Here is a 288,358-nt window from a genome sequence, read left to right as displayed (position 1 = left end):
TTGGCACCTACCCACACATGTCAAGTTAACAGGGGCTGTAGTAAGTCTTATTTATCAGCTTGTTCAGTTAACTTCTAAAAGCAAACTTTTAAAAAATACGTTGTTTACAGAAAATTTTTCCTTCTGCACCTCATAGATTCTCAGATCCTCACTTTTTATCTGAGACTGAAATATTCTATATTTTTTCAAAACGATGCCAAAATGAATAACTCATAATTTCAGAAAGAATAGTCCTAGAGAGACGATTACATCAACCCACCAGCTCTTTATGCTGAAGTCATTCTGGATTCACAGATACATTAGTCTGAATGACTTCTAGTAAAGTCAGCTGAGGAAGCTGCATTGTACAATGGATGCTCCAAACAAATAATTCTTTCAATAGACACAGCTGTCTGGGGCTGGAAAGCAAATTCTTGTTGTTTAGAATACATTCTCTTTTCTTGGGAGAGGGTTTGAGGCTGGCATACTGAAGTAATTATTTTTATTTATTCAGAAATTATATTTTTCTCATTGTTCTGGTTTAGACCCTTTCGTATTGGACAGGTTACATTTGACTCTCTCTGTCAAATGAGATTTGGTCAAAGTCTCCATCAGTTGGTGGGACCAGGATTCCTTTACCTTCCAACTCAAAATCAGTCAATTTGCGTCTCTTCTCATTGTACTGAAAAACAAACCAAGTGAAAGAATTTATGCCTATTGTGCTTAGAAGTGTCTACTGCAAATTTGTGAGCTGATCCCATTGCTTTAATGCAGATAGAAGCTATGCACTAAGGGAGAGAAAAGCATCTACATGTTTATGTTTGTTCCCTCTCATGTTAAGTTATGTCATTCAAAGAAGGGCAAGCATATGTGCGTTGGTGAACAAATAAGGTAAAAATATATCAAAAGATATGGAGTTGAATTCATTTATTTACCTACACTGTTTTTTATTTTAATCCTTAATAATTTCTGATAACTTTATGATTTGATCTAGTATTTTTTAGAGAGTGGTTTGTAATTGGATTGAAATCTTTTTACTAGAGCATTTTTTATTACTATTTTTTTTAAATTTTTAATTTTTATTTTTTTTTATCTTTGCTGAGAGGTGAGGTAGTATACTCTGTGTCTAAAACTGATCAAATGTCCATAATAACAATCTTAGTTATATAAGTGGATGTTAGGGAAATACACAATAGATAGTTTCACAAACAACATTATTTTTGCCTTAACGTGTCACACAACTGAAAATGACATTATTAATGTTATTGACTAACTGTAACTGTAAAACTGTAAAATGCTGATTGCTTATGCCCCTGAAATCTTTATAAGTTCTCTGCTTGCTCTGTTGGGATTCTTCCTGTGTCTCTTGTTCTTTTCTTCTCTCTGTCCTTTAGATACCCATTTTTGACTCCTTCAATATCCTTTTTTGCTGCATACGAACCTATGGTTTTCAAGTTTTTACTTTTGCACAAATGTATTTTCTTCAGGTCATTTTGTACCCTCTTATATAACCTTCCTTTAAGTGGAAAAATAATACAAGGATTGTCTTTTAAACTTGAATGAAGCAGTATCAGCCACTGTGATGTCTAACAGAGAGAAATGAATTGATTTGGAGAAATTAAATATTGATACTATGCTCTCAGGGCCATCACAAAACTAGGCAATTTCACAAATTTTGCATGGACCTCTGGGAGCTGGTGTGAAAAGATATTAAAGTATAGGAAGTAGGACAAGTAGCTAAAAGAGAGGAGCCTGTAGCTGTCATGCCAGAATTGTAAGTTTTCAGCTCCTGTGAGTGCTCTTGCACAGCTGCACAAAATGTAAAATGGTGAAGAGGAGAGGGTCTTTTGCACTGTCTGTTCCCAGGCAGGGACACAGACAATCTGATTCCTTTTGAGTGTGTTTGATTGTACCTGCATGAAGCAAGTGTGGAACTGCAGGGGAGTCTTTTTTGAATTTGGTCCCTAGCTTGAGACAAACCTAAGAACTTTCCTTCATAAGCTGCATAAATAGCTAATGGGTACAAAATTCTGGGTCAGTCATCAGTCTGAGAAAGTACTGCTGTGAACAGTTATGTTTTCTTTTACACTATCAGGCTGAATGTTAATTTTCATACTAGCAAGATTTCTCTACTTCGAGTTATGAAATAAAAAAAGCTAGAAAATGCAAAAGATTGTTTTAAAGATATTCTTAAATTTATCTAGCATAATTTAAATTAAGTACTGGCTTTTATCTCTAAAGATGAAGAGCCACCATTTTTACTTTAGTGGATTTAATTTTAGAAGAAAAAATTGTGGCCACATTCTCCGTTATAGATTTGAAGAATACTTAGGTCAGCTACATACATATCTCTAAATAACAGTAAAATTTCCTCCACAGTGTGTGTGTGTGTGTGTGTATGTGTGCACAGGAAAGGACAGGTCATCAAGCTCTTACAGTCTAGACACTCTTAGATGTATTAGGAAGGGACATGTTGAAAAGTAGGACATAAGCTGATCATCCAAGGTCATAGATTTGGAACAGCCTTGGCAGTGGTATGTGATGCTCAGCGAGACTGCTTTTTCTAGCCTTTATTTTATGTCAAATTCAGAAATGTGCTTCCTGCTCAAACTAGTGAAAATATCTTGTCCTTATTTCCAAAATGGGGCTGATGTATAAAACAGTGTAGAATTTGTCTACTAAAGAAAGGTTCCCTGGCTTTCTTAAAAAGAAGACAATGAACCCACTTAATCATCTCACTAATTCAGCATGAATCTACATTTAGCACAATCTGAGAACACAAAAGTTCTCCTCTATTCTTCTTCTGTATTCTTTCTTTCACTTCGCTGTGCAAGCAAAAGTCCTTTGTATACTGCTATGAGATAATGTTTTGCAACCATGGAAGAGAATATAAATTCATGTAACTGATTTTTTTTCTGTAATCTTAAAGAAACCCACTCTGAAGCAAAAGTATTACCTTTTATATGTTTTTGATTTTGAATAAATTATATTTTTGAGAAGCTTGATTTGATAAATTAAAAAATGCGCAAAATCATGATAAAAAATAAAAAAAAACAAAAAACAAAAAAGAAACAAAATCTCTTAAATGTCCCCATGCTCTTCCACCTAAATCTTTCATGAAATATCACACCTCTAAACTTTACTTAAACTTCATTGAATTTTTCTTTCTAATAGTAATATACTATAATTTAATATAATGTCATTTCTGTATTATCATTTTGTTATCTTTCTCTATTCCCTTTAACTGATCTCTAGCTTTCTATTACTGACTATAGTTATTCTTTCTAATACAACAATGACCAGCAAATACATCATTTTATGAAGCTGACTGTATTTATTTCTTCTACTTCATCAGCTGTTAGTCCTTAAGCCTTTTGTCATTTATTTTAAAACAGGCATTCTGATGACTTACGACCATGTATTGAAGCATTATCTGTAGTTCAAGTTGCAATACAGCTTTTTGTTTTTTGTACTTTATAGTTCTTAAATCTTTCTCCTTCCCAGACTCTCTATATTTTTTCATTTTTGAAAGCCTTCTGTTTATTGCTTCCACTAATCTTTAGATCTCTGCTTAACCTCCTTGCCCACTATTGCCCTTTTCTACATTTAGATTTAACCAACACGTCAATTACAGTCTCTCAGGAAAGTTTCTTATGCATTTTCTGTTTTTAATGAAAAAGAAATCCACTTTTTTTTTTTTTTTTTTTTTTTACAGTACAGATGTAATATCACAGATTTGTTCAAGTTCTGTGTCCTGAAAAATCTATATTCTTCCTGGTTCTATAAGGTCAGTGTAATTGGAGAAATGATGGGACGTAAGGACTTTTTTGCTTGTTTGTTTGTTTCTGAAAAAATGTCTCGCCCTTAAAAAAACTCCTGAAATTCTTTGAATGAACTTCCTATATCTCTATCACTTCTGATACAGTTTGGAGAGAGACAATTTGCAAATGACAAATGGTTCTAAGCCTCAAACACGGAGACTGAAGTGCCTGAAAGTAGTCTGAGAGAAGTCAATAACAGTGTGCAACAGGTGCATCTGAGAAGACAGAAGGTAATATAGATGAATCCTTAGGTTTTATAATAGGACTAATAATGCCCATCAGAAGAAGAGTGTCACTCATTGCTGGAGTTGCGCTTTTTTACAGTTCTAAAGTATCATACTCTAGGCAGTCTTCAATGTTTTCAGTAAATTCATTTTGTTTGCTTTTATTAACAATAAAAGGTACAGGTACATTACGTACATAGGTACACTTAGGTAGAGGTTTTCATTTTTAGCACTGACTAAAAGCAAGACAAATGCAGAAAGACATTTTTTCTTTTTAATTATTATTTTAAAACTGAGTACATGAATGTTGAAATCAGCATTCTAGAGTGTCTCTTTTTTGAATATTGCCCATACTAGCAGTAACTTTCTGTGGGACATTTTTCAGGTAGAACTAAATTTTTCTGAAATTTTCTTGACAATTTGCTAAGATATCACTGCTGTATAATCTAATGGTGACTCAGCCTTATCCACCTTCAATTCTACAAAAGTGAACTTCAAAGCCTGGAGCTGTAAAGTTTTACAGCATTAGCTCAATTATTTCTGTCACTTGGATCACAACATATAATCTCAAAATTTTGACTTCCTTTCTCTAGCCATCTTTACCTTGATAACAGATGTGACAAAGCTATATCCTTGATAAATCGTCAATAATTTACTCTCTTCAGTAGCAAAAAACGTTTTGTTTGGTAAGGGTAATTAATGTACTGATAGTGCTGGAAGAGGTGCTGGAATTTATTTTTCAATAGCACTGATTTTGTACGTAAGATATAACATGGCTCTGAACTCTTTGGCTGTGGAAACTTCTCAAACAGCCAAATCACTGTAGCTCAACTGAAAGGAGGAAGTAGAAATTTACATTTGGGACCAGTCCAGTTCACTAGGAGCCAGTTAGCCCTCTTACAAAATGCAGAAATAGTATTGTGAGCAGATGCTGCTATAGCTGCATGGGGGTAATAAAACATGGAGCTGCATTACCCACCTTTATTTTTATGCTTTAAACAACCATTTCCACTACCCTTGTGAATCATCTCACTTGGAAGTCCCTTGAGCCCCTGTATTTCATCAGTGGCTTTCTAGCCTGCTTCTCTCAGCCTGCCTCATTTTTTAATTTGCACAGTGCACTTACTTGAATTCTTTGGTTAGACAGTTAAAGAAAAAATCCTTGAGGGATTAGTAATAAGTCTTAAGGTTGTCTCAAGCAAGCTTATGGTAAAAGGATTTCTTAAACATACCATGCAGTAGTGAAAGTGATTGGCTAAAGAGGTGTGAACTTTCTACCTGTTGCCTGCTTCTCCACTTCCTGAAAGTCCCCAGACAGTGAGCAGTGTTATTTGTCTGGCATCTACAAAGTAGGCAGATGAGGTTTTCAGATGAACAAATTTTTAGTGATATGTTCTAACGCATTGCAAGGCACAAAAATTCTAGAAACAGGAGAAAGAATGCACCATTAAATCCTTCCCTGCTACAGTATATATTATTATGAATATTAGAGTTACAGCTGAGGAAGACAATAGCTGTTCTGGTATGCCAACTTTTGAGCAGGTTTAGCTCACAGAAATACCTTGATCCTGGAAGTGCTTTTGTGGCAGTCTGTTCATATTACCTGCACACCTGCTTGCTTCTAATCCGTGCTTATAAGGCTAAGGCACACTGAAGCTAAATTTATATGCGATGTTAATAATTGCATATTCATTTACAAATGCATCATAATTGCAACTCAGTTCCTTGATTTTTTACAACATTGAATAATTATGATAATCAGTTTTCAGTTAAACAGTAAACATCCAGAGACCCAAAATTAAGATTCAGTTTCTGACATGTAATGGGTCTCCCAGAACACAACTGCTCCGCTCTTTGGCTTGAGAGTATTCACATTCGTAGCAGGAAGCACATACTGTGATAAACAACATTGTATCCTTGGATAATTTCTACATATCAGCAAGCAGTTCTAGCCAGGATGCTCATATCAGATTTTTGAAAGGGAAGAATATGTGTTTACAACTGCCAGTCATTCTGACTGAAGGAAAGGACAGACTGAAAGCAGCAGGGTCATGACTTCTAGCAGCTTGAATAAGCAAACTGCTGTTTTTCTCTCTCCTTCTTTCTCTTTTTAGACTGCTAAGGAGAAGCCATGAACATTTTCCCTCTGTGCTATAGTGATAATTTGCTATTTTAAGACACAATGTCTGTTTTGCTTTCTTTATTCATCCAAGCTGACTCTATGAATGATGGGGACTTTGGAAGATTTAGACTACCTCGCCTACTAAGTCAGATACATACAAGCAATTAACAAATAAAAAATATATTTTATTTCTTATACTAGAAGTTTTATTGTGCTTTATTTAAACATCTGTAACTCAATTATCCAACAATCATTTTATCAACTACTCATTAGAAAGAAATTATACTTTTAAAATATTGCATAATAAATAATGTGGATGCACATCCTTAACACAGATATAGCGGCTGCTTCCCAGTGCTGCCATACATGATTTTCAGGAAAAAAAATGGACCCCAGCTCTGCTTATCCATGTGTAACCAAAATAAAAACCAACACTATCAACAACAAAAAAAACTTGAACTTAAACCCTTAAATCCTTTGAACTACTTAAATTAGAACCTCAAAGAAGAACCACAGCAATCAGAAAGAACTGTACGAAACTTGTAAGAAAAAAAGGTAATTTCTACACATGACTGAAAAATGATAAAGTTGTAAATAAAGCTGGTCACAAAGATGGGAAGAGAATGGAAAAAGAAGGAGACTGAAGTTTTGAAACAGAGAGAAAGATTCAGAGAGATTTTGAATCTCACTTAAGATGTAGAAGGCCCTGGTTCCAAATCTCCTCTCTGTGCTCTTGAAGACCTCTAAACAGGAAGCGACAGAGTCAACAAACCGAAGAACACCATCCAACCATGTTCTCTTTTGAATTAATAAGAGAAATTCTGAAGCGAGAGGAAGAAAGAGTGAAAGCTATAACCTCTTGGTTTGGGAATCTCTTGGTGATAAGGTGGATTTAGGACACTGCTTGAGCTATGAAATTGATCTAACATTGACTATTAAAGATGTGTCTTGTGTTTGGTCCTTCTGGATCTGAGAATGTCCAAGACTTGCAGTTTTCAATAATGTAACAATTATTTCCTATAAAACATTTTTTTGTCATACAATAAATGACCTGGTGTAGATATGAACCTAGATGAAGAGGGGATGGGTGTCTAGAAAAAAAGCAAGGGTCCTGAAAAGCACCTTTACTCAGTTCTGTAAGGGGACCACAACAGTCCATGTAGTATTATTTTTCCACTTGCTATAAGAATTTCTCTGAATGGCAGAAGGTGAACTTTAGCAAAAATTGCAGCAGAAACTTTAGCAGCTTCCTGTGGTTATTTGCAGGTCTTAATTGCATTGAACCAAAATTTTATTTCATTGCTCACGAAACATGTCTTGCTTTCAGAAAAGAAGAGGTTATGTTGCAGTGAGACAGAATTCTGAAAAAAAGATGCTTGATATTAGTTACATTCACTGTAACTAATCTGAGTAATTGATTTTGGTAGGGACTGACAACCCAGTCTAAGTCGCAAAGCAAATATGAATTTAGATCTAGATCCAGTTTAAAGCCACTAGGTCTAGTGAGAACTGCTGAAGAATAGGAGATACTGATTAAGGTAAGCATTTTTTCTCTATTGTTAGACTATAAGTAAAAATTTGAAAGTGGCCTTATGGCCAAATGATTTATTCATTGCTAATATATTATTTAGATCATTGTGAAATGTGTCACTTTAATTATTGAGAAATGAAAGGATTTTGTGAGGATAGTGAATGGGGAGCACTTTTAAAATGTCCTTAATGTACAGACTGTTGGGGTTTGCTTCCTGGGTAGAAACAATAGTGTTCGTTCACAAGAATAGATGCTGCCACTGCAGTATCTCAGGTGAAAATCTTTCTAGAATGCTTCAGTTCTGGTGAAAAGCCAGGAGTTTCTTGGGTTTTTGCTTTGATTGCAGAAATGCTTACACAATTCTGTTATCCTACAAGAGACTCCACTCAGACAAAATAATATAGAAAATGTTAACTGAGAAAACAGAACCAATAATCTGCCACATCTGTAGGGTGGGTTGTTTTTTTTTTTTGGTTGTTGTTTGTTTGTTTTTTAATGCATCAGCAGTGAACAACTTGATGCAATTCAGAAAGAATCAAAGGCTGCAGAAATATTTGTCTGCAACTAGTGTGAAATAACATCAAAAAATTTCATGTACACATTAGTCTTCTAAGAATATATTTCTTGTTGTTAACTTAATCACACTGAAAATCAGCCTGAACTCTTTTTATCAATATAAAAATAAATGATGGTTCTCCCTACACTACTTTATTTTTTTAACATTTATACACCTTACACATATGTACAGGTAATGGTTATTTCACAGTTTTGATATCTTCAGTCTGCTTCATAGGGTATTCCTAACTATGCAAAAGTTAGCTACATTACTCCTGTGATACAGAACAACCACATCTGCATTTAACCATTCATCTTATGTGCTATGAACCACACCACTTAACTTTTAGTCACTTTAAATAAGAACGCACGGCAAAAAGCAGATAGGAGGTACCTAAGAATCTATCCTTTTATATCTAATTGCATACTTATCTGACTATTTTTCTATGGTAATTTCTTGTAATCATGCTAATATGTTGAAGACTGTTTATTTTCACCTATATATTACTGATTTCTACTACAAAGTGAAATTTCCGTAATAAAATAATAGTGCTCACTCAGCACTATTTTTCTGAGCCTTATGAAAATAAGAGTGATGTTTTGAGAGAATTATATAGCTGAAAGCAGAAATGATCAGAAGTGTGGTGCTTTGTAAGTGATTTGATGGCAAACTGCACACAGGCTTGATTTGAGAACTGGCTTATTCTGAACAGTCCAAGAAATAATAAAGGTATTGTGAAAAGCTGGAGAAGGTAAAGCAAAGTGAAAAAAATCCACACATATGCTGTTTTACCCTCAACCCCATAACCCCATCATGCTGGGAGAAACAGGAACAAATACATCCATGCCAAATAAACAACCCCAGGTGTCAGCACTGATGACCTTCTTTAGTTACTTCAAGGCATCCCTGTTATTCATAGAACAGAGGCAATGGGAGAGGTCCAAAGGATCTCTGAGTACTGCCATGTCACAGCTCTCCTGAGAATTTCAATGCCCCCACTAAGGCAATCTCATTACCATGACCTGCTCACAAGATTGATTGAAATTTCTCTAACAATGTGCAGTTCTGCAGACAGGATCAGGTTATCCATTCCCACCTCAGCTTTTTCTAGGGCATTAGCTGACAAAGGTAGATTTGAAGGCAAACACAAGTCTAAGAGAACGCCTAAAGAAAATGAACACTTACTATGTATACATTAATTATTGTTATACAAACCGAGCTGTATGAGTTAACATAAAAAAGAACATTAGAGGTTGCTAAAGGTGCAACACTTCCCATTGTTCACTGCGTTCGTACCTAGGTGTCAGAACCAGCACTGCAGTTTGTATCTTGGGATTTCTTATGCAGATAGATAGCCTCTGGAACTATTATGAACCCATCTGTGCCTTTTCACTTATTATTAAAGGGCATGAATTCTTTCACAGGGCAAAGCTAGTGCATTTACTCAGACTCCTACGCAAATGGTCCCAGGATCCTAATTTGATGTACTCCAGTGGAAAGTGATTAGGGTCAGAGGACTTAAGCTGTATTCTAACACATATTAGATTTAAATAATCCTGTCTCATCTCTTCTGGCTCCTATCCAATTTATTTTAACTTGTTTTGCTGAGTGAGTTGGTTTGTAAGGTTTAACCAAGTTTTAACAACACCTAATGACATTTTACTAGCAATTAGACAAGCTGCAGCAATTCAGCTTTCAAAGTGTTCAATTTTTGAAGATTTCACAGTAGCCAGAGAGCTTTATTGTTCATATATACTAGAGAAGGGATAATATCCTCAGAGTTAATATATTTGAAAAGCATAGTGACCTTGAACCCTTTTTTCCATTGGATTTATTGGAAGAGGAAAATGATATTGCTGTGGAGTTAGTCCCAGAGTTTTGTAACTTCCAAGGCCACCTAATGATTTTTCTCAAGAAATTATAAAGCTATAAAGGCTTCTGCCTTGAAAATAATTGTGGAAGATATAACCCCCTGAGATTAGATTACACTTGAAAAAAATTAGCTATTGTTTTCATTAACCTTTTAAGATCTGTGGTGGTTTTATTCAGGTGGGCAGCTGAGCTCCACCACAATCATTCTCTCACTCCCCCTTCTCAAAGGGAAAGAGAGAAAATACAATGCAAAGGGCTCAAAGGTTGAGATAAGGACAGGAGATCGCTCAACAATCATCGTGATGAGCAAAACCGACTCAGAGCAGGGAGAATAGTAAAATTTTTGCCTATTACTACCAAGCTAGAGAAGTGAGAAACAAAGGAAAATAACCAAAAAACACTTTACCCCCATCCACCCTCTTCCACCTTCCCCCCTGGTGGCAGAGAGGAACAGGGAATGTGGGCTGCGGTCAGTCTATAGCACTTCGTCTCCGCCGCCCCTTCACGATCACTCCCTGCCCCTGCTCCCCGTGGGGTCCCTCCCACGGGATGCCGTCCTTCCCAAACTGATCCTGCGGGGGCTTCCCACAGGCAGCAGCTCTTCAACAACTGCTTCCACATGGCTCCGTACCACGGGGTCCATCCCCCAGGAGCAAACTGCTCCAGCATGGGTCCCCCACAGGCAGCAGCTCCCCCCGGATCCCCTGCTCCTGCGTGGGCTCCTCTCCATGGGCTACAGGTCTAGCCTGGGGCCTGCTCCCACGGGAATACTCCCACAGGCCTCAGCCTCCTTCACTGAAAGTCCACCTGCTCCACCGGGGGCTCCTCCACGGGCTGTAGCGTGGAGATCTGCTCCACCATGGGGGAACTGCTGCTCCGTGCCTGGAGCACCTCCTGCCCTCCTTCTGCAATGACCTTGGGGTCTGCAAGGCTGTTTCTCACTCCTGCTCTCACAGAGGCATGAACAACATCACTTATTGGCTCGGCTCTGGGCAGTGGAGGGTCCCTTTGGAGGCAGATGAAAATGGTCCTTATCTAACATGGGGCAGCTTCTGGACTCCTCTCACAGAGGCCACCCCTTCAGCCCCCTACTACCAAACCCTTGCCATGTAAACCCACTACAAGTTCCTATTTAACAGACCCTATTAAAGAATATCTAAGATGTCTGAAGATATATTCATGTTTTCTGAGTACCTTTCTCAGTCTTATTTTTAAGACCTAGATCATATATAAGGTACATATGTATTTTTAAAGACACTAGTCAGAATGGAGTGAATATTAATGCTGCTGTGTATTGTGCTGGTATGCCCAGGCTTAGAAGAGGCAAAGGTGTTGCATTCACCAGTGCAGAACTTGAAGATGATTCTCAGATCCTTAAATGCCTAAATTGGAAGATGTCTCAAGACTTCAAACTCTACATATGCCTGCGACATTACAGCTCCATGCACAAATTAGAAGTATATCTTGCATTTCCTGTGCACTAGATACCAAAGGCAGTTAGTGTAAAGTGAGAAACTTGCAGAAAGCTTATTAAAAAAGAAATTTGTTTACAGCAGTCAGTGTTTTGCTTTGACTTTTTAACACCAGCCTTCCAGGACTTTTCAGGGCTCCTTGTCTAGTCTGTGCAGCCTCCCCAGAAAATATGAGGGGATGGTTTCTCTCTTCTTTCTCTCCTTTCTCCTTTCTCTATTCATATGTTGTTCAGTTTGAAAACAGTGCATAAACATAATCTGAAGGAAATCTACACCCTTCCTAAACTTTTTTTTTTCTTTTTTTTTTTTTTGTCAGAAACATCTAACTACCATTGTTTTCACTACATAAACTCTGATCTTGACAGATCAGGTTAAGAAATGCAAGACTATTTACTAGTGATGTTAGCAAGGATATCTATGTATGGAAAAAAGGGAGATAAAATAAGAAGGTAAACAACTCACTACAGACATCTCAGGTCTTTTACATCTTTTACATCTTTTACACTGAGATATAATATCAAATTGCACTTGGGCAACAAGGAATTCACAAGTTTATGTTTCCTTGCATCCTTAAATAAATATATGTTTAAAAATATGCTTAATGTTTTTAAAATATGATTCAGCAAAGAAAAAGAGCAGCACAGTGAGATAAAAAGATGATTTATCCTGTGGCCAGTGTGCTTCAAATTGACCAGAGAAAGTAATCTAATCAGACTTTATTAAACTGATTTTGCAGTACATCCCCAATGCCTGGAAGCATTGTCTGAGCTGGTCTGCAGTCTAATCCTACTTTAGGAGTCTTGCCAACTATTTAGCCTTTTCTAAGTAGAAATACAGCCACATACAATTTAATTATTGCAAACTGTTTTAATTAGAAAAAACATGAACTTCTGTTGATGTGTGACATCTGAGAGAAGCTACACTTGTGACAACAGTATTTAAATAACCCTGATCAAGCACAACCTTTTTAGTTTAAGCAAGCTATGGCAAATATTGTAGGCTCACAAACCAGCCTAAAGAGCTGCTGCCAGGTTATATAATCTTTGAGCACTCATCTAAGGTAACTCTGAAGGCAAGCACAGAGGGGGAAATTGCTAAGGATTTGTGTTTGCTTCAACCATATCCCCCAGTGCATGACAACCACTGTTCCATAAGCTGGCAGTATTGATGGTGGCTGTTCCAGACCCCTCTGGACAAGGAAGCTCCATTTGTGCAAAAAAATATTTCCCACAGGTGACCAAAAAGCACACCCAGAAAATAAGGGCAGATTGTTTTCTGTCCTTGCTGGCATATGCAGATGTTTAAATTTGCTTTCCTAATCCTTTGTTTGCCGGGTTAAATCTCAGTAAGTTCCTGTGTATCTTGGTAAAAAGAATACACAGAAAAATTCCTCTTTGTCCGTGGAGCAGAGGCACTACAAAAAAATGAGTTCACCATGTTAAATGAAGGCATGAAGTCACTACCCTTCATGCACATCAGTCCATTAGAGGAGGCTCTTCATTCTCTCAGGAACGGTGTCTTTCTTTATTTCACTGAGGACAGTGCAACTGATCTTAAGGCTGTCTCCCCTCACACAAGAGTAACACAGCACATTTTCACTTAAAAAGCTCAGGAAATCCCAATCTGCTGATTGCACCCTTCAGGAAATTGCTCTCTCTTTTGTATTTTGCCTGCAGTACTGCATTGCACAATATTCCACTTAATTAGTCAGTTCTGTACTCTTTAATCTACCAACACACATTATTCCTTCTATTTTCTCCTCAGTTGGGTGTTCTCTTACTTTTCATGTTTCCAGCTTGGTGAATGTTTCTGTAGAAAGGTTTGGACTGAGCTATGTTTCCTCCTATCTCTCTTGGTCAAGTAATACCACCTGTGTAATTTCCCTGCTGTGTGTTAATGCCTTAATTTGCCGACTCTGTCTTCTTTTCTTCTGCATCCATCTTCCATTTGTTCATGAACTTCTGCCCTTCAAGACACAGGTTGGTCATTCTTGCAGAACTGCCAAAGTCTGCCAATACTGAAGTATTGAATTCTCATTGGCTTCCTTTTTCTGCCTCAGCTGGGGAGGCCTTGCTAGATATCTGTGTATGGAAACAGGCAAGTCTTAAGTTTTCAGGGTGCATGTGATTTAGATTTCTACAGAAGGAAGGAGAATAAATTTCCCATCAAATGCATAATACCTCACACAGGATACTACCATATTTCCATGAGGTTTCTGCACAGGGACAGCACATGAATGCAAACATTGAAAAGACTCAGTCTTACTGGAGGGGTTGAGATCAGCAGTGAAACATGTTAACTTTGTTTCCTGGTGCTAGAATGCAGTGTTGACTACCAGAAAGGTTCTACATGATGAAAGTTCTGCTGTTTCCTGAACAATACAGCACTACAGCTGTTCTCAGTCCTCTCACTCAGGCACGAGGAAGTTGGAAACTGCAGGCCCAGCAGCTGCAGTGCTCTAGAAGGAGAGTCATGGGTAGGAGCTATCAGAGGAGAGGAACATCAATGCACACTTACCAGTCAATTTATGCTTTATGAAATGCTGGTTTTGGCCTCCAAAATTTTCCTGGGATCTAATTCTGTCAAAAATCATCAGACCAATGCTAATGGGCTTCCCCCATGGTTACTGTTAGCAATTGTTTTACTCATATGTGTTTTGTTTCAGAGAATTTGTAGAACTATTTCACTCCACGTATCTGCAAAAAAATATGGATTAAAACAGACGGAACCTGAACAATGTGCCACCAAGGAAAAAAAAAAGCAGATCAAAGAATTTCAAGTTCTAAAAATTAAAGGTAATTATTGACTGTTTTATGTGCCTTTAAAAAGCAAACCATTAAAAGGCAGGTTTAGAACATTTTCAGTGATCACTGGAGATTAGTTGTCATGTTTTATCTGTTCTCTTACTTTTTAAACTGAAAACCATGCAAAACCCAAATTTCTAACCTGTTCCTTTAAAATGCCTAGGTTTTATATGTGCAGTGCTCATTCAATTATTTTATTTATTTATTTTGTTTGCATGATGGCCTTGCATTTGGAAGGCTGCCTGAGGAAAAATGCCTGAAGGAAAAGAGGGAATCCAGACAGCTATAAAAATATTTTACATACTTTTCACAACAAAAAATGTATGAACACAATGGCAACCCTCCCCCCTTTTAACACTGCAGTTGTATATAGCAGAGAAGACCGCATCACTATTGCCCTGGTGTGATCTTTTTGTAAGATGGAGCTAGTGCAACGCTGTGATATTTACAGCATTGTGCACTGCGTTTAGTGGCAGATCTGCTAACAACGGCAGATCTATTCCTGGCCATAGGGAGTGGAATTCTGCCTACTCACTCTTTCCTCTCTGCATTGGCTTCCTGTTGTCATGTACATTACATTTAGACCTTTGATGAGAGCTCAACTGAAACAGAACTTTGATCTGAGTGATTTCAGATTTCTGGGTATGGAGTAGATTTGAGTTCCCAAATTACAAGTAACCCCTCTGATGTTAGTATTGGGTTGTGTCCAGAACCATATGGGACCTAATTTCTAGCGTATTTCACATGCAGCCAAAAACTCACAGCTAGCCTGAACAAACCTCCAACAACCTGACAAAAAAAGTATTACAGGCAGAACAGCAATGAAAATTTTACACTAAAGAGGATAGAAACCTCACAAACTCTATCACTTCAATATTACAAGTTTTTTTTATAAGTTTACAGAAAAGATAAATTAGAAAATTCTAATTTGAAATTAAATTTCCCACTTGCTCTAAACATCAAGCTCTAGACATTTGACATTTAAAATTTCCTGTGAAGTATCTGATGTGATATATGCTTCATTTTGTTGTATAACCAAAGATGAAAAATGTTGCCTCAAAGTTATTCAGAGGTTACAATGACATTTATTATTTTCTTATTCTGTGGTACAAAGGTTTTGAATAATATTCCCATCACCTTTGTAAATATACTGAGTACATAAAGTGATTAAATCAAAGTCTATTTTTTTTCTGTAGTAACCAATTTTGTCTGCTAAAAATTAAGTGTACTTTCTAAAGTAGTTATTCATATTCCGTCTGATGAAGAGAAGCAGGAGAATAATTAATTTTATGTGTTAGACAACTACTTACTTAAAGTGGGATGAATGGTTCTCTGGAGGGTCCTTTCTCCATGAACTGCAGTGAGCCTAGATGACTGCTTTATCCCACACATATGATGTTTTTGTGTCTCAAAGCAGCTATGCCTTTACTGCACGTGTAACAATCACTGAAGGTGCATTTGGACCTCCAGGGTCATGAGGAAAGACTGATCCAACACAGCACTTCAGTGTGGGAGGTGAGTTGGGCAGCTTTTTTCCCGGTACCATCCCCAAAGCATCAGAATAATATCCCCATTAGGACCTCAGCACATCAGAAGAAACTGAAGTGCATGAACAGTAATTTGCTTGGCAGCCAACTTTTAGCTATTGCGAGCTTCAGTTACCACATTCCCCCCTTCCACAAGGCATGAGGATGCAACACATTTGTGACAGGGTAATATGAGCGCTCCCTCCCTACACATCACATGAATGGTTGAACCCATCACCACTCACAAAGGAGCATATGCAGCTGGGGAAAGCTGAGCCTAGGTATTTCAGTCCTCTTTGGCATCATGAAATGAGAAATTCTTAACGCGTGCAGTTCTTGTAGACTGTGAAACATTTTCACTCAGGACTATTAAAACCTAGGATGTGCAGTCTGTGAATTGTTATCAGGAGGTGTTCTGCTCAATGTTTTTGTCCACTTTCTGATGTAGAAATGAGAAAGCAAACACATTTATTTGTCAAAATCCTGACAACGTGTTCATGTAAAATTAATCATTTGTATAGGTGTTTATGCAGCTGTGCCAAGGATAAGATGCAGTTTGTCTTTGAGTATCTATTGAACGCATCAAAAAACAACAACAAATTCTCTGGAGTAACAAGAGAGTTTACAAGTTATTACTTCTTTCTCTGCCTCCACTGACCATAGACTGCACTTTAATTTTTTATAGTGTTCAGCTTTGTCCTTCAGTTTATAATGTCTTAATCTCTTTGCTGCACCACTATGCTATGTTGTCTAGCTACACCAAGGACAGTCTGCCTCACAACGTCAGTCTTTAGAGAGCTATTATCATTCATCTTAAAAAATGTCTCCCAAAAACTAGAGATTCCTCCTCCTTGACACACCTCTCTTTCATGATGATACAATTTGTGAACCATCTTGTCTCCAAAATGTTTGTACTGTGCATCTTTTTACAGCATCTCATCTCAAGGTTCAGCAGATTTGATATGCTACCCTTCTGGAAACTGCACAACAACAGAGCATTTCAAGAAACCCTTTGAACAACCTGCAAGTGATATTATCCAGGAGCTAACAACTACACCAACATGGAGTTATAATGTTTTTGAAGACTCTAGGTGCAGAAACCATTCAGTATGCTTTCACATGCCATACTAATGGCTAATTAGAGAACATCAACAAATTAGAGAAAGCACAGTGAAAACTGAGTATTATGTTTGAAGAGTTAGTCTGTCAGCTTTTCTGATTACTGGGGAGCATTTATCAGTCATGAACTGCAAGCATTTAAGAAGATCATGCTCTACACAGTCTGCTTACCACTTCATATTCAAGTTTCAAAACAGCTGAAATAGATTCCACCTAGACAGAACTTTTCTGCCTTGGAAATCTTGTATATTTGTGCATATTAGGTACCATCCTGTTTCCTGGTATCAGCAGTTGCTATCATAATTTTCTTATGGGCCATCAGAACAAATAATTTTTAAAAAGCTCTGATAAATTAAATATCAGTATTTGAAAGTATTAATTCTTCTTTTCTCATGCCTGCTACTTATTAAATTAACTTCTATTAAGTCATTTTAAAATTCTGTTAAAAATCACGCTGGGATAAATCTGGAAAGGTGAGAAGTGTATATGATGGGTGTATGTATGTATACAGTCTGGGTACAGATTTGTCAATCTTGTCAACATCATGATGTGCCAAGAGGCATTTATAATTCAAGTCACTAACATAACCTCTCCTCCAAATAATCATGTCACCTAAGGTTACACAACATTATGTACACAGCAATTTGGTGTACTGAGGGTCCTGTATCACTCTTTGGCAGCACTGTTTGGCAGTGCGGCTGGCTACTCCTGCAGCTGTAGTCCCCACTCTTCCAGGCTGTTGAAAACATTGGTTTTCACTGCAGCTCTTTCCTCACTGAACATTCAGATTTAATTTTAAAGGAAAAGAAGATGAGTGAGGGCATGGTGTGCATACAGGTACCATTCTGTTATAGTGTCGTTTATCATATAGCTGAGATGCAAGCAGTGATTTGGCTGCGAACATGCTGAAGAGGACAAATTATCTTAAGAGTGAACTCAGGTCAGATGTTTCTAAACACTCCTGAGCAAATATTAGGCATCTCAATAGTGTGTGATGGCCTTGTCTTCCTGCACTGACTTGACTGAGTAATGAATGATCCCTTAGATAACAAGAATTTACCTACAGGCTCTATAGGATTCCTATATTTAGCTATAAACAACGGCAGTAAAGGAACATACTGTATTTTCCTTCTGCTCCAGTTAGTGTTAAGTGTTACAAAAATTAACTGATACGGACTGTTATATTCCTTGCACCAAAATATTTGTGGACTGTGACATCGCCATGTGCCTTGTAACTAGTGAGACATTTTTTTCCCCTTGTACTTTGCTTCTAAATAAAGCAACAACTATTTGCCCTCCTGCCTTTTGTCTCTGGTTTCTGATGCTGTGATATTAATAAAGAGTGACATGTTTAAAGCCTTTATTTATACTGGTGGAGAATATTTTTACAGGATATATAGTGTAGTGCTCTGAGATGATGACATTATGTGGTGATGTTTGTAAAGCAATAAAACAGTAATAATAATAATAAAAAAAAAATTAGTCAAAACAGTAAATCACTATAGTAAATTAAGAGAGAAATTATTTTTGTGGTCATTTCAAGCAATTCAATATATACAACCACACTTTACAGAAAGTGTTATGATGAAATCTGCCTGATCTATGCAGTATTTACTTTGGCCGTAGGATTAGGTTCAGGCTTGAAGTGGTAATAAGAGGAACGGAAATGCTTTCAGTCTGATAGCAACAGATGTTATGGCATAATGAAGAGCTGCAATGCTGCTGACCCACCTTCTTCATCTTGCCCTTCCTCAGGATTCTCTTCAATCTGAAGGTCAGTAAATTCCTTAAGTATTCAGTGCAGATTTTCTGAAGCCTCCCACATACATTAAGAGCTGGTGCTCACTAGTGGGGATGACACAAGACTGTGATGATTTTTAGGCACTTCCTCCACAGTGCTGTGACAGGTCCCTCCCTTCTTTTTTTGGTGAGAAGAGGTTACTCTACCTCTAGTTTTGACACCAAGTGATTTCTAGCAGGAGCTTCCCAGTCTTGTCTCCAGTTTCATTAAGTGAGAAGATGCTCTACCAGTCTGGTGCAGGAAAAGCAACAGTCAAGTCAAGCTACTGGACAGAAAATCCATTAACTATTCACACAATTCACGAGTCTCTAGATTTTTGGGTCCTCTATGCTAGAAGAAACAGAATCAAAGTTTTGATATGAAAAGAGAGGAGTTAAATCTATATCCCATCCTAAAACCTGATTTAATCTGGTCCTAAGACTTGAGCTGTATACTTGGGAACAAAAAAGTGTTGCCCAAAAGAACGGTGAAAGTAAAACAGGCCTGATATCTGCTACTTTGCACCTCCCAGAAGTGTTCCTCAAGGACACAGTTGAACCCTCTGGAGCCACCTTCTTGATTTAAAAAAGAAGATGTAATAAAAGCTAATAATCTCCATTTCATTAGTAATCATATACTTTCAGATCATGTTGAGGAAAACATTAATGTTCATTCTCTTTTGCAGAAAGTAGACCAAAATTAAAAATGCTGACAGAAATGGCTCCGTTTCCATATTTAGATTTTTTTTTGTATTCTTTTAATCTTTCCAAAACTTGTAAAACTGAACTTGTGCTCATTTCTCCATATTAGCTGTTTAAGAAGGTATGTCACTAATGGCACAATAGCTTCATGCATTTACTTCTAGGATCTACGCATATCAATAATCAGAAAGTTCTTTACTAGCATTACTTTGGAAAATATGTCAATGTCCTAATATTTTGTCCTATGGATGTTTACATACTGAAAATATTAGACATATCTAAATATCACAAATTCTATTGGCCAGAAACAATTCTGAGTTGCTGACTTGTTATTCTGGATTATTATTTTTCCTTAAAAACAAACAAACAAACAAAAACCAATCCAAACCAAACCAAAAAAAAACACCAGGTTGTCAGTGATGTTTAAAAGCATGTAGTTACAAATAGCAATGAAGACTTTACTAATGAGTGCTGAACAACTAGGTGTGCAAAGTACCTCAGGTGCTATTCTTACACTCATCTGTGTGTTAGACATTTCATAGTGGAGCTCTCTAGGACATGGGGGAGTGTCATACTAAATAATCTCAGTCCCAAATCTGGAATTCAATTTTCTTCTGTCAATTGAAAGTGCAGCCTCTGTATGAAATAGTGTGTACCTTTCTATAATTATTATTTTTTTCCCTAGATAACATACTGAATTTGCTTAGAGAAGTTTGACATCAGAGCACATGCAACTATTGGGGTTTTTGTTATTACTGTTGATTTTCTCCAAAAGCACTTTCATTTTTCCTGCTTACATCTGGATTGCAATGTTTAGTATCTTTTTTTTTTTTTTTTTTTTGGATGTGTTCTCAGATTGGAAGAAATGAGTGACAAGTGATTCCTTGTTTGCTTCTGCTGAAGTTACTGCATTTTCCAAAATACTCTGTAAATATTCTACACTATGCATAGCACAGTACAACATTTTTATTGAAAAAAGCTGTTCAGATTTTCACAGAATCATATAATAGTAGCTGATTTTTTTTGTTATTATTATTTTTTTCTGCAGTGGAAATCAAACATACAGTTATGATTAAGCTGTCCCAAGCTGACTTTTTTATTTGTTTACTTCAGCTCTTCAGTATTTTCCTATACTATACTTTTAAATCTCTTCACTCAAAATAAGAGCACAAGCCTCTCCCACAGGTTGCTTTCCACAAGCTGAGTTCAAAAAACTTGCCGTATGGAGCTGTTCCAAGATATCAAATTGAATAGTTCAATTCATTTTGTGGCATGAGAAATAAATCTGATTGGGGAACTTGGCAAACATTCCTCAGAGGATACATTCTGTAGAGAAAAATCAATATAAACATTAAAATAAAAACCCTCACCTGCTTTATGACTCCCTGGCAACTCCTATTCCTAAGTGATAAGCTAAGACTTTTAAAAGATGCTTAGTATGCCACTTCAGACACATTTAGATATTGATTTTTAAGATATGTCTCTACCCACGGTTTGGTGCTCTGAAAGGTTTCATTTGGGCAACAGAACCATTAGTTACTTCTGAAAATCCTGGCTATGCCCACAGTTAAACAGCTGCACAACATGACTTGATATCATTTCCAGCAAAGCTTGTTGGCATCTTCTAACACTGCAGCAAGAAGATTTATCTGGGTTTTTAAAGCATCAAGAATGAATTCAGGTCTAGATTTACCATCAAGTAGGGTAAAACAAGAACAATGGGGAAGAAAATAAGTATAATTGTTTATTGTGTTTCCTGTTAAAAAAAATAGTTTTCTAAAACGAAAAAACAAACAAACAAAACAAAAACAAAAACAAAAAAACAGGAGTTGTAGGAGATATTTTTTCTATATTATTAAGAGCAAAGAAGCTTGGATATATTTTTTCCCTAAACTTTTTTTTTTTTTTTAATTAGGAATTTCAGAAATGTCTTTTACTTTCCTTTCTCATAGAGAGAGCTGAGTGTTATATCAGTGTGTACAGGCAAAACTCTGAACATGTGGCCAGTAACTGCAAGTTATTAACAAATATCTAACACGCATTTTAGAATAGTTGTTAGCAACAACAAAACCAAAAACAGAAGTAACCTGAATAAAAATCACTTTTCTCAGCCTTGTCTCTCATATTTTTTTGTTGTTGTTACTGTTACCCCCCTCGGTTACCTCTAAATCTGTGTGGTGCTTAGAGAATCTGAATCTAAAACATACATTTCCATAGCATCAAAAGCACACATTATTTTCAAATCTGAAAATACAAGACTGTAATGACAGCTTCCTATCCTGATAGTAATTAATAGTAAAAACCTTTGTTTAGGTCCATTATTCTATAAGAAAAGTTTTAGAGAATATTATTTCACTTATGCTAAAATATCTCAAAAGCCCTTACTGAAGCCATAAGTTAATAAAATTCAATATTCTGTAAGAAACAACAGGTTTAGGTAGTCTTCATCCATGCCCTGCAGAAAAAAAAAAAAAAAAAAAAAAAGAACATCCTGCAATATTTCTGGGAAAAGAATGACATAATCCTTTGGCCAAAATCAATGTAAATTTTAAATCTTCTCCTGAAGAAGTTAACCCCACAACTAACAAATTCCAGGAGAGAATATTTGATGCTTTTTACTGACTGAAAACCTACTTATTTTTTTTTTTTTCTGCAAGAAACTGGCACATTTAAAATATTGTGTACATTGAAGATTAATTTTATTTGAACTTATGCAGATTTATGTATGATGATCAGCTGTCTGAAAGCTGACAGAAGAATCTTCTAACAGAAGATTGAAACAAAATAATGAGTAGAGTGTGGTAAGGTAGAGGACAGAGGGTACTGTTGAGACTCTATCTTCATTCAAACCTCTTGGCCTTTCTACAGAGTGAGAGAACAGTCCAGCATACAGACATTGTATTTCAATTACTGGTGCTGTGTCAGGGCAGTAAAAGAATGCATTTATACTTGTTTGGGATTTAGATTAAAAACAAACAAATAAAACCACAAATCAATCCTTTATGCATTTCATAGCATTTCTATTTAATCAACTTCAGATTTTCCCACAAGTTACATATGAAAGAGTTTTTCTAGCTCAACGGGAAATTAAAAAAATATATATATATAAAAAGAAATGTTATGGAATCCAACAGCTGAAATATCTGAAACTATTTTTTTTTTTTACCAATAGCTCAAGATTTTCAAGATTTCAAGATTTTCAGTACTTCTATATGTGATTGTCTATGTGATTGTCTTTCTCATAAAGGAAAGACATCATTTGTCACATGAGATGTAAAAATTATTATAACTTTGGGTTTTGAAACCAGTGTCTGACTGATCTTCAAGGTAGCTTTGCCTAGGTAAATACTGAAAGAATAGAATGGTCAGAAATAGGATATCTCTCTCAGAGAGATATTTACTCTCTCAGAACAAATGCTCAAACTCCAAACCTGGTCAACCATTTAGCAGCCCAATTTGGTAAGTTCTGTCCTTGTTCACCCTATTTTCTATGTCTGCAGTACTTCCTTCAAAAATCTGCCCAAATCAAAAGACTTGCATATGATGGAGGCTGGGCCTGTAGCTGCCTAAATTGCTTTTTATTTGGCAGTATTTGTCAGTCACTCCCCTCATCTCCTCCCAACCCTTATATTTTATATTATTTTGTGGTAATATTCAGAATGTCAGAAGAGACACTGCTTTTTCAAGTTTCCACATCATACCTGGCCCTGTGGCTGGTATTTACTAATCTGCAAATGCTCTAGTTCCAAAACACATGCCAGATCATGGACTCTGGGCTACCGAAGCCTAAACCTGTCATGAACATGACGTACATAGCTACCAGAGGCAGCAGATTCTGAATATTCAGTAACGTTAGAGCAGTATGTTACAGTGGCTATATGCTGTGAACATTATTTATAGTTCACTTGCGAGTCAATTGTTTGCAGCATTTCCTGGAGGTAAGTAGGGTTTTCAACATTTACAGATAGATTTTAACAATAGGCATGAGTGTTCCCTTACATGTATATATATATGTGAGTGCCTACAGCAGAGCTACAGCTGGCCATCAGAACAGAAGCAAATAACTACATTGGCACAGTACAGATGAGATGATTATTAGTGTTATTAATGTAGGGTTACCGTAATGGAGTAGTTACACCAGTTCATCACACAACACTGAATGCAGACATAGCATAATACTGGGGACAGAATCATGATTACTTATCATTATGCATCACTCCAGCCATCCAGCCATGCACCAACAACAGCACTGGAGACGTGCTTAACACAGGGTGGAAGGGGAAAGGTCACTTTTGTCTGTCAAGAGTGGTCAAGAATTCATGATAGGTGGTGGAAGCCAGGAAATATTTTGCCTCCTTATTTCACCTGGGCATTAAGTACTCCTCTTCATTTATAAAGTAATAATTTCTGTAGGCCACGCTTTTTGTTATTATTTTTTTGCTGTAAAGATGAAGAATGCTACCTGACAATACACCTGACAATCATACCAAAGGTAATGGAAAGAAATAGAAAGCTGACAAAGTGACAGAGAAATGAATTCATAAAGAAAAATGCACATGTATATAAATTATATAATGTTCAGTTTGAAAACTGAATTGTTTTGACTACTGTATTAAACACATTCAAGTGAATTTCTTAAAATGTTTGTAAGCTGTGTAAAGTTATGTAACTTCAAGGCCTCAGAATAATTATCAGGATTTCATTTACAGTAAAGCCTGCCAATCCTGAAATGAGTGGGACACTTCACTGTTTTGTTCTTGTTTGTCAACTCTGGACAGGTAATGAACAACTTCTTTCACAGTTTGGTTTAACATAGGGTTAAAAACATATTTAATAACATTTTAATAATATAAATGATATTTTAGTAATTTATGACACATTATAAAACAGCTATCACAAAAGAAACCTAAGGAGTCCTAAATGATTCCTGAACTCTAGAAATATTTGTTAGCCACCTAACACATCCCAACATGCATATCTGTTTCTGTGGGACATTTCATGCAAGTAAGAAAATTTTAAGGCTTATTTCTATGTGAGAACACATTTTTGGATGAAGATAGAAATGCCTAAACTGGTCCTTTTTGTCACACTAAGTTATCATCACAAAAGCACTGTAGGGCAAATAGGTTCTAAATAACGCAATCTAGGTTTGGGCTAAAATCAGCAAGCTCCTAATCGAAATCTCTGGCTTGAGACTAATTAAAAATGAAAGGAATCATCCTTGATTTTTGCACAACCAAAATCTGACCCAGATTATGAAAGGGAAAAACAATAACAATTGTAGTTTTACCTAACTGGACATTAGATGGATTAAATGACTGAGCGTATACTTGGAAGAAGATTTCTGGGTGGGGATGGCTGTGGGTTTGGGAAGAATCTTAATTTTTGCCTTTTAGTTGTTGCAACAAAAACTGCAATGATTTGTTTCAGCAACCATTCCCTCCCCAAGTCCTCTTCAGGAGAATACTGGAATGCTGTAAGTGTCAGTATAGATAACACCTTCACATGTATGCTGCTCACTGACCTCAAACTACATGAATAAAAGGCCAAGAGAAACCCTGGTGAAATAAGATGCAGTGCTTTTGTAAGAAATGCATGTTTTATATTATTTGGCATTGTGCCACTCTGTTTAGAATTAAGGGATGGATTATCATGGATTTGTTTTCTTTCAGGAATTAGGGCTGGCCCTGGCTTAACTTCAGTACTGCAGAGGTATTAACTGCAATGCATTTCTGTCTTACAGCCTCATCCCATTTAGCCATTGTGACTTTGGAGTGACTTCCAAAGCAATCCAATCAGAATGAGTTGGCAGATTAATGTTAACTTTCATGTCAGGACTGAAGGCAATGCAAAATGAAAATGCTAAAAGAAGAGGCATTGCACCAGTCATACTGTAGCTAAAAATAAAACTGAACTGTCTCATGTGAGCTAATGAGCCTTTGTTTAATCTACAAATGGGTAAAGCATTAGTAAACTGCCTTTGTGTATATTAATCACTCTCAATGTTTAAATAAAATTGATGCTATAGCCTTTGGCAAATATAAGAGATCATATCCAAGGGCCACTTTTAATTCATCTAAAATTTTGGATTATCAGAAATATTTCCACCTTCTTTAGCCTTGGCAGTCACTGAGATTGTGATAAATTTTATATTGCAGTCCTTCAGGAACAGTACTGGCAAGATTAGAAAAAAATTCAATTTCACCTTTTGTATGGGCAAGGATTCCTCCTTGCAACTAATGCTTTCCTCCTTGCAACAAATCAGTATGGAGTAGATTGCTATGTTTAAGGGATCAGAGTCCAAGGGGGAAGTTTGGAACAGTATACATTAACCCCTTCCCTCCATAAAATTTGAATATTTATTCTAATTGAACTATCAAAGTTCAATGATCAGATGTGCATCTCTTTGGAAAGACTGTTTTACAAATAAGAAGAGTTTGTATTGTCATATGTGATTCAAACTTCTAGTCTAACATAACCCCCTCAATCTGATGACAACATTTCCACTACAGGGTAAAAATATTTGTTTCTTCTCTCCATAGTATTAGTTATGGAGAAAGATGTGGTTTGGTCTAACAATATATGAATGCTATATATGATTAAGCCTAATTTTGAATTTCCAGTTGAGGAATTTCTGTTCTCCAGGAATACAAATGATGCAAAAACACGTGTTAATCTTGGATTTCTGGTTGTACAGCTGCTGACTGTCATTTATCACTGTCTTAAATGATACACAGCAAACAGCAAACCTGAAATGTGTTTTTCAGCTTAAATCTGTGGTTTGGGAGAACCATTAAGAATCATAGAATGGTTTGGGTTGGAAGGGACCTTAAAGATTACCTAATTCCAACCCCTCTGCCATGGGCAGGGACACTTCCCACCGGGTCAGGTTGCCCAAAGCCCCATGCACACTGGCCTTGAACACTTCCAGGGATGGGTTCCACAGCTTCTCTGGGCAGCCTCTTCCAGTGTCTCACCACCCCCACAGTAAAGAGTTTCTTCCTAATATTTAATCTAAATCTACCCTCCTTTAGTTTGAAGTCGTTGTCCTATCATTACACTCCCCAACAAAGAGTTTCTCCCCAGCTTTCCTCTAGGTCCTTTTTAGGTACTGGAAGGCTGCTATAAAGTCTCCCCGGAGCCTTCTCTTCTCCAGGCTGAGCAACCCCAGCTCTCTCAGCCTGTCTTCATAGGTGAGGTGCTCCAGCCATTTGATCATACTTGTGGCCCTCCTCTGGACTTGTTCCAACAAGCCTATGTCCTTTTTATGTTGGGGACCCAGAGCTAAATGCAGTACTCCAGGTGAAGTCTCACAAGAGCAGAATAGAGAGGGAGAATCACCTCCCTTGACCTGATGGTCACACATTTTTTGCTGCAGCCCAGGATTTGGTTGGCTTTCTGGGCTGCAAGCGTACATTGCTGGCTCACGTTGAGCTTTTCATCAGCTGACACCCTCAGGTCCTTCTTCTTGAGGCATCTCTCAATCCATTCTCAGCCCAGCCTGTATTTGTGTTTGGGATTGCCCCAGCCCAGCTGCAGGACCTTGCACTTGGCCTTGTTGAACTTCATGAAGTTCTCACGGGCCCACCTCTCAAGCCTGTCCAGGTCTCTCTGCATGACATCCCTTCCCTCCAGTGTGTTGACTGCACCACACAGCTTGGTGTCATCAGCAAATTTGCTGAGGGTGCACGCGATCCCAATGTCCATGTTGCCAACAAAGACTTTAAACAGTGCTGGTCCCAATACTGGCCCCTGAAGAAACTGATCCTCAGGAAATTTACCTCGAGGAAATCTTTAGGTGAACAGCACTGGCTCCAATACTGACCCCATATCTTCAGTAGAACTTGTAAATCTTAGACAGAAACAAACAGCTGAATCACAGCAATATCTAACACTACAGTGCCTATCAGAACCATCCCAGTTCTGAGCTTCTCAGATCTGTAAGCAAAGTTAGTGGGTTCCTGGTCATAATAAAATGAAATTAAGCTTACTACTCTTCTTTCAACATTACAGACTTTATATTTTAACCAGGATACTTTTTTTCTGTTTTATTGTAGACCATTTTCCTATATGTTAGAACGCTATTCAAAAAATCAGTCTTCCTCTCTTTCTGTATACAGTATTAATAACCCGTTGCTTTAATATGTAAGTATACTTCTCTCAGTGCTGTATTTGTTCCAAGATTCAAATATCTTCTGTTATTCACAATAAAATGGAAGTCTTGATATATAATTTTGTATGCCCACTCAGTTTGCTTCTTATTTGTTGGGTAATGCATGACAGGATAAAAACTAACAAGAAAAACATTAACCATTTAACAGCAGCAAAATAACAACGAAAATAGCAGAGACTTTGGACAATTTATTGCTCTGATAATTTCTCACACCCACAGAAGATGACACAGATGTTTTCTTAAAAGTATACTGATACACTGAACAATAAATAAATTAACTTCTCTCTAGGACTGAGCATTTGTATTAAACATAGAACAACCCTATGTATACTAAGGAATAGAGAGATCTCCCTGTAGTTAACATATGCAATTATTTTAATGAGAACGTTCTAAACTATTAATACTGTAAACAAAATGTCATCTGCAAAGTTACTGACATTTTCTAGAAGGTCAAAACCTGAGAGAGAGATCCAAAAATTAAATATGAAAATGATGGAACTAGCTATATTTTAAGGAAGAAAGTCACTACATGTAATTCAGTAAATACAAACTACAACATGCATTTGCCCCACATTCAGTCTCAACTGCTTTGATAACTGCTTTGATCCTTTTATTTTTACTTATTTAATTATTTATTTATTTTTCAGATTAGACCTGTTTACTCTGTAGGTGGTTGCTGTGAGCTTGATTCACATAGGATGTCAAGGTGGTGGATATTTCCTCCTGCTGCATTTCAGCTGATGCCAGCAGAATCCAGACGGTCACAGTGGTGCAGTTCTTATATAACATCCCAGGGCTAAAACCTGGGTTACCTCCTATTTCCAGCAGCATGCAGCTTTTGTTTCTTGTTCTGCAGTGTCATAGACCACTAGAGATCAAAGTTGCCACCGCTGAAGAACTGAATGCTAGCCATTTGGAACTTTAGACCTAGTTAATCTTTAGGTAATGCAGACTGGGCAAAGCGATACCATCTTTGGGACATTTCCCTGGTATTTTTCGAATTGCTTTTTCTTTGTCTCTAAATTTCAGACACTATATACACTGGTGATATTTATAATGCAAAGCTATCTTCTTCAAAGGACATCCTACTCTATGAGCTACATAGTACATGTTCACAACTAAGATAAAATTATTTGTCAGCACATGTAACTGATGTTTTACTTGTTTAAGGGAAATTGCTTGTTGGAAGACTTTAGCTTCTCTCTCCTCAACATAAAATACAGAAAATGCATATAACATTCACCACAGCCTTAATATAATTTTGTAATGAAGAGTAGCAAATTTCCCACAGAAATCATTTGCTTGCCTTCAAGATTCTTAATATAGCATCACTGCTATATACTCTTTTCTTTCTTCTCTTTTTGAATTTAATAACATCTTATTAAACTGAACTAAAACAGCAATGAAGCCTGGATGAAATGATAAATATATTCATAAGTCAGGGTATATTATTTCTGTGAACATTGCATTTTGTCCAGACTAAATAAAATCACCTTCTGTTTAAAATGATCCTGTTGTTTCACAGGAGACTAGTAGCATTTCACATTGCTGAATTTATATAAGGAAAATAAAGAAAATAAAAGCATTGGTTTACCTCATAGCAGTATTTTATGTTACAAATTCATCCTATAGCTGTAATTTCTCAAGGAAAATTAAAGAGGTTCGCAAGATTAACTCCCATATGCTTGCAAAACCCATGGTGTTCTGACTAGGGCAAAATGGAGCAACATGGTTTCATCCTGAAGACCTCAGAGCTAGCACTAGGGTTGCTAATATGGTCTTTCAGCAGAGTGCACGGCCATAGCTAGTACCATATTGTTTAAAATCTAAAAAATATACGGCTGTGGTACTCCAGTGCTGCATTCACACTGAGTCAGACCTGTACACCAGCTTGATTAACTCAGTTACAGCATAGCAATAATGTCAGTTACATTACCTACTAATCTGGACTCAAGTTGCAAATCTCTCCCACAGCACAGTATAGAAATAAGTAAGTTATTTTTTTGTCATCTACAGGATGAAATTAACAAGAAAATGATCTGTCAAAACCCTAACTGAAAACAAAATTGTCAAATTCAGCAGCAAGAACATTTAAACATATCCCATAAGATCTTACTACTCATAATTTTATAATCTTTAAATGTTTTAACTATTACATCTCACTAGGAAATGCAAAACAATATGATAGCACTAGTTCAGTTTATGTATATGAAAAGGTTGATAGACCCACTTTATTTTTTCAAAACATCAAAAAAACAGTCTCTTTTTTGGTCTGAAACTTACCATGTAAATTATTATGTAAAATATTGTATTATATTATATTATATTATTATGTTATGTTGTTATGTTATGTTATATTAGAGCAATAAAAACATTGAAGTGTAGTGGAACAAATTTAGCTGCTCTCTTTATTATGAGGAAGTTTTAGAGTTTAAATAAAGGATTCTGGTGTGCTTTAAGTACTGTAAATTTCTAAACCCAGGTGTTATTCTAAAATAATGATTTCCTTGTTTGTTTTTTTGTTTGCTTTCCAAATATTTCTTCAACTAAATCTGCTTGTAATAATTACACTTGAAAACATATTCATCTTTTCTTTTTATAGAACCATGTTGTTCAAATTTGTCCTTCAGTTGTTCCACTTTATGTTCACCCACTTTAAGTGCACATCTTGAAAACCTACAGCAGTGGAGATTATTTTTCTTAACCGTAGGTTTGCCTTTGCAACTTTAGAAATAAATAAATATATATATATAAAATATATATTTTTCTCTGAAATTCATGTAGAAATAGAAAATCTGCTGATTCCAATATAACCTGTAAAGCTAATAAATAATTGTCTTAATTTATTTCTTTTCTGTTTTCAGGTATAAAATCCTCCTTTTTATATCACTAACAAGTTTAAATTTCAGATGAGACTAATCCTTGAATTGACGTTTTTACAGAGGCTATATAGTGGACTTCACTTAAACTGGTTGCCGATTGTCTAGACAATCCTGACAAAAGCTGATTTTCTAGGCTAAGTCCATTTTCCGTATGGCATATTAAGCCCAGTGGAATATTTTTTTAATTCATTTTTTTATGGTCACTCTTAACAAACTCCTTTTATCCTCTAATAGCTTTCTCCATCCTCTTATGATTATAATTTTTCAAGTACTGCAGGTGTGCATGGTATGCTAAAAGCAGATGACAGATACAGTACTGGCTCGCAGGAACTTAAAGCTGAGGCTACAGGCTTGTAAACAGTTGTGCACCTGCTTGCTCAGTTTCTCCTTGTGACAAGTCCCTAAAAACTGTGATACTTAGTCACATCTGATCACTTAAAGCAGCAAGAACTTGAAATAGACTTCAAATTGCAGAGGAACAAACCTTATATCTGTTGCAGGGTATGAGTTCATTGCAGTGATACTACAATATGAGACTGAGAGTAGGCACTACTGAGCTAGGAGTTCAGACGTGTGGGACTTGAGCCAGTAGAAGTTAAATTTCCAAGTAGGATTAACTTTAATAGAGCCGATTGGTTGGGACTTGACTAGTGAACTAGTCAGTCCAGAATTAGGAATTTTCTGCACATGAAAAGGTTTCAGGTCCTAAGAATAGGATCCATAGCACCCAGTAGGTGAGCAAAATCCACCCAAGCCAGCCTATAACAAAGACCAACCAAGAAAAATAAAAGGCTGCTGGGCATCAGTTTTGTTAAGGTAGTCAGAAGAAATGATCTTCCCTAGGATGGGGGAAAGGGGCTAACTGTGCATTGGATTCTTAATCCTAGCTGTTCACCTAGCTTCTACCTTCCTCTGGGGAAAAAAAAAAAAAGCAGCAGAAATGAATTGTTTCTCATTTATACCACATCCCAGTGAAAGGATTCAGGTTCTTATCTTCCTTGTGTCCCTCATTTGGAAGAGGAATTTGAAATCAGATCTTTCCCCTTCCTTCGATACATGAACTAGAATTAAATTATTTAGAGATAACCTAACATCTCTTCCTCTGGCAATAGGATGTCTGAAATCTGATTTGATTGTTGGCATATGAGGATGTCTATGAGATTAGTCCCAACAGACAAGCCAAGTCACAGAATGCCTAATTTGAGAATCTGCCATGTTTGCATTCACAGCTGCTTGGCATCTTCAGGATCTGCACAGGATATGGCTATTAAGCATCAGAAACTTGGGCACCTAGAAGAATTTACTGGGGGAGTGTTTTGGAGCTGAGCTAATTCCAGTTCCTCTCAGGTTAAGCAGCAGCTAAGTAGGGCTTTGTGAGGGTCTCACAGCTGGATTTAGAGAACTGAAGAAGAAGTCTAAATTTAGACATTTAAAGTGCTTTCTAAATTCCTTTGTGAAGCTATGTTGAAGGGGTAGACAGGTAGTCTTCTATTGGAGGAGGATAGCTACTTCATGTCATTACTAATTACGTGACAAATAATTTTTAAGAGCAGGATAACATATTTGCTCTAAATAGTAATTTAATAGTTTTCTCCTCCTTTTTTTTTTTTTGTGGGGTAGGGATGGGGGATGCTGTATCTCAGAGCATATATGTTATATTTTCTTGCACAAAAAAGTATAAAAATATCAGGAGCAGTGTTTCTCTCTTTCACTCATACTTGCAGTATCTAATGGTACTGTAGTAGCAATTTCCTCAATAGTGCTTCATTACCAGCAGTTAACAATCCCTTCTGGCAATTAACTAATTACCTTGCCTTTGACTCTGGTGAAAGGAAATGGCTATCAAGGGCATTGTTTGCTCAATTAACCAAAAGCAATAGACACATGCTTAGTTATAATTAGAGAAGGAAATCCCTCCAAAATTCAGCCATTTTACTGATTTTTTTTCATGGGAACTCTGCAGTCTGAAATGACAAATTAAAGAAATTAAATGAAAGAAGTTCAGAATAATTTTATTATTATTATTATTATTATTATTATTATTATTATTATTATTATTATTATTATTATTATTATTATTATAATTATACCTCCCAGCCCCCACCCCCTACCCCGGAGATATATCAGGACAAGAACATTCTTCTGTAAAATGCAAGCTCCTAGGCTCAGCCAAGGTTCATGGCATTCTCAGAGCTCAAACTGAAACACCCATGAGCAGCTCTGGCCAGAATGGTCTCTCTAGTATCCTGTGAGCTGAGATGGATGTGGCCCAAGGGATGATTCTGTTTGGCTAGCTGCCTTTTCCTCAGAAGAGCTGCCACAGCTTCCTCCACGTGGGCGGAGAGATGGATGGATGGTGATGTATGCCTCCTATGGAGGGCCCAGCATCATCTCCATATGGTCTATATAGACAAGACAATACAGAACAGGTATCTGTCCTCAGTAAAATGTTGGGCTGCATCTCTCAGTCACAATCCATTTAGACTTCAGCTACTCTAATCTAATTTGTAGCAACAAAAAGTGTCAACTCACCAATTTACAAACAGTGGCTGGCAAAAAGTTCTTCAGTGAAAGATGTCCTGGTATACTACAAAATATTTTTGTAGATAAAAAAGGTTATTTTTTTCAAAAAAAAATCTGACATCATTTATCTTTTTTTGTTTGTTTTGTTTTGTTTGTTTTCCTCAGAGGAAACCAAGTTGTATTTCTTATATCTCAAAATGCTAAATCTATTCCCTAATATGAACAATCAGTGATATAAAAGCAATGGCAGCCCTTACTTTTTTTCCCCATGTTCTAAATGCTTCTTAGTTCTTTCTGTCATATTACCAGGACCTGAGCTGACCACATTTTGACGTGTGACCAAATGACACTGCAAGGTGTTCTTCCCTCCCCCCACCCCCCATTTCATTTCCATATAGATGATAAAAATTGATTGATTTATAAATTACTTAATATTTTTGTCTATGTTGAATGATCCAATGTCATTTTGATTTAATAAAAAGCCTTAAATTAATTTTAATAAATGCTCAAGTCTTAAAAAGTTTCTAGAAAAAAAAACCTATATAAAATTACGTATTCTAATGTGTTTAAACTTGTAGCCAATGCTTAGCTTACACTGTTGAGCAACTCAAATTTTCTTGAATAAATTTAATGTATATTAATATTAAGCATGAGTAGCTAAATTTGTAAAAACATAGCATGTGAATCTGAATAAAATTTTTACCACATAAGTATAGGCAAATACCGCACACTACTAGGCTAACAATAAAGAGTGTTTAATATTTTCTCACTCATCCACTTTTTTTGAATATTCAGATTTAACATGAAACTATAGACAATACAGATAACGCAGTACCAGATTCATCAGAAACCATTTGTCTGCTAAGTGCAAAACTATAAACCTGTCCAATGTAATAATTAATTTTGTGTTGCTTCTAATATAAGAGAAAATTTAGCATTTTTTATAACTAATCTTCATGAATTTCTAACTTATCAAACAGGTTAATGTTGACTTGAAGAGCTATTATGAATAATGCAGTAAAGAGTGAACTGTTAGTGAAAATTAATCTGTACAAAATTTCAGAATGAACAAATCCCATGCCAGAAAGACCGCTCTTAGTCTTTAGTTTAACTCTAGATGATGGAAAGCAGATGGAAATGAATGCCAATATGTCTTAACATCCTGTGGGCTTAACATCCTCTGGATTTTTATTTATTTATTTATTTATTGCTTTATTCTTTGGCAATGTCTATCCCTTCTTGAAAGCAAGGTTTAAGTTACCAGAATGTATTTAGATTCCATGTTTTTCTCAGTCACAAAACATGACTAACGAATGACAATTTGGAAAATATATTCTTCTGTTCTATTGCTAGGACTTCTTTAGGCAAGATAAATTGTGAATGTACTATCCAAAGAAAGACATTTGCCCAAATAATTAACAATGACAATAATGAAAATCTGGTTTTAAGAATTAGATAACATTTGTTAATAAAATAGGAAATATTTGTTTGTAGTAAAATTTGCCATCTAGGTGCTGTTGCTCTGTCCTGTCTTAAAGCCCTTCTGAAAAATTCCTTTCAAATCAATAGATGATAAAATCACATTAAAATAAATAAGTCAAATATTTATCAACATTGCTGTTAAATGTTCTATGCAATAACTTGAATGAAGAGTTCATAGGGCAAATTCATCCATTCTCTTGCAAAACTCTCTGCATACACAGAAACTGCATACACAGTTACCAAAGAGAAAGTTCTACTGAAAAATTGCATACATGCAAAGATCAAAACAGTGGAATTACTTAGTTAAATGAATACAGTTATAGATTTAGCTGAAAGCAAAGATGTACAAAACTTGTATAAAATAAGCCCTACTCAGAGAATTCAAACAGCTGTTTATTGACTGAATTGAACTCTTGTATTCTGCAACAACAAAGAAGAAAATTCTCTATCTATAGCCTTCTCTGTAATGTTGTCTTATCAGAAAAGACATTTTATCTGAGCTCTCCATACTCTGAATGGAGGATCAAGTTCCAGCTTAGTGTAAAGATATGCAATAACACATCATGCCTAGAGTAATATGCCACTTACACACCAGATGGAGCCCAGTAACTCAGACCAGTTTGGGAAAATGACCACAAAAGAAGTGTTTTAGCATGAAAGAAGACAGCACAACAGCAGTCATTTTTATTCCTAGGATGACTCCCAGTCATTCCCAGACTCCCAGACTCTCAGCAACCTTACTCCTTACTGAAGAAAAAAAATCCATGCAATAATTGTTTCTCTCTGTCCTACTGCCATGGAGCAGACACAGGCCACTTAAAGATGTTCAGAAATACCACTGCAACAACCTTTAGAAAGGGTAATTAATGTTTTAGGAAATACTTTTTCTAGTCTAAGGCAAATAATTCATCTGCTCATTCACCTGTAGAGTGATGTTCTTTTTATCTTCCTTATGGGGTTCACTGAAACAGTGGATGGAGATTTTCAGAAGCATTTTATTGGTGACCTGCCTTCCTTTCTACTGCAGTCATGGGTAAAAGTCCCCTTGACTTTCAGTGGAAGCAACAACTTTAAGAAGTTCTACTTATAGTTTCTTTTAACCGTAGGTTTCCATCTTTCTGGCATCAATATATAATTTTTAGCATTTCTAAAAGAACCACCTTTCATACAGCAAATATTCAAACATAGTTTTTGTAAAAATTTGATTGCTGTTTTATTTTACAGAAGCTATAACCTCAAACATAAAAGAAAAAATTATTAATTTTAATTAATTTTAATTTATTTTTCATCAACATTAACTAGGATAACCCCCCCATACACACCCCCTTTTATTTTATTTTATTTTATTTTATTTTATTTTATTTTATTTTATTTTATTTTATTTTATTTTATTTTATTTTATTTTATTTTATTTTAATTTTTAAGTTTCAATTAAACTGAATTTGTAAGGCTAGGTTAGAATGAACAGAGAAAATATCTATGCCATTTTGTAGGACACTTAAGAATGGTGACACTCAGGCTGCACAGAAAATGGCTGATTTCCACTATAAACAAAAAAGACATTACCATTGCATAATAGCTCCAGGGCTGGTTTCAGCTGCATTATGTCACATAGGGATGAATGTGAGAACTGCAAGGTGATCTGGGGTGAAAAGCACAGTATGTTTCCTAAGCTAGAAACAGACAAAACCTATTAACGCATCCTGATAGCACTTTCCTTCAAAAGCATCAGAAAATCAACATATCTCCTTAAAAGCCTTTATAAATCTTTAACACCTTGGCACAAGATCGTTCCTGTCCTTCGTTTAAAAGATTTTGCCTGGATTACAAATTACAGTTCAAGATATAAATTTTTCAGTCTAAATCTGCAGTATTCCTGGTGCTAGCCTCTGTGTGCAGATGAAAGTCATCCTTTGACACTCCACGCTCACAGTGTTTGTCAGTTCCATGGCTCTGGCTTGAGGCTCTCAGATAGTCATGAGACAATCTGAGGGAGTAGCTGGAGGTTTTTGAAGTTAAGAAAAAGTGACTTAGTTTATATCTAGGACTATGTTAAATAAGGTTAGGTCAGCTGGTTTAAGTAAGCACTCTATTTATAGACTATGCTGTTTTTAAAGTGTTTTTCATAAAAAAAAAAAAAAAGCTATGTCAATGGTTTTTAGTGTCCCTTAACCTAAAGAGAACTCTTTGTGAGAGGTCATTCAAAGTTATCACTTGGTATAATTTCTTTACCTATTTATCCTGTCCTACAAGATCTATTGTGTAGATGGAGGAGGACTATGAATGTTTACACTGCCACGGGAAACTACAATGTCATTTAACCACTGAAAGGAAAAAATATAGAAAAACAAAAGTTTCTATATTTGGGAAATTATTTGAACAATTGCTTTTGAGAAACCATAGGCTCTGTATGGAGAATTCCAGAAAGAAGAGCTAAAATTAGTTCACCTATTTCTGTTTTTGAGAAAATCATGTTGGTGAGCATGACTGTGGAAAAGGCAGGGCCTTAACTGGTATTACTTTTAAGTAGCTTAGCATAGAGTTTGCAAGAAAATGTCTTCTTTTTTTGTCAAGCTACCAGCAAAGATCTGTGTTCTCTGAGGCAGATAATATCAACTCTGTGACAGACTGGGAGATTATCTCTGAAACAGTCCTTTGAATGACAGCTGCTCAATACTGAGTGGAAGGCTGGAAAAGAAAGAACAGGGGTATGTTTTTTCAAGACCAGAATAGCCAGGTTGCAGACACAAGCATAAAACTCCACTCCTATTCGGTGTGTTTTGTGCTTGTTTTTTCTTTTTCTTTTCCTTTTTTTTTTAAATATTTTTAAGAAATATGTAGAAATTGTATAGTGTGAATATTTTTGTATGCAGTATTGGAGTGTGAATATTTTCTACACAGTACTGCATACCATGCTTCTCTTCCATAATTATATCTGTAAGTGCACATCTCTGGAACAGATAATTCTGACAAGAACCACCAGTTCTTCATGCTTCTGCAACAAAGACTGTCAAAGACAGTCACAGAGAAAGGAGGGAACCTAAAGATTAGGAAAAAAAGTCTAACTCTGTCCATGTGTAGCTTAGGTGAAGTATTTAATGAGCACTACATATAAGATATAGATTTTTTAACTTGAAAAACCTGAATTTGCTGTTCATTTTCAGTAATACGTTGAAGGCCTTGTTATCTGCCTCACCTCCTGATGGGTCCACAAATTCATCAACATTTCTTGGGATAGTTGCATCTTATGGTGAAGATATTTTCTGAGAAGCACATTTGACTAAGTATATGCAACCCTCTCTAATTCTGCCAACACACTTGTGGCCAAAAGTGCATTTTTATATATTTTTCTGCTCATCACAAACATGACTGGCAAAACATGCTTGCTAAGCTGATTCAGTAACCAAATTTAACACATTCTATATTCAGGACCATACTCTTAAGATGTATACACATGGACAAGTTCTAGCATAAAATGAGAATAATATGAATGAGCATCCTAGCAGAAATCTTATATGCTTCTTCTGGGAAAAACAATAACAACAACAAACAAAACAAACAAACAAACAAAAATATGAAGAAGAACAACAAACCTGCAAAGGTCTTTGAGTAGATGTTACTTTATCTATTATTCTATCATTCTTCACCAATAAGTTGTCATTGATTGTCAAATTTGGTGACAAGTAAAGCAAGTAAGAAGGATGGGAAATGAGAAAAGATACAACATCTCTTTCATGAAGGAAAATCATCTACAAGGATTATTAACCTAGTAAAGAGACTAATCACTTGTTCATTGCTTTTGAAATGTTACCTGTTCTACACACATTGATTAAACAGTCTAAAGAACAACACCAAACAACAAAGTTCACAAACTCACTTTATATTGAAAGTAAACTATTTTATGGTAATTGATTTTCAATTAAATTATTCCATATTGAGCCTGTAAGAGTGGATTTGTAATGAAATTCTCATTTGTAATAAGAAATCAATATTTGATCAAGCATTTTTAAAAAATGTTACGTAAAATGTCACTATAAAGTTCATAGTACTGCAACTGGTCTGTGGAGCATGTTACAGGGAATCCAGTGCAATGATCAAACAGAACAGCAAATGAAACTGACAGAGATTGTCATAATGGGGAAAAAAAAAAAAAGACTTTTGACTAATTTCTTAATGAAACAGCTGCAGCAAAGCCAAGCCAACTCTAAAAATGGGTTTATGGTAGTATGAGCAGTTAGGCATCTAAGAATTTGTAGCTTTAGTAAAACATATGCTGTATCTAATCTCAGATAACCAGACAATTACCTAAGAGGAAGGAATTGATAAATACAAATGTCATATAGAACCACGAAATGGTGAAACATCATACACACTAATATCAGAAAACAAAACTAGAAGGAGTATTCTGCAGGAGAGCTGATACCCAGGTTAGACTGACAAGGTAAAAAAAGAGATGTATGCTTGGGAAAGACAGGGTAGAGATACTGAGCAGGCAGAAAAAAAAAGCAACAAAGATATTAAGCAGTAACTTTCTTTACTGTGAACTCATTTCTGCATCATCTCTGAAATTGTTACTAGATGTCCTGTGGAAATGTACAGATTGTCTTGGCCAAAGGATTATCATGCCTGCAAGGTTGTAAGGTAATTGGTCTTGCACCATTAAATATGGAATACATTACACTTAGATACAGCTTTCTGAAAGTAGTTAGTCTAAACTAAACACCTGGACACCAATTGTGTCATAGGTGTCTAAGGTAGGTAACAGTGGAGATCTTCCACTGACTATAAAGCAAGCATAGACAATAACCTACTGTATCCTGTTGAAGTTGGATGCCATTAATTTCTCCGCAGATATCTTATCCTCAGCACAGGAATGACAACATTTGTGAGAATCAGTCATGAAACTGGTTAAATATTTATCCATGTCCACCTCATGACTGATCTGTACATACCAGAGGACCAGAGACAGCAATACCCAATGGTAAATAGCTATTGGTAGGAGTTGCTCTTCAGATTGACAAAAAAATCCCAGAAGAGAAAGCAACACCAGCTGTGACTAAGTACAACAAATGAATACCTTCTTTGCATTTTTAGAGCTTTTCCAGCAAGGTTTTCAGTATAGGGAATCCTGCAAAAATGTATGCCATCTGGGGCATGGGCTGGGACAAAACAGTAAGCCAAGATTTGTTAAAAAAAATCAATAAATACAATCAATTTGCCAGTCTGAAGGTTATATTACTTTATATTACTCCTTTAATGAAATAATTGGAACATTTCCTTATTTTTATAATTGTTTTTATATGGTGGGAAGAGAATGCTTTGCTTTCTGGAATCATTACCTACTGATGCATGGCAAGTGGCCTAAAGATGGAGTTCTGCAAAGGATGGGTCTCACCTAGATCTGTCGGGTGCTCTCTGCAACTGAGGGGGATGCTTAGGGGATGACTAAGGGATGGATGTTGGAGAGGTGTTTTGAGCTAGCAATTTATCTGAACACAACAATGGAATCAAGCCACATTTCTTAATTTCAACAGAACTATCTATTAACATTTAATGGAAATATAGAAAAGAAGGGCTGGGAAGAATTCAGATCATCCAGGCTCTGACTCTAGCACAGACCAAGTTAGCCATGATTTATTTACTTTTCTGACTGCTGGACACTTTTAAAATGCAATCTTCTCAATATGCCAAGAAAAAAAGTTGTAAGTCTCCCAGGTCACCTGCAAATGCTAGTTTATATCTGCTGCAGTTGCCAGGCAACCATCACAATCTTCTAGTTACTAAAAATTATCTGACTGGAGTTGACCTTACTTTTATGCTATGGTTGCCCCTGCAGCTTTCCCCAAAATAACAAAATTCTGTCAATCTGCCAGAAAGAAAATTCTGTCATTACACTGAAATTTTGCAGCCCATTACTCCATAATATGAACTACTGCCTTTAGGTTTCCCAAAGGGATAAACTGCAAAAGAAAATGGTTTCTTTCAGTTAGAAGTAAGTTTTTTTTTGGTTTTGTTTTCCAGCACATGTGCACTTATTTCCTTCATTTTTTGAACGTATGAATATTTATAATGATTCTAAGCATTTAGACCTGGGGACCAATTCTGCACTGTGATCTTAACCAAAATCTCAATTAGACTGGATAAGAATACCGCCTGTTTTTAAGAGTGAATTATTGGCTTTAGTGGCCTCAGAGGAACAGAACGCATGTTGGTAATTACTGTATGTGAGTGTTAATACACAGATCATAGAACCATAGAACCATAGAATAATTCAGTTTGGAAAAGACCTCTAAGATCATCTAGTCCAGTCTTTAACCTAGCACTAAAGTCCACCACAAAAACATGCTTCTAAGTTCTACATCTACAGGTTTCCTGCAGACCTCCAGGGATGGTGACACAATCACTACCCTGGGCAGTCTGTTCCAATGATGCACAACTCTTTCAGTAAATATTTTTTTCCTAATATCCAACACAAACCTCCCCTGGCACAACTTGAGGCCATTTCCCCTTGTCTTATCACTTGGTGCTTGGGAGAAGAGCCCAATCCCCACCTCGCTACACCCTCCTTTTAAGGTAAAGTACAATAAGGCCTCCCCTGAGCCTTCTCTTCTCCAAACTAAACAACCCCAACTCCCTCAGCCACTGAACTGATCAATATCAGTTCAGAATTGAAAATCAAGAGATTCCACATCCATTAAATCACATTAGCTTTTCTTTTTTTAAGATTTTTTAAACATTTTAAATTTATTTAGCACACTTTTACTGCAAATGAGATATAAGGAAGAAACTGTTTTACAAAGTAGTCAGACAGCATTCCTACTTTGCAACTGGAAGAAATAAGAAATAGAGTTACAAAGACAGAAAAAGCATTGAGCTTAAATTTCACTGTTACATAATGCTCCTTATTCAGTAAAATCTAAAATTCTCAGAGGAACTGTCCAGAAAGAAAATGAAGTATTAATCAGGAAGCTACTAGGGTGATCTTTAGCTCACTTAAATTTACCCTGCCTAAAAAAAAATAAAAATGCCCAGCTTAAGCTAGATTCTCTCTATAGGCAATGGAGAGAGCTTCCAAGCTCTCTCCCATTTGAGTAGTTCATCCCATTTGAATAATATATTTATTTTTACAAGATTTAGATGTAATCCAGATGAGTAACTTAAAATAGATACCTAACTTTTAGACATCTGAGGTTCTATGAGATGAATTACTCAGTTACAGGTAATCAATGGAAAGTACTATGCAGATGGACTTTAAGGTCACATTGCAGTTATCTACAAAAGAGGTAGAACTACTCTAGTTTCAGATTATCTAGCTCTGTGATTTGTCCACTGGACACTACCCTTTGTGTAGATAGCTTTCCATGTGTTGGAGAGATTTTTTCCTAAGACTTCAAAAAAAGATATTTATTAGATTAAGTGACTCACTGTTTATTCCCGGCTGGATTTCATTTATATTCTGTAAACTCAGCATCTTAGCTTGGAAAACAATACACTTGTGTTATAACAATATGGCTCTTAGTCTATTTAAATTATTTTAAAAATGTGTAAGGGCTGCTAAATAAAAACATAATATAACTGTGCTAAGTATAATTTATGAAGACTTCCAATAAAGAAACACAGTGATTTGGCATTCCTCTTGACAAAATTCTGATATATTTTCTATCATTCAAAAGGCAACAAGTCTTAAAGGAGATATAAGCATAATTTACTTCTACTTTACAGCCTATCCAGGCTTTATCTGCATAATATTTGACACTGAATGTTATATAACTTTGCATTTCTTATACCAAGATGTTAATGTTCACACTACTGTCAGTTAAGTAGAAAATATAAATTAATTCAGTAGTGTATAATCTTAACATCATTTGTTCACATACTAATAAAAAAGTTTACATGAAATAGAATCCTGAAAGTGATTTATATGTACTTTGTGAAATTTCTGGTTGTTTATATCACTCTTTCTATGTCAAATGAAAGTACTTTGTCTTGAAGTTCTCAGGGAACCAAGATTATTGTAATAGCCTTACTGTCTGAACTTATAAAATGCTGATTGATGTGGTACCTTGATAAGAAGATATTTAACACTTTAGCTGTATTATTCCCAAACCTTAAGCTGAGGCCACACTGGGCAATGATGTCTAAGACAGTGCAAAACAAGGAGTTTCACAAGTGCCTTGAATTTGAGCAGTCAGCCCAAAGAGACAATGAATATTCTTCATACTTGTTCTCATCCCTCTGCTGTTCTCCTCATTCCAGAACAATTGTTTGTGAATGTAAGGAGCAACAACAGACCGCAATAACCATTCATTTATGTATTTCTTGTGCTGAATTAGTTTTAACCCAAGTCAGTCCCCCCATCCTAATTTTTGGATTTTAGTCTTATAAACATGGCATATGATGCAAGGGTGGGGAAGAGACATAGGATGGGATGGAGAGGCACAGAAACAGGAATAAACAGGTGGGACTACTACCCTGTTAGACTGTGCTGATTTACGCTGATTTAATGTTTGTGAAAAGATAGTCTCAGGCCCCTGAGCAGTGGAACTGTAGGATGGTTAATATGGGCATGTTTAGTGTGGTCCTGCTGGTTAATTTTCCTTCAAGCTAACTAATTTTAAAATAGTTTTACAATAATATGATGAAAGCAATATGAACATTCAGTGAGTAAACAATCATATTTTTAAGACTGGTATGGTTAAAACTGTCCTGCAGGATTTTAGAATATTAAAACACATAGATACTTTGTTTAAATGGCACCTGCTACTTTTAATATCTGAGTGCTTTCAATGAAGATAGCAGAGCAAACCATGCATCTAGTGAGTCTGTGCACTCAAAGATGAATGGTATCTGAAAGTAGAACAACAGCAGAATGTAAGCAGATATGCTAGAGGATATAATGTCAGTGGCTAGAAGCTATTTGGATAGCAAATGCTGCAAGTTTTATGAATGGCTGTCAGGAGCCAATCATATAAACTAAAACTTACATAAGCCAAATAGAAGCATGGGAATAGACTTGTAAAAATTTTTTTTACTCCTTTCTTTAGGATTAGAAAGAAGATCTAGGTCTAGATCTGAATCTGGATGGGACTGATCTTGGTAGAGAAGTACAGAACACCCTCTGAATTTATTTCTAACCTTAGAAGAGCAAATCTTTCAGAGATAAAAGTAGATACATTAATGAATAAGATGGAGAAGCCACTTTGACAAGTCATTCCTGTAGCCAGTTATTCACATTTCTAAAAATACAATCACATCTAGTGTGAAATAATCTATCATCTGCCTTTGTCTCTGTAGAAAGAAACGGGGCAAATTACTTGAATAGTTAAACTGTCCAGAGTTCAAATCTTTATCCATCCAAAAACATTATCTTAAAAACAAAGGAAATCAGGCTAATAGTAAAAATTTCAGTGACTATCAACCGATGCTGAAATATTTTCCTAAGAATATTTACACTAATAAAAGGCATTTTATCCAAGAACTATAAACCACTTCACTAGGAATCACACCCAATTTGCTACAGAAACTAAGTAGTCAGTTGCCTAAAGTCGAAGTACAATTCCGAAACAGATCTGGAAATAGAAACAAACCTTCTCTTTGAATGTTCATCAGAGAATGCATCAAGTGTGTTCTATAGTATCACATATCTATTTAAAGCACAAGTGAAGCTTTCAAAAGTTGTTCTGTAATTTAAATATTAAAATCATGATTTGTTATGAGTTCACACAGATGATGGGAACTAAAACCTAAGATGCACCAGAGAAAGATGCTCAAAGATTTAAAACATACTGTTTAAGCACAATTTAAATGACAGGGTTTGTTTTTTATTATTTTTTCCCTTTGCCATGTTCTTTTCAATAAGTTTGATAGATGCAAGAAATTTGAAATAATTAGTGATCTGAATCTTTTTTCTTTTAATTTTTATTTGTTTCTAAGGTCATTTAGTCCTGACTAAATATGATTCTAACACCAGGCCCTTAGAACAAAAAGCTCCAACACTGGTGAATGAATAACTGTATACTTGTGGACATATGCTGTCCTAATTTCATGTTGCTGAAATTGTGGATTTGCTCCGCAGCTGTGCATATGCACCATTAGTGCCCTCTGCAGTATTCTAATATAGTTGTGATACATAATATAACAATAAAACTACGGAAGAAAAGAGCTACAGAGTTTTGAACATTAAGAAGCTGAAGTGTGAGAAGCATATGAAATATAGTAATGCAGTAACCAGAAGTGTTTTTCTGATTTCCATCAGTTTAAAATAAGCAAGCAGTGCAATGTGATTGCAGTTTAATTTTGAATAAAGATCTTCACTGATGCAAGCTGCTTCCTGACATCAGCTATTAAAATAACTCTAAACTGAAAGCTTGATGCTGCATTATGACAGTTGTATGACATTGCTAGGGATGCATGCACATAACTGAAGCACTTCAGCACTCAGTAATGGTCTTCCAAGGCCCATCAAACTATCAATGTTCTTCACGCTGTGACAGTGCTACTCATACTCTGTTTTGTGCAGTCTGTCATCGTCTCAGCTATTGATTCAATATACTTCATTACTTTTATACTGCTTAAACAGGTTAATCCCAAACCTGTTTACTCCTACATATCCTTCTCCCATTCTTAATAAAGTTTTGTTGAATGCATGTTCTGAATATTTGTGCTGAATGTTTTTCCTCAATTCCTTTTGTGATAACGACTTACACTGATGCCCTCATAACCTTTGAATTGTGTGGCATTGCATCTGCTCCATAATATTAGTAAATATTAGTAAAGAAGGATCCAATGTAAGACCCCACACATCCTTATCCCTAAGATGTTGACAATAAGAGGCAGTGTGTCCGCTCTTGCGCCAATTCAACTGTTGCTCTTGCAACAATGCTCAGCTGTTGTGTAGATACTGCTGGCATCAGGTTTTGCTTCCTGAATCTTCCTAGGTCACCTCCTCTCAAGCAATTTGTCCCCGCCGAGGCTGGACATGGGAGAATGCATAGTGGTGATATCTGCCCCAAATAACTAGATTAGAGTTTGTAGGCTTTTATTTTATTTTATTTTATTTTATTTTATTTTATTTTATTTTATTTTATTTTATTTAAATTTTAAATATTTAAATTTTCTTTAACCACCTGTGGCAAATGCTTTGCATAAGCTTTTCATTGGTTATATATGAAGAGAAATCTCTGAGGCAGAACTGTTTTTTTACAAGAGAAATGAAATTTTCAGATTACAGAAGTCTGTGCTATATATAAGAGCTCATATATGAATAGTGTTGGAAAGAAATGGCTAGGAAGGTGCTCTGTATCGAGAAAGGTAAATAAAAGGAGTTCAAAATGAGGTAGCTTTCTCATTAAGATTGTTTTCATACTGTTACTCAATTAGTTTTGTTATGAGGCCTTGGACATTAAAAGTCTGTTTACTATTGCAGTTTTAGCTAAACTATAATATGAAAATCCAGAAATATTTTTTGCATCATTCCCTCTGTTAGTAATCTGGGAAGTACTAATTGTAGTGTTTTCAATTCTTGGGATCATTTAGAAATAGACAAACAGAGAAGATTTTTGGTCCAACTGATGGTGTGATAAGGAACAGGAATAAAATAAAACAGGCTGCTATATGACAGAATATCCAGAATAATGTAGGAGTTAAATAGCTTTACATGACATTGAAGAAAATGTATATTTTGTCAACTGGTGAAACAACAGGAAAGGAAAGGAAAGGAAAGGAAAGGAAAGGAAAGGAAAGGAAAGGAAAGGAAAGGAAAGGAAAGGAAAGGAAAGGAAAGGAAAGGAAAGGAAAGGAAAGGAAAGGAAAGGAAAGGAAAGGAAAGGAAAGGAAAGGAAAGGAAAGGAAAGGAAAGGAAAGGAAAGGAAAGGAAAGGAAAGGAAAGGAAAGGAAAGGAAAGGAAAGGAAAGGAAAGGAAAGGAAAGGAAAGGAAAGGAAAGGAAAGGAAAGGAAAGGAAAGGAAAGGAAAGGAAAGGAAAGGAAAGGAAAGGAAAGGAAAGGAAAGGAAAGGAAAGGAAAGGAAAGGAAAGGAAAGGAAAGGAAAGGAAAGGAAAGGAAAAAAGAAAAAAAGAAAAGAAAAGAAAAGAAAAGAAAAGAAAAGAAAAGAAAAGAAAAGAAAAGAAAAGAAAAGAAAAGAAAAGAAAAGAAAAGAAAAGAAAAGAAAAGAAAAGAAAAGAAAAGAAAAGAAAAGAAAAGAAAAGAAAAGAAAAGAAAAGAAAAGAAAAGAAAAGAAAAGAAAAGAAAAGAAAAGAAAAGAAAAAATAAGAACCTAAGACTGAATGTAGAATAGACAGCTCAGAGAGGAGAAGCTACTGTGAAGATGGCAGTCTGAGACATACTTCTTAAATTTTCTTATAAATTCAGTAATATGCCATAAAGCGAAGGCTTTGAAGGGGCAAAAGGCTGCTCGGGCATTTTTAACACTTGAAATAAGCAAGACTACACTGAGCCTCAGGAGAAAACAACATTTCTATAACGTTATCAGGGTAATCAAATAACATATTTGTCCTAAAAAAAGCTGACATATTATTGCCAGCGGGATGGAAATTCGTGAAACATGCTTGCATTCTCTTAAACAAACAAACAACAAAAACAAACAACGACAACAACTCAACAAAACAAACAAACAAACAAACAACAACAACAACAAAAAACAGATAAAAGAACTTGCAGATGATTTGCAGATAAACATGGGAGAGTGAGGTGGGTATTCTGTTTGGGCATAATGTTTTGTTTACACAGACCTTTTCAGCACATCATACATGGTTGAATCTTGATGGCCCTATCCAGGCTTAAAATGTTAACCCTCACCCATAGGTCACTTCCCACAGGACAGTCTCCAGCAGCAACCAACGGGTATGTAATGAGAACCGCTTATAGCAAGTCTAAGTATTTGGAACATTTCAGTAGCCTGGGAGATTAAAGTAGACCTTCACTTTCTAGATTCTTAGCTTGTGAAATTAATGGTTATTTTTATCATGGTTATGCTCTGTGGTCAGTTGAAAATCTATTTATCTAAATTTTTGTTTCTCTTTAGGGTTCGCTTTCTAAAAAGTCAGAGGTTTAAAAAACAAACAAACAAATAAATAAACACACCCCCAAAACAACACAAAACAACAACAATAACAATAAACACACACACAAAACCAAACCAATCCAAATCAAACAAGCCCAACTTGTGAGAGCACAAATAAAAGACCCTGAGGAACTTCACACTTTGTAGCCAAGAGAGCTGTTTCAAGCCTTGGCCATAAGATGCTCCTCTTGGATGTTGGTCTAACAATGAGATACTAATGTAGTTTTCCAGCTACAATATAGTCTAAGGCTAGTGAGAAAACCAGCTTTATGTCCCTACATGCAAATAAATCAAGAAATTTCCAGACAACTCTAAAATCACTTACAAAAAGTTTGTCTCCTAAAAATATTTTTGGTTTACCAAAATTAAAATATGCCTGCCCCAGGGGCTTTCCCTCACTCACCAGATTTTCACTAGTACCACACAGGCTGGCACACAGCTGCACCAAAAGCTGCAATGGGGAAAGGTCTGGCCATAATACGAGCATTTCCCTGGAAACTTTTGTGATTATATGAGGTTCTGCTTCTGATCTAACCAAGGGGATCTTGCGTGATCATTTTGCTATAACAATTGAATGAGAGTCAGTAGCGTGCTCTTGTGGTGATGGGGCTGACTGTGTGCCGGGCAGACAGCTGGACCACAGACAGCTGATCCAAGGAAGCGGTTGCTCCCTGCTACATGCTTGGTACTCAGGAGGCAACATCTGTTGTACAGAGTACAGGGTGAGACCCTCAGCACTAGCAGATTCTGGTAAACTGAAGAAAGACTGCTTCTTCTAACCAAAAACAAATCTGGTTTTTGGATTATTAGTAAGAGAACTAGTATCTTCTGTCTCTGTGTGTTTTTCTTTTCTCCAAGTTTTTCAAATACAAATACATTTTTTTATATATATATATTTATAATAGAAGATTGTCTCTTATGACATACTAGAAGTGTTACTAATGAATCAGCAGCAGTAAGGTAATAAAGGGTGCATACTGATGTGTTCATTTAGTGTAACATTCTTGATCAGATATAACATGGTGGGACAGATTGTTAAACAGAAAGGTTATTTTAGAAAGGAGAATTTTCAAAATCTTCAGAGAAATATATTTACATCAATAGTCACCTCAAGGTTTGAGGTGTCTAACTAAAGCCATGTACGAATTATACATAGCCACTGAAACTGGGGATTACTGAGATAATGGGAGGAAAGAGACCTGGCTTTATTTCTCAGTCTAAATAAACTAACCCAAAGCACTTATTGTAACATCATGTAAGCATATATTGGGATGGGAATAGAAATAACGGTACTAGGTAAATTACTACCTTCACCCCCTTCCTGTAGTTCAGAGAAGGTATTCCATTAAGTGTCAGTCTTGACAGAATCTAAAGGAGAGCAGTAAGTAAATAGCCTGATTTTATGAAGTCTTTGAGAACACAGTAAATTTATACTACTTTATTATTGTCTCTGCAATATTTGTTAAGAAGAAAAAAAATCAAGTTCCGGTTGATTTTTTGTCTCCAATAAAGTTTGATCCAAAATTGAGCTTTCAGGAATTGAATGAATCACAAGCTCTATGACTTATAGTGCTATACTTTGTTACTTTGGCCTTTTCAATATTCAGTAATTTACCTGACTGATCTTTTTAGCCTTCCTCTGTTTATATCTTCATTTACTTCTCTGGACATTATCCAAAATAAGCAAATAAATAATACAACCTAAATTGGAAAAATAAGCAATTTTTTCAAAATGGAAAGTAGTTCAGAATTGAAAGCATACAATTTACTATGAGGTAGTGTCAAGTCAATGCTGGATGTCAAGCGCCAAAAGATCTCACATGCACTAAAAATAAATAATGAAATGTCAACTTCAGAAATTAACTAAATGGCTAGAAATTTGGCTATTTTCATGGTAAAATTAACAAATTAACTCTCAATATACCTTGGGTCTTGCCACCATATAAAAAGCCCGTCTCCAGATGTGAAAAAATACGTAGAAACATCCTAGCGATGGTTTGTGAAGAAATATTACATATTGTAGGCTTTTTCTTTCCCAGATTTTTTTTTTTTTTTAAAGCATATACCAATACATCTGGCACCATCTAGTGGGCTCACAAAAATTTACTCACCATATTTTATGGTGTATAATGACAAATTATTTCCAGGGATGTCTAATGAGTTACTAAAGTATAGAATTCCAAACCAGTAAAGCTCTGATTTTTAGTCAAAACTGTCATGAAGCTGCCATCACTGGTAAAAAGTACAAACAATACATTAGAAGTTTCTGATTAAGACTATGATAGGAGAATCTGTCATTATTTTAAATTCTGATGCTCTGGTCTCAGATAGTTGAATAAAGGTGAATGTGACAAAAATGCAGCATTATTCTTTTCAGTGAAATCCCCAGTTCAAATAAATGGCATAGCCAAGAGTGTGTCTACTTGTCAGACTTTCGTCAGATGTTGAATTCTTTGATTTCTGCTGCCTTGTACAGTGTCTGAGTCTAAAAGGATGTATTGGAGATGATGTCTAATGTGCCATTGGTTTCTGTGCCATAGCTATTCCCTTACTTCCCTCCAGATCTCCCACCTGCTGGAAAAGAGATGAATGATTTAGGATGGGAAGAACTGAAAAACACTTTCTTGAAAAAAATGAAGCAGTCTTTTCAGATCTTCCCCAAATTGAACTAATTTGCAAATCTGTAGATCTGTCCTCAGTCACTGAGTCTTTTGAATGCTTTGCTCAATCATGCACTTACATTACCAAATTTCCTGTGCCAGCCCTTCCTGACTCATGCCTCTATTTTCATATAAGAAATACAGATCTATTTGATAATTATGAGTTTTACAATCTTTTCCTTATGTGTGTGCACTATGATTTCTAACGTTTCTTTCATGATAGATTATGTTAGATTACTATTTTTTCCAACAAAGTTCTGCTCTCCTTTAGTATTGATAGGATTGCTTTTCTGTATTATGCAGAATGAGACAAATAAAAGTGAAAATATATTTTTACAGTCAGTGAAGCTACAAGATAATTCTCAAGCTAGGCATTGAAAAATCTGCAATAGATCATTGTCACTGATAAATCCTCCTTTTTAATTGCATTGATGAAAGAAAATTGCTTTCCAGTGTAAATCACAAAGTCTGTGAGCCTTACTAGACTTTTTAGAAAGCAAACGTGTTATTCATATCTTATCACATTTCCTATTTTTTTCCTCAAGTTTTGTTACTTTCTAGTTACATATGTTTCCCTAAAAAGTCTACTAAATTTATAATTACTTTCAATATATGGGATTTAAGAAATGGTGCTTAAAATCATGAGTTTATCCTCAATCCTTAAAAATTAGCAAGTTCCCAAAAGCCTTCAAATCAATGAAAAGTCTGTAAGCAGAATTGGTTAAAAGATGTACAGTGATTATATAACTCCTAAAAACTGTATAAGAAAGGTTGCAAACAAGTAACCTATACAAAAGCAAGGATGCTTATAAATTCTTGTATTTGGAAAGGCAATTCATGTTGCTTGACACGGTGATAGACTAAGATTAAAATTCCCTTCAGTAACGAAAAGACAGATTACGTACACCTGTGGAGGAGTTAAGCAAGGGTACAATGTGTGTACGTAGACTTAAGCAGGCATTCCCAGCCTCACTCTGGCTATATTCAGGAGCAAGTTAGCTTCAGGTTGGAAACAATCTCTCAGAAAAGCCAAATGGCTCACATGACATACCACACATACCGTGTTGCCTGGAAGTTGCTAATTTGGAGATATATTTACTTTGTACCAGTTGCATGTGAATTATTAAAAACAGTTTCTGTCAGGCACTTAACCAAAAGGATTTATTAATCAATGATAAAGCAGAATTAATGATGACACAGAGATGACAGTCAAGCATGCTATTGTTGTTAACCAGTGGTCATACCCTCTATTATTACATGTCTAACAATTAAGCCAGCTAGATGTATACAAAATGTCGCTTAAGTATGGTATATATGAAAGTTGCATGCATATAAAAGTGTTCTGTACCTCTCTGTAAACATCAGATGCTGGATAAAGAATCTTTCAGCCTTGAGGAGTAAGCTTGAAAGACATCCTTGCTCAAAGGGAGATCACCGCTGTGAAACCTGCTTCCATACAGGAGAGCTCAATGGGCTCTAGTGGCTGAAATTATTTATAGTGCAAGTTGTTGACAGTTGTTTTAACAGTCATGCAAATATGATGTTTTTTTTTTCTCTTTCTTATTAGTAGTTTCTCAAAGACACCGTCTCTGCTTAGGATTTCATGTGCTTGGACAGTCAGTTTAGTTCCTGGTAAGGCATGACTCTGGATGGTTTTACAATGTTTGTGTCCAATTAGGTCTGCTTTTTAGCAATGCCTGAGCCAGGGTGCCACTGGCATGAAATAGAAGTGGGTGCAACCATCACCGTGCCATGCTGTAGAGCTGACACTTCCCTAATCTCGTAACTTGAGTGAAATACGATATGTGCGTTCAGTAATCACAGCTGAAACAGCAGGTTTAAATCATTTTTGTTTCTTTGACAAAATCCACTCTGCCCGCCAATACATATGTCAATAAATGAAATCCTTAGGGTTGCCCATCATAAAAACAGTGTATCTGGAATCTTGCCATGGACTCACATACTGTTTAGGCAGAGTCAACATGCTGTATTTCTCAGAAAGCACACTGACTAAGCTGCCAGGAAAAATAACATTATAGGTGTTTTCTTAATGTTTTTAGAAAAAAAATATAAAATATATATTTTGTTGGCAGTGATTGTCCATTAGTTACATGGTATGGCTGCAAACCTCACTATACAGAATTATTCAGTAGTTGCTTTGTTTTGTGTGTTGGGTTGAGCAGTCATATCTCATGATTTTTCTTCTGGGTGATAAAACTATAAAAATTCCTTGCAACTCTGAAGTCTAGATCTAAATTAAAAAATAAATAAATAAATACATGTCATCAGGAATGCTGGAGATCAGGACTAAAAATGATTTTTTCAGCAATAAATATAATTCACCCTATTCTTCTGAAAAAATCTCAGTCCAAGTCTTTATGGCCATAGAAATTCCTAGAGGAGATTCTCAACAGCTCCTGCTGTTTTTCCACAGACTTTATTTATTAAAGAATATTTCCCAATTTTCCTGATCTGTCAGCAGCTATTTTAATATTGTATTTTTTTTTGTTATTAGTATTCTATAAGTATTGCTTTGCATTTATCTAAATTGAATCTTTCATAGCTCATATATAGCCCAATTTCCTCGAACTCTATGCAGTAATTTCTGTCTTTTCTCAGGTTTACAATCTTTTCTAATTTACAACTCTCTCCAAAAGTAATTACTGTACAATTTTCCTTCTCTAGAATTCCCATTATGAAGTTATTATGAAACAGCATTTTGCCAGATAGATCCTTTCTTACAGCATTATAAAACTTTCTAAATTTTATCTCAAAAGGTAAAATGATGTCCTCATCACTACATAACTATACATTGTTCAACAGAAATAATAATTGACAAAAAGAAAAATAATTGTATGCAAAATATTTCTAAAACATCAATGATCTAGTAGTGAGCCAATCCCAGATGAACATATCAACCCTTTATTTAAAACGTCTTGAATCCAAGCTAGGTGCTGCTGGTTTTGCTGCTACATAAGATTCAAGTTAAGAAAGGTCAATGTTACGAGAGATGACAAATGGCAATTCTCTGATTCAGAAACATCTATAAATTCCCTGGATAGGAGAAGGTAAATTCCAGTGATCTGTGAACACTACAAAGTGCTATGTAGCTGGGCTGAAAACAGTGACTTGTTTTTTACCAGCAGCAAATAATCATGACTGTGTAAAATAGCCAATTGCAAAGAAGGTTGAGAGAAATTCAGAGGTGGCAAAGTGTATAAAGTACAGGACTCAGAGTCTTTATGAAAGCTTAATTTTAGAAAGATCTGAATAGATAATCTCTCAGTGTGAAACAGTAGAGATGAAAATCAGATCACAGAGTAATGATATCTATGTATTTGAACTTTCCAACTGAAATACTGGTAAACTTCTTGCACATATGTAGTCCTATTAAAATTCTTCTTATTCACCCCTGAAGCAAATTTCAAGGAATCCACTACCAAAAATGGTTTGCTAAGTTACTTCAGATGATGTTTTCAAATCCTGGTAAAAATTCATGGTGTTATCCAAAAACTTTGCTCAAACTTTGAGAAACCATCTGTGAAATGCTTGTGGCAAACTTGTTTTCAGTTAATTTACCATAACATCATTTCCTCATTTAGACTGCGAATCTAGGGGGCTGTAAGCACAAGGTTTATAGAAGTGTTGGAATGCTGACCACTGCAATGCTTGATTTCTTTTTGTCCATCCTGCTGCCATGTGCAATTCACAATTATCTTATAATGATTGAGGGAGAGGGAGAGGGAGGGAGAGAGAGAGACTACCAGAGACTAACCAGTGTGGAAGGCCAAAAAGAGAGAAATAGGCCATGCTCTTCAATGAAATAGTTCTCTCCCTAGTGAAATATTCATAGCTATAATCATCCATCTGTGGATGCCATTGCTGCAGCGCATTATCTATTCATCCTCACCAAAAAAGGAAGAGAAGGAAATAAAAGAATTAAGTAATTCCTTTGTCCTTTTATTTCCTGAACAGCCAGTAATTAAAATAGTTAGAATACATTAATTTTATTGGCATGAAAGTATCAGTTGGAACAGTCAATGTAATCCCAGCATTCAGACCACAAAACTATCAGCATCTCCTTTTGCCTGTTGATTATGCTGACACCAGAGGCAGGATGAGTAGTCATCTTTGACAGCAATTGAGTTAGTCCTTTGTGAATGCAAACTTCAATTTAACACTGGACTTTAACAACTAAGAGATATCCAATTGTTCATCACCACCACCTCTTAATGCTGTACATTAACAGCTTCTTCCACCAGGTGGAAACAGTGCAATTCACCACTGGGCTTCTTTCCTAGTCTTGCCTGCAGTGTCTGAGACGCCTCATATAACATGCCCTGATTGAATAGGCATTGCATTCTGAATTAGACTAAGCAACTAGCATATTTTTTTCTTTTCATACTTTACAATAAAAAATGCGGGATGACAATATACTTGCTCTTCTATTCTACACTGTTGTTTCTCCTGTTCTTGTGTCTTTAAAAGCAGACGAATACTCATAAGTCACAAAGTTAAGAATTTTTGAACTGCCATCTCATTTGTAATTTTAGGTACAGCATGTCATTTACTGTGTTTTATACTAGTTTTCATATTATGGGATATTCATTTTGAATTATTAACATAAAAATCTGTCAGAATCAAATTGCTTACTTTTCTCATGATTTTTATCACAGCTGGATCATAGAGATGCTTCAAAATAATATTGAAATCAGTGGAATTATTCTACTGACTCCAACATGAATTGGATTAAATCCAAGGAAAATAACTTTTTGAACAGGAGTTTCAGTAAGATTAGAAAAAATTACTTTGTCACCACAGCTGTCAGCTTCTTGTTACTTGCACTTACAAATAAAATATTCATTGAATTCTCTGTGATATCAAGACTTTACGTGACAGGTAAATTATTGCTTATCCTATCACTTTTCCTTTTACAAAGCAAAAGCATTTTAGATCATGTGATATAAGTACATTGTTACCAATAAAAAGATTTTCATTTATTCACTCACAAAAATATCACATTTTCCCATCTCCTGAAAACAGGAAATAGCTCTACTATTAACAGAAAAAAGAGCTGTCAACATTTTTAAAGTGATGATGAACTTTGCTACAGAACACAGCAGAAATGAATGTTCCTACTTTTTCTGCATTATTTTAAATGTGTCTGCATAATACCTCTTAGGGTAATAGTACTATTCCATCTTTGGACATTTAGCATGGTGGAAGCATGTATTACAGTCCTAGCTCATCTTCTGTTCATTCAGTTCCAACTTACAATCAGACGTCTTATAATCAGACCTCCCACTTTGCTAGACTTCACGTTACTTCTATATGCTCCTGGAGTCAAAAAAAAGCATTGTTACTCTACGTAAGTAGGAGCTTGGGCATCTGGAGGGCGACAACTTGTTACAGGAGACAGCGTATGGTTACCTGCCCTGTGCTTGAGCAGTATCAGCTTTGTGAACCATTAACATTAGTGAGATCTAGAACAGAGGAGCAGATAGAGGTCACAGGTTGAAGCTTACTTTCTACAAGAGAAACAAAACAGAGAAGTGCCGGCAGAGACAGGCACATCCCAGTTGAGACAGCTCTTTTATCTTTGTTCTGACGCATGTCAAGCAGATGCTTAAGCTGACCTGTTTGACTTTCAGAGGGGTGAGAACAGAGGAGCTTCATGCTTATGTAGTTAGCATTAGTCTCACTCAGGAAGCTGTAACTGTGTAATGGAAGACAGGGCTGTCTCCCAGCTGTAACCAGGATGCCTGTGTCCAGACCAGAAGCTTGCCAGGCCAGAATCCAAAAGAGAGACCCAGATCACATAGTGCAAGTGGTGTTAAAATAGATTGTAGTATTTTAGTGAAGAAGAAATAGAGGAAGAATGAGGCTGGTATTATGTTTTTAATGTATATACAAGAGAGCATTGAGAATGTTCCAGGGACATTAATTATTCAGAAGTAGTTCTAATACAGTTTTTTTTAAAAAAAAAAACAAACAAACAAAAACAAAAACAAAAAAAAAAAAACAAAAACAACAAAATGAAAATAAAAAAATCCGTATTTAACAATTATTTCCTGTTTTTCTCTGCAAGAGACAGTATTTATAATCAGAAACCATCTACTATTTAATGAATATTGAGAACTGTGATCAATCATTTTATTTTGTTCATGTGTAGGTTACATATCTAGTCAAATTATGCTCATAAAAGGTAACTTCCTGAAAATTTTAACATAAAGACTCAAAATTATTCACTAGAAAACTAAGTCTTTGAAAGACATACTTTCTTTCATCAAAAATATCCTTTATAGATGTTATTACTACAGTTACCTATAAGTACATCATAGAGTTTCTTTGGTGATATGATATACCAAATTCCTCATTAATTCAATGCTCACCAGAAATATTAGCATAGCAGGCTTAATGAACTAGTCCAGCTAGCATGAAGTATTTAAATATGATTGTCACAAAAAGAGTGGGAAACAAAAATTAGTTCTTACCTCACACAAAATGTTTTAATGTACAAATTGCAAAATACGAGTAAGCTAACTTATGCTTTGAGTTAAAGTTTCTGAGAAAAAGTAGTCTTGTAACACATTTTTCCTCTCATCTTCTCCAAATATACTTTCCCCACAAAAAATGAATTTTCATACATTTCAGCAGAAATCATAGAATCATCGAATCATCTAGGTTGAAAAAAACATCGAGATCATCATGTCCAACCAAAATGTAACACCCTTTCACTAACTAATAGGAAAAAAGCCATGCATTAACGTATATTCACCTATTCACATATTCACTTATCTGATAACTGGTCACTTAAATCATAAGAGCTGTGAAAGAAGCTAAGTTACAAATGACACTATGAAAGCTGTGAAAAAAAAAAAAAGAAAAAGCTGTTACAGTAAAACTGTGAAAGAAAATCTTTCTAATTGCACTAATGATGAGAAAGAAACAGTTTATCAAAACAAGGTTTTATTTCATTAGAATTTTTCTTGCTTAAGACAAATACAGAAGTCCTTACTTATATTTAAAGAAAAGTTGTTTTACATCTGCACAATCTCTCTGAGGCTGCCTTTCGTAGTTATGCTTATAGTGCTGGCTGAGTATATATTTGAGTATATATTTTTAAGTTTGCCCATTTGTTTATCTTGAAAATGAATTGAAAGTTGCCACCTATGTGACATTTCAGTCCTGTACAGGTCACTTCTGAGTTACCATAAGGTTAACCAGTTAATCTCTTAGAGTTCAGAGTACCTCTGATGTTTGACCTGATACTGAGACTGCATCACTGAAAAACTGAAATTAATTATTTCTCTCTTAGACTAAGCCATTTACTATATTCATTTTCTACCTGGAATTTATAATGTTTGGATTTTTTTTGCTTCATGCATTAATAGGCAGGAAAGGCCATTATGGCTGAGTTAGAGTTTCTGAGTGTGTATCAAGGAGTATCAAGGAGTGTGCAAAGCTGAACTTAAATAAACAGAACAACAGCAACAATAAAATCTTTGTTATAAAGTATTTGTTTTCAATTTTCTGATATTCATGTTCTTCACAGTAGAGTGGATAATTCATGTATTTTATGGGTGATGTTTTAGTATTAAATGATATTGATTCTATATGCCCTAGCACATATATGTCCTGTTTTCTTTTTAAGGAAAGAATTGATGTATTTTTCTTAGATATAATTTATAAGATTAAGTCGAGCTCACATTAGCCTCCTAGATGGATGATCCAAAACAAAGTCCAACTTGCACCTTGAGTGAAGGCTCCTCTCTGACAACAGTCTTACATATCACTCTAGGAATTAGATGCTTCCTTCAGAGCTATCACAAGAAATAGGCATAGCTGTCAGATGCTCTCAGTCCCCAAGAGGAGTACACAAGCTCTTTCTCCCTAAATCCAAAGAAAGAGATTAACTCCTTGCTTTCAGACCAGCTACCAGAGAATGTGGTAGCTGGACAGTATCAATTATGCAAGTTGTTTTACCTCTGAAATATTAACAATATATATTGTTATTAATCCTAGATAGAATAAGATTGTATATTTGTTTTCTGGAATGCTGAGCAGATATAGAAGCATATATGTATACTTCCAGGTATGGAAATAGAAGTGCAATATTTCCCATAGGTAATCAGATTAATAATTAAACCCAACATGTTGTGTGTTTCTATGGACATAACAAGAAATAATTTTTCACTTTCACTGAAACAAAATAGTTGATAATAAAGCAACCTCCACAGTTTCCACTCTGAAGTAGGCAGTTTAAGACAAATATCACTGTTGACTCAGATTTTTCATTTAAATATCTTCTTTACATTGCTGCTTGTTTAAACTCTTTCTTTTCTCCAGTCTTAGTAACTAGATTTTAAATTTCTCCAAAGAGACACAGATTTAATGTAGCTTTCAAAAAGCAGTTGGGTACTGTCCATCATCTTCTTCGTAATTGTAATGCATTAACCAATTTTGAATGAATTTGAGTCAGTTGGTGTCAGATGTCCTGGCTTCTTGTGCACCCCCAGTCTATTTGCTGGGGGCAGCATGAGGAGCAAGGAAGGCTTTGATACTGTGAAAGACCTGCTAGCCATGTCTAAAACATGGGTGTTATTGACATGGTTTTGGTCACACATCCAAAACACGGCATCATACCAGCTGTTCTAATGAAAATTTACTAACTCAGCTAAAAAGAGTTCAATGGTAGAGAAATCAATAAATTGATTTTGTCGTGGGCAGCCTCAAGGTTTCACAGCAGTGAAGCAAAATTAATGATGATAAAATAAATACCTGCTTGGACTTTCTGACTCAGTGTAGCATGGCTGCCTGAGGGAAGAGAGGTGAAGAGGAGAGAGGTCATTCTCCACCTCCACACTGGAATGTTCCTTTGCTGCCAGACCTCCTTTGTCTACCAGCAGGAGGATGAGAGAAAACCAAGGCCAGGAGGAGATGAGCAGGATACGTGTTCTCATTATTGAGGCAGAGAATAGAGTAAAATCTCTGCACAGCAGATGGTGCTTTGGGTAGCTGCTTTGTTGCCATTGTGATTTTGCTGCCTCTCTGCTGCTGCCTTAGGCAACTATTTGATCTGGACCTACAGCTGCCCCTGCCTTGGCACATATGCTCCTTACAGGTCTCATGCCAAGTTTAGAAATTGGGAGCTGTCTCATGTTCAAGTTATAAGATAAATTTGAAAAAAAAAAAATATATATATATATATATTAAATAATTATCAAACTCAAAAGGTTAGTTTTGTTTTTTTTTTTAGAATATAGAATATATCATTAATGCAATATTTTAATTCAACCGTCAGTGAAACAGTAATAAAAATATGATAAAATATAAATAAGGGCCTATTTTAGAAGGTTGCTTTTCTTCCTGACACTCATATTGAATTTAAAATGAGAAATTAGCTACTCTGAAGTTCTCTTTGTGAATGTTTAATCAAAAATTACTTAAAATCTATATTGAAAGGAATAAATGTAACAGCTATATCAAACAAAATTCTAATGGCTATATGCTAAGTGTCAAAATAAATGTTTCACAAGAAAACATTCTTGAACATTTCACTTACAAGAAAAAACATAACTGAGGACGTGCCAAATGTTTGCAAATATTGCAAAGGTTTTAGCAAAAGAGCTCCTTATGAGTGCATGAGTACACAGGTATGAGAAAGAAGAAAGAAATTAATATTTACTCATATACATTAAATGGAAGTATTGTTATGGAATGCTACTCTAAAAAGAAAAAAATAATATGCTGACTACCAGTGAAAGATGCACATTCCTGAAAATACTAACAGATTTTGAATCTATGTGCCAAGGAAAGTCATGGGACCAGTCGTGACTGATAATAATTTTGTCTTGATAATCAATTTCTAGATAGCCAAGAGCCCAGAAAAAAATCCTCAGGGCATATGAATTAGGACCAAAATAATTGACTCAGTCTTGCAGTAACAGAGGTTTCAGTCATAGGATATAATGTAGTTGGAGAAACTGCGAAAGTAGTATACCTCTGTTTCCACTTTCTCTTCTGATACTCAGTGAAATGAGTACTTGGCAAAGACCTTTTCCTTCCTTTAAATGGGAGCTTTTGCTTTAGATCTACAAATTTATTAGAGCTACATCATCTTTCCCTTCTTTGTGTCTCAGGCCCCTCAGATGTAGAAAAAATAGCAAAACCCAAACTACTTCTGGCATATTGTTCTGATGACCCAGAAACTTGACACAAGTAAACTGGAACTTCTAGGGAAGGAAATTATGGAAGAAGCAGACCTATCTGAGCAGTCTACAGCATATGCAATTCCATCATTCATGTTTACAATCAGTCAGTGCAAGAAAATGTACCTTTTGTCCACAGACCACATTCCCTCAAACCATTGCAGTTCTAAAACTATTTTGAGGGCAAGCAGGACAACATAAATACAAATTGATGGGTAGACAGGAAGCATACATGAATTAAGGGGCAGTGATGACAGTTAGGTCATAATTCAAGCTCATACCATTCATGCTAGGAAATTACAAGACCTTTGATCTAAGGCTCCCCACAGCAGATGATGAGGAATGTGAGGATCTAAACTAACTTACTAAGTCATCTTTGATTTAATATAACACTTCTTGTTCACATCCATTTTGGTTTAAAAAGGGACAATTTTCACTCTATTCTAAACAGTTTTGATCACATGTTCTCTATGGGATTTTTTTATAAGGTTGCAAATTTTGGTAAGTTTATTTGAAGGGAGAGATTGAGTGATAAAGTGAATCAAAACATATACACTATATATGTATATATGGCTACCAGACCACTGAAGAAAGACGACTGATACTAATGCTTGTGATGGAGAATCCAGAAATGGATAGGCAAACAATGATACTGGAAGAGACCAAAGGTTGGTTATACAAGGTACTGACCAGAATCAGAACTTAATTGCACTCTTGGCTTTGATGGCGTGATGACCAGAAAAGAGAGAATCTTTTTTTTTTTTATTTCCTTTTTTTCTTTTTGTTTTTATTATTATGAGAACTCCTGACTACTTACTTTGATGGTCCAAGAACAAATTCAGGATGTTCATAATTAACTTGTGAATGTGTTCCAGTGATAATATGCACATTATCCTTCCATCTAGCAGACAATACATTGAATCTAGAAAATGTGTTCACCTGAAACTATTCCACCATATAAAAGCAACTGGAAACTATAAGAAATTTAAAACAGAGGATTTAAACTGAATAAAGTCACTGAATAAATGGCTGTTCAGATGGCTTTGATGTCATAATTCTTATGACGTAATTCAAGCTTACTGTGTTAGTGCCTGACAAATACGGAGTAACTTTCTGTTTTGAGCTTCCCTGATGAGTCAGTGTGCCTTTTTTCTTTATTCTATATTACTGATGGATTTAATTTGATTGCAGTTGTAACTTTGATTTGATAAGGGCATTGTTCAATTTTGTTCAGCATAATTTAAGTAACAGAGGCTAAATTAAGATATTCATATGTTTAAAATCTAATTATTTATTAACTTGAAATCAAACTCATGGAAGCATACAGGTCTGTCTTTTCTATCAAAATTTCAGTAAGATTATCCAACCCTACAAGGTTAAAATGAGATCCTAGTTAATGAATCTGTGAGCTGATACTTAATTGCTTTCAAACTTTCATGTATCTCCTTCAATTAACTCATTATCTTCATCATTCTTTGTCATAAAAAGGTAAATGTTTTGCTTTCTTTGCATTTAAAAACCCACCAGGTGAGATTTAGAATTATTCGCACTGGCAGAATTCTCTCTTCTACAGATACCTTGTTCTCTCCCTTTATCTTACAAATAAAAAATGTTCTGTTTATTTGAACTGTTTTATATCATAGAACTACATCTGCACTATCTATATATCTATGCCTATATAGCACTATATCTGTTCATGCTGCAGGAAATGAAACACAAAGTTTTTCTCATGTTTCTTCATGTTTCATGGGATAAACTGAGAGTATTAATGGAGTATTATATATATACATAGGAACTTAGCATTGGTGAAATGTGCAATGGCCACAAGATTACTGATTAGATTATTCTAAGTAACTTAGAAAGTAGGCAGTAAATAACCTCTGCAACTGGAAATGTAATATTTGTTTGTTTGTTTGTTTGTTTGTTTTTTACCTGCAGAAACAAAATGTGATTTTAACATGGACTTCAGTCTTGTTGAAAAGACTTCACTCTACAGGCCAGATAATACTTTTTGCTGAACAAGTGCAGTAGTAGAGCTCAGTGACACTAGAGGATCCTGTCAAATTGTACGTAAGTTTCAGGATAGGGCCATATTCTTCTGTGTGCAATGGCTATGATTCTCAAGTATAGCCAACATGATTCAATGCATAAGCTTAAACACTGACACAGTCTTTTTCAGAGCTGGGCTCAATATGGTGCAGAAATTAAAGACAAATTATTATTTGCATAATAACATAATTTACTCAAAAATAGCTATAATAGCGTCAGCTTTGCTTTCACTATTTTATACAAGTAATACTGAACTGCCGTTTGACTCAAGAAAATATACAAGTATTGAGATGTGTTTTTCTTTGTTTGTTTTTGGTTTTAATAACAATACTAGAGCATCTTCTGTTATTTGGTTTTGAACAATATTTGATCCCCAGTGATTTCCAGCTCTTCTGGAGAAATACCCACTTACATGTCAGAATTTGACACCGACTTCAGAGATTTACTCCTGGGCTTACAATCTTTATTTTGTTGTGCATTGACTTTCCCCCAAGCACATCTCCAAATGGATTAAAATTGAATAGCATTATTTGTGACAAATCCCCTGCTAATGATGGAATAAATGCATTTGAGATGACTGAGTTTACTTTTAATAATAAAATAATCGTGGTTAAAGTGGCTTCTGAAAATAATATTCCCTGATTTAAAACTTTTGGACAGAATTATATCAATGCACTTACAACCAATCCCTCTTGATGATTGCTAATAATATTACAATGGAATAAGCTGGGGGAGGAGGGAAGGGGCTGCATCAACTTCCTGAAGTCATTTTGCTGACAGTGGTTGCGGGGATGAGGTGAAGTTCAAATTTACCTCATTATCTGTTGTCTCCAGGGTTCTTTTAAAGACAGTAAAAATAGCCATACTGCCGCTCTAAATCATCTTATATGGAGTCTGGACATGGTCTTGTCACACACGTCCACCAGGGATCTAGAAAACCCACCCGCTGCTTTCACACAATCTCCAGTTCCTGTTCAGGGTCTCACAATCACCCCAACTTACCAGCCTTCCACCATCTATTAGGCTTTTTTTTTTTTTTAATGACAGATTCACAAAATGGCTTTTGAGGCAAAAAAAAAAAAAAAGCTTCCTCCTGTGAGATTAGAGTGTGATAACATTGGCTAGCAAAGAATACCACTGTTTGGAAGACCACTGTTGTCAGTTGTTATCCCAAACCACCAAATTATGCACTATGCTTTCAACCTATAATATAATACACAGTATGCAATGTGTAGGAGAGTTTTCCTCTATATATTTTAAGCAGTTATTGTTTACATATAAGATCTTTTCTTTCCTCTCCAAATCACTGTTTTTTCTACTGGCAAGGAAGGTTTTCTTTAGAGTAGAATTGTTATCACATGAAAAATCTGTGCAGTCATATACCTCAAAGTTCCAATAAATTATGTAACACTTTCATACAGATGTGGTATATGACTGATTGTTGAATAGCTGGATTAGGATTTCTTACTTTCTCATAAAGGTAAAAGGGCCAAACTTTATGATAAATAAGGGAATTATGAATTATTTTTAAACTATCACATAGTTTTCTAATTTAAATTCAAAGATAGTGTAACATTTTTCAAAAGGATTAAAGCTCTCCAGTGTCCTTTTCAGAAGTTACCATTTCAGCTAGGGCTATATCAACAAAAAGCTGTAAGTATCTAATGTGGTTGCATGAACACTTACTGCCAAATTTGACGTATTAAATTGAGATGCATAAAATTTCATGCCCTCTCATTTCTGCCACAAGGCTTGCCTCAGTTAAAATAACTCTTGCCAAATGTAAATAACTGCAGCTATAACTCTCTTGCCAAACATAAATAACAGCAGCTATAACTTTCATCTAACCCATTATGACATTCATTGATAAGATGTATAGTTAATTTCATCTGTGGTACTGGAAGTAGCTGGCATTCATCTGTCTAATAAATGTGAATGAGAAGGAGATTGTGATGTCCTTTTACCCCAGAGCTTCATGGTTACCATATGTACTGAGGTGTGAAAATTCCAGCTCCGTATCTTTTTATTGTTGTTGCTTGGGTAAGCTTGATTCCACATTACCCTACAAGCAGAAAAGTTACTGTTTATAGGCAAAGAAACACAATCTCTCTTGGTGAAGACATTCCGTCTTGTACAAAACAAATATTACTGCAACAAGAACCGAAACCTAAGGATGAAATTACCACCGATCTGCTGGAACTCTAAGTTGTCAAGATCCTCCTTGTACTTTCTCCACAGACAGACAAATGGGGGGGTTAAATGCAAAATTTTCATGCCATTGTAGAATACAAATCATAGTTTTTAGCACTTTAAAGAGAAAAGATGCAGGATGACTAGACCAAACAGAAAAACAAGTCAAAAAAGATGCAGGCTTGACTGCAGACAACTCACAGGCAGCAAACACTGCAGTCCTTGCAGGTCCCCAGGGAGTTTCCATTCCCTCAGCTCTGTCCAGTCCACTCCCAGCTCCTCCCAGCAGCTCTAAGATCTCCTCTTGGCCTTCCCTTCTCCAGGCTGCACAAGCCCTTTTCCCGCCCCCTTTCTCATACATCATGTGCTCCAGAGCCCACCACCTTGGTTCTAGCTGCTGGACTTGCTTCAGCACATCAGTAAGTGCAGGTGTCCCGAGGGGCCCAGAACCAGACACAGAACTTCTGGTGCAGTCTCACAAGTGTCAAAACAAAACAGAAGGATCATTTCCCCAGACCTGTTTCCTATATTTCAGCAGGTTTTTATTATTATTATTATTATTTATTTTTTCCTACTTTAACATATTGCTGACTAGTGTTCAGCTCTTTATTCATCAAGACCTCTAGGTCCTCTTCTGCAGAGCTGTGTTCTAGCTGGTCACTCTTCAGACTGTACTGTTACATGGTCCTTCATGCTCTGGGGAATATTTGGCAAGTTGTTACATTCACAAGATTGATATCATGCCTGCATTTTGGGAAACTGTAAATGGTCTTCTAAGATTACCTCTATAACAAAGTTACTGATGCACAAGAGGGCAGTATGTCACAAGAAAATCTGGCATTGAATTTTTAAAGTACACTTTGCTGCTGCTTCTAGCATAGAAATGTTTTGGGGCTGATATATCAACTCAGTTATTTTAAAACCAGTCATTGAGCCAATTTAATGAGCCCAAGGATATGAACAAATTAAACATGTTTTCCTGCATTTTCCAGCCTTTACATCTTTATTGACTACACAGGCTTTGTATATATTACTTCATACTAACACATAAAGGGAATTCTGCTAACAGTGACAGTGCTATTACATTGCTGCAAGCTGCAGCCAGCACATGATAATGGCAACAATTGACTCAGCAGCATGGGCTATCTCTGATACTCCAAGGTCACCTTTAAACAGCAGCAAAACAAACTTCCAAAAACGTTTTCAGACACACTGAGGATTCTGGAACAGTTTCTCCTCATGTGGAATTTTAGGAGACATAAGAAAGATTTGTGAAGAATATTCAGTCAGAGTATGAGATTCATATAATTTCCAGTGAGTTGTTTTTTTTTTTTTTTTCACACACTTTTGCATTTATCATTAGAGAACTAAAACATCTCACATAGCGAACTTCTAAAGCATTTTCAAAACCAGTTTGAAACTATTAGTTTAATTTGGTAAATAATATTGGAAGACACATTTATTTAATATCAGGATTCATTTTTCATTGCAGGACTAAAATCTTCTGACATGAAATATTTCAGAAAGGCTGTCATAATCTGACTGCCCAGCTCCTAGGTCTCACTCATAGTCCTCCTTCTCAGAACAATCTGTATTGAGAGCCCAAGGCATCAGGCCAACAGCAAGCTCAAAATCTTGAAAAGTGTGGTGGCTGTAAGATCTACGAGGAGTCTCTGCATCCCAACAGTATACCTGTGAGAAGTTTCAGTCTGTGCCACATGAAGTCAGCATAGCTTTGTAGATAGGTTCTGCTTTGCCGGCCTTCCTGACAGTGTTGCACTGACACTTTTAGTTACTATTTGCTGCCTGTGCCTTTTGGATAAGTAAATAGTTTCTGAGCCAGTTACAGGTCAGATAGCACACTCATACCAATTGCACCAGGTTTTCTCCCTGAGTAGTCAGAGTAGCTCTCCAGTCTGGGATCTCTGACTTGAGAGTTTTAATTCTTCATTGCCTGACCTGGTTCTTGGAAGAAAGGTCTGAAATACCCAGCTTCGGCACGCAGGTGAGTTTGTCAGTCATGTCCCCGTGGCTGCTATGGACTGAGTTTTCTGAGTTTTGCCCTTTGGTTTTGTGTTGGACTCAGTCCAAAGATTTGAGAGACCGTCTTGTATGTCAATGCATATACATTGCATGGATTAGCATACAAAAATCCCGTTATTTTCTTTTCCAAAATCTCATCTTTTTACACATAACTTGATCTTTTCCTACTTAAGAGTATTATTTTGAGGCAATTTTCTTTATTTTATGACTCTACTCATTTTATCCAGTGTTCCAGACATCTTAGACTTAACCAATGTTTTATCTCCTGTTGTTAGTTTGGTTTTTGTTTTCTTTTATTTATTTATTTATTTTTTAAATTACTCTTGGATGTTACATTCGCTGTAAGAGGTTGAACAGGAAAACAAGAAAATCTGATGTAAAAACATTCCAAAGTTGTGTTTACAATGTTTTCAAAAGCAGAATGGCACAGGCTAATGTTTGTATGTCCAAAATCTGTATTTCAGTGCATCTGTTTGGATTGCCTTGTGCTGTGAATACCATAAAAACAACTTTTAAATAGATGCAACATATTCACGGTTATATTACTCAGGCTGGTTCCTGGTGAACTTACATGGCCACAGTTAGGGCTCAGACAGAACTAGTAGGAAAGTTCTGTGAAGTTCACTTATGTTCAGTCTTAGCCTATTTGCAAAGCAGTACAATGTTAATAGCTGTTTGCATTTATTATTGCTGGGCTCTGAGTTTCCAGATTTGAAAAAAAGAAAATGTTTCAATCACATGGCACAGGCAGTCCACTAACTGGCACTAACTGGAGTTAAACAAAAAACTTGCTTAGCCTGCCTGTCAAGCTCGACACAAGTTTCCTCAGGAAACCCACTCAGTGTGAATAGCAGATGGCATTTATCAGAAGAGATGCTCAGACAATGGAATAGGACTGAACAAAAAAAGGCACACCTTCATTCGTAATCATGAATCCATAATCAGGTAAAGTTCCTGTTTCTATTTTTTATAGCAAATTATCCTTCTCTGTGGTAAGTTCCAGTGACAAAGTTCTTGTCTGTGCTAATACATCAAAAAAAAAAAAATTAAAAAAAATCAGGTAAATAAAAGCTGAGGAATTGGATGGAAATTGCATATGCACCATGATTTCAGTTGAAAATGCATTGAATGAAGGAGGAATTGTGGATAAGGAGAAAGACCATAACTCATATATGCTTGTTTTACCTTGTATTTATATACATATTTTATTTCTATTGTTTGTTTTCCATTTAAAAAGGTTGTGGTAATGTGCTTTCAGAAGAAGAAAAAATGACAGTTAAATGATCTGAATATTCTATTGTAGAAAACAAAATGAAAAACTGGACAGAGAATGGCTCATGAATTTCAAAAAGAGCTCATGAATTTGCAGATGTGTCTGCTTAGTGCAGATAGTAGAAACACCTCCTCAGACATCATGCTCTATAATGTACTTTGACACGGTCACTTGAGAAGCAGTAAATGAACTGCAGTCCTTGTCCAGAATGCACGATCAAAAGGGAGCAGCCCCAGTTGTGCCAGGCTTAATTCACAAAAAAAAAAAAAAAAAGGAAACAAAACAAAACAAAACAAAAAAAGGCCTTAAGGAAACTAAGGCAAGCTTATCCTGTCTCTAAAAGGATTCCACGAACTGTTTGAGGACAGCAGCCTTTCCATAGCAAGTAATCCAGAGGCTGCAAACCAATTTCAGAGAACAGGAGACATCTATCGTTTGCACCATCTGGGCACAAGAAAATGTTCAGTCTGAACAGCTATTAGCAGGACGTCAAAGTAGATTTTGTTTCAGAATCTTCAGGCTTTAGGACTGTGTTTGATAATAAAAAGCACAGAAGTTGACTCTTTCTTTGCACAGAAAAATATTAATAGCCCTATTCAGCTTTCTTTTTGCTTTACTTGATGTATTTGGATTAAGTATTAAAATATAGAGCTACATCTCAAGAGTTTCTGAACTATAGCTCCAAAGCAGAACAGAAAAATCTCAGATGTCACTCCCACCAGCTTCAGTGAGAGGCAAACTCTTCCTTTCCTACTACAATGCCTGACTTTTAAGGTCATTACTTTTTCTCTTCTATTTCTGAGCTCTTAATTTCTTTATTAGTAATACTTTTCTTTTTAAAACACAGCTTCCAGACTGCAAAACAAAGAACTACAGGATTTCAGAATGTTGAGAATTACATGTAAAACAGTGACATTTAAATGTAAGTAAAGGAACATAAAGGTATGACTTGACTCTTCTGAATAATTCTTTTACCAGTGGAACTCCATATACTTCTGGGATTATTTATAACAACAAGATTAATACAATATATAAAATTTGTAATAAAATTTGTAATAGTATCACAGACCTATCTCGTTTTGTCTACTACTAACATGATAACTATATAGATGTTTAGATGTTACTCTGTGTACAAGAGCTTTTTTTTTTTTTTTTTTGGTCATGGAAGCTGATCTACATGGAAATCACTGGTGTTGCACATATACACCAAATGTTTTTCAGGATCCACCAGCTGTACTGTACAGGTCTGACAATAGCAATTTCCCTTACATTATACAAGTCTATTATTTTGGTGAAAAAAAAAAAAAAAAGAAAAAGTAGTGCCATTAATTCTTGTAACAAAACATTCAATACATCTTAAAAGTTATGGTTGCTGTAGACCTGTGATTATGAAATGATTTTTCATCTTTCCTTCTTAACACCAGTGTAACACACATGGCTGTGAAGAAAAGCTTGTATGTATGATCCGGTTTTATGCTGACAGCCCAAAACCAGTCTCAAAAAAATAACAACCATGTATCACTGTAACAAACATTTCCTTGCAGATCTTGCATACTCTGTACTTTTAAAAAATGCACATTTACTATTTGTCATTTAATTGCATACAAGACAGTATTTTACCTTTTTCTTAAATTATTACTATTTTTTGATGCAGAATCCAAAATCAGAATTGAAATAACATTTCCAAGCTGTGATGCCATCAATTAAGTTGAACAAGAGGAGAGCAGACGTAAATATCTCTTGAAATATAACGGCAGGGGATGAACATCCTACTGATAGTAAAGAAAGAACTCAGATATTATGTGAATTAATTTTTATTAACAATGGTGCACTTTCTTGTACATCACCACCATTTTACTGTATTTGGACACATTTGGATCCCATAGATCTGTTATTTCCATTGTACAGCAGTTGTAATAAAAGTTTCTGGAACTGATATATCTAGCAGGATTTTCTAAAGATTTTTAAACTCTACATTATTAATATTGTATTATGTAGAGGAAAAGCAGATAAAAGATATGTTTAATTACAGTTGATTCTTCACCTTTAAACAAACAGCTATCAAAGTAGCTAATGGCTACTCCAAACACAATACAGATAATAGCTTGCATAAAACCTGCTCATTCAGATTAAAAGGCAATAAAACAAATATTTAGAGATTAAATTCTTCTAGTTGAAGATCCATTCACTTCAACTTCAATGGCACTTCAATTAAGTCTGGACTCAAATTAAACTGAATATTTTTCAAGAAAATAACTTTTGTTTTTGAAAAGGAAAAGTTTCTTATTACACTATCAAGTTTACTGGTTTCATCTACGTTTATTATTTTCGGGTTCATGAGAGAGACTTTTCTGAAGATAGCTACTGATTCATCAGGGATACAGCACTTTTATTGCTGTCATTAATGTCTATATTCTTAGGTTTTGTGTGTTGGTGGGAATGACCGATGCAAAAGGAAATAAATCGAGTGAAAGATAGAAGGGGATAGTGTCTGATTTGCAAACGTCATTTCCTAGTATTGCTTAACCTCTGCCTTTGAAGAAATGAAGAACATAGGCAGTTAATTCCTTATATTTTCTTTCTTTCCTACCATTGCTCTTAGCTTTGAAGGAAATCACTAGGTGAAACAAGAAGAAATAAAAGTTTTATTTCTTGCATTCTTTCTTAAAATAAGTATTTTGTAGCTGAATCCACACAGCATGCACAGAGAAAATCAGGGGCAGTAAGCATAACTAATACACATCACAGACATATATTTAATGAATAAACTTTAATTTGACCATTTTAATGGCTGTTCTTTGATACAGTTGCAAACAATTTTTTTTTTTTAAATAGTCCTTTGTTTCAGAAAACAAACAATAAAGCAGCAATTCTGATTTTTTTCATCTCCGTGTTTATGGTGTCAGTCCATACCTTGTATGTGATCCATCATTAGAATACTATTCCGAACAGTGAGTGATGAGTTTTGCTACAAGTTCTCTGTGGAATTTATCCCTGTACAAAATCCAAGTCCTTCACAAAAAGTATTGATTTTCACGGTACTTACTATACCGTGAAACAGTATTTCCCACTTTGAAGATGATAGACAAAAAACATCATTAGCTTTAGGTTCATAAATTGGAACACTTATTGAAGTTGAATTTTTGTGCTGCCAAGCATTTTCTAATACCTACTCTTGCTGAAGTAGAGCTGTATCTGTATATAGTTGGGAAAGTGCAACTCAAGTTATTCTGGGTATCAGAAAGCAACACTGTAGGGACAGAATTGCACTATCCAGGGAAGCATTTACCTGAAACTGTTTACCTCATTTTCCAGACACTATGTTTGGAAAAGGCCAAAAAGATGAAGTTGCACAAGACTGCTACCTTTGCAATAATACTGTACCTGGAATTAAGCCAGGTTGCTACCTTTGCAATATTATCGTACCTGGAATTAAGCCAGAGATCTGTGGAGAAAAAACAAGTTGGTGACATGATTGCAAAATACTGAATCACAAGACTAAGAACATCAGTTTCAAAATGACAGTACATAAACACACTGTCCCTTCCCAACTTTTAAATTCTTGATCTTAGACATTTAGTGTGGACATGGATAGACATACACACACACGTACATATGCTCTACACATCATAGAATGGCTCGGGTTGGAAAGGACCTTAAAGATCATTTAAATCCACCCCCCCCACCATAGGCAGGGATATCACCTACTAGATCAGGTTGCCCAGGTCATCATCCATCCTGGTCGTGAACACCTCCAGGGATGGGGCATCCACATCTTCTCTTGGCAACCCATTCCAGTGCTTCACTACCCTTAGAGTGAAGAATTTCCTCCTAATGTCCGGTCTAAATCTATTCTCTTTTAGTTTAAGACCATTCCCCCTTTTCCTATCATTACCTACCCGAATAAAGAGTCCCTCTTGATCTCTTTTATAAGACCCCTTTAGGTATTGAAAGGCCACAATGAGGTCTCCAGAGCCTTCTCTTCTCCAGGCTGAACATTGCAAGCTCTCTCAGCCTTTCTTCATAGGAGAGGTGCTCCAGCCCTCCGATCATCCTTGTAGCTCTCCTCTGGACTCACTCTAACAGGTCCACATCTTTCCTGTGCTAGAGGCCCCAGACCTGGATGCAGTACTCTAGGGGGCACCTCACAAGGGCAGAGTAGGAGGGCACAATCCCTTTCCTTGATGTGCTGGCTACCCTGCTGCTGCTGCAGCCCACGACACAGTTGGCCTTCTGGGCTGCAAGCACACACTGCTGGCTCATGTTGAGCCTTTCGTCTACCAGAACCCTCAAGTCCTTCTCTGCAGGGCTGTTCTCAATGAATTCTTCTCCCAGCTCTCCCACTTCTTCTCCATATTCTTCTGTACTCCTGTCTGGGATTGCCCCGACCCAAGTGCAGCATCTTGCACTTGGACTGGTTGAACCTCATGTGGTTCACATGGGCCCACTTCCTCAGCCTGTCAAGGTCCCTTTGAATAGCATTTCTTCCTCATGATATATCTATCTATCTATATTATATCTACATTTCTCTATATATAGATATGATATACATATATATATATATCATATTTTTTATATATATATATATATGCATATGCATCAAAGCATCTCAAGCCTAAAAGTGTAGACCCAAACATTTTGACATAATTACTATTAGTTTACTGGTATATGTGTTTTTTATTTAGTTTAAGATAGGAGATGAATAATATCACATACAATTAAGATTGCAAAGATAATTTGATCAGAGAGACTTTGATTGTGGATTAAGATAAAGACTACTGAAGATGACAGTTTTGCTTTTGCAGACTGCACACTGGGAACTGTAATGAACAAAAGTGGTCAGACTCCATCTTGAATCTCCTGTCTAAATACTACATTTCTCACCATTAATATGTATGTAATAACTACAGTGAAGTTATTCAAGTAATTGAATGGAAAAACCTTAAAGGAAACAGCAAGACAAATTGTCATACTTCTTATGCTCAACATTTGATCTACATTTTAAGGTGATGTATTCTTTTGCTTCAGTCAGAATTTGTTTCATGGTTTATAATATGAAATCAAAATTGTATATAAGATACAAATGTAGAGTTTTCTTTTGCTTCTGCACAAACAGCCGACTAAGAGGATGAAGTTCTGTTAATCAAGATATCTTAAACTAAATTTTCCTCTCACATACATAAATGCAGTTACTGCATCACTGAAGATGATATGGAAGTGGTTTTAATGATGAACGCAGATGGTTATAGAGTGTGAGCTTAGAAATACTGAGGTTATTTGTCTTCAGGATTAAATTAATTCCTTGTCCTAAAAAGCAGGATCTGCTTTCTGAAAACAGTGGGTTACCGCTGGAGTGTAAAAACACAGGATCCTGGAACTCAGTATTATTTGACCAAAATCACCCTCCCTTAGATAAAGAGTTGTATCAGGCACAAATGTAGCTCCTTAAGCATACTTCCAAAAATATCTTTAAAGTGTTATCCTTTTAAATTTGAACTCCATTGGTAGAAAGGACACTTTTTTTTTTTTTAATCCCGTTTCTCTTTGATACATTCTGAGAGGAAGAAGAAAAATAGATTTCAGCAAATGAACCCACTGTTCCAATCACTTGCAAAACAGTAGGAGTTATTTTAATGGACATGATTTAAACTAGACCTTTACCAAGCATGACCTTCTATTTAAACCTGCAAAGTATAATGTAAAAATTCTTATGCTAAAGTATAGCTAAGAAGAATGAAAAAAAAAAGGTGAAGAAAAAAGTAAAACTAATTAAGTGCAAGCATAATTTCTTAATATAATATTTTATGTAATTAATGTAATTAATCATGTTTCAAAAAAAAGTGAAAAAATATCATGATTAGTAATTCATTTCTGAACACTCTTGTTTTTTAAAAGACAAAACTAGCAATTGGATAAATGATTTCAGTTTTATCTTTTGATATGCAGTAACAACAACACTTACTTCCTTTCACTGGACTTAAGAAATGGCCTATTTGATCACTGATTAGAATCACAGGTTTCCTTGCAGGGTTAATCTTATTTAAAAAGAAATGCAACTTAAGGTATATATGTGAGCATCAACATTCAGGAAATAAATGTACAAGATATAGACCAAAGTCTGTAGGACTGAATTAAAATAATCAACAAATATTTACTCAAAAATTTTGCACGTGTTTTAAGAGGCCTGAGAATTGGGTAAGATGTAACCATAATTAATAAAAAAGAAAAAATCCTAATATTGAGTAGAATGTATTCAAGTAGATTTATGTGACTATTTCATAAACTTTGCAGAAACTGTGGTATAAAACCTTCAAATGCCTGGAAAGTTTGCAATCTATTTTTCATATTTACTTTAAAAATGACTAGTATAGATCATATGGTATCAGACGTGAATTTCTTCAGATGGAAGTTCATTTATTTGACCAAATAACAGATAGATGATGAGCAATTGTAGTGGACGATCTTCCAATTTCAGGTACCTTGATTCCTGAAGGCCTGTTATGTTGTTATCTCTTCACCTTACCTCTGTTAGTTGAGGTAATGTGATCTCCAACTACAGGATCAAATGGCTTTCAGAGGCTGCTGGGACTGGGACAACCTCTAGTTCAAACGAGGAGATATTCCTTACCATCACTGGCTCCTGCAAAACTGGCATCAGAAGAACTCCTGGACTAAAATGGCTGGCTCTTTACTTTCATCCCAGCAGGCAACATCAGATACTGATTTGCACAAGTTCTTTGTGAGTCCTAGAGCCATTTATTGCAATGGACACAGCTAAAGGTATTTAATATTGATATATAAGCTTCAATCTTGCCTCTGTCTTTTGCTCTTGATGTTTTGAAATATAACACAAAAGAGTAATTTTTCAAAATCTTCTGTAGGTAGCATAGAATATGTGTATGTGCAGTTTAATAATCACTTTCTGAGATTCTTTGTATTTATATATTTTTTTCATTCATACTTAATAATAAATATGAATAAAATAAGAAAAGAAACCATTGTGAAATAACACACTAATTCTGCTGGGTACAAAGTTAGATCTGTGGTATTTTTGGTTTCTGTGTAGCTATGCAATGTTGCTTGATTTTATTTTATTTTTCACTTTTTCAGCATAACTGTTCAGTTACACTCACCAAGATCTTAACATGTCGGCCTTGATGAAAGGCAACTGAGAACTTCAGGCCCTGCTTGCTACATTCTGTGACACAGTCCAAGACCATTCAAAAGTGTGATAAGGCAGTCAATTTTACTTTTTTTCCTCTTCCTTGATCTTTATATTTTTCATTCCTCCTAATTTTCAAGGTTCCTCAGAATTTCTCTGCATAGAGAGTGAAGTATTTCAGAGTAACCTGAACAGATTTTTCTACTGTGCCTTGTACTGAACTGACACTTTAAAGCAGTCCTCAAGGAAAGGTCACTTACAATCTAATTTAAATCAGAATGTAATGAGTACATTTAAGGAACCAGTACAAGGATAATGATTACATGAAATACAGTTTGATTGAGTCTATTTAAGTGAACAGCTAAAAGAAAAGAGATCAGAATTCACAGAACCATTAATGCTATGGATAAAAAGGATATTGAGGTTACCTGCCCCAAGAGAAGATAAATATATCTCTAGCATTTCTGGTTTCAGAATTCACACCATTTATTTTGTAGTCTTCAACTCTGACAGCAACAATAATTAGCACTGATGTGAAAACAAAGGCATCTAATTATTGGCACTTAAGTGGACTGAAGTGAGCATGCTTAAGTTTATATCTAATAAGAAGAGCCAGGATAACCTCAGGACACAGCAAACCAGTATCTTGCTTTGAAATAAATTACACTCAGAATAGTGTTTTTGTTTTTTGTTTTTTGTTTTTTTTTTAACAATTGTCATTTACTCACAACTAGATCTCAGCAATCACAGAACCACAGCTTAACTCCACCACCAAACCCCAAGCAAACACTGTTTGCTATGCTAGTACTTGCTGGAAGTTAAAAACTATTTCTAGGCTTTTCTGTTCATCTGAATGATAAAAAATCTTTGGACCTCAGAGTATTAGAAATGGAATATAGGAATAGATGTAAGAAAACTTCCATTGTCAAAATAGAAATTCTGAACACATCAGACCTAACATTTTGAAATCCTTAGAGTTCTGAGATACAGGCACATCATATTGTAAGCAGGAAAATAGAGCACTTAATGACTACTGGTTAAATTCTTTTCTTTGTCTCTCTCTGTGGATCTTGAATTATTTCGGTAATAGCAAGTCTATTAACATAGTTGTAATAAAATATACAATAAATTAACAGAAATGCTACTAAATTTGTCTTGGTTTAGTTTTGACCAGGGCGAGGCTTTGTTGTTGTTTTTGTTGGCTTCTTTTCTCATATCTCCACACTTGGTGGAGTGTTATCTGTTAATTCCTAAATTACACACCCAGACGAGAACACACCGCTGTATCATAGAGAGAGTACTGCTCTTTTTTCCATACAGGAACCTCTGGTGTCCAACTGTCATCTACCTCTGCTGTCTTACAAGGCATATAAACATGATATTGATATTATGATGCTTTTTAAAGAACAGTACAGACTCTCCTCTTCAATTTTTTTTCTTCCTCAGATTGACATACCGTTCGAAGACACTTCTGAGATACTTCCAGGACACAGGTAACCAAACTACTTCCAGTCATTTCTTATTCCTCTTTCTCGATGTCCACATTTTCATGGTGTGTAAGGTTGGCTGACAAGTTCAATATCCCTTTGTATATTCTCATTTTTTTTAGTGACATATTCAGATATCATTGAGCTCAATAAATACTGCAGTGGCCTTGAGTGTTCTTACTGTTACATTATTCATCTTCTGCCCTTTATTTATATTACTTGGAATGTGCCATTAATATCTTTTGTTGTTGGGATTTTTTAGCCTGTTCCACTCCCAAATACAAACTTAGTATCTATGCTTTTGAAACAAAAAGCATTTTGAGACTTACCATTTTCATAGCTCTTTTTCCCAAGAGACAATACTCCTTTACTATTTTTTCTGTCAGGTGCCTTGTCTGCTAGATATGCAATACTGTCAATATAAGTTTGTTATAACTATGTCCTTTGCATTGTATTCCTATATTACTTCTAGCAACTTTATTTAACCTATTTTTCAAAATAAGTTCAAATTCAATATTTCAAAATTGTCTTTCTTTTTTTTTTAATGGCAGGAATGATTAACTCTTCTTTGTGTAACTTTGCTTGCTGTATATCTACAGCAACTTACATAAATGTCACATATATCTCTGAAATCAGAGAAAATATAAATGTCATTGTTTGGGTAATTAGAGAATACGCTTCACACAGAAACTTGGTTTGGCTTCTCAATTGAAGGTCAGAGCTATTATCTCCTTAAACTGCATCCTGCACATCCCAATCAATCTGTCAGAATTCTTATATCTGCCCTTTTCTGCTGCATAGAAGTAGAATTTAACAGAAAACAGCTAATCAATAGTAGTTATGTACTGTAGCAAGGTGAGGAGCCACATTACTTGTGAAGAATGTTTAAGGAAAAATAGTTAAATAACTCCTCTACCTGACTAGCAACCTCAGTTTTGAAGGACAATTAATACATTATAATTCAGAGATACTGCTGAAAGAACAGATTAAATTCTGATGAAGAAACCCCTCTATTTTTTCTACATTAAAAAAGTAAATAATGCATTAACTTAATTCTATTTTTTTGCATATTGCATTTAAAGAGCAAGAAATATATACATATTCAAAAGAATTTAGGGATTTTAGGACTTCGTTTAACTTAAAATTTATATCCCAATAGTAAGCAAACAAATTATGTAATAGATAAGTATGTTGATAGCATAGCCCATGATTTGTCAGTTACTATTAATTAGCAAGAACAATCCCAGATTCCTCATGTTTCTTGAAAAACATGTTTCTTAAAAAAAAAGAAAAAAAGAAAAAAAAAAAACGTTTCTTAAAAAAATAAAAAGACTGAAATGCTTATCTTGATTACATTTGTGGTACTAATGTCTAGAAGGAATACACAGAACTTGGCAAATCTGTTATCTGCACAGAAAAGCCGTATGAGGGTGGAAATTCAAAAAAAAAAAAAAGGAAAAGAATGATAACAAACTACTCTAATTGTAATAACTAAATTGGCGTGCATTTAGTTACAGCTATATGACTTCTGCCATACTGACTCCAACAACTTTTAATCAAGGAATAAAAACTGGCCACATAGAAAGTCTCAGAAAATCTATTTGTGAAATAAAATATGCTTGCTTAAAACACAGAAAAAGCTAGATACTCACATGAGCAGTTTAAGCACGTCTGTTTTATTAGTGAAGCCTAAACCCAGTTAGTTGTCAGAATGTAACTAGGGAGCTCATTAAACCATGGTATCAATTGCTTCTGGTGTACCTATAACACCTTCCTAGGGATCAGCCACAGCTGATAGGGTGAAAGGTATATGATTTGCATCTTCTTACTGAAAAATATTCTTGTATTTGATTTGAACATATGATTATTTTTATAATGAGTAGTTAATCCACAGGTATGTCTGGCAAATAGGTATTTTCATATAATAATACGGTTTTGCTAACTTGATCCATTAAAATGAATTTTTAACACTCATCTCTACATGTAGTCTAGTCTTCAGTAAAAGACACATTAAAAGTGTATCTGCATATTTTCTTTATTTTTAGAAGCATAATATGAAATCTTTGAAGGTTTACCTGGACGGCATGTTGGTTTCTACAAATCCTATTCAGAGACTCAGAAATTTCAGGACAATGTACTGTACTGAAACTCACAGAAATCTCAGAGCTGAAGCTGTGGATTCTGCTCCCAAACCAAGGCACCTAATTCCATGGTCTATCCACCAGTCTCCCTGGATTGTCCCTGGATTGAACAGGATTTAAGGAGAGATTAAGTTTCTCTTGACCTTTGTCTTGTTTGTGTAGTTGAATGTGTATGTTCAAGGCAACTGCAGTGCAAATAGCAGTGGAAGATTATCAGTATCCTGCCTGAGGTTCAATTTTTCTATGAGTCTAAGGATAAAGAAAATGAAACAGTAGAGGCATTGCTTTTAAGTTGTACATGTGGCAGGAATCTGTAACTTTATATAGCATTTTTTGATGAAGCACAAAAATTGTCTAGGGAGTCTATGATTTTTACAAACAAGCCTACATCCAATTGTTCATACAAAATAACCCTTACCTATTATTCACTGCTTAGAATGCTTCTGCTCAGTGCTCTCTTGGGATTCCGACCAGTCATTCTCTTTATTCCTTTCAATTTTAAAAAATAAAATACCTTATTACTACCATTCCCAAAGCCTTTCCATCATTGTTTTACATTGACTTTCTTAGTAAGTAAAATCCTGAAGGTATTTTACTTGGAGAGATTTCTAGTATCCCCTGATGCAAGCAGTTGCACTTGCAATCTGACTTGTGGAATTACTGCCTATCTGGCATAATGCCAGTCTGCTGCTTTACAGTCCTTGGAATGGTGAAAGAAAGCCAGTTTAAAACACAATTTTTAGCAAAACAAAAATTAATATTTATTTATCATTATAAAGAATTTGATTGGAACTTGGCAATACTACACTGGTTTGATAAATCATTGGAGAAATACACTTGTAGCATGAGCTAACAGCCACTAAACCCACCACACACTCATTGTAAATTAACAAAAAAGAAGTAAGAGCTTTGTGTCGTTCAAGAAGTAATATTTTTGCAAATCTCAGAACCAAAGAACTCTGAAGACAGGAGATACTGAAAGTTTTCACGTAACCTCACTACAGTACAAGGAAACAGCAGAGCTGGTGAAATACTAAACTATCAACACTGCAAAGATATTTTTGTATGGAAGGGATAGTATTTTTGACCAGTTAGAATGAAAATTAAGACATTTAACCCAAACAAAAGGTAAATGTTATGTTAGCATTTGATTAGGAATGGAAAACTTACCAACAGTTTACTGCATGTAAATTGAAAATGGTCCAGTTAATGTTGTTATGAGTATAACTTAAAATGAAGCCCTGCCCTGTTCATTAGAGACAGCTAAACTATTATGAAAGACAAGCATTGACCACTTTTCTCTTTGTAAATATTTCTGCATGATCTTAGGAAATTTAACGGTACACGATTGCTTTATTTCTTTCTTGACAACCATGAATCACATCCTGTTCACAGACTGTCACTTCTTCCCTCAAATATAGAGTTCTGCAGCCCTTTGAGGGCCAGGTGTTACAGTCTATCCTCATTTATTTTCCATAACTTTTTGCTGTGTCTATGCCTCCCATGTTCACTGCATGTCTGCCCTATTGGGCATCATCCACACACAGGCAGTTGTTAAGTCTTGTTTCTAAAACTACTTCTCATCCTATTCTATGTTGTGCTTTCGTAGCACAGTCTCTTTCACTTCAACTCTCAATCCCAATACCTGATTTCTAAATTCCAGAAGCAGGGACGGGAAAGAATTTGAACAGCTTTTTAAATTTATTCATCTGAGTTAAGAAAACAACTTAAGTTTGTCTTCCTGAAATACTGTTTGCAATATGAATTGCTATGGCACATACCACTACAGTATTGCAGAATATGAATATTTTAAATATTTATTACGATTTGGCTTCTTTTCCTTGAATTATATCTTCCATACATTTAGGAAGAAGGGTTCATGTGTTTCAAAAGGGCAATATTTAATGCAAGTTGATACTGACAATGCAGTCTGTGTGGCTCTGACACAGACGCTTTTGTCCCTTACACTAAACCAGCAACTGTCAGAGAACTGCTTGACCACAAGACAACAGTCATTTTTTTCCTCACAGCGGCCCACAAACACAGCATTCCCCCAAGTACTTTAAACTGGGTTCTTTCATTGCAATGATGCTTTTAGCTTGAGAGCTGAGAGCTTCTTGTGGTGCTTGTAAAATCCAAGTAGAGAAGTGATGCAGTTTTACTGCCTTCTTTGCTCAGCCTTCCCTAGTGTTGCGACCCCTGGGTCTCTCTTTCTCCGGAAAGATTTTGCAACAACTGACCAGGCTTCACAGGCTTTGCAGAGTACATACCACAAAAGATATGTTGCTGGACCAGGAAGAAAAAAAAGTCTGCCAGAAGCCTGCTGTTGTTTCTGATGCTTTTAACAAAAAGATAAATATAAAATTTATCAATTATAGTTGTGATATTTTGCACTAGGAACAAGAGAATCTGGGTTTTATATTCTCAGGTCCCTATTTTATTCCTGACCATTATTTTATTCTAAATTACTTCCTTGCAAACCTTAGTTTATAATAATAAAAATATAAAAATATATTTCTCTTTGAATTGTTACAGAAGGGTGACAAATGCTACATTGAAGATAAATATGTTGTATTATTACAGCCTCTGCCCAGACTTTGGAAAAAACCTTTAGTAAGATTAAGGAAGAGCACGGCTAGCCTAGCACTATGTATATCTGACATTTAACAAATCTTGTCCTCCTAAATCTTTCACTACAACTTTGCCCTTGTAGAATGTTCTCTTTTTATGTGCAATACACGTCTCCGTCTTCATCTACAAACAGTAACAAACTGCAGTCAATAAATAACACAAGAGCTGTTAAACACCAAAGGGCAAGCAAGGTCTAAAGATCTTACTTCATAATGGTCTTAAAAAATGAAAGGCAAGCTGTGGAGCCATCTCTTAGGATGAGGGAGTTGCAAGTGAGCCAGTAAGAGAGAAGCCAGTAAGAGGAAAGACTGTTCAAAGACTGTTTCCATGTTTGTCTCAGGTAAAGACAGAGGAGTGCATTCTGTGAAGCATTACCAGTCAGTCAATGAACATGAAAACATACCCTTCCTCATCCCACCTCCTTTTCCTCTTTCAGTGCTGTTGCAGAGATTGAATAGAGACTTCAGAAGAAAGGATTTTAATCTAACACTAAGATGAGGTAATTGGCAACATCTATCTGTTAATGATGCTTCCCTCATGAATGGATGCTAAGGGTTATGAAACCTTGCCTGGCAGATAAATGGTACCTTTCTCAGCCATTTGTCTTACAAATGATCCTGTATGTACAGCTATTATTTCAGTCAGACACTGGCAGCTCTACAATTGTTCATGTTCTCCGTGAAGAATAGTACCTGTCATCCTGTTTGAGCGCTCCGACTTAACAGACCTGTTTTCAGCTTGTCGGAAATGCTGAAGGACTGCACTTGGAAAAGCAACAGAAACGAACAGATAAGGTAAAAACTCATGGCACTCATTTCTCAATGCATAGGTGTAAAGACTACTTGGGAACATCCTGAAAGAATTTTGCTAGAACTGGCTGCTAAAAGCACAGATGGTTCTCTACCGACTTGTGAGAAAACACTAATGACAAGCTCTCCGCCACTGCTGTTCTCTTTCCTTGGAGCTGCTTGGCTCACTTGAACTCACAGAGCTCACTTGGCAGTTACTTTATCAGCTCTTCTGACTTGCTCAAGTGGAGACTCTGAGGTCTCCTCATCTTGTCCACTCTCACCTCAGAATTTAGCTGCTCTTGATTTGCAGTATGAATAGTACTCATACTTTATCCCTAAAAAGCAATATCGGAATGCTTATACTGAGCAAAACTCTCTTACAAGCCTCAAACAACTGAATGTAGCAATTTATTATTAAAGCTAAATGCTTTTTATCAGAGTGCCAACCATAGCTACATAAAGAATCTCACAGCTGGTGTAAATGTTAATAGATGCCATGTTTAATAAAACTGGTAAACGTTTTGGAAAGAAAGATTCTCATTAAAATCTTAATACTTCCCACAAATACATTTTTTGTAGAAACCCTTTTCTGATCATGCTAGAAATTTATTATGCAAAGAAAGCTTTACTGTATCTTTCTGAAATGTGATGGGGGTGGGGAGAGACAAAAAAACCCTGACTCATTGATTTGACTGGAAACCAGCTTGTTGATTAATTTTAGTTCCATATAAAGATTTTCATTTTGATATATTATGAAACATTGCCCAAATCTGATTTTTTTTCCCAGATTTCCTTTCTGTTCTATTCAGACTTATGACCAAAGAAAACTTTGTCCTCACATCTTTAGCAGCAACAAAATTCCAACATAATACAGACTAGAACTTCAGTTCCCCTGCAAAAGCAACTATCATTTTAGCTACCATCAGAGAGCTGTGGAAAGACTTAAAACATCATTTGGAATTTTGTTAGATGCCTATTTTCTATGTTTCTAAAGCCATACAATTTCCCTAGCTAACAAGCTTACTTTTATACCCAGAATACTTAGGCTTAACACTGATGATGAATCAAGATACATGAAACAGTACCCTTATGCTCAGTCTGGAGTTAACCAGTCATTGTGACAATGCAGATTTTATAACAGCAAATAAAAAGAAACACTCAAAAAAAAAAAACAAAAACAAAGAGTTGAAACATATAACATCATACAGTGCTTCATATGATGCACAAAACAAGCTGAGCTTATGTGCTATGAACTGGTTGCTCAGTTTTAGAATCACTGGAAAAAACAGTTTTTAGGTAAATCCATGTCCTTAGCCCACTGGTAGCTGACCACTTTCATGTGATTAGTTTTGAAAAAAAATTAAAGTAATTTCTTAACCTGAGACATCTTTGGTGAATATTGGTTAGGTCTTACTGATCTGCTCACTACTGTATAGAAAAGAACTTCATTACATTGGCCAAATTATGATTTGTTAATTTGTTACATATAAATTATAATACAATGCTCTTCTGATCAATTTCTGTTCTGATCCACCAGAGATCTATTGTTTTTTAGTAAAAGTTTCAAGCAGTTTAGGCACTGAGCACATACTGCGTTCAACATCAGACTTTTGACAAGTGTTCTAGCAAATTTTTCCTAGTAGCTGAAATAGTACAGACCTTTTTAAAGCCTGGAAAAAAACCAGATGGCATCAGAATCAGTTCATACTTAATGTAAATCTACAAGCAGCCCTCATTTTAATATATGGATTGCTTCTCTGTGTTTATAGAAGTTTAAGAACACAACCTTTATAGCTTTGTTCCCACAGGACAATTAGAATTGCTTTTATTTTGATAAAAAATTATCAGTAAAAGTAGATGAGCAAAAGAAAACAATTTATCAATAAGCATTTTAGAGCAAATTGAAATAAAATTTAACACAATTCTTTTTAATCTGCTTTTAGGTCAGATGCTTACTTGCGTTAAGTATGGTCTGGAATCTCCTTGGACATGAAATCGTTCTATCTAGTTCCCAGTACTTCCCCCCCCCTTCCCACCCCCCTCCCCCCCACAGAAACCCTTCATCCTTCTAGTGGAAACTAATTTTTTGTTCAGTTCTGCTAGAGCGAAATATAATTCTCCTAGAGTGAAACAGAAAAATGTCATTTAGAAATCATTTGTATTTTGAATGAACAAATTCAAATAGACATACAGAAAAAATCCAAGGACAGCTTTCTTTTGATCACAGTTTAAGTATTTAATGACGAAATCAGGGTTTCCAGTAATTACCCTATAGAGCAGGTCCCACTGTTATTTACTTTTTTTTTTTTTTTTTTTTTTTTTTACCCAGAATGGCACATAATTTCTACATCTCTGAGAACTTTTTGAGGAATTGGTTACAATAGATACCAGCAAGTATTACAGTTCTGGCATATCACAGCAAAACCTATCTACCTTTAAGATCACTTTTTAGAGAGCACATTTTTGTTAATATTTCACATAATGCACAACTTTTGCTAGACACAAAAGTAGCCTTTTAAGACAGAGTTTGCAGTACAGTAATTTCAAGTCTAACAATGCATTATTTTTATTCTTTGCAGAACTTTAAAAAGATAAAGAAACTATTGATGTTGTTACAATTTACAAATACATTCTTTCATATGAAACATTAACCTGAATCATAGTGTATGTTATGTACATGACTAATACTATATTGTATACACTACAAACTAAGTTCCAGAAGGAAATTGCAATGCTATAAGATTTACCTTTGGATAGACATTTATACACCTCTAATCTTTTTCTTCTAAAAACTACCAAATATAGTAGTTTAATGAATAGCAAGAACAAAGTGAACACACAAATAACCCCCTTTTCCTTCATTCAGTAACACTAAGTTACTCAGAATTCCCATAGTAAATGGCTTTTGATGGTGAGATAAAAGTCCTGAGTTATGATACATAACACAACACATTTAACTGGAGGATATAAAAAAAATCCTGAAAAACTGTCATTAGGATTAAAGCAATGCCTTAGAACAATTCAGCTCACAAATGACCTAGAACTTAGCAGTGCAGCTGTGACCTTGACCTGTTCAGCTGATACTCATGTAAACACCTGAAAACCTATGCCTTTTTATCTCAGTTTAGACAAGTAATTCTTTTCAGGTTTATCTGATCTGGGGTTTCAACATTTCTTCTGAATTATTGACAAGCTCAGAAGGCCAGCTAGATGGCAGCAGTTCAAAATCTATTCCTTCCTTCTCTCAGGAGATGGACTTGGAAGTTAGCAGCAGGATAAAGTTAAAAAAAAAAAAGAGTGGAAAAGATGATGACACAACCTATGTGGTCAAATATGCACTCCCAGACTGAATTCTAATGCAGCTATTTTTAAAAATTATTCTAACATTTTGTCTTTAGTAGAAATTTTCCTGATTAATTTGCAGAAATATCCATAATCATTACAATGGCCCTCAGAAAGCTACTGACGTTTCCAGGGCAAGCATTAATTGTAAGTAGCTTGACTGAGTGTGCAGAGCTCATGTTGTTAATGAGCCTGTTCTGACTTGTAACACAGAGCTGGCCAAACTCCTTTTCAATTGACAGTGCACAATGTGGTAACTGTTACAGCTGATGCTAAATCTGTCTAAATGATCGTATGGTACTACACAGATGACAAATTTACGCCTTCTGTCAATTCCCACTGTGATGTTAATATAAAGCAGTTTAAAATATATGAAAAAATAAATGTAAAGTTTGAATGCAATCAGTTTTAACAACGTGATGTCTCTAAGTTCATATAAGAATGTTTCCCTAAAGCCAAACATCTTTTAACGATGGGTATTTCCAAGACAGAATTTAAGTTGCTTCAGCTTACAGTAACCAAAATATTCTCAATTACTACAGCAGCTTTTATCTTTCTTTCAAGCACTGCTCTGAAGACTTTAGACTGTTTGAAGTGTCATTAATAATGCAAATTTCTAATTCTACATTGAAAATGAAAACTACAGTACATTCATTTAATGACAGCTTTCTGGATCTCTGGTAAGATGAGGACAGAAGATTCTGAAGTGCATTGCTTTTAAAGAGCATGCATCTCTGGAAGATGAGAAGGCTGAAACTTCTGCTAGGCTATTTCTTACTTAATGGTGTAAAACAAACAAACAAAAAAAGCAGCTTTTTTTTTTTTAAATATTAAAGCATATTAGAATGTTTTAAAAATATTAAGAAACCATCTGTGAAGTAAAAAAAAAAAAGAGTAACCTGCTTATCTTTGTAAAAGAATACAGTGCATATAGTATGAAGTATGGAGTCACTCTTCCAGTGATAATGTAAATGTTGAAAAATGAGAGACAAACTAGAAGGTATGATTCTAATGTACCGGGACATGCTTTTTCAAAGCCTCCATCTTAAAAATCAGATGATTAACTAAAGACAAAACTCATTCTAATCAAATTTCTGAAGAGTGTTCCCAAAAATTCTTACTGTAAGATTATAAAAACTATGATGTGGAAAATGGTGAATTCTCAATTATGTATGCCTTTAGGCCAGAGAATCATAGGTAAAAAGAAAATGAAATGTTATTTTACAGCAGATTGCTAAATACTAGACTGTGTTTGAGGCACAGCTATGTGTGTTTAGACGCATAATTTACTTCCTTTCTCAATGTTGAAACTTCAAGCATACATTCTGTATGTTTCATTCTACTGCTCACATAATCCATCTGGAAGGTAAAATAGAAATATTCAAAATGCAGCACTGGTGACAGATTCCCCTATGAAATTCAAATATGCATTTCTGAATGCTGGTGATGGCACATGCAAAACTTCCTACACTGGGTAGGATAAGAGTTTGTTTCCCAGGACAAAGCAGTAATCTCCACCATAATTACAACCTCAGGTGATCAACTCCAACATTCAAATTCTGCTGATGCTACATAAAATGAAGGAAAGCGTATCCCTTCTTTGGATTTTATTTCCACACAAACGTCAACACCCAGTTAAGAACTTTGCTATACAATATCAGGAAAGAGTATCGGTACAGTATCACGAAAGAGTATTGGGGAAGAATATTACTATTTTAATCCTGATGAGCTGGTCATTTGGTCCAGTTCCCGTTTGCTTTAGCTCCTGTAACAACAGAAATACAGGTACAAAGTACTGCAGGACTGTGTAGCAGTATTACAAAAAAGAAACAAAATATAAGTCAAAAAGGTAGAAATGCAACATCTTTTCCTGCACAGAAACTGAAAGAATGCATTTCCACTGAACTGGAAGGAAAAAAGCATACAAGTCTTGATCTCCTGTAAAAACTGCTGAATCTATAGACTTTTCAGTTTCTCTCAGGAAGATTTCAGCGTTGGGCAGTATCTCAGCATTTGTGCTTCATTGCAAGCTGGAAAAAAAAAAAAAAGGAAAATAGAATTAAAGAGGCACCATTTGTACCAATGGCTATATCAAGCTAACATGGCTAGTTTGGATCAGAAGAGTTTGTAAATTGAATTCTCCAAAAGATGCCAGAAATTGTGAACTTCTTTGTACAGGGATAGGCAAACAAATTGCCTCTGTGATACATATCTAAAGTTTCCCTTTGCTATGGTGAGGAGGCAGAATTTATCTGTTTTCAGAGCCTTGCTGCCCAATGTTCCATTATTTTGCTATGTGTGATGAGAACTGTGTGTGTAAGCAAGAGCCTAGAAACAGAGACATGCATGTAAGAAAGGTCATTGAGACCTAATGATTTGGATTGTTACAATCAGAAATTCTAGACATTGTTTAAAACACCTATTCAGCAGCTCTGCTTTTACATGATGATGAAAAAGTAAGGATTGTCTTTCTACCTCTGCAATTACTGAATAGTTCAATTTCAAATAATTAAAAAATGGACTGAAAACTAGGAATAAGACAGAAGAAAGAGCTAAAGTGAGATAAATCCCATATAAAAACTGCAGACAAACTGACTTTGCCAAATCAACTAGAGAAGTTAGTTTTAGACTCTGTATAACATAAAAATGATATAAGTAGATAATAGCATGCTATACCAAGCTGAGATGAGTTATCTAGGAACCTGAATTGGTAGGTGCAGCTAACATTTCATTTGCTAACAGTGAAATGAGGACCAACAGATGACTCAAATTTAATTGACACAAACCTTTCATACTCAAGGGCCTAATCATAAAAAGACTAGGGGAATAGACTAGGGAAATAGTGGGCCCTCTCCATAAGGAAATGGGAGACTTGGTTACTTGGGACATGGAAAAGGCTGAGGTACTCAATGACTCTTTTGCCTCAGTCTTCACGGGCAAGAGCTCCAGCCACATAGCCTGGGCTCCAGAAGGCAAAGGCAGGGACTGGGAGAAAGATGAACCACTCACTGTAGGAGATGATCAGGTTTGAAATCAGCTAAGGAACCCGAAAGCGCACAAGTCCACAGGACCTGACGAGATAAATCCATGGGTCCTGAGGGTTGGCTTGTATAGAACTGCAAGGTATCAATCCAGGACTTCTAGTCCTAATGCAATAAAGCAGCACTGTTTGGAATAAGCATGAGAAAGCCTAAAGCATGTGCTAGGCAGCGCAAATATCAAATTTGCCAACTAAAATGGTTGCTTGTGTTCAGAAAGTGTTTAGCTTTTTATTTATTTATTTATTTATTTATTGAAAAGCATTCTGCCTGCTGTGGATGTATTATAAAGTTGCCAAATTAAGTACTCTAGATGCCCACAACTTCAGTCACAGAGATGGATGGAAGTTGAACACCATTATGCACATGCAGAAGCAACAGGCACAGTATGATCAATATCTTCCACAAAAATAGGCAATATCCATATATTCCTGAGATGGAACTGTTACTCAAAATCCTCATAACATTTCCAGGTATAAAAAGATACCTCTTCAGAAACAGTCACAAGCCTATGACTTCTAATCAAAGGTGGATTAACAATAATTTCACTGTATTGCTGCACACAGTGTGTTTTTGCAGTCTGTACAGAGCACGATAGTTTCGCAACAGGAGTTCACTGATACACAGTTGAATTTTAAAGCCTTCTCAGCACTAGCATTATCTCATTCCATGTGCACTAGTTGTTTTAAAAAAGCAACAACAAAACGAATTAAAAAAACACATAAAAACTCCCCCTAAAACACCAAAGATATGCCAAAAATTATTCCGAAGTATATATTTGAATTATTGATAATAATTACTAGAAAAGTACTGATTCCTTTTTCCTCTGATTGTCCTCATCCTCATTTTTTTTCCTATTGGTTTTGCCATGGCCTTTTAACAGACGACTTTTTAATCACTGTAATGTTAAATTTACACTTAAGGATATTCTGAGCAACCTAAGATATTCTTATATCCTTGCATAAAAGGGTGTAATAGTTTTGTTGTCATTTATCAATATAGCACTTAATCAGTTTGAGTCATACTGAAAAGAAATATCCTCAAAACTTGGTATATAAATGAAATACAGTAAAGCAAAATAAAACAAAAATAAGACTGCCAAGAAGCAGATTGACTGGAATTTTTACTACTAGTAAAACCAAGATATTTTAATAAAATATACATAAAAAAAGGGGTGGGTATTCACATCAATGTAAAACACAATAGGTATGTCTAGCTGCTCTTCAGATTTGCTCTTCCATATTACTCTTTTTTCCCCTACTTCCTCCACTGTGACATCAAGCAGACATTCAACATATGACTAAAGAATGTCTGAAGCCTTATGAAATGCTCCTTGACCACCAGTTCATTAATATTTTTGTCACACTAATGTAGCAATGAACTGCTTGTCTATCTAAAGCTAAAAAAAATAAAATAAAATTGCCAGATTAGAGACTGGAATCAGAAACTAATAGATTAAAGAATCTATGCTCTGAAGAAGTTAGTTCCTATTTTGTATGAGCGGCATTATCAGCATTTCTGATTGTAAAGCAATCATTCTTGCAGGAATGAGTAGCTGTTTCCTTAAATCAGAAGGAAGATCTATCTTATCCCATCTCAGTGTTAGAAGGAAGCATGAAGAAATTCATACTTAATAACAGAATTCTGGAAGAGCATCCAGAATGCTCTTTGACAGTATTTGTTACTCCCTGCTCTCCACTTAATCACAGAACAGACAGTAGAATTGCAAAATTGGATCCTAATATTGAGTATTTTTCATAGCAAAAAAACCCCACACCAAACTAAAACATCCTGAAGGTATCAATTGTTCCTATTTACAGCCTCTTATAAAAGGAGTGGGAAGATGGATTTGAAATATGCTTCAGAAAGGTTAGGACAGGTAGTTTCATTTCAATCCAAGTAGAAATGCAGTAAACCTCAGATCCATTCACAGAACTTATAAACCAGAAATCAGCCAAATGACGAACAATTACAAGGAAAAGTGTATGCTGTTTGTAAACAGTGACTGACTGCATTTCTTTCTAGAGCTTCCTCATGAGAAAGGAATGTGTGACTCGGACCTACTGAGAGCCCTGCCCCGAAGTCTTACCTTGTGTGCAGTTTCTGCAAACTGCTGAGCACTGTTTTTCAGCTCCTCTGTCTTTTCTTCTGCTCGACCTAGCCTTTCACCGCGCTCATTCAAAGCTTGACTTGCCTTCTGCACTGCACTTGTCACGCTGTCTGCTGCTGAATGGAGTATGCTGTTTCCTGCAATATCAAAATAAACTGTTAGAATACACAAATGCAAACATACTTTATATTACACACAAAGTATAAATATAAATAACATATGTTCATTTATAATGTTCTAGAGTTAACGTGTTATCTGCCAATTTGTGATCTAGTTGCATTATCGACAGGGGGGTAAGTTATTGTTTTTGAAATGTATTGTAATGAAACTGTGTCATAAAAAAGACAGTATTGCAACATAGTACTTGGGAAATATAGGAAACAGTGGACTTAGCTTTTTTTTTTTTTTTGTAAGTGTTATGCTCTTATACCATTTCAAGAACTTACTCTATTAAATCCATGACACAGATTACAAGTGCACAGCTTCTTCCAAACACTCTTATCTTTATACAGAGTAACTTTCTTTGAAACAATCACACTGTCCCTGTAGAATAAATGAAAAACTGCAGGACAATTCTGTAGGAATGCACCATTTTCTTCTATACTATAATCATAATAATCATCTTTCATTTACAAGTCCACCCAAACACTATTGCTACAGTCAGTTTATGCTGCTCTGATCTATCTACATCCCTTCTCCATGTGAAGCAGTGGTTATGCTCCATGTCACAGCATACTGAATTAAATTGAAACCTTTATATTCAAAGCCCAAGTAAGACTCAGTATCACCTAAACCCTTAGCCTTATCATCCAGATCTGCTTAATAATTTATCTGATTCTTCTCTGGCATACAGTGTAGGAGCCCCAAGAAAGGGCTTATCCTCTTTCTTGAAGGAACTGACAACGAATATGTACAAAACATACAACCGTACAAACTGAAAACTCCTCACATAAAGTTGCACATCATCAGCATGAACTGGTATATGTATTAGAACCCATGCATGACAAAAAATTATGTCCTATCCTTTTTTCTTTTCAGCAAAAGGACTAGTAAAAATTAAACTTTCCACAATATGGTGGTATGATAGTTCCTTGGTAGCTTCCATTAGAACTCCAAAAGCTTTAAAACAATCTATGTTACAGGGAATTAATTATCTAGACATATACAAAGGCACTGTGAGAGTCAGAAAGCCAATACACAGAGTATTAACCAGTAGGCACACTGTCACTGCTAATTTTCTGAACTACAACCCTGAATGTTACATTCACCCAGACCCTTTTTTCACAAATTAAAAACAAATATGTAACAGTTAAATGCATTAATGCTGGTGAAGCTATAAAACTAGTTCAATACACAAATCTTATATGAACACCACAGCAAATCTGTGTTACAACATTCTGTTATTCTTACAGACATACAAAGATAATTGAAAATAAACACCTACCTACTAATTTTATCATTAATCTGAAAAGTGTTTCTACTGAAAAATATTCTCAGGTTAGTAAATAAAACCCAAAAATTATTTTGAATTGTTATTTTGCTACTAATTTTCATGAGGAAAGCCAAGAACAAAAGATCCATTGAGACTAACATTACAGATAATACTTCTTTCCTTAGAAACCGCAAACAAACAATGAAGAGTGAAACCAGAATTTGCTCCAAGTAGCCTATGATACAACAGTGCAAGCTACACGCACTAACTCTTGAGAAAAAACAGTATCTTCCAGTTTTATTGGACTAAATGAAAGCTAGTACTGAATTATGGGGGGGGAGGAGAGGGACCCAAGAACCTACACACATTGAATCATGGATGATGAATCAACATAAGAAATATCAAGCCAACACTTGATATGCATGTCATGCAATATCATGCCTGCCAATATTGTTACACTATTCACATTAGTAATTAAAAATACAAAATTTATAGGATGTGGAACATCTACAGATTTATTTATTTATTTACTTCTGTAAGGAAAAAACGAGCTGCAGTTAGAAAACTGGCATTAATACTGAAGAGATGAATATTTAAGAATATTGTGAGCTAGAATTTGTCGAGATGGAAGTGAAACTTGATCTTTTCAAGTGGTTTCTCTTCAGCTCCCTGAGGAGTCTGACAAAATCAGTGAAACCATTTTAAATATCATGCACTTTCTTACTTCAACAGTTCTTCAGTCAGTCGTTACTTTGTTCATAATTTGCTTGTTTAAAGCTGGATCCACTGATTTTTCTAAGAAGCTTATTTTGGCTTTTGTTCAGGTCACTTTTCCTGTAAACACATGTACTGGGCAATAATGCATTGGAAACCGTTTCCTTTTTTTATGGCTTGATCTAAGACTTTAACCTCTTGTACAAATCAGTGTTATTTTCAAGGAAAATATTTTTAAAAGCTCCCAAACACTGGATTAACTCTGCTGATGCTTGACACAACCAGAAAGCTTCCACTGAATTCAAGTGAAGCAAAGTGTGCAGAGAGCTTTATGAAACTCATCACCATCTTAAGACATCGTCTTAAAATTTGTTGGTGAATATTAGTTAACCCAGATTGCTGACCTGAAACATCAGCAAACCAAAAAAAATAAAATCCACTCTAATCTACGAGGAACACAGAAACCCATATCTCAGTAGCCTACTGAATTTCATCAGTGTATTTCTAGAGCATATATAGATGGTTTCTGGTATGATCGACTATGTCTTACATTAGTATCCCCGAATAGCAAAATTTGTACTGGATGTATTGGAGAATCATTCCTATGAACTAATCACATAGCGTTCTTCTTATAACTTGTAAAAATTCCAAGCTTTTCTTCAGGAGGTAACTATCATGATACAAAATTTCTGGAGAAGTTAGTTCTCCGACTGAATACCAAAACTGCCTGAGCTGTACCCACTTAGACATAAACTTCTCGCCATTGACTGACAATCACTTAAAAATAAATAGATAAATAGAGACAGTCAATATCTCTTTCCTAGAGTCTGGTAAAACTGTCTTTCATCCTTGCTTAGTTTCTACTGATGTGAAAACTGCTATTAACCTTTAAAAAATTTTTTTTTCTGTCTCTATGAAGGTTTCAGGTCTCATCTATTAAGTCAGATACACAGTCCCCTCAATGACAGACCTGAAACACCTTTTCACGTAACATCTTTCCAGGAAAGAGATTTTGTAACACTTGCAAGTTGAGATAAATACCACCAAAATATGTGTATGGATCAGCTGATGTTCTGAGTTGCTTTTAGTAGTAGGCCACTTGCATTATTCCCAGGATGTTCAACTACAAGGTTCTGTGTTTGCAGATTTTGCATGCCTACAGTCTTCATTGTATGTAGAGTCACATACTTCTGGTGCTTTTTTTTTTTTTTTTTTTTACCCTATGGTATACAGAAATCTTCCAGTTTCTGAAGCATATGCATCTTTCTTTAGCTGTGTAGAACAGATCCCAGCAGCTAAGACTACAGACTTTTCTCTTTCAAATAAACAAGAACAGAAAATAGAGAAGTTTAGATATTTCATCATTTTATGAAACAGCTCTTTTCAAGTCACTATTAAGGGCAAGCACACAGCCTTTATATTTAATCCAGCAGTATTTGCTGACTCACTCACTAGGTGGAGCACATAAATACTGCCAGATGACACAGGGAAAATACGCATTTATATTGAGTTTAATCTAAAGTATTAAGTTAATGTTAATTTATAATATCAGCAAAATGTGTATGTTTGGGTCAATTTCAGTCTGAAACTAAAATCAAGAAGGATGTTGGATTTCATTCAATGTTTTTCAACAGTATGTTTGCTATATATAAAAAAGCACAGAAGCATACTACTTATTTATTTTTAGTTACTCAAATAAGTGGCTTAATAGGGTGGCTTTCAATACAGCTTGTTTTTTTTTCCTATGATATTTTGTCTTTTTATCTGAAATTGTCTTATTATCTGACATTCAGATTTCCAAACTGATTAATAGCTACACAGCTTGGTAATCCAGTTTGTTTAGCAGGTCAGACATTTTGTTTTGAATTTCTTGTAGCAGAATATCAACTGCTGGAATTAAATTCTCCTTTCTCCTTCGAAAATTCTGTTAGTGACCTGTACAATTATACATAACATATTGGGCCCAAAGATGCAGAAACAGTGGAGAGGCAGAGTGGCCTTTGGGAAAGTGCTTTAGACCACTAATTCTGGAAGCATTACTTGCTGATGGACAGAAAAACTGAAGAAACGAGACTTTGCAGGAAGCACCACACAGCTCCTGTCAGCCTCATTTATTTATTTATTTTTCTTATGATCACAAGCTGCATCAGAGCATGCACAAAGAAAAGAACATTCTTAACCTGTCATACACAGCACCTGAAAGATACACAGACACTATCAGCAATCAGTGTGGGAATTAGTCTATTTAATGATGAAACTAATTGGTCTCCTGAGATATCATTATTGTAGTTTGCATGACCTGTTTTAACACACATTCATAAAAGGCTCATCACATTCTCTATTAGCCGTATAAAAAGTATTTCACTTTAATCCAGAGCTTTATCTGTACATCAGTGATAAGACTTTACAGTGACTGATTTGTAAACAAAAGCATTTAATTTTTAATTGTGCATGCATTAACACAGCATTTAGCAATTACCTTCTGTTTCCAGAAGGAAATAACCATGATTTGCTATGGTAATTAAGAAGTTCTGTTCATCACACCAAAACTATTTATTTAAGAAAATGAGCTATATATTGTTCCCATTGAACGGCATAAAACTGGAGCTGCATCAATTAATAAAGTACAGTTAAAAGTATAACAGCAATCAGTTCAAATTTATTAACAAGACCACCTGTATGACAACGTATTATTTACACTAGGATATACTGTTGTCACTACAATTTCAACAGAAGTTTGGAAACAGACTGAAGAATGGCTTTCCTTTATTTTTACTGTTTTGTGTTTTGTTGACTGCCTGTGCACTCATCACCTAAGAGCCAAAGGCATTGTGCAGTTATAGTATCAATACAAAACTAAAGGTCTTGGGAGAGAAGAGAAAGATACTGAACAATTTGCAGATAAAAAAAGAAATGTTTTTTGTAAGCGGTAAAATAGTCTGAAAAAGGGAAGAAGATACAAAGTATAGTGCTATTTAGTGCTATTTTCCTTTAGAAAGCACTTAGGAAACATCTTCACCACCACATTCTCACCCTCCCAACATTACCTCCCCAGCTAGTCCCTAGATAATTTCAATATTTAAATTATCAGCCAGAAAGGATGACCAAGTGTTCTGAAATACAGAACACTCACTAAAAGTAGTAACTTTATTAAACTTATTAATTTAATTACAACTTTAAAATACTTGAATCTGCAGACTGAAATCAGAATAGTATTTTCTCAATTTATCTTTGAAGAATAATGTCCTTCCCAAATTAATTTCGAGACTTAAAATTTAGAAGTCTCCTAGCTCAGCCTGAAGAGAAGGATTTCTACAGACATCCACCTTTTCTAAAAGTAAACAAAACACTTCTGTAGGTCTTTGCACCTGAATTTGGAAAGTTTATGACTGTCAAAAGAAGCATTAGCTACCACAGTGTGGTAACCATTGTGATAAAAGTCGTATACAGGTTTGTCCCTCCACACTGTCCTCCCTGCTTCCCAGAAAATACTCTTCCTAGAAAAATACAAGGAAGAAAGTAACATGGGCAAAGAGAAATCGAGGAGAGAGAAGAGGCAGACAAATTAAAAGCGTAATAGGGTTTCACAGCTAGTTTAAGCCAATGTGAACCTCTACAACTGCCAGCCTTGCCCCTCTGCAGGTGCCCCATACCACCTGCACATTTCTATTGTCTTCCTTGTATCTGCACTTGTAACTTCACAGCCAGATGGATGAGCAGATTGAGAAACTGACCTAGCTGAAAATCCACGCCAAACAAAAGGCCAGAGCCTGAAGAGAAGAGAACAATTTTCAGGCAGATCAGTTTCTAACTGAACGTCCTGTGTTCAGTTAGAGGTGCAGTGCTAGCACAAAGGTGGCAGACTGCACTTTGTTAGTTTATACTGATCAGAGAACATCACAAGTCATTGTACTCTCAAGTCACAGATCAATGTTCCAGCTTTGTATAAGTCTGATTCTACATGGGAGAGTAGCATAGGTATCAGAATAAGAAGTCACCTAAAATTAAGAGTGATTACACTAGTTTCCACTTTTTTTGATTAGGCAAAAAAAGGCTAGGCAATTTCTCCTCACACAAATGAATCTTTTAACATTCATTAATGCCAACAGTGGACAAGAACAGTTCTGAATAAAAAAATGCAGGCAAATATTGCAAATTATTTTGAAGTAGAGAGATTTTAAGATACATTGAATTAAATCTAATACATCTAAAAATACATCTAATTTGGTATTTTGCCTAAAAAAGCATATAAAAGAAAGAAGAAAAAATAAAGTGAGTTGAAAGTTCACTGTGAACTAAGAGGAGTCTGCTACGGTTCCTGGAAGAGTCTAAGGTAAGTCTGAAAGATATTACTGAACATTTATTCAGTAGGAGTAGAAGGATATACTATTAAATAATCTGTTCAGGTCAGAATAGCAATGACTTTCCTAACTGCAAGCTTAAGAAGACACTTGAGAGAACTCTGCTTTCCATACTTTCCTGTCCAAATCCCAAACTTGCTTTAAAGCATCATTTCAGCATTAGTCCTCTAGAGGGAGGGAAGGAGAGGAGAAGGAGAAGAAAAAATATTGGTTATATAGATATATACATACATGTAAACCAAGGTTATATACTGGTAGGCCTTCCCAAAGAGGCAAAGAAGTCATTTGATGTTTATCTTGTCAGAGGTCTGGCAGTGCAGATGGAATAGAAAATACTAACGTAAATTCATCAGCTATGTATCTTTTCAGTGAAGAAACATTTCTAATGGAACGTAGAGATGAGACAATTACTACAGAATTTGTTCATAGTTTGATAGCAGCACAGGATCTATCAAGATTAGCAGATGAAACTGGTCTTCCAGTAGTTTGGACCAGCTTCTAATTTATACCTTCAACAATGGGAGAGTTAGGTGTTTTTAGCGATTGTTATTTCGGACTTGATCAGACTCTGCCCCTGGAAATCAATACAGCGATGCCAGTATCATGCCTCTTATCCCCACAAGATATTCTACAGCTGCAGAGTTGCAATACAATGCGTTAGGTCTATATTGAGTGAAGGTGATGCAAATCTGATCTGTTTTGAAGTTTATGAGCGAGTTTAAATACTGTGAAGACAAAGACAGAAAACCAGTAAATTATACCCTTAGAAAATTACTGTCATGCTACAACGGGCATTCTGAAATGGCTATCAAACTAACTTTTGTTCAGCAATTTTCTTTAGAGATGTATGGCAAATCTCAGCTCCCCAGAGGGAGTACTTCAAAGATGTTGCACAGTTCTCATCAATGACATCATTAGTTTGAGTGTGGGCAGTTGTATTTCATCTCAAATACAGTAACTTTCATTACAGCTGGAGGATGTGATCTCTTGTGTTCACTGAACTGCAACAGTGGAACCACACAAGCTTATTGTTGTCATAGATGGAGCTGTGACACTACTTTGTCCTGGAATCAGATTCCTAGCATGACTGACATTCAGAGACAATTTGATTTTACAGACTGTTCACTTTCTTTCATATAAGCATTTTTTCAAGCAGAACTCATAAAAAAAAAAAAAAACCACAACATCCAAACCAACAGTACAGTAACTGTCAAGCCATGATAAACAACACATCCAGTTTAAATGCAATTTCCTAGGAAAAAAAAAAACAGAGGCACAGACACACAACGAAACAAAATACAAACAAGCTTATGGCTCAAAGGTGCTGGAATGCATTGCAGATATAATATAGCAGTTCAGTAGCACTGCATTATAAATCAATTGTATTTGATTTATAAGGGAGGGAAAAATGGCAAATAAGTAAATACAACTGTCAAAGTGGATCAGACTTGTGGTCTGTCTACTCCTGTATCTACCAGTATGCATTACCACCTTCTCAAAGATATGTAGTAATGCAGTAGGAGAACTGTAATAACTGCACACAATGAAGGCTTTAATGTGACGCCCATCTATAAGAAGGGCCGGAGGGCAGACCCGGGGAACTATAGGCCTGTCAGTTTGACCTCAGTGCCGGGGAAGCTCAAACCAGTGTGCTCAGGTGGCCAAGAAGGCCAACGGCATCCTGGCCTGTATAAGAAGCAGTGTGGCCAGCAGGTCGAGGGAAGTGATTGTGCCCCTGTACTCGGCTCTGGTGAGGCCGCACCTCGAGTACTGTGTTCAGTTTTGGGCCCCTCGCTACAGGAAGGACATGGACGTGCTCGAGCGAGTCCAGAGAAGGGCGACCAAGCTGGTGAGGGGTCTGGAGAACAAGTCTTACGAGGAGCGGCTGAGGGAGCTGGGCTTGTTCAGCCTGGAGAAGAGGAGGCTCAGGGGAGACCTCATCGCTCTCTACAGTTACCTTAAAGGAGGCTGTAGAGAGGTGGGGGTTGGTCTGTTCTCCTACGTGCCTAGTGACAGGACGAGGGGGAATGGGCTAAAGTTGCGACAGGGGAGTTTTAGGTTGGATGTTAGGAAGTACTTCTTTACCGAAAGGGTTATTAAGCATTGGAACAGGCTGCCCAGGGAGGTGGTGGAGTCACCATCCCTGGAGGTCTTTAAAAGACGTTTGGATGTAGAGCTTAGGGATATGGTTTAGTGGAGTACTTAGTGTTAGGTCGGAGGTTGGACTCGATGATCTTGAGGTCTCTTCCAACCTAGAGAAATCTGTGAATCTGTGAATCTGTGAAGGCTCAATAATTACTAAGGCTCAATAATTACTACTTTTTTTGATGATCAGAAGAACAAGAGCATAATAGATTACTTCCAAAGGTTGCATATTAATAAAATTATTATATTCATATTCATGCAGATAGCTAAACTTTTAGATGTTTTTATATAAGCAGCTAATTTTATAAGCTAAGTGATTTTTTTCTTTCTTTGATCTTTTTGTCTTAATCTCATTTACATTTACTAAATGTTCCATTAAAAAAAAGTATGAGATATTACTTATATTTTTCAGGCTAATTACATTTACAGACTTGCTTTCTTCTAGGGTTCAACATGATCACATAGTTCTGATGTCCTGTCCCTCCCCCTGAGGAGTACTTCAAGTACTCCCCCTGAGTACTTGAGTTTGAAGTTTAGCCAGAGCTACAGAAATCAGAAATTAATGATTAAAATCTGGCAAATATATAACACACGTATTAAAAGTCAAATTGACAAATCATAGAAGGTAAGCTTTTCTAAAAGACATCTATGTGTCAAGTGTATACTTCTTTTACCCTCTTCCAAACTGAGAAATTTATTTAAACTCAAACACTTTAAACTCAAATTTAATATGTTTATATAAATCAGAACAGATCTAAGTTAGTATTTTCAATACTAAACTAATACTTACAATAATAAAAGTCTACCAACCAGAAACTTTAAAAATCCTTAATTAGTGCAAAACCACAGAACTCCACTCTGGCTCTGTAAACACCCAAATCAAGTATTTTGATCTAAAACTTCTGTCATTTCCGTGACAAACAGGAATTGTTTTGCACTGTGAAGATAACATCCCACTTATTGCATTCTGAAGAATGAAGGTCTAAAATATATTGCTCACTGATTTGTATATTATCTTGTCTGAAAGTTGTATAGATCAAAAAGGAACCAAACAATAAATGTAACGATAAATGTCCCTTCTGATTTTACATAAGCCTCCAGTTTTTAAAAGAATGTAATGTGCTTTTTTTTTTCAGGAAGATTATTGTTTTTCAAAGTTAATTTGGAGGCCCGGTTATATGCAATATTTCTACAGGACAAGCATTCAACTATTCTTCACTCAGAGGGTTGAGAAGCTGTGGATGCCCCATCCCTGGAGGTGTTCAAGGCCAGGTTGGACAAGGCAGGGGGGTTAGAACTAGATGATCTTTAAGGTCCTTTCCAACCTGAGCTGTTCTATGATTCTAATTCATTCAGATCTCAACAAATAGCTTTTATGCTTATGATAAATAAAATATATACAGCTAAATAAAAACAAATGGTAAAGCAGAATTAATTTTAACATGAATATGCAGAGGATGAAAGCAAGCACCTGAAATGGTCTCTGACAGTAAAAAGAAAATAGTTTCTAATATTTCAGTCTCTAGACTGACATTGACCTTTATTTTCTTGGCAAAAAATATCTTAATGCAATGCAAAGAATTTTGTAGTTCCCATAAAGAAACATTGCTAAGATTCACCTGGTCAGTAATTTGAAAATAGTAAAATGTCACCAAAATGAAGTGATAGATTTTTTTTAAAAATTTAGATTAATTTTGTCAAAGTCATTTGCATCAGAATTAATTTACAATTGGAAGTCAGTAAGGGTAATATGCTCAAGCACACAGTTCTTCAAACACTATATCAGGTAAGAGGTGAAAACAAGAATCAGACACGTGAAAGGAATGAGGCCAGTGGGAGCAATAGGCTTTCTTCCCATCCTAATTCCTAATTCCATTTGTCTCATTTAGTCATTCATTAAACTTACATAGTATGGAAAAAGCTACTATATGTTTACCAGGTCCACCACATATAACTCATGAACATCTCTTTCAACATACAAAAGGTTTTCATACAACATGACCAAAAATATTTTGCTTTAAAGTTTACAGTTACTAGCAAACTTCAAAACCTCCGTGAAATCTGCTTTCCAAAACACAGCCTTGCAATAATTGTTTGTCCTTGTTTTTACTTGGAAATAAGACACAGTGGCCGACTTTCTAAAATACTATAGATCTGCATTGTAAAACTGAATGCAAACTGGTTTTTCATGTAGAAATTTCATCTTCAAATAAATCCAAAGAATTAATGAAAACATCATAAAGTCCTATTCCTAGATCGTTGAAGCTAAGATGAGTCAATAGCTTACGAAAAAAGTAACTCATTACCATTCTCACACTGGCAATATATTCTTGGAGAAGAATAAAAAATGATTCATTAATAACTCTTGCCAGCTGTCCTAGAGGAAAGGTTACAGAGGCAAAGATATCATTACTTTGAACTTCTAAGAATATTTTAATTAATTTGACAGGATGACCAAAGCTTATAGGACAAAGCTTAAAACAAAAACACTGCAGGATCATCATCTTCCTTCAACCTGTCTTTCCAAGGATTCTGCACTTCTAATGTGTGTCTAAAGGTGGCAGCAACTGCTAATTGTTACAGGCACTGAATCTGAGGTTTCAAACACTGTATCTACAGGGTTCTACCCAGAAATATAAAGACCAAATGCATTCTTGGTATCAGCCTAATATTAGGCCAACAATTAAGTTGTTATAATGATCATAATCTGTGGATAAAAATATTCAACTCACTGCTCACCTCCAACTTTTTTTTTAAAACACATTACTGATGTAAAAAAAAAAAAAAAAACCAACCTGATTAGCTTGGTTACTTAATTACCATAACACAACAATGCCTCAAATTAGACATATGCCAGTATTGAAGCCAATACATCAGAAAGATATGGAAGGAGAAAGTATTTCCTATTTTAATAAAAAATCTCTTTCCAAATGCCTGCCTTCCCCTTCCCAAAGCAACTTCTAGAAACCACATGTAAGCAATACAGAGGCCCTTCCAAACAAAAGATAAACTATTTCATACAAGATAATACAGGGAAGAATCTCATTACAGTCTTTGCAAATTTGAATTAGTTCTTTGTTCTGAGAATTAGCACCCATTCCTTTCATCAGTTCTCATTATCACTATAATTAATGTCAATAAGCAAGTTACAGAAAACAACGTAGACTATTTAACTCCACAGACTACATCCTTACACCATATTCAACACAAAAAATAGTTCTGGAGAAGAAGAATCAGGCCAGTAGGAGGAAGTGTGTGTGTGTTTGTGTGTGTGTGGAGTAAATTCAGGAAGTCAATGAAGAGGGTCTCCAGTTCCACAGGATGAAACCTATTTACTTAAGGATAAGCTCTTAAGCACTTTCTGCAGAAACAGCATGAATTTCACTTTCTTCACTCACATCCTTTAGGAAGGACTAAGGCTCAATTAGTAAGCTTGTAAATAAACCCTTCAAGTTCTTTCATCTTCAGTTCCAGTTGGGAAGAAGTTTGGTCTTTTTTTTTTTTTTTTTTTAAAGAAAATATGTATAGTTACAATATACACGTTACATCTTTGATGTGCATATCTATAACATTACGTAAGCATATATTGTAATAATGTATTAAAAACATACGTGTTTGGTATTAGAAGTTAAACCATCCAAGAGAAATTACTGTACATATCCCCCAGAAAGGTCAAAAAAATATCAGTTAAAACAAAGGGTACTTTAAAACATAAAGGGCATGAAGTGACAAGCTTCCTCCATAATCTGACAGTGCTAAGGTTTCTGAATGATTTGAATCTATTGCTTTGGTTAATTACCGGGGAAAGTGGAGGGGAAGAGTTGCAAATTCGAAACCAATTGTAATGTAATTCAAGATATATCCTCAAGTATAAATTGTTTGGCTTGCTTGGCTATACTGATGCTCCGTTTTCTACGGTAAGGATGAATTCAAAATCTGTTACATACTTCCCTGTATTTTTTATGTAGATCTCTGATACTGCAGGTTTCAGACAATGGGTTTTGATGTGTAGTTGGCCCATCTCTGGGCTTACTGGGAGAACTAGCAGAACTGCTGATGCTGAGCGTCTGAACCAGTGAACTACTAACTAACAGAACAGCTTCTAAAGTCAATGAATGGTGTTATTTCTGGTCACTGAATTTCTCTGTTTGCCTCAAAGTAATTGACCAACTAACATAACCTAGTAAACTGAACTAACTTCATGGCGCTATGTATCATGGAGGGCTGCCTTTAACTGGAGATATTTCAAAGTTGCAATGACAGTTATTTGTTTATTTTTACTCAGTGCAGGAAGCATGCCTCTGTAAGATAAATACATTTTGAGGTTTGAAATATAATGTAATCCAAAAGCTTTTGAAGATGATGGAAAGAAGATTAATGGAACAGGGAGGAAAAAAAAAGGATGTTTAGAAGAAAATGTTATGCCTTTTATCTTGGTTTTAGAAGACACTAAAAGCAAAGTATGATTGACAGAACAGCTCTGACTGCAAAGTTGGTGGTAACCTCAGTGTCACTACCTAAAACTTAAGCGCCAAACTGAAGATGATTCCCCCTTCCCCAAGTTTACCTTTGGTGTTTTAGAAGAAAGGGATGGAAGACAAAGTTACAGCCAGAAACAAGAGCATATGAAGGTGGGTGCACAAAATGTACTTCTGACAGCGTATCGGAACAGATACTAGTTTTATAAGATAGAACTACCACAAAGAGTTGAGTAAGGCTGGCTGTATTTGTATTTGATGTCTTGGGGGAAAACAAACAAACCAAACCCCAAGCCAGCCTGTGCATCTCTGACAGTTTAGAGACATCAAATGTTACAAGACTCACTGAAAAAGCAAAAATAACTTTTTATTCCAGCTGACTGGAACAGAGAAGGCATAAAAGGTTTTAGAAGTGTTCTGGTTTAGAGCAGATAAAAAGGTGACTATTTTCAGAAATAAGGTAACAACTAAAACCTACCTTCCTAAAGGTTTCTTTTCCCAAAGAATATTTTGTGAAATAAGTGAAAAATCCTCCCCCAAAAGTAGTGTTTGTTGTTCATGAAGCAGATGGTAAACAACAATTCTATATATTGACCAGATGGTGTCCCCCCGTGTCTCCTCTCTCCCTTTATTTTTCTTTTTAAACCTGATGTCTAATCCTGGATAGACATCAGATAGATACCTTAGGATAAACAAATTATGAAAATAAAACTTAACTGATTTCTGTGAAGATCAAAGTAAATTTCAAAAAACCTACAGGAATTTGGTAATAAACACTTCTGGTAACACTTGTTAGGAAATGGCCCTATAGAACAGACTTCGGGTGGGAAATATTCCAGGCAGCCCAGAAATATTTTTGGAAACAAATTGAAAACAATGCTGCTAAGGGTAGGAGAAGAATGACTTCTCACAAGGTGGGTAGTGGATATTACCTCTAGAAATAAACATAAGAAAAAATATTGTAAGAATTTGAAGTGGTGCTTGATGGAGAAATTGTGAAGCCTGTATTTCACCACTGTGAAATCAGCATATTCAGACCTATGATTTCAAGATGTAGATAGGTAGCAAACTCATTTGAACAGAAACTAACTCAGGTGCAAATCATTTCATGTCCAACTGCACAAAGTACTCCAGCTTCAATTGACTTACCTCCCATAATTTTAGATTGGCAGTTGATAAATTCTGGTTTCTTGTCTGTAAGGTATCGCTGACAAGTGTGATGAAGAACCTGAAAGAATGTGCATTTTTCTGAAGCTGTGCTTGCTACCCACTGGTCAAAAGCATTTTCAAAGAGTAAATCAAATTCTGGGGAATCCTAGAAGAAAAAAAAAAATACTATTACTTTGGTTTTATTAATGATTTGGAAAAAAATGTAGAACTGTCATTGTTTAAAAAGCAGTTATGTAGGAAAAAAAGAAAAAGATCATGCAACTAAAGACCATCCTGGCATTATTTTTCTTTTGCACATTTTTGGATGAAAACACAGGCTGGATATTTTTTCTCACAAATATTTTTTTCTTTTAGTGAGGAATATTCAGCTATGAAAAAAATACCTGAAAATAATGGTTTTTAGACCAAAGAATTAGAAGTTGGAATCTCATAAGAAATCCTCTTTAGCTACAGATATATAGTTACTATGTTTCTTCTGTATTAACACAGACATTTTTATTTTAACGTATTCAGCCTCTCAGTCTCAAAATTGCTCTCGCTATGTATTATAGAAGATGTGGTTCTGCTCTCTATATTCACTCAAAGAAGGAAAATAAATAGCACATTGCAGTTATTGTATTTAACTTATCATAAACAGTTGTATAGATCTCAGGATAACAAGAACAAAAGAGCACTGCCAGAATAAAATAACCCCCCACCTCCATACCATGCATCAGCTACCGAAGTAAATGGATTCTGTAAGAGTACTGCTGCTATACATTTAGTGATATTTGCTAGAATTCATTTTGTAAACTAATACATTAAACTCTATTTTGAGTCAATGGCACTAAGAGTCACAGGAAAACAAGTCCTAAAGGAATGTTTCTAAGTTGAAGAATTTGATAGGACTTTCAATGTGAAAGTATCTCAAGCTGCTATTTAGAGAGCTGCTTAACAGTTGATGGGAAAGGGCCTAAAACTCATATCCCATATTTGTGTATCATTGCTCTCATTTTCAATGCCCCTTTACTCAAAGAAAATTCCACATAACTCCAAAGGCTTCATTTTTGTGAACAAGACTGTACTGTAACAGCACAGTCTGCACCATTAAGCCACTAAAATTTAGGCAGCTGATCAGAGTACAGCCCTGATCAAACCAATGGAGTTATCTACAAACATTCTGCTGTACAACGCACATAGTTAAGTTGCTTTGTGATCATTTTCTGATTTGTATTCGTAAGCTTATTACATGTTTGTGTGACTTTGTCAAGACAGCTCAAGGCAGTCTGTATATTCCACATTAAAAAAACATGTTTGAGGTAAAAATTCTGGAAGGAGTTCCAAAACATTTTGTGAGGTTTTGTTTGCTTTAATTTTTGTTTTAAATCAAGAAGCAAAAATTGCTTTAAATTTAAACTAGCAAATAAACCACGTCACAGCCCTTTGTACAGAAAGATAAGAAATGCAGAAGGATCTGAGGAGAGGACTGTCCTAGAAAAAAAGCAAGATTCAAAATATTTCCACGCACTTGAACCTCAGTAACCTCTCCTGTCTTTGCTTCTGCTTACTACTCTTACAACAGAGCTGCATGCCAAAATGGAACCCAAGAGGCTTACAGCCGAAGACAAGACAAACACGGCTCTTATTTTTCTTTACAAAGAAGAGAGTGAGCAGGAGGAAGAGTTGGGAAAGACAGGAAAGAAAGAAGAAAATAGCTGATTATGAGCTTTGGCCTCCTCCCATCTTTCCCATTAAAATCTATTTCACGTACCACACTAAGTTATTTCTTTTTTGAGAATTTGCATTTAATCCTGTATCTCATCTTTCCATCTGCCTTTTGAATAATGAAAGATATAACTGATTTGTGAATCAGGTATTAAAAGCTCAGTTTTCATTTTCCATAACTGTTCAAACTCACCCGGTTAGGATCTATACCATTGACCTGGCGTAGCTGCTCGAGCATCCACTGCGTTCTCCTGACAAAAGATGTAGAGCCTTCAAATTGCTTGACCTTCGTAATAGAAGCTTGAGCCGGTTTCTTGTTTGTCACTAAACATATAAAAGAAAAAGCATACAACTGAAATGGGCTTAATTCAGAAACGTGTTGTTTAGTTCACCGTATCAGTAGCAATTTTGATGGTGTATTTTCTATATGTGATGGTACAATTTCACACAAGCATTATACAACTCAAAATTAGATACACTTCAGCCATTATCAGCTTTAGTTCCCAACAGTTCGTAAAAAACATAACTAAAGCTGAGCTCTTCCCATCTGCATTTTTACTGTCACCTTAGTATTTTCATTTCACCATGCTAATTAGCTGTGGGTTCTCAAATACAGTCTCTTATTCATTTATTTCTCTCCCTTTTTTTTTTTTTTTTTAAGATAAGAGAACAAACATGACAACTCCATGCAAGTATATGCCCATATACGCATGAATGTATTTAACTGTTACTGTGGACTGACTTCAATGTCGGTGAAGGACTGAAAAAGCTACAGGTTTCTCCAGTCTTTTCATAAGATGCTACATGTAGCTCTCATTCATCTAACATCTATGACATTCAGTTCCCAGGTTACAGTCAACAGACTTAAGTATACACACTTACTGCACTAAGAAACTCCCCCCCAAACCACAAACAGACTGTGGAAATCATTCCATCCTGTTCCTCCAAATAGTAGGTACCATAAACAAAGCCCATAAAAAAGAACAGTCTTGCATGTTACAAACAAAGTATGTTAAAAATTACAAACAATGGGAATAAGTCATACATGACAGTTCTGCTTTTGGGAAAAAAAGTCAATATAAAATACTCAAAATAGCGCATCTTTAACTCAGCATCAGGTATTCAAAGCGTACTTAAACATTAAAGCTAACTTTTCAACAGCAGGAAAAATGGCTTCCTGTACTATACTTTCTCTCTAAACAAATGCATTTTCTTTTCATTAGTATAACTACACATACTTTCAACCACCACAAAATTGTTTAAAACAATTTTAGGTGTTTTATATAATCATCCTCACTATTACATTCATGTTATTTTTCTGTTGATGTATGTTAAGTCAACTTCAAAACATTTTCACTCTCAGTGAAAAAAATTTTTGAATGATTGTACCATACAATCTACTAAGGCTGGTGTGTTATTTGTTTTCCATGCTAAAATCTATTTCCTAAAATCCTTTTAATCCATATGACCCTCCAAAAAGAGTAGTATTGGAAATGGTTACTTTCCTCTTTGGTTTTAGATGCTGGCAGTTAAAGAAGGCTTCTTAAATAATCAAGACTTATGTAGTAAGGATTGCTTCTTTTTGTGCACTCACTTTACCCAAATTACCAGGAAAACTAACAAGCTAACAGGCTTCTAAATCTGAAGACATATACTGCATATGCTTCTGCACTCAGGGGCACAGGTGTACAGTAACTAAGATGTAATGCCTCATCATTCCACATGGTGAAAAGAGCTAACATTGCTTTTTAGTATGAAAATTTACTACTGCAGAGGTCAGTGGCTTGATGCTAAACGTACTTTAGAATGGAAATTCTGATTAATACGAAAAGTTCTTTTTCAATATCTCAGATTTACACGTTTTCAATGTATGTCTATGGTAAAAGCTTAAGCAGCTTTATGGGAACTTAATGTGTTATTAACAGAAAATTCATTTCCATGGAAAATTTAGTAGGTTAAAAAAAACATATTAATGTTCTACATGGTAGATAATTGTTTCTGAGAAATTACCTCAGACTAGAAAGCACAGCTGGACTCAATATATTGACCAGATTATTGATGACAATATAATGAACAGATTGCCAGAAGTCTCTTAATCAGCAGCTGAAAATTGGCATAGTATGTGATTCAGAATCACAGGTCAAATGTTACAGAACAAAGGAAATCAACACAGTATCAGAAAGGTAGCAGCAAACTTAGATCAGAATAACTATTGAAATGCAAAGACTATTGCAACTATGCAAAGAATAACTATTGAAATGCAAAGTGAGTGAGATGAGTATTAAAGATTCAGTGATTGCTCGACGGTCTCCATGCTTGGACCACTCTGAAATATGAAACTTCAGTTCCATATATTTTCTCATATATTGGACTCAGTTCCATATATTTTCTATGTAATACTAATAGTAGAAGGCTATCTAAGAGTGGCTCAAATTTTAGGATCTCTGGTTCATTCCACTTCTGTGAAAATTTACACAATAATATATGGCTGAATTAGACGTGTTAAAAGTAAAAATGTGCACACTATATGTAAGCCACGTATAGAATCAACACCAGCAGTATTGCAAAACAAAGCATTTAAAAATAGGAAGTACGAAACAAAACAATCGTATGATCAAATGCTATTTTTTCCTCAGAATCTTTTGGGTAACAGATTATGAGATGTACAGCCCTAAACTTGATTTCAACAAACTTCTCACTGCTCTGAAGGCTCGTACATGACATAGATTCTGGTGCTCTTGAAAACAGAGGTAATTTATTATTTCAAGGTGAAAAACATCAGATTTTACAGATTTGATGGTGAAACAGTGTCAAAAATTCCATGTATTGTTTGGCTAATTTTACGTTTTCCTATTTGAATAATCTAGTTATTTAAATTTCTCTGTATAACACTTTTAACAATCAATGGACAGCAGCTTTCTCTTCAGCTGGAGCTGTTAGTACTCAGCACTTCAGCAAAAAGAAGACCACTTTGAGTGTCTAAGCTTCAGCAACTTTTGAAAATTCCTATTAGTGATAAAGCATAAAAACATCTTGAATGGAAGACTGGTCCTATATCATCCACAACACACTAAAGCTTGGAAAGGCTGAGTCCTACAAAAGAAGTTATAAGGCTCTTGAACATCTCAGTCATTGTTCTAGATAGAAATTCGGTCTAAAGTTAGCTGGCGTGACCCTCCTGGAATACTGGCAGTTTGCCTTAGGTCTCTCACTTGTAATTATTGTCTGCAGCAAAATAGACTTAGTTTCATTTCACCTTTTGTGTCTCAGTATTAAAGGAAAAAGCTAGAGTTTCCAGAACATTCTAAGCACAACCACCCACAAACCCACCAAGCACGCTTTAAAACCTTCGTGTAGTCCATGACAGCTTGACAGTAGTATGGAAGTCATTAAAACTGCACAGACTCCCTTGAAGCTGGAAAAGCCACCCTCACCAGCTGCTCATTACATTGCTTTGCAAACTAGAGCACTTCCACACAAGCCACTAAGTGGGTGTTAAATTGCAAACATGTAAGGAGTCTTTTCATAGATCTGAAAAAAAACTGAAAAAAATTGGAAGCAATTACATGCTCCTAGCTACACTTTCTGACAAGTCACACAGATGTGTTTGCTAAACTCTTTATTTACCTTAATAAAAGACAATGTTAAAATTATGCTTCAGTTTTAGTGTGTGTGTGTTACTGTTTGCTTTTGTTTGCTTTGGTAGAAGAACATTAGACCTTGAAAATATGAAGTTGCAACAGTGTGGACAAAACGCATTTGCTTGGAAGCCATCAATAGATAGGTCCACACAGTATTTATGTGCATCTGATGATGACACAGGCAAAACAGATTTATTTATCTGATTGCAAGGAATATACACTTACTGGTAAGTTAAGAAAGAATGTGTGAAAAGTCAACTACAGCAATTTACAATTGAAGACACTGAGGACCTTTCCTTAAAAGAAAATAAGAAAAAAAAAAAAAGGAAAAAAACACCACAACAGTACATTAACAGATAACCAAAAAGCACTGAGCCAGAAACAGCATTACTTCTGGGATTTAAGACATTACTAACTCTTTTGCATCATAAATAAAAATAAGTCACAGCATTAAGTTTCAAAGAGGTTGTTAAAGTTTGAGAGACATGTATTTAAGTAAAAACACTGTTTCAAAAGCAGATCAAAAATAAGAGGCAGAAATAATTAACTTTAGATCATGTTGTGACAAAGTCAAGAAAGTCACTGCTCTCATAATTTAGAGCGCACTGAAATGAATGTATTTGAACTCCAGACCTAAGCTAGAATCCAGTGCCGCATGTCACTGGAATCTTAAGCAGTGAATCAATACAGCTCTTCACACAGAAAGCTAAGGCAGACAAAAGTCAGTCAAAATTCATTGCATCTGCAACCCAGAATATTTTTTTTTTTTTGTCAGTCTTCTGAAGTATCTTTACATGTCCATCATGTACAGAAAAGACAAAACGATGAGGAGTGATAACTCCTTAAATACCTGCCCTGAAATACCTGTCCCTGAGTTATAGGGTGGAGGTTCTAAACCACCCCATTATGAAATTTAATGTATCATATTTGAAATGCATATATAAAAAACATCTGTGCTTGAAGTCTTGATTCTATATATCTGTGTTTAGCTTTGGATGTTCTTTAAATTTGGATATGTTTATTAAATAACTTTTAAACTCTTTAGGTAATTAGGAATCTTATGAAAAATGGTTTGATTGCCTCACAGAATTTCTAGTCATATCTCAGTGTATTTCTAAAGTGCTGAGTGATTGAAATATCTACTGAAGGGAGAAATTAAGTACAAAGTCTTGAAGCAGTTAGTGATTGCTGCATCTGTTCACATTATAACAAGATTTTTTTAATTTTTATTTTTTAAATAACTGGACACTACACAAGTACTCCATAGCTCTTACAGATTAATAAATTAAGTAGCTCAAGCTTTTATTGCTATTTTGTCATTAGTTCTTCAGAAAATGTAATAGTGCAAATGAAGTAGGAGAAAAAATTAAAAAATTACTAAAAAAATTACTTTCAGTTGTAAGACTGACAGACTGAAGTTTGCTTTAGAGTGAAGAATTCTACTGAATATATTTGGCTGTATCTGTAGTTCAATACAAAACTACCCATCAATTTAATGTTAGGTCAGCATAAGCTAGCTGTACATCACACCCTGTAGAGCTGCAGTGGATATTCATACCTCAGCTCACAAATAACCAATGATGAAAAGTAGCTGTTAATAATTAATGATGGGAAAAAAAATCTTTAAAACGCAAGAGAGCCTAAACACTTCTTTAAAATAAATCTTTGGTGAGGAAAATGTTAAACTGGATACCATGGTAGTGTGATGCAAGTTCATAGTGACTGCATCTAGAATTTAATAATTCCTACCTTGTTGTAGAAATGTTGCCCTAAAGCAAAAACTTCTCAGAGTGAAACGAAGTCGAAAAACAGCCAAGAGTTTTCTAAACTTGTGAGTCAATCACAATAAAAAGAGTAAATTTAAAAGAAGCAGCACATTTTTATTAACATACTGTTTAATATCTGATACAGATTTTATACAGATTTTTTAATAAATAAAAATGACTTGGCACTTGTGGTAGAAATGCTTTCGTTTTAAACCCCACTCCTAAAGAAAAAGAAAAGTAGGTTATGAGCGGACCGTGAAAGAGATAATTACTCCTCCATACTTTTCAGTTCTCCAGGGTTACATATTGAAAAGCTGCCTTTTCCCTCCAGAGTTCTGTTTGTGCAATTAAATCTAATTCTAATTCATCAAGTCCCTTCAGTCCCAGCCTCCAAGGGAACAACCGTTTCATACGCTTGCAAAAGCTCACTGACTAAAATTCTGACAGTCTTGTGCAGAATTCTAGCAAGCTATGGCTACTAGTTAGTCCAGTGATCTGTAGTTTCTGACCTTCAGAAGAACAGTGACCTTTCTGTTCCTCTGTTCAATTGCTTCTCCATTCCACAAGTCTGAGGTTTTTTATTCAGAAAACAAGGCAGGAGTAAGTGGTGGAAATGTCTCAAATATTTAAAGAAATCCATTACAGTTTTCATTTTTGTAAATGTACAAAGACTCAAAGAAAAGACTTCCTAAATTTCCCCAGACAGCTTTTCAACAGTCAGACAAATAAAGCTGATTAATTAAATAAAAGTATGCTAGAATGCACAACTAGGTACTAAAGAATAAGGACCAGATGCATGAAATTGTCTTAGTATACCATGTGGATTTCAGGAAAACTATTTCTAGGCAGCTTCACATGATAGTTATGAGCTTTGCTATGAACTCCAGTTTTCAGTTTGAATACCAAAATGTATGGTATCTTTTCACACAGCATTTTCAACTAAATACTGATTTAACAGAGGGACTAAATTAATTCTTGTAAAACTTTGAGCCTTATCAATGTGGTTGTCCAACTTCCTGCAACCTTGAGACCTGCCACGGTTCTTAGACCTCAGCTACTAATACAAAGAGATGCTCTGAGATGACAGTGCTACTAAGTAGACAGGTCACCTCCAGAATTAATTTTAGGCACAGAAAAAAAAAAGAAAACATGATCGCAACTGAAAATAGCTAGTCCCACTAAGAGCTCTATGCAGATACAGTTCTTAGGAACTGCATATAGTTATCTGCATACAGTTCTTCGGACAAGCTGTTCTGCTGCGAGCACTGTCTGTGGTTTTGCAGCTCATTTCTGCGTCTTGTTTCTTAAAAAAGGAGTTTTTTTCTGGGGAACACGTTTCGTTTAAAAAGAATGTGGGACAGAAGAGATCCCAGGTTAGATACCTGAACAATATAGGATATTAACAGAATGAGAAGAGAACATATGCAGGATCTTCTGTACTTTTTCAGAAACGTATAGACTTTACCTCTCCATCACTTCCCCCAAAGTCGCAAAATACCTGCTAAACTTCCACCTCAGTATTATTCTCATCCTTGTTTTGCAATGGTAGTCATCTCTCTCACAAGCACTGCACAAAGTAAAACTTGTGTTCTTGGTCTTGCACTCCCACAAGTCCTGCCTTTTTGCATCTTGCACTTCCTGTTTACTCTTCTATTCAACAGTGTGAGCTGAGAAAGACTTTAATCCTTACCGAAAATAAGCAAAAGGAGCTAAAATGAAGCTAGGGGTAGGAGGCTTGTTTAAATGCCTGCTTGCTCCTCAAGGGTTGCCAGGTGTCAAAATGGCTGATAAGTCACTTCATTTCTCAGAACTGCATTTCCTACTTTTGCCCATCTTTCCTCTTTCCTTTCGTTGGTAATTCTGCTTTTTGTCACCATCAGAAATGTAAAGAGCTAAAAGCACAGAACAGCTGCATAGCTCCCATCTTCTCCACTTACTAAATAGGTCAAGTGGATGTCAATGACCCTAAATACACAGCAGTTTAGTCAAAGACGAATTCCTTCAATTTCTTCAGGCATGACAGAATGTTTTGACACCGATTTGAAAAACACAAGGAAAAGTTTTCAAATACAACAAACTAATCCTAAATCTAAACACATACTTTTTCCCGGAGTCCTTCCCAGAAGGTCAAACAAAAAACAGTTTGCGTTACCCACCTGCTTAAACAAACACCTTCTGCATCACTGTCTAGAATAAGATGCCAGCCTCACTGCTTTCCAGATAAAAGATATGACAAGGGAAGAAATATGTATCTCTAAGTAAGATTTAATCATACATTGTTCAAAATACAATTTAAGGAATATTTTTGTTGTATCTTTAAAGGAAAAAAATACTTTGGGTTACAATACCTACATGAAAACAGTTTATGTTGCATAAGACAACATGAAGTGTTGTTATGTGTTGTTATGTGTGTGTATGCTTTCCAAATATACCACAAAGAGCATTAACAACAAACTCTTTCCCATTAGTGCCACTCCCTTCAGTTTTGCACCTGGTTTTCCATTTTTTTCTTTTCACAGAACAACGTAAATACATGCCCTTATAAATGTTTTTTATGCCTATTTTATCACTTTAAGCCCCCCCCATTACATCATATAAAATCCAGCCACTGCAGTTTGACAGCCTCATTTTTTATTCCTACCAAAATTTTAAAGCTAGAGAAGTAGAAACATTACAGTTATAAATTAATGGATTTTTTAAATTATTCTTTATATAGTTTAATGTATTGATACCAAAGCAACTGCTTTCCATTTTGGCACAGTTGTATAAACAGATGTAGTTAAGAGTGGAAAGAATGGCAGACTTTGTTTTATAGCCAGAGAAAACGCTTCTGCTTAACTGCAAATATTTGGAAAGGAATCTTATTAAACACATATTCACTTCCAGAATGATGACTGAACTTCCAGGTTTTGTTGGAATTGCCTTTTACTATTCCACATTGCAGAGCAGCCAACTTTCAAACTCTTCCCACCTCCTTTTTCCTGCATACAGATAGTCAACTGCATCTCGAGTTATTTCTACTCAAATATAACAAAATTTGAGTTCTGTAGATGTTTTTTAATTAAAATCTAGCTGAGAGGAACAAGATAGTGCTCAGACAGTTCTACCAAGGCATTGCTGCTGCACAAAAAGGTATTAGGTATGTCAGCCAGGTCCCAGGGAAGAAAGATAACTTCCTTACAACCCAGGGACCAAAGTCATCATCAGAGACCTCTCGAGCAGCCTAGAACTACTGTTGATCCTGGCTAAAAGCATTCTGCGTTAGCATTTTACCTCATTCTAGCATGGTAGAGCCTCACCTCAAAACTAGAAGTTATTTGGTGACTGAGAATTGCAGCCCATTGTAGCATGTGCCCTTCTGTATTAGCCTGGATCACCTACAGTTTCAATATTATTCACTCTCTTTGTTAAAATGAAGACGGCAACCTACACAAACATTGCTGAGGATACTTTAAGTAGCCTTGCAAACACTCATGCACACTTCAGAAAATCTCATTTCAATCTAGTTTAGAAATCAAGTCTGAAAATATTGACCACAGTGAATATCCATGAAGGTGTCTTGAGATATTCTTTTTACTACGTTCTAGTCATTTCAGCACCAGAAACTATGGAGAACTGGTTAAAGATAATACTACATAAGTACTTCTCTTAAAAAGTGGAATTTGGCAAAATTCCCATACGATTTAACAGATGTGCATCCGCATGCAGGGAGTACACTAGGAATTACCTCATCAGCCTGAAAACAATGTTTGAACCTCACAGCAAGTGTCCTGAGGGGCAGGAAAAGGCTCTGGAAAACTAAAGTTCCAATTCGTTCTCAGTATCTCACCAAAAGTACTGTATTAGGGAATAGTTTTCAAGTTGTAAGTTTGCTTAGATAACTGGACAGTCTTCAGGTGCTGGAAATAAATTGCTCAATGACTTAAGATCCTACAGTGTAAAAGGAACTGTTGCAACAGAATAGATGTTTGCAGGAGGTTTTTAAAAAATGATTTACAAAACTGTGCTTTTTCCTTGATTTTGAACTGAATCAATTACTTGAAAGAGAGTAAAAGAAACTACCTGTAAATACTTTCTTTGCATACAGCAGATGCACCTAGAGATTCTACTGCAACCGTTCAGTACAAAATCCTTATCTTCTACTACATAGGGGCTTAAGACAGAACCTTGGTAGAAAATTTCTTGCATATTCATTACTAAATTTCTGATGGACACAATTCTACAAAAAAATTCACATTCACATATGGCATGATAGCATCCAGTTCTCAGTATAAGCAATTATAAAAGTGCATTTAAACCATTTCAGATTATGAAGAAGTTAAATCAAACAAACAGAAAACAAATCAAAGCAAAAATTCACAAACACATCTGTGAAGGAATACAGAGTGTGACTGAAGGAAAAGACCAAGTAGGAAGAAAAACGAGTGGTCCAACAACTGCAATACCAAGTTATCATCATACAATTTTAACTGAAGCCAGTTATTTAAATCTTATCCATTCAGTAACAAAAAACCATATCTCAACCTACAAAGTACTCTACCAGAGTACGTATAACCCACAATGTGTTTACACAATAGAAACCTAATATCCATTCTTTCTTGCATTTTATGCCTAGAAGTGCAATAACTGCAATGAAGGGACATTTTCACATGCTGACTTTTATTTTGTAGTTGTCTGAATTGTTTTCTGCATACAAGAAAAAAAGAATACAGCACACAACACCCACATTTCAGGTAGCGCATTGCCTGAGATGTAAAAGTAGGAAAATCTCTGTAGTGAGTATTGTTATGAATATTCTGAACTTGAATTAAGTTCATAAAAATACAACTATCACCACTTCTTACCACCAGCACTGCTACTATTAGATTTAGGAGAATGTTCATCTGTTATATGTGTCTTCAAAATACCCAAATAATATTTTACGTATCAGTAGGTCCCATTTTGATCTCCTATCTATCCAACAGTATTCCACAGAATAGTGTGTGTATGCGCACTTTTGAAATGCAATCATACCCCGCAATTTTTAACAGCTTTAAGAAGTTTGAAAGCAACAAATCAACATTAGCCACCAGTCCTTGCAAATTTACTTATTAAACATTATTGAGATGGTTAAGAGGTAAGACCAAAAACCTCCACAGTACAGAATACTGTGCAGTGTTTTACAGACAGTTCAGCAGACAGCATCCTTGTCACACTTCCAATGCCTATAGTGCTGCTCTTCTCCACCCATCTGCAAATAAGGCTCTTCAATCTTTGCTCTTGCAAACACTGAGTTCAATGGAGAAGTCCTCAATTTTTCAGTGGGTATCAACCAACACATATTCTTGACATGAACCTCTAAATCAAGACTTCCTAAAACCTTCACAAACATTCCCTACAGTTTCAGTTATCCAAATAGGCATAGTATGGTTCCTTGCCAAGATATTCAGGCACTATTTCCATGTGCCGTTCAACACCATTTCAGGGTCAGAAGTCATTTCCACCTATTTTTATGCCAATTTAGTCTGCAAAGCACTTTGAGACCACGGGATGGAAGGAATATTTAAAATTTTAAAGTCTTAAAGAATATGAATAGTGATTTGAAAACCAAGTGGAACTGAGAGCTAGCTTCAAAAATGCTGAAAATATATTTTCCAGCAAAAAGTGTCTCACTGAACTGGGGCCCAACGTTTTGGTTGTGTATTTACCCTCCATCCCTTTCCACTGTGCTTTATTCTCATGCTCCATTTAAAATTTGTAGCATTTTTAAAGTTTTTTTTTTCTTTCAATTGATTTATCGTAGCTACCCACTGAGATTGTTTCATCTTGCAAACACAAGAGAGATAATTAAAGTGCCTAGAAACTAAAGCACACCCGTACTTTGGTACTTGTGCTATACCAACCATCACTTACAGACTGAGCTAGAAGCCTGTAATGCACTGCACTGTAAACAGCCAAGCAGCTGCAGACAACTCCAGTAGAACGAGTGATAAATACTGACTGCACGTTCCAAAATAATCAACGTGCCCAAGAAGCAGCTTCTGAGTTCCTGATCTCATTAATTTGAAGTGCATCTAAGCGACATTTTTGTGGGAAAGAAATAATTAGACAGCCAATAAGACTTCAGGTCAGTGGATCAGGTGATACATATCTTCCATTTTCATACTAAAAGGTTGTAAAGAGAGAGTATAGTTAAAAGCATTGCTAGTATATGAACTAAGGAAAAGTATTCTACCACTAGTTTGGATACAAACAAAAAAAAACTCCCTCAGAAAACTCTGCAGAATTCTTAGTTGAAAAAGAACAATGTTTTGAAGAGTGTCCTACTTCAAAAGCAAGTTAACATCTAATTTCCTACTACGCAGATAATTTATACTACACATATATTAAAGACTACTTTGAAATAGTAACTTCATAGCATTTGCTGAAATTGACAGCAAAACATGTTATGAGAAATAATTTTTAGAAGTCTGGATTACAGCACATCAGGTCTTATACATTATAAACAGCCACTCATTTTTCTTAATACTTGGATCCTAGGTATGTTTAAAGATCAAACGCTCAGAAGGAATAGATCCCTCATGAGACTCTCTAGAAACGTGTTTGAACTGCAAGAAAAATTTTCACTATATACTCTACATTACAAATTTCACAGCTGTGGTAGAGTAGATTTTATGTGAAGGTGCTATGAGCAGATAGCACTGAGCTACTGCATGTAGTATTTTAAATACTTGGGGTATGAAATATTGCATATGGTTACTTTTATTAACATACAGAATTTCTTTGTAAGGGACTAGAACATCAACTAAAATATTTAGCATCTGAATAGTTATTGTAGTTCTTATTCTACTGTCTCAAAGTCCTCTGCAAAGCACTGAATCTCAGAGCACCCCCATAAAATCAGTAGCATTACCATTTTATACATGATACTCAGTGAATTTCCTCAAAGTCACACAACATAGTTGGAATGATTCTCACATCTCAAATTCCTGTAAGACACAGGAGTGAAAACTGGGAAAAGCTCTACCAAAAATCCTCTTATAGGGATCCTGAAAATAGTAAAGAACTGCATGTTGCTGATTCAACACAAGCAATTCACTTCATACACAAAATCCATACTCTGAACTTTCACCTACCTCAAGGAAAGACAAAGACTGTTATTGAAAAACGGTCCAATCCTAACTGAAAATGTATTTCTTTGATTGTAACTTAAAGTATTATTTATATATAGATTTAGCATCCAATAGTTTGAAACATTCAGAGATTTATACGTTAAGCTGTTATAATTTTTTCTTCCTTTGCTCAGGTACCAGTGCTTATTACATTTTTGCTGGAGGCACTTCGCATTACAATGGAAAACAGCAAAAATTTGATGATGTAAAAGGTTTTCCTGAATCAATACAAAGCTTTTTCCAATGCGCCACCACTTCCTGGCAACAACAGGTGACAAAGCATACCAGTAGCATGAAAAAACAAAATCCACAGGAAAGCAGTTCAGAAATCAGTGTTAAAAAGAGGATGAAGCTAGACTTTTACAAGTTAGCCAAATGGCTCACTTAAGGTAGATGAAGAACGCTCAAGATGCACACACACAAAGAAAGCTGGGAGAAAGAGCATTCACTTCATCAGTGGATACTAAACTTACGGATTTCTAAACTAGTTGTATGGAATATGTCCTTCTTATTCTATTGCATTCTTTGCATTTTTGGAAAAAAAAGATGAAAGAACTGCTGGAAGAAACACTGAAGAGACTAAACCGAACTGTACTACTCTGATGACACTGTTGAAACAGGGGTTTGTCCCTTTCATAGCTTTTTCTTGTACCCACAACTGTGGTGAGTTGATCCCAGCCAGCAGTCAAGCACCCAACCAGCCGCTCACTCCCCCACCATTTCTCTCTCCTGTTCTGCTAGGAAGAGCAAAACCAAGAAAACTCTTGGGTTCAGATAAAGACAGTTCAATAACTGAAGAAAATAACAACAACAAAAAGTGGCACAAAGGCCCCCCTCTCACAAGCGGATCAGCGCCCAGCCAAGCCACAACCACCTTGGAAGACAGCCCCCTGCCTTTCTCTCTCTACCCCCTGCTTTATGGCTGAGCATGATATTATATGGCACGACATATATATATTTGGCCAATTTGGATCAGCTCTCTCAGCTGTGTCCCCTCCCAACCTCTTGCTTACCCCCAGCTCACTTGCTTGGGGTGAGGTAGAGGAGCGGAGCGGGGAAAATGTGAAGGCCTTGATGCTGTGTAAGAACTGTCCACAACAGCCAAAATGCAGGTGTTACCATTTCATCCACAAATCCAATACACAGCACCATACAGGCTGCTCTGAAGAAAATTAATTCTATTGCAGCTAGATTCAGTAAATAGATCTAATCCTTATAAATAAAGATGCTTTTACTTGGAAAAGACTCAAAACAGAAAACTTTCAGTTAACTATTGAGAGATGAACTGTAAGTGCACATCACAGATTCCCACTGGCAGTAGTAGGAGCTCCTTTGAAAACAATTTCACTTTTATTTATATTGACTAAATATAACTGGCTCATATGTTTCCATTTTTCATGACAGTGAATTACTGCAAAGGGGTTTTAGAATCAATTTGTTCTGTAAATAGGCGCTTCCTTCTGTACATACATCGGGGGAGGATCCTAAGAAAAAGTATTTTGTGATGCTTCCAGTTGAAGACATTTCAGTTTAAAGAACACCATCAAACGTGCATCAACTGCCTCTCAAGTCAAATAGTTTTATTTCAACAAAACTATTCTCATATGCCATTGCACAATTTTGCAATGGCAGGACTGAAAATTTGACTTAAGTGACAGCTGCAATCAGCACTGTCACTTTCTCATCTGTACTGTTCACCAGGAAAACTTTCACAGAAAGTTTCAAAAAGCATCAGTTGCCTCTCTTTTCCAAGGATAATTATAACGTTTCCTAACAGAGTGCCTTCCTAGCCTTTAAAGAAAAACAAACCCCAGAATCTGGTGAAAATTTGTTGTAGAAAGTAAGACATAGATAAAGGCCATCAGAGGGGATTTTGTGGTGGGACAGAGATATGCGCACATAGGTCTCATTTTGATATGCAGTTAGAGGACAGCTGAAGGACTTTCCTAACAACTTCCATATCCCAGAATACTGACTAGCACAAGTTTAAGGTGAAGACCACTGTCACAGATTGGAAGATTACCTGAGACATGTCTTCAAAACTTCACATAAAAGGCTAACTTCCTAAAGTCACATAGAGGAGTGATTGGTGACTATGTATTTAAACAACCAACTATTTTGAAAACTTCTTTTGAAAAGGTACATTCTCGGACTGCTCAAATAAAAAAAAAAACGCTATATTTTACTATACAACATTTATGTACATCCAGCTAACTACCTTCCTCACTATGTTTGCATATGGGCATACATGCAAAGGCAAGACTAAACAACTCAAGTGCATACCACCAGCTCTTTTTTCTTTTTATTTTTCTTTTCCTTTTTTTTTTTTTTTTAAGTTTGCTTTTCTTTTCCATTTAAGGACTATTAATTTATGTATTTTAAGATGTCTAGCTCCTTACATTACAGGATTATATACTGCTGTTTCATAGGCATAGTCCTTACAGGAGTATATGCCATAGAGTCCTTACTGGCCCCTAATCTTCTTGCCATTAATATGGAAGACTATTGTCTTCTGTTTATTTATGAGTCTATCAATTAAATGAATTTTGGCTTCAGATTTAATCTCTTTACTGCAAAGATACGAAGACCTAACCTGAACTTTGTCCTGACCATAATATAGCACATGACATTTTAAACCAAAGAAAAAATCTAAAACAGGTTTAGGATACAACTGACTCATGATTAATGAGAAAAATGTTGATAGATTGCAGACACAGAAATGTCTCAAAGGCCCACAGCAGAATGCAGAAATAACTCTAACATTTTAAACAGAAAAGAATATCTTAAAAACCTTAATAATTTATTATGGTAATATAGCATTAATTTTTCATTTGCAGTAATGTATTTTACTGTTTATAGTAGTTCTGGAAGCTTTTCCTCTAAAAACTGCTCCGAAAAATAAACAACCTATACTGTCAGTGCTACAAAAGAAGTTTTCTTCATGAATTTATTTTAGAGCATAAAAATGAGCAGCTTAACCTTACTTCTTTGCACATTATAGATCTTAATAGCAGCTGACACGCTGTTCATCAACCTTTTTTTTTTTTTCTATTGTACTGTACTTACTGTACTGGACTATTATGGGGGAAAACATTCTTTAATTACATTTCAGAAAATCAAACAAAAATGATTCTTAACATTCCACACCAAACCCCCCAAAAGGAACACAAACTTATTACCACCCTAGAGACACATTGGTCATAATTGAAAAGACCTGTTTGCAAGTAATTGCAATGATCACTAGCAATGTCTTTAAGATCGTAACTTCCTGTATCTTTTTGGATCATAACGTCCTTTATATTATTATCAAACAGGTTTGTTAAAATCCATATAATGTGAATCTATTTCACAATAAGATTTGTGCGTTCTACATCAGACAGGATTCATTGTTTGCTCTTCAGTGGATTAATAGTTTGCTGCTACTTTAGTTGGGTTGCATCTATGCCTGCCTGTGACAACAACTGTTTTTTCAAAGAAAAACTGAAAACAGTAAATATCTCACTAGCAAAAGTACTGGAACCACCTAAACAGATTATATAGTTTCTTGTACTTTTATTTTACAAATTACTGTCACCATGTTGCTATTCCTTGTACTTCATTAAAATAAATAAATAAAGAAAACCAACAAAACCCATGTACTTCTTTCTACCACCAAAGACAATTTAAAGACTGTCAAGCAGACTTTACTGATATATCATTTTTTCTGAAATATCAAAAATAAAGCCACTCTCCCTTCGCCAATAAGATATAACTAAAAAACTCCTCCTTCTTCACAGGACAATTTGCCGTTATTTTCAACATCTCTCTTGCATAGATACTAGTACTCTGCTTTTAGAGGCTGAATGATGGAATCAGAACATAGGTTAGTGAAGGATACCTCAAAAGCTGAAAAAGAAGACATCAATGTCCACGTTTTATGAACAACTGGGGTGGCCTTCGGAAGGGCTATTAATCATCTTGACACAGGGCCAACTGAGCTGAAGGTTCTGGTCCTCTAGGTCAAGGTATATGGACAGGGAAGGAATACTAATACCTGGTTTGACACATAGCAGCACATTAGTGTTTGAATACAATCTCACTTTAGATTGGTCTGCTGTGGCAAACATTAAGAGAAAAAAGTCTTCCTCAGAAAAATATAAAACACATCAAAACTCTAAAGCTCAATTTACTCATAAAATTTTAGCCCATGCATCTGCTTCTCAAAAAACCCCACGCAAACAAAAAAAGCATCATCAAAAATGACCCCACCCCCAAAACTGAAATCAAACCTTGACTGTTAAAAGTGCTAGTGTGTTTTGTTGTTGTTTTTTTTAAATTCTTCAGACTGTTTTTGTCCACACAGATCACAGATAACTGTGAATTATTTGCGGAAGGTGTGTGTTTCGCATGACTGATTAGATCAATTTCCTACCGGAAAACAGCCAGTGAAAGTGTAAGTGAGTGGACAGTACACAAGAGACAAGATAAAGGAAATACATGCACAGGATTTTTATTTTTTTTTAAAGAGCTATCCATAGTGTTTCCAGACACAGGACTCTAATATCAGTCCTTGAGATGGAAAAACTATATATTTTCTTTTACAATCTGTGTGCATGAGTAATGCATTTATATTTACAGCCAAATTAAAACCAGGAGAAAGGGAAAAAATTTCCTCAGATCCTGATTTCATTAACCTTCAAAGGTTAAAACTAAAGATATTTTGAAACAGATAAATAAAGGCAACAGTTGAAAGACTTTGAAAGTGAAAATGAATAGAAAGGGCAGGTCTGAAAAATGAAGGTATAGATCAAAGAAATCAAGAATATTGAATATTCAAAATTCAAAAACAGTTTCACTACGTTCCCCCCTATCAAGCAGCAACTATACAACTAGGACACAAACTTTGGGCAGCAGGTATGCCTTCGTAACTTAGAACCATGCTGTGATTGTTGGTATGATAGCTAGAGAGGTGCAGAGCTACTGTCCTGATGTTTTGTTTGTTTGCTTTTAATAACAGAGGAAACTAGTACTACTGCAATTAAATTAAAAATGATTTATCCCCACAAACAGGCACCTTATCAGGAGAAGAAAACCACAGTGCTCTAATACTGAAAAAAAGGTCCTAGCATGTGGAAGACAAACACCTCCCCAACCCAGGGAGAAATAGAGTAGGATCACTTTAAACAACAAAAAAGTTGAGAAGAATCTGGGTATGCAGAAATGCTGCCAAAAATAAGCAAACAAACAAGCAGTGTTTCATGAAATGTCTCATCACGTGAAACCGAAGTCTGAACATAAAGAGAACAAGCTACAAGCAACACTGTAACACCTTGCAGATTTGTTCCTACTGTTGTCACTATATAATCATTGCACATTGCAATTAGTGCGATTTATTCTAAAATGGATGAACTGCTCATTATGCTTCCCCGTACTTAATTCCTCTGGCCAAATTATAGCTTCTCTGTGGTAAGAAACGAGGTGCAGACCAGCATAAACTCAGGCAAATCTGGTAACTGGCACTGTCAAGATGCGAAAAAATGCAACAAATTCCAGAGGGTTTTCTAAACACACGTTTGAAATTACAAACTATAATTACAACCACCCCTAAAGAGATGCACAACTTTCAAAGTGAAATCTGACAGTGCAGCTTTCTTGCCTCATGACATTTTCTTGTCTCATGACCAACTTCTTTTTCAGTCCATCCTACTGCATTTGAGGTAACAGCACAAATAACCTATAGCACTCCACATATCTCACAATAAACCCTCTCGAAGCGTGCATTTGGTTTCTTCCAACCTGGAACTAGAAGAATCAAACTAGGTCAGGTCAAAATAATTATTCAGACTTCTTTGAAAGAGGAGTCCTGAAATGAGACTACTTATATTTTGTGTCCACAGCAATATAGTCTCAGCACACTTGCTGCAGACATCACATGGAAAAAATAGATGATTTGTGTTCAGCTTCATAGGCCTGTTGCAACAACACTTAACCTAAAGCACACAACCTTAGGTCCACCCATTCTATGCTAAGGTACATAAACACAATAAATAAAACCATGTCTAACCAATAGCTTCTCAATGAATACAGGAAAGCTATAATTGTAAGCTTCAATTATCAACTTTAACAAATAAAAAATCACTGTGGAATTTCCTTAAAGGGAGACTAATTGATTTGGGAAGGTTAAATTCAAGTGCCATTTCTCTCACAGCGTGATATTCTTACAATCTTGCAACACTTCACTGCTAAATTTTGAATAAGATAATAAACAAGCTTATGACCCAGCAGCAATACTTTGGACAATAGTTCTCAGGAGCAAGGATAAAATCACTTTAGTTTTGTCTTGATAGAAGCTTCCCTCTCTCTAAGTGCTCTGCATTTACCGGCATCCTAGTTGCTTTGTAATGCACCTGTCATTAAAAGCAGAGTTGATTCAGGACTTGGAGAAATCTCCAAACCCAATCTTGAGGAAAAGATGTCCAGTGGTATCAGTGACAGCCTTAGGCACTTTGCGTTTGCCTTTGCTGAATGTCACAAAGTGCCTGTCGTCCCATTCCTCCAACTAGAGGCAGCCTGTTAACAGTCCCATCCCCTCCCCATCTATTGACTGCTGCCCTCCAGTCTGGTATCATCTGCAAACCTGAGGGAAACACAGCACATCCTGTGGTCCCAGTTATAGACAAGTGCACGAACTAGGATTGGCCTCTGCATAATATCATTCACTGCTGGACGGAGGGGCTCCGAGACACTGAGAAGACAGAATCACACCCTGCTCTTCCCCTCACCTTGCAGTCCTGCTGTTCAACCCAAAGCACCTATTTGCTTGCAACGATGGAAAGGCAGAGAATTGAAACCTTTGCTATTCTTCTATGTGACTGCATTCCCATAATGTCACTATTAGATTTACATCAAGATTTATAAACTCCACTCAAATCAATACATAGATTTACTTTTGTAATGTGAAGCAGTGAGCTAGTAATCTTTTGCTTTTGGTATGAGTTCTACATAATACGTAATTCTTACCCTAACCAATAGCCTCTTTCAATGTTACTTACTTACAGAAGGCTACAGGCCTAACACTTAAGATCAGACCAGTTATTTAACACCATACATTGCGTCTAAGAGCCTTGCAGTAAGCAGAGAATTTACACATTTCAACTTAAGTAATGGTTACATGTGCCTACAGTGAAAGCTCGAATGGACTCTAAACGTACACATAATTTACATACCTACTAGTCAGAAATAATGCTGTTATTCAACTGCCATCTTAGCGTCAGCATTTACTTCTGTTCAAATACATTCTGTATTCTTAACGTTTATGTCACAACTATTTTTAGCGTGCTGACTACTCTAAAAACTGCAGTCACTTTAAAGTGAAAGAATTAAGTAAAAGAAAAACAAAACCCCACAACATTTCTACCAAATTACTCGTTCCCCCACTTCTCCCCATTCACACTCAAATTCACATCACAAAACTTAAAAATTTCCAAACACCAGGCCCAACTGGAATGTCAGCATTTAGCAAACCAACCTCTATTTTACTGGTATGAAATTTATTACCATGTTAACTACATGCATTTTTGTGTCTATATTTGCCTTTTAAAACATTATCACTTGGTTATGACCCTTTAAGGGTTTCTTTTTTGTTCCCTGCTTTCATACCCCCCTAAATCAGACTCCATCCTGAAAGGAAAGAGCCTAACTAAACTGATACCACACGTATAGGAGAGCATTTTCTTGATCTTCCTATTCCCTAATACAATGTATTAATATATTCTGTTATTCTAAACGTCATTGTTCATAAATTTGCTCCTACCTAATGCAAAATTTACAGGTAAAAAATCAACAGGAATGGTGGCTTGTCTGCTGTCTACTCTATGAAGGCTTTTTTGTAATCACCCTGTTAGCCCCATGCCTCATGGCTCATGGATAAAACCAGTAAAATGGTGCAGCAAAAAACCAAAATGTATCTGCTGTCCTTACTGTAAATTGCTTGGTTTATATGTATCAGAGCATTTCTCAATGGCTTAAAACTACATCAAAATTTATTATTTAAGATGTGAACGCAACTAAATGGTCTTGAGCTTGAACTATAGTGCTGGCAGTAATAACTCCATAGCTTTTTCAGTTTCTTTAAACTATTATGCTATCTGAAATAAAACTCTTTCACAGCTTGCTGAAAATCGTAGACATATCAAATCCTTATAGTAGTAGCTAGAAAACCCAGTAATTAGCCATGTTCTCCTCAAACACATAAGTTTGCCCTTCTAAAATAAAAATCCTGGTATAAAAAGTATTGCAAGTATACAATAAAGTTATTAAATACTATAAAAAGGCAGTTGCATCTGTTAATTTATTAATACCTGTAGAAAAGCCTCAAAAGTGGGACCGTGTCCTGAGTGATGTGTTCATGAAGCATATCCATATTACTGAACAGATGCACTTGTATTCAGCTGTAGCAATTCAGAAAAAATCTGAATATTGATCAAAATTAACAAGACATCTAAGAGGTGAGATGAAATATTGATATATTTTCTTATGCTACATAAATTGAAAATACATTTTAGAAGAGACTTAACAGATTTTACTACAGTTTATTCTTTTTCATTGTGTATCTTTATATTAGAGACACATGCAAATGCGCAAATGTATAAAATTAACTATTCTCACAGTTTTTTGGACTCTTTGAAGAGTCTAAAAATGTCTTTTCCAGCAGACAGTATCAGAAAGTAAATAGACTCTACTTCCTTCACCTGCTATTAGTAAAAATACATACTTTCATTGGAGTTTAGGAAAGATTTACTGGCAAATCAATTAATGATACCGATATTAAGTTTATATAAGAAAAAAGAAAGCTATTGGACAACATCCTCTGAAGATACATTTGCTACGTGGTATCAAGACAAACCAAGCATTTACAGAGTGAAGGCAGTGGAGAAGTTTAATTCCTAACTTTAAGAATGGCAAGAAGATGAAGAACAGGGAAGAACTACTCCCTTTTCTCAAAAATTCTCAAAGTAACTATAAGGCATCAAATTAATTTAATCAAAAAAAACCACTGTATTTATGCACACAGTTCATAATTAAACTGCCCTTTTCTTATATTTGCTTTCCAAGTATTCATTATTAGCCAGTATCAAGGAAAGTAGGGCTAGATGGCTGTTTCTCAGCATTGCTATGCTGCGTACACTAACCATAGACAAACTACCTCTTTCTTACAGAGGAGTATCGACTAAGCTATTCAGACAAACCCCACTATACTACATAATGTAAACCTGTTTATTGTTTGTTTCCTTGAAAGATACTAAATGCTTTGTTGACTCAGAGAAAAAGAAAAACCAAACCAAAACAAATAATACTGAGAAGTATTTCTTAGCTGCCTTCTCTGAAGCCCTTCCAGAACTCTAGAAGGCTAAAGCAAGATGTTGAGCTGAAAAGAGTATTACAGAAGTCTTGGGTATACTGGTACAAGCAAGGGAAAAGTATCTTTCGTTTAGAAACAAAGGTTATTTATTTTACTGAGCTCAGCTGTATGCCGTTCCCGGAAGTTGAGCTGGGAAATTCACTGTTAGTACCCAATATATCACTGTTTCTTAATGCTTAACTGAACTGCACATTTTTATTATATGCCAGTACTGTCTGCAGAGTTCAGACTTGTAACACTTCCTTTTCCTATCTGAGCCCTGCAACAACATCATGACAACCTTCTTTAGTCAAGATAAAAGGAAAACAAGACAGGAAGTTTTGGCACAATCTGTTTTTCCTCAACGGTTCCTCTTCTGCACCATTTCACAGCCAGCCATCACCAGCCAACATCTCTGGCTGATATTTCAGGAGGAAAACAGTTCCAAGCCACTGTTCTATACAATTGGCCTAAGGCTAATTTTTTGTTTAAACTGAGAAAGATTTCAACCATGCAGTGTCAAACCATGTCCTGCTTCAGTAATAAATAACTGCTTTGATTTGCTCAGCCTGGAAGAACTTGCTGCACTGTATCAAGTCCTGCTTTATTACCATGGTTTACAATTTATGATTGGCTGTAGGAATCAATTTTGGTACAAAAAGTTCTCGCCTAATGAATCACTTAAGTACTTCGTTTCCTGCAGATAAGCACACATTTTCAGTAGACAGAGGTAATTCAAAGCAGGTCAAACATGGTACATCTATAGCTGGCTTTTACCTCCGCTCTTCTCAACCCATTAAGGAGGTACAGTGTGCTTCCATACTTTCCTTCTACGAAAGTCTGATGTAGTACTTATTAAATTTATCTGAAAAGAAAAAAGCAGGACAGAAACACTGCAACAGAACTTCCATTAAAGAGAAAAAAAATATTCCACAAAAGCAGTAAAACAAAATATTAATTTTCACAGATCGATCCCCGCAAACACACACCTTATTCAATGAACCTTTACTTTCCATAATAGATTTTTTCCCTTTCATCTTTGTTGAGTATACAAATTCCAATTCCAGAACAGTGTTATGAACCAGAAACAGAACTGAAAGGTAAAAAATATTATAAATGAAAATGCAAAACCCTGGCAACTTAAAAGTTCTCTAGGTATTTAGTTCAGTTTTTAGTTTCACATAGTAGAGCCAAAGGGTTTGCTCCACACCATAAAGATTCATGTTCGCATCTTTGTGAGTTTATAGTAGCAGCGAATTTGCAAGAGCTACCATAGCTCCTGCAGGTCAGAACCCTGCCTCCCATGGAAACTAAGCTGGAAAATCAGTGGGAGGTTTGAGTCCCAAGCCTAAGTAAAAAATAAAAATAAAAAAGAGAAAATGAGCAACAAAGCCATTCTAATTTTTAAACTGCTTCAGACTAAGATTTAAGAGAGAACAACACCACAGAAGTCTCCTTGAAATAAAAGTTTTAAAAATTTACCAGCATTCAGTAAAGTACTTAAGTATGCATTAATAGCAGGAATAAGACATGGCATCTTAAAAGAAAAAAGACCAAAACCAACCTACCCTTGAGACTAATTCCCTTAATAAGAAAACTTTCATCGTTTCACAGATTTCTACTTCTTCCATCCAGTAATTATTCATAGCTTATAACCTGCTGAAAATACTGAAGTTTCAGTACAGAAACTCAGAAGAGCATCCTGCTGCTGGGTAAGATGCTTTAATAAAACCAATGTTACTTTGCTTCCCTTTGAAACAATCAAATAAAAGCTGAAGAAATAGGACCCCTCACTTTAAAGGACTTAATCCCCCCTCTCAACCTCTTTATATGAAGATTTCAGAAATCAAAGAGTAAACAATAAAAATTATGAATAAAAACTAACAAATAAACATCGGTGAAGCATTATTCTTAGAATATTCTTCCTTCCCTGGCACCTTTTCTGTCATTACATTTTCAAGAATCAACAAGTTTTGCTTCAGAATTCAAACTGTTCAAAAAATTATAAATCAGACATCAGGATATCTGTGAAACACTGTGATAAAGTAATTAGTACGCATAACCTGACTTGTCTAACTACTACACAGCTGTTTATGATATTTGCTGACAAAAGCCTCCCATCACCCTGGTGAGGGACAATCACTGAACCTCGCTGTTCTCTTCCCAGGTCTGAGAATACTGAAATGGTTTACTCTTATATGAACTAGAATCTTAAATCCACGGTTACCTATGAACCTAAATACATTTTGCCAGCTAGAAAGAGTACGAGCAGTATGTTGCTTTATCAATTGGTCTAATTCTTCTTATGCAGCCACATCTGCATCCCAGTTCCAGGGGTTATACAGACCCACTTCTACCATGACTGTAAAGAATACGCTATTTGAAACAAAGAGAAATAAGCATTAAGCCAGAAAATTTATACTGCATAAGGACAGGTATTCAAACACTTAATTCTTTGGCACTGCTATAAGTGCAGGAATATGTCCCTATTAGCATGTCAGGACAAAAACTAATGGTAATGAGGCCTTCAAAAGGCTCTTCAGAAGTCAATTTAGCCTTGTCAGAGATTTACTGAATGCAGTATAATTGCAAAGACTGCCAACACAAGAAATTTAATGTGATCCAGAGTAAGCTGAATAGCTACAGAAACTACAAGTAACATCAGGGAAAAAGGGAGAAGGCATTTGGATTGAAAGGATGGAAGGACTAAAATTACAGGGGAAGGGCGCTGAACAGCCCCATCCATTTTGAAAGGGTTTTATCTCAATCTCTCAGTCTCCATTGTCAAACTCAACAGTGTGAAGCATAACAGCAGCTATGGTATGGATGAACAGAGTGCTTTAAAAAGCGTCCCAATAGATCACAAATGCTCAAAGATTACTGGACAATAATACAGGAATAATAAGGCTTCTTGTTTTTAATTATAGCTTAAAGGGATGTCTCATATTGCTGTATTTTGTGTTGAATTAGGATGGACCTTTCCCAGAATAATAGGTATTGTAAGTGGCCAGAAGAAAATAACTGGGATCAAATTACTTCAAAGCAAATAATTGAACCACATCAATTTCTTTTAAGCAAAGGTGAAATGCATCATCAGCCAAGTGATGATTCACAGCTACATCACCCACACACATTGAACATTAAAGAAGTGATCTCAAAAAATGGGCAGAAACTTTTCCACCCTTCTGTGTTTGTCAATTGTCCACAAATAAAAGTTATTGATTTCATTTTAAATAACCTGCTGCTTTGCAGGAAGGTCTTCTGTGCAGTAATAAAGTCCTTCAAGCTATATAGCTTTCTTTTATACCCATGGAACACAATAGCATCATGCTCACATATAAATGCAGGACAAGGGATGTAATCTGAAGCAATACTTTTGCTTAAGAAGGAAACAGTTCTGTACTTGTATTCTACCATGAGATATTCAAAAGGATTAGAATGTGACAGCAAAAGTAATAATGCCAGATGTTCTCCCCTAACTAGCCCAATACTGCCAATCAAAACATTTATCCTGAGAAAGATGAGGATGGAGGATAATTATACAGTAACTTTTCCAATAAATACAAAATTAAGATATTCCAATAAATTATAAACATGAAGATTTGAGACCACCTACAAAAAATGTCGATACATACTAAATCTTAAATCAGTGGCAAATAAAAAACAATAGTCTACATTTCACATAAATCTGGTAAGGTTAAATGCCTATATGACAGGCATCATCTTCACAATGGGACACATGCAACAATCGCTGAGATGCTTTGATAGGCTTGAGCGACCAGCTTGGAGTACTTATTTGGGTTATGAGCAACCCTTCTGTGGCTGAGAATGCTGAGCAGCTTGCTCCCATCATCTTTATTTAATGGGTAGCTGTGTCCCTTAGCTCCTTTGGAATACATATAGTAGTATATATGACAAATTCCTTAGAGGCACTCTCTGCAAACTACCATTCTAGTCTTTGAAAAAAGCACATCTGAAGTAAATAATGATATAATGGTTATAGCTACTGCTTAAGAAATGTCTTTGCCTAATACCTCCGCCACGTGAATTTCACTTAGTTCTTGTTACAATTTACACACAATATATATATATTTTTAATTTCACTTTTACACGTCTTGTTTATCAAGGACCTCACTTGATCTTACTAATCTCATATACAGCTCTGGACAAATGGCTGGAATCAGTTCGTGCAGGATTTGTAGCAGCACCAAGAACTGCAGAGCAGAGACAGCACAGACAGTGGTTAGAAGCTCAGTGATTCTATGGCTTAAGTCAGGTGCCGCTGTCAGCTGTCTCCTCCCATTGTCTCAGAATTTACTGTGTCCCATACTGCGGGTTTCACAGTCACAAAAGTAATCAGAAGTGAGCAAGCTAAAAAAAAAATGCATGAAAAGAAATTAGTTTGCAGTTGAGTTAGTTCCTGATGTAGGTCAGTGTGCAACTGCACAAACTGCAGTACCATCAGAGAGGGAGAAAACTGCAACCCCTGGAGCTACCATCAAAACATTAAGAGCGAAGACTCATGCTTGAAGGACTTGCTCTGCAGACTCCTTTCAGACCTGTGTTTTTGGCATTGAGATGCATCCCACAATACACTATTGAACTAATCCCTTGCTTTCCATGACCAGGACTGTCAGTCGGTACCCCCTGGATAACAGATAACTAAATGTCAATTTAACATCAGGTTACTGGGCAGTATTCTGCGACCTATGCTACAGGAGAGGACTAGATAGATTAAAAATTGTTCTTCTTGTGAAGCTGCTTCTGAAATTATGACAGCTTAATATATGAGATTTTAAAAGGGGACTATTTATTCCAGAAAATAGTCATGTTTTGGAGCTATTGTCAAGTACAGTTTTTGTTCAGGAGGAATATCTAATTTACCTTTTACTACCGGATTACCCAGAAGCTACTCTTTTTAGCAAAAACATTGACTATAAAGTGTGAGAGTACCCCTTCCCACACCAGAACTGGCAGTAAGGACTTGGACATAACTGCCATAAATGCCAAAATGTAATATGCAATTAAAGCCTTATAACCTTGAAAACAATAAGCATCACTGAATATATTACAAAACTCACCCAAATCATTACAGTTAACAAGAGCATAAATACGTCAGTATGTACCTATATCAATGCTGTGGCAAGTTCTCTGGGTCATTGCTAGGGATATTCTTGTTCAGATAGGAATGCAAAAACACAGCCTTATAAAGTTGCTTAAGATACTGTGTTTTACGTGTGCAGAAAGAGGATCCACTAGATGCATTTGATTACAAAATGGGGGAGATAAAGATAAAGAGTTCTAATTCGGAAAATAAAATTAAAACATAATAATCCAGCCCTATTTGTGCTTGGTGCCCAAATTCTGCATTATATATGAGTACAATAAGCTTTTAAAAATTTGTACACAAATACCTGGCTTTGATTGCAGGTCAATTATTAAAAAAAATATTAAGGAAGGCTATCATTTCAACATTCTGTTATAAAGACAGCCTTCAGAAAACTGAAAATACAACAGACCTAATAAACAGACCTGCCCGTTCAGATTTCCTCAGATACATTCTCCTCTTTCCACCTGGAAGCTTTCCCTGAACATATGCCAAATACTTTATAATCACTTCCATTAGGTTTCCCACACATTTGTTGCTTGGGTGAGATGATGAGATTGAACAATATCCCGAGATCCCAAGAACACCTGCACAGTATGTGCATTGATTGCGTGCACAAAGGTCATAAAATGCACTGCAGGACTTGCAATACATGTGCTTTTATACGTGCTGGTCTGGAAATCCTTAGAAAAATAGGAATTCTGCTTCAGGTTGCCTGGATTCCTCCTCACTAGCACAAAATCTCATCTGAGTACTCCTTTACTGAGAAAGATAGAGTTATGAGAGCTGCATATACTTCCCTCAATAGAGCAAATAAACATGGATTCAAAAGCCCACAGGATTTTGAATGACGCATACCAGATAGTTCAAGTACTCAAAGTAGAAACAAACTGATACTTGACTGATAATTATTTACATTTTTTTCCTATTTGTACCTGTTAGAGAAAAGTCAACCATCTCAATAACTACTTAAAGTTCCTGGAATTTCTTAGTCTTCTACACATGCAGTGCAGACCAGTTTTTGTGCTGAACAATTCTCAGATAGGGTTGTTTCTCTAGAGATTAGAAAATACATGGTATTATAGGTAGGGTTTTGCAGGGGGGTGGCTGTCTTGTTCAGGAGACTTTCTGTGAACAAGTAATAAATTCTAACACCCAGTGCTAAAGATATGTTGATTTATCACCGGTTTATTTTTAAACCACGATCTCATACTGTAACTACCACCATTGTCCTCAGATTAATATTACCCTGAGGGCTTCCCTTTGCCAATATAGTATAATAGTTAACTTTAATAAGAATCCCAGCCTTTTTACTAATTCATTGTACCATCCTATGAAGCTCAGCTTTAAGTTTAATTTTAGAAGTTATACAGCACATTCATAGTGGATTCTTGGTATATTAATAATGCTGAAATTTAAAATTGGACATAGCATACTGCACAGTACTACACAAATTGCAGTTGTTTAGTCCCAGACTTCACTCTTGCCATTGTTGCTTAACCTATTCAAAGGAATACATAATGAAAAGGATTTAACAACATAAGAAGCAGCTACATCTTGAAAGCTTACACAAATGTCACCAGCAGAGATCTTGTGGAATACACAATACAGATGAGATAGAGCCAAGAATAATTATCATGTGGATGACCCTGTAGAGTTAAAAAATACGACAACGTGTGAGCAGGAAATTATTAAATTTTATTACTAAATTATGATAAACAATACTTATCTTATGCAATCTGTAACCTCAGTCTAAAGAGATCTTGCTGATGAATAATTTACCATTACAAGAACACAGTGTATTGTTATCACAGATGGAGGTTCCAGATAACAGGATTTAGGGCTCGGGGCTCTTTTTTCTTAACGTTTATATACAACATACAACTGGAAGTAAACGTTTCTTGTTCCTATGTGAAATAGGAATTAGAATGGCGGGACCTTACAGCATACTTATCAAAAACATTTCAGTCTTCAAAGGAAGATGTTCCATACAGTATGTCAGAGTACACTAAATATCCCATTAGTTAGGTGAAGTAGCGGCTCAGGACTCCTGAGACTAGGAATTTCTGCTGGGAAAATAATCACTTCTGTTCTCCTGCACCATAGCAAAACATTTATATGAACAAGAGGTCACGGTTTGCTAGCAAAATAAATACAAATGCTTTATCTTAAAACAAAGCAAGACAGCAACAACAACAACAAAAAAAACATCTCAAATAGTGTGCTATTATCCCTGCTAGGGCTTCTGTGGAACAGCAATAACCAAGTTTGAACGCAATCAAACAGAAGGTTGGACACAGACACCTAAACAGCTGTGTAATAACTTCAATGACACTGAACAAACGCAGCAAAATAAAACAAGACGTGGTGGAACTGGATATGGTAGCATTCATCTGATTTTATAGCTTGGCTGTACTGTCAGCAGGATACAGTTGCTGCAGATATGAACTATAGCTCTCTTCTCTTTCTCCACTCCCCTTTGTCTGGATTATGCTCCCTGACACCTCACCAGCTTCCTTTGACAGTGCACCTCAAACAACTGTTGCACTGAAGCTGGAAGAAAACCATATGAAATTCTTTAGAAGTCATTAATACTGTTATCAGCTGTATGTCACGCACTACTAGTACAAGACAAAAGTCATTTCAGGAGAAAATGACAAAACCATTTTAGCATATTTCCCGTGTTTCAGAGCAATGAAACAACTCTAAACATGTCCAGGTGGAAAGGGACAATATACATTACATCACTTAGCGTTTGCTTTCCAAGTACACACTATTTCTTAGAGATATGTATAACAATTACCTTTTGCTCCTCTAATATTATGGCCCTGTCCTGATCCTAGCTAGGATCCTACCAGCACAGGTTTTGTATGTTTTGATATTCATCAGTTTAGTAAATCAGTCTCCTTTTGCCTGCCTCAGTCTGCTTGTAGCAATGTAACTACTGAAACATTAAGAATGCTTTCCTATATCAGAGCACAAGCCAACCTCTTTGGGTAATATTGAAGCAGCATTCCCTGTGGAAGGTGGCCCTGCAATGGGCCATGTTATGATCCCGGGGTTCTTCTAACATATCTCATGGTACTTACGGTCCAGTAAGATAAAACTGATTTCCATCACAGTTGTATCTACATCAGAGTCAAATGAGAATTTGAGAAGTCAGACAAATATTCTTAGCTTTATACTAGAACCATTAAAAGTGGGCTGTCTACTTCTTGTCCTTACAGTACTACTTACCCCTTATGCAAGTTTACAGTCACTTAGCAACTTGGTGGTAACTGTCTTCGTTTCAGGAATATTGATAACTAGGCTATGAAACTACTGGCTCAGTAAAAATAACATCTTAAATAAAGGGCATGTCAGTCAAGTTATTCCTATTCTAGGAAATTCTGTGTGTACTCTGAGTCAGATTGCTTTGACAGATAAAGCATATAGTCAAGACATAGCCTGAAAAAGTTACATGTGCATTATTAAATAACCAGAATTTATTGAATATCAAATCCATCCAGTTCTTGAGGTATTTGTATAATGCTAAAAATGAAAGAAAACATGTATCCTTTCAGAATAATTTACATACTTAGGTAAAATAGTTTTATTTAATTTTAAATCAGCCTTCAAAATGATGCATTCTTGTTATGGTGTAAGAGAAATTATCTGCTTTGGCATCACTTTAAGGCCCAAATAATTTGCATTTCTTTTATTCTGTTTTCTATATACACACAGATGTTTGACAAACTATGTTATTAACTTGTCACACGATCAGAGAAAGCATTTTATGGAAAAAATTAAGTCACCATATTACTCAAATTTTATCTGCAGTCTTTTGCAAGTAATGCTGTGAGACAGTTTATAACAAACAGAGGAACTATGGCTGAAGTTAGTTTTAAAATATATGAGGATGGATGTGTCAAGAGATCAATTTGTATCCCTTTACTGTGTTGTTCACTGTAGCCTCAACACATGGATGATATAACATACCTTTTTTAAAAAACAGTGTATACATTTATTTGTGCAGACCACTGTGTAAAAAGAGGGGAAGAAGCTGTGAATTCTCTTTCTCTTGAGATTAATATGCAAAAAAGAAGGAAAGCGTGAACAACTGTAGAGCCAACAAAAGCTCTCTTTACACTGGTGGAGGATGGAGTAATATGTTTTAACAAGTGAAAAGGAAGAAAAATCAGAACTAGCTATGTTAGAAACTTACAGGAGAATCAAAAAAATTAAGTGAATGTAGCAGTTGTTTCCAATGACCCATCCACACAAACATGTCCTAATGACCCACTCATTCAGAGTCGAAAATATAGATCAGCAAGATTCTTAATTTCTTAATTCTTAATTTCCTATATTTTTAAACCAGTCTCTGTGGTCAAAAACAAATGTGTTTCAGGAACAATCTCTCTGCCCTTCTGCTATATAACCCCCCTGTACAGAGCTCATGAGAAAGTGTATTAATTGAGTATTACACAAGTCAACTGAATGATACCTTTTGACCTCAAATTAGAGGCACACAATAAGAGCATGGAGTTCACAAAACCCAACAGAAAACAGCAAACATCCAAAAGCACTGAAGGCAATGAGTGCAGGGAGAAGAAGAAACAGGAGTTCTAAACTCCGAATGATTCCTCCTGAGCAGGGAATGATGCCAAGTGATAGGATATCAAATTTTCACAGAACTGCTGTAACGGAAGCCTGGGTTTGCAGCTGTAGCAGGATTCTAGAAACAAAGGGAATGAGAAAAACAAAGCAAAGCAAAACAAAAATATGGTCCAACAGAGCAGATGAGGTATTGAGAATTAAAGAGTACGGCTGTAAGACAGAAGAGTCAGAGGAATGGACTGCTTTAAAAGAGCAAATAAGGTAAAAGGAGATGGAATAATCACATGAGGTTAAAAGACAATCATCAATATTATTAGTCGGGGCTAGGAATGAGAGAGGTTGACATAAGCAATGGTTGACAAAGAAAGAACAGTGTTATATCTGTTTAAAAAAAACTTAGATTCTTGTGTAAAGTTCAACATCTGGAAGTTAAGTTAAGCAGAAATAGAGGCAAGTTGACAATGGCTTGTTACTAGTGAATAGTCACATTCAGGAAGGAAGTGCGCAAAATTAAAATGAGAATTAACTTGAAGTGAGGAACTATGTTTAGTGACAGAAATTTCTCCAAGGTGTTGCAGTCTAACACAATCACAAAGACAATCAGCTGTCAGAAAATAGTTAGAAAGAGGCTACATATATACATATCTATATATATATGTATATATAGATGGTAACAGAAATAATCAATTAATTAGCCATGAAGAAAAAGAAAATTTAGAAGTAGAAATAATAATAAGGAAAAACCTTGCTAGAGTTATTCATGAATAAGAAGACTAAAAGAAGCTGTCCACAACAGTTTTTTATAGGAACTACTCACATAAAAAGGGTATTTCACACATTTTCCAGCCTTTGAATGCATTTTAGAAATGCAAAATGGGAAGGACAGCATGAAATCAAATTATTTCTCCTGAATCAGCAATCGAGGCTTCTGAAGCCACATAGATTTAAAAAAAAGGTAATTAGAAAGCATAAAATGTTTGAATACATACACAGGAAGCAAAGAAGTGAGAACAGCCTGTATGAAATTTATTAAGAAAGTGACCAAGACTGAGCTGAAACAGTCTGAAACCATAGGTTACAGAAAAAATACTTATAATAGGAAAAGCAGAGACAGACAGAACTCTTTTTTTCTTTTTTTTTTTTGAGTACATTAGACAATTCAGCATCACATCACACTTCATCTCTTCCTAAAGAGATTTAAATTTTACATGTGTCATTTAGATGAAAACACTTACACTGATCATATTTTTTTTTTGCCTGCTAAATTAGTGGGCCTTCCATTAACATTTCTAATAAATGGACTTGATAAGAAAGTGAACATCTATTTTTATTCTGAAAAATGTCAGTGAAACTTTGACTTATCTTCAAAGGGTTTCTGAAAACAATTGTATCTTCTGATACTTTTCCCCTCAAGAGTAGTATAATGCAGTTAAGCACATCCGTGGAGAGAGATGTTATGATACATTCCAAACTAATGGAACAAAATTAAAAATAACAGGACATACTTGAAAGAAGGGTGGTATTTTTGTCTTTACCTGGCATAATCTTGCCCTACTCATTTTCTTTCAGAAAACAATAGCTGTGCATAATTGCTAGATATTAGAGAAAAGAAATAGGGTTTTCTTTTCAAAAAGATACTTTTAAAATTTGCCAAAATATTTGATACATACTATGACTTTCATAGTTCAGAGAGAATTTAAAAAGAAAGCTTTTCTTTTTTAATACAGGCAACTTAACGATAGTGATTGCCTCACAAAACAAAAACTAACTCAGTTTACTCAAGGTCTACCACGCTGAAAATTTAAAGTCTGACATGGAGTGTACCTTTAACAATTTTAAGTGACAGAGGCACACAGGGTACAGCTGAAGTCTACCTAGTAAGCATGAAAATTTCAAACCAAGTTTAGAAACTCAACTTTCTGGAAAACAGAGTGGCTTCCTCTTTTTCTAGAAGAGGCGTTAAGTTCATTTCCTCACTGTTATTCAATTTTACTTGCAGCTAGTGCCAGAAAAAAATACCACTAAATAACAACAACAAAAATCACTCCACTGAAACGTGCTGATATAATCATATTGCAGAAGTAGTCATTCTCCCTCCTCTCCAGCAACCTGCCTCTTCTGTAGTCATTAAATCTTTCTGTAAAGTCATTGTACACTTGTCTAAAGAATTGCTGAAGAATTCAGTTAGAGATTCTATGGGGTGCAACTTAAGCTCACAGAAATATTCCCTAGACTGATCCTTCCTTTTAAATATTCAGAGATCCTTATTATGGGCTCAGGAAAGTTTTTTGGACAGAAAGAAAAATGACAGCAATGATTGTCTGACTTCCATCAACATATATCCTCGTATTTCCTATACATTTCAAGATTTATAAAACTACATTTTTCCTGCTTTTCAAGACAACTTACTTCCTAAGATTTATAGTGCATACTGGTGCTGTCTACCCAGCAAAGCTGAATGATGTTAACAAAAGAAAGATACCCATGTCTCACATCTGCTCAGTGATTGCAAGAAAGATGAGACTGGAAAAAGGAAAACAAACCAATAGAAAGAACACAAGAAGAAAGCCTGAAAAGTCTGGCTACTTTGCAATCTTTCCCCCTTTCCTTCCCGCTTTAAAAAGGGAAGGTATGTATATTTACATACCTTTTGTGTCCTTTGACAGAATATTGATGCAAAAGTTTATCAGAAACATGCTAATTACTGAGGCAGCCTCTAGTCTCCCAACTTCTTCCTGCCACTAATGGTTTTAGCTTAAACTAATGGTTTTAGTTTAAAATCATTCCCCCTTGTCCTGTCATTATTTAAATGAGCAAAGAGTCACTCTATCTTTTTTTTTTAAGTCCCCTTTAAGTGTTGAAAGGCTGCAATAATGAGGTCTCCCCGGAGCCTTCTCTTCTCCAGGCTGAGCATTGCAAGCTCTCTCAGCCTTTCTTCATAGGAGAGGTGCTCCAGCCCTCTGATCATCCTTGTAGCACTCCCCTGGACTCACTCTAACAGGTCCACATCCTTCCTGTGCTAGAGGCCCCAGACCTGGATGCAGTACTCTAGGGGGTGCCTCACAAGGGCAGAGTAGGAAGGCACAATCCCTTTCCTTGATGTGCTGGCTACCCTGCTGCTGATGCAGCCCACGACACAGTTGGCCTTCTGGGCTGCAAGCGTGCACTGCTGGCTCATGCTGAGCCTTTCATCCACCAGAACCCCCAAGTCCTTCTCTGCAGGGCTGTTCTCAATGAGTTCTTCTCCCAGTTTGTAATTCTATCTGGGATTGCCCCAGCCCCTCTGCAGCAACCGTGCATTTAGACTTGTTGAACCTCATTAGGTTCACATGGGCCCAATTCTCAAGCTTGTCCAGGTCCCTTTAGATGGCATTCCTTCCTTCTGGTGTATCAACTGCACTACTCAGCTTGGTGTCATCTGCAAATTTGCTGAGGGTGCATTCAATCCCACTATGTCATTGATGAAGATACTAAACTGGTCCAAGGACAGACCCCTGAGATACACCACTTGTCAGTAGCCTCCACCTGGACATAGATCCATTGATCACCACTCTCTGGGTGCAACCTTCAAGCCAATTCCTTATCCACTGAATGGTCCACCCATCAAATCCATATCTCTCCAATTTGGAGACCAGGATGTCATGTGGGACTGTTGTCAAATTTCTTGAAGAAGTCCAGGTAGATGATATCAATCGGTCTTTCTTTGTCAATTGATGTAGTCACTCCAACACAGAAGGCAAATCATTCCTGACCAGTCTGGTGGCCCTTGGTGAAGCCATGCTGGCTGTCTTGGATCACCTCCTTGTCTTGCATGTGCCTTGACATTACTTCCAGTAGGATCTTTTCCATAATCTTGCCAGGATTGTTCAGTGGCAGAGACTTTTTCCACAGCTCTCATGCAATTTGTGTAAAAATTTCTAATTATGAAATTTTCTCCATTCAACCTTGAGTCCAAAGTGGTACAAAGCAATAACACAACCCTGATTTCTCAAGTCCTGAAGACATGTTCCTGCTATCTATCTAAATGAAGAACTAATATAATTCTTGACAATAATTCTACTGCTTACACTGCTGTTCTAAGCAGACTACTGGAATGACAATTGTCTTACTACACACTAATTTTTTGATGCACTATTTAATTAGTGTAACAAAAGTACTGAAATAGCACTAAACAAAAAAAGTAGCTTTTGTTACGTTTAAAAGGCAGTTATAGCCTTCAATGAAATGTATGTTTCCCACATGAACTTGATCACAAAAGAAAAAACAACAACAACAACAAACAACAACCAAACCCACTACCGGTGGAGGTTAACAATTAAGTGCTTTATTTCTCAGAGGATTTCAGAATGGATTGAATGACCTGTCTTTCAAAATTCATCATCACAAATATACATATACATATATGTATATATACATATACAAAAATGTATACATCATTAGGGTCAAGAGAAGTCCTTAGTTCCACTAATTTGTGGTTACACAGTAACTCTTTCTCTTCTGCTCTTCCCCTCCTAAACCTTCCTTCCAAGAAAAGCAGCTATTTATTAGGCTACATCAGTTTCCAGCTAAAAAAAAAACAAAAACAAAAAACAAAAAACTTTTCAACAGTTTTACCAATCTGATATGAAACATAGATCAATATGTATTTGAAGAAGCTGACTCAAAGGCAAGCTTTTATTTTTTTTTACACCTTTTCTTTTTAATTTGGCAAGAAAACATTTTATTTTAAAACCATGGTGTACTGTAAATTTACAAACAAATTAGAATGGTGTTTGAGAGTCTAAATTAATAGAAAATCAATACTTCATGACTTTATAGTTCATGAAATACAGGTCTATCAGTTTAGAACCTTTCAAATGCCATGGCAGAAGACATCCCTTTTTTCAATTCCTGACAAAATTTCATAGCACCCCTTCAAAACTTTTCCAATTTTATGTTGTCCATAGTTGAGGCTTATTTTTGCCCTTTTGCTTCTCAACTTGTTTCAATTACACAATGATCACTGGGTAAACAACCAGCACTTCACCACGCAGATGGTACAGTTGATGGATAGTTTGTGTGTATTTGTATGCTACGTTTATGGGGGCTAAAATATAAGAAACATATTCTTAAAAGAAACCATGACATCTGAATACAAAAATTAAAGAGAAAATTATTCCAGAACTTTTTCAAAGGTTCTCTGCATCAGCTCTTGTTGTTTCCAAGTAGATCTAACAAATTTTAGCTATCAAAAATCCTATTAGGAAAAAAATAAGTGCTTGAGTCATCAATAATTCTTTAAGAATCTGCCATTGTTGCAGATGAATATTATGATTGGAGGTTGAAAGCTTTTGTTTATTTAAGCTTTCATTTTTCCACCTCACTTAGGGAAAGCATACTTTGTGTAAATTATGCAAGAAAATATTCTTTTAAATCAAGAGTTCCATTCTTTTCTGGACATTGATCCAGCCACAGAAAACAGCTCTTACCATTACTACTGTTTTCCAAAGAGTGACAAGAGGCAGAGTTTTAAGATAACTAACTCTGCAGGGGCTGATATCATATTATCGCTGAAAAGCATTTAGTAGTTATTTCATCCAGCAAGAAGTTTATGTTGCAGCTTCTCTTCCAGCTGAGCCTGTCCTCTGAACATCTGAGGAGACAATACAGATGGACAACTAGACTCTTCAAGCAATTTTTTAATATCCACCTAGTTTTAGGCAGATAAAATTGAACTTCACCATGTGATGCATATGTTCCACAATATTATAACGATACCTCAGACCAACCCCCCTAAAAAAGGGATTTACTTTTAATCTTATTAAGGTCCTTCATTAGCCTAAAATACCTCAACAGAAAAGAGAAAACCTTGTGTCAAGCAACCTTTGAGGAGGCCAAATAATCAAGATTTAGGCCCCTATTGAAAATAGCTCAATTTGCATTTGTCTCAAGACAAGGCTCTGACACAGTAAATGAGATGTCTGTAAAGCAATGAAAAAATGTAATGCAGGTTTTCTTACATTCACAGATATTGTAGTTTCACAGTACTTATCTGCTTAGGGAGAAGTGATCTGCGTTTCAGAAGAACCATTCAAAGATGAAGGTAGCTGTTTAAACTACTATAATGGAAAATGAGGCCAAAAGGCTATGAGGAAAATTTCACCTAAATGAGGCATTCTTCCAAACACTAGTGTTAGAAAATCTGAGCTGCAGTACAGCTGTAACTCGATCATTCCCTGCGGCTACAGAAGGTTATTATGTACTGTTGAGCTCTAATAAACACAGCAAAAGCACCACTGAAAGGGTGGGGCAGACTTTCTCTATGAAGCAGTTCCAGCTAAACAGCTACTAGAGATTGTTTTAACTTGGACAAATGGGTAGATCCTCCTTGATACAGGGCCAACAAAACTTTACATAGTTTATATTCTCTCAGCCTCCCCACCCTTCATATGTTGTTTTTTCCTTCTTGTTAGGATATGCATAATCAGATTACAAAATCCAAGTTATGTAAAAATCTTAATCTAAGCAGGCTGGAGGGAAAAAGTTGGCTGCTGTAAACACAGAACAATTATTTCAGATAGCACATATGCATACATACATGTATTGTTACAGTTGGAAATGTTTGGATATTACACCACTGAGGGAGAAATGGACAGAATTAGCTCAAACCTCCTTCCTTACAGTGTTCCCTAAATGGCCTGTTACTTGATCAGTATTGAAGGTCCTGTGGCAACAGTTTGGATGAACTGGGGATACAGGCAAATCACAGCAGCAGACCAGGTTATTGGTCCTGACCTGTTCTTTTTCTATTTAACTCACTTCTATTATCATGTACAGATAAAATTCACAAACAAAATATTTAGAGATCAGGACTGTATTACTCATCTCTGGCAAAGCAACAGTAAAAGCAAAAGTAAAGAGCTAGATGCAATATTCTAATTGGCTTAGTAATTTCTTTTTTAAGTACTTCTTATGGGCTGCTCTTCACTGAAAGTTATTTGATTGTACAGACTTCAAAGAGCAGAATGATGATGACTACATACTGGATTTGATTCCTACAGCTTGGAGTACTATAAAAGGATAAGATTTTAATCTGATGTTTATCTACTCAAAGTCTGTGACACAGCAATCAACGGTCAGGGAGAAAGAACTTATAGCCTTCTTTAGAAGCTACAAAAAGCAAAACTACACAGTAGTTGGCAGAAATGCTTTCTGAAGTGCAACTGCAAGGAAACAATTGAGATGCTTTCTACCCCATATGATTTAAGTTCAACAACTCACATCACAATGAGTCGGAGTATTGTAAAGGCCACTCTCCAGTACCATGAAAACTAAGAAAACCTAAGAAAACTGTTCAAACTGAATCCTACCTCAAAGCAAAACACGCGAATTTTAATTGTCATGGTAAATAACAACCGTTTCCTCTAAAGCTAGCAATTAGTAAACACACACAGGTCTTATGCTCATGGTTCCGTACTTCAACTTGAAGGAACAGTTACCACAAAATACTGTTCAGTACATCCTTAATTCTAGCTCTGCATTTTTATCACATATAAGATAGCACTAACCCCTGCCAAAAACTCACTTGGACAACGAATGAACGAACCACCTCCAAAAGACAGCATGACATTCAAACATTTTAACCTGGCAGTAAACTTGATGCAAGCATCTGCCGTGTTCTGGGCAAAACACTGCAGTGAAACATGTTGCATGCGCTGAAGGAAGCTACTTCCAACTCTTTAGGAATGCTAACCCGCCCAGCACAAATAATTCCAATGAATGGGTAAAGGAATACAGTTGCCCACCTCCTCTGAACATGGAGGGATGGGAAAGGAATGCTGCAACTCAACTACTTTCTGTAAAGCTTCCTAGTAATTCTGGGGTGCGTCCACGGAAGGGCTACAAAGTCCAGCCAAGAATAACCTCATTAAGCTTCAGTTGTGATGAACAGGACAACATACAGCTTTCAGTGTAAGACTTCCAACATACAGCTTTGTAAACAACTTGTTTTATGCATAATAATTTACTGCATCAATACATGCTTCGTATTTATGAATATTAAACCAAAAGGGATAGCCTTTTGATTATTACAAAAGTTATGTCTGACTAAAGAAACAGATTTGATTCTTTACTTTTCCCACCAAGTTTTCTGGTTTTCTATGGTTTTGTTTTGCTTGGTGATTTTTTATTTTTATTTATTTTGTGTGATTTTTCCTTTCTATTTTTCTTCCTTCCAAAATCATCTGATTTGGTATTTTGGGAGTTGTTCCAAGGAACACGCGTGAATGAGGTGGAAGGAAAAGCAACTCCAAAAGTTCAATTTTGAATAAAGCTGAAGATAGTATTAGTGATACAAGTTCTCTGGATCAACGTATTTTATAAAACTGAAAGTGATGCACGATAAGTAACAGTCAAGCTTCAGTCTGCTACAGTTCTATTCTGAAAAAAAAAAATCTAAGTGCAAAACCACTGGCAATTCTATGAAACAGCAAACATCAGTCAGACACAGAACTGCACACCTTCAGCTTGCAATTTAGGAAGTATTTCCTGCACGTAAATTAGATCAAGTACTGTACTGGGGGGATGGATGTATGGAAGCATACATACATTCTCTCTCTTCTTTCAGAAGAAGGGGAAAAAAATCTGACCAGATGCTTTTAAACAGACAATTCTGTAGCTTTTCTATAACAAGATCCCTTCTTAAAGCAAAATTCTGATGGAAAAAGAATTGGTTACCTGAAATTGAACAACAGGACACAGTCAGAAAGGATCAGAGCATCAATGTATACTACAATATTACTCTGAATATGATCAATAAATTAGACTACCTGCCAAAGAAATACATTAATCTTCCTTCCTCTATTTTAAATAAATACAAAAAAAGATCAATAATGAAGAACAGAAAGTTAATCCAACTCCCACACAACAGCCACCAGTTTTCTACCTATGTAATTTGAGCATGGGTAAAGATTATCGAAGACCCTTACATGACTTAATTTTTGAAATTCCTTTTATTTAATGGAAGTTGGCATTTATTAGCATTAAGAGAAAGTGGTTTTTAGACTTCTAAAAATCCTTTTGAGTACCATGATGTTAAAATATAAAAAATGCCTAACAAAACCAAAACAAATTCTGATAAAGGAGGGGCTTGGCTAAGAACTCTATTCAGTATCACCATCTATCACAGTCACTATTAGAAGTAGATGAAGGTAATTAATTATATTTTGACATTTTCATATGAGCTGTGCACCTACAATGTCAACATCTTGGCAAAATCATGAGGCTGTGATGCAACAGGGAAGCTGGTTTTGAGAGGAACATTACCCTTGTCAGTGCTGTCAGTTTTCTGAGCCACCATACAGGCTATGTTTGATCACTACCAGTTACTATCACCCAGCATTACTGCAAACAACTGCTGCTATATTTTCAACAAGCCCTGAGGCTAGTAGCTAAGCACAGATGAAAACCTCATATATATGTATGTATTCAGTGTATATTTATACAGATTTACACACATATGTACACTGCCTGAATCCAACCATGTTAAGCAACAATTCAAAAATATCCGTTCTCTCCTTTACCCAACCTAACAGCCAATACAGAACAACGAATATAGGTCACTGAGCACAACATCGAAGACACACATTTGCCCTACAGGTATCTAGAAGATTAAACCTTTGTCTTAAAGAAGACATTCCCAAGATGGGATGGTGATGTTCAGGAACGTTGTCCTTTGAAGAACTTGGAGGAAAAGAATCTTATTTGTTTTTTTGCTTGCCTTTTTTTTATTATTATTATTTTCTGTTCTAGGTTATGGAAAAAAAGGGATTTACATTTGCACCACTAAGCACAGTTCAAAACTAATGTTGATATTGTTATTTAAAGCAAAACAAACAAAAAAAACAGCTTACACCTTAACACGTATATTGTTAAAGGCTCATGTTAGAGAAGACAAGGTCTGAGACATCCCTTGTAATTTAGTTCATTTGAACAAAAATATCATCAAGGCTGTAATGGTCCCTAGTTTACTCCATAAAAAAGCTAATGATAACATTATGCCTCTGCATAATCACTTCTATTTAATTTTTTAAATACTTCAGAATTAACAAAATTTAAATATTTTTAAGAGTTTTAACTCAAAAGCTGTTGATGATTTTTTAGGTAGCTATTATAAAAGGTGTAGTAAAGGCAGAGTAAATGTCAGAATTCATCCAAATTCCTAAAGTGGTTAATCAACGTTAAAAGAAACCCTAGCAAAGACAAGGTGGGGGTACTGAAAAGGCCCATTTGCTTCAATTCTACAGCATTTAAAAGGGATTCTAATTCCATTCAGACTGACTTATGAAGAAACGTTAATAAGGGGAAAATAGATCCATGAAAGCCCATAATCACTCTTGCATATTTGATGGTATAAGCATGTTTTCTAACTACAAATTTGTTATATAGAAATTGCCTTCGTATCAATCCTACAGGTGTCAGTAAGCCTGTTTCTTTTTTTTCTTTTCATAATAGTATGAAATCAAAAAATTTCAGTAAATATCAATAGAAATAACTTGGCTAAGCAAAAAATATGAGCTCCAGCCTAAAACACACTAAGTGGTAAAGAAAATAGAGTAATCTCTCATGTACACAATCACAAGAAGGCATTATCTCCTCACTCAAAAGTAGAACAGAAAGCACTGGAATCAAACAAGAATTGGATCAAAAAAGATGCCTCAAAATTAATGGAGCAAAGCAAAGAAGAAAGTGTAATGAGCCTATTCCACCATGCAGACACTCAAAGTTTTGAAGCAAAAAACATACATACTGAAAAGAACATAGTTCTCGGCATTTTTCAACGTTTGCCATAACCTCCTAACTTCAAGGAATTCTCACAAATGCCCTTAAATTTTAAGGAGTAGCTTACATATTTCAACTTGCTTCCTAGAAAACTTCTTCAGTAAATGAAGCATTTCCACAGGAAAGCTGTTTTTTCAAGACTGATCCATGGCTAGAAGGACTAAAAATAAATACACAAACTTGCCGTCTATAAGCTTCAATTTTCAACTAAGTATTATATAGTGTGCTGTATGCACCCAGAAAATTCTTTTCCAGATTTCCAAATTTGAAAGTATCGAAAATGGAAATATGGAAACAAGATATATACGAAATGGCATATAAAAGTATTGACTTTTTTCCTCTGCCTTGAAGCTACTCTGAAAAATTTCCTCTATGCAATCATGCGGTCATCAAAAAAAAAAAGCGTCTAGAAGTAAACCCAAGTGATCTCTCAAAGCATCTTTTTCTATCTTGAAGGCAAAATCTGTCACCTTTCATGCAACTCCTGGCACAATTCTACAGCTTCTTCCCGAAGGTCTTCAATGACAGATTATATATTTTTTCCAAAGCTGTCTACACAAATTATTTGCTATTCTTACTGTTAAAAAAGTTTTCCTTGTAGCATCTTCACAACAATGCAAGTCACCTGAAGTTCATGTTTCTCATGGCCAGAGAGCCTTGCTTATGCACTTGCACCAGCTCAGCTGCACAACTAATGACAAAAAGTTTCAGTAAGCTGATAGTCAACTCACTATGTAGATACATGAACATCAGTGTAGGCACCAGGAAGGCAGTGAGAGGCATCAGCCCACAGAATTCCAGAATAAACACAAAGCAGTTGCCATTGAATTGCACATGCTGGAAATCACAGAATGCTGTATCAGTAACTCCACTCACGCTAGCAAATTATCATTGACTGGTCAACATGAATGCAGAAGTTGCACAAAATCTGTATAGGTTACACCACAGTCTAATTGGAAGCAGAAGCAGCTACTGACTACACAAGGAGGGTTTAGAGGGATCAGTAGCCAACAGGAGAAAGTCTCCAATGAGTCTGTGCTTTGACATAGAAAGCTGCCAATACAGAAGGAACACTATGTTCATTTTCTGCACAGCAACGTCCTGTCCATTGAATTCTGCACTAGTTTCTCCGTAGGCCATCAGAAAGTTATCAGGTATCATATAAAATGAAAAAATGTAAGGTTGAGAACTGGAACCACGCTTTTCTGTAGTGATTGTTAGTATCCAATGAACTCATCCAAGATAGAGGAATACTTAATATTCCTCTTCGCTGACTGTGGTGGCTTCATCCTGACGGCTAGCTAAACTCCACCACAACTGCTCTCTCACACCCCTTCCTCAAAGGAAGAGGGCAAGAAAATACAACAAAAAAGGGCTCAAGGGTCTGGACGAGGACAGGAAGATCACTCCCCAGTTACTGTCACGGGCAAAACAGATTCAATGAAGAGAGATTAATGTAATTTGTTGTCTATCAGTAACAAGCTAGAGCACTGAGGAACTAAAAGCAAGCTAAAAACACCTTCCCCCCATTCAGCCTCTTCCACCTCCTCCTCCTGAGTGGTGCAGAGGAACAGGGAATGGGGGCTGCGGTCAGTCTATAGCACTTTGTCGCTCCTTCACGGTTGCTCTCTGCCTCTGCGCCACGTGGGGTCCCTCCCACAGGATGCCATCCTTCCCAAACTGAGCCTGCTGGGGCTGCCCACAGGCAGCAGCTTTTCAAAAACTGCTCCAATATGGGTCCATACCATGGGGTCCATCCATCAGGAGCAAACTGCTCCAACCTGGGCCCCCCATGTGCAGCACCCCCGACAGATAATCTGCTTACTCCTGCACGGGCTTCTCTCCACAGGCTATAGCTCTGGCTTGGAACCTGCTCCTGTGAGGGCTCTCCACGGGGGGCAGGCTTCATGTGGCCACATCCACCTGCTCTATCTGCTCCTCCTCCACGGGCTGTAGCGTGGAGATCTGCTCCGCTGTAGGACCCATGGGCTGCAGAGGGACAGCCTGCTCCACCAGGGGCTTCTCCACAGGCTGCAGGGGATCTTTGGCTGTGTGCCTGGAGCACCTTCTGCCCTCCTTCTGCAATGACCTTGTGTGCAGTGTTGTTTCTTTCTACATTTTCCACTCCTCTCCCCTAGCTGCTCTTGCCCAGCAGGTTGTTTTTTTTTTTAAATTTATTTATTTTTTGCCTTTCCTAAATCTAATCTCCCAGAGGCACAACCAGCTTCCCTCACCGGCTCGGCTTTGGCCAGCAGCGGGTCCCTTTTGGAGCCAGCTCTTGTCTGACACGGGGCAGCTGCTTGGCTATGTTCACAGATAACACCCCTGAAGCCCCCGCTACCAAAGCCTTGCCACATAAACCCAGTAAACTGGGACACAAAATATGAATTTTTACCTTAAAGCCACCATTTGTAACTGGCAGCCCTTGTGCTGAGTACAGCTACCAGACATATCTTACCTGATCAAACATACATACCAATGCATGCCCAGATGTTCCACCTGTTGTGCCAACCTGGAGGTCCGTGGGGTTAGGGAAACCACCACAACTGGCCTGCAGTTGTCTTCAAACAGCTGTCCAAGTCACACAAAACTTGCAGAAGACCAAACCGCAATTTACACAATCACAAAATTGCCTAGGTTGGAAGAGACCTCCAAGATCACCTAGTCCAACCTCTGACCTAACACTAACAAGTCCTCCACTAAACCAATTTAGTATTCATGTTCTTCTGAGCTGGCTGAATCTCTCATGTAGATGATGTTCCACTTTGCTTAAGTAATTAAACATTCAGTAGAGGGCCTGACATCCATGTAGGCCAGATCCACCTCCAAAGTGAATGCACTATGTCTGACCATTAATACTGAAGTATCATTCTCACTCCCCAGTACAACATTTAAACAGAGGAAACTGTCCCAGCAAATTACTCAGTAATACCTCATTACACCCTATGATGAGGTGACTACAGCATTCTCCTTGAAAGCAAATAGAAAAAGGAAATTCACTTTTGTTTCTCACAACCCGAGAAAGAAACGTGAGAATCCTGTGCACTACAAACTCCTGAAAAAGGAATGTTTTCTTCAACATGAAAAAAATAAATTGGGAGATGGTCACTTCAGTACAGGACCAAAACTGACAAGAAAAAATGAGAAGACATAGGAGAAAAGATGAATTATTTTCATCTGAAACTCCTTCCCACTACTTTCTGCATGGTAGCTGAACTGAAAATTGGACAGGTCAATTACGTATAATCAGCACTGGAACTCCCCATGAAATTATGGGGAATTTCTGACTGCCATGTCAAGTTACCTTCAAAGGAAGAAGAGATATAGGCCATTCCTAGGTAATATTCTATTCTGTGAGCCATCTGTTTAGGAGGAATAACAAGTTTATATTTGGAAAAACAACTTTATGGCACCATTGGCTCTAGAGACAAAAATAGAATACGATGCTTATGTTGGAAGCATAACCAAGCAGTGTGGTTAGATATTTGCTGAAGTAAATGTGCTGTAAGAGCACAAACCGAGGGTATTCACAAAACTATTTACGCTAATAAGGTAGACCTCTGTCTCTCTGTATACTTAGAAACAGGAAAAAAAACAAAACCTCCACATACTGTGGTAACTGCAAATACCTTTTTAAGCTATTTACTGCCTGTTGTTTGAAAAAACTGTGACATGGTCAATGAGGTTAAATTTTAATGAAGAAAGAAAAAAAATGAATATATATATGTTATATCTGTATGTTGTTTATGTTGTTTCTTATGATTTCTGTGCATTTTTGGGGCTTTTTTTTTTTTTAATCACTCTCAATAGACTGTACTTTCACATAAAAGCCATCCGATGTTAACAATATGTTAATTTCATTTGGAGACAGCAAAGAAAAAAAGGATTCCACTCCCAGTTTTAAACAGTATTAGCTTTTAAAACTTACACTCAAATTCCAGGCTTTTAACTAGAAGGACTAGAAAGAGTGGCACAGCTAAGTGTTATCACACACAGGAATTCAGGTTCAAAAGGAACAATCTGGTTCATTCAGTTTATTGCAACTGCAATAGAGTTTTAGTCCTGAAAAGGTCAACGCCACATCCATATGTATAAACTGGAACACTTCCAATGCACTATACGAAATTAAAAACCTTTTTAATATTAAAAGTTGCTTAGAAGCCATAATGATATCATGTCAAAGGAAATAACACACAGTACTGCGCACAAGCAGCTAGGAGAGATGGCCGGCGTCCTGTATCTCTGAAGTGACCTTTTAAGTATTTCATATTTAATTCAGCATTCTAAATAAGGCTAAAAACTATTTTAAACATTTATGTTTCAATTATATAAGACAATGGTGACAAATTTAAAACTTAGATCTGATCCAATAACTGTCACTAGGTCTGCTAGTGTGGAGGAGGTGATAAATATCCACTTTCAGCTCTGAATTTCTTGCCTTTTCGCTGTGTCAAATCCTTTCCTACATAAAAAAAAAATCCCAGTTTTCATCTTCTCTGTTCTGCCTACAGCCTCTGTGTTTCCCATCTGTCTACTCCTTGCTTGCTGTTCTTCAACTAAATATCTCTGAGAAGATCTCTCTTGGCTATGTTTCCCAGTCTTTGTCAGCCCTGCCACTACAGTGGGCTCCAGGTTGCAGGTCTCCACAATTGCAGTAAACAGTCTTGCTACAGCATCCTTACGTTAATCTGCCTTCAGCTGCAGCTGACAGGCATTATGTACACATTTTTGGAGCATCAATAGGTATTTCCTTCTAACCAATTCAGTATTTAGTATTGTCAAATATGAAGCCCAGTACATCAAATAAAAATTTGAAGTAACAATCATTCTTACTCTCCAATCTCAATGTTTTCACTATTTGATTCTTCTAATGCTTTACTATCCCAGCTCTTTGAGTCCTATAGGTGGCAGTGATACAGTCCCCCTGCTCAGGATCTCTATCCTCATTTACAAAAATGCAGATAGACAACAATTATGATATAATGTATTTTAAATTCAAAAGAGAAAGGAAAACAGAACTGTTAACAGTGTAATTTTTTCAGCTATGAACACAGTAGAACGTTGAAATAGCTCTTACAGTGGCTAACGTCTAGATTTCTGTGCCCTATCTTGAATGAAACTATAGGTAGGCAGAACGTTTTATATCCCCAAACATTTATAATCCTCGTAACAAGTTGGTTTCTAAGGGGACTCTTTCAACTGACATACAAAGCTCTAGCCTATAAATTATCAAATTCCTTCTAGTAAAGGCCACACAAATCATTCTAAGAAAACTAAGAACGTATATATTCTACTCACTACATTTACCTAATATATCGCAAAACCTGGGGAAAAAATGGGACAAGAGTACAGGGCTTATAAAGTTGTTTCTAAGACAGGTGTTGCAACACTCAGCATTAAAGCATACGTCATTTGAAGTGGAAACTAATATCTAGAGCTGGCCATCAATGCTTCTTATACTTTGCACTGAATCACAGAAAAAATGGAAAGTCACCAAGTACGTTCTGTAACTCCCATATATAGTTCATCTTAGGCCATCTGGGGACACAGCACAACTGCTATTCCCATATATCCTTACTAATTTTTTTTTTTTATTTTTACTTATTTTTTTAAATATAACAGAACTACTTGTTGCAGCTAAAAGCATTATTACTTCATAGCCATTGGGAAGAGCAAAACAGTTTATCCTTGTCACAATTTCCTTTAACCTCAGTGGCAGAAGCATTTGTTCCTTACCCTTTTTGTGCTATTGATTGTTCTTGACTAAATAACTAATTGCACTTGGCCCTATTGCATTACATCAACTTTTTGATCACTCTGGAATTCTGAATCTGTCCTCAAACATGAACATACCAGGCAGTCCCTCTTCAGTCAACTGAAATTACTGATCATACATTGTGTTTGATAGCAATAGGCTATTAAATATTTAATATTTAAGGCTATTAAAATATTTAATAATAATAATAAAGTCTCATTCCCCTGCAGAACCTCACTAACAGCAAGCCACACACAACACTCCTAATCCAATTATGGAGCTTTTCAGTGACCACCATGCAGTAGTTTTATTTAGACCCTGAATGCTTCTCTTTGTCATCAAAGAGAAACTGCTGAAATCAGGACATCTGCTGTTTCTTCTTATGCGTTATCCTGCTGCAGAATGGCATTAGATGCATCTAAGATCATGTAACATCTTCAAGTCCATTCTGGCTGCTACACATGAACATAGAAGTGCAGGAGGTGAATGGAAGCTATGTTCCCCAAAATGGTAATGCAAAAAAAAAAAAAAAAAAATCCACCTTCTGAACAGAATTAGCCTATAGAAAACTGAATGCACAGACCACTCCTCCTTTACTCATGAACACGGGTATCTGAAACATGGTGGGATACCTGTGATACTCTGAAACTGACTGTGTGGTCCTAGAATAGGATTCCTCTTTAGAGTACGAAGACTCGGAAAAAAAAAAAAAAGACTCTTAAAAACTGACTGTCAAACAAGTAAGAGTTGAGCCTTTGCTTCAAAAACAAGTTAGTGATCTGAACATCTATTTCAAAGATGGAAGACCTAGATTCAGCTTCCTTCACAACCTGAGGGAATTGAGGCCTGCAATCTTTACATTTTAAAAGGGTATCCAAACCACAACTTTAGGGAAAAGGCCAGGTGAATCAAACTCTTCCTTGAAACTACTGTACATGGGAAGAATGGCAAGTGGAATACTCAGCAAGAAGTGTTGAATCTGTTTTGTCTTATTGTCCTCAGTGTGTGTGTACAGATACTCTGCAGCTTATATTTAACATAGATACTTGTACATACATACACAAATGTTATTTGGCAACATATTTAATAAATCTACATTGTGTGTGCATGTGTGTGATGTCTTATAACAGTTGTAGAGTCGCTGGGTTTCACACCTTACATTTTGAAAGGTTTAATATAATTTTCGGTGGAAAGAAATTTGACAAAGTACATGAAACATAATCTTCCATTTACTTCAGAAACAATATCAGTCTTCTGAACTTCACAGAGCACTTCTTCCTGTGACCACTAGTTTTACTTGCAGTGAGAAACACACTCTCTAAGGAGGCAAGCAATACTCAAAAATATAAGTGACTAAAGCACCTTAGGATATCAAAGATAATCACACACACTCACTTGGCAGGCACAGAAACTACAAGGGGATTTCTGCTTTCCTAAGAGAGAGAGGTACCAGGAAGAAGGGCTGTGTATCTCTAGAAATCTAGAACTGCACTGAATGCCTAACAGGCAACTGAATTCCATGCTAAGTTTGAAAACAGGTATAATCTATAGGCAAACAAGTGTCACAAACTGCTTCAAGACATAATCCTGGTGAAAATTACCTTAATTTCAATTATAATGACCAGGAAGTATTCAAAGAATAAGCCATATTACATTCTTAAAAGAAAAAATATAGCCAAAAATCTGTGATACCATAGTTAACCACAGGTTACTCAATCAATGAGTTTCATTTATACACACTAAAATAAATAAATGGACATTTGCCTTTATTAGAAAGGGTAAAAATATACCTAGCACAATATGCGAAACAGACAACTACTACTACATAGTCCGTTCCACAAAACTCAGACTCTCATTAGTACTGGTTTGACTTTGGAGAAACTCAAATGAATTTCACCTGAACACATTAGCAGCAATAGATCATTTCTCCCTGTTCCCTGTGAGACCTCAAAACTGATCATTATACATCATATTCTCCTTCAAACCAACTATTTCCTTCTTCACCCCTTTTAAAGTCAGGAGATCAAACACAACAGTGGTGCTGCGTGTCACTGAACTGAAAATATTTTAACTGAAAGTTGCATATTTAAGGACCCAAAAAGTTTGTAACACAGGTGGAAATATGAAAAGAAGATATTTGCTTCAAAACAGAAATTTCAGGGCATAAAAAGCAGAAACAATACGAAGTTCAACCCTCCAAGAAAGATCTTAACATTGATAAGCAAGGACTGTTTCCAATTACTCTATTTGTTCATTTTCTGCAGCTATGCTGTGAGAACACTTCATTTTTTAAACAATGAAACCACCTGTTCAATTTATTATATGGTATAAATATTAATAGCCTGTATTTCAAGTGCTATTATTCTCTGCTTCCATTATTAAGATTCAAGTCACCCAGCACCTTGCAGCTACGGGATAACATCTAATCAGTTAATCAAAAATACCAAAACAGACAAATGGATGTCCGAATCTTTAATCTTACCTGACAGGCAGATATATGTTAAATATTCACCCTGACCCCCAGTAGCTAGGAAAGGAATCTTTTTTTTCGTTCTTCTTTTTACTTGGACAGCTCCCAGCATCCTTTCATCATGTGGGGCAAATATTTCTTTGTTGATTGCAGATTTGGCATTCATTGTAGATTAGATATAGCAGACTGACACTCTAAAAATAAAATCATAAATAAAAGTATTAGGAACTACTTCAAAGCTACGTGGAAGTCCAGCTGACTTACATTAGCATCTCTGACCTTCAAATAAAGTCTTTAATGAGTCAAAGAATTTACAAGAGAATTTCATGCACTTTGGGGCAGAATTTTCAAAGTAGTCATCCATGAAGTTATTTGTTGTTATCTACACAACCTCTCAAACAAGCTTAGCCTATTTTGGTCATGAGCAGTCCATACTAGCACTTCAGTGTGATCCAAATTCTTCACTGAGAAGATTTTGTAACTAAATTCATTCTGCATAAAAGCTTCATTAATTCTTCCTCTGGTAACCGGTGGAAAACTCATCTGTCCCATGTACACAGAGAAAGCACTGAATGGGCAACTGAACTGAGCCTGTGGTCAAATTCATCAGCCTCCACTCTGAGCTAGGTCATACTGGCAGACAAGTAGCAGCATTCACAGAAAATATATGAAGCCTAAATCTCTGTAAGACTATTCTTTCAGGATCATTGCTTTCAGTGACAGGGCTTCCTTAAGCAGCTCCTGCAATTCTTGCAGCTTTAATACCTTATCCCCTCAACTCCTCTGTAATTACCAATTGGGCAACTGCACAGGAAGACAGCATCAGAAAAATCAGCTTAGACAAAACCACACCTCTTCATTTTTGCCAAGTAATTTTAACCCAGGTCAGTTCCTCAATTTGTTTCATCACGTAATAGCACAATCAATTTAGGAGAGACATTTGGAGAGGAAAAAAAACATAAGAGAACAGGGAAGGAGCAGGAGGGAAGCTGCTTATTCAGGCGTGTCCAGCAAAAGAAATATGCATCTGAGCACAACTTACAGAGGAGCCTAACAAAAGAACAGAGAACTCAGTCACAGAGCTGATATAACTCTGATTTTATGAAGACAGAGTTATAACTCAAAATAATTCTACAGTGAAATCTGTTAATAAGTATGTAGGTCCCACTAACAGACTGCTAAATCTAAAGAAACTTCATAGGCAGAAACAATCCTCTTTTTTGATCCTCATATACTTTTTAAATCACTTGCCCTATAATTTTTTATTCAGGGAAGTTTAAAATGAACAAGGTTTGTTTTGACTTCTCAAGCCTAACTTATTTTCCACTCTGACCGTTTTCTATTTGCTCAATGCCTGGTCCTAACAAGAGCATTCCTTATCTCCAAGAATCACCAGTCCCATGCTGCCACCACTACCTTCAGCTTTCTCCTTACTTGATCTTTTGTTTCCGTCTCTAAGTTCATTTATATAAATAGAACACAAAATGTCTCCAGTATATCTTTTCTGGACGCTATGTAAAACACATTACAGAATTTAAAATAAAAAAATAATAAAAATCTCACAGAACCTCTAAATCTGTGTCAGAAATTAATGAGAGGTCTCCTGATACATTTTCATTTTTTATTACATAAGCAGCACATGCATGCTTTTCAAACTTTCTAGAGGAAAGTCAAAAGATGAGTCTCTCATTTCCCTTAAATGATCACATTCAGGTCTCAACTAATGAAGCCATGAATTCTACCTGTGGGATGATACTGGCAGATGGTATTTGCCACAATTTAATCACAAGAGAAACACAAATTCTGGTCAGATTAGATAATAAATCCAAGAGAGTCATGGAACCATCATATTAGTGTACATAGAATCAGCAAAGGAATTGTCTTAGCATTTTCAGTTTCAACATTTTGTTGGTACCTATTTATGATACTGTTATGGTTTTGTTTTCAAAACCTGTGTTCATGGAGATGTGAGAGAGCACAATTTAGTCCAAATCAAGTTAACAAGCTATTTATTTTGGGATGCAAATAGAATCCTTTGCCAACACAAAAACAACAAAAAACAAACCAACCACAATAGCACACTCCAGTTTCAAAACAGTTAACCAACATTAGAGCTGTGCAAATTCTGACAAGTTGTAGCATGGAGTTATTTTACATACATTCCTACCAAAAAAAAGAAAATCAATTTCACTTAAAAGTGGCCCCTGTAAAAGATAAATCTAGACCAATTTCAGAAAAATAAGTTTTTGAAACAAAGAATGCTCAGCTCCCCAAAAAGATGTGATTTTCTAACTCCTACCATGAAAGTTACCTATCCTTTAACAACAAATATCAACATGGAAAAAGAATCAAAAGAATAAATCTACCTGCTAGTTACTTAGAAAAGGCTGTTTTCACATTTGTCGTCATTGTACCAGAATTTTCTCCTGTTCTGTATCATGGAAATAATTGCAGCATATACCAGCATGTGAGCTGTTGACACATTAGGACTACTTTATTTATTTATTTAAAATTCAAGGTCGCTGTTAGTAACTACAGTTTTAATCACACAGAGCTTCTTCTGGCTGAGATAAAGACTGATAATCTTTACCAAAATAACTTCAATGTCAGATCTTCACATGCTTAAAGAAATTCTAATACATGGTTCTATGGGAAAACCAACACATTCTCTCAGGTAAAAATAAACTTGTGTTACAGAAGAAGGTTCTCTAGCTAGCCACGATCTGAGCCTGTTAATTCTGCAACAGGACTGTTGGACCACTGCTTTTCTCAGACATTTTCTATGATTTATACACTGCAAAATAAGCATGATTTCAGAAACAGTCTGTGATGTAAAGGTCTCTTTGATTAAAAGAGGATATATTTATAAAGAAAAGAGTGATTGCACTAAATCCAGTGCCCCCTATTTTCAGTTTTCCTTACCTAAAATTAGTTATACCAGTAAATATTTGTTTATAGCTTCAAAGCTTTCATATAATACTTCAAGATTTAGTTTAAGGATCATTCTCAATGTATATAGCTGTAATCAGTAGGATCTTGCTGAACAGGAGGCAGGCCAAACAAACAAGAGACACTATCCAAATCCTGTTTCATAAATTTCCCAAATCACTTTGATTTGTATGCACACCGCAACTTACAGCATGAAACTAGAGTAACTGCCATGTACACAGTAATCAAAATTAAATACTAACCCTAGCAGAATGAATGTATCTCCATGTATATACATAACCTTATCTATCAATGGAAGTGCTTTTATGCACAAAACCATACAAATCCAACTTCTAAATACTGCCTAGCTAAACAATACCACAATACAAATTCTCCTGTTTCAGTAGAGGCACAGAAGAAATGACATGGAAGAATCAAATAGAGCAGTTTATTGCTGCATGCTGTTATTTGCTTTGTGATTATGCTCTTTCTTTTTTTTTATACATTGACCATAAATTGTAGACAAACATCATCAGTAGACACCCAACGTTGCCCCTGACTAAAGTACGCACTCACTGACCAGGTTTTGATCCTTCCTTCCTGAATACATGGTTTACAACAGTCTCAAATGCCAGAATAATGAGATTAATCTAATACAGTGTACTTGACATGATTTCTGAATCTAATATGGAAACCGACATTAGCACAAACAAAACAAACAACAACAAAAACCACCAACCCAACAGTTACATCCCTATGTGTAAACAGACTTCTGAGATTCAGCTGTCAGTAAGTATAGTTTTTATTGAATTGTTTCTCGTAGTTCAAAAAGCAGCAGCTAGGTATAAATAAGGAACCTTCTCCATATTTACTGGTGGATCTATGTAAAAGACTTTAATATAACCTTTGGTTAAATATGTAAAACATTCCAGCACTCCTCTTTTTCAAAAGCACTTTTAATACAGTATTTTTGTTTGTTTTACTAAAAAAATAAGGAAGACTTGCTCAATTAATATGAGTAACTCAATTTTTTCCGTCCTCCAACAAAAACCTCTTTTCATCTAAAAAAAAAGATGCTGGCTGTACATGCAAGACTTCATGTAGTACATGCAAATTTATTTATATAGTAATGTTTTTGGCATTAGCTCCACGAAGAATTCAAATCATTACCAGTTTTCCACTAGCGTGCAGATTTCCACTACGTGTGGATTCACATACTTTGGAACATGAGTATTTCTCCCCCCACTTTAACTTATGCTATTTTAATGAAGGCTATTTTGGCCATCAGAAGTCTACTGAACTTTGAAGAGAAGCAATCTAATTACAACTGAGGAAAAAAAAAATCTCCTTTCTCACAAAGCATAGGAAATTATTAAGAATGCCAGGAAAGCAATTCATCCCCAGACTCTTGGTGTTCGACTTAGTATCAAAGCTCTGCTGAAGACTGAATAGGGAAAATTCAGCTTCTGGGAGAAAAAAAAAATAAAATAAAAATTCACTCAGTCTCCTGCAGCGGCTTTTTTCTTGCCTTCATTTTAATTACCTGTCCAGGTCATCATAATTTTTATATATGTGTGTATGTATGCGTATATATATATACACACACACACACACACGTAGATGTAGAAATAGTTGAATTACTGCATATTGACTCTTTATTACAATTATCTTTGTCAGAGAGATGGAAAAAGGAAGGTACGCAATATTGCCTGGATTAAAATCAGTAGGATTGTTATCATTATTAATATGTACTGTATTATTAGTAACACATGACTGTATTATTAAGCATGTATTACTAACACTACTAGGATTTCATACCCTGAGCTTACTTGAGAGAAAGGCCTATGCAAGTCCTGGGGCAGGGAGTTTCAATAGATTAAAAAAAGTAAAAGGCAAAATTAAAAATATATGGATAACCTAAAAAAATTAAGCCATGATGTGATTTTTTTTTTCGTATCAGTTCTGGACTGTTCTTATTTTACCGTTTAACAATATTTATTGTCCTTTTTGTTTGATGCATAGAGAGAGATTCAGAATGCAGTTTGGAGGATGGAAGCCATCACTATCAATACCAGATGTCAGCTCCCTGTGAATGTAGAGACAGATTCAAACATCCAAAATATGAAATCTCTTCTCTTTTTGGATCCTCTTTTGGATAGATTTGGAGTGGTGGTTCCCTTTGGATTTATTTCTATATATGACTCAGGATCCACCTCTCTGCAATCTGTCCAAGAGGATCCAACTCATAAATACACATCTGTGAAATTTTAGGCAATTTATTCAGGGCTGTGAAGTGCTCCTTTTTAATCATGGAGTCTTCTCTGAATTTAATCGCATAGGTCTTACCCAACAGTTGGCGGAATCAGAATAACCCTGAGGGACTGAAGCGCTGACCTCTATAAACCGTTCCTTAACCACCCGACTTGTGGTTATAACGGGACAACAACCCGATCTTTCCCAGTGAATGGTTCCGTTTTGTACATGACAGTTCTCATCTCAGCTGCTTGGTGCCTCAGCAAAAAAACTTGCTGGTCTCAGTATGTACTTATCTAAGGCATCCTGGATAAATTCACATTTCCTTCAGAAGTATCCATTTCAATATCTAGGCCAAAAAAGTAATTCTGGAAACATGCTCAAATATAAAATGCCTTAAAGTAGAAAATGTTATTGCAGGCTCTCTGGGCAGTGGGAAGGCAGAGAAGTTTCTGCTCACAACATTCCTGACAGGGGCAGGGCAGGCCCTAAGGCCCTACCCCTCTGAGGCAAGGGGGATTTAAACATTTCAGTAAATGCAGAAGTCTTAGTAAAGAGCCCACACTAACCTGCCTCACACACTTCCTTTGTTCTACATACTTGATTCTGCTCAAATTATTCTAATGATGCTCTTGGCTGAACAAAGAAAATTCCATTTTCCTCCTGCGGGTGTTCACTCCAGCCATTGCAGTCCTATGGAGCAGGATGTCTGGATGCTCACCGCACCCGCAGCACTACTCAAATGCCAGAGAATAGAGGCTTCCGTGAAGATTTGATCTAGTGCCTGATGCACGCTGCATCACCTGAAACCCTTCTCTGCTACAATGCTTTCCCAGGGCATTTGTATCAGTAAAACCTCCTCCTAAGAACAAGCTGACCCGTCCACAGTATATGGAACAGAGGAGGAAGTAGGAATTAAAGGTAATTCCTAAAAATATATTAAATAAAACTAAGAAGATACCCAAAGAGATCCCACACGTTCAGAAACAATGAGTTGAAATAGTTTGCTGGTCAGCCAAAAACTCGGACTGCTTTCCAGCAGCCTGCCAACGCACACCTGACTTATCTTTACACCCAGATGTTTTCTAGGGCCATGCAAACAAGTGCAAAGAAAGGGAGTTGCAATATCCATGCTGAGGTAATGGTACACAGACACACTGGGGAAACTAATCCTCGCCATGCAGAATTTTAACAGTTGTAAGTCAGCAAGAAGGAATGAAAGTAAGAAACCAGAGAATGAATGTTCAAAAAAAATGTTCAGTATGTTAAGTCATTGCATGCAAAGATACTGTTTAATCACAAGCAGGGATGGGCTCACAGGACAGGGTAACTACTGCAATACTGCTTACAGAGTGAAATCCTGAGCAACCAACTACTGCTGGGCTGCACTGATAGCTTTAACAAACACTCAAATTTACTTTTAGCCATCCTGACAGAAGACCTCAACTTTAGACATCATTGTAAGACACCATTATTAAAGGCCCAGCTTCTTCTTAATTATCTGGTATTTACTCGCTAGAAATGTTGAGACTATGTATTTGATCATTTCCATTCATCAAAAGTTTTGTATTTCTTGTTGTCTCAAACAACTAGCTATTACATCTTTGGAGAAGCATAGCATCGTAGCACAAAGACAAATAACATGTAAGCCCTCCAAAACCAAATGTTAGAACATACAGTTTCTAGAGCTGGTCTGCAGTAGATGGTTTTAAGTTAACATTAACCTAGAAGCATAACACCAAGTTTAGTTAGCTCTGCAAACAAGGATTAAACCAGTAGACCAACTTTGCTTTAAAAAGTTGAGGTAAAAATCTTTAAAAGGCTTGAAATTACAGATCATAGTATCTTCTGTGATCCCTCTATTAGTGAAAACTGAGTTTCTCTGAGAAATTTTTAATTAGCGGCAACCATTGTACAGGCCAGAAAAAAAATCTATTACACCCTAATAACAAGAGTTCAAGGCTTCTCCAAGTATTTACTGGGCAGGGGGGAACACTCTCCAGAGCTTTTGTTTGCAGTCACATTTCCAATTTACTTTTTCAAATAAGCTCTCAGTGATGAGTGGTTCATTTGAATAAAATATTAATTCTAAAATATGAAAATTATGGAATTGTAAATATATTTGTGCAGCCAGCCACTTAAGTGGCAATTCAGTCACACAAAACGTGTTTTTACTTAGCAATATAATTACTAAACAATCTGCCTGCCCAATCAAGCTGAATTGGACATGAGCAGACTTCAGAGAGCAACGGCTCCTAAATCTAAAACAACAAATAAACAAGATACATCTAAAACAAAAGATAAACAACAAAGAAGCACCTTAAGTGGATCCCACAGAGGCCAGTCAAACACATGATCCAATGTCTGGTAGCCATCCTGTAGGTTAGAATTACAACCCTTTACTGTTTTTAACCAAGCTATGGATTGGTTACAGATGTACAACAGCATCCCAGCATTGGGTTTTCTTTTTTTTTTGACCCCTTAAAGCAGCCTGGTTTGAATGATCTATGACTCTCAAAGGGCTTCTAGAATAAGTTGAATGGAATGGGAAAGGACATGCTGGGTACCATACTTCATGGCTTGAGAACATGTGATGCTTTTAATGAAAAAAAACACACAGGAGTGGCAAAGTACATGGTTGTAATGTTTTAATGTCTAATAGAAGCAATAAGCAACTAAAATATCAATGTTTGACATGGTTCTTCACCCTAGACAGGGTGAACCTTTCATCCCAAAGGAGTATGATTTAAGTTCTGTGCAACCTGCAAGGACCTATAGGTCTAAAAAGACCTAAAACATCAAGAGTTCTGAATGGTATTTATAAAGAAATGGGGATGCAAACCAGAAAGGTACTTTTTAGTCTACATCATCAAGTGCCTCAATCTGGCAGACCATAACATAACCTTTTTCAAAAAGTTCACCTAGAGAAGTTTTGTTTACCTCCCTCCATCACACAAACACACACAGACAAAAGCTCCAAGCACGTACTTACAATGAGAGATTACCATGGATATCACTGGAATTCTGCAAGTGGTTAACTAGGACCATGTCCACTTTTGTGCACAAGACAGAGCAGTTGTTTTCATTCCTGAGCTCTGCCCCAGTAGAGGTCTATTAAAACTGAGAGAGCAAGAGGGATCACACAGCATCAATTACCCTTACTTCCTCAAGACAGATGTTAGCAAAAGCAGAAGATGCAGGATAACTGGGCTCTTTCTGAGACTGTGTCCTGAACTCTGCCCAGAAGGTATACAAAATTATATAGGCGTTGGTACAAGAAGGCACATGGGTGGATGGGTTACTATATTTTCATATTAGAAGAGTCCCAGAACTGAAAGTCACAATTGTTTGAGGAGGCATGAGTTTGAAAATAAGGAGAGAGAATACCACATTAAGCAACGCTATTCAAAGCATGAACTGTTTTATTAAAGGGCAACCAAGAACTGCTTTGGAACACTGCCCTTGGAATCATCTCTTTGCAACTGGAATGTTTTTAACCTCACAAACAGATTCACAGAGAAACCCAGGAACTGCCAGATGTTATAACAAAGCCCCAGAGATACCACACTTGCATTTGTGGGAAGTTATATTTATTATTTCAGGACATCAGGACATTCATAGCAGCAAGAGCTACTACTTCCACATAGCAACACTGAAAATCATAGTCTTAAGATGTCAGCTTAATTCTTACGACCTTTTAGACATTTTTAGCTGTTAAGACCAGTTATTAAATCTGCCTTCAGACTTTGCAGGCTGAGTTATCACAGTTCCTTATGTCATTCCTCACAGATTTAGGCTTCCAGACGCCTGACCTCTCTAGACTCCCTCCCATGAGCTTACATCTTTTTTGGACGACAGTCCTCAAGTCTGGACTCACAGCTTCTTTTAAGGCAAAGTCAACTGGAGGTGCTACTTCATAGATCTTTCAGTTAACATTCCTATTTATAATGAGACTACCATGTGCAGATCTTTTCCAAAAGGTCAGCAAAAGACATAGATGAGAGCAAAAGCCCTCGTCTACTACATTCTTCAGATCTTCTTCTGAAGAATTACTACGACACAACCGACACAACTTGTTTCTCATTTGACATCTAAGTAACTCATTACTCCCACTTAACAAGAGATTTTTGTATTTACTACTTTCAGGCTATTTCTTCAATACTGTAAGATGATTTTGAATTCCAAGCCTGCCTTTCCACATTTGCAGATCTCTCTGGATTGACACCCACTGAAAGTTAGTATGCACATTCTGTGTTCCATCGTTTTAGTCATTAACAGTTTGGGAGCTAACACAGCCTCCCTTCACTCCTCCAGTTAGAACAAGAAAGATACCAACTCCTCCGAAAACAGTTCTACAATCATTCTTCTGTTCCTACATCTTATGCTATTTCCATATAAACTGCATTTCCCTAGTTCACTCATGACTCATATCACATGAGACCATATCTAAGGCATCCTTAAAGTTGCAATCTATCTGCCTGTTCTAACTTACTCACATGGTCTAATACCTTATCATAGAAACAAATCAATTGAGTTCTCTCTAGTCACCTTCTAATTTCTTAAAAAATAGGTTTTATTCCATTGTTCATCAAATATGTCTGGAAAGAAAAACTATTAAAAAAATGAAATTAAAGAATTGTGGAGAGATAGAGCAGCCCCCATTCCCTAATGAAAGAAAAACTAGTTTGAAGGACTGCCATTTGTAGTGTTCAGAGCTTCTTTCAGAGGTTTCTGTTGTTTCACAATTAATTTATGCCCACCTACTGCATCTGTGCCGTCAGAAGTGATCAATTTCCCTGTGCCCTTTTCTTCCTTATGACAGAAAAAGTGCTTATGTGGTAGTGCAGTGAACTAGACAAGAGAATTAATCCAGGTTTAACCCAGTTTAAAAGAAGAAAAATAGTAATTAGGTTTGGTTTTACTCAGATCAGCTCCCTGACTCAATTCACTACACAGCTGATTGTGACAGCACATGGGAAGGAAAAGCAGGGATAACACTGGGACTGCCTTAGGCACCAGCAGTGTTAGCTTGTACTGATCATGAAGCAATGATTAAAAGACAGATTCTGAAATGTCAGGAACTTCTACCAAACTGATGGAAATTTGAAATTGGCTGACTGAAGACAACCTAAACATTTTTTTTTTTCAAAACCAAAACTTGCAAAAAGGAATCCACAGAAATTGAACCGAATAAAGAATGGTGAAACACAGGAGTTCATAGTAGGTTTCTTCTTGATAAGAAAGAAGATGTCTCAAGATAGGAACAAATTTCTTGATGTACTGATTCCACTATTTGTTGGGCAAAACAGAGGCATGGCAAAAGGACAAGCTAGAAATTAGGCTCTGTTAGCATACACTCTGATTTCTGCACTAAAATCCATCAGAACCTGTTGCAAGTGAGAATATCCAAAAATGCTATGCAGTGCTATTACTGCAGTATGTCCCATGCAACTAGAGCACATTAAGTCTGGGGAGCCACTCTGAAAAAGATGTCTCAGAGGAACACAATTTTCCTTTATTAGCATGAACAATCACAGCTGCTCAACAAGGACAAACTCTGCAAGTACTGTTTAGCTAATTACTGAATAACCAGGTGTTAAATGGACTCATAATTTAGCATACAGGTTGCTAAAGAGATAGGAAATTACTGCAGTGTTAGCTGAAGGTGTTTTGAAGAAAAAACCTGCTTCAGCTATCTTATAGTGCTCTTGCCAATGGCTTACTCCAACCAGTGCACTTCCATACACTCTCACATAATCATGTTTCTAAAACCTTCAGTTTTATTTCTACTCACACTGATGTAACTAGTATTGGTATAAACTGTAATTTTTTTCACATTACTATCATCTATTAAATCAAATATCTCAAAGAGAAGCAGGAAATGAACTTGGGTCTCTCAGGCTCAAGATTTTCAATTTTCTGATCTGCAACCTGCAACACCCACATCTGAGGAAAAGGGAAGTAATCTCAGTAAACTCAAGGGATGTTCCTTTTATATTACTTTTAATACCAGGGAAGAGTACAAAAGCAGAGCAATACAAGGGGATGAAACCTAACTCCAAGTAATGGAAGTGTTCTACTTCACCCACACAAGGTGAATCAGCTTTTTCAGGTAAATAAAAACATTTTTTCTATCACTCCAAATACATGAGCAAAAAATCACTTACTGACAAAATATATAATTCTTTTGAATTTTGAAGACTGAAATATATCAGTACCTACTGGCTATTGTCAGAAGACTTCTTCAACCACCCAGTTCTGAGATAACAAAATCTTTGTATGGGCAGAGAGACCTCTTTAAAGCATTACACCAACATTTTACTTGAGGGAAAACAAAAACCATGCAAAAGTAGTAAACCATCTGTTAGTAGTGTCCTGATATATTCTAGCAGTTAACTATGATTTTCTGGCAAATAACACGCATTGAAGACATTTCTGACATATTGCATACTACTTCCCACGAATCCTCCAAGAGTAAGTATCACACATTTCAAAATGGATGAGCCCAATTAAGCTTGCAAAACTCCCCGAAGTCTTACAAATTGAAGAAAACTACAAAAATAAATAAATAAATAAAATGGCTTTGTGAAGTGTTTTGTTCAAGGGATGTTATCTCAGAAATTATTAAAAACACTATCCATCTCCCTGTCCCCCCTCCAACTATGTCTGATTGTTTGACTCTGCACTCCTGACAAAATTAATGGAAAAACTACTGCAAACAGACCTTATACACTTAAAGATTTCTTTTTTTAAATGAATGTCTTGTTGTTTAGTCTTACAGAAATCTGAGAAAGCTAGAAAGGAAACTGTTGGCTTTTTCCTCTCCCTTGATGCTTTCATAGTTCTACCACTGATCACTGATTGCAAATTAGCATTCTATTTTAACAGATAGAAAATTTCCATTGAACATGTAGGTGGTAGAGAGAAATCATCTTGTCAGGTGATGATAACCCTTTGGAAACCAGATTAAAAAATATATATGTATATAAACACACCACAAGATATCACAAGTGATTTCCTGAGGACATGAAAGTTTTCATCGGGTTTATGAATCCACATAAAGCAATAACTTTTAGATAAAACAACTCCTAAAGATCAGTGCTGTACTAATCAATATATGGATATCTGTACAACACACTGTAACATTTTCTAGTTCTACACTGAAATCTGAGATAAGTATTACAGTACAGAGATGCACAAGAGACGGGAACCTAAACAGCCAAAACCCAACACAGTAAGTTCTTTCTATCATGTTTTCACATTTTCCCAAAAGAGAGATGGTAGCATACTTTCCCTCAATGCTTTCATTTTCAAGAATTATGTTTTACATGTCTGAACTACAATACAGTATGGCATGAGAAGGTAGACTGAAAAAATGACACCTAAGCTTGTGTAAGAAACATTGGGGGGAAGGGGGGTTATTATATGAGAGGTCACACAACACAGAAACCCTGCAACATTCATTTCAGAAGTTTAGGAATGACTCTCTGCTTCTTTCTTATAGAACTTACGTTTATAACTCTTAGGCATCTAACCATTTAATGTGTCAGTGCAGGAGGGATGCTTTAAAACAAACCAACTGCATCTTTCAAACTGATTCCGGCCCAATCAATGTATCAGATATCCTCCCACTCACAACTTACCTATCAATAATTTACATTCTCTCTAAATGGTGGGCACAGTTATAGACCCTAAAACAACAACATCTCTCAAAACATCTTCATAGGTTTATACAAAGATAACCATAGCTCCAGAAGTACATTGAGTTTAGAAATATACATTTTCATCTGGATAAAGAATTTCTCCATATCAAATTCAGAAGTATAAAAATTAACTACCTCCACAGCAACAGACCCTCTGTAATGGTTCTGTGCCAAAGTCAACTTAATACATCCCATATCTAGAGCTGAGCTGTAAACATTGATACTACAAAGAAAACGACATCTCCAGACTTTTTACTGCCAGAAACCATCTAACAAAAACAACACAAAAAGGCACACTCCTTAGCAATACCCTTAGATAAAACTGCATCCAATTGAAAGAACAAGCACACAACCCACACAGTCTTATGATTTTTATCCAACAGATACTTTCTGCCAGAGCAACATGAAGAAATAGATTACATCTTTAACAAAGGCACTTGAATACAATGCAAGAGAAAACAACTGTAAGCCATGCATCCTCTACCATGGTGTTCGGACTAGAAAAGGAATCCAAGTAAATACATACATGCTTATCTTAAACGTAATATTCTTCTTTCAGCACAAACAGCTTTATGAAAAAAATCCTCCATGTGTGCAAAATCAAGACACCACTACTAAAGTGTATCAATACATAGAATAGCTCAAAGTTAGACATATCCGATTAAGGTAGGAAAACTATTTCACAAAGAAATCAATTTAATCCTGTCCTCAGCCAAAAGCTGCTTTTCAGCACCAGCTTATGCCAGTTTAACTGTGGGATGCTGCCAAATGAAGTGGTCAGCCTCCTTCATCTCTCAGCTTTTCGCTGATTCATCAGAACGCTAATCCTCTACTAAAATTTGCAGCTGCACATCATTAGTATCAACACTGGAATTTGTGAGAACATGTACTACTTTGGGCAATAATCTACAGCTCACTGTGTTAACTCAGTCTTGAAACTACACTCTCAGCTCTGCAGATGCCTTTAGAAACAAGCCTGAGAACTACACTCTTGAAATTGATTGCTCTTGAATCCTACACATCATCGTTTCTGAGGCATCACTTAAAATGGCCTGTTGCAATGAGCCTATAGACTCCTTTCCACAGCTTTGATTCTTCTCTTTCAATACTCCACAGGACACGTCAGCTCTACTCACACCAAGCTCTACCCACTACTACTAGACTTTGATATCTTATATTACACAAAGTAATCTCACTTTGCTATAGACTTTTCCTTTCATATATTCTGGGACAGAGAAGCTCAAGACAAAGAAAAACAAACAAAGGTATCAGTAGCATTATCTCTTGATACGTAACTCCTTAAAACCACCCACCTACAAAATCAGCTACATTAAAAGAAAAAAAAAAAAGTTAATATAATAATGAATAATCCAAGTCAAACTTAAATTTACCTTTTATTTTACTTTTTTCTCCACATGGTCAGTATTTAAATAAACATGGTTCCAGAATACATGGAAGAATCCAGTGAAAACTTGTCCACTCATTAGACTGAAGCCCTATGACTATTTATTTCAAACAAGTTCACTTCATTCTGGCTACCAAGATTTAGCAAAGAAATTGAAAAACAAATTCCAAAAGTTCCAAGACTGACTTCCAAGACCAAGGCTCATTTCAGTGCCTGGTTCATCCACGTTACAAAGAGTATTTTCACAACATTAAGTCCAAAATAAAGAAAGAGCCCACTACAGCCACCTTAACAGGTTTGCAATCTAGATATTAACTAGGCATGGTTACAGGGAAGGAAAGGTGCAGATAAAACAACTATATGTTTGTCAAAATGGTGTAGGTAAAGTCAAGAAACTTACAGAAGAGGTCAATCCCAGCTTGCAATGAAGAAAGAAAAAAGAGACACTGAGAACATCCACTGAAATATCAATAAAAAAACAGAGTATAATCCAAAATGCAAGAAGTGCTAGATTAGGAAGCTCTTGGTAGGTAGTACAGTCGTTAAATATTTTGCCACAAGAGATTTAAAAACAATCTTTACATTCATGATGAAAAGGTGAAAGTTTTTTTTTCTTTTTTTCTCCCTCACACATCACCATCTCCTAGAAAGAATGAGAGCAGGGAAAGAGAGAACCCACACTCTGCCAGTGACAAAACAAAATGAACGGGAGCTATGGAAAAAGGGAGACAAAGCCCCACTTTTCAAAGTGCTATAAGATCAGAACAGGAATAAATAAATCGCACTAGGTATACATATATCCTCATTTTGTCCATTCTGCACAGCTCTCCTCTCAAGTACTGAGGAAATTCTTTCATCACAGAAGGTAATCAGGTTGGTCAAGCGTAATTTACCACAGCGGCTCTTCCTACTCACCTTCTTGTCCTTCATGTGCTTGGAAATAGCTTCTACTGGCAAAACACAAGGGCCTGCTAAGAATTCTTACAATTAAAAAATAATTTTAATTCTAAGTTAAATTTACAGTTTACAAGGTGGGGGGAGGGGGGAAAGGAGGGATATGGGGTAGGTATTCTTTCATGTTGCTTATTATGTCCCCTTCACTATTTCTTAACTGTGATCCTCTGCATGCCATACCATGGTGAACTCTAGGTTGTTTAGATGCTAACGTTTACCTGTTTTACCAAGAACGTGTCAATGGCAGAAAGGCTTGGTCCCAACAATGAAAAAAGGATGGTACAAATACCATATAAGAAGGCTGGATCTTTAAAACATACCCCACAGAGTTGAGGAACATTACATTTGCTTGCTGCATTCTTCCAGATTATGGTCAGGGATATGCATGGGGTAAGCATAATATGATTTGGCTTATGCTTCTCACTTGCGTTTTAAGAGGAGCATATTTTTTGTAAAACATCCAGGGAATTCTACTTCTGTCAGACACATGCACAGTATGTTGCAATTCCTGGAACCAGTACTCAACCACAGAGAGTGTATTCTGCGAGCAAGAGACGAAACAGCTAATGCTGGTGACAGTTCAGAGAATAAGTCTGTATACAGTTACTGACATCATTTTGTTTCATAAGCAGTAATTTGCTACATGCAGGCCACAATGGCTGCAAAGCAGAGAACTGGGGGTTATCCTCACTGAATGACTTCTCAGTGAAGTTTATTTAAAGGTTTATTTGAAGGTTTATTTAAACCCATTGCTTCAAGACTGTTCACTTGAAATATTTCTTTTGGACAGGGAGAAGAAGAAATGTCCCTTGTTCCCTGCCTCCCACGCAAGCCCAAGAATTTGAGAGTCATTTTCTTCTTCCACCTGACCACTGGTCTGAGACAATCCGACGACATCTAATTCTCTAATCCGAGTGCAGTCATACCTGCTCGGAGCTAGGAAAAGATGTCTCTGACCTTAGGCACTACAGCACAAAATCCAGAGAATACAGGGATACAGAATCCTCACTAGCCAGTATTTCAAAACCTAATGGATAAAAAGAAGGTTTTACTGACTTCACAATATGTTTCTTGGTCTTGGAAAGCACAGTGAAAACCCTTAAGTCTTCTGGTGATCTCACCGCACAGAGACCAGCACAGTTCCCAAACCCATGACTCATTCTTATCCCCAGCATTTTTTTTTCTATTTTTTTCTTCTTCTGGGAGACAGCTGTTTTGTTTATGATGAATTAATTACTTTAGTATGTCTTGCTCATAAAATATCAGGCTTCACTTTGTATGCAGGAAGTAAAGCATGTCAGAAACCTCAGTCATGCTCCTGCCTTACCCTTTTTAACACTATTGTCTCAAAACTGAAATGGCAGTGTATGCTGAAAATGTTTGAAAAATTTATTTAAGAAAAATAAAACATTCTGTTGCCAATAAAGAATTACTTCCCCAATTATGAGATGCAAAACTGTGCAACTTCTAAATATTCAGGTTTTGAACTTTAAAGTTTATTTCCATAGGTCTTACACATCAAAAACTAAACGTTAAAATAATATTTTATTTTAATGTCACAAGAAACAAATAAGACCCAAGTACAGTTTCTCAAATAATTGATAACTTTCAGCATTGTTTAGTTTGATATCAGAACTCCAAACAGTAGAGTGTTTTCATTTAGAAAAACTTGTTAATTTTTTAACACGGTGTTTTTCATTACACACTGGCATAATATTAGTGGAGTTGCACAAACTTAAGTTAGTAACCACTACATGGTGTTTGCCTCCTCCCTCTGTAAACATTTGTTTTTGTCTAACCCTAAAATGCACAGAATCCCACCATTAACCAGTTCAACAGAGATATATTTACCTGTGTATACTTACTTATCTCCTCCCCCACCCTGTCATCACTGTATCCTCCTTTGCACATGGCTCATTGTTTTCTAACATAATACTTCCTCCTTTTTATCCGGTTTCTTTCACAACACTACTCTAAGGTGCATCTAATTTGCATTTCAGTGAAGAAAACCTGGCAGGTCAAAACATTAACAGAGGCTAAGCACTCATATCTCAGTGAAATCCAGCTCCAAACACCTTCAGAAACTTCTAACTCCAAAATATCCTATTTACACTCAATATATTACTTTCCACTAGCATTTAAGAGGATCTCTGCTCTTTATTCATTGCCTTAGATAAGGTTCAATCCTGCAAAAGAAAGATCTTTCCCACAGCTTTTCATACCAAATGCAAGAGGAGACATGCATCCAAACAGTTGAAATGCTAAAGAAACCCTTTAGCAATTAAAGAAGTGCATACTTTTAACGTGAGATATAGAAGTAGCCCAAACTAAGACTAATAATTCTGATCAAACAGATGGAATGTGAGTTAGAGATTTAAGAATTTAGTACCCCTGTATGACGCACCCAGCAATTCCTTAGTAAAATGCATATTTTGATATGACCAATACAAAAACAACACTGCAATCACCACTTCCCTACCAGCCTTTATTTTCTCTTTTTGCAGCAAAGCAACCAACATGCGACAGTGACATTCAGGTCTGGTAACTGCAGTGCCAGCTATCTGACAAAGATGCAAAAGGCACAGAACGTAACAGCTACAACACAACTGTATTGTGCAGAGTTCAGGACACCAGCATTTCCATCAGCAGATCACTTGGTGATAGCCAGAGAAGTACTGGCTTTACAGATGTAATTTTGTAACATGTTCCCATTTTATTCTCCCCAATAAAAAAATCAAAATGAATCTAGTTTCAGAGCTTTGAAAGGCAATATTGAAATTATGCCACTCTTTGTCTACCCTCTACCTTAAATCAGAAAAGATTTCTTCCAAATGGAGTAGGTTGTTCTGATACATCAGATAAAATACTTTCACCAAACTGTTTTCTTTACACAGTGTCCATAACAAGATAAATATATAGCACTACTAACTTCATCTACTTAGATACTGCTATCAGCAGAAAAACAAGTCTTGTTATACAAAAGAAATTTAGGATACTCATGTCAAAAGAAATGGCTAGTAAAATATTTTAAAGAACTATGGTTTACGTTGTCAAAAAGGATTACCAATTTGTTCACAATCTTTGTGTGTTAAAAAAAACAACACACAATACCATCAATCCAGCCTCCTGCACAGCCAACAGCCACTGGTGTTTCTGCAATCCTTTACTTTTTCAATATAAAGCAAACAAACAAAAAAACCTTCATATTTAAATAGGCATTTTGAATAGTCTTAGTAGTTATAGGACCATAGGGTGCCTAGGCAGTTCAATCAGCATGGGAAACAGAAGAGTGGCTCAAAAGTAACTATTTGCACAAGGACAATGTACATCAGCAACAGCTTGAGCAAATTTACTAACAAGCAAGCAGGATCCAGAGCCTATACTGGATCCTTTTGTTATCACGCAGCTATTTCAAGTCTCATTGTGACAGAGAATGGGAAAAAGAAAAGAAGAAATCAAGCAAACAGCATTGATTTTTCACTTGGTTTCAGAAGGTTTTAAATAACAGACTGCAAATCACCTGAGAGTGGAAGCTACCAGGACATGACAGCAAACCAGGGACAGAAGAGAAGCATGATAGAGGAAGCTTATCCCACACACACCTCAGTGCTAGCTTGCAGAGTAATATCTCCTATTCAGCAGCATTAGCCAGACTGAGGTGTTTTTCATTTTCAAAGAAAAAAGCAATTAAGTAACGGACCACCTAGCACAGCAGCTGAGCAGAGGGAAGGCTGCTAGCACGCATCACAAAGCTACATCAGTGAACTGAAAACTTTGTGCTTCTTTGTTTAGCAAGGGCAATAAGGACCTCCGACCTGCAGATAGAGATCTTCAGAGAGAAGGCTGCTAGACTTCTGCAGAAGGGCAGAGGCAGCATGATTTGGCTTTGACTGAGAAAGGCCACACTGTCTCTCAGCCAGGATGCTTCCTGTAGGAAAGTCAGAAAGCACAGAACAAAACTTAAGGATGATAATCCTCACAAGACTCTTCAGCACCATAAGAATGTTCTTAGTCTGACCAAGTCTGTGCTGAGATTCAGTGGGAAAGAAAAATGACACAAGCAACTCTAGCCTAATAAGAGCATGTTAAAAAAATAATGATAAAAAAAAAAAAGAGAGACAAAGGGCCTGCCAAGCCTTGCAGCTCTTCCACGTGAAATCAAGATCATGAGATGGATATCCCCTCTAACAACAGTATGGTAATTACTGAGCCTGACACATCATACCAGTGTCAATAAACATTCCTTCTTATTCAAACACAGGAACAGTTCAAGCATAATAGAAGTAACTGCTCAGACTGCAACAACCCTTATCAATATTTATCAACATCTTCAGGGCATAACTCCATCCTAGGAGAAGATAAACTGAGCAGGCCTGAAAGGAGAATTATGCAAGAAATTGTCTTCCTTCAGTATGGTTCTATTTCAGTATAGGTCAGTAACTGGCAATCTTCTGAATGCCAAGGAGACTCTAGCCTGTAAACTTAAACAAATTACAAATAAATAAATCAATAAATAAATCCTTGCAACTATAACCATATCTGAACAGAGAAAAGGAGTCCAAATAGCTAGCATAGCTATTTGACACGTGAAACAGTGAAATTAACATTTTAGTATTGTTTTTTTTCCTGAGAAATTTATGCAGTTGTTTAGAGTTAAAAAACATTACTTAGATCACTAGTAAGTAACTACCCATAAGACAATGGTTACAAATGTTAACAGTTTAATTAGCCTCTCAAAATGCTGGCTATACATAAGAGCATTTCAATGAAAACATGAGACTGTAACTTCCCCATGAACAATCATATGAAATTTTGACATGGAATTTCATAATTCCACGGTGAATTCCTTGGTGAATTTCAAGGATTTCATTATTTCACACAGGGTTTCTCTGCTTTTGGTGTGTTTGTATGAAATGGAAAGCATAACTGCCCATTGTAACCAAGCATTGTTATATCTACTTGTTGATAAAACAAACCCATTCTGCTTAGCCATCTCTGTTGCATAGAGAAGCAACACTGAGATTGCTCTATTGCTGTTTTCTCTTTCTAAATGAACTAGCACCCATGCCAGGTAAACTACCCATGAAGAATTACTGATGGTAGAAAACCACAGGAAACAACTAACCAACTTCTATTTCTGGGGGGTAGGACTAGAAGACAGTGAAAGTTTTTGTTCCGGAAAGCAGCTGAACTCATGGAAATTCAGAAAAACAGGTCTGGAAAGCATTTCAAAAGATCCAGTCCCTCCTAGGGACAACTCCAGCACACATTTACAACTGGTATTTGCCCAAAATATTTTTAATGCCACCCCAAGGTAACCTCCTTACAGAGGTATTTTTTCCTCCAGGACATAAAACCAGGAAGTGTCATTCCTAAATCTCTCTAGCGCAAAGGAAATCCCTCACTTCATGTATATTAAACGAGAGAGAGAGAGAGAGAGAACAAGCTTTCCCTTGGGTGTTTTAATATCCTTTTACCCCACTTACCTACTAATGTCATTTGTACTGCTTGAGCCGCCATTGCTATGCAGTAGTTCAAACTCACAACCACCACCAAGCTGCATGCCTATGTGACACACACAGGTATCTTAAAAAGTAGTAGTAGGATTAATAAATTGGCATTTAAAAATAAGAAAGTATTGTCCTTGTGCTGATCTTAAACTAGTTTGATCAGAATTTGAAAAAAAAATAGATCTCAATCTTCCAAAACAAACGACCTTTCTATTTAGTACTTGATAATCATGATTTGACCGATCAAAACAATAGACATCAGTCCAGAAGACAACCATCGGTACTAGTTGCAGAATATACAGTTCATGTCTGAAAGATGCACGTGTCCTATTTGCACCACACTTAATTACACCGCTCCACCAGGCATTCCTCTCTTACATACGCGTCCTGTGTTACGCACTGGGTTAGCGCCCGTGCCTCTGACACATAAGCATGAGGTAACTGCAGTGCTTATGCGTAGGGTAGAGGTGTCCAACAGACTCACAGGTCACATGCGCCTAAGCTAGAATAGCTCAGCACTTTCACAGCAAGAAGTAGATGGCTTGCTGTACGGACTATAAATGGCGATGTTGACAAGTGTTATAAAAGACAGACTCTTTTCCAGCTGCTACAAGACTCTACGAACCCATTAGAGCAGTGTGAGAGCATTAAAGCAATCTACAAGAATCTGAACAAAAATCTTCAGCGTCTATTTGAAAGTGGATTCAAAAACTGCCATTTATACTAAAGTTGTCATTTTCATGTAATTAAAAATCCACAATGAGAGTCATCAAATATCCAAATGGAGAAAGAGACCAGAGACATGGTTAGAGCATATTTATAAAGAAAGGTTAAATGAAGCATTAAATTACAGTCCCTCTTCAATAACAGCTGAAATCAAACTAAAAACATAAGATTCCAACACATTAAAGTTTTCCTTTTAGATATTAATTTCTTCAAACACAAACCACGTATTCCTTCAGTTACAAAGTTTTTCCCTTGTAGCACAAGTCCAGACAGAGACAACACATCAGTTTTTCTTTTTTTCCAAAATTAGGCTTAGACTGAATAGAATTACTGAGATCATGAAACATGCTTACTAAGCATTGCCAAAAGAGAAACAGCCATGTGATACTGCACACAACCTCCATTCAGTTTCTTGTGATATGTGAATTAATTCCCTTAAAGAACAGCAAAGGAAATTCATTAAAAAGCATCCTTAAATTTTACGGAAAAGCAAGGTGCCAGTTATCACCTTCTGGCACCATCACACAAAACAAATAGGTCACCTATGAGCAGACAGCATATCTTTTCCTTTTTTCCTTCCTTTTTAAAAGGAGCAAAACCACAATGAACTTAACTGATAAACCTCAATGCTTTAGCCTAACAGCTGGCTTACTAATAGAAACAAAATGTTCCAAAAACACCCCATAAAGCCATGAAAACGGAAAGGTCAATCTTAATTAGTTATAATTCTGTTCTGAGTGAACACAGACACACCGAAAATATACTGAAATAAAACATTAGATGTGGAAGTTCATCTTCTTTAGCATCTTTCTGCTGACCGGCATCAGCACCCCTTCTCCCCTCCTGAGACAGTATTTCGACATACGAGGACAGAGTGGTTGCATGGTTTCTACACAGTACAGCTATGTTATTAAACCAAGAGAGAAAGAAAAAAAAATGGTATGCAAAGGCTAGATTTCCAAGCTGCTCTCACTTGAGCACAGGGATGGTATCAAAGGGGAAGGCTACTGTTCTCCTCCTGCTCTATTTCAAAATGACCTCTCTTTGATTATTTTAACGCCCCCCCCCCCCCTTTTTTTTTTTTTGCCAAATTGGAAATATCCAGAAATATTACCATGGCTACTCGTAGAAAACAGTAGCCAAACAGGCCTCCCTCATTTACTCTGAAACAAGGATATCACAGAATGGTTAACGTTGGAAGGGACCTCTGGAGGTCCCCTGACACAACACCCTGCTCAGGCAGGGCAACCTGCAGTCCACTGGCCAGAAACCACGTGGAAAAACAATTCAGAAGAATGGGGTTCTAAGATTGTGTGAAATATCTGCACTATTAATGAAGTCTAGAATTTAGAAATAAATTTATGGAAATAAATTCCATTAAACAACCACCACTGGCATTACACAAGCTTCAATATGAAACCAATGCTTCTATTAAAATTCAAACAATCACGAACTTGAATCACTGAACAGGATTGATGTCTACTGACTTGTAGATCAAAAGACTAAAAAAAAATGGTTGCAATGAAGCATTCACTTTCCTTAAGAGACTGAATTTTTAGAGAACCATATCCTGGAAGTCTCATTGTTGTTCACATTAACAGAAAATTTCAGAGATCTTCCTTTATGAGGCACCACAACCTCCACCTCAGAAAGGAAAAAAATAAATAAATAAATAAATAAATTCCTGCAACTAACTTTTTTAATATAATTCCTTCTAGCGTATGCCAGGAACTGTTTGTTTCCTCAATGTTACTGCAACATTGCTTCTTATTATATAGTTTTAGAATAAAGTTAGCCTCTATGCTAAATGAGCACCAACATTCTGTATCTTTTGCCATTATTATAATCCAGACACAAAGGCAATACAATTTTTCACCACGAGTAGTACATTCTGCTCAATATCTCTACTCCAAATCAGTTGACCTGTAACTCCTGACCTGTGCTTACTATTTAGATACACTTTTGAGGAATGCCCTAAGCAATCCATATCCTTTAACAAGCCTCAGCAGATCAGTTTCCTACCTGTTGGCTGACAATTTTTTCAGCAGACCCTTTCCATAAAGTACTACCTGTACATTGTATTTCAATACAATTCAACCCCTCAAATTTCATTCTATGATCTCAACATACAGATAGCAACTTCAGTTGATATAGGTGAATAAATCATTTATCTAAAAGCCCAATTTATGTATGTAAATGTTTTTTTAATGCATGTAACTTTTTTTTTTTCAGCACTTTGCAGGTGGTATAGAAGAAAAGGAATCAGGAGCAAAGCATTTGATCTGAATGCCATAACTGTGGAACATTACTTGCTCAGACCCACACTAGTCTGAGTTTATTGACTTTTTGGGTGTGCTCCCTGAATGAGGTGCAGGAACAGAGAAGTGGCCCAACTGCCATTTCTTACATAACTTTAATTCCAGGAAAAATACTTAACTAACCAGACTTTTGAGCCTATTTCTTCCAATTCAAATACATTAGTAGACTACATTTTTGAATACTTCATAAAATGAGAACTAAAGATCTATTTCCTTTGAAGAAGAGTGTTTTGATGAGAGACCAATCTAGAACAGTTTTAAGTCTTAATAAAATGGCCTTGTTGCTATTATTTGACAACATACTTTCAATGAGCAAAGTAATTACCTTACTTTCCTGAGCTTTATTTAAGCAGGGAGGAGAGGTGAAGCCTACACGTGTGCAACCACTTATGAATGAAGCTCACAGTACAATCCTGGTATAACTTCAAAATATGAATGGAGAGGGAGTAGACAAGAGAAAGGGAGAAAAGGCCCCATGTGAAGCAGATACCCACAACCTCTTCAAGCTACCTGTGTTTCATAAACAAGATTAGAAATCCCAAAAGACCTAGAATCACATAAAATTACACTACCTGTTTACTTGAAATCAACAAGCAGTTCTGGTTACTACTGCTGTCCTCAATGACAACGAAGTCGGATGAATTGTATTTTCCATTTGAGCCCATGTAATTTGTTTTACATTCTCATAAGTTGAGAAGACCCCAAGCTAAAGTGTAGCTCTGTTCCCTGGATTTACCACTACTCTGTCATCAGATTACAGAATTTTTTCATACAAGACTCTCAAACCTACTCATTGTGGACTCCGCAGCTCTCACAAAGATGTTGTCCAATTCTCTCTTCTCCTTCCTTGAACTGCAGAGATGCTAGTTACATTTCACAGACAGACAGGAAAAACTAGGTCCTTCTAACGCAACTAGGTTTTCTCTGCCTTCTAGAAGGACAACTTGTCCTCCTCAGAATCTTATTTCTCAAGAAGCCAGGAGAACTGTGCCTACCCCAGTTCTTTCAGTAGTTCAAACTGGATTTCCCTGTTTTGCAGAGAAAAAGTTGTCAGTAACAGGGGTACTCCTTCACCATGCATACCTACAGAACTTCCTATCATTTTGACATTGCCTACAACCCAACTCAGAAGGATTGTTTTGCAGTGACCCTATGCAGCAGTGTAGGTAAAATACATATGTTATTTTATAGTTTAGCTTCCTTCCTTTCATGGAAGGATAATATTCAGATGCTTTTGTACAGCTGTGTTCCTGTTGAGGTTACTAATGCTTTTAGTATATCAGCACATTTGGAGCCTTATAAGTTTATTCTGACACTTGTGAGCTTGTCTAAAGTAAAGGACAAATGTTTGCTAAGCATTCAAGATGTATGTGGTATTCCTTCTGCCTTTTGTAAATACATTAACTGCTGCAAGATATTTGACAACCAGCAAGTCCAAGGTTTAAAAAAAAAAAAAAAGAGGAAGGTATACATGGAAACTCAAATTGCTACTTACCGTAGAATTGCCCCAAGTTCCCCACTATTCCACTCCAAAAGCATGAAGCCTTGTTAAATAAACAACACACATCAGATTCTAGAGAAAACCCAAATGTTTACTGTCCTTTAGCTGTCTTTGCTGTCGTACAATAGAATTTACTGCTTTGGTGCCTTCTCACAACTGCAGTAAGAACAATTCAGATCTAGTATTTCCATGTACGCAGTACTAGAGCTGTGTTCATACAAAACAATTGTCTTCTCTGTTCTTTTCTGAAAGGGAAGAAAAATGGCTCAACTCAGGGATTTTTGAGCACTATCAGGGTACAGCGAGAAGGGCAAACAGCTGTAAGAATGTAAGCTGAAGTCAAAACAAAAGCATTTTCAACTAAGTTTTCATAAGCTAGAAACTTCTAGAATTGTTAAAATCCTATTGCAATTACTGTTGTTAATATTCTTTTGCGATCAATATTCTTCACCTTAACATGCATGATACTCTATACCATCTTAAACATCATTCTGTACATTTGTGCTGATAGCTCAACACTCTTTTTTCTTTTAATTTAAAGTCTTCTTTTTAGTAATAAAATTTCAGAATAATCATGCTGTAATCTGAGTAGCATCCTGCTGCAACTACAGTCTTCTTAACCATCCTTTCTAAAGTGAAATTTGGCGAAGGGAGGGAAAAGTAGATAAAAGTAACTCAGTTGCATGACCAGGATAAGGAGAAGGAAATTCGAATAGGAAGAAAGAAAAGAAGAGAACTCCTATATTTTCACAGGAAGACAAGCCTGCAATGGGGACAGGACAGACTTTTAAGAACAGAGAAATATCTTTCTTTGAGAGGAAGAGAACCCTGAACTATCATGCATTCATCAGAGAGCCAGGATCCTGTTCTATATGAAGAAGTCTTGTTAAGGTTGTCATGTTTTTGGCTAAAATAGAACTAGTTTTCTTTGCAGAGGCTGGTATGATGTTGTGTTTTGAATTCCGAATGAAAATAGTCGTGATAGCACAGCAATGCTCTAGTTGCTGCAGAGCAGTGCTCACACAGAGCCAAGGACATTTCAGATTCTTGTGCTGCCTTGCCAGTAGGAAGGCTGGGGGTGCACCAGGAGCTGGAGGGGACACAGCCAGGACAGCTGACAGACTGGCCGCAGGGATGTCTCACGCCACACGGTGACATGCTCAGCAATAACAGCTGGGGGAAAGAAAAGGAGACGGAAATGTCTGGAGGGATGGAGCTTGCCTTTCCAAGGAACCATTATGTGAGATGAGGCCTGCTTTCCTGGGAGTGGCTGAACCCCTGCCTGCCGATGGGAAGTAGAAAATGAATTCCTGAGCTTGCTTTGCTGGTGTGTGCAGCTTTTGCTTTACCTAGTAAACTGTCTTCGTCTCAGCCCATGAGTTCTTGCACTTTACCTTTCTGATTCTCTCTCCAACCCCACTGTGGGGAAGTGAGTAAGAGGCTGTGTGGTAATTAGCTGCCTGCTGGGCTAAAAGCATGACAAAGGTTAATGATGTTCTGTGCCCACTATGTGCATCAACCGGAAAAATTCCTCAGAGATCTTTGGACAGATATTTAAAGCATTAAAGACAAGTGTTTACATTTAACATCTCTTCCTAGTATCTTTCCCAATGCAAGGAAGATTCAACCATATTTCTTATCACAGATATAATATGTATTTACACATTACCTTAATGATTATATTACACATTACCTTAATGATTATATTAATATCACAGTTGTAATTTTCTAAGATTTGATTATGACAAATTTTAAGAACAGAATGTAACTCTTCAAGTCTACGAAACTAGCCAGCTTTCTGAATTCTTCCATCATCATCAATCAGAACAGAGCAAGACCTACACTCCTCACAGCAGTCTCATGAGCCACAGTGCAAAAAACAAAACAAAACAGGAACTCAGAGGTCAAAATTGAAGTCTTGAAACATACGAGAAAGATTAAATGATTTTTAAATAAAGTATTTATGTGCGGAGTAGATGAAGAGTACATATCTGAAGAGTAATGCTGAACTAAAATATAACAGACTACATCCAGCAGAACAACTACAGCGAGGCCACAGATGAATCACCACACATACAGACAGCCAAAAACTTTCAAAAAGAAAACCACTAAACATCACCCTTAAAGGTCTGATACATGCACTTATTTATGTATGCTTTATTTTTTCCATTCTCCACTATTATAGCTGAACCGAATTTTCCAGAAGTTGATTTTTTCATCAAGGTTCCAACACCACAGAACTGGGATACTACCAGTGTTACAGTACTTCAATATAGCTATTATTCCTGCTTATGTGTTAGAAAGGTTTCAAAGGAGTCAAATGAATTTTCAAAGTTAACTTCCCAAAATGCTCTGTAAAAAAAAAGAAAAAGAAAAAAAACCAAGCTTAGATTTTTTTATCCTCAAAAAACCCACCAGCAACAGCAAAAGAACAAAAAAAAACCACCACCCATTACTACATTTGCCTCAACAAAGGTACAAGTCTCATATGCAAAGTACACATGCCTTAAGAGCTAAAGAACCTTCCATTTGAGAATCTTCTATCTCTCCAAGAAAATTTCATACACAAAGTGTTAAAAAAAAGACAAGCAACTCTGGGAAAATTGGCATCTATAATGCAAGGTACACATGAGTGCAGGCAGACAGCATAATACAGACATTGCTCTTGCAACTTCTTAAAAGGATTTCATTTAATTTTTACAACGATATCACTTTGTCAAAAGATACATCTGTATGAGAGCTGGTTCTTAATCCACATGACAGAGAGATTTTGAGATTGAGAAGGACAGAGTTAAGTGCATTTTGTGCTTTTAGCTACTATGCCTAGTGACGTTTCATTCTCTCTTGAAAGAGCAATCTTTTGTATGGCCATCTGCACAGTAAGTGAAGAGACAGAGATTTTTTCAAATAAGGATGATATCAGAAAAGTGTGGGTATGGCCCTAATAGCCAGATGCATACTTTGAATTCTTTGCAACTCAATTAAGTTGCTCGCTCAGCTTGACAATTCTAGCATCATTTATATACTTGAGACTAGAGACTATTTGCTTGCTGTAGAAAGAACAATTTCATAGAAATCCCAAAGAGAACTGAAAAAGTCCATCTGGAATCAAGTAAGGATACAGAGTTAATAAAACTTCAGAAAAAAATCTTCCAAAATAAATCTTCCAAGAAATACTTATTGTCTCAGCTTTCTGTTCAGTCCAAAGACAAAAAATGTGTCTTTACTCAATCAACCCAATCAATAAATCATTTACCAGGACTCACATTATCAATCCAGAACTTATCAGTTCTCAGGTTACTTCTGTTCTAAGCTCTTTTGTGTACTATTAATAAAGTGAAGCTCTGCAAATTGACCATTGGTTTTATTCAGCTTCATAATCTATATAAGAGAAGATTTTTACAGATACCTAAGTTTAGAAAATTCATATTTAATATAAGGACTATCTTTCAAACTAAAATGAAACATCAAACACCAAAAAGAAGTACAGTATAGACAGGAAAAGATATTAGTTTCTCTCTAAAAAAGCAGAAGTCTAAGAAATGGATAATGTCTAATTAATTTACATATGTATGGTAAAATAAATTGTTAAGGGTAACAAATAGGAATTTTCTTAATAAAAATCTGTAAGTATGATGAATATATCAACAGTGTTTAAAGTGCTCAGACTTCCTGGAACAAGAGAAAAAGCTAACCAGAGCAGGAGGCAGCTATTCAGCATCCTGTACCTTGTGATACAGATAATCTTACAATGAAATCAATTGCTCCTTTCAATGAAAGATTAAAACATAACTAATGGATCTATTTCTCTTGCCTTTAAATCTGCATTAATCCAATTTTAGGCTTTATAGATAGAGAATACTCTGCATGATATTAAAGTACATACTATCTTAGACTTGTAAACACTCCACTTGGAGGCAAAAAAAACACTCACCATCCCAAATTTGTCTTTTCCTTTAACAAACATTTATTTATATCTTCATCTTTCCACACTAGCACTGCATTGACTTCCTTTGCTCCAATATAGCAGAAGGAACAACCATTAGTTACCTATCTAACGTATCTCCAGGGCCCTCTGTCCATTCTGCATTCTCAAATTCAACCCCTTACTCTATACATACTTCTCCCAGCTTTTTGTTTAAGGATTTTCTAGAAAAAGCTACCCAGACCTGGATAAAGGTGTTTATTTTTAACAGCTACTATTTACTCAATGAGTGTAAAATATTTCACATCCTCCTGCCACAGTGTAGCATATCTGGAAAGAAACAGAATGTACCACAGTGGTATTTACAGAACACTTGCCTTCCATCCCTTATCACCAACAACTTTGTTTCATTTAAAGTATGCAACGCACACAAGAAAGAAAAAAGAAATTTTGTGAAGGGGAAGAGAAGTGAAAACTACAGAGAAACGAAGAGCTAGAGAAGAAGTCACATTCTCCCCTTCCCAAAAGACAGCATTCAAGATAAGCTGAAGAAGTATGGTGATTTAGATAAGGAAAAGAAAAAAGGAGGAGAGGAGAGAACTAACTTGTCAATGGAAGAATCAATCTCTAGTCAAAATCTTCTCTCCACAGATGCAGAATTTTATGCTCAAGGTGAAACATAACAGGGAAATACACACATACAAAGTCCTTTAAGAAGGCACAGGGGACCACTAAATAAGGTCTGAAAGAGAGCAGGCTGATGATTCACATACAAAAGACTAAAAGATGAGAACAAAACGGAATGATGAGAAATATTGAAAGAGTAGCAAAAATTATAAGGGCTGAAGACGTTAAGAGCGAGATTAGGCAGGGTAACACGCAGGCCTAGGTCATGGGAATAATCCTTGCTGAGGAGGACAGCTGAACCAGTGCCACTGGTTCATTAGTCAGATACACAGCCCTACCAGCTTCCACACCTCAGTGTGAAAAAGGCTTATCATGCACTTGTCTTGTGTTCCTGAGGTACTGAATTCTCACCTCCTTCCATCTCAGTTGTGTTTTCAGTGGGACTGCTGTATTTTCTCAAAGTCCTGTAGTATCTCTGCCATTTTCAGAACCATTTATTCAGATGAGCTTATTACAAGACATTGCATCACCATTCAGGCCAAACTTTTTTGATCCCCAGTACTCTCAGGTTAGCACACATAATGAAATAAGAAGGATATTTCTCTCTCGCTACCAGCAAAAATACATTTTTCACCCTTTCAGGAAAGCAGGATTCCTTTTCAATATTGGAAGGAGAGAAACTGTCACATCTTTCTCATGCCACCTTTTGGAAGGGATGGGTTTGAAACAAACCAAAAATGAATATGAGCTCTCATATCAAAGCATGAGACTAACTTCAAAACATGTCTTGAAGTTCAGGGAAACCTATGTCACAAGAACATGACTTACATCTGCGTAATGGAGGGAACATACGGAAAGCTAACTCTGGATTTACTGCTGTGTCAACAGCAGGAAGTAAACAAATGCACTCCTTTAACTCCGGCTACCAAATCAGGAACAAATCACTAAGAAATACCCACACCTAAGTGTTCACATGGGTGGCTTTTATTGCTGCACCTGTGAAATTCATTTCTTCTTGTGCAGGGTACCTACACAAAGTATGTCAGACTACAGAGCAAAATACAGCAGATACATGCAAAGAGAGGCCGGAAATGTAGTAGTCCATATACACCATTGCCTATTTTAGTCTAGAAACATAAATAACTGTTTTGTTATAAAATGGAAAAGGGAAGAAGTTTGTATCATCAACTGGGCAAGGTTCTACATGGCGTAAGTCCACGGCTTCAAATACCAAGGGACTTCAAAAGTCTTTTACTGAATTGCTTAAAAAGATAAAAATGAAGTCTGATACACTGGCAATCTTTAAAAATGGAAAAAGAATGATGGATTATGATCGCAGTTTTACCACTGAAGTGGCATGACCTTAAACAACTCACGTAAGGTCATGCACTTCAGCAGTAAACTGGGGCTAACCACACCTAGCTCCCAGATGTATTGAAAAACTTGGCATTTGGGAAGCACTTGTGCAACCCCAGGTGACAGCCACTGCTGAACACCCAGACTACGTGTTGCACAGCCGCATTCCTCAGCCCCATTACTTCTCCTCCGGAGGAGGGCTGTAGGGAAGCCCCACTTAGCATTCAAAGTGCTACCTGGACTGCTGGCAAAGACAACCCCCTCCTTCACTTTTCCCAGTAAATCAATACAAAACAAAGAACAAATCCCAAACTGTACATAGCTAGCTTTTGAATGAATAACAATATTATTTCTGCACACACAAAAAAGCGGTATTTAAAGTCTCTCCAAGGTTTCAGGTAGATAATTTGAAGATTGCATATCATTCACTTCAGCTATTACTATTCAAAACAAACATCTAATCGCACAATAACTCAGCATCTTGACAGTACACTGCTTCACAAGCTTCCATAGGGGACAAACATCAAATAAATGAGCGTCCAATATCACTGGAGAATTCCCGGTTTCATTTACCCAAACATCCACAAAGCAGTCAGCTCCCTAATTAGTTAGTGGAGAGGGAGGGGAAGCAGAGTTGCAAACATTCTTGTCACCCACCTAATAACCACGGGAGAGCATTGTAATTACACTCCAGAATCAAGCTTTACCTAAGCCCAGACCTCTGCACACTATCATGCATAAGTAGTCACTTCTGTAAGAAGAAGAGTTAGTAGATTAATACACAAGTAACTAGGAGTAGGATTGGACCCACAGAACCACAGCAAAGGAGTTCACAAGACCCATCATAAGCACTTACTCTTCCATTCAAAACTATCAATGGCTCTTTCACAATGACAGCACTGAAAAAAAAAGCAGTTTTATTTTACCTGTGACTAAGACTAATGTGTGTGTGTACACATATCATGTGTACACATTTTTTTTTCTTTTATGGAAAATAAGATGATAGTATCAAGATATTTACCAGCTCTCATCTGGTATCTTTAAAGTTCTCTTTTTAGAAGGCTAAGGCTCATGATTTGTAAAGAAAAAAAAAAAGCTACCAGTGTTTAAAATTTTAACCACATGCTGTTTGCCCCCCAAATTGAAACACTGCCTAGCAACTGAACAGAACCTGAAACTATCTGTCTTTTACTTGATTCTTCTGATGATCTAAGGGTGCCCTATACAAAGCTCACATTTACTGAATTCCTTAATCAAAGTATAAGCTTTTAGTTTCTCACTCCTATAAGAGCTGGTATATTAATGTTCTGTCAGATCAGTGCTTATAGTGAAAATACTACAAGACATAATGGTTTTACTTTTATTTTAAAATATTAAACATAATATCTGAGATCCCATCAACGCATTAAATATAAATTACTGGTCCTAGTATCATCCAAAGAAGTTTCACAGATCAATGAATTCTCTTACCTTCATAAGGCTTTCCCAGCTCAAACAGAGATGTTGCCCAGCAGTTGATCCACAGGGCTGGGAGCAAGAACCACTCACAATTCAGTATCAACTTGGGGCTTACACGGAGAGTGGTGGGCTAAGATGTGTAAACAGGACAGAACCCAGTCTTTTCCAACCTTAACGATTCTGTGATTATTCCCAACTCACATAAAAGCTATTTCTGCCCATGCTTTCTCACACTTCTTACTGAAGTAACGCCATTACTATTTTGTGAAACACTACAAAGCTCCAATTCATGCCCTTAAGGCTTCCAACTACTTCCACTGACTAGACAGGAAACACAGACACCATAGACCAGGGGATAATTAGGTGCCACAGTGTAAACTCATAACACGCAGTGCAAGGCAAGGCCTGACATAAAAGACTCAAGTTTTAAGCACAGACTGAACCACAAACGCACTTTGTTTCTATTACAGGGTAATGAAGACCTTCGTATGATACAAGTCATCATTGTGAGAACAATCCTTAATCTTATATTTGGGTATTTCAAAAACAGATTATATAACTACCATCTTAGCATTTGAAAAATGTGTATCACTTAGTCCCATATTTACATACTAAAGTACTGCCTGCAACCTACCTAAAACCATAGGAGCTAGAAAAGTGAAGCAACTCCACAGGATGAAACGCCCAGGTGCTATGTTCAGTTCCCAGTCAACTACAGCCTCTTCTTTAATTTCCATAAGAGTTAAGTCAGAATTGTCCACAACCAATTATGAATGTATACTTCAGGCCCTGGTAAACTGAAAGTGACCTAAATATCTTACCTTAAAGCAACCTCCGTCTGCTAACATAATGTACTCAAATTAGTTTGTCGTACAGAAAAAAATATTAAAAACACATACATATTCACTTTGGGTTGCATTTTTCAAATACAAACCTTGCTACGTTACCAATGATGCAGGAAGTATCCAGCACCTGATAAAGCACTGAACCATTCTTTGCTGCTCTGACACTCACTTCTCAACAGCTGCAAGTATATATAGGCTATGGTGAAACTGATGTTCTTAAAATTTAAGTGAACAACTGACACACGTTTTCATTCTTTGTTAGGTTGGATTAAAATCAGTCAAAAATAATCCTTCCCCAAAAGGCACACTGAAAGTGTGTTGATATTGTAATTGAACATCTGCATTGAATGAGATAAAAATAAATAATTTGTTTATTTCACAGCTTCAGAAGTTTCAGGTCTATTAACTAAGAACTTCATTAATTCTGCCTAGAAATGGAATCACTCTTCCGCCACTTTTAATATAACGTGGATTGTTAATGCAACCTCCTAACATTAGAGCAACACATTAAGGTCAGAAGCCACAGGGAGGCAGGAGGGAAATAACATTACTGTTTCTGAAAGGCACCTGTGGTATAAGGAAAGTTCCCAGTTTAAGATGGCTCAGAAAAAAAATGGTAACTTCAGAAATTTTCAGATCTAGTAAATTAAAACTCCACGCTGTTTGTGAATGCCTCCCTGACCTCAGTTGGCAGTCTGTATACAAAGCAATGGGAAAAGAACAAAACAAAACCTTTTAGGTTTGTTATTCCATCTTAACCAGTCAACATCGAAATTTACAAATACCAATTTCCTTTCAACATCCTACAAAACAAACAAAAGCTAATCTTAGCACAGCTTTTCTTCTAAAGAGAAAGGTATGATAAGAAAATTCCAATCATCTCAGAAACTAGAACCAATCAGGGGGGCTGGACAAGATGACCTCCAAAGGTCTCTTCCAGCTTCAACCAGTCTGTGATTCTGAGATCTTCCTTTCTATGTTTTTAAGTCAGATTGCTTTCTTCAGGCAATCACTTTTGTGTAGATATATATTTTAAAATAACAAAACTAAGGTGCGAATTCTGAGTTTTGATATCTACCTCTAAACCTGACTTTCAAAGACAAAAGACAGCTGAAGACATGTTCTTTTATTGGTCATTCCCAGTGGAAAGACGCATACTGACACCAGACAATTTTTTGTCTCTCTGCATCACCTAACTTGCATTCAGGGAAGAAAGAACTGGTAACAACAAAAGGTACAGAAGCTGTATATCAGCAAGGATCTGAGGGCCACCAGGAAGCCAGTAAGAAGTCCTTTGCATTGCTCGGAGTAAGTGGAGCACACCTCCTTTGACAATCCGTCTGTTCTCCAATGCACCATGCCTGAAAGACTCAGGCCCCAACAGTGCGTCCCACAGAGTAACCAAGTGTATAATGTTAGAGTACAGAACTGTTTGTTAACCCACGGTGAATGAATTCCCATACAAAACTAATTGAAGTGTTTTATACAGAAATCACACAGTTGCTAACAGACTAGTCACTAACCTCTGGGCATATCAGAATATTTGGATGCTCTTTATTGCAGCATTAGGAACCTGCCATACAAGTTCAAGAAACTAAATGAACTCACAGAAATCCACCATCTGAAATCTGCCAGTAATTGATTATATCTTTTCTTTCTCTATACTACTACTAATGATGACCTAAGCATCTTTAAATCAAGAGGGCAAGTCGATGTCCTTGCATAATGGCCCACAAAGCAAATGATTCAAGAGACAGCTTGTTAACATCCTTGAACTTCTAACTGCCAAGAGGGAGTTTCCAAGTGTGTATTACACATGGCCAAATGTTTGCTCTTCCCTTCCTCAAAATTACACCAGCAAGGTTAAGTGGAACTGAAACACTTTCCAATTTTGTACTTTAACAATCCTGAAAAAAAAAAAAGTAAGCAAAATTAGGGAATTACTGTTTTCATTCTGTAATCAACTAATTGCAAGATATAAAAAATGCTTTCTGACAGCCTGCATGTATAGCAAAGAATCATCTGTGAAAAGGAGACCCACAACTAAAATCCATAAATAACAAGCTTGTTGGCCAGCAGAGCTACCAAGAAGAAAGGAAAAGCACTTACAGGACTTTTTTCACAGATTAACTACAGGCAAACACCAAATTTTATAAAAATTGTATTTCTGGCTTTATAGCAATGCTTCAAGCAAAATGAACTGTTTCCAGCACAACTTTATACATCACTTAACCAGGTTAGTTTTGATTCAGTTTAACTGGAGTGGGAGTTGGTTAACTCCTCTCCATGCACATTTACTATTTATTACTGAGGCAGGTTTAGCCGAACTGGTTTATGTGGAAACGAGACAAACTGAACCTACCTTGAAAACTGTTTTGCAAAGTCTCTCCATCTGAAGTGTTTCATACAGACATATATAATTTGTTTTTTCCCCCCTGTTATTAACAGATCTGGCTGTAATTACATCACTTGAGTTTTATGCTACTTGGAAACTTCACAGATGTAAAATCACATGCGATCTCTAGGAAAAGATAATGACAGGAAAGTGTCTAAAGTTTACCATGCCAGCTATTCTGTCAAGGCACAGGGGAAAAAAAAAAAAAAAAAAAGAACAGAAAAGAAGAAAACTCCTGGAGCTAGCACTGTTCTCATGCTCACAGCAAGAAAAGAACCAAGTTTAAAGGGCAAGAAAGAAACGCCTTTAAGTGCTGGACTTTGATCTATATCAGCTCATGACACTAAAACCTTTAATAACTCATGTTCATAACCACTGGTATGAATTTTGCTCTGCTGAGCAATCCTGAGCTCTCATAATCCTTATTTTATTACGGAAATCAAAATGTTACAGATCAGAAATGTCTAGATTTTTTCCCTTGGGCTACTGTAGCTGTATTATCACTAACTGAAATCTGCATATAAAATTCAGAAGTTAAATATGTTTGCTTTAACATTGTCAAAGGTAGATCTTCCAAGCATAAAAAAATCCAACGTCTATGAAATCTTCCAAAGACTACAACCCACCCTTCCAGGAGCACTGCAGTCCAAACTGCTCCCATACTTGCAGCACTCAAGGATGGCCAAGACGCCTTTCCCAATACTATTTGCCTAAGAAAAAATATGGAAGGGAAAGGAGGAAAAGAAAACACTCTTGAGCTAATCTACGGTCATGCAATCCTAATTGGCAAGGAATTAGGATCTCTCATACTTGTGACAAAGAAGCCCCACAGCATCATTCTGTGTTTCAAAGTCAAAGAACTCAGGTGCAGGGGATGTCTGCCTAAGATTGGGATGGAAAAGCATGCCTGAGCTTTACCTTAATGCTCAGCTACGTAGTCTGGGCTGTCACAACAAACAGTGTATGACAAAACTCAACTGGGTATTCAAGAAATGTATACGGGAGAAAGAAAACAGATTTCCAGAAGACGACCTCTGGGGATGGAGGGAGGTATCAGGAGTCTGAAAGAGTTTGAATGCACTGATTTTGAAAAATTGTCTAGTGTCTGTTCTTCCCTCTATTACCCAGTGAATACATTTCACAAGTTTATTTCTGCTATATATAGCCTTAAAAATACATTTGCTTCCTGAGAAACCATCATTCATTTCTGAGGTAGCACTTTAGTCAGAGGAGTGGAAAAAAAAAAAAAAAAGGGAAAAAGGCAGGAATAGGAGGCATTGCCCTTTCCTTGTCCCCTTAAACCAGAGTTTCCCCACTTAAATGAGAGTTCAAATGCTCTATGACATTTATTGCCTTTGCCGTCTCTTGTTAACATATTGTTTGTAATTGATGTTATTATTTAAGAAATTTATCTCAGATACCAGCATACTTCTTCAAAAATAAAAAAAAAGGTTTACTTATTCTCAATTAAAGACTTGTAGAACCAAGTTATAGAACCCATGTTATACTACAAACTACCAAAAACAATCAGGTAATATTCATTAGCACTGGTAAGATCCTAGTTTAGATTAGCCCCAGTCTGTGTATCCTGACTCCAAACTACAAGAAATAAACCAAACACATAAATTTAGACACACTTATATAGAGTTAACACAGTACTGCATGCTGCAGTCATATCCAAAAGTGTATTAATGAATTTACTGGCATATCTGGCTATGATAAAAATTAATGCCACAGCTTTTTAGTTCATCCATTTTTCAAATCCCCAACGTCACTACAGACTGCCAATCAAGGGCTATGAAAATTAAGTGTTCTCTTGAAGGACTTGATTTGTCTCTGTATACACATTAGCTAGAGCATTCCTGTTTGGTTAAAAACAGGAGAAATTAATTTGTCATCTATCATCATGTTATCCAAACACTGGCTTCCAAAACTGTGGTTAAAACACTTTTGTACAACCTTGGCAAGGCTAACTTACCAGCTGTACACTGAAAAGGAACATTAAGTTACAGAGGATGAAAAGAGAAAGAAAGAACAAATGCACTATTATTCAGACAGCTTACCTCCTTCAAAAAACGGACCTACGGCTACTGCCCTATAGAATCTGTTTTTACAGGATTTTATTCATAATACAACATAGATCTTCTATGCCCCATATTTTTTAAAAACTGCACATTTTTGATAAAAGGTACTTTTAAGTTCTCTAAAATTTACACTCTAATCCACTAACAACAGTACAAAGTATCTACTGAGGAGTTCTTATTTAAGAGTGAGCTTCTAGTATGAGTAGCCTACGTAATAAACAAATACACAATTGGGAGGGGACAAAAACCCCTTCATACTAAGGATTTTACAGTTAGCTTATTTTCAATACATCCTTACTTCCTAAAAAAATCACACATGCACAAAAAAAAGGTGAGATGATCTGAATCCACACCTAGAAAAAAAGCCCTAAGCAGTTACCACCCCTGGGCCTTCCATGGCACACTTCACTGCATTCTCATCATGCCTCCCTAACTCAAGGTGTTCAGATCCAGACTGCGCATGGAGGGGACACTCAGGAATGCGAAGATAAAGCAAATGGAGATGTGAAATCAATGTATGTGACTTAAAGCAGTCTCAGTGCCCACAGCAAACACTCCTACGCAGTGGTAAAAGAACACCTACTTTCCATAGCACAGTTCCTCAAGATTTTTTCCACCTGGCAATTCCTTCACCTGAGAAAGCTATCACAAAATGGTGCTTGGGCTAACTCCCAAAGGAGTGCTTTCACCCTGCCCTGAAAACATCACAGTACTTCTTTTTTCCTTTATTTAATTTAGTGCATCTTTAAAGGTAGCATCCGACTTTTAAGGCATATTCTTAATGTAAATCAAGAATGTGCACAAGGGAAATTAGGGTGGCACAACTACGCCGTAACTGCATCCCCCCAGGTAGAAAGACCCTTAAACATTTTACTGAAAGAGACCTTTTCTCCAGTAATGTATCAAGCAGATTACCATCTTCCCTAAGGAGGATCATTCTTCCTAGAGGCAAGAAGCTATAAAACTGTATTTCATTGGGGGGTGGAAGAAAACAACTCATCATCGTGATTATTCATTCAAGCTATCCCAAACATGTCTTTTGTGTTCGTTACTTCAGAGCCCACCACATTCGTGGTTTTCAAGGACTCTTTAAAGCAGACAACTACACTCACTGAACAATTCAAGAGCCAAGGGGTGCTTGGAAATGAGATATAAGGAAAAGCGACCTATGGCTTGCTAAAAAAAAAAAAAAAGAGTACATCACCACCAAGGTGCAATTTCAGTGCTGTCTGTTTACCCCTCTCTTTTGAGAGGGATGGCAGGGCACCGAGATCTCCTCCGTAGCTAGATGCTGCAGCCTGGAGATGTTGCAATCCAAAGAGAACCGAGACACTACACTGACATCCTCCAGCCTTGCACGACGAGAAAGGATTGCTCCCGTCCTCAGTAATGCCAAACACAAAGAGATGCCAGATTATTCCCACCACGTGAGCAGGAACTCTTAAAACTCTTAGAAGGAATGCCACGGGGCTGTGGATCCCGTTCAAGCAATGAAAAGCTGTAACACTATTTCTGACTCATAAAGGGAAAACAGCCAAGCTGGAGATATCCCGAAAGCTCGCTTACATTTATGGAAAGACGCAGGGCTTCTGAAAGGGATGCAACTCGCAAAACGCAAACTCCTCTGCCTGACAGAGGGCAAGACGAGGTGAAAACAGACCGGCACGTTTCTGTAAATAGAGGTCAATATTTCCTCGAACTTCGGACTTCAGCAGCGCCCGTGGCACAGCGATGCCGATAAAAGCAGCCAGGCGCTCCAAGTTTTACTTTCCCATTAACAGAGCCGCCTAGAACAGAAAGCAGGGAGGGCAGCGGCGGCGGCTCCCCCGGGCTGTGAAGGTTACCCCTAAACACCAGCTGGAAGCAGCCCAGCAGACCCCTCTGAACGCTCCCGGCCGGCTGTACGCCGCCCTCCACCCCTCGGAGCAGCTCACCGGGGGGAACCCGGGGAGCCCCGCCGCCGGCGCTGCGCAGGTTTTGGGGTGTGCTCCGAGAGCCCAGCCTGCCGGGCTCCCCCCGGGGATCCCCCAGCGCGCCGCGGCCGCCCCCCGCTCACCTTCGTGCCGGCTGGGCTGGGCTCGGCTCGGCTCGGCTGGGGCCCGCCGCCCTCCTCCCCGCGGCCGGGTGCCGCGCCGCCCCGCACGGATCTCCCGCGGCGGCAGCCGCCGCGCTGCCAGCGCCGAGGCGTGAGGGCGGCCCCACGTGCGCCGGCTGCGCCAATCCGCGCCGCCCGCCGACCGACGGACCCCCGCCGACCGACAGACGGAACCCCGCCGGCCGGCAGGCACCCGCCCTCGGCCCCGGCCCCGGTCCCGGCCCCGGCCCGGGCCGGCCTCGAACCGGCGGCGCGGCGGGCGCTGCGCGGTGGAGGTGGCGGCCGCGGGGACAGGAAGCGGCTCCGGGCCACGGGAGGAAACCAACGCGCCGGGACCAGAGTTTGGGACCTGCCGGCGGGGAGGGGACAAAGGAGCCCCGCTGGGCAACCTCAGGGCCGAGCCCCGGCTGCTGGAGTTCGGGCGGACAAAGCTGCGGAGCGGAGTTACTCGCTAAAGCAGCCTTCTTTACCGAAAAACTCGGTAAAGCAGCCTTTTAGCGCTCTCGTGAGTTTCGCAGGAAAACTGGAGCGCGCTCGCTCGCTGTCACAGAGTACCGGCAGTGTGGGGCGGGCTCTGCCTGCCCAAACGGCCCCCAGGTGGAACAACAGCACGGAAAGAAACACCGGCGGGGAACCTTCCGTCGGGAAAGTATGGGAGCGACTACTCAGGCTCACACTGGGACCCCGAAGGCAGCGCCATCACGTTCTGCTGGAGCATCAGACCCCGGCCCACAGCCAGAGATCGAGGCTGGAAGCAAAGTTTGTCGCCACACGCTCCGCTCCTGGTGCTATGAGGTGCCCGGCCCCATGCCACGGAGCTGGGACTGCTGCCACTCTTCACGGTGGCAGCACTGAGAACCTAGTGTTTAAAGACAATGCTGTGCCCAGTATGAAAATAAACACTCTCACGATGTATCAAAATATTTTGGTGCTGCATTTTGCAATGTTTATAACACTGCATTTTTGTGTGATTGGCAACGTGAACTGTAGTTAGTACAGTTTCCGCTTGTTACAGAAAATGTAATATTATTGGTTGCTCCCTGTGTGTGTGTTTCGTCCCCGTCATTTAATCTGATGGTTACCGATGCTGTGCAGTGGCAGTTGTTCACAATGGCCTCAGCCTCTCAGACCATTACAGTCTGCCGTACTGCTGCTCCTCCAGGCCTCCCTTAAAAGTGCTCTGAAATGCAGTGAATGACTCACGTTATTGGTTAATTTTAATAGCTTTTGCACGGGTGTCGTGGAAACAGGCCGATCAACTTTTGTTGTAGGCAACAGCCACCCACAACTGCCTTACTTCCTCCACATCTTAAATATAAAGATGTTCAGCCCCCAGTGCCCTTCAATTTTTAAGAATAAACTTCCAAAAGATAGATCTCTGTTTTGTGTGAGTGAGCTCGGTTGCTGTTACAGCTAAATGTCTCCGGCATCCCTGGTGCTGTGGCCGCATGCACAGCCCTGAGAAGGATGAGGGAACACAGGCCACAGCTCTAAGAGGCAAAGCCGCAAACAAGGTTACTCCTTCATGTAGCAGTAGGAGCAATCAGAACTGTTGACATGCTGAGTCCTTTCAAGAGTTCATGACTAACTTTTTCAGAAAGATGAACTTGGGAACGTCCAGATGTGATCTATTTTTATATAGTGCATAAATACATAGTCTTTTAAACTTTGCTAATGTCTCCACAACCACACAGACCAGTAACACAAGCTGAGAAGGTCATTTCATTGCCTAATGCCAGAAACCAAGATGAAAAAAAAGCTGAATATGCTTTTGGGAACAATCAAAACGACACCTGTCAGCCCTTCCATGTTTTATTCCTTTATTCTTATTCTAGTGTTTTCTGGTGGTTATTTTTTTTTCCCCTGTAGATTCTCTGCAGGTGATATATTTCAAATTAGAGCAGAACTTGAAGTCCAGCTTTTAATTTTCAGCTACTCTCAGGCCTTTCAGATGTGTCTCAGTTTTGCTCCCATCATCATTTGATCTGATGGTATTTACTTTTGGTAAGTTAACTGTTGCTACTAGAATGCTGAATTATGTTGATGGACTTCAGTTTATGTTTAAACATTTACAGTGACTTGTACTGTTCCTGTAAAAATGCCTTCTTCAACATCCTTGGGCCTTGTCAGGCCAAGTGGCACGCGTGTGCTCAGCCATTGCTCCCATCCTACAACTGGATACATTTATTACTTAGATTAACACACCAAAACTGTCCAACAGACTCCAGCCTTCATGCCTGGACCTCTCTGGCAAGTAAGTGCATTTACACATAACTCATACAGAGATCTGTCAATCAACTATGTAAAATTTTTTGAGTGCCGAAGGGTTCTGACAAGTGATGTCTGGTAGAATGAAATGAATAAATTTGAGAACCTAGTGCCCACAGCAGTATGCCAGACTCTTTCACAGAGCTTACTGTCTTCACGGTAGAACAGGTCATGCATTTGTGTCTCTCCTACCCAAATCCATATTCTGCTACCTCGGTGTTAACTAACCTCACTTTTGACCTAAACATCCCTTACAGCAATCTCTGGCTAGGAGACAGAGCTTAAACCCAGCAAGCGATACTGTCTTAAACCGCTTTCAATAATTCTGCCAAAGCACATCTCTTCAGAGCCACGAGAGTTTGCAGGGCTGAGTTCTCAGAAAAAAAGACGCTGAGCTTCTTCTGCATACATTCTGTGGTCCTGTGGAATCAGAAGGGAGGACCAGATTCTGAAATTCCACTGAAACAGAGCTACTGAGATCTTCCTGATGGCTATCCAAGCCTAAGACTCATCCAAGCATCCAAAAGCAAAACTTAGCCTTTGCTCCAGGAGCAGTTGAGATTGTGGAAGTGGCTTGAACATGAAATAAACAAGATTCTTAAAATTAAATTTCGGACAATAAACTGCTTCCCAGAAATATTGCCTCCAAGTGTAGGCTTAATGAAATGTCATGCAGGCCTGGAAAGCAGGAAATCTATTACAGCTGTGCAGCTGTACCACTGGAGTGCCTAGGACTGTCACTGATAACCAGCCTGATAAAAGAGTAATGAGCAGGATGTCTGTAGTCCATCACAGGACTAACAACAGACCATGCAGACACCTGAATACTATATGGGAAGTTGAGTTGGAAACGATCAAACATAACATTTAAAGATAGGTAGCATAAACTGAATGAATGAGGCTGCTAACAACAAGTGCTGCTGTTCATGTGCATAGCTAAAGTCATTAGCCAATTTAAATGCTTGACAGGTGCAAGATAGTGATAACAACTCATAAGAAAGTGCATGGTACAATGAACTATGTGGAGGGGGGAGCTGTGCCTCAGACTTATGGATTTCTCAGGCTGCAGCACAGTTAAAGCCAGAACTGTGTTCTGCTGTCATTTGCATGCAGTGCTATTCTTGCTAATTGCCAGAGCCCTCAGATCAGAAAACCCCACATGGCAAATCCAAGCCTGTGCTTACAAGTAATGAAGTGAGTCAGGGGACATGGTAGGTGGCAGGGTCAGGCTCTAGAGCCAGTGGTGTTGCTGTCACCTCGTGCGCAAGCAGCCAGCCAGAAGAGTCACAGGTGGGGGCTATGGAGGGCTGGCAGCAGGAGGGGTAGACCTTGTGCAGAGTAGATAAAGGCAGGAACTAGTCATCTGCGATGAGCAGTGTGTATCCTACAAAACTATGGCGTATCCCCAGCGTGTTCTTTGAAGGACTGTAACTCTGCTTTTCTTTTTGCTTCAGAATGAAATGAACAGTATTGCTTTTTCTGATGATGAAAGAATGCATGCATAAGTAAGAATATAAATCGGCAGGATTCCACCTGTATTTCTCAAAATGTACAAATACGTTTTTAACATAAAAGTATAGTTTCTGTCATCCGTGCTGAATGATATTTTCATCTGGAAGTGCTCAGTATTAATAAATATTGATTAACAAAAAGAAATTGTATACAACCTGATACACAGAATTAATAGGAATTATTAGTGTTTGCAGAAAAAGGAGTTTTTTCACTGGTATCTTCTGATGCTTATTAATTTCCTATTTAGATTAAAAGTAATATCCCTAGCTGCAAACCCAGGTCTCCCCTAAGTCTTATCTCCAACTGAAAATTACAGTGTTTAATTAAGAATAAACACAGTCCAAAAGAAATAGCCCTTAATTCAAATCTAATTAAGATAACATCAAGGTATATATATAGGTGTGTGTGTATGTGTAAAATCAGAATCTCAAAATACTAGGATACATTAGAACTGTCCAGCTTCCTCAAATAAGGGCACGAGAGCTTATTGTCACAGGATGTGCAGGGACCAGTTTAAAGATAGCTATCTAAAAATGAGACAAAGAAGAATTGTCTTTCAATACCAGTGATATTTCAGAAAGCTTTGGAACACGCAGCAAGGCAGCGAGAAGCACAAGTGAACCTCAGAGGTCTTGGAAGAGTTTGTGACATTGTCCTAAAGTTCCCAAGATTTCCTTTTCGAAAGACATACTGTGGGTTAGGCACCAGTAGGAGGTTTAAAAGGTTTTGCTTAGTACTTGCTTATGGGACTGGGAAGACTGTAGCATTTTATTAAACCTGATTGGCTTAGACACTAATTGCAGGTTTGTCTTGAGCAGCAGATAAGATCTATGCGTAATGCTTATCATTACTAGGGGAGTGCACAGCATATGGCTGTGATGTCACCTGCTGCCTGGCCTGACGATGGATATGACTTGACCACAGAAATTCTAGCGTGATTTGTAATACTGTATGGGGAATGCAACAGCAAATTATCTATCATTTGTGTGGCATGCCTTTCTGTTTATCATCAGTAAGTGCTTAGTAACATAGCCATGTGGAGACTAGTGCTAAAGGTCGTTGGGCTGAGTATGAAATGTAAGGACTTTAGAACTGTTAGAAACGTGTTTTCATAACAGTTAATTTTAAAACAATTACAGCTGTGGATTTTATTTTATTTTATTTTATTTTTTGCTTTGGAGTCGAGAGTACCTAGCAATCAATCTGTACCTATAAATTATTTGAAAAACGCACTTTATGGTAAAGTGGAGAAAAAGCAGACAGAACTAGATAATTTACTGTGATACCTCTACAAAGCACTTGGAGAATATTTTATTGGCTCTGTAGTACTCCTTCCTAAATCATTTCCCAGATTACCTTCTTGTTCAATTCAATTTGAAACTGTGAATGGAAAAAAATCCAACTGAATTTGAAAATTTTTATTCTTCCAGAAAATCTTTTTTTTTTTTATCATGGCAATGATCATAAACCTTTTTTTTTTTTTTTTGAGCATAAATCAATATGTGGTTTCATATTTAAAATATAAAACATACAAGAAATGCATTTTCCTCAAGTTAAAGATCATATTTGAAACAGCTTGATAATAATGAGGAGGAGAAGGTTTAAAGATTGTATAGACAGATAATTGAAGATATACTACATGCTGGAGGATGCATTGAAAATAGATTTTTGAAAACAGTCATGTTTTTTATCAGTATTATGATGTTGGCTTCACAATTGTTTATGAAGATCCAAACTTTTCAAAAAGCTCCTCAATCTGATTTCTATCTTTTCCTATGCAAATGACAAAATTAAACGATCAAACTATCTTGCCTTTCAGCTGACTGTGCAGGACAGATGAATGCTGTTGCTTGTGTGTGCAAGTGCCTGGGCCCATAACTGAGTACAGGTGCGCACATACAAATACATGCACATGCCCTGAGTTCCTGCCTTTTTTTTCCCCTTTCTTTTTCCACCATTCACCATCTGTCTGCTTTTTCTGAGAACACATCAAATTAAAAATAATTTCAACGTTCTCTGTATGATAAACTTAATATGTGAAATTGTGTTAAATTCAGGACTAGATTTAAATCTGCTTCTAGTAAAATCAGCTATAGGCTCTGCTAACTAGTTACCACTGAAAGAGGTCCACTGATGACCAGTGCTGGAGGTTGCATGGAAATTATATTAGTCACAATTTCTGTGAACAGGTTCCTTGGACAGATGAACAGACAGGAAAGTATGTGTGAGGGGAGAATGTGCTGTTTTAGCATAATAAGTATTATTGGACAGAATCCAAATTACAACCTGAAAGCTGTAAGATACATTGCCCATATCAATGACAATATGGTAAATCTTGTCTTCAGAGGCGGAAAGAATCCAATCAGTTGTCTTAAGAATGAAATTCATAGACTATTTAATGAACATATATGTTTTCTTTATGTATATATCTGTATCTGTATCCTCCATACATATATATTTATGTGTGCATTTCTGGGGAGATAATTGAAGTTATCAGCTTCCTGAGATAATCACAGTCCTCAAAGGCTCAGTACAAGTGCCTGGGGATTTCTGAGCTAGAGGTGGAACAACCTTGTGCGGTGAGGCCCGAGCAATGTGAAGCTGTATACTTACCCTCCATTACCCACCTGGACTGTTAGGAGAAGAGCCTTACTTCAGAGAGAAGAGCCTTGGAGTTCGGTCAGTTCAAGCACTGTAAATATCTCAAACTTTTAAAGATATCTGACTGCATACAGTAAAAAACAGTAGCAAGCTTAACAAATTTTAAAGTATACCTAATAACTTTTGAATTTTATCTTATATTTAAGAAAATCAAATTTCAAACCATACACAGCGTAGTACCCATCCCCTCCAAGCATTTGAAAAAAAGTCAGGTGAAATGGGCTTGTGTATTCTGACAATGAATAATATGCTCAGTAGATAATTTTGTACTCCTTGTTAGCTGGTTAATGACACCATTCCCTGAGGGAGCTAGTCAGACAACGTATGTCCAAACCAGCATACATATATATGCATACATATATATGCACAGAAAAATAAAATAGATATCCAGTGTATTTCTTTCAAAGGTGAAGTCTAATTCATCCCATGATTTTACTTACACCTGAAATCACTTACCAAATAACACAATTGACAGCACCATCAGGTTTCTTTAAATACTAATAATGCTGTATGTAGCCAATATACACAGACATAATAAATTTAGGGGGAAAAATAAAAAGGTGAATGCAGTATTTTTAAGGATTTTAGCATGTGTAATGGAAAGGTGCTTTAGAAATGATTGGGCTTTAGGCTTTCAAAAAGAATAAATGACTTTTCCTTCATATAAGAAAATGGATTTTACTACGCACCTATATAACGTCCAGTGATGTTAACTTCCTGAGAATGCTTATAAACTTCCCAGGTACTTGAAGTTTGCTCTGAATACTCAGAGATTAATTTTAAAGTGCAATTCATCTGAGAAGTTTTCATTCTCAGAATAATAGTAACAATAATCAAACTAACTTCCTTTCATATCACTATTAATGTTAATTATAAACATTTGTTAGGATAAGTTAGACAGACCCTCTTTGCAACCTAAGCTTTGTCTTCATTAAGCTTTATTGTTAACACTTCTGAAATAAATAAATAAAGGATTCCAGATTGGTTGCTCTTAGCTACATTTTACTCCCTGCAAGTAAGGGAAGCAAAAACATAGTAAAACATTCTCAGTCCATGAAAGAGAAGAGATAATTAAATAATAAATCAATAAATAAACTAAACACAACCAATGTCTTGAGTAAGTTGTTTTCAAAATACTTTCAGTACCTGTAATTAATGATACATAAAATGTCGGAGTAGCCTTTTATTATAAATCTAATGAAGAAAGAGAATTAATGTTGAATACATGTAATGAATATAATCCAGAATTTGTTTCAACAATGCGATCGCTCCCAACCCCAGATCTATGGTAGCATATCTCCAAAGTGAAGTAACTCTGCATTCTGTTAACTATTCCACTTTCAAGACTAATGTTATTTTACAGGATAACCGAGGAAAGAGAATTTGTGTAGAAAATGAGAGCATGTGAGAAGTCATTGTACATGCAATTCATTTCTGTTCCATTTCTAGGCTATTTAATTGTCATCTGGCACATTGTCATAGTATGCTTTGTTTCACTATGGTGCTATTTATAACCTGCATAGCTCTGGCAAGCAAAAAAAGGTAAAATCTCTCTTTTATAAGCAATTTAGTGTCTAGATAAGCAGTGCTAAAATCAGCATTAACTAACACCATCTTGTTTAAGTGAAAAAAACTTTTGGATATTTGCTGTATTTACTAGCTTTTGTGTCTAAAGGCAATTTTTTTTTTTCTCTCTCCCCCTCCTCCCAGGTTTTGTCACATAATGCTTGGTTCTCACTATGGGGGAATAGAAGAAAGCGGTCAGGCAAAAAAAATCCCCAAATTAAAAGGACAATTGAGGAAGAGAAAAACATGAAATAATATGCTCTTGCTTATATCCAAATGCTAATTTTAAAAGTTAGTGTTCTGAGAATAACAATATCACTGCAGCTAACTTACCTTTTTCCATTTCATCATCAATGCTGATGACAACTGTTCTACAGGGTGAGCTGGCCCAGCTCTGAAATGTGCGCTTTGACTTCATTAGGTTCTTGTAGCTAGCCAATTTCAATGAGGTTGCTTATCTTTTCATCTAGCAACCTTCCCCAAATTTTCTATTCATTTTCCTTTAATAAAGTAAATGTTTTCCTTGTATACCAGTGAAAATATTTCTAAGATTGGAAATACATGTATATATTTTTGTTCAGCTTTTCATACAGATGTAAGATTTCAAAGTCCCTCCCCTACTGCTTACAGCCTGTAGGCCAAAAGACATTTTTTCTTTTCTACTGGCATCTTTTATCTGGATGTCTTTAATATTCTGGTGTGCAACAGTGCAGATGCAAGTGTTTGTGATAGTAAAGCCTTCTCCCCAAGATAATAAAGAATACACTGCAATAGTGCATAACATTATATACAGATAACTTCACTGTGTCCTTTAAGAAGTTAAGACCATTCAAAATAAGTAAACTGAAAACTTCATGAAATTCTGTATTTTTTTTCAGAACATATTTTATTTTGAAATACTCAGTGAACTGTGATTTTGTTCTCAGATGATAAAAATGAGAAGAATGGCTAGAATTATAATTTAACATAACAGAAACAGAAAGCTAAACTAAACTAGAGAAAAGGTTTTAGGAAAGAAAGGGTTCTCTTTGCATCTAAGGCCACACATCCATTTTCATTTATAGGGGATCCCTATACCCCCAGATCATTAAGTAGTACAGATTCATATAGGATCAGGTATGAATAAAGAGAGCACATAATATGGCATATACATCTGCATGCTGTGTGAGCATGTGGCCTGCTTTTCCAGATTGCCTGATGTTTTTCCTCTGCTTATCTGCATGGCACATTGAGGAGAGCTTTTGGCAGCTGGTTCACAGGCTTTCCCATTTCTGAGCTCAGCCCTGCAGCAAATTCCCAAACAAAGAGCCACATTGCTACCAGGACACTGTTACCTTTTAGCCCAGTCATTTACACAGTGCTTTTTGGAAGCCTTTCCAGTCTGAAACCTGACAGCAGACCTACAAGTGGTTATGGAGTTGTGCAGTGAAGTGAATCCGACTGCCAGCTTTCTGTCTCATATACATGGAGAGGTACAGACATCTGCTGCAGATAGTCAGGATCGTGAAAAAGATACAGACTGAGGGCTGTAGAGTAACCATCAGTGACGGGAGAGCTTCCGGATGAAAGAGCTGATGCCCATGTAAGTCTGTGCTGAGTTCACCCTTAGCTGCTGAAGTAAACAACTGACCTCCAAGGACAGATATTTTCTGGAAGCCAGCAAGCTCGCTGTTGACTATCATCTGGCTAAATAACTGAGGAGGTGGCATTCACCACTTGGAAATCTCTTGCCCATCATCTCTGTGAGAAGTGGATACAAAAGAGACCATCCCTTGGATTTTCTGCCCCCAGTATACATGAAATCCCTTTTCAAAAGTTAAAAATGTGATTTAGTCAATGTGCATATAAGAATACTGATATCTGAGTTTTGTATTGCTTCAGAAAAGTAGAAACCTGCAAATAAGATAAAATTGCTTTAAAAACACACTGTTTACCACAGTGAACATATACTTTCATGAGTGAAAGAAGGATGGGGCAGGAGCTCAGACTCTTGATTTTCAGTGGCAGACAAGTCTAACAATATTATATTTTACTTGATTTTTAAATCACGGAACAAAAAGCTAAAATTCCATTCTCAGATAAATGAGGAAAATTTTAAACCTGAACTTTTTTTTTTTTTAATGTCTTTGTAGGCCATTGTGTCTGACATAAAAGTAATTTCAATATGCTGTCATACTTTGAAAACATTTCTTGCATTGCCTTAGATGATGTTGACTGTGGAAGTCTATTTTAATTTCCAGCAAGAAAGCCTAAGTGGCCCTTATGTAGCTGAACTCCACATCCCAGATCCTGGTTTCTGAAAGAGACTCAAGGCTATCATAGCAATTCTGATAGAGAAGGAAAGGCTAAGAAGTGTAAGCAAGTGGGAAGAGGAAAGGAAAGTTCTGCTTTTTCTTTTCTTGGTCTGGGACACTCTACTAACCTCTGTTGTGTCTGTTCTGATGAGAGGCAATGGTGAATTCATCACAAGCTCCTTGCTGATTCTCTTGCCATGTTGGAAACTAGAGTGAACATCTGAACTCTGGCTGTATGGTTGGCTTGCCTGCAACAGATGTGCTTTGTGTGCTTCTTTTCCTTAGCTGGAGGCGTCACATGTATGACTTGCTACTTCAGAATTTTTCCATTGTTACATGTTTTTCCAGACTTCCATGCTATCCAGCATTCCTTCTGCATGTTAAATACCTTCATCTTGCAGGAGTTCCACTATTGGCCAAAAAATTGGAGAAGCCATGAGGGAGATTACTGAAGCAAAGCAGCCTGTCCCTGGCACATTGTACAACTTCTGGGGAAAAATATAGGTGAATTTCTCCAAGCTGCCAAATCTGGAGATGTCTTGGCCATTCTAGAAGTGGGAAAGAGAGAAGAGAGATTTGGAGAAAAATATGAAATTGCATATTTCATCTGGGATTTACAAGGGGACAGAGGAACAAAACCAAATTCTTCATATCATGTTCTGACACCAACATATACGTCTTTGCCAAACATCAGAGTGCTTGGATTGCATGTTGCACCTGCTATCTCTGTATAGAGCAGCTTGCTGCTATGTACAGTTCAGTTTTTGGTGGAAGCTGAAGAGTAAGTATGGTGGTGATCAAGGCATCTGTGGGGACCACCTAAGAATTTTTTTTTTATGCCAAATATTCCCATACCAGTGTATAATGCAGGCATTCATAGACTGAGTAAAAAAGGCCTGTGCATGTCAAGCGGTTCCTGGTTACCTGAAATGTGGGGTTAGCCTCAGAAAGGAGAGGGTTGTTTTTTAGCCTCCTCCTGTGAGGCTTTTTTAGCGCATGCTAAAGCTACCTCAGATGGAAGTGGAAGAAGAGTGAGAGTCCTGAGGCTTAGGGGATACTTCTGCAGAAAGCAGATACTGTTGTCAGATGGACACCAAGCTCCCCCTGTTAGGGTTCAAACATTACATGATACTGATGCCAGCACGTGAGCTAACCAGGAAGCGCTGGTGAAACAGGCTGATATGCACATTTGGGCCTCTGATGGTGTGGTGGTGTAAGACACAGCTACTGAAGAAGACAGCAAAATTACCAGTGATGTGATACAAAAAAAAATTCCTCTCAATTCTCCAGATTAGTATAGAGTTCCTATCAAAATGATTAAAACAAGAAAATTGAGGCTTAAGGAGAGTGAAATAGACTGGTTTAAGATACCAAATACGTTAAAAAGGCTTATACCTAATACGTCATGTGAAGAAATCTGAAGTGATTTTCTCACTGTTCGGCAACTAAAGTGGAGCCTCCCAAGACACCTAACAAGCCTAGTCATATTCTTTGTAGACACTTTTTGTTAAGAAATAAGCTACACAATATCTTCAGCATGCTTCCAAACAGCATGTTTAGAATTGCAAAGGTGGAGAGCCGTCCTGGAGCCATTGTCTCTGCTTCAGCAAAGAGAACCACCACAGCTCCCCACATCCAGCATGTTAAGGTACTATAATTATCCCACAGTACTTGATGACTAATTTGAAGCTGAGCACTTTCAGAGGCTGCCCAAGTAATACTTTAAGCATATTTTTAGAATACCTGTTTTTTGGTTGTAAACAAAATTAGTGAAACTTGGATAGCTCTTACTACATACCTCTAATACATGCTCTGGAAACAAATACAGTGGCTTCTGGTTCCAGTATAAGTTTATGAAAGATATTTTACCTTGGCTATATAGGCTGCAATTTCTATAGTCAGTAAGGACATTTAGCATTTCAATGGTATTTTAATCTGAAAAATTCAGAAGCATGCTTTTAATAAATCTCCATCTAGGGCCTCTGTGAGAATAAATAGTATGGCTGTTTCCTAAAGAGATTAGATTAATCCATAAAGATGCAAAATCAGTATAGAAATCAGAATTCTTTGAGTCAACCTGTGAACACTCCTTTTCCTTCTGCACACTTTGAAGACAACAAGGTGTGGCATACTACTTTAAAAGGTATTTTGCTTTCTCAATCCAACTACAGTAAATATAACAAATTGTAACAAAAAAATCTGAGGAATTTCTGGTGTACAACATAGTATAGCAAGTCCCAAATATTTTTCCACAGTTTATAAAGGCATTAGTGTAATGCTTTCTGGTTGCAGAGGCAGGACACATATTTTCACAGCATATGCATTTTTTCCACAGAGGATATCTAGGAGTTTAATATTTCTCTGTAATTATGAAGGAGTCAGAGTTCTTCCTGAATGTGGGCTGCAGGCATTTTGCCCTTAGAAGTTCGCATTGCACCAAGAGCAAAATCGTGAGTCTTGTATTCCTCGAAAGCACTTGCTCTTCTGTGACCCAGAAGCAGGCCTTTTGTGGTCAGAAGGAATTTATATCTGGATTTTGAAGTTCTGCCAAGAGCCCATTTTGGTCTGTAGAAACAGCTTTTTACCTACCAGTTTTTCTGGGTGTTTTGACTGCATTTGACACATTCACAGCTTCAGGGGCAATTCTTTTAGGGAAATGCACAGTCATCTTGATATGGACTCTAATACAAAGGCTTAAGGGTAAAACACTCCAAGGAAAAAATAAACACAAACCTTTTAATGTTTTAAAAGAAGTAGGAGAAGATAATTTTGGAAGATAATTGCACTGATATATTAGGCACAAAATTCTGCTTTTAAACCTCCAGCTTTACTGATCTACCAAAATCAAGGAGGGGAAGGAACATATAAATGCCCTGGCTCTTGTACTTTTTCCGTATGCATTTGTTTCCAGCCATTGCTGGGATTAGATAGACCTTTGCCCTGACTCCATGTAACATTCCTTACATTTCGGTTTTCTCCTGCAGTGTTTGTATCCTAAACTCAGCAGTGTTTGGCTCCCTCTTGAAACCTCAAGTGAAACGCGCAATATGAAAACCCATAATAAGAAAATGTAACACTCAGTAATTATTCTAAGAGCAATGGTATACAAAACAGAAAAATGGTGAAAATTTTCAGAGGGAACTTAGATTTTTTTTTTTTTTAAATTCCAATTTAGTAATGTAATACAAAAGTGACAAGCTAACAGAAAGCAAGTTTTCTGTCTTAATATCTTGAAATACAGTAAGGAGTATATTATTTTGCAGGATTAACTTGCTTATTTTCAAGATAGTCATTTTCCATTTTGTTTTAGTTAAACTAAGTTTTGTGTGTGTGTGTGCACGCTACTCCTTAAAAAGATCAAGTTTAGGATCATAAGTGACGTAAAAGAATTTCTGTGAGATACTTGTACTGTGAATCTTAAATGCCATAAAGTACTGTAGAGCTCAACACAGTGACACATAGCTGTTTATTTTACCCATCATGTATTTATTAATGCTCTGAAGAGTTTAAAAGCTATCTAAAGTCTGTATCATGACGTGCTATAATCTGGAAGTATATATATTTGTGCAAACACACATACATACACTATATACATATATGGCATAGATTACTTCCATATATATTTTAAATATTAGCATATATAATGTATAAAATGCATATATTTGTATAAAATATATAAATACATATGTTTATTTTTATATATGTATATAAATATACAGGCAACTTCACAGATGGAAACACAGTAGCTTGCCTATAAAATGAAATTAAAGTAAATTAAAATTAAATCCAGGCATATTAAAATTAATGGAATTGTTTCAGCATCATCAGGTATTTCACTGCAGTTATTCACAAATAGGATGGAAGAAACCACATGGATGATGTAGTTCATCTTCCTAAAATGATAGGTAGCCAGGAAGTAAAATTTTTGGTTCAGAGTTCCACAACTGCTCTGCAAACCCCCAGGTGTGGAAGGCCACAAGACACTTGCTGTAATAAATGCAAGTCCAAACAGTGAAAGACCAATGGCTACGGAAAAATAAGTTAGATCGAGTAAATTATCTATATCTGAATAATTGCAGATAGCAGGTAAATTTCGTTGTGATCCTGAGAAGTAAATCCACCTTCAAACCACAGAAGGCAGAGAAGCATCAACCCTGATTTTTCTTTCCTGTTCTGAATTTACTGATTTCCTTAACAAAGACTCACCAGCACATTAATACTACTAGATGTACCAGCAACCTGCTTCTCATGATCTTTATGACCAATCTTGATGTTTCTGATAAAGGTACTTATTCCCCCTCATGTCCATTTGCACCTCAAAAAACAGTTAAAGCCCTGAAGAGGAGTTTTGCATTCCATAACTAAGAAAAAAATAAACCATTCAGTCTCTTCTCACCAGACTTCAGAATGTTTCTGTTTACAGAATACGCCAAGGCATTGTTTTACACGCTGAGGCTGCAAGAGCCTTAGTAGATTATCTTTTTCTGAAACATGAGAATAATGTTACTAATGTCAACGTGATGACTCACGTTCTCAAAGTTAAGCACGTGAATACACCTAAGGTCAGTAACTCTTTAGTTAACCCCTCAGAGATTAGTTTTCTTTATTTTATATTTTTTTATTGGTCTATATCCACCTGCTGTTGCCAGCAGTGTGGCATAGCTGCTTAGCTTGGATTTGCAGTACAATCAGATACATCCATGCGTATGTTCACAGACTACCAAAGGAAATTTGATTTTTCACTCATATATTTCAGCATCATACATTCAAATTTTGTCATGCTCTTACCTTACCTTTTGTTTTTCAAATACATTTGGGAAATACAGAAGCTGATTGTCTTGTAGTACAAAGCTTAGCATTTAAGCCTGCAACCTGACTTCCTTTCCATTGCCTTCAGTATCTGCAAATGATCATGGGCACAAAGTATGATTTATACAAACTGTTGTATATATTTTAGTCTGATTCATTTCAAGATAAGCAGCACAGTCAGGTGTGAAGCAAGCAGGCAGATAAGTACTGACCTCCAGCTGGAGGACTGCCTAGTATGATACCTGTGCAGTTTTGTCTCATATCCATATCTGGAAAATCACAACCTCATGCTTGCAATCTCAGAAAGGGACCCAGTGTATTGACAGTCCTTATTAAATGTGAAATATTAAAAAATTCAGTGAAGCAAAGTAAAAGTGCATTCCACTGGGACTTTGCATAGCTATATGATGGCTGAAAACACATTAGGGAATTAAATTTTAGAAACAAGTAAGTTGCATCCCTAAGACTGGTATTTCTACAGCAGAAAAATATTTTGTACATGGAGAATACATGAAAATTAAGTTCAAATGAGACACCTACTAGTGCAAGTGTTTATGCAAAGTAATGTATTCAAGGGCAACAATTTCAGCTGGTATGCATTTTATATATTTAGCCGGTATGCATTTTATATATTTCTAATTGCACATTATTTGGATATTAGTTACAAGTATTTTTGAATGATTAACCACTCAAATGCTGCTATACTCAGGAAAAATGTAGTATACAAACCTGCTTTGTCCAATATTCATTTTCTCAAGACTTTCTAGACAGATTTTTGTCATTTTACGAGTATGAACATTTTTCTTTCCCACTCATTTCTCTTCCCCACCTGTCAGATTTACAAACTCCATCTGGAATCTGAAAAAAGCAAGCTGTTCTGTCCCTCTAGTTGCCTTACTAATGAGGATTCTGCAGACAGAACTAAGCTGACAATTTGGATGATGTAGGAGGAAAACTGCAGTCCAGCTTTTTCATACAGTTTTAATATAGTTGTATTAATACTGTAATACTGAAAAAAAAAAGTCATTGGCATTAAAGTAAGTATATTTGACTCCATGTTATTCAAGGATGTATATAGAGTAATGGGATGTCATTCTTTACAATGTTATTTTTCCTGACCATAACCTTTGCAGGCTGACTAGTGGATCTCATTTTACAATATTCTCAAGATGCTTTCATGCACTGCACCATCATCTATTTCTTTATCTGTGTCAAGAGGAAAGTATATTTATATTCAACAATACGAGACCATTTCAGGAGACTAGAATGTCTTCCAGGAAAAATATAGCTTATTTCCTTTGTCCCTATTGCTGTGTTGGAACACTTATCTGACTATTGAGCTCTAATGTGAGTAGAAATGCTAAATTCAGTATTTAACTGTGGAAAAAAAAATCTGATTAAAAAATCACAATATAAATAGGAAAGAAAAGATGGCTGTCATCCTAAATGACAAGCTCATAGCAGCAAGGCTCTTTTGGGGAACTGCCAAACATCAGTTACCTCCCACATATGTGCCTGCAGTTCTAACATTAAAAACACACATCAAAATCATGTAAATATAACCAACTTTCTAGGATACAACAAGTATTAACAGTTTCACATTCATTCATTTAAAAGCATATTGGAAAAAATAAATCCAATCTGCACTGACATCTGTTATTTTACAGCTTTTCAGCATTACAGCTAGAAAGTGGATTATTTTCCTTTCTGAAAACTACTGAAAGCTATAAATATTATTTTATTTATTAGGTAAAGCAATAACAAACTAGTTTACAGAGGTGAGATAAGACAGAAATAGGAGATATTCTATTTATTGAGTCTGGTGTATATTTGTGGGCAGAACAAACATAACAGACCATATCACAAATGCCTATCCATGAGAAAAACAATAAAATATATATATATTCATGATGAAATTCTGTTGTCTGTATTTCTGTAATGTGAACAAAGGTGATTTTGCATCCTATAAGCAGGGAAGGTAGAGGTAAGAGACATAATGAGTTGCAATAGGATATTACTTGGCTCACATCGTGATAAGCTAAACATTGACATACATGTTAGTTTTCCATTTCCTTGTCATATACATTAGTGGATGGCAAAAGGATTCATATAGACTGATTAGAGACAGCTGTACCCTGTCCCAGTACCGTGCCAGCATTTAAACTCAGCAGGGGGAACAGTGCCACCTTCTGAACCACTGTGTTCACTTTCAAAACTTGTTTCTGTCATACTGGGTGTTTTCTTTGAAGAAAATGGATGTCTCATTCTTTTTCATGTCCTGGCAAGTTCTTCCTAGATTTGGCTGTAGAAAGGGAATCGTTTCCATTTCAAGTTGCTAAAGATGAAAATTCCTGTTAAAAATTTTATAGAAAACAAAGTTTTCCATCACTGGAAGATTTTTTTTCATTACATTTTTTTTTTTCCCCCACTGTCTTCCAGGGGAAAACATATAATTAGTCGCCTACATGTATGTAGGCAAGCTTGTATGCTCGTTACTTTTTTTTTTTTTAACTAAAAAAATAATGAAATATTAGCAGTCCTCTTTCATATCTAAGTCTGTTTTCTCTGTCTACTTATATAGAAGAGGAGAGACCTAAACCAGAAATTTTGGAAGCTTTGACTACAGTACAAAGGTGCTTTTTTGTATTTAAACTTTGTCAAGAATCTATGCATCACAAGCAAGTAACCTAGCAAGGCTCCTAAACAAACTGCATTTTATCCTCTAATGTCATACGAACTCCCCATATTGATGGATATAAACTTTTCATTTTTTACATACTTTAATGTTATCGTTCATGGAAAGAATTAATATATTATTAGCTAACTTCTAATAATAATTAAGTGGTAATCAACTAGTACTTAGTTGTAAATTGCTGACACTTGCTCTTAAGTCTCCGGAGATCTCTTCTGTAGCATATAATATATTACACAGAGAAAAATAATTCACAGAAATAAAGTTTTAAGAAATTATGTTGCCATTAATTTTAGCAGAAGTGTAGTGCCCTTCTTAAGTCCCATGGCAATTAACACTTGTGAAAGGCAATACATTAATAGGCTAAATCAGGTTCTGAAGGTATTTTCTTTGGTTTTATTGAATGTCTAAGAAGCTGGCCCCCTTGTGGGATTAAACTTGATTTGTTTGGGCAAAAATACTCCAATATCACATATTATTTAAAGGCTTAGTTTGTCAGTTTAATGGCTTTATCCTACTGTAATGATCCTTTTTATAGTACAAAATTTAGTAGGATATGTGATAGTAATAAACAAAAAGCAGATCAAACATCTATTTGTAAACTATCACGTTAGATATTTATTATAAGTGAATATTATTTATTTAATCATTTGTATTCTATTATCCAAAGAAATAGTCTTATTTCAGAAATATTTAAATGAAAATCTGTTTTGCTACAGAATTAATAACATTAATTCATAAATATTTATAGTTTCATTCCAAGAGACATTATGAATTTAAATGTGGTATGTGCAATTTTAAAAATAGTTTTGTAACTAATCTTCCTTTCTTATATGCACAGACATTTCCTAAGTGTAATATAAAGCTCATTCAAAAATCTTTATTTGAAAACAGCTTTTCTATAAATTCATATTTTTCTCTAATTAAAAAAGTCAAACCTTATTTTATCTAGTTGGAGCTCATCTATCATTTTAAGATCAAATCAAATTTATTTATATTTAGAAAAATGCTTGAACAAATGCCTAGAATTCTGTGAGGCTTAAAAATATGCTCAATAATATGCTTAACTTTTCAATTCTGACTTTTTTTTTTTTTTTAATAGGATCAGTTGTAGGCATTCATTTTATGAATGCTGTAATACTTTCTTTTTTATAGCTGCCAGGGTAATGAGTTTTTGTTATTCACACCCAAAAGTAAATGTCAGGTTTTTTTTTTGTTGTTGTTTTTTTTTTTCCAGACGGGACAGAAAATAGTTTGTGAAGCTGACAGGAGCCAACAAGGTAGTGCCATGCAGGCTGTCTCTCCCAAGACAAAGTATGGGATGTGCTAGAAGAAACCAAAAGAATTGGGTTTGTTCAGCCTGGAGAAGAGAAAGCTTTTGGAGAGACCTTAACAGACACAGACTGGAATATGAAAAACCCTAGTTAGATATAAAGAATTTTATTTTTACTTTTTTTCTTTCCCATGAGGGACAGGTTGTGGATCTCCAGCCTTCAAGGTGTTCAAGGCTTGACTAGATTTGGCCTTGGGAAACCTGATAAAATTAGATCTGCTCTGAGCAGGGGATTGACATAGATGCCCTCTGGAGGTGCCTTTTGACCTAAATCATTCTGTGACTCAGTGTGAAAAATGTCTAAATGCCACACCTAATTTCAGAGGATTACAATCCTGCAAGCCAACAGCATGTCGATAATTATATACAAGGCTGGGATTATCTAGGTAATGGTATCAAAAATATCAAATTTGGTTACAGATATAACTGGGACTAAATTTGGGCTGGATTGCTTATTTTGGAGGAGGAAAGGAGGTACACAGATGGGGAAAACGAGGGCCAGGAAAAGGGGAAAAAGAAAAAATGAGTTATGCAATCATGTGATGAGTAAGGGTACGACTTGGCCAGCCCTCCAATTATCACTGCAGCTGGAGCAAGACAATTAACCAAACCTCTGTTCTGCCTATACCATAAGAGCTGGGCTTGCTTTAGCAGCCCAGATGAGGGGGTGGAGGAGTTCTTCTCTGGCTAGGAGGGAAACACATGAAAGAAACGATAAGGCATCCTGGTATCACAGTGTCAGTGCCCATTCCAGCAGCCACCCAGCCACCCACTCAGAGCTCAGAGCTAATACAAGCATTCATAAGCCCTGGAATAAATGCATGAAACAGACACACATTAATGAACTTAGCACTATTTCTTTCTATTAAAATGAGATTAATGAGAAATAAAAGACAGTTTGTGTGATAGATTGGAAATTTGGTTTGCAAGTCTTAGATACTTGTTTCTATTATTTTAATTGCAGGCACCAAATTGCCTGTATCGTACCTTAAAAATTATGCCTGCTCTGCATTAGCACTTCTATGCCCCAGCACTTTCATTCTCTATTTAAACTTCAAACTAGTAAAATCTATGTTGCAGCTGATATGGTTGTCTCCAAGAACGGTGGATAGTTAATCTCTACGATTCCTGAGAGGCTAAGCTGCAGCTGTCCTTGCATAGATGTTAATGAGGAACAGAAAAGGACACAAAAAACACTTCTCACTTGCAGACCTGCATAATATGCAGACACAGTCTTAGGCATTATAGACTTGAAATATGAGAGTGTTAAAACATGGTGCTCCACTGCCAGAAAGGGCAGATATTATTCTTTCTCTTGCCTTTATAAATTACTGGGGAGTAAGCTGTACAGGGAAAAGCACACCACTTTTCTTAAAGGACTATGTTGCATCTTTGAGCCTGTTTTCCTCAATATATGCATAGCCACAACACCTGTGAGTTGGCACTAATGCAGAAATCTTACAGAAAACTGAAACCAAACTTTTATTTGAAATCCTCTTTTAAAATCTCCTAAACAGCCTGAGATACCCTCCCAGAAGTAAAACCAGAATTAGAAAGCACTTCAGCTCCAGAAAGCCCCACAACAAATGGTAAAACTCTTCATGTAGGAGAAAGAGTGACAATGTGCTTAGCCTGGGCTGACCCACAATGCAGTACAGGATACAAAAGATAACACCTCACTTATTTGTTTCCTCTGGATGGCCATATGTTCTTCTTAACCTGGGACCAGAAAGGTCCCACAAAATCAGGCTGTCACAATTATGTGAGGCAGAGGGCAGAGGACTGCAGAGGAGAGTCTGACACACTCCTTTGCATATTTTGCCCACTTTTCCAAAAATAACTTTCATACAATCATTGAATTGTTTAGGTTGGAAAAGACCCTTAAGATCATCAAGTCCAACCATCACCTAATATTACCAAGTCCACCACTAAACCATGTCCCTAGGAGCCACATCTACACGTCTCTTGAATAATTCCAGGGATGAGATCTCTGCCACTTCCCTGGGCAGCCTGTAACAATGCCTAACCACTCTTTCTGTGAAGAAAGTCTTCCTGATATCCAACCTGAGCTTCCCTGGTGCAACTTGAGGCCATTGTTTTGCATCATATCACTTGTCACCTAAGAAAAGAAACTGACACTCTCCTCACTGCAGTTTCCTTTCAGGTAGTTGTACAGAGTGATAGTATCCCCTCAGCTCTTCTCCAGACTAAACAATCCCAATTCCCCCAGTTGCTCATCATATGTCTTGTTTTCTACTCTTTTCACCAGCTTTGTTGCTCTACTCTGAAGGCATTCCAGCACCTCAATATTCTTCTTGTATTGAAGGACCCAAAACTGAACACAATACTCGAGGTACGGCCTCACCAGAGCCAAGTACAGGGGGACAATCACCCCTCTGGTCCTGCTGGCCCCAGTATTCCTGACACAAACTAGGATGGCATTGGCCTTCTTGGCCACCTGGGCACACTGCTGTCTCATGTTCAGCCAACTGTCCACCAGTACCCCCAGGTCCTTTTTTGCTGGGCAACTTTCCAGACATAATTTGATGATATCTGAAGAATTCTAATGTGTACCAATTGTTCATATCACATTTTCTGGCCTGTGAAATTTCATATTGCATCTTGTTTTCCACCATGCACAGCAGCAAGGTTCCTAAATCAGTTTTGGTATGGACCTAAATAGCCAGTTCTAGTTCTGCTGTCATTTAAGAAAGACAAGATTCATCTGCAGTGGTGTTCAATGGTACGTTTCTGCCCCTTCACTGCAGCAGGAAATCTGAGCAGATATATGCAATATGTTATATGTTGTCATCTGTTACTGGCACATAAGAACCAAAATATACTTGGTTCCATTTCTTTATACAAGGTATTACTCAACGGAGATTATCAACAGCATAAAATTACTGTCTGAAGAGAAAATATTTCATAATTTCCTGATAAATTAAGTAATTTAAATGCCAGATTAAAGTAAAGGAAGCAAAAAATGAAGGTTTCAGTTAAATAATTATATAAGTTTTGCATTGGGTTGCAGAAATTTTAATTTGCTGATGGCGCTGGGGCTGCTAAACAGAAAAATCTCCTACAGAAAATGTTATCGTGAAAGAAGAAAGAAAAAGGAAAAGTCAAGCAATTTCTCCCTCGATAGAAACAGTGACCTGTATTTAGCAGTTATACACAGAGCACAAACTGGCCTCATGATACATTCCTCCAGCTGCTGCAATTGCCAGAAATAAGTCAGGTCAAGAATTTAATGTAAGATTGTTGCTTGCTCAACAATCCAGTAGGAGCTGCTAGAAAGTGAGCATTAATTTTCATTTGCCACAAATCTGTTGAAAAATTTTCACTATAGCTCATTGCTCACAACATTGGATTCTGAACTGATGTATAAAAGGTAAATAAATGTCATGATCAACTGGATGCTTGGGTTCATTAGGTATACAGACAAGGTAACCTGCATATAGCTGAGAAGGTTAAATTACCTTATCAGTACAGCTCCTAATGTATCACTAAATAGAGACTAAAATGGTAAAATTCAGGCTAAAGGGCAAGAAAGAAATATGTAACAGCAGAAAAAAAAAAAAGAATAAAATAATAAGATAGAAATAAGGTTTTTATATGTTATACTTTATTATCCTTACTGGATGTTCATCTGATTTACTTTCATAGATAATTCTTTTATAAATAAATACTGCTAATAAAAAGTCAGCCTGATAATTTTTTCAGAAAATATTGGAACCAGAAGAGTAAACTCATACCACAGGCTGAATCTGGTGCTTCTCAGAATGGAATTTATCAGCAACCACTTCAGCAGTTGTGGGTTGCCACTTCTGCCAAAAGAAGTCGTGCTTACTATATACCTGTGTGCTGCTTAATGTCATGGCTCAGTTGTGTCATAAAGTTGTTCATGTGACAAAGCAGTGAATCAGATGCAGGATCTGATCTGACAGAAAATTATTCCTCCCTCTCTCTTTCTCCCTTCCATTTTTATCTGATCAGGTCTCTGACCCAGTTCACTGTAAAAGCACAAAATCATTTGTGCTGGTGTAAGAGATAGGAGGAATGAGCTTAGGAACTTGTTATTAGCAATGACCAAGAATGTTTTTTTCCAATATCTATGCCATTTTATGCTCACTAAAAGCATTTATTGAACAACAACCACCACCTATGTGACTCTTTAAACAATTTGATCTAAAATTTAATTAACACTTTGGGTTTGTACTTGCATACATTTTCAGGGATATTTGCATCAAAAGATGTACATAAATTATAAAAGTCATCAAGTTCATTAATCATTATTGACACATTGTAGCTAGATATTGCATATGTTTAAATAAAAAATGGACATCAGATAAAATATGTGACATAATTTGCCTTATTTTGCAATAGCAAGCTTTTTTTTTTTTCTTTTTCTTTTTTTCTGCTTCTAGAGTTTTTATTCTCTCCTTTGAAGCAAGTTTTCTTTTCTGTCTGGCACAATCTGCTGAACTTCCTCAGAGAATAACTGTTCCAGAGATACAGCTCTTCCTCATCTTTTCAAACAGTTTCTGCTTGGTCAGCACCATTATTTCACTTAATATATCGAATAGCTATTCAAGTTGCTCTTCACACTTAAGAATTGCTCTCTTCTATGTACCACACATCTTAATTCAAGCAAAGTAATAACTCTCCCCACACATCCCCAAAATGCAAAAAGAAAAGAAAGCAACAACTGTTACTGCAGAAGCTTCAATCCTGCATTGCCAACCCAAAGCTTTCAAAAGCCACTACGTTAGCTTACGAATCACTTTGGGTTCCAGCTGGGGTTCTATCTTTGTTCCTTTTTTTCAAGTTCAACTTTAGGGGGTAATTCTCTGGAGTTTGTTACTGAAATAATGAGAAAAAGAAGCCTACTTTTTATGCCATACAAACTAAAGTTCCAAGTTAATATAGATGCTAATCACTAGAGAGTTAAAGCACACAAACCCTGCTAGATAATGTAGATGTCAAAACAAAATCACAAAATTGTAATATGACTAACATATTACTATTATTATACCTGGGAAAACATCAAATTGCTTGTAACCAGCACAATGAATACAGACTTTCAGATACATCTGGTCTGTATCTTAGTTCTGCGTTCTCAGTAATACTATTTACAGTGCTGCAAACAGCATCCATTTACTTCAGATACAGTTATGCACCTGAATTTCAATGTTCAGTTGAATTTATGAAACTCTTTAAAGTTTGATCAAGTCTGGAAAAATACCACCCTGGAATCCAAGGTGGGGGTGGGGTGGTGTTCCCAAGATGAAGGTCATATGATAGGGAAACAATTACAGGAAGATATATAATAAACACAAAAGGAGTTATTAAAGCTATAGAATAAGGATACTTTCCTTGAACTGAGTTGCTTTAAATTCTCCACAGCTCATTTTTACTTTTCTCTAGAAAAACGGAGAAAGTGCTCAAGTGTGATTTATTTGGACAAGCCTGATGTATCTGTTAATTAATTTCTGTCATTTAATGACAACGGAAATCACAGGATAGTCAACTACAGAGAAGACCTGCTTTATCTAACAAAGAGTACAAAGGGCATGTAGCAGCCCAGCAGCATGTTTGGCTCAATCAGGAAAGAAAACAGAAAGAAGATCGTTCAGCCTGTAATGTAATTATACCTGTTTTGGCTCACATTCTCCATTTCTGAGCGCAACTGTGCCCTCAGAGTTTCTTGAATGGTATGTATTTAGTACAAACAAAATATACACTTTAGGGCTGTCTCAGATAAGTTGTCTTAATTGATGTCAGCTAGGAGACACATGATGATCTGGCCCTTGATCTTTAAAAGAATTTTAAAACCATGATGTCCTTACTCCAGAGTTATTTATGAAACTGTCATAACACATGCATGAATGTACTGGGTATAAGTGGCAAGGTTTTGGCAGTTTGGGGGGGCTCCGGGGCTGGTTGCTGTGGGAGGAGGACAGGGGTTGCCCTGTGCCAGACCCACCTAAAGGCAGAGGAGGTGATTCAAGCACCACAGCACCCTTAGAAAAGACCACACTCGAGTGGATTCTCCTGATGAGAACTATGGCCACACTGGAGCAGGCTTTTCCCTGAAGGACTGCAGTCTATGGGCTGAGTCCACATTGAAGCAGGGGAAAAGTGCGAGAGGGAAGGAGAAGGAGAAGATGCCATGTTCTGACCATAATCCTCTCCCCACTGCCCTGCACCACTCACTGGGTGGTGGAGTAGTCTGGTGTGAAGTTGAGCATGTAAAGGGGGAAGGCAAGCTTTTGTTTTTAATGTTTGTCTTTACTTCTCACTACCTGAAACTATTATAATTGACAATACATTAATTTAATTTTCCCCTAGTCAAATCTGTTTTGCCCACAACAGTAATTGGTGAGCAATCTCCCTGTCTTTATCCTGACTCATCGTATTTTCTCCCCCTGTCCTACTGAAGAGGGGGAGTGAGCAAGCAGCTGAGAAGGAGTTTGGCCCTTAGCCAAGGTTAACCCCCAGCAAAACTAATTAAATATACAGTTTTCAAGTTTTCTAACAGTTCTATTTGGAGAGACCATCTGACTCACCACAGTTCCTTATAAAACTTTTGAACAAATGTAGCAGAGCATTAGAAATAAAAGTCCATGTTGTTGCAGATTTATTATTATTTTTTCCTAGAGTATTGATTTGCATACTAAACAAGTTGATTAATAAATGACAATTAGAGCAAGAAATAACATTTGAAAATGGCTGGGCTGAATTTTTCATTGCTTGTCCTGGTTTCAGCTAGGATAGAGTTAATTTTCCTCCTAATAGTTGGTATGGTGCTGTGTTTTGGATTTAGGATAAGAATAATGTTGATAACATGCTGATGTTTTAATTGTTGCAGGGCAGTGCTTACAACAACTAAAAGTTATGAGTTTTCAGCTTCTCACTCCGCCCTACCAGTGAGGAGGCTGGAGTTGCACGAGGAGCTGGGAGGGGACAGAACCAGAACAGCTGACCCGAACTGCACAAAGGGATGTCCCATACCATATGGCACCATGCTGAACAATTAATATGGGGTGGCTAGCCAGGGTGGGGAGGGACCACTGCTTTGGGATGTGCTGGACACAGCGGGTGGTGAGCGACTGCATTGTGCATCACTTGCTTTGTTATTATTATTAATTATTGTTATTTCTTTTTATTTTCTGCCCTATTAAACTGTCTTTATCTCAACCCACAGGCTTTTACATTTTTTTTCCTGATTCTGTCTCACATCCTACTGGGAGGGGGTACAGGGCAGTGGGAGGGTGAGCGAACAGCTGTGTGGCGCTGAGCTGCCTGCTAGGTTAAGCCACAGCATTGATGTAACATTCCCTGGAGAATTTCTTTTGTAGAGAGAATGGAAAGTCAGTTTTATGTATTGAGCTAATGTTGCTGTATATTATAGTGAGAATTCACATGTGGTATTATTGCAGATCGTTAATGCATTTCTCCTGCATACAAAAAAAAATGTTTTGTTTCAGAGAAACATATTCAGTTCTGCAGAAACTGTTTGAAGAGGAAGCTGAATGAAACACATTTTATATTCTGCTTTGGTTTCTGAGCATAGAGAATTCTTAGAGAAATATTTTTTGTAGGCATCGAATATTGATATGAGATAGAGGCAAATGATTACTTCTTGCTGCTTGATCACAACTTTTTGAAGTCTGATTTACACACGCTAACGAAATAAGATGGCACTTGGAATCCAGGTACTAACCTCTAAAAAAGTAATTTTTTATACATAGATTTCTAGGATCAATAATGAGAGAACTGACTTCTGTGTTAGGATCAGAAGTGAAAGAGTATTAACATTTCTAGAAAAAAAATCATTTCTATAGAAAAATAAGTAGTTGGATTTTTTTTTTTTTTTGTACTTGGCATATGAAAGCATGTTGCATGAGATAGCACTGGACTTACTTGTTGTATGTCCCTGACCAAGTCACCTTGCCTTTCTCTGCTTTGCTACCTAGTGGGATATTAATAGTTTTAACATTTATTTCTAAAATACGAATTAGCTGTTATTAAAAACGTACCTGTTATATAAAAATTGAATTGTGTATTAATGACAGATTACAGATCTGCAAGCAGGTGATAATGAAATTAAATATCTGTCTTGTTCTTGAGCATAATTCCTGCTATTTGGATCATCTAAACACTGAAAAGGACATACCTACAAAAAGCAATACATCTAAGAAAATTTTTCTTCAGCGTTACTGTGAAGTACAGTGCATGATCAATTTTCCTTATCTACAACTCTTACTTAGGTATGAGATACACAAATATATTTAATTGTCTACAGCAATTGTCTAGGAATGAACCAATAAATTAGCTACTGAGTAAAAGATCAAAGGAAAAGTGGGAGTAGTGGTTAGAATTTTGCAACAGTAATTCTGGGTGCTGGCTACCTTATGCACACCCTGCAGTACAGTAGTCTAGATGCAGATTAGGGACTCAGAGGACAGTTTCATTCAGCCTATCACTTTTACAAACAGGGCTTCACACTGAAACTGGGGGGGAAATAGTAGATGCTGGCAAAACACAAGGCCTAAAATTCTAAGATCCCATTGTAAGCACATACTTAACAGACATAGTGCAATCAGAAGTTAGTGCACAAATGAAAAGAAGGGATTGCTGCCTGAGAATCTGTTCAGTGACACAACAGGACAGTAGTAGCTCCTACTCATAGAAGGCATGAGGACAATAAAGGTTTAATCAAAGTTCCAAAGACTTTGGGTCACCCTAAAATATTTTTCCCCTTGCTTAGATCATCCTAATTTAATTAATACATTTGGATCTTAGGCATTATGAATGAGACTGAATTATGAGACTGAATACAGAATTCTCTATGAAATTTGTAAGTAGACAAGTATGTGTTTCTCCATCACCCAGCTGCTACATTTCTTATTTCTAAAATATTGCTGCAATCTTGTCTGTTAAAAGTAGATGTAGAGGCTGATGTCAAATTAGGTGGTTCTCTGATATGATTTGTAACTCTGCAGTTTCTGTAACTCATTAGGAAACAGCTCAAGGAAGTAAGATTCATTTAAAATGTAATTGAAATTATTTTTTTTTCCCCAGGGAAGGTCTCTAAAAGAAACAATTCAGTCTGTACCAGTCAGTCCTGATCATTTACTTAGAAGAAGCTTACATTTTATTTCCTGCAGGTTTGGTTCAGTAATACACTGGAAATAGAACAGTATGAGAAACACCACTCCTGTGGTGATAACTTTTGAAGAAAGTCTGACTATGGAAAATCTCGTATGATAAATGAAGATTTCTACTATAGTCCACTTTTTTTTTTTTTGTAGTAGAAATATCATTGTCCAATAAAAATAATTTTAACATTTAATATTAAATTTTACTGAAAGCAATGTACATAAAAGTCAATATATTCTACACTTTTAAATGGTCACCGATGTAAGAGATTCATGTTCTCAACCTCTAATATGAACAGCTTCTGCAATCAAGTCAGGCAAATCCATTTGTGGTCATTAATTTCAGTAGTCACCATTAAAATCTGGGAAACACTGGATGTGTTTAAAATATGAGATGGGTATTGAAGTTGTTGATACTATTTTTCAGATTGAAATAAGGAAGTTTGTATAACCATGCTCTTGGACAATGTCCAAAAATAGCTCTTAGATAAATCCATACTTAAAGAAATGTCAAAGGAATGGAAAGAAAGCCTATTGTCCAAATTACTACTTACTGCTGCTTATTTCTACTGCTGAGCATAGGACTTTACTAAAGCTGCAGCTGCTCAATGCAAGGTCCTCAAAAAGAGGTCAATTTTATATCTTTTTGACAAAATAAGAGAAAGTTACTTCTAGTGTGTCCAGCTGAATGTCTCTGTCCTTTTTCCAAAACACAGTATTCAAAGATACCTTTCAAATCCCTGTAAATTAATTTGTAAGGAAACACAGTATTCAAAGGTACCTTTCAAATCCCTGAAAAATTCCTTTGCAAGGAATTTTGCATCTTTCACCACATTTGCAGTTCCTTAAATTAGACTCTTTTCGCATATCCTTCTCTAGTTTCCCTTACCCATAGAAATTCTTTCTTCTGGTGTAGATGACAATAAGACATCTATTTCCCAAGCATTAGATGATTTGACCATATAAGGATCTGGTCCCTAAATGTTTATGACCAAAGACTTTTCAAAAAGAGTAAATTTCTAAGGTGAGGACTGTCATTGTGGCAAGTTTGCATGCCTTGTCGGCAAAACAGGCTGTGACTTCTTTCCAGGTTTCTGAGAAATAACTATAAAAAAGCGAGTGCTCAGAAGATATTTAAAGTGACATTTAAAGGTTTAACTATTTCAACACCGAGTCCCATCATGCTTGTGATTGTCCACCGATGCTGAGAAAAGACTATTTCTTTTTTTTTAAGTTTTTCACTTTAAAACACTTCAGATTGAAAGAGGAAATTACCCCTACTTTCCTCAGAGGTGGAAAGGCTCACTTTTTTTTTTAAAACAAGAAAAATCCCTATAGTTATTATAACCAGCTGTCTCTCAGCGCATTTTCTCCCACTTACCCCAAAATATAATTCCAGACATCTGCAAAATCACCACTTCCTCACATTTTCCTCACTGTCCTTCTCAACCCCTAGGTTTGCTTGTCCTTACTTTGTACTTAATGTTGTTTTTAAATTTCTTTGTAAAACTCTGTTAATTACTTGAAATTAAGACTAGCACTTATCAAGAAGCCTGAAGTCTCGAAGGTCAAAGCTTTCACCAGTGAATTTTATTGGGGAACAATGCCATGGTTAGGAAACTTAGTTAGATAATCTGTTTTTGAGCACTTACTTGCAGTATACAAAGTATATTTTGAGGAGAAAGATTTCACAGACCTTTTAAATAACAAAAACATATGAATCTACAAAGCTTTTGATTGCCATTTTATTTGAAACAAGTACAAATCATTCTCTTATCTTTAGAACTGACAATAATTTGCAGAATACCAGACCTTCTGGAAGCTAAGATTCATCAGATTTTGAGTCAATCTTGGCTAATATTTCAGTGAACATGACTTCTGAAAATGGAAAAATAAGCAAATTTTCTCTTTAAGCATATTCAGGTTAAGATAGTACAAATATTGTGTCCTTGAACAAACTTGATCTGCCTATTAGTTTGAAAAAAAAAAAAAAAAAAAAAAAGAGATCATCAGACAGCTGATGAGTATTATTCCTACTACCTAACTTTAGCCATCTAAAAGATACCTTCTAGGCTAACATAGCTGTCAAGAATGTCTGTAATCAATAAGGTAACTCCAAATAACTTTTTTCACCATTATTTATATCAGTGTAAAATAACCAAGAGTTAGAAATACACTCCCTCCATTGATACTGATGAAACCTACATAAACTTCTACAGAAAATGAGCCATACTATAACTTCTGTTTCTGGACAAGAATCAACAAATAAATATATTTGAGCCTGATTTCACAGACCAAAGGATGGTTGAGGTTGGAAGAGACCACTGTAACTCATCTTTTCCAACTGTTCTGCTCCAGCAGGGTCCCCTATAGCCAGTTGCCAATGCCATTTCCAGACAGCTTTTGAATATCTCCAGCGATGCAGAATTCAAGAAGAATCAAGAAGAGATTCTTGCCCACAGAAATTGAGGACATTCCATCCCTGGAAACGTTCAAGGCCAGGCTGGATGGGGCTTTGAGCAACCTGGTCTAGCAGGAGGTGTTCCTGCTGATGGCAGGGGGGTTGGAATTAGATGATTCTATGAATATCACATGTACTACTTTCTTTTTAAAATACTAGTTGCAAAATTTATCTTATTTTTATTTATTAATTTTCTATGTAGAGAATTAACTTCAACATAATTCTGTATTTCTATCTAATGCATTTTTCTTCTGATATGGACACAATTTCAGTTGCTCTTAGGAACAAACCCATTGCCTTTGCTAGAAACACACACATACACACACACAAACAAAAGTCAGACAGTGAAGGTGACTTTTTGCCATTGATTGGACTATATAAAAAAAAATAAAAAAATCACTACCTTGGAATATTTTTCTTGCTTTTATTGTCTGAAGAAATCATCACAAAATCTTTTATATTTTCTTCTTTCTACATATTTCCAGTATTTATTTTTTTCACTTTAAAATATATGTGACTTATACCATTTGGACTACTTGTCAACAAAAGAATGATCTCTAAAACAAACAAACAAAACAAAAAACACAAACCAACAGCAGAAGTTTAGTCTAATAGAAATAAGACATAAGTAATTATGTTGAAAGAACGTTAATGTGGTGATATTTAAAATCTATTTAAGAGCCTATTTAAACAGATGTTCTATCAGAGACTAAAAATATTGCATTCTTTTCCAGTTAGGATTTAAGATCTCTATGAAGATCAGAATAATGCATGGTGCAGTTTTTATGTGAAAACTCCAAATAGATTGCTTAGATTTCTGTGCTACTTCTCATGTGAATTCACTCAAAAGTATATTGCTTTTTTTGAAATAAATAAATGAATATAATTTACTTAACAATACTATGATAAATAACAGAATATTATGACAATGTAAAAGATTAATTTTTGACAAATTCTTCTTTTTTTGAAGCTTGAAATTTTCCCCTTTTAAGTAGGTTGCAACACATATTCTTTGACTTCAGAGGAAATTAATAATTGTAATTACTGTTTAATATTTATATAGTATTGATTCCATATATTTATATTTATATAGAGCGAATATTTATATTAATATTTATATAGATTGAATCCATTAGTCCTTAATAGTTCTTTTCCTAAAAATCGGACAGGGCCCTCACTTTCTTGATTCAAATTCTTACTGATAAACAGAGGATTTGGCAAGCAAATTACCATTCTGAACTGGAAAAGTCTTGCTTCTGGTTTAGAATAGTAACTTGAACACTGGTTTGTATTTTGCATATGAAAAGATATACATTAGATGTGGGACAGAGATCCTGTCCAAGACTTCTGCTCCTTCATTATGTGAATGAAATTTGAGAAACAACTTCATTATGTATTAATTTGTTGATAAGTTAGAGGAATTAATTCTTTCAGAAGCAATTAAATACTTGCAAATACAAGGTGATAGTGTCAGTTCAGAGTCAATATGTGATTAAGCCTCATCTTTACGTGAAAGCCCAGCATTACTTTCCCAGCAAGTACCTAGTTAAGATACAGTTTAATCTTGTTTGAAGTGTCCCAAAGCATAAGAAAGTACTAGAAAATCATAAAAAAAGCATTAGAAGTAGATACTCTTGTTGTAGCCCACAGCACAAATTATAATTAGTTTCTCATTGAACTGCTTCACAGAATTAATTATTAGCACATCAGCAGCAAAACTGCTACTCAGACTTAGAACAGTTTCTTAATGCCAATGGCTATTTTGTGTTGTTTAAAAAAACAGACCGTATAAGAGAAAATTGCAGAGATGTAGAGTAGTAGAAGCATATGCAAGAAAAAAAGGCTTTCCAAATTGTTCCACTCTTGACTTTGACTTTTTCATGACTCACTGTTCTGCCAGCCCATCAATTTTCAGACCCATCACTGTCACCTATTTCATCTAAAGTTTCCTACAGGGTTGAAAAATAGAATAACTTTAAACTCAATGTCATTTTACCTGGGAGATGGGCTAGTCTCCTGTGGGATTGTGATTTTTGCACAAAGTCTGTTTCTGCTGCAGTCAGTCCAAGTCCTGCTTTGTTCCACGCTTACTTTCCTGTAGAAGGGCTCTCCGTGTTTGTGCATTCAGCATGGATTGGCTGTCAAGCCTGGACGTATATGTATTTGACCTTAGTGTTCCTGTTCGCTCACATTAACAGATCATCATCTTTACTGTGAAGACACGTTATGTCTCTTACTTATTGGTAATTTATCAAGTGTCCTTCCAGTTTCCTCTTGCCCTCTGACCAGAACAAGAGACCTGACTTACCTGTTTTACCTTAAGGTGCTGGAAATCAACAGGAACGTTTCCACTAGACAGCTTGCTGGGCACATTTTGAAAATGGCAAATAAGTTACTCCAACAAATTAACAGACGGTATGATTAGATAGATTCCAGTGTGTTTAGACCTGTTTGGAGGGATTGTCTTAATCAAAATGGCTTGATTCTGAACTGCACAGCAGTCTGCTTACTCCAAAGTCCTTATGTTGAAGCAAACTTGTGCAACTTGTTGTTACTTGGGCTTCAAGTAACAAGGCTGAGAGGGCAAGCTTATAGCCTATAGCGGCAGTTCTCCTTGCAGTGATTAAACTGTCTTCTATAAATGGAATGTAGTTGTGTGTTTTGCCTCAATAACAGCACATAATATGAAACTGAGAATTTAAAGATGGATGGGGTGATCTCTCTTTTGCATGTTAATCTTACAAATCGATGACAATTTTACTATAGATGTTCTAAAAGTCCCCCACAGGTCAATACCACATCTCACATGGAGACAATTATGAAAAGTTAAACATTAAAAGTCTTTAAAAAGAGAAGTACACTCAACACTGTGTGAAGAGTACATGGCAGTATTACTGTCTAGAAAGAGCACAGAACATGAAACTGGTTAGTACAGGACAGTTAAGTTAATGAAAACAGAATTGTTGTCAATACTTTTACTTCTCCTGAGAAACTAACAGTACAGTCCACTAGAGCCTGACATTAAGGAGTTTAGTCATGTGGACTGTAACTCTGCTGAGATATTATACAGGACACAGAAGCGTACAGAAAAAAAAAAAAAAAAGACATTTTTTCCCTTAAAGGAAAAGACCCCAGCTGCTTAGCATCCAAGAGGTCAAAGCTGGCTACAGAACAGGAGATTTGAGCATGTGGGACCCAGATTTGCTCACGGGCTAAACAAAAATATAACTTCAGGGAAAAAACACCCTGTTCTGGAAAAAGCATCCAAATTCTCTAAAGGAGAGAAAAGACAATACGACCAACACTAATTCAATTCTCCTGTAAAGATCTGAATATTCATTCTGGTAGTTTTGGAGTGAGAATCAAGACTGGAATGTCAATAATTATGTACACCTCAAAAAAGTCTATGCAATTGCTGAAATCGCCAAACCTGTATAAATGCTTTATGCAGATTTGTTGACTAGGAAAATGAATTTTGGCATCTTGCAATCAATAAAAACTATTTATTTCAGATTCTTGAAGAAAGAAAGATGGATGCTATCGACAAAAATGATGATTAAAACAAAACTTGATTTTCAAATAGGAATTTGCAAGTTCCAGAGAATATGTGACCAAACTAAAAGTCAGAATGCCCTTGGAGAGTTGTTCCTGTTGCTGTGGAAGAAGGTTTAGTTCATGCCCTATGTCACAGGTGCTCTCCTCTCTGCAGTCAGGGCACAGGTCTGGCTGCCTTTCTGGCTGGCTGGCAGATTGTTTGCCAGCATGTGTCCCCTTTGCTGGGAGGCTGCTTTCTCTACCACAGGTTTCTGCCTGTAGGTATTCCTTGTATGCCACTCTAATGTCTGTGGGAGCCTTTCAATTCCAGCTTCCAAAGTCTGGAAATCTGCAGGGGGAACTTTGAGTTTCCTTCTCCACTTTCTGAAGAAGGCAAGAAATGCTGAGATGATGGAAAAGAATGGACCAATGAGGGGAAACATTCTGTGGCTACTGCTTTTGCATCATGCTAAGTTTTTCATTGTTTACTGACAAAGATATTGTTTATATTCTCCTTTGCTTTGACAATTACTTGAAGAGAATGATTCCAGATTGCTCCTCCTGAAAAATTTGTGGTAGAGTTACAGTTTCTGTCTATGCTTTGGAGAATGGAATACCCCTGTGAAAGGTAATCTGTGTTAGGTTGTTGGCAGACTTAGAGTAGCCATCCATTAAACTTGTGTCTTTTTTCTCTGTACCTGCACAGATGTGGAAACCAATAAACTAGATTCCCTGGAGAACAACTGCCACAAATCAATAACCCTCCCCTTCAGAGTGCTGGACAGCAGTTTCCTTCTGTATGCTTAAAAAGCTTTTCTATCTAATCTCCTCCAAATGAGAGCAGTGATTATACAGTACAACACCGTGCCAGATGAGCCCTATGAGGTACAAAGGGCAGCTTTCAAACCTAGTTCTGCTTTAGCTTTGCCACCAGAATTGCACTGCACTGTCAAATTAGCTTTGCACTAGTAACTGGAGTGTTTTTGCTGTTGTGAGGATAGAGTGCTCTTGCATCTAGGTGGTTCCAAGTGATATGCCAGTGATGAAGTGACAGATTTTGTGTAGGGGTTTCTTGATGGGAGAGTATTGCTGTGGTGGTTTTCAGATCACAACTTGATGATGGCAGTGAGTCATTGTAGAAAGAATGATTTTGTTTTGTGATGGCTTCTCTCTGAGAGGCAATAAGGAAAGTAGGAGGCTAGCCTAGTGTGATGGATAAACGCTGGATGCTTTTTTAGGTGATTGTTAGGCGCAGCACAGAGTGTGAGGCTGAGGTTGTGTACTGCAATAACATTGGTGTGGAAAGCTAATTGAGGGTTGGCTTCAAAGTGACCCAGAGACTTGATACCTACCTGGCTGTCTCCTTGGGCTGAGGAGGGCAGGGTGTTTTTGTGGACCATAGTAGGCTTGAACCTCTGTGAACAAACAAGAGTGTAATGAATTTAGAAAAGGTCTAGTCTCGAGCTATAATATCCCCTAAACAGAGAGCAACTACTCCTCTGCCTGGAGCAGAGCCACTTCAGTCATTCCCTGGCTGAAACGCAGGGCTCATTTCACTCAGTGGCACTATAAAGTCCCCTGTAGGAGGTTTCATGTTATTTTACTCATGGTGCTATAATGTAATAAAAGCTTGGGTAGATGTGGAGTTTGTCTTAGTTGACCAAAATTAATGGGACAACACCTGTAAAGTCTGTGGTGAAAATAAGACAACTGCCTCCTCATGACCTTGGAGAGAGATTTTTTGTACTCTTTTCCTCACAAGTACTGTGCAGAATAAAAGTTTTTAAATAACACGTCTATGTCCCTAAGTTTGGGAAGACATAGTAAAATCCCCACAGAGGGCTACTGCACAGGTGTAGATGCACTACAACACTATCAGGAATTTAAGAGTCAGTTTAAAACAAAGGAAGCAAACTTGCTATTACATGTTACTTTCATTGCATTATATCCACTGCATGTCACTTAACTCAGAATTGCAAAGAAAGATTAAGGGAATTCCAGTGTCGACAGACTCTGCTTTGCAGAGGAGGAGGTGCCTCTGCCATGATGACAGTGCGTGTGTTCATGTACTAAAATAAAGAGCTGGAGGGGGGCATTGTGACTGCAGGAAATTTATGCTAGTGATAAGCTTATGCTAATTTCTTATGCTGTTCTATGTAGTTGGTTATCTGATCATTTGAGCCTATTCATTTTCTAATTTAATACTGTGTTTGTCCAGGATATGATCATTGCGATGTTTCATTTACAGTCACAGTAATATATCTTTCATAATTTTACCTGTTTAAAAAGAGAAAAGGAACAAGAAAAAGTGAAAAAAAAAAGAGAAAGAACAAAAGAAGAAGAGAAAGAAGAGAAAAAAGAAGAAAAAGAAGAGGAAGAAGAAGAAGAAGAGAAAGAAGAAGAGGAAGAAGAAGAAGAAGACAGGAGAAGAAGAAGAAGAAGAAAAAGAAGAAGAAGAAGAAGAAGAGAAAGAAGAGAGAAGAAGAAGAGAAAGAAGAAGAAGAAGAAGAGGAAGAAGAAGAAGAAGAAGAAGAAGAGGAAGAAGAAGAAGAAGAAGAAGAAGAAGAAGAGGAAGAGGAAGACGACGATGACCACCCAGGGTTGCTTTATCAAGTAATAACACAGGTCACAAACAACAACAGTAAGTTCAAAGCCATTTATCTCTGCTTAGATATGTTAATAAAAACATTCCTTCTAGGTATTTAGAGGAGTTTTAATAATTAACAAATATTAATGGAGATGAAAAATGTTCCAAAGTCAGACTGGGAGCCTTCCTACATTTCTTTCCATTAGCAGTGAAGAAATAAGTGAACATCTTCCCATATCTACAAAGGATCCTTTCAGGGGAAATATCTGTAAACCTGACATCATATTTCCTGAAGGTTTACAGATCCAAAAATTGGCCACTATGTAGCACCAGTGAAGACAGTATATTTCCCTTTCCCTTTCCCTTTCCCTTTCCCTTTCCCTTTCCCTTTCCCTTTCCCTTTCCCTTTCCCTTTCCCTTTCCCTTTCCCTTTCCCTTTCCCTTTCCCTTTCCCTTTCCCTTTCCCTTTCCCTTTCCCTTTCCCTTTCCCTTTCCCTTTCCCTTTCCCTTTCCCTTTCCCTTCCCCTTCCCCTTCCCCTTTCCCTTCCCCTTCCCCTTCCCCTTCCCCTTCCCCTTCCCCTTCCCCTTCCCCTTCCCCTTCCCCTTCCCCTTCGCCTTCGCCTTCGCCTTTCCCTTTCCCTTTGCCTGTCTCTTTCCCTTTGCCTTTTCCTCCTTCTCCCTCTCCCTGGTGGTTATATTCCAAAAGCTCCAAAACCTGCATGTTAAATTACAAAGTTAGTGGGGGTAGTTAGTGGAAAAAGTGATAAAAAAACTAGTGGTAGATTGCCAGACTACTGGCTTAGTTCTATCGGCTTTATTTCCTTTGTAAATCAAATAGGGAATAACACCACTGTCTAACAAATCAGTTCCAGAAAAGAGAGTCAAGAAAACAATACACAAGAAGGCTTCTCTCACAGCAGGGTCTGCATTTGCTGCTGCTGTATTTAGCTCCTTTGACTAAGGGGTTAGCTGGCTCTTGTTATTTTTCTGCTGCTGTTGCTGTTTCTCAAATTAGGCTGACAGCTCAGTTTCCACAGTCTACATCTTTTCATGCTGAGAAGCTCAGTAAAATGGTCCAAAAATTGTACTGCCCATGCAATAGGTCAAAAGTCATCTCAAAGCATTTGATCTTAAAACATGAATAGAATGGAATGTCATTTGTGTTTCCACGCCCCAGAAAAATCACTGAAGACAAGTACACAGAAAGACAACCATGAAAGAGTCTGAAAAGAACTGTAATATTTTATGTGAACAATAATTTTTGCTATTTAATGGACTTTAATAGAAAAGCAAGATTTCTGGTGGAAACCATAAAAGCAACTTTAAAACACTTTAATGAACTGTTTTCTGCTGTCCCATTTGAAACCCTGCTCTCCTGGCTAGGAGAACCAAAATGGAAGGGAAAGGCATATTACCCTGTGCAACTGCTACTATCCAGTGCCTGAAACAATCAGCATGAGAACTGTGTTATCATCAGCCTTTATGGTCTACCATCCTCGTTTTCAAATAAGGACACTATTTCTCTCATTGATATTCCCAAACTATGCCTGAAGTATTCAGAGCACTGAATGGTAGTCTGAAAACAGATGCTTTTTAAAACTTGACAACTATTAGGCAGCTTAATGTAACGCCTGTCATGCTGACGTGGTGACCATCATTGTCCTTGCTGTTCTCATTTCTCTCTTATGATTGAAAATATGATCAGGAAGGGGTCAGCTTTGGTTATGCATTTGTGCCGCATCCAGCACACTCTGTGTTGTATAATTGTGATAGTGATGACACCAAGCAATTCCTCCTCCACATTAGTTATGAGATAATGTGTTCTCAAATACTGGTATTTCACAAAGCACCTAGAAATGCTACCTTAAGACCTCCATCATGTTCTAGATAGCCTATATCCTCTAGGTGCTACGTTACCACTTGCTGAATGCCTTACAGCTGATTGATGGTAGCTATAAAATTGCTTTCAACAAGCAATCTTTGTTATGTGTTCTTGTAGGTATCAGATGGCCAAGCAGGGGACATGGGTATGGTGTTTTAAAGCCTTCGTTCTATTCTCCCGTCACCCAGCAAATTCAAATTCACTTCAGTCTTGCTTGGGCAACCTTTGCCACACAGAAAACAACATTAATTTCTGGATATTTTAAATCATTAGAGCAATCTGAAAATAGCCTTGATGAGGCCCACTGACTGAAGGTGTGCTCACACTGGCCCTCTACTTCCCTCTTCTGTTTAAATATGGGAATCTCAGTTTTATGAGTTTCATGCGATTTTTTTTTTTTCTTTTCAATTTTTCCAATGAGTATAGTCTTTCAATGAAGTTGTTTGCAGTATGTTATGCAAATGTCTTATTTGGCCTCAGAGGTGACATATGCAGAATAAAACATGCTCCATAACATATTTCAGATGAATGTGTTGCAGTACAGCATTATTTTTCAGTGGAATAAAAATTTCAAGGCAAGACAATTAAATATGAGGTAACAGGAAGTATTTCTTTTAGCAGACAACTTATGAATCTATGATTTTGTTCTACTCTGTACTACTGAAAAATAATCATAAAAATATGGGCTCAGTTTTCCATCTTTCATATTCAAACACTGCATAAGTTTTTTCTTAGACCTATGCTGTATTAATTTAGGCTTCAGTTTGCACAGAAGTTTATAACTTCTGTTGTCCATGCTAATGATGGGAGGATGGGAACTTGGGCTTGACTCTAGAACCATCCGGCTGACTTGCACGGTGCTCAGAGCTCACAGCAGCCTTCTGTTGAAAAAAAAAAAAAATCACATATTTATTTATAGTAAAATAAAATCCAAAGACACAATGAGAATAAGTTTGTAACTTGATTTTATGATAGATTCATATATGATTTGACTACTAATGAATATAATGCCAGGTCATATTATAATATAATGCCACAGAGTGCAGGTGATGAGTTACTAATGTTGTTCACATTGTAGCTTCTTTGTGTCACATAAATTCTACTTATGAAGTCGAAATATTTTCATTTACTGTAGTAAAAATGACATAACAGAAGTCAAAAAATACAGTTGAAATAGATTTTAAACTTGCTAAACTGAATAATTTCCACAAATGTAATAAAAATGTTCACGAAACCAGTTGTTTCCACTTGAAAGATTTAGGTATTGTTAAATCAGCTGTTTGCTATAGAAAAATTGGAAATCTTTATATGAAGTATTTTAATCAGCTGCGTTACAGAACTTGGGCCAAAGCCCATAAACTGTTTCCCTGTAAAATTTGGTACATCTTAGTGATTAAAACATGATAATTATGTTCCAGTCTTGCTGTTGATTACCAGCTGAACTCCAATATGGTTAAGGATGTCCTGCTATTATCTTCAGGGTTAATTAGTTGTCAGGAGTGATGATAGTAGTTTCATTGCTTAGTCGCTTAGTGCATAGCTAGCAGAGCATGGAGGAAGGATAAATATGGAACAACTGCAAGTAGTAGCTCCCCATAAAATTTTCCTGCTTCTCCTCCTCAACATTTTACAGCTCAGGAACTCCAAAGCAGAAGTGGAGACTTTACATCCAGTAGTCCTTAAATGATTTTTGTTCCATGAATGCAACCTTTGTCTTTTTCAGCTCATGTGTACTTTTAGTATCCCCAGCTGCTTGTGACAGATTGTATGAAGAACCACTTCCTTTCATCTGGTTCGACTATATCACCTGCTAGTTTCCCTCAAAGCCATCTGGTGTATCCTATTTGTAAATGTCATATACCTTAATAAGTTAGCAGTGAGCAATACACTAATATAGCAACGAGAATTCTGATTTTTCCGTGGTTACTTATGAAATCAAAACTAACCCAGGTTCTCAAACTAAGTGACTCTTAGGTTATTATCTGGGATCTCTAAAGACAAATTAGTCTTACATCCTTTTTAAGACACAGTCATACTTAAAGTGACTTGAAATTTAGTTTGATAATCAGTGAAGTGATACCTATGAAAAATCTCTTCAGTGAAGACTGAGGCTAAATAGGAAGAGAGACTAACAAGACCACGGCATCAACATCTTTTGATGCTGCAGACTAGCACTAGCAGAATGTGCTAATCCTTGCTCAACAGGTATGAAAATCTCTGCCTGCTTCAGAAAACTTAATGGAAAAGAAAAATTCATACAGAGCACCAAAAATTTATGGAGCAGAGAAAATGTTAAGGAACCCATTTCTCTGGGGTGTGTGTGTGTGTGTGTGGAATCCTCACAAATAATTATGGCTATTTTTGTCTATAACAAATGTAGGGCAGAAACTAGAAGCTTAATTGTCTTTAAGGAGTTGAGACAATCTTGTCGATAGATTTATTGTATCAGTCACGGCTGATAAACTCACTAATTAATGAAGTTTTATCTTTTAAATCTGCTTTACACATTCCCATTGTTTCTGTGCTATTATGTTCATTACATCTTCTTTTCATTCCTTTCTTTTTATTTTTTCCTTCTTCACATTTAGAAAGACATCTTTTACTATTTTTTGTCCTTTCCAGCATTCATCTTTGACTCATACTTAATTTTTTTTTTCAGTACTTTTTCTTTTCCGTACCTCTTTTTTATTTTTATTCCCAAGTAGTTTTAGTTATCAGTTTCATCTCTCTCTGTAATAATTAACATTTGTATAGTGCATTATGATAGTGAAAATATCTATCTTCTTGCCTGGAAGAGCAGAAGAACGAAATTGAATCCACAGAAATAACAGGGGTCAGAACTGCGGGTACTGGAGATTCTTGCTGCCAAGCCAGAGATATTATTGATATTTTATTCTATCCATGAAGAGATGTCCCTCTTGTTGCCATATTACCAGATGTTGAGAAAGAGTTGGCTGATAGGCAGACAGCTATCTAGGAGCTGAGAGAAAACTTCTCCAGAGTCCCATCAATGGCAACTGAGTCAAATGTATCACCTGCAGCAATTCATTGTCCTGGATTTTCCTCATATTGTGAAGAAACCACTGACACAGTAAATGACACAGGTGTCTACAGAAAGTCAAGACCTATGAACAGTCTCTGAAGCTGGAAAAAATATCGTGGTGATTGATCTGTTAGACCTCCATTCCGTTTTTATTAACAAGGGCATTACATAGGTGAAGAATGCTCACAGATGGCACTTTGAAAAACAAACACAAAAAAAGTGTTGAGAATCTGTGGTCCTCTATTTCCCAAAGAAACAGACTTTACTGATCTATTGCAATTCCTGTATCAAAGTAAACTTCTTCAAAGAGGTCGGACACTTTCCCTTACAATACTTATTTCCTTGAAGTTCTACAGTGGGCAAAGTATTCGTGCAAATAGAATCCATTTTATTAAACTTAAAGATGAAAACTTTCAGTAATGGGCATGTTTTAGGCAGCATGAGTTTAAAGTGTTTATAGTGAAATGTGCTTGTACGTACTGCAATGTAGCTATATACACCAGTAACCTTAAGTATTTCCAGCCCTAGGGGGGTGGTTGAAAAATTTGTTAACACAATTGGGTGTTTTCATAAGATGTCATGGGGTACAGACTTTTATCCCAATCTGCCTTTGTACTCAACAGAGAAAAATGTGAGATTTCAGGGAATGCTTTAGGATAACGTTTAACACTTTTGACAGATGCATAAGAAACTAAATTAAAGGTGGATTTTTACGCTGTAAAGTACCTATGTTTGGTCAAATAACCTCAATGTCTGCAACACTGGGAAGCAGTAGCCCTTCCATTACATTTGTCATCGGATTATTTTATCTGCCATTTTATTGTCACTCATTAAGTGTTATAAGCACATCACTGTCAACTTAAAATCGATTAGCCTGAATAATTTTGTATCAGCAGCAAACATTATCACTTCAGTATTCCCAAATAATTTATGAATATGTTGAATGTCACAGAAGACTCCATTCCTTAAAACTCCCAAGTTCTGTACTCTAATCACAAGAACACAACGTCAACAGCTGATGTAACTGAAATTGTTAGGGCAGCTTGCCACCTGAGGGCTTTGGTCACAAAGACAGTTTTTCACATTTTGAAGGATCAATACTGCTCATTATAAAAGGGTAATTATATTTTAAAAGAATAAGTCTTTCCCTACAGTTAATGCTTAAATGAATAATAAATGTCACGTTAATCTTCACAAACTAATTCTTCAGATGTAGCATTAAGAAATGGTCCTTGAGGCATACCTTCAGGGGAAGTCTAGCTGAGGTTCTATTCATACATAGGTAGCTCTTAATAATATACATGCTGCCATGTACTATTCAATACATCATAAATGGCATTACAGTTTTTAGAGTAGTTGCAGTTATAAAGGATATAAATTAACCATTGTTTTTAACTGTGGAATTCCTCATATAGAATGTTTCATTTTTAATTTAGGTCAGATTAACTAACTTTTAAGTTTCAACATGACTATAGTTTGGAATTGTAATTAAGGTGCTATTGAACAGGATACCATACAATTCATCACCTACCAGTTCTGATTCATCCAGGTATGTATGCACCTGGAAATAAAGATGGCTTATCTGCATTTCAAATATGTGTCTGAATTTAATACAGACACATAATTTAACACAGCAAAATTTTGTTTATGTACTCCACAACACAAGACTTTAAATCCAAATACAGTAATTCTGTAACTCATTTAAGGACCACATGTGGCCTCAACATTGGTGTATGCAAACTGGTGTGTAGAATATTAGTGGGATTAGCTAGCACTGAATTTACATTTCTGTGAATTGAGCGCTATCAAGACAAGTTAAAAGTGGAAGATCTGGAGCAGTGGCTTCAAGGAAAATGCTGCCTGCACTGCAGCACATCCCCTCATTCTACGTCACTAGGTAAATCCAATACTTTCATTTACTCTTGCATGTTTACACGTGAAGACTTGGTTCTCGGGCCTTATGTGGCTGAAGTAGAATTCCCATATCATGAAGATTTATAAGAGACAAAAGTGAATAACAGCTATTGCTTGAAACAGTAGCTAAATATTTAAGGTTTATATCACAAATGAATGACAGAACCATTGTGCCTCAGCCCTACTCTAATCTATCAGCCTGCCAATTCTATCCATTACACACAGGTTCTTTGTCTATAGCAAGTTCAAGCACAGATCAGACGCTTAAATAACAGTGGTCAAACTAATAATCACATTGGAATGCTATGCCACGTTATGACCACTTTCTGTTTAAGGGCAAAATCTTTAAGAATATGTTTTTCTCCAAAAATCTGCTGCTGACAGCCCACGTAACCTAAGCAAAGGAGTGGTTTTCCTGTGTGGTTCTCTTCAGTGTCATCAGTGGGCTGAGGCAAGTACGTCCCCATCTCCTTCATGGTATTTCTGGTGCATGACTCTGTGGGAATACTGTTATCACAGTGCCCTTTGCCTAAATCTGAGGGCAAGGAAGGGTTTAAGTCAGCAACAGTTAATGGAGGGCACACGTTCCAGGACGTGGCGCCTCTGAACTCATGTGACCAGAAGCACATGTCACAAGACCTCTGGGCGTCCATCTTTCATGCCAGTAGTTTCACACACAGGACCCAGTCACACCCCTCGCGGTCTCACTGTTCGGAATGTGTTCAGTTGTGTTCAGCTTCCCAAGGTTACTGCATTAAATAATAATGTCTTTTAGACTGTGCTCTTACTTTATAGAAAGTACAAAGCAATTTCAAGTGAAAATCCATGGTCCCCAGAGTGATAGTAGCATTTACTCAGCCTTTTCAGAGAGAGCAGTAAGGTCAGAGCAGATGAGTTAGTAATTCTGTATGTGGCTTGGGTTGAGCAAGCCAAATATTTTTCCTAATATTGCTTTAATATTTGAAGTCCTGCTTGAAGTCCAGCTTTGTGAAAAATTATACTGCCTCACATAACTGCAACAAACCTGAAAAGTCTGTACTGCTTAAATCCTTTTCTAACCACTCAAGGAACAATAATCAATAAACAAATCGCTGTTGACATATAAAACTGTCACAGAAGAATTGTATTACTAGTAGCTTGAATTTCATGAGCAAAGAGGAGAGGCAAGTAATTTACTTACTACCATTTGAAGTGCTGATTAGATTCAAGATAAATACACACACACAAATATATATACTCACATATACACACATTAAAAAAAAATCAAGCCATTAGTTACATTTTCAGCTAGTATATGTTTCCTCCCGAAGCAAATATTTTCAATTTTCAAATGGTCATTGAAAAAATAACCACATCTGAATTGGCTGTAATAACTTAGAATAACAATACTAATACCTTCAGTGTAACTTTTATACTGCGAAAAAATGATTCCTGTAGTTACAGTTATGAATATAGATTTTGTAAAATGCATCACAGTTAACCTCCTTGAAATGAACATCGAGGTAGGCTCAGAGTTCACTTCCTGCATTTTAAATTGATTGTGAGAGTACAAGTACAAACAGAGAGCCTTTATGAAACTGGTATCAGTGCTGGTGATTGGCAGAAAGATCCAATGATAGCCATACAAGATAATGATTTTATTTTTTGTTTATCAAGGACTATAAATAGGTAGGCAATTTATATCTTGATAGTAGTTATTCCTTAGCCTAAGACAATGCAGAGTTGTAAATGTGAATATAATAAAGTAGAAAGCATTCAAATAATTTAGAAGAAAGAAAAAAATATTTAAAAAGTGGAAGGAACCATAGGACCCTCATAGGAAGATATCTGGTTGTGTCTGGCAAAAACGAGCTGCTTAGATTTGGAAAGAACTAGTAGGGCAGTAAAAGGCTGAATCATTAGAGAAGGTGGTACAGTCAGGGTTTAACTGACAAGTCTATGGCTATATAACTTAAGTAATATGGCTATGTTCCTAAAAATATGGACAAGGTCAACAAAAGCAGGAATTCTGTTGCTGACCTCACTTAATCTCTGACATCTTCGCTTCAAACAGCTTGTCTCGCTTGAGCGATTTAATAGCAGGAGAACTCTGCCCTGTGGAGCTTATTAACCCTGACCTCCTACCAAGTGAAGGAAAGGTTTTCCTGGCTGCATTTTAGCAGAGCTCTCAACAGACCTAGTAACAGTACTTTCCTCAGAGACCCATCCTGAGTCCTAATTAATTTTTGTAGTACATGTAGACACATGTAAATTTAAACTCATATCTTTTACTTGACAGGTAGCTTGTAATTAGTGATTTTGTTGTCACAGTGTGACAGCACATCAAATAGCATAGCAAAATAGAATATTTGCTTGTACTTCAGGTTTAAACCAACAAGTGCCAAAGGAGAGCAAGGAGATTTCAGGCTCACACAATCTGCTTTAAAAGAGATAGCATCAGAAGAAACAAGCTTGAATTCTCTTCTCACACAGTGTCTGCAAGTATTTTCTAGAATACACTGTGTGTGTGTGTGATTTCACAAATCACCTACATTTTTCTTGTGTAGCTAACAATTGTTGCTAAATTATCACTTGAGCTAAAGTTTGAGAAAATATGCATGGAAAAAATTATGTCAGATCTTCCTCAGTATTTCACTTTCCTGAAGCCTCAAAGTACTAGATACATTGAACCCCTTCTTTTACAGATGTATTTTTATTTTTTTTGTTAGGTCAGACATGATTTCTTGGGTTTGTGCAAGCTGGATAATATCCTACAGTGAGAGGACTGTCTTGATAATGTAGTGATCAATTTCTACTTCATAGTCAATGAATGAATTACAGAAAGCCTCAGGGTCATGTCATCAAGAGCTTAGGATCACTCGTTGACATTTATGCTGCCTGTTTAGTTTAAACAGTTTTACATTCTTCCTTGTTAAAATAGTTGCATCACAGGAAGAGTACAAATTTTTTGTAGCTTTAAAAAATTTGATCAGATTTTCTACAAATCTAAATAATATGAATATATTTGTCTGAAATGAACTAAGGCAAATTGACAGTTCTGCAGGGATGCATGTTCACCATAGACATTTCTGTTCTTTTTAGCTTGTAAACTAAAATATTTTCCAATGATTACTCTTTTTGCTTTTTTATTTTAATTTATTGAAATTGAAATGCAGAGCAAAACTTGAAGTAATGACATCAAAACCTGAAAATTTAATCCAAGGAAAACTGTTGAGATTATCCACATTTTTTTTCCTGGATTATTAGTGATCCTGAGAAACCATATACAACTGAACTGTAATGATTCATGTCCTGTAAATAGAAGGGCCTACTCTCTTTATGCTACATGTTGATGTTCCTCTATCAGTTTAAGGGAACTGTTCCTGTTTACAACAGTGGAAGTTTTGGCTTTGATTGCTCCTCTTTCAATCCTTGTTAAACTGTCTTCTTCCCTCCCCCCTGGAATTTGCAGTGGGTTAAACTTCAGAAAGGTAACTGCTTAAGAGAATTAGCTGTTGCAAATTATTGGTGTAAGAAATTAATATAGAGCTGGATTTTAATTTCCTGACTCCCTAAAATGACTTCAATAGGAATACTCACGAAGAAAAATAGTTGTTGTGAGAAAGGCTAATGAAATGAACTCTTTAGTGAGTTCATATGCTTTTGTGTCATATGTTCTATTATATGTCGTGTATGAACTGTGATTTTCATTTCCTATCATGGGCTAAAGACAAGAAATTAAAGATATAGGTGGAGTGTTTTCTCTGCTGAGTGGCACTATTTTTAACTCTGAAGAAACAACGTGCTAATGTGCTACCCTGAAGAAACTACCTTTCTGCATTAAAACGGTAATATGAGTTCAACAGCTTCTGTAGGCAACTTTTTTTTTTTTTTTCCTGAAAGTTTCATAGAATCATAGAATATCCAGAGTTGGAAGGGACCCACTAGGATCACCGAGTCCAACTCCTGGCACCACACAAGTCTGCCCAAAAATTCAGACCATATGACTAAGAGCACAATCCAAACACTTCTTAAACTTGACAGGCTTGGTGCTGTGACTACGTTCCTGGGGAGCCTGTTCATGTATAGCAGAAGAATTGAACTACACAGTTTTGAGGTTATACTGACTCACCTGGGCCAAATAATATTTTAAATGTTTCTCTTCAACTTTATAAACAATCTTGCCACAATATCATTTGGTAAGCATAATTAAAATACATAGATATAAAATATGTTTTGGGTCCTCCACCTTAAAATCTACTTAGAAAAAAAGGTTGCATGTACATTGCACATTATAGACATAATACATGCTATTTCCTTCACAGCCCTCTTAGAAATATTCCCAGTTCTCATTCTGTATTCAGGAGGCCTTTCGTCTTACCTTCAGATCCTTTGCTAAAATAGCTAGGCTATTTTAGAGAGCTAAGCTATCTAGAAAGTGATATTTTATGTCATGTAGGTTTCATACAGAGGAAAATGCTCTGAGGAGACCAATAAATAAATAAATAAATAAATAAATAAATAAATAAATAAATAAATAAATAAATAAGGAGAGGAAGAGAGGAAGTCTGAGAACCAGGGTTATGCAGAAAATCTTTAATAGATGTGTGCTAGAGGTTGGTCTTCAAGTCTCCAACAACCAAATAAATATAAGGAGTGAGGAAAACAGGGACTAGAGAAGTGGTGTTATTAACCTGTATGGGACTGATGCCTTGTGAGGGCTGAAAGTGCCTCTATCCTGGCAGATTTCAAGATATGTTTTGTACCATTGCTTACTGATTCATCTGCAAAGTGTCTGAATCAGAAAGACTCAACTGAAACAAAACAAGCTATTTTTGCTGCATAGACAAGCCAGCGCTTCTCAGACTAACAAAGGCTGCATTGAAAAAGGGGCAACTGGAAAAGGCAGGAAAGCTGACCACAGGTCCAAGAAGTACTTGAGCATGTGCTGAATTTGAAGCCATATAGTCAGTAACACTAATCTACATTTCATGCTATTTCTGTGGAAGACTTGAGGACTTACTACTTTGTTTCACTGATATTTTGTCAAAATCTTCAAACACATGAATAATGTCAAAGTGTATAAACCAGCACAGATAGAGTAGTAGTAGTACATGTGCAGAATAAGCTCTGTTTGGTGGGTGGCAATAAAAGTTAATAATAAAAAAAGAAACATATGTTTAGCACATATAGAGAAAATATTTCAGTATTTACAGAGAAGCTAAACAACATGCATACTATACTTTGTATAGTAGAATAACATATAGTATGCAAGCTGTTTAATTTCTGTGTTGCTAGTTCTTTGTATTCATTATTTTCTCTGGACACTTATATACTTATATGTATTTATATATACATACCTCCTCTGCCCCCACCAACAGGCACAATGTAGCCCGAAGTTGCTTAGCTGGGATCACACTTCTATCTTTTAAAATCAGCCTTGCTGATTTAGGAACTGAATTTAAAATCATTACCTTCACTTGCTCCTGTACAAGGTCTCCCATATCTGATCTCCCAGTCAACAAAATTTTTAAATGCACGAGCAGCAAAATGCATTTGATGTTTCAGTGATTGGAATGAACCGTCAATTTGACTTGGCTGTGTGAGGTGAAATAAATGCAGAAAGCTAGCAATGGAAATGCTTAATAGATTATTTGTCCTTTATTTAAAGCTAGACATATGCTTACACTTCTGCTGAATTGAACCTGATGATTATATCACCCTTAAGGAAAATTAAAGGCAGATTGTTCAATGTGAACTATCTTGATTTTCTGTAGCTAGAAGCTTCAATTCAGCAGTCTGGGAATAAAACAAGAAGGCTGAAATGTTAAAAAAGCTGCACAAGTAAAAGAAGTTCGATATTGTTCCTATTTTGCAAAAGAGCATCTGTAAAAGTGATATTTTGAAAATAATTAGGTATCCATTGTTCCACCCAGATAGACACTCAGGAAACTTTCCTTTTCCCCTTTAGACATTTTCTTCTGTTTTCCTATTTCTGTCACTGGCTTTGGCTCTTCAGCAGGTGATCCATGTTCCCCGCTGTATTGTTCCTGATAAGAAGATGTCCAGGGCTGCAGAGCATGCTGCATGTGGGTCAGGGTGCTGTTCAATCCTATGCCTCTCCAGCTTCCCACCACCTAAAGGGATGTAAGATTAGTTATGCTATTCACTTTTAGCATTATCTTTAATAAATGACATTTTAAATGATAGCATTCAGAGCCTGAGTGTTTTTCTCACCGGGATCATAATAGACCAGCACCTCTTGAAGCAAAGCACCCTGTAGGACCGGGTGCCCTTGTTCCCAAGGCTATCGAAAGGGATTAAACTATACAAAATAATTGGAAAAGAGGCATAGTTGGAGTATGCCAACTTTCAAGAAATCACATAAGGAGAAAGTTAAGAGAGAGATTAAAACTCTATTTACTTCTTCAAATTGGTAAAACAGAAAGGAAGAAGGACATCTCCCAACACTCCTATAGAAATCAGAGTTGATTCAAACCTCAGGACACTTAGATTGCTAAATACGTAACATCTCCACAAACACAAGGAGAAAGCTGCATGGAAAAACCTGGCTGTATTTCATGTCTTCTAGTTTTGGTGCTGTGAAACACTGAGGAATTTCCAGGGCTTGGGCTCTTCCTATGAGAAAGTGACTCAGACACCAGAGGTTGTTGCAGCCTGCTGGAAGTTTTCGACATGAGGCATAATTTGCAAATGAATGGCCTGAAGTCTAGTAGGTGTAAAACAATGTAAAAATATTATCCTTCTCAACAGAATAAAGGTGGTGGAAAACCTATATTACCTATCATTCTAACTTGCAATGTACAATGGCTGAATGAAAACTCTAGTTTGTCATTATCATGACAAACTAAAATTTCAAAAGGCCGCTTTTTAGGACTGCTCTCTATAAGTCTCTCTGGGAACATATGTTTGTTCAGTCATTCGCATGACATGAATGGGTTATATCCTTCCTCTTTGGTCCCTTCAGGACAAATAAAAAGCTTAGTGCAATATGCAGAAAATGTAGAAAATAATTCCCTAGGAGAATTTTGTACTTCTCTGGGATTTATCACTGACAGTCCTTAAGCACAGTCACATACAAAGCTAAGCTACATGTTAAAATATTTTAACCACAGTCATTATATGCAAAAAATAAAAATAAAAATAAAAATAGGTCTTTACTCTGTCTTCAGGCCAGCCCGATAAGGGAAGCATGGCAGTAAACTCGTAGAGTATTACAGTGATTTTACAGAGATCTGGCTTAAAGCATTCAAAATTATACACAACTCCCAAATTGGTCATCTGAAATCGTCCTAGGTCCATTACACACCCATTCCCCATGAGATTCACTTTTGAACTTGTAATTCTGCAATGAGGCCACAGCTTGCCCTGAGTCATTCACAAAAGTTATCTTTCTCATTAATAGGCTGTCTAGAGTTTTTTGTTCACTTGTTTTCTTAGTGACTTTGAGGAAACAAAATGAATATGGAACATCTTTAAATCAAATGTGGTAATTGTGCATAGTTGGCAACCCTTTAATAACATTTAAAGTGGATTTTCCATCCATATTTACATGCTTCCAGTGCCAAAAAAAGGAGAAAGCAAGCACAGCTGATGTTATTTTTAGGTCTGGAGAAAGCCTTGTTTTAAGTGATAGTGTATTGTAGAGCCAAGACTGTCACATACTGAAGAATAATTACAATCAAGCTCATGAAATTTTAACACAGAAGTGGCTGCATTATTTAGAACATTCATGGGGTTTCAGGAAAAAGTAATTACTGGTTATCTATCGCCAGAGACATCATTTACTGTCTAATTCCAGGGGTGCTGTTTATGTAGGAATTAATGCAAATTGTTTCAAATATTTTAAGTAAGTCTACAGTAAATATTTTTTGTGTGCTTCAACTGCCTTTGGTTGAAGAAACTGGACTGGTACCAAATAGAACACATGTAATTTATCTCTAATTATAGTGGATCACATTTCTTTCAGTTTTCTAGAGTGATTTACATTGCAAAAATTTCCCCATAACAACAAGTTCCTCCACGATTCTCTTAGCATGCCAAGCTGAGAAAAATGTTGGGTCGCTCAATACATGAGGTTATAGCAGGAATAAGAAAAAAAAAATAATTGATAGTTACTCCCACTTGCAAATTATGTCCAACTGGCAGATCAGGAAAATAAATCCTGCCAGGCGTGTGACAGTGAACACTTCCCAGGGAGCTGCTCCCAGTGCCCACAGAGTCAGTGAACCCAGTGAACCAGGCTTCCTCAACGGGGAACTCCAAGCCTCTGCATCACTACTAGTTTCAGCTTAAACACTACGAAATTAACTTCTGCAACCTCTTAATTAATTAATCCAAAATAATATTGAATAGCATATACTAACTGTGGGTAGCAAAGCAGTTCATAGAGGATTTCCAGTTTTCCACACCTCATTTCAGAAGCGTCCTACCATCTTTTCAATTTCCCATTGAAAAGAATATTTTTTTCTTCATACTACTTCATCTTTTTTTGTTGTTGATCTCAGTTAAATATACATGTAATATCACAATAGCAAAACAGAAAATATCTTTGTTCTTCAGTAGAGATATTATTTTTTTCCTTTTTTTTTTTAATTTTTTAACGTTGATTTGTCTTCTTGAAATTTGATGGACAATAATTTTTGACTGAAACTAGAACATCCTGCTCTTGCTTTCAATACTAAGTTATAGATATTCAAATAGGAATGGTAATGTTTTTGAGACAAGTAATTGCTTACCATTCAATGTGCTCTGGGCAACCAGAATCCAGTGTTTGTCCTCTCTTATTTTTACAAAAGTTTACTATTGACAGGTAAAACAGAAATTAAAGATTATGTGAAGTCATGGAGAATATAAACAAGAAAGGTGAAAAAGTGGAGCAGAAAGATAACAAGACTGAGACATAAGTGTTCTTCATCTTTATTTAATGTATGCCCTGTAAAGTGATCTGTATTATGTAAAGCTGTTCTGCGGTTTAAGAGATGATAGTTTATCACAGAGTTCTTCAGTAAGTTTAAGTATGCAGTAACTTACAAAAAGGAGGTATAAATGAAGAGACTAAAGTTCATCAGTAACTGTTCACTAGATTCACTAGATTGTAGCATTAAAATGTTGCATAAGTAAATGGCCCATAAAAATTCAAATTGACCTATTTAGCAGAAGGATTTATCAGAAGCTATAGATTCACCAGAAGAACTGATTAAGCCCCTGACAGGCATTACTTGCATCACTCAGTTCATTGTGCTAACATACCAATTTTTGGATATGTGGTGAACAGTCAAGGAACTTTTCTGCTTAAAAAAACCCCACATGGCTACAATAAAATGGACCATGAGGTTAAACCAGCTTTTCTAAAAAACCAAAACCAACCAACCAAAACACAACCCCCCCCCCCCCCCACACACACACACATCTGCAACCCTAGATCAGAAATACTGTGGGTTTGGATTTGACTACAATACAATGCTTCTGACCTTGCATTGTTAACTCTCATATTCTTACCACCTCTCACACTGCCTTGTGAGCTGGAAAGTGCCCCTTTGATTCATTTATCAGATTCCCAAGTTTCCTATATTAGAAAGCTTTTCTCAGTCCTCATGGCTTTAGGGAAAAAAAAATAAATAAAAAAATGATTAACTGAACAATACTGAATTCTAAAAGCAACACTGGAAAATAAAGGACTATTCAAAAACTCCTTGAAAAATGGCTTGATATTTCTAGACATTTAGAGATCACAATCTTGCTGACACTCACATGTGGGTAAACACTTAGGTCAGAGCTATTTTATAGACTGGCTACTATGACAGCTTTATGCCACCTGGAGAATTTCTCCCTGCTGACTGCTCATTGACAGCAAAACTTGACAAGAACAAAAGAATAAAGTCTTATTCCTGATTTTAGCCAATATAACCAAAAAACTGCCATAACATCTCACTGACAGGAAAACTCTTCTGTGACATTTTCTCTGCTAAAAAGATTTTTATTTTATTTATTTTATTTTATTTTATTTTATTTATTTATTTTATATATTTATTTATTTTTTAAAGCAGAAGGGTAATAAAATACAGTGACAATTGCAATCTATTGAGCTTTTCTGTCTTTATGTTTAATGGAGAAAGCAATAGGTAACCCAATTGTTTTGGATCTTGAGCGTTCTGTGAACTCTAACAAAGAAATGAATACACTGATGCAAATTCAAAACGTCATCTAAGTTAATGAATTTAACATAAGTGAAGCTTCTGACAATTTTTGTCATTTAGTTGTATTATTGACTGCATATGCACAACAGTGTTATGAAGACTTTGCAATTTTGCAGCAAAATGTGTTATCACTCTTTATCCTTGTGTTTTATGACAGGATAATTTAGTCCGATAATACAATAATAATTCAGTTTAGTCCTAAATTATTCTTTTTAAACTGTAAATGGTGACGTCTGGTATCTGTCTTAAAGGTGAGCCATTTTCAGAACCCAAAATAAGTGGTGTTCATGAAGCCATTGAAGGTGCAGCGATATCACAATGCTTTTGAACAAAGAAGGCTGGTAGGGCAGACAAATGAGCTTTAACACAGGAGAGAATGATAAAGAAAGTATTTTCAAGAAGGGAAAGAAAAATATTTTGATTGCTTAGATAAGGCTGAGTGGCAAATCTGTTGTAAAGACACTCTTTTTACCTAATGTTACATGGTCTTGTATTGAACTGATGTTCAGATGTTCTATAGTCATAAAAGATTGGTGGTCTTCTAGAAAATGCTCAAGAACCATGAAGAAATTGTATATATTTTATTGTTTTTGTCTAGATCTGTACTTGTAGGAAAGGACACTCCGGCCATGCTTTCATATACTGATTTTGGCCTCCATACATTTCAATTTAAAATATCTAACACCTGTACAAACAAATTAATCAAACCTGCCCACAAAATATGTGTATTTTTTTTGTAGTACTTGTACTGACTTGAAGTTGCTGGATGAGTCTGATCTGCCAGGCAAAGACCTTGTACCCAAGGCTAGCTCCTAGCTATCAATGTTAGAAGGGTACTTCTGACATCTTGTGCCAAGAAACTCAGGACACAGCAAAGGACAGGCTTTGTGAAAGGCAAGAAAGCTTAAAGCAGATGGAGTCCGTTGGATGGAACTCAAATGCTACAGATGATTGAGTATCTAAAAATCAATCTTTGGCCAGGGCTTTGACAAATTTACAGACAATTTGTCACAGAATAGCTTATTTTGATCCCTGTCACTTTATCTTTCTTAACGTATTGCATTTTTTTGGCTACATTTATGCTCAGGACTGCTAAAATTTTATCTTCTTTTGCAAGATTTTAGAAGTATAGAATAAAAATTGTTTGCATGGGAAAAAACACACTCTTCTATTAAAGTTAAAAGCAAATTTTTATGAGTTTTGCCTTCTAAAGAAAATTGTGTTCCAGAATATAAAAAAGTAGGTTATGAATTTGTCACGTGCTAACACAGTAGACATTTTTAATGATTTGTGAAAGTGAAGTTCTATTTTCCTACAGCTATAAGCTATAATATTCTCCTCTGTCAAAAGAAAAAAAAAACATTTGTCAATTAGCAAATATATTTTCTGTCAAATTCATGTTTACAGAAGGAAAAATACTTTATTTATCCATGTTGCTATATGAAGAATTCATTCTGTTCACAACTCATAAACTTCTGGGATCTTTGAAAGACTTTTTTCCTAGGCAGTTGGAAAAGAAGTGGCAAAATGAAGAAGAAGGGAGGGATGCTGTGATATTTTGTCTCAAATGGGTGTTATCAGGATGTATTAAGTTATGCTAAAGACACTTTCCCATATACTGTATGCACATTTCTTTAAGTCTAAATAAAATACCAGAGTATTTTAAATACTATATTTTTTCTAGAGATTAAGTTTATTTTAGACAGATGGCTTACTGCTCCATAAATTGTTTCTGCTGATAGCATTGCTGGTTATTGTATTATTTGTCACCTATGGTTCAATTGGAAAGATTTCCGAGTTTTTAGACCCTATTTTACTGTACAAGTGATAGGGAAACATCTGACAAAATAAATGTGTCTTCATCTTCAGTCACAGACTTCCAGAATTTTTTGAAATTAAGGAAATAAGAAAATGTAGATGTATTAATGCAATTCTGTTTTTTTAATTACTACTGACACGCTAGCAACTGCAACAAAGTTTTAATTGGGAAACCCACCTTTGAGTTCTTCCTGTTCAGAGAAGGTGCAGGGCAATACCTTTTTAACCAGCACTGGAAAGCAGTACACACAGCGCTTAGAAGCAGAATTGTTTATGATTTTTTTAGCCTGAGATTTTTCCTAATTTCTGCATTTGTTTTATTTCATGATTGTTAGCTTATCTTTCAAGTAATATTTCCTTTGTGGATTTTTTAGTATCAAGAGCTGAATTTTTTTCTTGTCTGCTTGGACCTGTATACTCGGTGCTGTGATTGTCTATCTGAGTGCCTTGTACCGTATGTGAAGATTTTTACCTAGGAGACTTGTTTGAGTTTAAAAATTATCCTGGAGCATGAGCCAATCCAGGAGAACTACAGACAGAAAAAGGATAGATGATTACACTAGTTCATTCAGAGAAAACTTGGGTGCTAGAAGACCAAGTGGATATATTGGCACTGTTCCCAGGGTAATGAAAGTTGAGAAACAAATTAGTCTCAACCCATGTACATTATGTAAACCATCTAATTCAGTATTAGCTTCAATATCTTTAGGTGACACTGCAGTCAGCTAAGTTAGCATATCTCTGAACCTTCTAGTGCTAGGCAATGTGGGTACGTGTCTAGAATACTTTGTTTTGGGATGCTAGATTGCCCTTTAACTTTACAGTGTACTTTTTTTTTTTTTTTTTTTTTTTTTACAAGGTATTATTTCAAAACACACATCAGGCTTCAGCTTGTTTTAAGCCTCATCAGTAGTCTCAAAAATACTTAGACACCCCCTGGCTATGCTTCCTTTGCTAATAGTTGAACCAAAGTGTAGTTAAATAAGCTTCTGCTGTAGACAAGGAAAGCAAATATCTTTGAATACAATTCTCATTACTGTAATTAGAAATGCAAATTGAGACTCTCTAATTATGGTTACCATATGATGTGGATTTTCATTAATGATAATTTTAGGGGTGTGTTTTTGGTGAATCAGTGTTAATAAACCACGACTTATTCTTGCAGAAACCATTAAGTATAAACTTTTGGTACCATTTTTGTTCTGCTCCAATGATTTACAATTAAAAATAAAATGTCCCACCTGCCCTTTCTCCCTTTCTAGTTCTAGCTGTTTCTATACATAACTAGGTAAAAGAGAGTTAACTTTAGCAGTGATGCTTAAATAAAGCTATGCTTTCCAGGCTCATTATGGTGCTTCATCTTGGGGCCTTGACAGCACAAACTGCACTGCATATCAATGTTCACCGGCATAGCCAGGCTGGCTTGACCAATGCCAGATGAAATAAGAGTTTCCTCAAGCCTCAGGTTTGCACTCTACTCTGCATATTTTTGCTTTTAATGTAGTTGATTAAATTGACAGACAAAATTTACAGAGGATCCGACATACTGACAGTAACTCATTTCAATGAAGAAGTTCTCCTTTCCTGATGAATTTGTTATGACAACTTTTATTATTTCAATGTAGTCACTGCAGTCGAATAGTAGAAATAGTTTGGTTGTGGTGTTGAATTCTGCTTTGTTTGTCTGCGCTCTTGTTTTTGTTTTTGTTTTCACTGATGCCATTAGTTGTACAATCACTGAGGAGAGAAATAGTTTAAGTAGAAGATTAATATGTAAATAGGTTTGTGAGTATGGTGTTAAATATAGGATCTCAAAGACTACCTTAATAACTGTCATAGGTTGCTTTCACTATTTTTCAGCCACATTTCTATAACTGTCTGCAATAGTTTGCTTTCCGTAAGTGGCTGGAAGGAATGTCCCAAACCAGCTCCTGGATAGCGTATTTATTTCAACTAATACTTCATTTCTAGAGACAGACATTGCATAGAAAAAAATTCCAAGATTTTCTGATGAAATATGAAAAGAAAAAAACATAGACTGCAGTCTAGCACGCAAATTCTTCCACAGAAAAAATACTGCACATGAGAATATCTCACTCCATCCTTAGAAGGATAACTTCTTGAATGAGTTTCTTCAGTAAGATTAAACAGACAATGCACATAGTTGAGGATTTTGAGATTAAGAAATGAGGTTTTAAGTTGAGGAAAACTCCAACCTCATTCCCTCATTCCTCATTCTCTTCCTGTGCATAATGGCGTGCCTCAAAATACTTATGCATAATGGCGTACCTCAAAATTCCCAATTGGTATAAAAGGCTGAAGAGGAATTTCAGTCTGAAAAAGTAATACATGTGCTCTTTTGCTAGGAATTGAATGAATACATAGTTTTATCATGAATAGCAAAGGCAGTTATTTTGAGTAAGCAACAGAAAGAAAACAAATGAATCTAAACTTTTACATTTCTTTCATGTAAAACATTTCAAAATAAATTATGCTCAGGAAAGATTAAAAAAAAAAACACGTTTGAACAGCACTGAAACAAATTGATGAAATTCTTTTATCTTTCACTTCTACCAAAGTCCCTATTGGTCACTATAGATATATGTGAGATTTTACTTTCTGATGGGATCCAAAGGACATTTTCTGATCTGTGAGTAGCATTTCAGGTTTGTTCAGTCATGCTCTGGTTAGCCTAGCTAGAGAGACACCCTTGAAGGCTGTTAGAAATGTCAGTGTACCTGTATTTTTCCGTTCTGTGGACTGGACATTGCTATTCTTAAAGACAGCTAACAAACAAAATCAGTTCTCTTCCCAGAAATGTACATTACTTGTATAGTAAAAATGCTAGAATGAAATTGTTTTGCTTCTTTATATAATTGGGGTTTGATGCTTCATATCGGTTTACTAAATGGAGAAAAAGGAAGACCAATTAGAAGAGAGATTGGATTTCTTTTCATCCAGGCCTACAATTCTCAACATCAAATATTTTGCTTTAGCAGTTCTGAAATTAGTTATCTCTAAATGAGCCCAGCTTGGAGATTTGTGTTTTTGAAGAGTCACTTTGACTGTGAAGTATGTGCATTCCTTTCCACTGGAAGAAATATATATTCTCAATAGTCAGCATATATTTTCTCAGTACTCTCAAACTGAGTATTTACTACTCAGTCACTTTTCTACTGAAACGGGATTCTGAGTAATTTTGGATTATGTTTCCTTTATTGCATTTGACCAATTTATCACTGTCTCTCCTCATTGTAGTACAAACAGATTTTAACTGCATTCCTGCTATGCGGTGGCTATCAGTAGTTGTCTATTGAGTAGCAACCATTATTATGCTAATTTAATAAATAGAAAAGGTTGGAGAATTTTCATTGAACTGTCACTTTTAGCAAAACTTATTTTTTAAAAATGCATATTCTTTGCTACATGTCTACTGCAAGACTGCAAGACATATCTAGTAACTAGTTTAGGAAACTTTTTCTGCAGGAAAAAAAAAAAAGCCTCTACTTGAAAATTACATTCTTTGGATAGGATTTTTCTTATTTATATTGCATTTTTTTCATTTATTTTATGATGTCTTAGTTTTAACAATGCCTATAGTAAATGTAATGTCCCATTATATTCTAAGATAGATTGTGTGACGATGAAGCAAAAGTACTCAAATATTGTAGTTTCTTTTATATCAATTCAACTTAAAAAAGAAAGGGCATACATCACATAGAACGGGTCAAGACATTTTTTTCAGAAGTATCATGTTGTACAAATTATTTCAAAACAAATGCTTCCCAGAAACAGAAACTCTCAGCAATGGTTAAGTCTAGTTACACTGTAATGGTGCACATAGAATACATTAGATATTTTCTTTTCTTTGACAGGGGATAAAATCAGATATATACTGGTATATAATAGAGCATCCACCTCCTATGCTACGTAAAACATTATGGTTATGCATACCCAAGGAGAAAGAAAGAGGTAAATTCTGCTTGCACAGTGCAATTTTTGTTGACTTTGTCTGGTTTTACATCTTCAGCAATATGTGTTACTTTTCTTTTGCTACCCATGGTCTTGCATAAGCATACAAACTTCATCTGACATTCCATGTTCCACACAGAGATGAGAGAGAGAGAAATTGAGAGAGGGAGAGGGTTCTTTCCAGCTCTCCATAAAAATGGCCTGACAACAAATGTCATAATAAAATTGTCATTTTAATAGGACAGAATAAAAAGAGGAATATAGGTAGCAAATAAATGTTATGTCCCTTCAGGTCCCTCAGTCCTGCAGCATCAGACAGAACCCAGATGATTTCCCATAACATGCTGTGCAGACCCCATCTGTAGGGAGGTTCCTCGCTCCTATACTGTGATGCCTTTTATTTTGTGTAACAAAGTCATGCATCTCAAAGTCATTCTAGCCTGATAGTTACCCCTGTCATAATACTCACCACTGCACAGCACAGGCCAGCATGGGGAATTCCAGCATGGGGTTCCTGTACAGTACTGCTCATGCTAATGCATGGGCTTCTCAAGCCCTAAGTACAAGGCAGAGAAGAGAGCAGACATGGCTTGCTCAATGTCACTGACCACTTAAATACGATGTATTCCACAAGGCTCTAATTACAGTCAATTAAAACTTATGAATTTTTCATTTTGTAGGGCCATTTTACAAGAAATATTTGTCATTTTTTTCTTCCTATAATGCTATCAAAATTAAGCTCAAACATTTTGTGTAAATTTAACATCTTAGCAATGAGTAGTTATTTATTATTATTATTATTATTGTTATTAATAACCAGACAATTGGTTAAGCCAGCATTGAATAAAAACATTAGCCATGTAGGACAATTGATATACTTGCTTCTATTAGAAAATGAAAAAAAATTGGTGTGGCTAACTTTGTATTCACTTAGACTTTTTTATTTCACTGTTATCGTAGCAGTATGAGCTTTTAGTACACTGAAATAAATAAGCGTAGTGGTACATTAGATTTGTATGAGTTTCTATGAATTTTAATGGTGCAAGCAGTATTCAGAGAGAAAACAGGAGAAAATCCCTTGGGAGAATAGCTCATTAACTTCCTTTCTTCCTTCCAGAAATTGCTTTAAGGAAGATATGCTCAGATACACCTAAGGAACCTGGGACCCTCAATGGAATTAAATATTCTGGGCTACTTAATTAGTTTTTAAGTACAGGAGTTGTGTATTCAATTTTAATAAGTCACACTGTCAGGCTTTCTTTAGAAATGAGGGAAAGAACTCTGAAGTATGAGAGTACATGAATGTGAAAATGGGAGGATGTTTAAACTCTGTGTACCACATTTTCTTGGGGAAACCGAACAGGATTTTTGGGGTGAGCCAGTGGAAAAGGAATGGAAAGGTAAAAGAGAGGTCTTCAGGAATTAAATTAATGCTTTTAAATTTGAAAGGATAAAAATAAAGCGTGAATGCAAAGTATGTTGCTAAGATTCACATTGCAGTGTTTTTAAATTATTTTTTAATTTTATTTTTTTTCAAGAATAGCACAAGCTCTGCTGGTCTTATAAATGAAAAAAAAAAAAAAAGGCAAGGACAGGATAAGTATAAAAGCACATCTAAGACTAAAACCCACTCTCAATAGTGGGAATTCAGAAACTTTTAAAGGAAATAATAAGCAATTCCACAGAGTTAGATGGAGAATGGACTGAACTGATGTCTGAGTTTATTAAAGCAGAAATCCATGGAAGCAGTGTAAGACACAGAAGACAGTGAAATAAATCAGATTATATTGAAAAGTGAGGTGAATAGAAAGTTACTTCTGGGAACTATTGTACTATTTTCACTAATGACATTGGCAGAAAAACTGGGATCTTATCAGTTAGAAATGACAGATAATCAAATTATTCTGAATATGCTGGCACTGATTGCAGAGATTTGTCATAAAAAAAAAAGGGGGGGGTACTTGTGAGGAAAGAAAATTAATTTTAAAATTCCAGATGAACAAAACACCAAAGAATGCATTTATCTTTAAGGAAAGAAATAGCTCGTATCTGAACTTACATATTTAATTAAGTAGTTTGTTGAATGGCACTAATGAGACAGAAGTAGGAAAGAATTAACAAAGTTGTGCACATGGGAAGAGGGAAAAAGTCTGAACCAGCTCCAGAAAGTTTCTAAGCAAACTGACTGTGATCATTCTGTGGACTAAGAGAACTTTTACTGTCTCACCACTAATGTTGTTTTCACTACCAGAACAGTTTGAAGTCTCCACCCTTACCTTTTGTTGTGTCTGTTCATATTCTGTGTGTTTTGTATGCAAAATAGATTTTGGATTCTAAATTTACTTATTCTGCAATGCACGTTTTTGGCACACATTATCTACACACTTATCAAGTTTATCAATATAACCTGTTTTAAAACAAGAGCCTGCAAACACAATCAGATGATGAACTAATCTCTAAAAACATATATGTGACATTTGATTTTATGTTGCAATTAACAGCCTGGACTGACATTGCAATGGTTCTTCAGGGAGCACGTGCTGTTGTTGTTGTTGTTTTTTTTTTTAATTATTATTATTATTATTTATTTATTTTATTATTATTTTTTGCATTTGGGTTATTCTCTACAGATGACAATCATTATACATTAATCGTTATTAAACATTGTGTATTTTGGTTCAGAGATTTCTGATGATGGGGATTTTTAATCCAGCATTTATTAGGCATGGCAGATTTACTAGAGATATTTGCCATGAACATTTCAGAAAATCTGGTAATCCCTCTGCAAATACAGCACACCATATTGGGAAAGAGTTTACTAATAAAAAAGCAGGAGACCTCTGCAATATGGTGATGTGTTGTTCACTGACAACAGCGTTGAGAAGGAAAATCTGATCTATGTTTCTATTATAATCTCTAAAATTACTGAGAAACTCTAAGGTTATTGAGACTGAGGAGAGACCTCATTGCGGTCTACAGCTTCCTCACGAGGGGAGCGGAGAGGCAGGTGCTGATCTGGTGACCAGTGATAGGACCTGTGGGAATGGCTTGAAGCTGTGAAAGGGGAGGTTCAGGCTGGATATCAGGAAAAACCTCTTCACTGAGAAGGTGTTTGGGCACTGGAACAGGCTCACCAGGGAAGTGGTCATGGCATCAAGCTGTGTTCAAGAAGCATTTGGACAACGTTCTCAGACACGTGGTCTGATTTTTTGTGTGGTCCTTTGGGGACCCAGGAGATGGACTCAATGATCCTTCTGGGTCTCTTCCAACTTGGATATTCTAGGATTCTATGACACCCTGAAAGGCATCAGGTAGATGTGTTTCAAAGCATACTCAACATATTACTCCTTTCTGCTAATCATATGCTTTGTAGGCACTTGGAGTGCCTAGGTTTTTCAACTATGACAAAAATTATGATGTTTACATAATTTGTCTCCAGCAATTTATGTTGTCATAAGAATTACAACCAAGTTGTTGTCAGACTTTTTTTTTTTTTTTTTTTTTTTTACTGGCTGTACTACAGTCTTTTTCTGTGAAATTTTATTTTCCTTCTATCTTCTTCTTTACATTGCAGTCACCTTTATGTTAAATAATTTACAATTTGCTACAATTTCTTTTCAGAATCGGACATATCAGTAAAAGAGTGAGGTCAATTAATCACTGGCACAGTTGTGTTCTTCATTACTTGGTGACTTTAATTAAAACTAGATTTCCTCCTAGAAGTAATGAGGTAAAATTTCAACACACTTAAAGCACTTAGACTGCTAATTTCCACTTTTGAAACTCTTGTGCACTCTAGTGGGGGAATATCAAATGTTTTGACAACACTACAGACTCAGCCTGCTTGACTGGACCCAGTCTGAAAAATGACAGGCTACTTCACATGACTTCTGCTGCTGTCAGCTTAGTAGTGAAGCAGAGTATAACAGCAAGATAAAAGCTGTGTGTTTGACTCCTGGATGGTGCTTTTTTATTTCATGTCTTATAGTGTGAAATCAGATTCATAGAATCATAGAATCATAGACTTTTTTGGGTTGGAAGGTACCTTAAAGACCATCTCATTCCAAGCCCCCTGCCGTGAGCAGGGACACCTCCCTTTGTGAGGTTGTACAAAGCCCCATCCAACCTTGCCTTGAACACGTCCGGGGAAGTGTTAGACTTGGAATTAAGAATGTTAACTGACATTATGTCTGAAGACACTTAAACAGTTACCTTCAGAAATGTGAACCAGCTCATTTAGCTAAATCGGGGATTTGATATCTAGTTTACTAGCCAAGTCTTTCTGTCCAGCTGGTACCAGCACAGCAATTTCCAGAATGCTTCAGTGATAGGTACATGACAGATATATTTCTTCAATCTTTAAGTCTGGACAGCATAATTAACCTCTAATAAAACTGTGTTTTATCTAAGGTGTGATAGTCATATAGTTCCAATAGTTTCCACAGTCACAGGATGGTTGAGGTTGGAAAGGACTGTGGAGATTATGCAGTCGAATTCCCCTGCTAAAGCGAGGTCAGCTAGAACAGGTTGACCAAGACGGGATGGAAATTCCACCAGCTCTCTGGGCAACCTGTGCCAGTTTGACCACCCTCAGTATTTTTTTTGTTTGTTTGTTTAAGTGGAATTTCCTGTATTTCAGTCAGTGTCAACTGCCTTTTGTCCTTTTGCTCTATACCACTGAGCAGAACCTGGCTGCATCATTTTTACTGAGCCCCATCAGCTATTTATATGCATTGATGAGCACCCCCATCCCCAAGATGTCTCTCAAATCTAAAAGATCCCAGTTCTCTCAGTCTTTCCTTATATAAGGTTGCTTCGGTCCCTTTCATCCTAGCAGCCCTACATGTCTGTGCTTTTTTGTGTGATATCTCTACCTTACAATAGTTACTTTTTTTTTACCAAAACCTTTGAAGAGAAAGGTGTTCTCAGTCAGTAAATCATTCATGTGGCCAGAAATGATTCAAGGCCTTGGTTTCACACAAGTTGCATCTCTATTAATTTTGGACTATTTTCACAAAGGATTGACCCTTAAGTAAAAGTGTGTATGAATTATTTATTTACATACTTTCAGAGAAAGTTGAGATAGAATATTGGCTTGGTGTAAATAATGAAGAAATGCATCTAAGTATAGAGTTCATGTAATTTCTGTTGTAGAACCTGTCAAATATACTAGAAATTTGTGAGGTATAACATCTGAGATTTAATTACACCAAAAATAGCTCCTAGTTTGAAAGGAAAAAAAAAATCTTGAAGCACAGATGTCTTTTTTCTTGTATTTACACACATGCTAAATAATAGTCCTCACTTATGCTCAGGAAATGCACCAGAATGCATCAGAAACTTCTGATTCAAGTATGTGTAGACAACTGGAACACTGTCAAGTAACTGAAAAATATAGATTATTATAAAAATTAGCATAAAAAAAAGAAAACTCTTGAGGAATTTAGAAGTTCGGGAAAGATAAGAAATTTGGGTCAGTAAGATAAAGTATTTTCTACAGAGGCACGTCTTTGTTCCTTTTAACCACCTAACTCCCTTCACTTAGAATGTAAATTTTAGTGAAAGATCTTATGTACAAAGAACTCCATTCAGGTTTGTGGTTATTGTTTAATCCTTTGCTGTATACTTTTTTGTTTTGATTTCTACCCTGATACAGGGGCTGGACATTTCCAGTAAAGAGGCATTAGAGATCATATACTATTACTGTTGTCTTTTCCAAACTTAAAGGTGGAACTGTTAATCAGATTACCTAAACTAACCAGAATAGTGCTCCAAACCCCATATGTGAAAATGGCTGCAGTATTTCCTCTTGCAAATAAGGCTTGGACAGTTTCAAATGTTTGTGTGAAAGATTGGTGCCCTTCAAACGTAATGAAGTAATTTTGTCTAACTTTTCAAAAGTTTGACTATTTCTCAATACCCGATTTCCATGAGCAATATTCCACATTTATGTCTTCCTGAAGATCTGTGATTGTTAGCTGACCTGCTTTTCATCACGTCTTAATCAATGCATCTCATCAGCTTGAGAAAATAAAAGAAGGATCTCTTAAGACAAATTAACAAAGCATCTCAAAAATGCAGTATCCCATTGATTTCATAATTTCAGACAACATAAATTTCCCCTGAGAATTTTCAGCTCATAATATTGCACTACAGCACAAAAGATATCTTTTCCATCTATCCAACTACTATTAAAACAACACAGAAATCATTTGTGTTCTGGAAATTGACTCTCCTGCAATCAGTGATATGAGTGATGGGCTGTATGAATGAGCTGTAACTGCACAGAGTTATCAGGCAATCACTGATTGCAACTGGAAGATGGAGAAGCAATCCAATTAACTCCAAATATGTTAAACATGAAAGTCAGTATTAACAGCTTATCCTGCCAATGGAGAGAGCGTAGAAGCATTCTTTGGCAGTAGCTTAAGGTGTTCCTGTGTCAGAACTTACAAATACAGTTATCATTATAAAAAGAAATTATAAAAAAATAATAATCAGAGAGAATCTATGTGAATCCTGACTGTCTGCCAAGCTGCTAGCACTACCTGGCACTAACAGCACCTGCTTCAAACCAGAAAGTTGTTAAATCTATTAAACTGAAGGAATATGATCTAGGACCACAAGAGTGACACATGTGCTTCTGTCCTGGCAGGCCCACTACACATGCTGGTATAAAATTTCAGTCAGAGTACACATCAGGAAAAGAGTATAATGTCATTGCTCATCCTATCCCAAATTCATATTGCAAAGACCACAGCAGGAACAGATGTACTTCATGCCTCACTACATTCCCTCACAAAGAGATGGCATTGTTGTTTTTTATTTTTGCCAAAAATTACTCTGGCAGCTGGGGAAGATTCTCAGCAGGTGTTGGGCAGTGGTGCAGAGAAGTGATGTAGCATTAGGAAAAGAATTGCTTTGGTGCTGCTCATCTTGAACATTCAGAAGTCGTGACTAAGGTGTCATAAAGATCATTAGAAGGCATAAAATCATCAGACAAAAACAAACAAACAAGCAAACAGTTTGTAGAAGTGAATGGAATTTTAATTACCTCGCTGCCTGCGAATCTCTCAGGTTCACTGAGGTCATGTGTTCTAGCTTATCTTGGCAGCTGCAGAAGCTATAATATATATTTTTTTTATTATTTATTTATTTATTTTTAATGAAAGCTGGCATGTTCCTATAGAATGAATAATGAATAATGAACAATGAATAATACACAAGTACTACAAATGTTTGAAATGAATTGTAGCACTGCTTTTCTTACTCTGGTATCTCCTTTGTTCAGTATTGAAGAAAAAGACTGCTTTTCTCTTTCTTTCCTCACAGTTCATATTGCTAAAAGATGTCCATGCATCGTTTAAAAAGGAGGGGCAATTGCGTTTACACGAGCTTTCTGGGTAGCTGTGATCATCTTCTGCCTGTCTCTGCCCTTCATGGGCACATTACTTCAGGCATCCATATCCTGGATGTGACAGAAACAGCATTTCTTTCAATCTCTCTGAATAGTGCTTTGCTGTATTTCAAAAAGTACAACAGAGCTGGATGAAATATGTCACTAGAAGTGCTTCTCCTTATGTTAGCTTAAAATATATAACACCAAAATATTTTATTCTATTTTATTTTATTATTTTATTTTGTTTTTTAATTTCAGTACACTGATTTTTAATTTCAAGTATTCATATGTTGAATATAAAATTCAGGTATGTACCAAATCATTGTGTTTCTGCATTAACTTTATACACTGCTCAGTGGCATCTGTAGTGGTATAATAGTACAATAGACAGATCCTTCGATTTTCAGCATGTAATACCTCTACTAGGCCACAGCTAGTTTCTAGAAAATCAGTTTCTAGAGTTCTCTACTGCACAGTAGGGCATTCTTCCTCAATAATGGAAAATTCAAATAATTTTTTCCAACACTTTGTAAATAAATGATGATTTTTACAATAGGAGGGACTTTATAAGAGAAATAACTGAAAATATTCAAATCACTATTATTTCCTCTCCCTCTTTACTAACACATATTACTAATATGTTCTTTCTTTTTTGATGTTAGTGCTTACGTAAGTGGCTTTCTACCTTTTTACTCTATATTCTAAAATTAGAGTTCTACAAATGATTTAAATGATTTTTTTATTTTTATTTTTTTTGGTGTATAGATAAATCTGAGTGCTCTACCACCTGTCTCAGATGAGGCTGTGATTAAGAAGCTGCTTACTGGCTTTGAAAGTTAGCAATGCATAGCACTGATCAGCTCTCTTTTGTCAGTTCCTCTTCTTTACTCATTGCTCCTGGCAAGTACTTTGGTTAGTTACTCATTTCAGATTTTAACACCGGAATTCCTGTTCCTTGGCAGAAATGTCATCATATGGACCACATCCAGGCAGTCCTAGCTTTGAAAGGGACTCACTGCCATTTTTTTTTTTCCTTTCCTTCACTAGAAGTTCTGCAAGATTAAAATAACATTCCTCATCTGTGACCTCATCTGTGATCCTCATACCTGTTAACCACACATTTCATAATACAAATATTCAAAACATTAATCCCCTCCTATTTATAATATAGTTGTATGTAGCAGAAATGAACTCCTGAAACATGAATAAAATCTCCTTATAGATTCCTATTAGAGCCAAAACACTTTATATTGTTGTTGTTTTGTTGTTGTTGTTGTTGTTGTTATTATTATTACAATCTCCACAGGATTTGTAATGGAGAAGGGGGAATGGAAAAGGCTTCTTTAGGTCCCAGGTCACCATGTGGCACTCTCTTTTTCTCTTTTTCTGTCTTTCCCTTTCCCTTTCTTTCTTCCTTTCCTCTCATCCATCTTTGGTTATAGAGCATTAGAGTATTTGGGACTAAGATTCTGATGTAGGTTTATGCTGGATGGAAGTGAGGTATACATAACTGTCCTATTATAAGAATTTATATATAATATGCAGTGTTTAAAAAATACCTGAGATTATAATGTCTTGTTTTCTTGGGGATGGACATCATCTTTTTAGTGCTGGCTTCCTTAAAATAAACACGTCAGAGAGGAGTAATAGAAGGAGTAATAGAAGCCAAGACCAATGTGTATGATGACATCAGTAAATTTCATTGTGAGAAGCAAGTCAAAATTTATTGGAGTAAAGAACATTCAGGGCAAAGCCCAATAATATATTGTTGTACATGCAGACCTTGATGCAGATGATGAAAGAGAGTCTCCTGTAACCAAGTGCCAGGAGCTGCTCTTCTTTTCTTGAAGCTGTTCTTCCTATGAAACAGTAGCTGTTTCATAGGAGTTGCATGTCTTGCATAGCTATGCATTTCACTTGCATTCTTTTTGCACTGAAGGTATCCTCTGAGCAGGCCAGTTAGCTCTATATTATGCATTGCTTCATTAAAATGACAAAACAGTAATCATTTTTAAGTGCCTTGCAAGCACAGAATCACAGAATTGTTGAGGTTGGAAGTGACCTCTAGAGATCACCTGGTCTAACCCCCCTGCCAAGCAGGGTCACCTAGCACACATTGCACAGAATTGCATCCAGGCAGGTTTTGAGTATCTCCAAAGCAGAAGATTCCACAACCTCTCTGAGCAGCCTGTTCCAGTGCTCTGTCACCCTTACAGTAAAGAAAACTTTTCTCATATTCAGCCAGAACTTCCTGTGTTTCAGTTTGTGCCCGTTGCCTCTTGTCCTGTCGCTGGGCACCACTGAAAAGAGTCTGGCCCCATCCTCTTGACACCCTCCCTTCAGATACTTGTATAGGTTGATAAGATTCCCTCTCAGTCTTTTCTTCTCCAAGCTAAACAGGCCTGTCTCTCTCAGCCTCTCCTAGCATGAGAGATGCTCCAGTCCCCTAATCATCAAAGCAGGTTCTCTTTTGATAGAGGTGCTTTATCTCTTATGTTAATTAAGATCATCTTATCCAGAAGCAAGTGTTTGCATAAATTTTTTGTTGACCAGTATCTATTACATTTGGTAAGTTAGTGATTTATCTTTGTTAGCGATTTAATGTGCACATCAAGTCATGGAAACAAGAAATGCAGTACAAAGGGACAATAAATTTTGGATAAACCTATTCTTTGCCAAACCACAGTCACTTCATAGACCAAAATTTTTACAATACTTGTAGGTGCGGACTGGCCTTGTGCCTTTCATTTCAAGCTTCCTGTTTGGTTGTTGTTGGTGGTTTTTTGTTTCTTTGTTTTTTTTTTTTTCTGTAGGTAACTGAATTCAGTGTCTGTACTTTGCCATGTCTACAGTATCATTTGCAACAGAACACGTATTGAATTAGGCAGGGTTAGGCCCAGGTTAAGTGGGTGAGGTGCAACACCTGATTTAAAAGCATGTTTGTAGAACATTATTTGCAGAATAATGAAATGATGTTGGATAAATAATGAGAAGGCATCTTACTTTATGGTAAGTGCATTTGATCATTATGGGGAGCCATTTACAAGCCATAAGTAATTGTTTCTCAGCATTTTCATTAGAAATTTCTATGTTCAGGTGTTTCTACCAGGTCATAAAAAAATCACAACAAGCTTGAAACACAAGGTAATATCATGAAAATGTATTATTACATGGTTAAAGCAGTTTTATAAACCAGCTTTCTATAACTTTGCAACATAAAACTAATTTGAACAATGGTTATACCAGGCTGAAGATTATTTTTGAGCAAGCAGATTAATTCATCTTAAAAGAAGTATACTGTTTCAAGATAGATTTTTATTTTATGTCTCAACTGCACACAAAACACATTCTAATTCCTGCAGAATTAGCAGAGTTGTTCTTAGACTTTCAAGCCTGGATCTTAATAGAATTTTAGGGTATTGGTGGAAGCTAGTCACGTAAAAATTTTTGAGGATATGGACTTGAGATAGTTCAGAGATAAGCACGAATTAGACAGAGGAAACTAAAGACAAAGCTATTGTGCATAAAGTAGGATTCTGAGCACTGTGACCACCAGTGCTATATCCTCAGCTACATGAAAATGTTGATATCACAGCTTTTCAAAAAGCTTATGTAATATCATTTTAATAGATGGCTATTGTGAATGAATTAGTTCCTGCAAAGTCCCCGATTATTTATCAGACCTGATGTCTGTCAAAGCTGAAAAATCTGTTGAGATCTATTCTCACAACACTCTACTTCATGCTAAAAACATTCTGAAGGACTTAACAACAAAGTTTAGTATACTAAAATCATTACCTGAGCAGCTGACACTAAAGCAGTCTTGAAATGGTATGTACAAAGGATGATATTTACAATATTCAGACAAACCAGACGTTTCCTTCTAATGATCTTTTGTTTTAAAAATACATAAATTAAACGATAACTTTAAATCAAAAATAAAAATGTATAGTGAAACGTAAAGCTTAAGTCCAAAGTTAGTCTTTATATAACTACTGGGAAAAAATGAGTCCCAGCTGTCCAGCATGCCATTCTATATTTAACCCTGCAATGAAAACTAGCACAACGGGATTTTGAGGATAAACTTGGAGTTCTCCCACTATTCGTCTAATGCTTACATGTTCCATTTTATTAGCACAGTTTATAATGGGAAACAAATTGTGTATTCATATGAAAGTACAGCCTGTGCAAGTTCACACAGAGAATGAGCAGCTTTGCTGTAACCTATACTGCAAATATTTACCAAGGTCCGTCCATTTAGCTGGCGCATTGCCAAAGCTGTTAGGCAATTGCGTAACTTAAAAGCATGACTGTACTTACAAACATCATAAATATTTCTTTAAAGTATTGTTTCTGTTCTGAAATTTTGTATTACCTTTCCAAGGCCCCAGCTTCTGCTAGTCAGATGTTGTGGCAGTGTGTCACTCTGGTCTATTTTGTCTTCTTCACCTCTTCTGAACTCCAGGCTTTCTTTTATATCCTTCTGAACACTTTCGATTTTTTGATGTTTACTTAAGTGGGAGTCATTGGAAATTTCTTTTCATTACTAGCACACAGAATTCTCTCCACAACATGGAGCACTGTAGCTCTAAGTGTCGTATGCTTATATTTTATGTGTTAAATCTTTAAGAAAAATGTGTTTTTTTTTTTTTTTTTTTTCCTGTATGTGATGTACCTTCATAGGATAAAACCTATGGGCAAAGACTGTTGACTCATTACTAATTTACAGATGACCAGATGTCCAAGTCTATATGAGAAATGGAAAATGGACTACGTACTGAGAGTTCAAGAACTATTCAAGACCTACGAAGATGTTCAGTAACAAATACTGCTTATTTAGCACATTTTTCTAAATGTACTTGTTAACTCAGCCATCAATGTATCCTTAAATTAGTCAGACATGGACCTTCAAGCCTTCAAGCTTGTACAAACTGGTACAAATTGCCATGTTAGAAATATCAAAGCCCTTTCACACCATTATAGTCCTGACTTAGGAGAAAGAAACCATAACCTTCTCTCTAATCAAAAGATAATGCAAATACTAATGATAGAAGTACTAAAGTAATAGTAGCAGAAGAAGGAATTTATCATGACTCTAAGTATTTATAACTCTGTGTCACAACAAAAAGGGCATGGGTCTCCAGTCAGTTTTTAGACAGATTTTGTTTAAAACAGTTTTTCTTTCATTTTTACTCTGATGAAATATTATTTATTTATTTTTTTAATTTGATGGTACATTATAAACAAAATGTGAATTCCGTGGGAAATTTTGACTTTTTACTACTTGGTTAATTAAGATCAAAAGTTCATAAAGAAATAAGATTTGAATCTCCATCATTTCTTGAGGTAATAAAACTGCTTTCATTGCTGGAGTTTTCACCCCTTGCTGTGTGTTGAACAGCTGTGTAAGCTCTGAGGAATTAAGCTAGGTTTTCTTAGCAGATTATTTTTACTGAGTGTTGGTTTTAAAAAGATCTAATGACTATGCTGTGGCTAGGCCCAGAGGTTCTCATTTTATAGGAACAATTCGTGGATATGTTCTGTTGGAAACTGAACACTTTCTCATTCACAGTGGTCTCACTGCTCTCACCAGTGGAGAAGCTGGTAGCTTCCCTGACTGCCTGTCTTTCTTGTATCTCATAAAGGGTCCAGCTAAATGAGAAAGTATTGTTAAATTAGAAATTATCACTTGGAAGGGGTATGCCAAACTTTCAGGCTTCTGATGAAGCTTCACTTAGTAAGGAGTATTAGCCCCCTCTTGTGGAAAAGTGTCTTTGTTTCTCCAAGCATTTTACAGTGAATGTTTGTGAGAGCACACACATTATCTCAAACAACATGCACATCAGCAGAATATCTATACAAAAAGATTTAAAAAATCATTTAGGTATAGAATACAAGACTGTTATTAATCATTATATATATCCTACTAAAACTAGCTTACTACCTACTTATGTAGATGAATAGGAATGCATTTCAGTCTTGTTCTTTTCAATTCTTTTCTTAAAAAGATTGTACTGTGCTGCTGATCATCCAGAGATAGTGGAACCACCAGTGATAATTATTTCTTCTAAGTTATTTTGAAAAGGGAATAGGGATAATGTTTAATTTAAATGATAAAGATACTGATTTTATTGCCAAATCTGGCTAGGTGGAACTAAAGTTGAAATCTAACACATTTTTTGTCAATAGCACTGAAGAAAAAATCTTTTAGTAAAAAAGAATGTGCATATAACATTAAAATACACATTGTAATTCTATTTACTGAAAAGATATTTGATATAAGATTGAGAGGAGTTAAACTAAACGTATACTACAGTTTTGCTGGCCCAAATCAGCAAAGCAGAAAAATCCCATTGCTGGCCCACTCCAACAAGAGCATAACACTCTAACAAAGCGTAAGGAACTTTTTAAAGCTCACTCTTGTTTGGATTAGTATTTGGAAATGCAGATTGTGATGCTTTGTCTGAAAGTCATCTGGTACAAAGAGATAGTAAGTATTCCGGGCACTGGAAAACAGTGTTCTGGATCTTATAGTTTGTACTTTATAATTAGACTAAGTACCACACTAACAATTTACTCTGGGAGGAGCCCAATCATACTGAATAGGCCTATGCATTGCATAATGAGCCATGTTTCTCTGAGATGTAGTCTTGTGAAGCTCAATTAAACTGTATTATACGTTTCATAAAAAAGCACAACATAAAATAACATTCAATAGAACTACAACAGACGTTCTATGTTAAATATATGGACTTAAATAATTCCTACCCTAAATGGTTTCTCTTTTGTTTATTTAGAGATATCAGTCAACTCCCTACTCAATAATTTGTAAGCTAAACTGTTTTAGTCTCTTTTTGGTCATCACTGCTGACCATGAGAAAGTCATCATTTTGGTAATCATGACCAAGGTCCCTTCCTCATGTTTCTTTCAGGTTTAATTAGTCTGTTCTCAGTATCAGCAATAAGAATTACGTGCTGTATGCTAAACTTGGTTTCAGTGAAGCCTTATACAATGATTTTCTTCTGTAAATAATAACACTGATATGATTGGCAAATTATATTTGCCTTTGTAATGCTGGTTATGTAATGACAGCTCATGATCATTCTGAGATCATCTGGAACAGTCAGATTACTGAGATTCAAGGTTCTAAAAGTTTTTTGTTAGTAATCTTCAAGTACATAGCCTTGTACTTTAGTTCACTCAATATATTTCTATCTTCCTATCTCCAGTTTTAGTTATACAAAGTTACAACAGAATCTTACTTAAACAGATCTATATGTTGCACAATGAGATAAGTTACTCTGAGATATACCCATAAAAAAATCATCAGACTGCAGTAGACAATTCTTAAGTAGAGCAGAACATAAAATATAGTCCAATTAAGACCACAAGGACTGATAAAGATGATATGACAGAACAATATCATGACAGGGAGTTCCATTTTATTTTCACTTGAGAAGCATATAGTGTATTAAAAAAAAAAATAAAAAATCTCTATTTATGGTAAAATATGAATGCTTTGATATATCTACAGACAGGGATATGCCTTCCCCTCATAAACGTAGATTCTAATTGCATATTAACATTGACCTCCACATTCTGTGGTGTACAGTATAGGATTTCCAAAGCATGACAAGCTTCTTTTCCCTGTTAACTTAAGGCAATACTAGAAAAAAAAAATACTTAGGCAAACACTTAGCATTGCTAAAAGAGATAAATGAAATAGCAGTCTTAAATTGTGTCTATAAATGTGCATAGGCCTGGGTTCTTCATTTGTTTTAGAAAGACTAAGAAAGCTTTTCTTTTTTTTCTCTTTTCTTTTTTTTTTCTTTTATTCAGATGTTTTGCATGCTTTCTACACTTTTAAGGTGTATTTCCATAGCTGCAGCCTGGAAGGAGAAAAATACATCCGAGGAACATCAGAAGAACATAACCAGGCATTGCATATATTATTCCATATTGCAGAAAGTCTCCCGTAAAGTCCCTCTAGTGGGCAAAGTGTAAAACTGCTAAACCATTGCCAGATTTATTGTAAGAAATTATACAAAAAAAAAAAAAGAAAACCACACAAAGAAAAACCTCACAAAAGCCCTAAACCCACAGGACCCTATAAGTGAAGCTGAGAAGGTAATTGAACATATTTTTATGCATTTAAATAATTTAAAATGTTACTTTCAACTATTACTGCTTATCAAAATTTAGGACATTCAGAATTAATTTTCATAAGCAAATGTTTTAGGCCTGAGAGATAATTGTGATAGTATAAAAATCCTTAATTTGAGAGAAAATGGAAATATTCTGTTTAGGAATACTTCTGTTTAGTAATAATACTATTCTGTTTATTCTGCTTTTATCCACATAGGAAGTAAATTTTACTGAAAAAAAATATCTTAAATAATATATACAAATTAGTTTTTAAAATTCCCTAAATCATCACGGAGAGTACCAGTGTGTTTGAGTGATAGCATTACCAATATGTACTTTGCCAGTTATGACTCCAACCATGAAAGACAACTGCTTTTGTCCATATAGTAATTTGCTGGATGGCAGCTCAGCTGCTCTATCTTGAAGTAAAATAATGGTACAGAACCTAACTGATGTTGCTGGGCACAGCAGTGCATCCATGAAAGACTGATTGTAAGGCTGTGATTTAGCACTTGACATAGTGCACCAAAGCAAAATCTACAACTGTGTGAAGGTAGGAAAGAACTATGAGAACAGGGCTACCAAAAGCATCTCTTGATCCACAGTTCAATGCTTTCAAAGGTTATGTCTTTATGTTTAATAGCTCCTGATAGACACATTACATTTCCACAGTTAGTCTATAATTAGATTTTCTGCTTTGATCTCTACTAATCTCCCCAACATTCAGATTGTCTTTTTAACTTGTCACTGAGAATTGATGCTCTGATGTTCTTTAAGAGCTATTATAATTCTGAGGTCTCTTATCTGACTAGCAATAGCTTGTTCATAGCTCATCTTTGCGAATATATAGTTAGATGTTTTTTTTTCCCAGCCAGAACACATTTATCTAAATTGAACTCTGTCTCCCATTTTATCATCCACACAATCAGCATGGCTAGTTCTTTCTGCAAGTCTCCACAGACAGCTTTCTCTATAACATAATGATGTATTTTTTTCCATTCACAATTAAGGGATGAATCCAGATATATATATTTTTTTCACTGACAGAAATTGACAAATTTTGGAGCAGAAAAGACCACAAATGCATGTTTGGCCTACAATAAATCACTGGCTAGAGATAGAGTCTCATGTAAATTAGAGGACATTGAGCTTTGCATTTTGTCTCAGTTCCACAACAAAATTTAAAGAGTTGATTGTTCCCTCTCCTTCAATGACATAATAGGTTCTAGGATTATAATAGGAAGCACAACATAGCTTTAAATGATTGTATTTTGAACTTGGAATAGACTGATTGAAAAGAAACATTGAGAGAAAAGAAATCAAAATAGAAGCCAGACTTTAAAACAACAACAACAACAAAGTAAAAAGCAAAACAAACAAAAACGAACGAAAAAAGGAAATGGAAGATTAAGATTTCAGGTGTTTAATGAAGCTCTTGATCACCCCACATAAGAATCTCCTGTGATCTGCACTGTGATCCTAGGTTATTACTCTCATCAATGTACTTTTTGGTTGTACATGATTTTATTTATTTATTTATTTATTTTTGCATCTAGTTTGCTGGTAGTTCTCATTTTTCAGCTGAGATTGTTTTTTGAAAGAGGATCGAAATGTTGACTGGTTTTCATTTAGCTTTTTGTCTATGGAGAAAATTGAGCTTCATAAAAAATCCAAGCTGTATAAGAACTAGCATATTCAAAATGTGTTTTTGTAGGGCCTCATTGGTTGTATGAACAATTTTTTCTCTGTGGCTCACTCATTTTTCCAGACTCCATTTCTATGAGTATTTATTGTCAAGGGCTCTTAAGATTCACAGCCTCCCTCACAGAGGAGAAGACACTGAGCAACACTGTGACACAGGAGGCTCTTGCTGACAGTGACTGGAGATACATGATGTTCAACTATAGCATTTTCCAGTAAGGTCAATTTCTGCCTGAATGTTTATCAGCAAAAATCTATGCTTTTCATTGACACCTGAGATTAAAGCCATTTTTATAACTCTCACTAAATTTCTCCACAAAGACTGAATGTTTACAAACATTTGTCATACAGAGTGGTGGAAATGATTCAAACCAAATAAACTCATTTCTTTTGTCCCATCTGTGATGGTGATTTTTTTTTCCAATGTAGAAACAAGTGAAACTAAGTGAAAACAACCCCCCCCCCCCCCCCCCCCCCCCAAATATATAGTCTTAGGAAAATAAATATTTAATTTCCTGTTTCTCTTTTGTTCATTGACTTCACTGTCTTCTGGCTATCAAAGCCAGTTGTAACTGCGGAGAGATTTTTAGCTCTTCCCAGATATTCTAAGCTTTCAAAAATATTACTGTCCTTTAGTCGAGTTAAACATGTAGCAATTAATCCACACTAAGGCTACAGCTATCTCAGTGACTGTTGGCCTCTTTCCCTCCTTAGAGCTTCTGCAAGAAGATTTGCATGTAGCATTAATAGTGAAAAACAAACAAACAAACAAAAAATCCCCTGTGAATACCATTTAGGGTCTAAAAAAACTTTTGTAATATTTTTGTTTTAGATTAGTTAAATCTAAAATAAGAATTGGAATAGCCATGGTACTGTTTCCAAGAACTGAACAGGGAATAATTCCAGAGAACACTAGACAAATAAAAGAAATAGACATGACATTGCATAACTAAAAATTATATCCATAAAACAATTATTTCAAGTACTCCTGCACACTACTATTGTTTGGAGTTATCTTATATGACAGCAATATTACAGAACTACTTAGAAATCTTCCACATGGATAATTTGTGTATTTCTGAAGGTATGATATTTCCTTTCATAGTGTTCTGACAGCTACCCATATGATTATGCATTATGATTATTCAGTATTTCAGAGCTGTTATCAGCCACTGCAGTTTACCCATTACCAGAAATCGTTGCTTTCTGGTCTCTTGCCTGTAATTCTGATTTCCTCAAACAGTGTGTGCAGCCAAACAAATCTGTTATATTCCTTAACATTTTTTTTTTTTTGCAGAGCTGCTGAGTTATCTAGGTGGATAGGGGGAAATAGGGGGAGCAGGGGGAAGTCCTGAACTATAAGAATAAATTGGATGTAAAAATAATGATAAAAGTTTCATTTACAAACAATGTGAAAATTAAACATTTTGGGAAAAAATGTTCCTTGTTTACTCAGATGTCTACGAAGTCTTCCATGAGGGTGCATTTCCCTGACTGGTAAGCTTCTTGAAGGGCATCCAAGGAAATGTTACCGTAATATTTTCTATGTCATGAGCCTGAAAATTGAATTGTGAACCAATCACTTCTCAATGGACTGATTTCCAGCTGGGAAAATTGCTTTAAATAATAATCCAACCAAAGTCAGGGATGGGGTTATGAATTGCCTCCAGTTCTATTGCTATGAGATATGCTGTAGTGTAGGTTATATTATTTACAATAAACACTAATTATCTTTTGCAGCTCATGCAAACTGCTTGTCATTCTTTCTTGTAGTGAAGATGTGGCCTTCTGCAGTCCAATGGATTACATTGTTAAGTATTAAAAATGGCACAGAATAAGTAAGTGAAAAAAGTTATCTACCTCTTGCTATGCATGAAGTAGAGGACATCCAAGGTAGCAGATGTCAAATGAACAGTATACATAGACTTTTCATGTATTATAGATAGTTTACACTATTAAAATGTGAAATTCATTGCTACAGGATGAAGTTAAAAGTATTGCTGAGTTCAAAGTATTTTTTATAATAATTATTAATATTGCATCTTTCCATATTTTGAAAAGTAATCAGCACTCAGTCAGTGGCTATGAAACAAGACAGTATAAATTCAATTTTCAGGTTAGGGAACATCTACAGTGCTGTATGCAAGAGGCTGTGAGTGTGTGCCAGAGAAAAGATAAATCTGTATATTCCTGGTTTCCTATATACTTTTTGCCCAAGCACCTGTTTCTGGCCACTGATGAAAAAGAAGCAGGGCAAAAAGAACCTTTGTTTTGACCGTGTTCTTGTCTTCATATTTTATTTGCTGTATGCTGTTAAATAGCCATCTTAGTACAAAATGTGTCTGGAAAAGCAGAGCTCATTTATTTTATCTGACTACAAGGGTGCTGACAGAATGGCTTTCTCCTCCTCATAAATTATATACAGACACCAAAGAATTACAGTACACTTTTAGAGAAGGAAAGTACTGGCAGTGGTTTGCTTGACTGTCTCAAGAAGTTACCAATAAGGACCTAGATTGCTATGTATACAAGAGCATGCTGCTGCTCTCTGATACTGCTAATGTAATGCATGTCAAACAAAACATTCATACTGGGCATCAGAGAAAGTAAAATCATTATCTGACATTTTTAAAGTCCTTGAAATCTTGGTTATTTAAAAACTTACCTCAATAATTAGCCTTTGGACATTTCTGATGTACAATTCATAAAGGCAGACAAGGGAATATTTGTGCGGTTATTCATTTTAATATACAGGACAATTCACATAACACTGGGTGTTGGAACATTATGAATTTCTGAATTAATTTAGCTTAAAATCATGGTCTGACATACCTAAATTTAATGAAGACAAAAGAAAGCTTTTGCATACACAACAGCTAGTGTACTTTTCTCTTGAATATCTAATTACTTTCCAGCTTTCAAAGTACATATCTTGTACATATTTCTACCTACAAAATTAAGGAATGACTCGACATTTTACTTCAGCCAACATCAGAGAGTGTAGAATTTTTGTAGTTAGATTATTTTTCTCTCTTATTCTGTGGATAGAATTACTAAAACATGTCTAATACTTTAAGTTCTAGATCTCAAATACCCATTGATTCACTAGACATTTTGAAAGAGAAATGATTGATTCACTAAAAAATAACGGTCATTTTCTAAATGTGGCCTTCAATAAGTCTTGCTGTAGTCAGAGAGGTTGTTTGCAACAAGAGCCTGTCTGCCATCCCATCAGTGCTGCACCCCATCAGCCGTACCCTTTCTGGGTGTCTGCAAGTACCCAACTCACTATGGGCATGCCCAGGACAAGCAGAGCAAGTGTTCATCTCAGACTTTGTAAGCTTTTCTATATGTCGTATACTCTTCTGTTCTCTTTATTACTCTGCAAAGCCATGTAAGGCTCAGGTGACTCCTGCAGAGCCTCAGGAATTCATTACATCTTTTACATTCTGATATTGTTCACCATTTTCCTTTCTATTATTTCAACAATTGCACTTGGCAATTGTTCTAGTCCCATCTTAATTCTTTGGGCAGTTTGCACCTATACACCACTCTAATGCACCTTTAAAAATGAACTCTAGAAGCTGCTCTTTCAAAATCATCAGGTTTTTAACATCCCCAGAATTTGCATCAATTTGAATCTCACATTCCTCTGTCCGAATTCTAATCCTATCCTCTGAGCTCTGTCAGTTCATTGGAGTGATCGTTATCTCTCACAAAATATAAACACACGCAATTCTTATTTACTAAAAAAAAATCAAATTTATTTCAATATTTTTACTATTCCTTTGCAGAACCTCTTGACTTCACTCTACTGATTCCTCTTCTAAACCTTCTATGTAATTTAAAGAATAAGAAACAAATACCTTCCACCATCTCCTCTTGAAAATCCTTTGCTTTCATTTCCATATATTCCTTAACATCTCAATAATTACCTACATTTAATCTATGCTTTAAATGTAACAAATATGCTTTGAGTTTGAAACTGGGGATCATCCATGCTTGTGAGGTTGGAATAATTTGTGCAAGATAAAGCAATAAAGGCAAACTGACAGCACCTGTCACTAATAAAATGATTCCTAAAAAAAAAATAAAAAAAATAGCAGTTTTCCATTTGATTTCATTGTATTTATGAGTAAGTCTCAATTTACAATGACTTTTACATAGTTGAAGGACAGAAACTTTTACTTTACAGTGTATTTAATACACTCTTGCTAGACTGTAATAAAATCTATAAGTTGTGTTGATTTATACCAAACAAGCTGCTTGATGAGTTTTATTCTGTCAACTGAGTACTTCAATTCAATTGCAGAGTTTCTTCTAAGTACAGTGAGCATAATACTAACCTTTTTTGCAGCTAAGACATTTTTGAATTTAAAATAAGAGCTCTTTTCTCAATGGATAGTGAAAGTTTTGGAACTTATTAAGAAAACAGTATTCCCATTGGGAAAGGAAAAACATGCATTTTCAAGCACTAAAAATGTAGCTTATTTTTCATTTAGTATTTCAGAGAACTGTTACCCATTGCAATATCAAGCAGTAACAAGCAAAAGGACAAAGCACAGACTGTGAGTCACAACCTACTTATCTTTAAATTTATTTTTTTTAGCTTTATGGTTATACGGTGATTTATTTTATTTTTTTTTATTTATTTTTGCTGTAGTAGTTGAAGGCTGAAGAGAATTAACCCTCTGAATACTCTAATATATGGTAGATCTGTTAATAATTGTTATTCACAGTCAATCAGATGAAGAAAGGAATAGAGCAGATAAAGATTGTGGCTGCCTTAGAGCCTTGTACACAGAAATGATGACCACTATTAGCAGGTTAAGGTCATGGAAATGATCTTTTTCATAGGAAAATCCAGTGGAGGGGGATAAGCAGGGAAAATAGCTGAAATTTGTTTTTTGAAATTTTTTTTCAGAAAGAAGTTCAGTTTCTGTGAAACAAGGTCTCCTACATAAAAGAGAGGGAAGATGAGCCCTTGTACACAAATAAACACTGTTAGTAAAACTTGCAGCATGCCTATCTGAGATACATTCCACCCCCCTTATTTTTATTTATTTTTATTTTTATTTTTATTTTATTTTCATCAGTCCTTTTTTTCTTCTCAAAGAGCCCGGGGAACAACAACTACTGAAATTTTCAAAACTTGTGTTGAAAAGGCTCTGAGCAAACTGATCTCATATCAAAGTTAGCTCTGCTTTGAACAAGGAATTGGACTTGATGACCTCCAGAAATCCCTTCTGACCTGTTATTCTGTTATTCTTACCCACATCTAGGATTCATTTCCTCTTGTATGAAATGGTGCAGGTCACTTTACTGCATGGTTCTACATGAAATAACAGGATCACCTGCCAGCCTTCTCCTTCAGTGTTCTCTTTAAGTAACTGGTTTTCATTTGTAAATATGAACACAGGAATAGTTGTTCTGCAACAAAGAAAATTAAGTGGTTTCGGTGCTAGAGAACACCTTCAAACCAATGTTAATTGTCTGTTCAAAATAAAGGTACAAAAAAAGAATCTGACCCGACAGGTACTTCATCCTTAGACCATTTCACTGCTAAATATTTTCCGTGTTCATCTCTGTATCTTACTCTTCCCTGTTTTGGGGCACTTGGTTCTTTGTGACAATGATTTTCATTCATTTAGCAATAAAAAGGAATTTAAGTGTATTTTTCAGATAAAAGTTCATTATATACAAGAGACATGGAGCAACCTTTCTTGAGCACTAATGGGAGAAATACCGGTCATACCTATCTGGTTTTAAGGTAGAATAGCATGTGGTTACCTTAGTGAGAAGTGGCCTTAATATCCAGAGGTAGGGATCAGCCCTTCTCTATAAAGACGCTGAGAGTTATGCAACTAACTTTAATGGAAAGGGATTTAATCCATAATTATTTTTGCTTCTCAAAGTCTCCGCTGAAAAGCTTGCTGCAGTTTTGTTCCCATCATCGGCTGCTCCTGATGCAATGCAGTACTGTCAGATGCTGCCATCTAGTGCCTGTAGGGGAAAGCAGTGTGCAACTGCATTTATGATTTTCACGAATGTCGAAACAATCCTTGCTCTTTACTACTGTGACGGCTTTCTTATAGCCTCGATTTTAACCTTAACGATTTTAACCTTGTAATTAACCTTATGAAAACTTTCCTTCTGTAAGGACAAAATCCTGCCGTACAAGAGTGCGGGTGGGGGGGCGGAGGGGTGCGGGAGGAAGGGCGCTGGGGTAGACGGGAGGAGGGAAAAAGTGATAAACAAGGCTGCAGGCAGGAGCCAAGCAAAAAAATACACTGATAACAGTTGCAGCTACCTTGCTGCTCAAAGAATCACAACAAGTGCAGTGGAGTGGCCCTCTTAACTAGAATAAATACAGCTAGGGATGGAAGTGGAGAGTATTGTGACCTTGAGGACACAAATTTCAAAGGAAAGAAGACAGAAAATGTGAAAAGGTGTTTGTGCAGTCAATGAAGGGTCTGTAATTTAGCTGGCAGCCTAATAGTAGTTAAATAATACAAATAATTCATATTTTCCAACTAGTATTTTAATAAATACGCATACATTGGTAAAACTGAAATTAACCAAATCGTTAAAGACTGCTCAATCAACTAGCCTCAGATCTGCAAAATGACTGGATTCCCCAAAACTGTCAGTGGGCTCAAATGCAGAAAAAAGCCATACACGAGACACCATTCAAAATAAATATATGGTGCATAGCAAGATTCTCCAGAGTATAGAACGTAATTCACATGAAACACAACATAATTCCTTACAGTTAATTATAACAAATATGAAATCAAGTCTTTGAATTCTGATGTTAAAATACAGACATAGGGCATGGTTATCTTTCCCTTACCTCCAACAAACCTTAAGGAGCATTGAAAACAAAATGACTAAGTATTTGCAAATAAATTTTCATTCAAAATATAATTTTAAAAGGCTTTTATTTTTCCCTTGAATTAAAAGTACAGTTTTGATAAAGTAGTCTTTCAAAAATACACACCTGTACAATCCCTCTTGGCAATTTGCTCTTAATTAAATTCACTACTTAAACTTTAGCAGTGCTTTTTATTAACTGCACTTGCTTACAAAACCAAAGAATAATATTGATTTTTAATTGAAATTTTTTACTTGTGTTGCAAAATTAAAACTGAGCATCTATTTCTAGATATTTATACTATAAATATGTTTGTAATTACCTCTTTTACTGAAACTAAAATCATATGCAGACAAAGCAACATATGGTACCCTAAGTAGTTTAGAATATTCAAGAATTTGTTATTTTCCTCCACAGACAGGCATGCACACAGACACCATAAATAGAAATTTGTCTAAAGTGTAAATTAACTCAAAGTTCTCAGGCAATGGAAAAATCCATACTGGCTTTTTCTCAGAATATAATTATATAGTGCAAAAAAATGTGTCATTGTCACTCATTCCATTAGATAGGACATCAAAATGCCAGTTTGAGGTTACAAATGTAGAACATCTTCCTGCAAGTAATCAGAATTTTATACTTCAGTATTACCTTACTGAAATAAAATACTTGGGTCTGCCAAACTGAAATTGTTTTCAAATGAACAACAACAAAAATACTTATTGAAATAGAAACTTAGATTAGCAATATTGACAGAGAAATTAAAGAAATGAAAATATGTTTTCCTTAGATGTCTTAGAGCTACCATAGTGCTGTTTGAGGAACTTCTTCCTTCACATGTCCTGGGAATATATATATATATATATATATATATATATATATATATATACAAACAAACAAACAAACTGTATATTTGATATAATTTTCTTGCCTATGTCATTTTTCAGAAGATGTCATGTATTATCTGTCTGCTTTTGCTGTTGTAGACACAATTGTTTTAAACTTTCCCCTTTAAGACAATTGTCACTCACACAGCTAATAAGTTCTCAATAGGAAGTGTAGAACTTCAAAAGTTATGCGTTTTCTTATGCTATAAAATGTCATGAATCAGAACTTTGAGAGCCAAATGGAATGCTGTCTCTCACTTGGAACTGTTCTGTGTAATAATGAAAAAGTGACAGCTTTGCATATGGAAAGCTGTTAGCAAACAAAGACTCAATCATCCTCTTTCTTCTTGAACAAATGTGAGGCCATGTTTCTATTAAAGGTCTTGTTACCACTGATCAGATAAATAACAAGAGATTATTGCACAATCTGTTGCAAAAACTGGTTGCAAAATAACATATTGAAGTCCCCCTCTTTCTGTGAGAGGCATTGTATACAAAGACAGTTAGAGTTTCCGAGGCCAACTGAGATTTGCTGTTGTGTTACTGTTCTTCCCTATTATCCACTTATATCCTTCATATAGAGAAAACAACCTTAACCATGAAGTTGAGAGCAAACCAAAATTGTCAGGGAATAACCATGACTAATAATTTTGAGAATACCCCACATACCAAGCTATGTCCAGTGGAGGGAAATTTAATTAATTGTGTGAAGCATTCTGATTATTATTATTATTTTTTAATTTTTATTTGTTACTAATAAGAAACAACCCAAACAAAATTTCCTAACGTCTGTCTATTAGTCTTCCAGCAGACATTGACACTAATCACTTTTTAAAGGGTAGCAAGAAATGATTCTGTTACTGTTAAAAAACATGCAAAAATCATAAGCTAAATCATAAGTATCTTTAGCTTTTCATGTTGAATAATACTGCCATAAAAGTCTTGCCAGTGAGTTTTTATTTAACAAAGAGTTTTGACAGACATGATGAAAAGGCCTTATGAAGAAGTTACTAATACTCTGTATTAGAACAATCGAATGGTAAGACATAGTCACAGTGATTAAGTTGGCTAAGTTGGCTGCGTAGCACTCATTTTAGATAGCAATGTGATTCTCTAGCACAAACAGTAAAGATAAAAAAGTGGCATAAAAATTAAGATGTTTCTGTAGTTTTAAAATTGACTGATACTACTCTGGCAGATGCCAGAACCTGACTAGAGCTAGAATCTTATATAGATAGCTTTCCTTCCTTCCTTCCTTCCTTCCTTCCTTCCTTCCTTCCTTCCTTCCTTCCTTCCTTCCTTCCTTCCTTCCTTCCTTCCTTCCTTCCTTCCTTCCTTCCTTCCTTCCTTCCTTCCTTCCTTTCTTCCTTTCTTCTTTCTTTTTCTTTCTTTCTTTCTTTCTTTCTTTCTTTCTTTCTTTCTTTCTTTCTTTCTTTCTTTCTTTCTTTCTTTCTTTCTTTCTTTCTTTCTTTCTTTCTTTCTTTCCCTTTCTTTTCTTTCCCTTTCTTTTCTTTCCCTTTCTTTTCTTTCCCTTTCTTTCTTTCCCTTTCTTTTCTTTCCCTTTCTTTCCTTCTTTCTTTCTTTCTTTCTTTCTTTCTTTTTTTTCTTTCTTTCTTTCTTTCTTTCTTTCTTCTTTTTTCTTTTCTTCTTTTCTTTTCTTTTCTTTTCTTTTCTTTTCTTTTCTTTTCTTTTCTTTTCTTTTCTTTTCTTTTCTTTTCTTTTCTTTTCTTTTCTTTTCTTTTCTTTTCTTTCTTTTCTTTTCTTTTCTTTTCTTTTCTTTTCTTTTCTTTTCTTTTCTTTTCTTTTCTTTTCTTTTCTTTTCTTTTCTTTTCTTTTCTTTTCTTTTCTTTTCTTTTCTTTTCTTTTCTTTTCTTTCTTTTCTTTTCTTTTCTTTCTTTTTCTGTGCCTATCTGTTCGCATTAATTCTATGGACTACTGAAGGCACTGTACATAATAGAGTGAATAAAACTTGAAAGCTTATTTTCCCAGAGACACGCTCTCTCTAGACCCAATACTAAAGTCATTGCATTGGCATTTGGAATCTAGCCACAATTTTGAGAATGGTTGTTTTGCTCTTCATTTTGAGGATTTGTTTAGCTCAGGCAAATTGCAAACAGTCTCCTGGTTCCTGATCCAAGGTTACAGAGTTTGCTGAAAGCTCTCCTTTTTATGGGAGCTATGTGCTTTTACCTCACCTGAGACATATATAGACTGCTAGAAAATTGTGAGCAGTCTAGCTTGGGTGGTGAACTTCTCTGAGAACCAGAGAACTTCCCTGGCCTCCATGCTCATGCCTAAGATGTTGTTGCCCTACCACTTTTTACACTGGGTAACTGTATTTCTCCTTTCTGTCATGTCTCATCTCTTCTGAAAGGATTGTCAGCATAACACCATGCATTCTCATTTTGATTTAATGTTGCTTTCAAGGACATCAAGGAAATGCTGAACAGATCACTCCTAGAATAATATAGTTTCTGTTGTTGTTTGTTTTCTGGCATGTTATAAATGATGCTAACAGTATCCTATTTCTTGGGCATCATTTCAGAACAGTTATTTGCTGAAGACATAGAAGAGATCATGTCGTTTGGTTTTCCTTGTTTGGTTTCTCGATTTATTTTGAATCTTAAAAGACCTTTTTTGAAGTGCAAACCTCAAACTTATCAGCTTTAGTCTTAGCAGGTAGCAAATACTGAATATTTTTTTTGACTAAGTCAGCTTGGGAAATAAATAGAAGAGAGTCATTTTTTAGAATAATTTCTCTGCCTGTATTTGCATTACTTTCTGTCCTTTTTCAGAAATCATTTTCCTAGCAAGAGTACAATGAAAGAACAGGTTTTATGTATAAATTGCAAAAAGCTTACAGACTTCCAAAGAACACTTGCATGTATGCATAGACACTGGAGTCAAATGTATGTCTTCTCTCTATTGTATGTCTTGCCATACAACTGGTTTGGAGCCTGTTTGGGAATCTCTAGGTACTGCCTGAATTTAGCAGTTGACTTCATCCACAAAGGCAGCAGACATATTTAACCAAGGAATTTATATGTGTAATTCTTCCAACTAATTGCTTGTGAATTAATTACATATCAAGAATAATTCACAGACCTTATTCAACAGATAATGATAAATTCTAGAAAATTGCAGTCAAATCACATATAATTCCTGAAGGGAAAAAGAACCGAAACAAATCAGTAAACCAATTTGTTATGATTACTTTCTCCTCTTTCTAACACATCTGAAATCTGTTGAATGTTATTATGTACATTGAAATACATCTACAGTAAAGAGTGCATCTGCTATTTGTATTGGCATTTAAAGTCTATATCTTACACTGATGGAGGATTTGATATGGCACTGAAACTGTGGCCTTTGGGATAAATAATTGCTTAACTTTTCTGTTTCTTCAAGTTATTTATAATGGCAATGAAACAAGAAATGATCTGGTCTATAGGACACAAAATTCATGATCTGTCCCACTGCATTCTCTCTCATTGCAGCGGAGAACTTTTTGGCAGATTCAGTTTACTACTCTGGTTAAAAATATGCAACATGACCCTAGAACTGTTTCTAAATAAAATGACTTTCAGTAAAAATTACCAAGAATCTTACAGACCAATCGATTTCAAACAACCTCATGGAGCTGAAGTAAGATTGCTTTTCTTTCTAAAACATCCCAATGGAGAGAAGATACCCTCGGCATTCCATGGTCATCTCAGAGACCTTTGCATAGTAAGACATTTTTTCACACAAGATGTCTGGCTATTTGGATACAATTCAAAAGAGGCTTATGCTTCAAAGATCAGGAAAGCTGCCTTAAGCTTTAGAATAAATACCAAAATCTCTTATCTTTCCATATTTGTCATATGTTATAATCCTTGCAAGAGTGGCCTCTGCAATAATAGGAAAAAAGTTTTAAGATTGGCTTGACAAAATAACAAAGGCATTATACATAAATGCTGGTTAGGGGACAATTATGGTGGGGTTTAAGCTTTAAAAATGATAAATGCTCATTTATATTAAAATGTACATGAATTTCCATTGGGAATGTTCCATAACACATAAAAGTCCTGCTTCTGAGAACTGATTTATTCTCTATCATATATGAAGTAGAAAGTTCCCCCTGGGTACTACCAGGGCAAGGACAAAAAGTTCTTACATCCAAAAATATTTTTTTAATGTGCTTTATGTTAGAATATTTAAGGCAAAACAGATACTTAATAGGCCCTTAACTTTAAACAGATTTATCCTTTCCATATTTTGTCTTGCCAGATAAATTGCCAGTGACAATTCTCTGCAGTAGTAGGGAGACATTTCACACTGATACTATAGTTTGGCTATAGGTGCAATGGCTTATCCACTGTTATTAACCTCTAACCTTTTCCCTTCTATTAACTGAATATGTTAGGTCTCCACGTTAAAACACTAATACTTTACCATAGATTTATACTTTATTAAGATAATGTATTATTTATGTTAAAGGAAACATTTGAAAGCAGTTCAGTTTAGGAAATTCCCTCCCCCCAAAAACAAACAAAAAATTAAACACCAGTTATAAAACGTCACTTGAGCTCCATCCTATTCCCATGCTAATTTCTGTAACAGAACACTTTTCATGTGTCACTTATTCCTAAATAAATGCTGCTTTTGTACAGCATAACTTAGTATAACTCCTTGAGATATTGTCCAAACAGACATCACTGCCTTAATATCTTGCCTCTAAATCCTAGAATTGTGCTGCCTTGAAGCTGATGTACAGAGACTGCTTAGAAAACCTGAGCAATTTGTGACCCTGTTGGGAAAGCAAGGTGTGTACTCCTTCTTCCCAGCCTTTGCCTTTCTCTGTGAACAAAAAGAATACAAATAATTTAGCCAGTGAAGAACTGAGTAGGTAGTAATGAAATTCACTAAATGTAACTTTTATTTCACAATATTTATGTAGTTTTGTTGTTGTTGTTGTTATTATTATTATAGATTTTTTTTTTTTTTTAATGCAAGAATATTTAGACAAACTTTTACCCTGAACATATCAGGTATAACAATTCCCCATAACTTTTGAAGTGCATGTAGAATACTATTCTTAAAGCAACAATATCCTTTATTATTATTTCTAACATGAGAATGTAGTTATTCTATTCTTCCAATAGATTTTAAAATACATGTTGTACGTTGATTTTCATGTATTATGATACACTCTACAGAGTGCCTACAGAAACTACAAAAAACAGAGGTTTGATGGATGACCTCTCTCTTTTTTCTGCATATTTATTTTTTCTACTCTTCCATAACTCATATAAAAATTATACTAACATTTTCTATTTTTTTTAGTGGTGAACCTACTTTTTTTTTTCTTTATTTTTTTTTCTTTTATTTTCCCTTTAGGTTTATATCTGCAGCTATATAAGAAACATTTTTTTCTGTGATGTTTTCTTTTGGTATGTAATGTCTCACTAAAATGCCACAAAGAGGTGCTCTAAACCCACAGTAGCTATTGAGAACAATGTCAAGAACAGATCAGACTGCTGTAAGCTCGCCTCAAGGTAGGTGTTTCTGGTTTTAGTACTTTTTTTTTTTTTTTTTTTTTAATATTTCTCATGGCAGTCATTGCGGTAAAACTTGTGTCCAGCAGACAGAGCTTAAGATAATGAGATTCATAGCTGTCACCACATTAACAAGTCAGGTGAGATTTATCCCATGGAATGGATTCAGGCAGAATGCTCAGCTAGCTATCATCTCATTTTTCATAAATAATCTATGCAATTGAATAGAATGTCATTTTCCCTGCAGTAATAACTGTGTAACAAGTGAATTGTTTGGCAATATTTTACAGAGGTCTCTGTGCTGACAACTGTGGTGCATGTGTTTAAAAGACCATCTTTGTGAGTTATTCGTTTGACTGCAGCTGGTTTATTTGCACAAGTAAAGATGAGCATATGTACGTCTTCACACAATCAGGGATGCAGAAATAAATTTCCCTTGAGATCTAATTTCTAAGTCTTCTTTTAATCCAATTGAAATTAGTTTTGTAATCCCAGATTAGTTTTAACAATTTGTTTGAATCCCAACACCATTCTGATTGTCAGAGAGAACAAGTGTGTCTGA

At 36.3% G+C, this 288,358-nt stretch overlaps 1 protein-coding gene and 5 long non-coding RNA genes across 12 annotated transcripts in view; 4 read left to right on the top strand and 2 right to left on the bottom strand.

The window, feature by feature from the left end:
• Nucleotides 1-12,508: 12,508 nt before the first annotated feature.
• LOC308195689 lies at nt 12,509-18,109 on the top strand. Of its 3 annotated transcripts, none has more exons than XR_013951733.1 (4): nt 12,509-13,556; nt 14,243-14,372; nt 15,796-15,896; nt 16,840-18,109. It is a non-coding gene; the product is annotated as an uncharacterized lncRNA (long non-coding RNA). The 3 variants fall into 3 exon arrangements; XR_013951734.1 differs by having other exon boundaries at nt 13,547-13,674; XR_013951735.1 differs by lacking the exon at nt 12,509-13,556 and adding an exon at nt 13,715-14,053.
• Nucleotides 18,110-66,544: 48,435 nt separating this feature from the next.
• On the top strand, nt 66,545-84,709 carry LOC308195693. The gene is made up of 2 exons (XR_013951742.1): nt 66,545-76,726; nt 78,766-84,709. It is a non-coding gene; the product is annotated as an uncharacterized lncRNA (long non-coding RNA).
• STXBP6 (syntaxin binding protein 6) lies at nt 84,495-197,989 on the bottom strand. Of its 4 annotated transcripts, none has more exons than XM_080593563.1 (6): nt 197,505-197,669; nt 157,473-157,654; nt 106,971-107,101; nt 105,053-105,218; nt 90,753-90,910; nt 84,495-87,655 (listed from the first exon to the last, which is right to left on the bottom strand). In XM_080593563.1, the coding sequence occupies exons 2-6, from the start codon at nt 157,624-157,626 to the stop codon at nt 87,632-87,634; spliced, it is 633 nt and encodes a 210-aa protein (XP_080449689.1). In that variant the 5' UTR covers nt 157,627-157,654; nt 197,505-197,669; the 3' UTR covers nt 84,495-87,631. The 4 variants fall into 4 exon arrangements, with proteins under 4 accessions (XP_080449689.1, XP_080449691.1, XP_080449690.1 ...); XM_080593565.1 differs by lacking the exon at nt 197,505-197,669 and adding an exon at nt 197,015-197,415; XM_080593564.1 differs by lacking the exon at nt 197,505-197,669 and adding an exon at nt 182,753-182,994.
• On the top strand, nt 90,917-102,273 carry LOC308195697. The gene is made up of 2 exons (XR_013951746.1): nt 90,917-98,829; nt 99,567-102,273. It is a non-coding gene; the product is annotated as an uncharacterized lncRNA (long non-coding RNA).
• Nucleotides 107,119-157,466, bottom strand: LOC308195696. Its single transcript, XR_013951745.1, has 2 exons — nt 143,886-157,466; nt 107,119-142,982 (listed from the first exon to the last, which is right to left on the bottom strand). It is a non-coding gene; the product is annotated as an uncharacterized lncRNA (long non-coding RNA).
• Nucleotides 197,990-286,241: 88,252 nt separating the features above from the next.
• The window catches only part of LOC308195766, a 9,865-nt gene continuing 7,748 nt past the window's right edge, over nt 286,242-288,358 (top strand). Inside the window, exons 1-2 of one of the 2 annotated variants that reach the window (XR_013951841.1) lie at nt 286,242-287,064; nt 287,639-287,796. This is a non-coding gene — a long non-coding RNA (uncharacterized lncRNA). Of the gene's footprint in view, nt 287,797-288,358 lie in introns of both variants that reach the window. The other variant, XR_013951842.1, reaches the window with a different exon arrangement.

This window comes from Anser brachyrhynchus, assembly GCF_964034855.1.
Source record: "Anser brachyrhynchus genome assembly, chromosome: 5".
Classification (NCBI taxonomy): Eukaryota; Metazoa; Chordata; class Aves; order Anseriformes; family Anatidae; genus Anser; species Anser brachyrhynchus.
The sequence above is the reverse complement of the archived record's forward strand: the minus strand, read 5'-3'. Positions and strand labels throughout refer to the sequence as shown.

What these genes read in the sequence shown, in the direction of transcription:
- STXBP6 (XM_080593563.1), bottom strand. Translation starts at nt 157,626, where the DNA reads ATGAATGCCAAATCTGCAATCAACAAAGAAATATTTGCCCCACATGAT. An exon ending in AACATATATCTGCCTGTCAG is followed by an intron (nt 107,102 to 157,472) that starts GTAAGATTAAAG and finishes TTATATGTTTAG; the next exon opens with TGACAAACAAGAAACCGGCT. An exon ending in TTGCAGAAACTGCACACAAG is followed by an intron (nt 87,656 to 90,752) that starts GTAAGACTTCGG and finishes TTTTTTTTCCAG; the next exon opens with CTTGCAATGAAGCACAAATG.